Consider the following 288,358-nt stretch of genomic DNA (forward strand, 5'->3'; position numbering starts at 1 on the left):
TAGTGCCCCACCATCCAGGTAGGCTGGGAGCTCCTTTCCGCATTCCAACACCTGCACCCCACACACAGGATAGTTCAGCAGGGACCCATCCATGCTTTATGCTGGAAAGGTCATAGGGTGCCTTTTGTGGTCCCTGTGTCAGAGACACCGCACTGAACTTGCTCACTGAGCCAGTGCGCGTGTCCTGAGTAACGCGAACAGTGCTCAAAGCTACCTGTGGAGCGGGCAGCAACCGAGTAGATGTGTACTTCACACCCGCAGGACCTGAAGCACGTGACTGCTAGAGGCGTGGCCTAAACTCCACAGAGCTAGGAGCTGCAAGACAATTCCTAGCAGAGTAACTGCGAGACAAAGTTACCAAGGGGCATAGACAGTGAGAATAGTCAGGACGTAGCCAATGAGTCACACACAGATAGCTGCAAGGTCCAAGAGGGGCGAGCAGAGAGTAATCAGGTCACAGGCAATGGGTCATACACAGATAATAACGCAGTACAAAATCAACAGGCAAACTAACAACGGGAAACAGAATCGGGTCAGAACCATATAAACAAGTTATAGCAACAAACAGGCACACGGGGGTCAGTACACTCGGCCAAAGGCAAAAATATAACTGGCAGGGATTGAAGCTACCCAGGGGTTTATGAAGCTCTCCCAGAACCAGAAAGAGGCCACAATCATTAACCCCAAGTGTGCAGGTCAAACCTGCACAGAGCTCCAGACATTAACCCGCGGTGTGCAGCTCAAAAACCTGCACTGGGATCATGACAGTACCCCCCTCTCAACGGGGGGCCTCTGGACCCCCAGGCTTCCCCGGGTACTTGGCATGGAACGCCTGAACCAGACGATCTGCATGTACCGAGCGAGCAGGGACCCATGAGCGCTCTTCTGGTCCATATCCCTTCCAGTGGACTAGGTACTGCAAAGAGCGGCGCACCCGCCGAGAGTCAATAATATGTCCGACCTCATACTCCAATTGACCCTCCACCAGCACTGGAGGAACAACAGTCTCAGAGTTCTCTTTGACAGATCCTGCTGGTTTCAACAGAGACTTATGGAACACATTAGATATTTTTAAGGAGGCGGGGAGGCGCAACCTATATGCCACAGGGTTGACTAACTCCATAATCTCGTACGGACCAATGAACTTTGGTCCCAACTTAACTGATGGTACCTTTAAGTTGATGTTACGCGTGGAGAGCCAAACCTTCTCTCCCACCTGAAACATGTCTCCCGAGGCTCTCTTTTTGTCCGCAAAATATTTGTATCTCCCCTGGGCAAGAGAGATATTACGCCGGACTTCAGCCCAGAGGTTTTTTAACCGTTGAACGGACCCCTCTGCTCCTGGACAACCGGAATCCACCCGAGAAAACTCCCCAAAATGTGGATTAAAGCCATAGTTAATCAGGAATGGGGACATGTTGGTGGACTGACTCACCCGGTTGTTAAAAGCGAATTCAGCCAACGGTAACGCATCACACCAATCCTCCTGTCTGGCGGAGGTCAGACACCTGAGAATTTGTTCCAGGGATTGATTGGTGCATTCTGTCTGACCATTACTCTCCGGGTGATATGCCGACGAGAAGGAGAGTGAGATGCCCAATTTCATACAGAACGCCCTCCAAAATTTGGCCACAAACTGCACACCTCTGTCAGACACAACATTCAGGGGTACCCCATGCAATCGGACCACATGCTGCACAAACAATCTTGACAACGTTTCTGCTGAAGGTAATGCTGCCAAGGGAATGAAATGGGCCTGTTTAGAAAACCTATCCACCACCACCCAGATCACGGTATTGCCCCTGGAAGGTGGAAGGCCGGTAATAAAATCCATGGAAAGATGAGTCCATGGCCTATCAGGAGGTATGAGTTCCCCAGCCGGTCGGTTATGCGAGCTTTTGGAACGGGCACATATGTCACAAGCAGAAACAAATTCCTTGACATCGGACCTTAATGAAGGCCACCAAAAACCCCTGGCTACTGCCTCTCTAGTGGCCGTGATACCTGGATGAGCACTCAGCCTAGAATCATGAAACTCCTGTAGAAGTCTAGGCTGCAATGAATCTGGAACAAACAGTTTATCGCTTGGCCTGGTTGCCGGAGCTAGGGCTTGAGCCCTTAGGATTTCTTGTTCCAACTCAGTTGAGACCCCCGCCACTACCACCCCTGGGGGAAGAATGGAGGACAGCGGCTCAGGGGGAGACACTGGATCAAAACTTCTGGACAGGGCATCCGCTTTAACATTTTTGGACCCCGGTCGAAAAGTAATTGAGAACTGAAATCGTGAAAAAAAAAGTGACCAAAGGGCCTGTCTAGGAGTAAGCCTCTTAGCAGATTCAAGGTATGCCAAATTTTTGTGATCCGTGACAACCGTGATAGGGTGAGCCGCCCCTTCCAAAAAGTGCCTCCATTCCTCAAACGCCAGCTTGACCGCAAGAAGTTCTCTATTGCCTACATCATAGTTTTTCTCAGCTGAAGAGAACTTCTTGGAGAAGAAGGCACAGGGTTTGAGATTGGTAAGGGTGGCCGGACCCTGGGACAGCACAGCCCCCACCCCCACTTCAGAAGCATCCACCTCCACAATGAATGGTTTGGACGGGTCAGGTTGCACCAACACCGGGGCAGACATAAAACATTTCTTAATCGCTGAGAAGGATTCCTTAGCGAGTACAGACCAATTTTTTTACATCAGCTCCCTTCTGGGTAAGATCCGTGAGTGGTTTCACCACTTGTGAGAAACCTTTAATGAATCTCCGGTAATAGTTCGCAAATCCTAAGAAGCGCTGGAGCCCCTTGAGATCTCGAGGCTGAACCCAGTCAGCGATCGCCAGCACCTTCTTAGGATCCATACGAAACCCCTCACAGGACACAATCAACCCCAAAAAAGACAGCTCCTGTACAAAAAACGAACATTTTTCCAATTTGGCGAACAATTGGTTCTCCCTGAGTCTCTGGAGAACTGTCTTTAGATGTTGCAAGTGAGATTGACTGTCCGGGGAATACACCAAAATATCATCCAAATAAATAATAACAAAACGGCCTATCAGATCAGAAAACACAACATTGATGAAATTTTGGAAAATAGCGGGTGCATTAGTTAACCCAAATGGCATTACCAGGTTCTCAAAGAGTCCTTCTGATGTGAGGAATGCCGTTTTCCACTCGTCCCCTTCCCGAACCCTTATCAGATTGTAGGCCCCCCGCAGATCTAACTTGGAGAACCATTGGGCCCCAGCTAACTGGTTACATAAGTCTGGGATGAGGGGAAGCGGGTAAGAGTTCCTAACCGTTATCTTGTTCAGTTCCCGAAAGTCGAGGCACGGCCGCAAACCACCATCTTTTTTCTTCACAAAGAAGAACCCTGCTGCCACAGGTGACACAGAAGGCCTGATATGCCCTTTGCGGAGACTCTCAGCTATGTACACTGTCGGGATCCCTCAGATTACTCTTTCATCTGAAGGACCGATGTTCTTGGGTGTGAAGCATCATATGTCTCTAATTAAATCAGCTCCGTGGAGAAGAACTACACAGACACCAGCTGTATGGTACAACTCAGGATGCCTCCAAGACGCCTCTGGCTTATCAGTTAGGCTTCCGTCTTTTATAGTAAAGAATTTAAACATTTTACAGACATGCGCAGTACAAATGATTTTACAACTTGTTTTAGACAAAGAAAGTCATTTAGGCGAAAAAGCAGAGGTATTTGACCTTGGTTCACAAGGGAGATGTCTGAGACATCTCCTCGAAGAACAGATAAGGTTTTAAACAAGAGAATGCAACATAGACAGAACTCAATTTAACTCCTTCAGTTCCTATCATTCCCCCCTTTGACATCTTCATTTTCCACAATCTGGAACACTGGATCCTGCAACAACAGCGGATAGTGGCTCGTTCACCAGGTACTATCCCAGGCCGACGGGTTGCCCAAGGGAGACAGGTCTTCTACCTTCTCCATCCCCCAGATACTGAAGCCACGTCCATCATTGCAAGAGTACGCTCCTTCATGCCAGAAATGAGATGTCAATCTAGGACTCAAAGGAATAATAGTTAAATTCTTGTTGTTTACAGTCAAACTTCCTTATCTATTTCTACATCTTTTCTTGCATACAGAGATACACCAAAAAACAAGTTTCAATAGCACATATATTACGAAGATACAAACAACAATGATTTTGGACAGCAACGGTGGTGTTCAATATATCCAATATATCCCATATTTGGTCATCTAAGTAATCTGTAGCCCTGACTAATTTATCCCACATTTGAGTAATCATAGGATAAATAAAAATAGAGCTGACAATTTTATTGGTCACACTCATCTGCACTATATGTGGTCTCCCAGAGAGGCGAGGTGTATTGTCAGCAGCTCTTTTGTACAACGTGTGTTTAGGTATGCTCTGAGTATTCAACTGGTCATTCGGAATAACAAAGGTAGCTGGAGTCAAACGACCCAGAGTACAAGCACCTTTTACCCCTACTGGCAACCATTTATATGCATTGTCTCCACATACCCAGTACATGTCACTAGGTAGGTCCCATAGGGCTGAATGTTGTAATACCAGTCTATGAACTAAATCTATGAACGCAGATACATTCTGAAGCATACACCAATTTGGAAGTTGTCCTAAAGGGCTACAATACCCTACATCGGGATTTCTACAGGTGGGAGTTCCTTTCTCATATCCAGATGACTCGTTGCAAGGTATATTACCTGAAATATTAAAACAAGTTTCATTATTGCCCTGGGGAAATAAATTGGAATACTCCCAGGACGTGTTATGCAACCTTCTTTCTAGCAGTATTGGTTTGAAGGCATCAGTAGAGTGGGAAGTTACATTAAAACTAACTTGTAGGCCATACATTGGAATTTGCCCCAGGTAGGTTAATCGAGTTCTATTCCTGGGTACCCAAGCCCCCCCTTTATATGCCAGATATTGAAGGTATGTATTACTTCCTGAAAGATTACCCTGCCACCAAGGGTATCCTACCCATCCCACAATAGGTATACCAACAGTTGTGTTCCATAACTTCACATTATTTGTGGCATTATTAGCGAGTGTATCAGAACAACTGGTCCAGGCAAATAATTCCTCGGGTGGCATAGGAATAACAAGGAACGGAATACTAGTGGCTGATACTGGTGAATGTGTGCAGATCCAGCAAATGATTTGACCAATCATTCAGTAATTTTTCATGATGTTGTATAAACTTATTATTCAAGGACATTGGAGAATTTAGATTGTCCCACGCAGCTACCATTATTACAGATAATGCAACAAAACCAAACCAAAACATTATGCACTCTTATGCTTTGTTAACTCCTGTGGCTAGTTTGCAATGCGATGCGTGGATCCAGGTTGGTCGTCCTTCCAACTTAACAGAAGTAGGCGTTGTTAGGAGTACTTGGTAAGGTCCTTGATATCGGGGTTCAAGGGTCTTTCTGGAGTGTTTCTTGACATATACGTAATCACCAGGTTGTAGACAGTGAGTTCCTTCCACACTATCTGGATCTGGAGTGGAAGAGAAAACTAGAGAATGCATTTGAGTTAAATGCTTTTGCAACTGGATTACATAACTTGTCAAATTATCCACATTGAGTGTTAAGACCTGTGGGTAGTACAACCCTGTGTTCGGTGATCTTCCAAACAGTATCTCGAAGGGTGACAGTTTAGTTTTCCCCGTGGGTGTGTACCTTACTGAGAATAATGCTAATGGGAGACACTCTGGCCATGGTTTATGGGTTTGTTCCATGGTTTTCTGTATTTTCAATTTTAGTGTCCCGTTCATTCTCTCTACCTTCCCTGAACTCTGTGGGTGGTAGGGTGTATGAAATGCCTGTTCTACACCTATCATTTGCATGACATTTTGCATTACCTCAGCAGTAAAGTGTGTACCTCTGTCTGATTCAATTGTTTCAGGGACACCGAATCGTGGTACTAGTTCCATCACCAGTTTCTTTGCAGTGGCTCGAGCTGTAGCCGTTTTCACCGGGTAGGCCTCTGGCCATCCAGAGAAGAGATCTACACATACTAGGATATTTGCATACACTCCTACCTTGGTAGCTGTATGTCGTCAATCTGCCGTCTCTGAAACGGGTAGAGAGGCCTAGGTGTCACTTTCTTAGGGACTTTTACTGTTTTACCTGGGTTGTGCTGTGCACAGATGAGGCATGATTGTACAAGTTTCGCGGCTGCGCAACTGAAGCCAGGAGCGATCCAGAAGGCATCTACCATGGCACACATGTGACTTTTTGAGGTGTGATTGGGGCCATGTGCTGCTTGCGCCATGATTGGGAACAGGGACTTTGGTGGGCACATTTTATCCTTATTCTCCCATACTCCATTTGAGTTCAGCTCAGCTCCCAGTCTCCCCCGGTGTACCTTCTCTGTTTGGGCAGCCTTTTGCTGGAGGGATTTCAGGACATCTAGACCCAATGTGGCTGGAATACGCTGACTCCCCGCCACCGTCCACTGCTCTCTCTAGGCCGCCTTGTGCTATTTTAGCAGCCTCGTTCGCCCTTCTATTGCCCTCTACCTCCACGGAGTCACCTTTGTGTGTGCTTTTACCTTGACAATGCCAACCTGGACTGGTAACATCAATGCCTCCATCAATTGTTTCACCAGCTCTGCATTTTTAATGGGCTTCGAATCTGTGAAAATATTAGCGACTTTACCTGCAGCGGCTCTACACGCCTCAGTGAGTGCCTTCAACTCTGCCTCCTGCGCCGACATGTGAGGAGAGAGTGGTTCCGCTCGGATTACCTCATGTGAGGATACTACTGCATATCCAGTGTAGAATCGTCCATCCTGGTGGTATCTGGGGCCATCTACAAAAAAGAAACTCAAAGTCTGCATTAGGAACAGGTTTTTCATGAATGTGTGCAAACCCAACTGTCTCCTGACTCATCAGTTCTATGCAGACATGTTCATGCGTCATGTCAAAGTATCCTTCCTCACTTGCCAATACGGTCACCAATTCCCCCTTTTCTGAATCCACAGGCAGTAGGGTGGCTGGATTCAGAACGTTACATCTTTTGAGGAGTGACATACTCAGGAATTAGTAGAGCACACTCAAGTCAGAGCTGTCTGGCCATAGACAGATGTTTTGGTTGAACTTGTAGGAGTATGGCATGGATGTCATGTGTCATCTCACATGCCTTTCCTATTACGTCTCCACTTTTTTCCTTGTGCTCCAGCATACATGACAGGTCGTTTTATTATCCTTGTTTGCTCAATTTCTTTAGCTACCTTAAGGAGGTCTTTCGGATCTACATGTCTCCATTCAGGTCTGGCTGTCTGTACTGCGTCTCGTAAGTCTTTGTTCATACCGTCAATGAATGCATTCACCAGTATTCTAACATCAAGTGGGTTTATGCAAATGTACCCCATGTCTGCCCATTTCAGCTGTAACCGTCCAAGGTATATCTCTACTCTCTCTCCTCTTTGCTGTGTCACATTAGTCAGGAGTACAGACTGCTCTGATTGTTCCACTGCAGCCCATTGTCTTAGTGACTCACAGTACGTCTCCCCAGATCGTGCAGATTTATCATCCATGCCCCAAGCCTGATTCTTTGTCACATCTGTGTGTGTCTTAATTATATGATCTAGTGCGTCACCTGCCTTTAAACTCATCAACCTCTCTAGGTCTGCCCAGGTACACTTATATGTCTGCTGTACTTCCTTTATGTGTCTGTAAAACGGGAATGGTTGGTCTTCAGGGGCAGGCAGCTGCTTCAGCAAAGCTAGCTGGTCAGAGGGGCTCCAGGGATAATACACCTGTATCTTTCTTATTCTAGTCACACTTCTAGGTCCTGATGGGGTTGGCCGTCTGATGTCTACTGTCAGCTTACTCCTCAAGGGCCAATGTCCCCACTACCCACTATCCACACTATTATGTCAGCTTCTTATGATCTTGTCTGGATAGGATTTAGTGCAATTCTCTTAGGTCAGTAGCACAGGTCACACAAGTAGCTATTCAGTCTGGGTTTGTCTGAGTCTGACCACAGTGTTTACAAGTCCATCTATTTTGTCTGGGTCTCTGGTTACACTTTGTCAATCAAACATTCATAATACACCTTCCATACTGCTGCACATTCTCAAGCATCATTTATTCACTTGCTATTTTCTTCCCTTGTCTGTGCCTTTTTGTACATCCAAACATTCACACTCTGGTATTTTTGCCTTTTTCAATATTTGTCCCACTTGTTTTACTGCTTCCTTCCTTCTCTGTCTCTTGTAATTTGACACAATTTGCTATACAAATCAATCACACAACTAGAAGCAGGTTCAAACACATTAATGGCCAAGCAATCACTTACAATGACCAAACAATCACTTACAATTCCCTTCTAAATTAGGCACCATATCTTACTTTTAACTTCCAATCTTCAATTAAGTACTGTTGCTTTAAAATGCACAAATCTTTCAGCGTGTACCTTACGGATAGAATTACAGAGAATTTTTAGCACAGCTCACACTCAGCAGAGATAAGAGCGAAGGGATAAGAAAAACTACGCAGCGGTATCATTCCCCCCTCCCATCAGAATGCAGCGTCGTCCTTCACAGAATTCTGTAGTTCTTTAGACTTATCAAAATCAATTTCTACAAAGAAACTCAAAATCACGGGATTTCACTGTAAGGGCAGATAACTGTATAATGAGATTAACCATGTCTTGCCCTTTTTCTGGCCAAATGCATTCAGGAAACTTTACAATGTAATGCCACATATAACACGAACTATATCATTACTCAATTCATTCAGTCTCAGATGTAGATTTGAAATATCTATAACGCATCTGTCCGGGATTCCACCACAACTAGAAAGGTCACAAATCTCTTGACACAAAAATGATGTGTGATGATTCATTCATACGTGCTCATTCACTGATTTTTTTTTTTATTTTTTTTTTACTCAATTACTCATCTCTCATCTTATTCAGAGGTTCTCATAGACATATATACAAGGATTCACACAGCCTGCCTATCTTGCACTTTGGATTTGATTAATACTTTTTCCAGGTTCTTTGCTGCACTACTTCCATATCTATCCTCAATTATATCACATAACCGATTTCCTTCTTCAGGTATCTTTCCCTGACTGTTCCCCATCTTATCTTTTATTCTTATCCTGTCTCTCTTGTTGTCTTCCTGTTAGTCCCCTGCCTTAGGTGGTGTATTGGGTAAGCTCAAGACTAGGCTCTACTATACCTCGTTACCTTCTTCCTAAGGTGCTAACAGGCTAAATGGAGTGTCTGTTCCTCGGTGTACTACGTGTTTCGTGTACTTATATGCTATGTAGCATCCGAACAGAAATACTCCCACAACACACAGGATTGTAAATAAAGTGTCCATCTACTGGGGTTCTTCAGTCATATCCTGTCACAGGCTCATTTCACGGTCCTGTGCTCATTCGGTCACACTCTTATCTGTCACAAGCTTTATTCGTAAAGGGTGTTGATTTAAGCTTAGGTGGTGACCTCCCCGAAAGGACGCTGTCACATGGCCCAGTTAGGCAATATCACCACTCTTTGAACGAATACCTACTGTGCAGCTTATTTGTCTACTTTCCACAACCTTTCAAATCAAAGTAGCCATTCAACAACCTCCTCTATTCCTAGTGCGGAATCGTCTATTGTGAAAAACTTGTCCGTCCGGGCTGCGCAGTATGAACTGTTCACCCAGCCTTATATTCCATAATGTCAGACCTCTCCCATTTTGATTTGCATCAGCTCTTTTTCTAAAAATAGCTGTGCACACACAGAACCTACAGTAACCTCTCATTCGAGCAGAAATTACATATGCGTGTCACACCCGATTTCCTCAGAGTTCTTATATGGACCTGATTTTACGGCCCCCTCCTCTACTAGATTCCCCTTTATACGGACCTTAGTTATAATGATAGATTATGAAGAGCAGAGAAGAGAAAAAATTGATCTCTTACCTGGCCAGGTGTTTAGGTCTGCTGTTCACAATTTCATCAGTAACTGGAGTGGTCTGTAGATCGGGTAGTCTTGGAGAGGTGCCTATATCAGGTCCCTGTTTCGGGCGCCAGGAAACTGTCGGGATCCCTCAGATTACTCTTTCATCTGAAGGACCGATGTTCTTGGGTGTGAAGCATCATATGTCTCTAATTAAATCAGCTCCGTGGAGAAGAACTACACAGACACCAGCTGTATGGTACAACTCAGGATGCCTCCAAGACGCCTCTGGCTTATCAGTTAGGCTTCCGTCTTTTATAGTAAAGAATTTAAACATTTTACAGACATGAGCAGTACAAATGATTTTACAACTTGTTTTAGACAAAGAAAGTCATTTAGGCGAAAAAGCAGAGGTATTTGACCTTGGTTCACAAGGGAGATGTCTGAGACATCTCCTCAAAGAACAGATAAGGTTTTAAACAAGAGAATGCAACATAGACAGAACTCAATTTAACTCCTTCAGTTCCTATCAACTCCTTCATGGCTTGGCGCTCAGGCCCAGACAAATTGAACAATCGAGCCTTAGGTAACTTGGCTCCGGGTACTAAATCAATGGCACAATCATAGGGTCTATGTGGTGGCAGCGCCTCAGCCTCACTTTCGGAAAAAACGTCTTCGAAATCTTTCAGGTACTCCGGAATACTTTCCAGATCGACAGACGACACAGACACGGATTTAACAGCGTTAACAAGATGTCCCCGGTTACCACATTTATTATTGCATCCCCATTGAGTGATTTCCCCTGTAACCCAATCAATGGTAGGATTATGGCGTTGAAGCCAAGGCATCCCGAGTACCAGTCCTGCAGGCAAATTATCTAGCACCAGACAACTTAGTTTCTCCACATGAGTGGAACCCACTTTTAGAGAAAAAATTCAGACCTGCAACAGATACCATCTTGGGTAAGAGGAGATGAGTCAATTGCCACAAGTTTAACAGGATCATGAAGCCTGACTGTCCCTATCTTATTAAGAGTCATAACCTTGGTATCAATCAGGTTCACAGCCGAACCGCAGTCAATAAAAGCAGTAGTCTGAACAGGACCATAACCAAGTTCCAGTTCCACCTGCAGCACCATCTTTGCACATGAGGAAAATTGTACCTGAAGGTCTGGGTAGCCTCCTCGATTACTACCCAGACCTAGTCGTTTCCCGCCATCTTGGAGGATGACGGACAGGAGGGGCAGTCCTTCTTCCAATGTCCAGATTTCCCACAATAGAAGCACAACTGCTTTTCCCGGCGGCGTCTTCTTTCCTTTCCCTCACAGGTGACAGCGCTCACCTCCATAGCCATAGGAAGAGTCTGGGTCTCATCTCCACTGAAGAATAAGGGCGATTCCCGTTGCATAATGCCTCTATCCCGCAGCCTGCGATCCATGCGAACCGCTTGGACCATGGCATCCTCCAGGGAGTCAGGCGGAGGATGGAGTGCCAAAGCATCCTTCAGACGTTCACACAGTCCTCTGTGGAACAGCCCCCGAAGGGCGGCATCACTCCAGGAAATCTCCGCTGCCCAACGTCTGAATTCAGTACAGAACCATTCGGCTGAGTGCTCCCCCTGACAGACACTCATTACTTTGTCCTCAGCCAACCGCACTCTATCAGGCTCATCATAAATAAGCCCTAAGGCTTCAAAAAATGCATCCACAGACATTCTCTCAGGGGCAGAAGAGGAAAGCGAGAATGCCCAGGCTTGTGGGGACCCCCTTAGCAGGGACATCACCACCCCCAACCTCTGTTTCTCATCCCCAGAGGAGCGGGGTCTCAAAGAAAAAAAAAGCTTACAGCCCTCCTTAAATGCCCTGAAATCATCCTTGTTACCAGAAAATATATCTGGCAATTTAACCGGGGATTCAGGTGGGACTAAAATGACATCTCTATTCCCCACCTGCTGGAAGCCTGCGGAAAGCACCCCCTGAACTGAGTCCTCAACCCGCCGTTGGGACTGGGCCAGAGCTTGGTGTTCCAAACTAAGCTTCTGCAGTGACTGAGTCAAGCTTTTCACCTGCTCAGATAAAGCACACATTGGGTCCATGCTGCAGAAGTGAGGAGAGAAAAAAAAATTGTAGGCCAGTTATAATGTCAGAGACACCGCACTGAACTTGCTCACTGAGCCAGTGCGCGTGTCCTGAGTAAAGCGAACAGTGCTCAAAGCTACCTGTGGAGCGGGCAGCAACCGAGTAGATGTGTACTTCACACCCGCAGGACCTGAAGCACGTGACTGCTAGAGGCGTGGCCTAAACTCCACAGAGCTAGGAGCTGCAAGACAATTCCTAGCAGAGTAACTGCGAGACAAAGTTACCAAGGGGCATAGACAGTGAGAATAGTCAGGACGTAGCCAATGAGTCACACACAGATAGCTGCAAGGTACAAGAGGGGCGAGCAGGGAGTAATCAGGTCACAGGCAATGGGTCATACACAGATAATAACGCAGTACAAAATCAACAGGCAAGCTCACAACGGGAAACAGAATCGGGTCAGAACCATATAAACAAGCTATAGCAACAAACAGGCACACGGGGGTCAGTACACTCGGCCAAAGGCAAAAGTATAACTGGCAGGGATTGAAGCTACCCAGGGGTTTATGAAGCTCTCTCTACACCAGCAAGCTAGAAAAATACTTGAAATAAAACTAATCTACTTTATTCAAAATTAGATTTAAAAAGTACTTAGTCCATTCAGGTTTTTGAGCTGCACACCGGGGGTTAATGTCTGGAGCTCTGTGCAGGTTTTGACCTGCACACTTGGGGTTAATGATTGTGGCCTCTTTCTGGTTCTGGGAGAGCTTCATAAACGGTTACAGCGAGTGATCCACTAGCTAGAAGACTATATCTACACCAGCAAGCTAGAAAAATACTTGAAATAAAACTAATCTACTTTATTCAAAATTAGATTTAAAAAGGACTTAGTCCATTCATAAAATATGCGCATGTACAAAAAGACAAACACTTACAAGAAAAAACCGCTCAGTCAGAAGCAGTAAGACCAAACTTTCAAACACCTTTCCGGTATACCCTTAGTGTCGTTATCCAACTATACATAGACACCCCCTCAGAGTATCCGCTTAGTGTAAATTTCTTTTGAAAAAGCACACTCTCATGGTGCTAAATAATGTCTTTTACAGATCCATTGTTCTAAATTTATGTGCCACTACTGTGTAACATACATCATCATCACTAACAATGATCCTAGACAAATTTCATAGTAACAGCCCTATTTCACTAATCACCTAAAAATAAAGAATGGCATAGTATACAGTCTGTAATTATGAAACCAGGGTGTGAACCTAAACATTCCTCTTTAAATCAAGCAGTTCACCACCTTTACAGATTTTTTATGTCATCTTGTATATCATGGAAAGATCTCACCCAAATCTTTATATTCATGGGTTCCTCCATGTGACGCTCCCTTCTTCCTACGCGTTTCACCAACCAGATCATCAGGCCAAGGATGGCATTTTTCTCATGTAGGCATAACGCTGTACTCAGTACTCCCCTGATGATCTGGTTGGTGAAACGCGTAGGGAGAAGTGTTTGTCTTTTTGTACATGTGCATATTTTATGAATGGACTAAGTCCTTTTTAAATCTAATTTTGAATAAAGTAGATTAGTTTTATTTCAAGTATTTTTCTAGCTTGCTGGTGTAGATATAGTCTTCTAGCTAGTGGATCACTCGCTGTAACCGTTTATGAAGCTCTCCCAGAACCAGAAAGAGGCCACAATCATTAACCCCAAGTGTGCAGGTCAAAACCTGCACAGAGCTCCAGACATTAACCCCCGGTGTGCAGCTCAAAAACCTGCACTGGGATCATGACACCCTGGCTTCGCAACATGAGAGGTGCTGGGGAGGCGGGTGGAGTTAGATATAAAAGAGAGGGAAGGTGTAGGATTTCAGGTCAGTCTGGGGTGAGTCCCAGAGAAGGAGAGAGAGCAGGCTGACAGCAGGTCAGCCTGAGAGGAGCTCAAGGTGGAAGAAGGCAGTCAGTCAGGAGAGGCTGAGGACTGGTCTTAGTGGAATGAGCTCCCTAGGGAAGGAAGAGAAAGAGAAAGAGACGTAGACTGGAGACTGCAGATTCCATAAGAGAGATAGAACGGAAGGAAGGAGAATAGAAGGATGGTGGGAAGCAGGTTGAGAAAGAGAGAGAACCCTTCCAGTCCAGGGGGCGCAAAGGCCGGGGCCCGGTCCCCGAGGGTGATTGGATCTTTATGTCCAGCAACAGACACCGGAGGAGTAGTGAGCCGCTAACGCCTTGCTCCCATCATAGACTTGGGAAATAACAGCAACCGAATAGAGAGCCGGGACGCAGTGAGGAGTCCCCGAAGCAGGCTACAGCTGTCTGTCATACAAGTAAAGACTAGGAACACCTAGAGAGAGGCATTCCAGGGTAACTAAGTACTGGAGTGCTTCGCACCTTAAGGCGCATTGGAGGAGTCGTTCAGTAAGGTACATGTTGGCGGAGTGTGGAAGGGAGAATCCTATCCTGCCTGGAGGTTGGCTGGAGCCCTGACCTGGAGAACACAGTACGGAGGCAGGCAGTTGAGTGAACTGCAAACAGTGAGTAAAGCTTTGGAACCGCATACTCTGGTGTCCTCCAGTTATTCCCGCACCACTACACCTGGGTACCAGCCTCCATACCAGTCTGCGCCTCTCCTCATCCATTGCACCTACACTGCCCTGGGACTACAGCTCCACCTGTGGGGAGCTATACCATCTCTGCTGCACCACACCATCAGTCCCAGCGGATCTGTATGCAGCGTTGGCTTACCATCTTACTTGCCAAACACCACGAGTGGCGTCACGAACTATTCTAATAAACTTTAACACCATTAACATCACCGCCATTGATTTTGGGCACCCAGGGCCACGGACCGGGTCACTGCTGCTGTGACACATTCCCGCCTTGACACTGGCCCGGTATCGAGTACCCCGCTGCCCTGGGTGTGCGAGGGCGACCCACCGGCCATAGTGGCAACCTAGTTCCTTTAAGAGGAAAAGAAGATATGGAAATGTTGGTATAGGACTCTAACTGAACTGTAGTATCGTGCTGGGGTGTGGGGAAGGAAATGGGACTAGTCGAGGCAGAAACAAGTAAATGTGGCAGAAGTAAAGAGACTGTGTGTGAAAATGCTCCATGTTGTAAAGGAAACATTCATAAACTTATGCATCTGCCATCTACAGTATTTTACATAGTTCCCACCAAGTGGCTGTTTAGTAGAAGACTATTTATTTTGGACTACTGGTCTCCCTTATTCAGCTGTTTAACGTCCAGTCCTAGCCTGCCAAAGACACGCCTCACGGTGCCTGCAATAGCATAGCGTCCCTTTAGATAAAGTCCTCATACCCAGCCAAGAACCCCATCTTCATGTAATGTGCCGTGGCATAAGAGGCGAGTACCTCACCCACGGCTACCGCCCCGTGCCGCGTTACACAGCAAAAGCATCTTACTTTATATCATCCATCTAAATGGCACAAAAGAGAACACAAACAAACACAGAAGGTCTATTTATATCAGCATCATCTGTTAATGGAGGGAAAAACTGAGGCAAGCATTTATTTTGGATCTACATAGCACAAGGGATTAAGTCATTATAAAAATGAGCATCTGGTTTCCATGGCTCCTGCAGCCACTGACTCCTGACTTCAGAGACTTGTTGCTGAGCACAGATCCTCTGATGATGTGATACATAGAAATTTTCTTTCATTCCTCTTGGCCATTGCAGCGACTAGCGGATAATATGTTATATCCTGTCTTCTATGTTTCCAGACCCCAGCAGGTTCCCTGAATGATGAGCTTCCTGCTACAGCACACGATGATACAAATGCTTGGTGGAGAAATGGGGAAGAGTTTGGTCGTCTCTTTGTAGCAGATTTTATAGATGAGAAAAAGAAAAGTTGCACAATAAAATGTCCTATATAATGAGAAACGGATGAGGAAAGTTAGCTTCCTACCATTCTTGTTAAATTAAGCTATGACGACCCATTACATGTGCAAGAAAGCTATCTATAGTCACAGCCATAGGTCTATGGATGTGTTCTGTTTCTTTCTAGAAAGTACCTAATGGCCTCCAAAAGGAAGCAACCATCCCTGTACAGTATGCCTCTAGCTTTAATTGCTTTGCCTTTAAATATAATTAATACTAGAGTACTCTTTGACCCTCCAGAACCATTCTGTTCCTCCTCCACCAGAGCTCTGTATAGCTCTATGGGTGGTGCCCGTGCATGGTTTCCCCTTGTCCCTCCATGCAGGAACATTGGCTTCCTCACCGCCCCCTCCTGGCAGCGTGGTTCCCGCTGAGTTCATGTAGTGTGCAGCTCAGCACCTGGCGGCGCACCTAACGTGCACGTGTGAGGCCCTGCGTCTTTATCGCCACAAAAGGGTTAAATATGTACTGCTTTGTATGTGTTTTGTGAGCAATGGGAGTTATGCTTTCTCTGCTAGAGACCACAACACACACACAATTTGCCTCACTCATTTACTTGTCTGAAGCTTAGAGCTTTGCAGACATGCCCTAGCTGGGAGGGGGAGGGGCCGAGTTGTTGTTCTCCGTGTGAAGAAGGAGGAAGAATGTCTTGCAGGCCATGTTAAGACATGTGCTCGATCCAGGAGTGAGAGCTAAGAAGCATCAAGGACCAGCCCCTAGACCATCCATGCTTTCAGAGCAGGGTGGTAAGCTGAGAGACTGCGTGGGATTATACGACCAGCAGAAAAGTGTTTCTCCCCGGAAAACTGCAACAACCTAGGATCAGTGAAGGATAGTGCAAGTGGGAACTTGAGCTGCTTCACACAGGATTCATGCTGCAAGTTGCTGAAGGCGAAATACACAGTGAGTAGAGGCAATACTTGGAAGTTCTAATCTCCGAGAAGCCCTGGTTCCAGAAGGGATTAGAATAGCAGGAAGTTACACTGAGTCACAGCAGGGAAAGATAAGTCCCATTCTCTAGAGCAGACTGTAACCTGCTGAGAGTTGTAATATCTCCTCTGAACTGCACCTGAACTACAGTAAATGATAAAGTGACTTTTCTTGTCTCCTGCCTTATTACTCCATGCCTTCTACTTGCATCACAATCTCTGGGTGTCTGCCCGGGTTGGAGAGGGTTCAACATCTGCACTGCCATCACCATCTACTCCCCCAGAGATCATCTGCAGTGCTGGCTATACTACAGTTGAACACTCCAACTGGCATCATGAATCACTACATAAACTTTATCCCCATCCAATTCTACCCCTTTTACATGACCACATGGGACCACGAACCGGGTCACCGCCACTGTGACATCTCCCACTGAAGTTAACGGGCCCGGTACCGAGTATCCCACGGCCCCTCGGGCGCGTCACACACGCCTGCGCTCCCCTGCTCTTAAAGGACCGTTGCTGAGAGGCATTTAGAATAATGTGTTCACCTACTGGATGGGTCTCAATCAATTGCTGGGAATCACCTTGCATAAAAGACTCCCTCTCCCTTTGAGTGTCGCAAGCAATGAGTTTAGTCATTAGGTAGTGTGGTGTTCTACCAGTGCAGTTGTGAGGTTCCCTGGTCCTGGTGCGGCCAGAGTCTTGAACCCGAATCCCTGGTCCCGATGCGGCCAGCGCCTAAACGACCAGTAGTCCTGGTGTGGCCAGCCCTGTTCTTGAAGTCTCCTGGTACCTGTGTGGCCAGGGCCTGAATGTTGTCCCCTGGTCCTGGTGTGCCAGTCCTGTATTCAAATTCCCTGGTCCAGGTGTAGCCAGAACTGTTCTGGAAGTCGCCTGATCTCAGTGCAGCCAAGGTCTGAACATTGTTCCCCGGTCCATGTGCAGCCAGTCTCTGATCCAGTATCCTAGACTGGTGTGTCTGAACATTGCCCTAGTCCGTGTCAGAAAATCTGACCCCTGGGGTCCGCAGCTGCAGTACTGGGATCTGCCTAGGAGTGGTACCTCGTGGCTACCTGCAGCCCATTCTGTCTCCACCATCAGGAGCTCCAGTGAATACCTGGTAGCTACTTAGCTATGCCCCTTCATAGGCAAACCTGGTCCTATGGCACATTGGGACCACAAATCAACTTGCACCGTCGTGGGGCATAAGAATCTGTTCTCCTCTGTCCTTCTCCTCTAGACTCCTATGTCCCTCTTCTTCAGATGCCTCTGTCCTCACCTCCAGACCCTCTTTCCCCCTTCTCCAGATGCCTCTGTCCTCTTCCTCCAGGCCCCTATATCCCCCCTTCTCAGACCCATCTGTCCCCTTCCTCCAGATCATTCTGTCCCCCCATTCCAGACCCGTCTTTCCCCTTTTGCAGACCTCTCTGTCACCTTCCTTCCACACTCCTCATTTCTAGTGTTGAGCATTCCAATACCGCAAGTATCGGGTATCGGACGATACTTGCTGTATCGGAATTCCGATACCGACTTCCGATATTTTTTCAATATCGGAAGTCGGCATCGGAATCGGAAGTTCAAAGTTGATTGACAGCCGAAATGACGTCATCATGATGCGTGGTGTGTGCGCATCATGATGCGCCGTCATTTCGGGCCTTCCGGGGGTCTCTGCCGGCCTGCCGGGGGGCTGTGTGGACTGCCCGGGGTCTGTACCGGCCTGCCGGGGGGCTGTGCCGGCCTGCCGGTGGTCTGTGCACCCTGTGGGGGTCTGTACCGGCCTGCCGGGGGGCTGTGCCGGCCTGCCGGTGGTCTGTGCACCCTGTGGGGGTCTGAACCGGCCTGCCGGGGGGCTGTGCCGGCCTGCCGGGGGGCTGTGCTGATGTCCGGGGGTCTGTGCAAGCATCGTCCGATGGGACTATAAGTCCCATCTGGCGATGCCTACTACCATGACAGTGATTGACACATTAGCCAATGATGGGACAGTAGTAGTCCCATCATCCGGCTAATGTGTTAAATGTTAAAAAAAAAAAAAATACTACATACATACTACATGCATGCTACATACATACTACATGCTACATACATACTACATATATACTACATGCATGCTACATACATACTACATGCTACATACATACTACATATATACTACATGCATGCTACATACATACTGCATGCTACATACATACTACATACATACCACATATATACTACATACATACTACATGCATGCTACATACATACTACATACATACATACATACCACATATATACTACATACATACTACATGCATGCTACATACATACTACATACATACTACATACATACTACATGCATGCTACATACATAACACATATATACTACATGCATGCTACATACATACTACATGCTACATACATACTACATATATACTACATACATACTACATACATACTACATGCATGCTACATACATACTACATGCTACATACATACTACATATATACTACATGCATGCTACATACATACTGCATGCTACACATTCCCACACAGCAATGGCATAAAGTGAGACTAGGGACTTTTTTTTTTTTAAGTGGCGGAGGAATACAGTGCGGAAGGATACCTACCTTCCGTCATTGGATTCCTGCAGCCCGTAGAGAACAGCAGCATCAGCTGATGCTGCAGTTCTCTACCCAAGATCGTCGTGGGACACACTCGTGGACTGCTTCGGATCGTGGGTGAGTATTTTTGTGGTTTGTTATGTTAATATTTATTCCGTAAAAGACAATGGCTTCGGGGAACAATGTGACAAGTATTGGTAAGTATGTTACTCTATGTTATATGTACTGTATGTCTATGTATGTATTGTATGAATGTATTGTATGTATGTAGTATATATGTGGTATGTATGTAGCATGTAGTATGTATGTAGTATGTATGTAGCATGCATGTAGCATGCAGTATGTATGTAGCATGCATGTAGTATATATGTAGTATGTATGTAGCATGTAGTATGTATGTAGCATGTAGTATGTATGTAGCATGCATGTAGTATGTATGTAGTATGTATGTAGTATATATGTAGTATGTATGTAGCATGTAGTATGTATGTAGCATGCATGTAGTATATATGTGTTATGTATGTAGCATGCATGTAGTATGTATGTAGTATGTATGTAGTATGTATGTAGCATGTAGTATGTATGTAGCATGCATGTAGTATATATGTGTTATGTATGTAGCATGTAGCATGCATGTAGTATGTATGTAGTATGTATGTGGTATGTATGTAGCATGTAGCATGCATGTAGTATGTATGTAGTATATATGTGGTATGTATGTAGCATGTAGTATGTATGTAGCATGCAGTATGTATGTAGCATGCATGTAGCATATATGTAGTATGTATGTAGCATATATGTAGTATGTATGTAGCATGTAGTATGTATGTAGCATGCAGTATGTATGTAGCATGCATGTAGTATATATGTAGTATGTATGTAGCATATATGTAGTATGTATGTAGCATGTAGTATATATGTAGTATGCATGTTGCATGCATGTAGTATATATGTAGTATGTATGTTGCATGTAGTATATAAGTAGTATGCATGTTGCATGCATGTAGTATATATGTAGTATGTATGTTGCATGTAGTATATATGTAGTATGAATGTAGCATGTATGTAGTATGTAGTATGAATGTAGCATGTATGTAGTATGCATGTTGTATGTATGTAGCATGTATGTAGCATGTAATTTTTTTTTATTTTTTTTTACATTCAACACATTAGCCGGATGATGGGACTACTACTGTCCCATCATTGGCTAATGTGTCAATCACTGTCATGGTAGCAGGCATCGCCCGATGGGACTTGTAGTCCCATCGGACGATGCCTGCACAGACCCCCGAAGCCTGCACAGACCACCGGCAGGCCGGCACAGCCCCCCGGCAGGCCGGCACAGCCCACCGGAGCCTGCACAGACCACCGGCAGGCCGGCACAGCCCCCCGGCAGGCCGGCACAGCCCACCGGAGCCTGCACAGACAACCGGCAGGCCGGCACAGCCCCCCGGCAGGCCGGCACAGCCCACCGGAGCCTGCACAGACCACCGGCAGGCCGGCACAGCCCCCCAGCAGGCCGGCACAGACCACCGGAGCCTGCACAGACCCCCTGGCAGGCCGGCACAGCCCCCCGAAAGGCCCGTACAGACCCCAGAGAGGCTGTACAAGGCAAAAACAGGTTTTTTCTTTTTCCGATACCGGAAGTCCCATAGACTTGAATGGGACTTCCGGTATCGGAATCGGCGATACCGATACTTTTTTTTAAGATCGGCCGATCCATTCCGATCCGATACTTTGAAGTATCGGACGGTATCGCTCAACTCTACTCATTTCCACTCCACTTTCACACTCTTGTCATCATTTCCCTCCCTCTTCTATCATCCACCTCCTCCCTCCTAACTCTTCTGTCATCCTTCTCCTCACTCCAGAGTCCAGACTCCTCTGTTATCCTCCTCCTACCTCTAGATTCTTATGTAGTCGAACTCCTCCCTCTTGACTCCTCTTTCATTCTCCACGTCCCTCCTGACTCCTCTGTCATTCTCCTCACTCCAGATTCCTCTGTTGTCCTCTTCCTCCTCCCACGTGACTCCTCTTTCGCCCTCCTCCTCCCTTCAGACTCCTCTGTTGTCCTCCTACTACCGCCTTAATCTTCTGTCATCCTCCTCCTCCCTACTGACTCCTCTATCATCTTTCTTCCTCCAGGCATTTTTGTTGTCCTCTTCCTCCTCCAGACTAATTTGTCATCTTTCTCCTCCTTCCAGATTCCTATATGATCCTCCTGCTCCTCCTTCTTGAGTTTTTGTTGATCCTCCTCCTTCCACCTCCTGACTCCTCTGTCACCCTCCCCCTTCCTCCTGACTCCTCTGTAATCATCTTTCTCACTTCCAATTCCTCTGCTGTCCTCTTCCTCCTCTGTCCAGACTCCACTGTCATCCTCCTCCCTCCAGATTCCTATATGGTCATGCTCCTCATTCCTCCTGACCCCTCTTTTGTCCTTATTCTCTTCCCTCCTGACTCCTCTGTCATGCTCCTCCTCCCTCCAGACTCCTCTGTTACCTTCTTCATCTTTATCCCTTCAGATGCCTATGTGGTCGTCCTCCTCCCACCTGACTCCTCTTTTGTCCTCTCCCTCCTGACTTCTCTGTCGTCCTCTTTCTCCCTCCAGACTCTTCGATCATCTGTTATGAATGGGTCACCGAGGAGGATGGCAGGAACAGGCTAAGCCCCCAGGAAACCAGAGAGGTTGGTAACTAAGCGGATTGCAGACCCCTGATCCTATCAACACAACTAGCAGTAGCCGTGGAGTGTTCCTACAATGCCCTAGACACCTCGGCACAGCCGGAGAACTAACTAAGCCTAAAGCCAGAAAGGTGAAATCTAAACTGCCCCGGAGCAGATCCCCAAAGGAATAGACAGCCCCCAAACATATATTGTCGGTGAGACAAGATGAAGCACAAACGTAGGCAGAAAATAGACTGAGCAAATGGTGGGCCCTAGTTGTCTAGATAGGACAGGACAGAAAAGATACTGTCTGCAATCACACAAAAACCCTAAAAAATCCAACACATCTGATATACAAAAAAACCTGAGGCCACACGACCTCACCCTCGCTAGATCAGCACTCTGGTGTGAACTGGAAGCAAAAGATAATAATATAACAGGGGACTGAACAAACTGACACAAGCTGCAACAAATGGAGCGGGGCCCAGAGCTGCCCCCAGCAGGGAGTACACTGAACCCTAGCAACAAAGCAGAAAGCAAAAAAAGGTACAACAAGATTTGATGCAAAGGATTAGCAAAAGAATCACTTAACTGAACCATGCAGATCAGGCAGGAGACAAAAAAATTCCAAATGCACAAGGAGGAAATAATCAGCAACCACTACGGGAAGCCTGCTCGCTTATATGCTCCCAGCCAGTTGTTATGATTCCACTACACGGCAGGGGAAGAGGGTGCCACTGAGCTCCACCCACCACTGACCCTACCTACTTGCCGGTCCCACCCTAGCCGGTGGGCGACAACTGGGCGGCGGTCCCTACCTCGGCGTAAGTGCAGGGAGCTACAGTGAGGGTAAACCGAGGGTGGAATGAGTGCAGGACAACCTAAGGGAGACAAGCAGCAGCAAGGAGGACTCCTAGAGTGAAACTAAAGAGTGAATGAACCTGAAGGGTAAAACCACGAAAACCCCAAGCTAACACAAAAAATACTAAGATTTCAGCAAAGACCAAAGCGGAAAGCTGGAGTCCCAGAGGTACTCAACTAAAGAGAGACCGGGAGGCTGTCAGAGGTTGTACCGGACAGCGCTGTAGGGAAGACAGGAATCCGTACCACAGAAGAATCACCGGCAGGGAGTGAGAGCCCTGTGGAGTGCTAAATAGGAAAAAGGCGGGACATAAGCACAGGAAACAGTGAAGCAGCCAATCACCAGAACGGAGGAAGAACAATGAACGAAAAAGAACTAGTTGATCAGAAACTGTATAATACGAATGGTTGTGTGGCACAGCAAGTAAGGCAGTGAGACTTGCTGTGGAAAACAGACTAGACCCCGGTACGAATCCTGACACCAGTAATCCCAGATTCCCAATCATCATTGTCAGGTGGCAAACTTCCATCAGCCTGGCCAGCTACACTACTCCCAGTAACCACCAGAGGGAGCTCCGGCTCAGAGGTCCGAGCAAGGGAATTCACAACAGTCATCCTCCTCCTCCCTCCAGACTCTACTGTTGTCATTCTCCAAAAGATCCCTCTGAAAGCAGCATTTCCTCCTAAAAACAAAAGCATATGGTATTTTTGCCCAATTCTGAAATACCCTGAAGTCTTCTTTTGTCACTGAAGAAAAGGGAAAGCCTTTGCTACCCTTTAGTTAGTCTGTGGGTTCAAGGAGGTCATTTGTTTTTCTTCTATGCTGTTCACTCACTAATCGTGGGTGCATCATGAATTCTTTGGTCACATAGAAGAGCTGACAGCACAAACCTTTGAGCAGCACAGTTTACAGTAGTCAAACTGTTGTCCTGGCTGTCACCACACAGAGGATTGTCGCGCTGGATACAATTATGGCAAACCTGCCCCTGCCTCTAAATATTAATATTTACAGCAAGCAGAGATCTTGAAAATGATGAATAATTGCAACGATTACAGTTAGGTCCATATATTTTTGGACAGAGACAACATTTTTCTAATTTTGGTTCTAGACATTACCACAATGAATTTTAAACAAAACAATTCAGATGCGGTTGAAGTTCAGACTTTCAACTTTCATTTGAGGGTATCCACATTAAAATTGGATGAAGGATTTAGGAGTTTTAGCTCCTTAAAATGTGCCACCCTGTTTTTAAAGGGACCAAAAGTAATTGGACAGACTAAATAATTGTAAATAAAATGTTCATTTCTAGTACTTGGTTGAAAACCCTTTGTTGGCAATGACTGCCTGAAGTCTTGAACTCATGGACATCACCAGACGCTGTGTTTCCTCCTTTTTGATGCTCTGCCAGGCCTTCACTGCGGTGGTTTTCAGTTGCTGTTTGTTTGTGGGCCTTTCTGTCTGAAGTTTAGTCTTTAACAAGTGAAATGCATGCTCAATTGGGTTGAGATCAGGTGACTGACTTGGCCATTCAAGAATATTCCACTTCTTTGCTTTAATAAACTCCTGGGTTGCTTTGGCTTTATGTTTTGGGTCATTGTCCATCTGTAGCATGACGACGACCAATCAGTTTGGCTGCATTTGGCTGGATCTGAGCACACAGTATGGCTCTGAATACCTCAGAATTCATTCAGCTGCTTCTGTCCTGTGTCACATCATCAATAAACACTAGTGACTCAGTGCCACTGGCAGCCATGCATGCCCAAGCCATCACACTGCCTCCGCCGTGTTTTACAGATGATGTGGTATGCTTTGGATCATGAGCTGTTCCATGCCTTTGCCATACTTTTCTCTTTCCATCATTCTGGTAGAGGTTGATCTTGGTTTCATCTGTCCAAAGAATGTTCTTTCAGAACTGTGCTGGCTTTTTTAGATGTTTTTAGCAAAGTCCAGTCTAGCCTTTTTATTCTTGATGCTTATGAGTGGCTTGCATCGTGCAGTGAACCCTCTGTATTTACTTTCATGCAGTCTTCTCTTTATGGTAGCCTTGGATAATGATACGCCTACCTCCTGGAGAGTGTTGTTCACTTGGTTGGCTGTTGTGATGGGGTTTCTCTTCACCATGGAGACTATTCTGCGATTATCCACCACTGTTGTCTTCCATGGGCACCCAGGTGATTTGCATTGATGAGTTCACCAGTGTTTTCTTTCTTTCTCAGGATGTACCAAACTGTAGATATTGCCACTTCTAAGGTTACACTCAATAGAACACCACAGTCATAAGGTCAAAGCCAAGTAAAAAACTTTATTGATCTAAAATTGTACAGACAGACAGGCACCTTGGCAGGTGGGCCTGGTCGGGAAGGTGCCTCTCTCTCCTCACAAGGTACTTGCACATTACTATTCTATTATGTTTACTATGGGTATTGGATATGACTCTGTTCCACATGTGCTTATATTATCTGCCTCATATTGGCATGTTGTTATGTACTTGTAAAGGAGCTGTATGATATGTTTGCATAATTAATTACTATGACAATTATTTACGTTTACCTCCTGACAGACCCATCCTGGGCCTCTCTCACTTTGCCTGTCTGTCTGTACAATTTTAGATCAACAACCTCAAATCAACTCCAAGCCTTTTATCTGCTTAATTGAGAATGACATAATGAAGGGATTGCCCACACCTGTCCATGAAATAGCCTTGAAGTCAATTGTCCAATTACTTTTAGTCCCTATAAAAACAGGGTAGCACATGTTAAGGAGCTGAAACTCCTAAACCCTTCATCCAATTTTAACCCCTTCACCCCCAAGGGTGGTTTGCACGTTCATGACCGGGCCAATTTTTACAATTCTGACCACTGTCCCTTTATGAGGTAATAACTCTGAAACGCCTGTGTTGCAGATGCCTCAACTACAGGATACATGGATTTTAGAAAACGTGATAAAAATTGGATCCCTCAACTAGGATCCTTATTTGGTAACAAGGTAGCTGTGGAGACAGAAAATTGTGATGTGAAGGACTTGAAGCTCAGTGTTAAAGATTTGTTAAAAAAGCGCACTAAACTCTGGTGGAACAAAGTAACTTTGGAGAATTATCTTCAAAAAGGCATTCTCCCTAGAGGATTGAGGATTCAAATTTACCCTACATTAGAAATAAGTGATCCCATTTTTACTAATAAATGGGAAGAGACGCTTACTAAATGCTCTAGAACATTATTAGAGCTACTTATTGGCTCTGACCGTAAGGCTCTGGATACAATAGAGGGGGAGATAGATACTGTTAGAAATAAAATTCAACTCGTGTTCACATCGGAGGACTGTGTTAAATTTGATAAAGAATTGGAGATTGACCTTAATAAGTGGGAGAAAGAAATTCAGACAATCAAAATACGCAAGTTTCAGAGGGATTTACAAGACTATTCAACGAATAAAGTGTATAAGTGGCAATATAGTAGGCCACAATTCAAATCAGTGTCACGTTCTTCATCAATTGCTTCAAGTACCACTGAAGAACAACAATGTGGAGAATCTTTTTTAGGAAAACGGAGTGGGGTAGGAGAGGGAATCAGTGGCGAACAGCCTCCCCACAAATCCATGACTCTATTCCCTCCGGTGCGCACACGAAACTATCACAAGAGACAGTACAAAAAGAATCGATAAGTTTAAAGGTAATTAATTTATCTGATATTGTCTTATCTCCTACACAAATTAAAGTATTGGAGAGGGGTCTTACCTTCTCTCCATCTGTCAAATTTGACTATTTCACCATGGTCAAGGATATTGAGCTTTTTGCGAGGAAATTAGCTTTTAAAAAATATTTCTCTAATCAATCTAAAAATATCTTTCCAACTAATTTAGAGCAACAAGCTTTGGCCGATTTGGAAGCATTACTTGCAGAACAAAATGACATGGATGATATACGTTTTCCTACGTACCTGCACGCCAGATCACAACATTTCCCCCCTTCAGGTATTTCTGCTAATATTGATATCTTTATTAAATTGGTTAAGAACGATTTATTACTAATACCAGAAAATAGAGCATCATTTAATCTAACATCTGCTGAAAATAAGGCCATTTTTGAACTTAAAAAGATGAGAGATGTTGTTATCAAGCCAGCCGATAAGAGGGGCAATGTTGTGATCTGGCCATGCACTATGTATGAACATGAGGCCTTCAAGCAACTAAATAATAGACAGTGTTACAAAAAACTAGATTCCAATCCATTGGTAATATATAAGAAGAAGTTGGATGATATCCTACAGGGGGCATTACATGATGGTATTATTACAGGCAAAATGGTGGAAGGACTTACCACTATAGCACCAGTAGTTCCAACGTTTTACCTTACACCGAAAATTCATAAAGATATGTATGACCCACCGGGTCGACCTATCGTCTCAGGGATAGGTGGCCTCAATGAGAGAGTTTATAGGTTCATTGATTTCTATCTACAGCGATGTGTAGAGACCCTGCCTTCATATATTAGAGATACAACTGATATACTGACACGACTCAACAATATACAACTTGAACATGACATGTTCTTAGTGACATGTGATGTAGAGTCGTTATATACGTCGATATGACATGAGCATGGGATCGCAGTATCAAGGTCCTTCTTACACATGACGGATTTGGATAGTGATTTAGTTAATTTTATATTGGAATTATTGAATTATAGTTTGACACATAATTTTTTTACTTTTAAAGACAGGTTTTTCCTACCACTCCAGGGCACAGCTATGGGGGCGACTTGTGCGCCCTCGTATGCTAATCTGTTCCTGGGGCTGTGGGAGAGAGAGACTGTCTATAATATGGAGGACTTTGCTGCCGTGATCTCATGGTCTCGGTATATCGACGATATATTGTTTATATGGCAGGGCCCTGAGACATCACTAAATTCATTTATAGAGAAATTGAATGACAACCAACTCAATATAAAACTAACCTTCAAATACAGTAAAAAGAGGATTGAGTTTCTTGATGTGATGTTGGAGGTTGATCAAACCAATTTCATTACAACGGATGTTTTTTGGAAAGCTACGGCCACAAACTCTCTCCTACACGCCACTTCAGCACATCACCCACAGACGGTTAGGGCGATACCGGTGGGTCAATTTTTGTGTATGAAACGTATCTGCTCTGATAATGAAAAGTTCCAAAAACAGGCCCAAACCCTCACTTCTAGTTTAAAACAAAGACGGTACAATCATAAAATGATCAGGACCGGATATAGGAGAGCGCAACATACGCCTAGGAACCAATTATTGATTCAAAAACCTAAGGTAAAAACAGCAGAGCAACCAGTGCGTCTAATTACAACTTTTAACTCAAGATGGACTGACATCATGGCTGTGTTAAGGAAACACTGGCCAATCCTTAGGGCAGATGAGGATTTATGTAAATTTTTACCAGCTAATCCTAGCGTCACGTGGAGGCGATCCAAGAATTTAAAAGATCTGCTGACACGCAGTCACTATGTGGCACCAAAAAAATAATTTTTTTCGGAGAATGCGGGTCCAAAATGGGGGAGTTTTCAGTGTGGTCATTGCTCAGCATGTAAATATGTAGATAGAGCTTTTGTGTTTGATAACAGTGACAAAACGAAAACGTACACCATTACACATCACATTACGTGTACTACAGAAATGGTAGTGTATTATGCCTACTGTCCGTGTAAGCTCATTTACGTAGGAATGACGACCAGGCAACTCAAGACGAGAGTTCTCGAACATGTGAGGGATATTAACAACGCAGCAATTACGCAAGATGAGAGCAGTTTGAAAACCATACCCAGGCATTTTCGAGCATGCCATAACAGTAACCCGAAGTGGCTTAAGGTAAAAGGTATAGATAGAGTACAGTTAGGGATACGTGGAGGAGATTACAAAAAAGAACTACTTAAAAGAGAAACTAAGTGGATAGTGATGCTAGAGACTTGTTCCCCTAGAGGTCTGAATGAAACATTGAGCTTCAAACCCTTCCTATAGTAAGTGCAAATTTTATTTACTGTGTGTTTTTTAAATGTAATGGTTTTAATTGGCATTATCGGCACACTTGGATCTCCTATCCTTTCGTCTATGTTTAATTATTCACTTATCATCTATTGTCTCCTTAGAAACATTGATTTAGGAATATTCTGGCCTATGGACATCTACTGTGGAGAGTACCCGTGAGGAATATCTATTAAAGCCAACCTGTGTCTTCTTACCATTTGGAAAAACAGACATTAAGGAATAAAGCAAATAAGAAAAAGAGAAACAATTCTTGACATACAATTAATGGAATTACTGTATATATTGAAAATCTTTGTATGTCTGTTTAAATATGTCTTTCTTAAATATTAATGGGTTGGCCTTATGACATATTGGGAACCTATATTGGCCTATGAAGGTTCTAACAACTATATACTTTATCTGTGTCAGTGATCCCATATATACCTAATTATATAATCTGGGGCTTTATATGTGTGGGGTTATTGGCTGATAGATTTGCGGTATTGTGGGCTCCCCAATATGTGAGATATGAGAGCTGACCCCTTATAATTAGTAGTTTTAGGTACTGGTAGTTATTTAAGGGGTTGATATATATTCTATTCGCTCATTATTGTTGGCCCTTCTATTGGTTAACGTTTATCACCGCATTTTGAATGTTCATGGCAACCCCCTTCTTTTGTTTTTTACTTTTTTGTTACTTGATGACTGTTAAATAGGGCATTAGGCAATTATTACTCATGTGGAAGTAACCTTATTATAAATACATGTATTACCCACATTCTCCAACATTGTAGGCTTGAGCGCGTACCGCGCATGCGCTGTGTTGCGGTGTGGCGGCCGGCACTCTAGTGGGCGTTGCGTCGCTTGGCAACATACCCGGTCACATGACCGGACTATGTTGCCGTGTGACGTGCCTCCTGAGCGCCGCCCGCCTCGCCGCGTCACAACATTGCGGGGACGCGCCGAATACAGCTGTCAGTGATTAGGAGACATTAGTGGGGTTATTTAAAGGACTGAGATCCCATGCTTACCTACCTCCTGATGAAACTACAGAGGCGGTGAAACGCGCGTTGGGGTGCGTTACAGGCCATCTGTCCAGCTTACCAGACGGCAATATGACTGCAGGTAAACAGGCTATTTACTGATTGCTTACTGGCTCTGACTATATTGAGTAAGCATTCATTATGCTATTACTCATTTATTGATATATGCATTTAAATAGTGAGCCAGGGATTATATTGTTTTGGTAATGTAACTGTTGTTAGTCCAGATAGGGGTGGTGCTCCTGCTGTGTGACATATGGTAGGAGCATTGCTCTGTGTATGTATTAATAACTGCCTACGGTCTGGGATATGTGGCCTTTTACAGTTTTCAGTTAGTCACAGCTATATGTAACTGATTAGGGTTAGGTATTTACCACCCTCCATGCATTCTATGTCTTATTGTGTGGAATTGTGCTATTATGATATGCCTTTTTATAGGTGTTTTGTATAAATAAAATCATTTTTGGATCTATTTGCTCCTTCGCTGTTTCTCTTTTAGTATTATTTAAATAACTTGTGTTTATTTGTGAAAAAAACGGCAATTTGGCGGAAATTTTGAAAATTTCGCAATTTTCAAACTATGAATTTTTATGCCCTTAAATCACAGAGATACGGCACACAAAAAACTTGATAAGTAAAATTTCCCACATGTTTACTTTACATCAGCACAATTTTGGAACCAAAATTTTTTTTGCTAGGAAGTTATAAGGGTTAAAAATTGACCAGCAATTTCTCATTTTTGCAACACCATTTTATTTTTACGGACCACATCACATTTGAAGCCACTTTGAGGGGTCTATATGATAGAAAATACCCAAAAGTGACACCATTCTAAAAACTGCACCCCTTAAGGTGCTCAAAACCACATTCAAGAAGTTTATTAACCCTTTAGGTGCATCACAGGAATTTTTTGAATATTTAAAAAAAATGAACATCTAACTTTTTTTCACATCAGGTTCAATTTTTTTTATTTTACCAAGGGTCACAGGAGAAATTGGACTGCAAAAGTTATTGCGCAATTTGTCCTGAGTACGCTGATACCTAATATGTGGGGGGAACCACTGTTTCGGCACATGGCAGAGCTCAGAAGGGAAGGAGCGCCGTTTGACTTTTTCAATGCAAAATTGGCTGGAATTCAGATCGGATGCCATGTCACATTTGGAGAGCCCCTGATGTACCTAAACAGTGGAAACTCCCCACAAGTGAACACATTTTGGAAACTAGACCCCCCAATGAACTTATCTAGATATGTGGTGAGAACTTTGAACCCACAAGGGCTTCACAGAAGTTTATAACGTACAGCGGTACAATTAAAAAATCATATTTTTTCCACAAAAATGATCTTTTTACCCCCAATTTTTAATTTCCCAAGGGTAACAGGACCCTAAAAGTTATTGTGCAATTTTTCCTGAGTACGCTGATACCCCACATGTGGGAGTTAACCACTATTTGGGCGCATGGCAGAGCTCGGAAGTAGAGTTGAGCGAAACCGGTCGAACAATTTCAAAAGTCGCCGACTTTTGGCAAAGTCGGGTTTCATGAGACGAAACCCGACCCTAGGATGAGGTCGGCCACGAGGTCGGCGACTTACGCGCCAAAGTCGCGTTTCAAAAGTTTGTTTAGCGCTCTTTTTCAGCCAATCAGGATCCACGGACACTGTGGGCAACGTGATGACATAGGCAGGGGTCGCCACCATCTTTCAGAAGGGCATGCAAGTGATTGGCTTGCTTTGGTGGGCGTCACAGGGGTTATAAAAGGGCGTGCACGCCGACCGCCATCTTACTTCTGCCGATCTTAGCATAGGGAGAGGTTGCTGATTCTGTAGGGAGAGCGTTAGGCAGGGAAGAAGACAAAAAAACTGCTTCTGCTGCTAGCGATTTTGCCTGTGCAACACACCAGTCACTGTGTGTGCAGTGCAAGGGGAGGCTATATTGTGGTGGATCAGAGGTGATGGTTGTTAGGCTGCCTTCTAAGGCTTCTTGACAGCTGCATTGCTGTTTCCCCACTGCTCTGCAAACTGCTTTTTTAAAAGCAATCCCAATTTTTTTTTGTCCTGCTAAGGTACTGAGCGTGCATTTATTCACACCATACAGTGGTGTACGCTTCTCACACAGTACCGTGTAACGGCTGTTATCACAGCCACAGTGAGGCTATCTGTGTGTCACTGTGGAAGGATAAGTGGAGGACTTGTTCCGTTCTTACAGACCTACACTCTAGGGAGATTCCTATTCTGCCCAATTCTACAATTCACTTTTTTCACACCTGTGCCATCGAGCCTGTGACATAGCGCTCTGATATTCAGTGGGCCTCACACAATCTAAAAGTGTCCAGTGTCCACAAGTGTCTGCAGAAATTCAAAATCTCCCTTATCCTGTAGTCACTTTTTTCACACCTGCTGCATCGAGCCTGTGACATAGCGCTCTGATATTCATTGGGCCTCACACAATCCAAAAGTGTCCAGTGTCTGCAGAAATTCAAAATCTCCCTTATCCTGTAGTCACTTTTTTCACACCTGCTGCATCGAGCCTGTGACATAGCGCTCTGATATTCATTGGGCCTCACACAATCCAAAAGTGTCCAGTGTCCACAAGTGTCTGCAGAAATTCAAAATCTCCCTTATCCTGTAGTCACTTTTTTCACACCTGTGCCATCGAGCCTGTGACATAGCGCTGTGATATTCAGTGGGCCTCACACAATCCAAGTGTCCAGTGTCCACAAGTGTCTGCAGAAATTTAAAATCTCCCTTATCCTGTAGTCACTTTTTTCACACCTGTGCCATCGAGCCTGTGACATAGCGCTGTGATATTCAGTGGGCCTCACACAATCCAAGTGTCCAGTGTCCACAAGTGTCTGCAGAAATTCAAAATCTCCCAGAAATTCAAAATCTCCCTTATCCTGTAGTCACTTTTTTCACACCTGTGCCATCGAGCCTGTGACATAGCGCTCTGATATTCAGTGGGCCTCACACAATCTAAAAGTGTCCAGTGTCCACAAGTGTCTGCAGAAATTCAAAATCTCCCTTATCCTGTAGTCACTTTTTTCACACCTGCTGCATCGAGCCTGTGACATAGCGCTCTGATATTCATTGGGCCTCACACAATCCAAAAGTGTCCAGTGTCTGCAGAAATTCAAAATCTCCCTTATCCTGTAGTCACTTTTTTCACACCTGCTGCATCGAGCCTGTGACATAGCGCTCTAATATTCATTGGGCCTCACACAATCCAAAAGTGTCCAGTGTCCACAAGTGTCTGCAGAAATTCAAAATCTCCCTTATCCTGTAGTCACTTTTTTCACACCTGTGCCATCGAGCCTGTGACATAGCGCTGTGATATTCAGTGGGCCTCACACAATCCAAGTGTCCAGTGTCCACAAGTGTCTGCAGAAATTTAAAATCTCCCTTATCCTGTAGTCACTTTTTTTCACACCTGTGCCATCGAGCCTGTGACATAGCGCTGTGATATTCAGTGGGCCTCACACAATCCAAGTGTCCAGTGTCCACAAGTGTCTGCAGAAATTCAAAATCTCCCAGAAATTCAAAATCTCCCTTATCCTGTAGTCACTTTTTTCACACCTGTGCCATCGAGCCTGTGACATAGCACTGTGATATTCAGTGGGCCTCACACAATCCAAGTGTCCAGTGTCCACAAGTGTCTGCAGAAATTCAAAATCTCCCTTATCCTGTAGTCACTTTTTTCACACCTGTGCCATCGAGCCTGTGACATAGCGCTGTGATATTCAGTGGGCCTCACACAATCCAAGTGTCCAGTGTCCACAAGTGTCTGCAGAAATTCAAAATCTCCCAGAAATTCAAAATCTCCCGTATCCTGTAGTCACTTTTTTCACACCTGTGCCATCGAGCCTGTGACATAGCGCTGTGATATTCAGTGGGCCTCACACAATCCAAGTGTCCAGTGTCCACAAGTGTCTGCAGAAATTCAAAATCTCCAAGAAATTCAAAATCTCCCTTATCCTGTAGTCACTTTTTTCACACCTGTGCCATCGAGCCTGTGACATAGCGCTGTGATATTCAGTGGGCCTCACACAATCCAAGTGTCCAGTGTCCACAAGTGTCTGCAGAAATTCAAAATCTCCCTTATCCTGTAGTCACTTTTTTCACACCTGTGCCATCGAGCCTGTGACATAGCGCTGTGATATTCAGTGGGCCTCACACAATCCAAGTGTCCAGTGTCCACAAGTGTCTGCAGAAATTCAAAATCTCCCAGAAATTCAAAATCTCCCTTATCCTGTAGTCACTTTTTTCACACCTGTGCCATCGAGCCTGTGACATAGCACTGTGATATTCAGTGGGCCTCACACAATCCAAGTGTCCAGTGTCCACAAGTGTCTGCAGAAATTCAAAATCTCCCTTATCCTGTAGTCACTTTTTTCACACCTGTGCCATCGAGCCTGTGACATAGCGCTGTGATATTCAGTGGGCCTCACACAATCCAAGTGTCCAGTGTCCACAAGTGTCTGCAGAAATTCAAAATCTCCCTTATCCTGTAGTCACTTTTTTCACACCTGTGCCATCGAGCCTGTGACATAGCGCTGTGATATTCAGTGGGCCTCACACAATCCAAGTGTCCAGTGTCCACAAGTGTCTGCAGAAATTTAAAATCTCCCTTATCCTGTAGTCACTTTTTTCACACCTGTGCCATCGAGCCTGTGACATAGCACTGTGATATTCAGTGGGCCTCACACAATCCAAGTGTCCAGTGTCCACAAGTGTCTGCAGAAATTCAAAATCTCCCTTATCCTGTAGTCACTTTTTTCACACCTGCTGCATCGAGCCTGTGACATAGCGCTGTGATATTCAGTGGGCCTCACACAATCCAAGTGTCCAGTGTCCACAAGTGTCTGCAGAAATTCAAAATCTCCCTTATCCTGTAGTCACTTTTTTCACACCTGCTGCATCGAGCCTGTGACATAGCGCTGTGATATTCAGTGGGCCTCACACAATCCAAGTGTCCAGTGTCCACAAGTGTCTGCAGAAAATCTAAATCTCCCTTATCCTGTAGTCACTTTTTTCACACCTGTGCCATCGAGCCTGTGACATAGCGCTGTGATATTCAGTGGGCCTCACACAATCCAAGTGTCCAGTGTCCACAAGTGTCTGCAGAAATTCAAAATCTCCCTTATCCTGTAGTCACTTTTTTCACACCTGTGCCATCGAGCCTGTGACATAGCACTGTGATATTCAGTGGGCCTCACACAATCCAAGTGTCCAGTGTCCACAAGTGTCTGCAGAAATTCAAAATCTCCCTTATCCTGTAGTCACTTTTTTCACACCTGCTGCATCGAGCCTGTGACATAGCGCTGTGATATTCAGTGGGCCTCACACAATCCAAGTGTCCAGTGTCCACAAGTGTCTGCAGAAAATCTAAATCTCCCCTGTCCTATAGACACCTTGTACCTTGTTTTACATTACTATATAGTTTGTAGGATTTTGTCTACATTTCTACCAAAAATGAGGAAGGCTGGTGGAAGAGGCCGTGGAATTGGGCGGGGGTTGGCAGCTGGTAATGATGGTGTTGGTGGTGGAGCTGATGGTAGTGGCAAAAGCAAAATAGGACCGAATGCAGGAGGTGTTGAGCCTGCGTCATCGTCTGGCTCCATAAGGCTTCGAAGGCTTAGTTTTCTAGGAGTTGGCAAACCGCTTTTAACGCCAGAGCATCAGGAAAAAGTTTTGTCTTACATTGCTGACTCCATCTCTATCGCCTCCTCTTCTGAAGTTGTAAAAAGTAAAAGCACTGAGTCGTCATTGGAGGCTCATGATCATGAACCACACCTTTCCTTGTGTCCTTCACCACAACCAAGATTGAAGGATGACGCAGGCCATACTACTGATTACTCCATGGAGCTGTTTTCACATACCATGCCTGGATTATCAAGTGAAATGGTGAATTACCCAGGCCAAGATGAATCTGACATGGAGTGCACTGATGCACAGCCGCTGATGGATGATTCTGCTGGTCCATTCACTCAGAGCACTACATTGTCCTCGCAGTGTACAGAGCCAGATTCTGACCCTGATGAGACTCAGGTGCCCCTTCCCGCACACTATACCACCATACACGGTGACACAGAGGAAGGTGCACATGACATTGAAGAGGAGGTGATGGATGACCCAGTTGTTGACCCAGATTGGCATCCATTGGGGGAAGAGGGTGCTGCTTCCAATAGCTCAGATGAGGAGCATCCACAGCAGACATCAACATCGCAACAGCTGTTATCTGGCAGGCCCGGAGCACTCCAAAGACAGGTTCCAAAAATCAAAAGAGTTGCTGGACAGCTTGTCCAGAGGGTCAAAACATCACAGCGTGATAGGCCGCAAAATGTCTGCCAAAGTAGGAAGAGTGCAGTGTGGCACTTTTTTGAACAAAATCCTCATGATCAGGCCAAGGTTATCTGTAAGAAGTGCGCAAAGACCTTTAGCCGAGGGAAAAATCTGAAAAATTTGAATACCAGTTGCATGCTTAGACATTTAACCAGCATGCACTTGCAAGCGTGGACACAACACCAAACCTCAAGTGCCACATGTGCAACTGATCACAAAGAAGGTAGTCAGCAACGCTACATTGTTTCCCCCACTGTAAGCCCACCGGTTAGCACAGCAGCAAATGTTGAGGTGTCGTTGCAAGGCCACAGCAGTCAGGGAATCCCACTGTTATATCAACGAAATACTGAATCTAGGCCATCAGAAAGAACACCAACTCCATCACCATCATCAACCCTCTCTCAGTCCGCCCTGTCCACCGCTACTTCCACCATATGCAGCTCTCAAGTCCAGCTCACCCTCCCAGACACTATGAGTAGGTCAAGAAAGTACTCAGTCTCTCATCCGCGTACACTGGGTTTGAACGCCCACATTGCCAAACTAATCTCGTTTGAGATGATGCCCTATCGGTTGGTGGAAAGCACAGCTTTCCGCGAACTCATGGCCTATGCAGTACCACGCTATGACCTACCCAGTCACCACTTCTTCTCTCGCAAAGCCATCCCAGCCCTCCACCATCATGTGAAAGACCGCATTGTCCTTGCACTCAAGCAGTCAGTGAGTGGAAAGGTGCACCTTACAACTGATGCATGGTCCAGTCGGCATGGCCAGGGCCGTTATGTGTCCATCACTGCGCACTGGGTTAATGTGGTGGATGCAGGGTCCACAGGGGACAGCGGTGGTGGGACAGTGCTGCCTAGCCCACGGCATAGGAAACAGTTGGCTGTAGGCGTTCCACCCTCCTCCTCCTCCTCCAGAAGCGAAAGCTCGTCCACAGAGCGCAGTCGTACGAGCACTTCATCTGCAGCTGCCACTGTTGCACACGAGGTGTACCCCTATCGAGCAGCTAGTGGAAAGCGTCAGCAGGCTGTGTTGCAGATGATGTGTTTGGGCGACAGACACACCGCCGAGGTGCTGGCCGAGTACTTGAAGCGACAAACTGAGTCATGGCTGGGCAGTGTACATCTTGAGGCAGGCAAGGTAGTTAGTGATAATGGCCGTAATTTTGTGGCAGCCATAGCCCTTTCAAAACTCAGCCACATACCTTGCTTGGCTCACACCTTGAACCTGGTGGTGCAGTGCTTCCTCAAAAATTATCCGGAGTTAACAGCCCTGCTCCATAAGGTGCAAAGACTGTGCGCTCACATCCGCCGGTCGCCTGTACACTCCGTTCGTATGCAGAAGCTGCAGCGATTGCTCCACCTTCCCAACCACCGCCTCATTATCGACATTGCAACAAGGTGGAACTCCACCCTGCACATGGTGGAGCGGCTGTGCGAGCAGAGGCAGGCCATAATGCATTTGTGGGAAGATACACGGCCAGGCACTTTGAGAGCAGACTGTTGTGAGTTCATTTTCCCCTCCGTCACTGAGGCCTGGTGAACTCCCTATTCTAGTGAAGGAAGGTAGTGAGCCTGATTATCAGGCACCTGGGACTAATGAAGATGATTGGCTGAGTGGAGTCACTGACTGGATTTAAGGCAGCCTACGCCCTTTCTGCCCTGCGGGTGATTTCTCTGTGGACTCTGGAACACCAGTCTGATTCCTGCTCTCCTAAAGCTAAGTTTTCTGTTTTGCCTTTTTGCATCTAAGATTTGTTTTTCTTTTTCTTGCTTTTTGGATTCTGCCACTCCCTGCTGGAGTGTGCAGTGTTCCTAGAGCTCTGTCTTCTGAAAGTACCTGAGTGCTGATTTAGTTTTTGAAGCTTAGTTGCTTCAGGGCCATTTTTATATCAGCTTGTTGGCTTTTGTCTCTGATAGGGTTTTGGCAGATTGCAGACAGCAGCCTTCCTATCCGTTCCTATCTAGGTAGTTTTTGGGCCCCGTCTTTGCTCAGCCTGTCTTTCTGTCTGTGTAAGTGTTTTCATCTTGCTTCACCCTCATTATATGTGGGGGGCTGCCTATTGCTTTGGGGTCTGCTCTGGGGCAGTTAGATTTCCCCTTTCCTTCTTTAGGCCTATGCATCTCTCCGGCTGTGATCGAGGGGTCTAGGTCATCGTAGGAACCCCCCACGGCTACTGCTAGTTGTGTTGATAGGTTCAGGAGTCTGCAATCTGATAGTTGCCAACTTCTCTGGTTTTCAGGACCAGCTAGCATTTCTGTTTTTGCCTCCTACGGTGACTCAATCATAACAGAATCACCCGCCAAAACCGCAGATCCTGGGGTACTCAATAGCAGGAAAGAATTGTGTTTAAAATAAAAAAAAAAAAAAAAAAAAAAAGGTGTGTGTATATTCTTTCCTCTATATCTCTGAGGCCATAGGGGGAATTTTTTTTTTCTCTCAATGGAGATAAAGCAAGTGTCTGATCGTGTGGAGCAGCTCGCTGCTGAAGTGCGAGGAATTTCTGCCTATCTTGCTCGTTCACATGCTGTTGAACCAAAGATCCCCACACCTGATGTATTTTTTGGGGATCGATCTAAATTTTTGATTTTCAAAAATAATTGTAAATTATTTTTTGCTTTGAAGCCTAACTCGTCAGGGAGCCCCGCGCAGCAGGTTAAAATTGTCATCTCTTTGCTGCGCGGCGATCCCCAGGATTGGGCGTTTTCTTTGAATCCAGATGACCCTATTCTGACTAATGTGAACGCATTTTTTTCAAGCCTTGGGGTTGCTGTACGACGAACCTAATGCTATTGATCAGGCTGAAAAGACCCTGTTAGCATTGAACCAGGGTCGAGAATCTGCAGAGTTGTACTGTCAAAAGTTCCGAAAGTGGCAGTCCTTACTACCTGGAATGATAGTGCCTTGGCTGCTCTCTTTCAGAAGGGTTTGTCAGAAGCCATAAAAGATACTATGGTGGGATTTCCTGTTCCCTCTGGTCTGGACGATTCTATGTCTTTAGCCATTCAGGTTGATCGGCGTTTACGTGAACGCAGGATTACACGAGAGGTGTTGCCACCGGTTGAACAGACGTCTGAACCTATGCAATGTGATAGAGTTTTGTCTAAGGCGCAACGTCAGGAATTCAGAAGGCGTAATAAGCTGTGTTTTTTCTGTGGAGATGCCTCACATGTTATTTCTGTTTGTCCTAAACGTGAGAAACGTTTTGCACACACGTTTTCTGTTGGTGGGGTTCAGCCTAAGTTTCTTTTGGCGATTACTCTGATCTGTTCCCTGTCCACATTTTCCGCCAAGGCTTTTGTGGATTCGGGAGCAGCGCTAAACCTAATGGACTTGGATTTTGCTAAACGTTGTGGATTTCCGTTGACACCTCTGCAGACGCCTATTCCTTTGAGGGGGATTGATGCTACCCCTCTGGCTAAAAATAAACCTCAGTTTTGGACCCAGTTGGTCATGCGGGTCGCCCCAGACCACCAAGAAAATTGCAGATTTTTGGTGTTGCATGGTCTGCATGATGCCGTTGTTCTGGGGTTTCCCTGGTTGCAGATTCATAATCCAGTTTTGGATTGGAAGTCTGTGTCTGTGGTGAGTTGGGGTTGCCGGTGTACCTTTAGTGAGGCTCCGGTTTTTTCCACCTCTCCTCAGTCGCATGAGGTTCCTGACTATTTGGCGGACTACTATGATGTATTTAGTGAGAATGAGTCTGCGTCCTTGCCTCCTCATAGGAGTTATGACTGTGCAATTGAACTAAACCCGGGGTGTAAATTTCCTAGGGGTCGGCTCTTCAATTTATCTGTACCCGAGCACGAGGCTATGCGGTCCTATATTAAGGAGGCATTGGAGAAGGGTCATATTAGACCATCCTCTTCACCCTTAGGTGCCAGGTTTTTTTTTGTGGCCAAGAAGGATGGTTCTTTAAGGCCTTGTATTGATTATCGTGCCCTCAATAAAATTACTATTAAATATCAGTATCCGTTACCCCTGATTTCGGATCTATTCTCTAGAGTCAGAGGTGCTTGCTGGTTTACCAAGCTTGACCTCAGGGGGGCGTATAATCTTATCCGCATTAAGCAGGGGGATGAATGGAAGATGGCGTTTAATACTCCGGAGGGACATTTTGAGTACCTGGTGATGCCTTTTGGGCTCACTAATGCCCCTTCTGTCTTCCAGTGCTTCATGAACGATATTTTCCGAGACTTTGTCGATAAATTTTTTATTATCTATCTGGATGATATTTTGATCTTCTCCAAGGATTGGGATTCTCATGTGGAACATATTCGGACTGTGTTCCGGATCTTGAGAGAGAATTCTCTGTATGTCAAAGGATCAAAATGCCTTTTTGGAGTACAGAGAATTTCTTTTTTGGGATTTATTTTGTCTCCGTCAACTATTGAAATGGACCCGGCCAAGGTACAGGCCATTTATGATTGGGTTCAGCCCACTTCTTTGAAGGCCCTTCAGAAGTTTTTGGGTTTTGCTAATTTTTATCGGAAATTTATAGCAAAATTTTCTAGTATTGCCAAACCATTGACTGACCTGACCAGGAAGGGTGCAGATGTGTTGAATTGGTCTCCGGAGGCAGTTGCTTCCTTTCAGGAGCTGAAGCGTACATTTACCTCCGCCCCGGTTCTGCGGCAACCTGATGTCTCACTCCCGTTCCAGGTAGAGGTGAATGCTTCTGAGATTGGTGCAGGAGCGGTGTTGTCCCAAAAGGAACATCTAAAATGAATCCCTGTGCTTTCTTTTCCCGTAAGTTCTCTTCATCTGAATGTAACTATGATGTGGGGAATCGGGAACTGTTGACCATGAAATGGGCATTTGAGGAGTGGAGACATTGGTTGGAGGGAGCCAAACATCAAGTTGTGGTCCTCACTGACCACAAAAATTTGATTTACCTAGAGTCGGCTAAACGCTTGAACCCTAGACAGGCTAGGTGGGCCTTGTTTTTTACACGTTTTGATTTTGTGGTCTCTTTCCTTCCTGGAACTAAGAATGTCAAAGCTGACGCCCTCTCTAGGAGTTTCTTTGCTGATTCTCCTGTGGTGACCAAGCCTGCCACCATCTTAGGCGAAGGGGTAGTTCTTTCTGCCATCTCGCCCGATTTGAGACTTGCTCTGCAAGAGTTCCAGGAGGACAAACCTGAGCGTTGTCCCAGTGGAAAGTTGTATGTTCCTGACCAGTGGAAGAAGAGAGTGATGTCTGAAGTTCATTGCTCTGCATTGGCTGGTCATCCAGGTATTTTTGGTACTAGAGATCTGGTGAGTCGCTCTTTTTGGTGGCCCACCTTGTCTCATGATGTCAGGAATTTTGTGCAGTCCTGTGGGACTTGCTCCCGGTCTAAATCTTGTTCTCGCTCTAGTGGGTTGTTGATGCCTTTGCCGGTCCCCAGGAGGCCATGGACCCATATTTCAATGGATTTCATTTCTGATATGCCGGTCTCTCAAAGAATGACTGTTATTTGGGTGATTTGTGATAGGTTCTCTAAGATGGTTCATCTTGTACCACTCCCTAAGTTGCCATCTTCCTCTGAGTTGGTGCCTCTGTTTTTGCAACAGGTGGTTCGCTTGCACGGGATTCCTGAGAACATTGTATCTGACAGAGGAGTTCAATTTGTGTCTAAATTTTGGAGGACGTTCTGTTCCAAGTTGGGAATTCAGTTGTCCTTCTCCTCTGCTTTTCACCCTCAGACCAATGGGCAGACAGAGAGAACAAACCAGACCTTGGAGTTGTATTTGAGATGTTTTATTTCCGCTGATCAGGATGATTGGGTTTCATTTTTGCCCTTGGCCGAATTTGCTTTAAATAATAGAACTAGTTCTGCCACTTTGATGTCACCTTTTTTTTGTAACTTTGGTTTTCACCCTCGATTTTCTTCAGGGCAGGTGGAGCCCTCTGCCTGCCCAGGTGTTGACACTGTGGTGGAGAGAATGCACCAGATCTGGGACCAAGTGGTGGATAAGTTATCTCTCTCCCAGGAAAAGGCCCAGCGGTTTTCCAATCGACATAGGACCATTGGTCCCCAGTTTAAGATTGGTGATATGGTGTGTTTATCATCAAAAAATATTGCTATGAAGGTGGCTTCTCCTAAGTTTAAGCCTAGATTTATTGGACCTTACAAGATTTTGGAGATTATTAATCCGGTCTCTTTTCGTTTGGCTCTTCCTGTCACATTTAAGATCCATAATGTGTTCCATAAGTCCTTGTTGAAGAGGTTTGTTGAGCCAGTTGTGCCTGAGGTGGCACCTCCGGAACCTGTATTGGTTGAAGGTAACTTGGAATATGAGGTAGAGAAAATTCTGGATTCCCGTCTGGCTAGACGGAGACTCCAGTATTTGGTTAAGTGGAAGGGTTATGGTCAGGAGGATAATTCCTGGGTCTCTGCCTCTGATATTCATGCCAAAAGATTGGTGCGTGCCTTTAATCGGGCTCACCCTGATCGCCCTGGTAGCATTGTTGAGGGTTCGGTGACCCCTCCTCAAGGGGGGGGTACTGTTGTGAGTTCATTTTCCCCTCTGTCACTGAGGCCTGGTGAACTCCCTATTCTAGTGAAGGAAGGTAGTGAGCCTGATTATCAGGCACCTGGGACTAATGAAGACGATTGGCTGAGTGGAGTCACTGACTGGATTTAAGGCAGCCTACGCCCTTTCTGCCCTGCGGGTGATTTCTCTGTGGACTCTTGGACACCAGTCTGATTCCTGCTCTCCTAAAGCTAAGTTTTCTGTTTTGCCTTTTTGCATCTAAGATTTGTTTTTGTTTTTCTTGCTTTTTGGATTCTGCCACTCCCTTCTGGAGTGTGCAGTGCGCCTAGAGCTCTGTCTTCTGAAAGTACCTGAGTGCTGATTTAGTTTTTGAAGCTTAGTTGCTTCAGGGCCATTTTTATATCAGCTTGTTGGCTTTTGTCTCTGATAGGGTTTTGGCAGATTGCAGACAGCAGCCTTCCTATCCGTTCCTATCTAGGTAGTTTTTGGGCCCCGTCTTTGCTCAGCCTGTCTTTCTGTCTGTATAAGTGTTTTCATCTTGCTTCACCGTCATTATATGTGGGGGGCTGCCTATTGCTTTGGGGTCTGCTCTGGGGCAGTTAGATTTCCCCTTTCCTTCTTTAGGCCTATGTATCTCTCCGGCTGTGATCGAGGGGTCTAGGTCATCGTAGGAACCCCCCACGGCTACTGCTAGTTGTGTTGATAGGTTCAGGGGTCTGCAATCTGATAGTTGCCAACTTCTCTGGTTTTCAGGACTAGCTAGCATTTCTGTTTTTGCCTCCTACGGTGACTCAATCATAACAGCAGACATGGAGTTGACAGGTGTGCAGTGGTCGAAGCTGAAAGACCTCTGTAAAGTCCTTCAGTGTTTTGAGGAATGCACATGGCTGGTAAGCGCAGACGACGCCATCCTAAGCATGAGCATCCCACTTATGCGTCTGCTCATGCAAACTTTGACGCACCTTAAGGAGCAGGCGTCTGCAGCCAATGTTGACGAGGAGGAAGAGGTGGAGGGAATCCTTGATGACATTCAGCCATTGTCTGCTCAGGGACCTCTCCTGGACGAGTTGGAGGAAGAAGAGGAGGAGGAGGATGATGATGGGGATGATTACTTAGGGGAGGAGGATGCATCTCGTGGGGCAAGTGAAAATGTTGGCGTGGCAAGGTCTGGTACAGGGTTTGTGCGTGACTGGAGGGATGTGGATTTGCCAGAAAGTGCTCCTCCAACCAGCACTCGCAGTGCATCATTGACACCGGGAACATTGGCCCACATGTCAGATTATGCCTTGCGGATCCTAAAAAGGGACCCCCGCATTGCCAAAGTAATGAACGATGACGACTACTGGTTGGCCAGCATCCTGGATCCACGCTATAAAGGCAAATTACAAAACATCATGCCACAGGAGAACCTTGACCTAATATTGGCTAATAAACATGCAACTCTGGTAAATCGGTTGCTTGAGGCATTCCCAGCACACAGCAGCGGTGATGGTTCTCACACGAGCCGTACGGGCCGGGGGCAGCTTGCAGAGGTGTTCATGGTGCACACAGCAGAAGTGGCGTTGGAGACAGGGGTTTCATGACAATGTTGTGGACTGATTTTTCAAGTACCGCTCACACAACTGGTAATACAGCATCGATGGAAAGTGACAGGAGACAGCAGTTGTCAACTATGGTTACAAACTACTTTTCCTCCCATATCGATGATCTCCCACACAGGTCATTCCCCTTTGACTATTGGGCTGCTAAACTGGACACCTGGCCTGAATTGGCACAATATGCCTTACAGGAGCTCGCTTGCCCAGCTGCAAGTGTGCTATCGGAAAGAGTCTTCAGTGCAGCTGGATCAATCCTGACAGAAAAAAGGACCCGTCTGTCAACCCAAAATGTGGATGATCTAACCTTCATTAAAATGAACCATGCATGGGTTTCCAAGGATTTTGTCCCACCTTCCCCTGATGACACATAGGGTGACAGAAAAATGGCTTTCTTTGGTCCACCTCTTCCTGGGACTTGACCTATTTCGCCTTTTGCATCAGCTGAATGTCCAACATCAACATATGCCACTTTCTAAAACTCCCTAACTGTGCTGCCTCCCCCCCATGGCCGGGGTCACCACCTAGCGCACGACACCGTGCGAGTGCCGTTGCCCTGGACAGGTGGGTAGGCCGACTCTTGGGCGCGGGCACTGGCACAGGGTCCCTCATAGTGCAATCAAGTGTCTCTGACGGTGGTGGTGCACACCCGCCGTCAGACACACCGCCATACTATGAGGGGCCCAGTGCCAGTACCGACGCCCACGAGTGGGCCCCCCTTGCTTGGGCAGGGCCCCAGCATTTGCAATCTTTACCTCTCCCTGCTCCTCCGCTGTGTAGTCTGGGCCGTCAAATCCATACTGTGCCTGACACCGTCTGACCTGCCTCCTGATGTATAGACATATCTTTTGAATGTGTACGCTATCCATACATGTTATCCGGGGATACGGTACCCTTTCTCACCTTTGTGCAATCACTTGCAAGCCATACTGGGCCTAACACCGTCTGAGCCTTCCTCCTGATGTATAGACATATCTTTTGAATGTGTACGCTATCCATACATGTTATCCGGGGATACGGTACCCTTTCTCACCTTTGTGCAATCACTTGCAAGCCATACTGGGCCTTACACCATCTGAGCCTGCCTCCTGATGTATAGACATATCTTTTGAATGTGTACGCTATCCATTCATGTTATCCGGGGATACGGTACCCTTTCTCACCTTTGTGCAATCACGTGCAAGCCATACTGGGCGTGAGAACGGCTGGCGAGCTGTTAAGCAAGCTACAGCACCTGTGGTTTGCACACGTAAGTTTTTCATTTTTTTCAGGAATGACGGTTAGGCCTAATTCCGGAACTGCGGTTGACCTGCACTTACTGGGAAATCATCGTTCGCGAGTAATAATTGTAATCAGTGATCCCCATCACTAACGTTGTTCAGCGAGTTTTCTGAACCTGTAAGCGACAAACGCTGGCCTTTTCAGTGTAGCGTACATGCAGCCACGGACATGTAAGGGCATGACACACCAGTTATTGGCCAATCTCATGTGCCAGAGCCTCACGTGTCCCTCTAGTAAGCCGGACTCGGACCGCGGGGCATGACGGAGTCTCGTTCGTTAACGGAATTAAGCTTGCAATGTGTGCATCTGTTCTGTAGCTGGCATGGTTGAGGTTGCCCGTGTTGAGTCAAATTACGACGTAGGCTCCACTCCTGGTGGTGCCCTTCTGGACATTCCTTTAAGGTTCAGCTTTGCAACCATACTGCCCACGTAAAACAAACACTTTGCCTTAATGAACGCTGTTTGGAGGGTCATGACTCATGGGAATAACGCCGCCCAATCAGTTAACCTGCTAGAGAGATCCTTCGTTGCTCCCAAGCATGACATCACACTCCCTAGGAGGAAGGTAATGCCACTGTGGCGACCGTACTCCTGGGGGCGACACAAGTGCACTGATGCCCAGCCACTGCTCGATGAATCTGCTGGTACATTGACCCAGACCACTACATTCCCCTCGCACGCTACCCGGCCTGAATCTGACCCTGATGAAACTCAGGTTACCCTTCCCATATACAGTTCCATCTTACACGGTGACAAAGAGGAAGCTGCAGATGAAAGTGCAGGTTCGGCCCACCCGCCATCAGACACACCACCGTACTATCAGGGGCCCTGTGCCAGTGCCGTCGCCAACGAGTGGGCCCCCCCTGCTTGCTCAGGATCACAGCACTTGCAAGGTTGAAATACTGTGCAGTGAGATGGAAGATGGGGACGATGAGGAGTCCAGACTAGTACAGGGATTCCCTAGTGAGGAGACTTATTTCATTGTTTTCAATGTTGGGACAGCAATTTTTGGGGAGCACTATACTCTGGAGAATGATAGATGGGGCCCACCATACACTGGAACATTCCAAAGGTGGACATCAGACACTGGAGCAGCATTTACAGGGCCCATTATACACTAGAGCATTAGAAATGGTGCCCATTATGTTTGGAGCATTATTTGGGCCCATAAGACAGTGGAGCTTCATCCATGGGGACCAACATATACTGTAGCATTATGTGGAGCTCATCATATACTGTTTCAAACATTATATGGGACCAATGATTCTGTATGGAGAAATAGATGGGCCTCGTCATGAGATATAAAAAGTGAAGTATTTTTCATTGTACTATACCGCTATTTCTCTGCCGTATCGGAGTATGATGAGTTGTGGTATTATGTGTTAAAGGGGCGCTCTTTCGCCCAAGGCACATGAAAACCTGGAGCCAGCCCTACCCCCCACAACTTTAGCCAAATATCCCCCATTTTTCAGTGCGTAACTTATATTATGAAGTTAATTAAGGTTGACCAGCTTAAGTAAGAAGAATTGATGCTTTTGGCATTCAAATGAGCACTGTAGGTGTGTTTCCTGTCCTCCTCTCACTGCCGACTTTTATTCCCCATTGACTTACATTGGGTTTCGTGTTTCGGGACGACCCCGACTTTTCCCTATAATCGGCCGATCTTGCTCGACCCGACTTTTGGAAAAGTCGGGTTTCACGAAACGAAACTTGACCATAAAAAAACAAAAGTCGCTCAACTCTTCTCGGAAGGGAAGCAGCGCCATTTGACGTTTTTGGCTGGAATTGAGATCAGACACCATATCGCGATTAGAAAACCCCTGATGTACCAAAACAGTGGAAACCCCCCACAAATGATACAATTTTGGAAACTAGACCCCCCAAGGAACTTATCTAGATGTGTGGTGAGAACTTTGAACCCCCAAGGGCTTCACAGAAGTTTATAACATACAGCCGTACAATTAAAAAATCATATTTTTTCCACAAAAATGATCTTTTCTCCCTCAATTCTTATTTTTCCAAGGGTAACAGGACCCTAAAAGTTATTGTGCAATTTGTCCTGAGTACGCTGATACCCCACATGTGGGGGTAAACCACTATTTGGGCGCATGGCAGAGCTTGGAAGGGAAGCAGCGCCATTTGACGTTTTTGGCTGGAATTGAGATCAGACACCATGTCGCGTTTGGAAAGCCCCTGATGTACCAAAACAGTGGAAACCCCCACAAATGCCACTAGAGCACTAGACCCCCCAAGGAACTTATCTAGATGTGTGGTGAGCACTTTGACCCCTCCAGTGCTTCACAGAAGTTTATAACGCCCGGGCGTGAAAATAAAAAATTCTTATTTTTTCCACAAACATGATCTTTTAGTCACCAATTTTTTTTTATTTTCCCAAGGGTACCAGGAGAAATTGGACCCCAAAACTTGTTGTCCAATTTGTCCTGAGTACGCTAACACCCAATATGTGGGATAAAACTACTGTATGGGCACACGTCGGGGCTCGGAAGGGAAGTAGTGACGTTTTGGAATGCAGACTTTGATGGAATGGTCTGCGGGTGTCATGTTGCCTTTGGAGAGCCCCTAATGTACCTAAACAGTGGAAACCCCCCACAAATGACCCCATTTTGGAAACTAGACCCCCTAAGGAACTTATCTAGATGTGTGGTGAGCACTTTGAACCCCCAAGGGCTTCACAGAAGTTTATAATGCCCGGGCATGAAAATAAAAAAATCGTATTTTTTCCACAAACATGATCAATTAGTCCCCAATTTTTTTATTTTCCCAAGGGTAACAGGAGAAATTGGACCCCAAAAGTTGTTGTCCAATTTGTCCTGAGTACTCTGATACCCCATATGTGGGAGAAAACTATTGTATGGGCACCCGTCGGGGCTCGGAACGGAAGTAGTGACGTTTTGGAATGCAGACTTTGATGGAATGGTCTGCAGGTGTCATTTGCGTTTGGAGAGCCCCTGATTTACCTAAACTATTGAAACTCCCCACAAGTGACCACACTTTGGACACTAGACCCCCCACGGAACTTATCTAGATGTGTGGTGAGCACTTTGAACCCCCAAGCGCTTCACAGAAGTTTATAACGCCCGGGCGTGAAAGTAAGAAAATCATTTTTTTCCACAAAAATGATATTTTTGCCCCCAATTTTTTATTTTCCTAAGGGTAACAGGAGAAATTGGACCCCAAAAGTTGTTTTGCAATTTGTCCTGAATAGGCTGATACCCTACATGTGGGGGTAAAACACTGTTTGGGCGCATGGCAGAGCTTGGAAGGGAAGGAGCACCATTTGACTTTTTCAACTCAGAATTGGCTGGAATTGAGATCAGACGCCATGTTGCATTTGGAGAGCACCTGATGTGCCCAAACAGTGGAAACCCCCTATTCTAACTCCAACACACCCCTATCCCTAATCTCAGCCCTAACCCTAGCCCTAACCCTAACCCTAGCCCTAGCCCTAACCCTAACCCTAGCCTTGGCCCTAACCCTAGCCCTGGCCCTAGCCCTAACCCTAGCCCTAATGGGAAAATGGAAATAAATACATTTTCTTTTTATTTTATTATTTTTCCCTAACTAAGGGAATGATAACGGGGGGGTTTGATTTACTATTTATGGCGGTTTTTATGTTTGGCAGCTGTCATACGCTAAAAGATGCTTTTTATTGTAAAAATAGTTTTTGCTTCACCACATATTGAGAGCTATAATTTTTCCATATTTTGACCCACCGAGTCATGTGAGGTCTTATTTTTTGCGGGCACGTGACATTTTTTGATCGCTTTTTATTCCGATTTTTGGGTCGCAGAATGAACAAAAACCAGCGTTTCATGAATTTCTTTTGGGGGGGTGCGTTTACACCGTTCCGCGTGCGGTAAAATTGATAAAGCGGTTTTATTCTTAGGGTCAGTACGGTTACAGCGATACCTCATTTAGGCTGGTTTCACATTTGCGTTTTTTTGCGCTTGAAAAAAACGCATATGTGCGCATGCGCTTTTTTCCCCTATATGTAACATGGGCGCGCATACGTGCGCATTGGCATGCGCACGTATGCGTTTTTCGTGCGCTGCGTTTTTTTGTGGTGTGCGATTTTATTTTCCAGACACTACATGTTGCATTTTTTGGTCCGCCCAACCACTTCAAAAAAGCGCATGCGCACGTATGCGCACGTTTTGCGCTAAAAAAGGCCATTATATGGATGCGCATACGTGCTCACTGGCATGCGCATTTATGCGTTTTTTTTAGCTCTGCGGTTTTTTTTGGTGTCCACTATTTAGACAAGTTATAAAATTCTAAAGTAAAAAAAAAAGTCTATATAAAGGAGGTGTCTGCCAACACTGTACCACTACTACAGTAACAGATTGGAGAGCAGACATTCACCAACGAACCCATCTTCTATCAGCGTCAAGAATGTGAGTATTATTACATCGTATGCCTGTCCTTTTAAATTGTGTATGTACTAATGATTTTTATTATTTTTACATGCAGTATGTCTTCGGAATCAGAATATTCCCCATCGCGGCAGGAATTGGCACAAGCAGACCGTGAGGTGATTATTTTCGTGCATCTGGTAAGTATATCTGCTGCTACTCCAAATCTCTTACGTTTTTTTTTATTTTTTTTAAGACATCATCATCTTCTGCGGACGGGACTACTGAGGGCGAAGAGCAGGAGCAGCGAAGCCAAGTCCCGTTGGTGATACGGAATGTATGTATCAAATGATTTGTAATGTTCTTTATTTTTTATCTTCTATTTTTCATCTTTTCTGTATTTTTTTTTTGTAACTTTTTATTCAATTTAAATTTGATTATTCTAATGAATGTGTTTTGTCTAGGTTCCACAACGGGATGAAGACATCTACCTGGATAATGAGCAGCTCATCAGCCTGGTCCAGGAGCGTGCCCCATTGTGGGACAGCCGTGACCGGCTGTACAAGGACTATGTGGTGACCCGGCGGCTATGGAGTGAGGGGGCCGCAGCGTTGATGGATGGCTGGGACAGCGCCACAGCATCCTCCAAAAAGGCGTTTAGTAAGTATTTCCCTGCTCTGTATTGTGCCGCAGTGACTGTTGTCCTTGATGTCACTGTTGGGTTTCGTGCTAGATATATTCTAGCAGGAAACCCAACAGTGTAATCGGGCTCTACAGTGACTGCTTTGAGTATTGTATTGCTGTATTGTGCCGCAGTGACTGTTGTCCTTGATGTCACTGTTGGATTTCGTGCTAGATATATTCTAGCAGGAAACCCAACAGTGTCATCCGGCTCTACAGTGACTGCTTTGAGTATTGTATTTCTGTATTGTGCCGCAGTGACTGTTGTCCTTGATGTCACTGTTGGGCTTCGTGCTAGATATATTCTAGCAGGAAACCCAACAGTGTCATCGGGCTCTACAGTGACTGCTTTGAGTATTGTATTGCTGTATTGTGCCGCAGTGACTGTTGTCCTTGATGTCACTGTTGGGTTTCGTGCTAGATATATTCTAGCAGGAAACCCAACAGTGTCATCGGGCTCTACAGTGACTGTTTTGAGTATTGTATTGCTGTATTGTGCCGCAGTGACTGTTGTCCATGATGTCACTGTTGGATTTCGTGCTAGATATATTCTAGCAGGAAACCCAACAGTGTCATCGGGCTCTACAGTGACTGCTTTGAGTATTGTATTGCTGTATTGTGCCGCAGTGACTGTTGTCCTTGATGGCACTGTTGGGTTTCGTGCTAGATATATTCTAGCAGGAAACCCAACAGTGTCATCGGGCTCTACAGCGACTGCTTTGAGTATTGTATTGCTGTATTGTGCAGTGACTGTTGTCCTTGATGGCACTGTTTTTTTTTTCCAACAGTGGACAAAAGTCCGAACACGTTGGCGTTCGATCAAGGACCGCTTCAACAGTGATGTTCGTGCTGAGGGCCAGGTTCGCAGTGGATCTGCGTCAAGGACCAGAACTAGATACCGTCACTATCACGCGTTGCAGTTCCTAAGACCGGACCGGTCTTAGGAACTGCAACGCGTGATAGTGACGGTATCTAGTTCTGGTCCTTGCCACCAGATCGTAAGTATTATAAATTTTGGGTTTTTATTTTTATTAATCTGTGTTTTTCTAATCCACAGCTGATGCTTCTTGTAAAGGCATGGTAGTATGATTTTCCTTTCTTCCACAGCACCTGGAGCAGCACCCTGCAACCTGGCCCTGGAGCGGTCCTTCCTCGGACGTCCTCTGACCCGTCCCAGCCATCCGACAGCCAGGAAGCACCTTGCAGGTCAGTCACACACACAGCTGGTGACCAGGAAGCTGGGCCTCAGGTGTTCCCCTGTCCCAGGTCTCTGCCACTGGTTATGCGGGCACTACCCGCCAGCGGCAGAGGGCCTTGGACAGGAATGTCTTGCCCGAGTTTATGCACTTGAGCGAGGCCTTTAATGCCAGCCTCAAGTCGCTGTCCGACAGAGTTGAAAGCGGTTTTGCACTCATGGAATGTGGTTTTAACCACTTTGAACACCGCTTCAATTCTGTCGAACAGCGCCTTGACCGTCTGGAGGCCGACCTCAACAGACCAGCGCACCATTTTTTTAGTAAGATTGAAAAGGGCATGGCGGAACACCTTAGTCCTGAGCAACAGCTGAATGTGCTGCAGGCCTGCAACAATGCTTTCTTGCAGGGTATGCAGCATAATCGGTACGGGCAGCAGTCAGTGGTGTCATTTCCACCTGTGCCACCATTGACTCGCTTCACCTCACTACCGACTTGTGCTGCATACCACTGCACGGACACCTCTATTCAAAGCCAGGACACCCACCGTTACACCACCACAAGTCTGAGTGCAGCTGGTCACTTCACCAACACCAGCATGGCAAGCGCTGCTCCTGTCTGGAGCACCACCGCCACCCCCATGCATGCGTGGAGCTCAGCCACCACTAGGCAAACGTGGAACAGCCCTGCCGCTACAACAACATGTAGTAGCCCTGCCACCACCACTCCGCAAACCTGGACCATCACTGCCGCCACCAGTCCTCCTGCAAGGACGAGCACTGCCAACCAAGAGCATCAGCAGCAGCCATAGCAGCAACAGCAACCGCAGCAGCAGCCACAGCAGCAGCAGCAGCAGCCACAGCAGCAACAGCCACTGCAGCAGCAGCGACAGCAGCAGCAGCCACCTCAGCAGCAGCCACAGCAGCAGCAGCAGCCACAGCAGCAGCAGCAGCCACAGCAGCAGACGGGGGACCTCCATTCAATATTTGCCCCAAGTTCAAGGCAAAATCAATCAAGGCGTGCATTGGGCCCAAGTAGGTCCAGGCAGACAAGCCAACGGCGACATGCACTTAGAACAAATGTAACTGAACCTATTTCCTCTCCTCCAAGTGTTCCTAGTTTAATTCCCTTAACTGGACTACCTTCCCCCACAAGTTTTGTTGCCCCTTCCCCTCAAACACCGTCTTCAACTACAAGTGTTGCATCTTCCCTGCACACACCCAAATTGCAACCATCTGCCCCCAAATGCCGAAAAAAATAAAGTTTTTTTTTATTTTTGTGGTTAAAAATAAATTTACATTTGTGGTTCACCATAACAAAGTTTGATTAATGTTTTTGGCGCCGCTCACACACACTGATGGGTAAATACACATAATATGTTAAATACAAAGGCCTAGTATAGTCATATGTGAAATAACAAGGCCTAGTATAATAAATACCAAGGCCTAGTATAATCATGTGTTAAATACCAAGGCCTAGTATAGTCATACCAAGGCCTAGTATAATAACTCGAGTTTTACCGACTAGGATCTGGTTTCCTGAAAAACAAACTGGTGAAACTTGTATAAAAAAATAAGTTTCTTTCTAAAAAAAATAAGTTTCTTTCTAAACACTACCACAATTTTAGTTAATGTTAAATAAAAGTTGGAATTGAGCTGATTACATTCATCCACTCAATGCTGACTTTTATTTCCCATTGACTTGCATTGGGGTTGGGTTTTGAACGAATCTCATACTTTTTTTTACACTAGTTGGACAATTTTCTTTTGAAAAAATTTGGTTTCCTGAAACCCGATCCTACCAACGTCGCTCAAAAGTCATAATCATAACTATTTATCAATCATGGCCTGGTTATAGTTATCAATCATGGCCTGGCTAATACACATCATATTTAACATGCAGCTTTGCTTACGTTCCAATATATTTCACGCAGACTAGCAATGCTGCATTTTAACTCATATGTGTATTTACCTGCCCAGGTGTGAGAACATCAAAAAATTCACAGGTATACATGGGAAGTTTTTTATTTAATTGGAGTGTAAAAAATATAGTGCACTCAGTAATGGTATCAAATAAGTTTTTTATTACCATAAACAAACGAAAACATTCTTACAACATTTCATCTTGCCAGTGCACCCGTCCTACATCAGAAATAAAGTTGGCCGCAAATTGGTCCCTCATTTGCCCAACTTCAACGGATGACCTGAGAGGGTGCTGAGTGAATTCAGGCAATGGGTTAGGAGCATCATCGTCCAGTTCAAAGGTCGGGTGCTCTTTAGCCATCACAAAATTATGTAGAACCACACATGCCTTCACCACCTCATCGACCGTTTGAAGTTTAAGATTTATGGCTGTGCCGAGAATTCGCCATCTTGAGACAAGAATCCCAAAAGCACACTCGACAGTTCTTCTGGCCCTGGTCAGCCTGTAATTAAATATTTTTTTGGTGTGGTCCAAGTCCCGGCTTGAGTAGGGTTTCAGTAAGTTTGCGCACATTTGAAAAGCCTCATCCCCAACCATTACAAAGGGCAGTGGCGGAGCTTCGGTGTGAGGAAGAGGCCGTGGCATAGGGAAATTAAATTGGTTGCCATACAACCTCCGGCCCATGTCTGAGTTTTTAAAACTGTGAGTCATTACATCCGGCATCCGCAATGGCCATGAGTACTATTGAAAAGTACTTTTTGTAATTATAGTACTCAGATCCAGTTCTTTTGGGTTTGATGATCCGTATGTGTTTACCATCAACAGCTCCCAAACAGTTGGGGAAATTGCATACTGTCCAGAATTTGTCAGCAATTTCCATCCACTTTTCAGCGGTGGGCAGGGGCATAAATTCTGGACAGAGAACATTCCAGAGAGCCCGGCAGGTGTCCGCAACAATTCCAGACAAGGTAGAGATTCCAATATGGTACTTGAAGTGTAGTGAAGATAGGGTTTCTCCAGTCGCCAGGAATCTGTGAACAGAGAAAGAAGTAAAATTAATATTTATGTATATTATTTTAAAAAAGTTTAAAATAAAATATTAGTACATTCACGAAAACTAATTACCCAAGGTTTTGAATACTAAATTTAAAAAAAAACCATCAGACCGCACCCCTTGGTTTTTAAATATTACGTACCGTAATGTCACCAGTAGCCGTTCCTCAGGAGGAATCGCACGACTGAGTTGTGTGTCCTGTCTCCGGATGGATCGATGGACACGAGCAAGCAAATCTCTGAAACTTTCTTGGGACATCCGGATATAATCTGTAAATTTCTCCGGGTTTGCCTGTAGCTCACTGTAGAGGGTGTGGTATGCCCCACGGCTCTCCCGGAGTTCAACAATCGGATGTATCCACAAACGCCGCCGCTGCCGTCTTCGCTGCCTCTCTCTCTTCCTTTGTTCATGGCAAGCAACTGCATATGCCTGAGCCATCGCGATGTCCAAATCCAAGTTGAAGTGAAAACTCTTCCAGCGCAGATCCATGGTGACACGAGAAGAATCAAGCAAATCGGAATACTGTAGACAGGGTCTATATATTAACATACCACACCGACATTGACGTCCCATTGGTCTTGTGTGTTGTTGAATGTTTTTTTTTTTCTTTTTTGGGGGGTTGTCCAAAAATCTGTAAAAAAACTCAAACGCACTAAAAACGCATACAAACGCATAAAAACGCTGCGTTTTTTTCCTGCATGTGCATAAAAATGCTTGAAAAAAATGCAGCGTTTGTATGCATTTGTATGCGTTTTTTCTATGCGTTTTTTTGCGCTGAAAACGCGCTGCAAAAAAAAGCAAGTGTGAAATTAGCCTTAGGTTTTCTTTTATGTTTTGTCGGTTTTATGCAATGAAAACTATTTTATATAAAAAATAATTATTTTTGCATCGCTTTATTCTGCGAGCTATAACTTTTTTATTTTTTCTCTGATGACGCTGTGTGGCAGCTCGTTTTTTGTGGTACAAGATGATGTGTTCAGCGGTACCATGGATATTAATATGCGTCTTTTTGATCGCGCGTTATTGCACTTTTTGTTTGATAATAGATCATTATTTTTTGCTTCGTTTTTTATTTTTATTTTTTAAGGGGTTCGCTAAAGGGGTTAACTAATGGGACAGTTTTATAGGGCAGGTCGTTACGGACGCGGCGATGCCTATTATGTGTACTTTTATTGGTTTTTTTATTATTATTTCCAAAAAATAGATTTATTGGGGGAATTTTTTTTTTTCTAATTTATTTGGCGATTTTTTAAAAATTATTTTAACACTTTTTTTTTTTTTTACTTTATTACATAGTCCCAGGTGGGACATCACTGTCCTATGACAGATCGCTGATCTGTCACATCACAGATCACTGTGACGGATCAGCGATCTGTCACAGGCACTGCTGCAGACTTCCTCATGCCTGCGCTTTGCAGGCACTGAGGAAGCCAGCTCCCTGCAGGCCCCCGTCGCCATCTTGGATTCGGGGTCCTGCAGGGAAGGAGCCCCCCGCAGCAGCGCTGCACATTGCGCTGCTGTGGGGGGCTCAGGGAAGCACGGAGGGAGCCCCCTCCCTGCCGATGCTTCCCTTTAACCACCGGTACACCGTACATGTTTGATCGCGGTGTGCAAGGGGTTAACGTGTCGGGGGCGGTCCGTGACCGCCCCTGACACATTGTGTCAGGTGTCAGCTGTGATAATCAGCTGACACCTGGCCGCGATCAGCGGCGCTCACCACGTGGGCGCCGCTGATCGCTGAGACGTACTATCCCGTCCATGGGCATAGGGGCCCGGGTCCCATGGACGGGATAGTACGTCTGATGTCAGGAAGGGGTTAATGTGGATACCCTCAAATGAAAGCTGAAAGTCTGAACTTCAACTGCATCTGAATTGTTTTGTTTAAAATTCATTGTGGTAATGTCTAGAACCAAAATTAGAAAAATGTTGTCTCTGTCCAAATATATATGGACCTAACTGTATTATGTTCTGTGCACATAAATATTGGTTCCTGCAGTGCCGGGGTCAATAGTATGTAAATCTGTGCGCCTGATAATTTAGGGTATGTGCACACGTATGCAGAAAATTCCTGATTGAAAACTGGACTCCTTCCCAGAAAACGCATGTTTTTTTCCGCGCGTTTTCTGCGTGCTTTTGTGCGTTTTTTGCTCAAAAACGCGCTATTTTATGCGTTTTTTTCCGGAGCATCCCCAGTCTCATAGAAAATAGCTAGACATGCAGATTTTTCCACGAAATTAATGAGCATGCTGCGTTTTTTTACCGCGATGCATTTTTTTCGTGAAAAAAAACGCATCAATATGCACAAAAAGTGCTGAATTCATTAAAATGAATGGGATGCTTCTTCTAAGCATTTTTTAAGTGTTTTATTTGGTAAAAACACAAAAAAAAAAACCGCTTACGTGTGCACATACCCTTAGATTACCATACTTTCGTTGTGCGGACTCATTCAGTGTAAGCAGTGGATTCTTGCTCTGGTCTTTAATCTGAGTGCACACTTTACTGAGTCTTCACTACAATTATTCCCTGCAATTTCACACAAGCAGCGAATCTGATAATGTTTTCCATGTTATGTGCAGATCTATCACCAAAGTGAGATGTATTTAGAAATAAATTAGAAAATAAATTCCATTTCGCAGAGCAAAGTCTATGCAGGTCTCATGTTGAGGACTCTGAAAGATCGAAAACTGAGCATGAAGTCTAGAAAAGATGGCATTGTGGGGTCTTAGCGTCTCGGTCTCACTTGTCACATATCTAAGACTTATTGCATTACTATACCATGAAGATCTTTTTTTGGGATGACCCCCTTTTATACAGAATTTACACATTTTGGATGGTTTTCCATGTTGTCAGGATCCTCTGCACCTGAGCTAATGTTGCATGGTGCAGTCTGCTTCTGGGGTCAGCACTGTCACAACTGTAGGAGAGAAGTCTGCACCCGCTATGCAACTACCTGCCAGCCAGATGAGCATCAGCGCCCAGGGGTGAAAGGTGCTCCACAGGGAGGCAGTCAGGCTCATAGAACAGGATCTCAATTCACAGACCTATCTATGCATCTGATGGACTAAACCTCAATTACAGTAGTTATCCTCTAACTCATGGAAAGTGACAAATGTTACTAGCTGGCGCCAGGTTCCCTATACTCATTCATACAGGGAATCATTAGCATCAGTAGGTACAATATAATGAAAATACTTGGGGCGGCCACCATCATCTAAACCATAATCATCTTTTTAATCTTTATTTCATAGAAATAAGCAACTTTACAATATATTTTTTTCAGAGAAATTTGCTTCTTTCTCTGCCAAAATTGATCAGCCATCACTAGATGGACTTAAAGTCTCCCTTCAACCTTAATAACTATTATCAAAATTCTAATTTCTGAGGTAAAACTCTGTATTCAGTGAAGACCGACCTACCCATTACTGAGAAGGCAGATGAGATTTGCTATGGATGCAATTCTATCCCTCCTCCTTCCCCTCCTATCTATATAGAATCTCATCAGTAGCAGCTGCCATCTTCTGTCTCTGTAACGGGAGTGTCGGTCTTCACTGAATACAGCAAACCGCAGTATATTTATGGCGCTGCGATCGCGGGGGCTCAAGCTGAGCACCGCCGCAATCAGGTGCGGGTGTCAGCTCTAAATGAGAGATGACACTCTGTAGCAACTCCCACGATCGCGGGCGTTTAATCCCTCTGATGCTGCTGTCAATAGTGACAGCGACATCGAGGAGGATTGCACAGGGAGTGATCTCCCTGTCTGCTCCGATCAGCACAACGCGATGCGATCACATTGTGCTGATGGTCTTCATGGTGACCCTCGGCTGCCAGATGGCCACGGAGTCTTTGAAGGGAAGGTGGCTTGTGAGCGCCTACCAAGAGCAGGAGCTGACACGGCTCCTCCCCTGCCTGTCAGACGTTGTTCTGATGCTCTGCAGTGCAGATCAGCGATCTGATACTGTACAGTAAAGTCTCATCCTGGGACAATGTAAATGAGTTAAAAAAACTTATTGAAAAGTGTAAAAATATTAAAAAAAATTATCCCCAAATAAAGAACAAAAAAAGGAAAAATATTAATCTAATGAATACATTTATTTATAAAAAAAAAAATTAAGCAAGTACACATATTTGGTATCGTCGCGTCCAGAATGACCCACTATATAAAACTGTCCCACTAGTTAACCCCTTCAGTGAACACCATAAAAACAAGGCAAGAAACTATGCTTTATCTTCATGCCACCGAACAAAAAGTGCAATAAAATGTGATCAAAAAGATGAATGTAAATAAAAATGGTACCTCTGAAAATGTCATCTTGTCCCGCAAAGTTGCCAAAAAGCTCCGTCGGCAGAAAAATAAAAAAGTTATAGCTTTCATAATAAAACGATGCAAATATTTTTTTTCTATGAAATAGTTTTTATTGTGTAAAAGTGCCAAAACATAAAAAAATAAATGTGGTATCACTGTAATCGCACTGACCCGAAGAATAAAGCTTCCTTATTAATTTTACCACATGTGGAATAGTATAAAAAGTATAAAAAAACTCCCAAAAACAATTCCTGAACTGCTATTTTTTCTTCAATACGGCCGCCTCACTGTGACATCACTAGCCTACCACAGAAAATACTGCCGCATCACTGTGACATCACTAGCCTACCACAGAAAATACAGCCGCCTCACTGTGACATCACTAGCCTAGCAAAGAAAATACTGACGCCTCACTGTGACATCACTAGCCTTTAAAAAAAATACTGACGCCTAAATGTGACATCACTAGCCTTCCACAGAAAATACTGCCGCCTCACTGTGACATCACTAGTCTTCCACAGAAAATACTACTGCCTCACTGTGACATCACTAGCCTTCCACAGAAAATACTGACGCCTCACTGGGACATCACTAGCCTTCCACAAAAAATACCGCTGCCTCACTGTGACATCACTAACCTACCACAGAAAATACTGCTGCCTCACTGTGGGATCACTAGCCTTATACAGAAAATACCGCTGCCTCACTGTGAAATCACTAGACTTCCATAGTAAATACTGACGTCTCATTGTCACATCACTAGCCTTCCCCAGAAAATACCGCTCCCTCACTGTGACATCACTAGCCTACCACAGAAAATACCGCCACCTCACTGTGACATCACTAGAATACCACAGAAAATACAGCCACCTCATTGTGACATCACTAGCTTTCCACAGAAAATACCGCCGTCTCATTGTCACATCACTAGCCTTCCCCAGAAAATACCGCTGCCTCACTGTGACATCACTGGCCTACCACAGAAAATACCGCCACCTCACTGTGACATCACTAACCTACCACAGAAGATACTGCCACCTCACTGTGACATCACTAGCCTACCACAGAAAATACCGCCACCTCACTGTGACATCACTAGTCTACCACAGAAAATACCGCTACCTCACTGTGACATCACTAACCTACCACAGAAAATACTACTGCCTCACTGTGGGATCACTAGCCTTCCACAGAAAATACTGCTGCCTCACTGTGACATCACTAACCTACCACAGAAGATACCGCCACCTCACTGTGACATCACTAGCCTACCACAGAAAATACCGCTACCTCACTGTGACATCATTAGCCTTCCACAGAAAATACTGACACCTAACTGTGAGATCACTAGCCTTCCACAGTAAATACTGACGCCTCATTGTGACATCACTAACCTACCACAGAAGATACCGCCACATCACTGTGATATCACTAGAATACCACAGAAAATACAGCCACCTCACTGTGACATCACTAGTTTTCCATAGAAAATACCGCCGTCTCATTGTCACATCACTAGCCTTCCCCAGAAAATACCGCTGCCTCACTGTGACATCACTAGCCTACCACAGAAAATACCACCGCCTCGCTGTGACATCACTAACCTACCTCAGAAAATACTACTGCCTCACTGTGGGATCACTAGCCTTCCACAGAAAATACTGCTGCCTCATTGTGACATCACTAACCTACCACAGAAGATACCGCCACCTCACTGTGATATCACTAGCCTACCACAGAAAATACCGCCACTTCACTGTGACATCAATAACCTACCAAAGAAACTACCGCCACCTCACTGTGACATCACTAGCCTTCCACAGAAAATACTGCTGTCTCATTGTGACATCACTAGCCTTCCCCAGAAAATACCGCTGCCTCACTGTGAAATCACTAGACTACCACAGAAAATACCGCCACCTCACTGTGACATCACTAGCTTTCCACCGAAAATACCGCTGCCTCACTGTGACATCACTAGCCTACCACAGAAAATACCGCCACCTCACTGTGACATCACAAACCAACCACAGAAAATACTACTGCCTCACTGTGGGATCACTAGCCTTCCACAGAAAATACTGACGCCTCACTGTGACATCACTAGCCTACCACAGAAAATACTGACGCCTCACTGTGACATCACTAGCCTTTAAAAAAAATACTGATGCCTAAATGTGACATCACTAGCCTTCCACAGAAAATACTGCCGCCTCACTGTGACATCACTAGTCTTCCACAGAAAATACTACTGCCTCACTGTGACATCATTAGCCTTCCACAGAAAATACTGACGTCTCACTGTGACATCAATAGCCTTCCACAAAAAATACCGCTGCCTCACTATGACATCACTAACCTACCACAGAAAATACTGCTGCCTCACTGTGGGATCACTAGCCTTATACAGAAAATACCGCTGCCTCACTGTGAAATCACTAGACTTCCACAGTAAATACTGACGTCTCATTGTCACATCACTAGCCTTCCCCAGAAAATACCGCTGCCTCACTGTGACATCACTAGCCTACCACAGAAAATACCGCCACCTCACTGTGACATCACTAGAATACCACAGAAAATACAGCCACCTCACTGTGACATCACTAGCTTTCCACAAAAAATACCGCCGTCTCATTGTCACATCACTAGCCTTCCCCAGAAAATACGGCTGCCTCACTGTGGGATCACTAGCCTTCCACAGAAAATACTGCCGTCTCACTGTGACATCACTAGCCTACCATAGAAAACACTGACGCCTCACTGTGACATCACTAGCCTACCACAGAAAATACCACTACCTCACTGTGACATCATTAGACTTCCACAGAAAATACTGATGCCTAACTGTGAGATCACTAGCCTTCCACAGTAAATACTGACGCCTCATTGTGACATCACTAACCTACCACAGAAGATACCGCCACCTCACTGTGACATCACTAGAATACCACAGAAAATACAGCCACCTCACTGTGACATCACTAGCCTACCACAGAAAATACAGACGCCTCACTGTGTCATCACTAGCCTTTTACAAAAAATACTGAAACCTAAATGTGACATCACTAGCCTTCCACAGAAAATACCATCACCTTACTGCGACATCAGTAGCCTTCCACAGAAAATACTGCCGCCTCACTGTGACATCACTAGTCTTCCACAGAAAATACTACTGCCTCACTGTGATGTCACTAGAATACCACAAAAAATACCGCTGCCTCACTGTGACTTCACTAACCTACCACAGAAAATACTGCTGGATCACTCTGAATTCACTAACCTACCACAGAAAATACTGCTGCATCACTGTGGGATCACTAGCCTTATACAGAAAATACCGCTGCCTCACTGTGAAATCACTAGTCTTCCACAGTAAATACTGACGCCTCATTGTGACATCACTAACCTACCACAGAAGATACCGCCACCTCAATGTGACATCACTAGAATACCACAGAAAATACAGCCACCTCACTGTGACATCACAATCTTTCCACAGAAAATACCGCCGTCTCATTGTCACATCACTAGCCTTCCCCAGAAAATACCGCTGCCTCACTGTGACATCATGAGCCTACCACAGAAAACACCACCACCTCACTGTGACATCACTAACCTACCACAGAAAATACTACTGCCTCACTGTGGGATGACTAGCCTTCCACAGAAAATACTGCTGCCTCACTGTGACATCACTAACCTACCACAGAAGATATCACCACCTCACTGTGACATCACTAGCCTACCACAGAAAATACCGCTACCTCACTGTGACATCATTAGCCTTCCACAGAAAATACTGACGCCTAACTGTGAGATCACTAGCCTTCCACAGTAAATACTGACGCCTCATTGTGACATCACTAAGCTACCACAGAAGATACCGCCACCTCACTGTGACATCACTAGAATACCACAGAAAATACAGCCACCTCACTGTGACATCACTAGCTTTCCACAGAAAATACTACTGCCTCACTGTGGGATCACTAGCCTACCACAGAAGATACCGCCACCTCACTGTGATATCACTAGCCTACCACAGAAAAGACCGCCACTTCACTGTGACATCACTAACCTACCAAAGAAAATACCACCACCTTACTGTGACATCACTAGCCTTCCACAGAAAATACCGCCGTCTCATTGTGACATCACTAGCCTTCCCCAGAAAATACCCAGCCTCACTGTGAAATCACTAGCCTACCACAGAAAATACCGCTACCTCACTGTGACATCATTAGCCTTCCACAGAAAATATTGATGCCTAACTGTGAGATCACTAGCCTTCCACAGTAAATACTGACGCCTCATTGTGACATCACTAACTTACCACAGAAGATACCGCCACCTCACTGTGACATCACTAGAATACCACAGAAAATACAGCCACCTCACTGTGACATCACTAGCCTTCCACAGAAAATACTGCAGCCTCACTGTGACATCACTAGCCTACCATAGAAAACACTGACGCCTCACTGTGACATCACTAGCCTACCACAGAAAATACCGCTACCTCACTGTGACATCATTAGCCTTCCACAGAAAATACTGACGCCTAACTGTGAGATCACTAGCCTTCCACAGTAAATACTGACGCCTCATTGTGACATCACTAACCTACCACAGAAGATACCGCCACCTCACTGTGACATCACTAGAATACCACAGAAAATACAGCCACCTCACTGTGACATCACTAGCCTACCACAGAAAATACTGATGCCTCACTGTGACATCACTAGCCTTTTACAAAAAAATACTGAAGCCTAAATGTGACATCACTAGCCTTCCACAGAAAATACTGTCACCTTACTGTGACATCAGTAGCCTTCCACAGAAAATACTGCCGCCTCACTGTGACATCACTAGTCTTCCACAGAAAATACTACTGCCTCACTGTGACGTCACTAGAATACCACAGAAAATACCGCTACCTCACTATGACATCATTAGCCTTCCACAGAAAATACTGACGCCTAACTGTGAGATCACTAGCCTTCCACAGAAAATACTGACGCCTCACTGTGACATCACTAGCCTTCCACAAAAAATACCGCTGCCTCACTGTGACTTCACTAACCTACCACAGAAAATACTGCTGCCTCACTGTGACATCAATAGCCTACCACAGAAAATACTGCCGCCTCACTGTGACATCACTAGCCTACCACAGAAAATACTGCCGCCTCACTGTGACATCACTAGCCTACCACAGAAAATACTGACGCCTCACTGTGACATCACTAACCTTTAAAAACAAATACTGACACCTAAATGTGACATCACTAGCCTACCACAGAAAATACTGCCGCCTCACTGTGACATCACTAGCCTACCAAAGAAAATACTGACGCCTCACTGTGACATCACTAGCCTTTAAAAAAAATACTGACGCCTAAATGTGACATCACTAGCCTTCCACAGAAAATACTGCCGCCTCACTGTGACATCACTAGTCTTCCACAGAAAATACTACTGCCTCACTGTGACATCACTAGCCTTCCACAGAAAATACTGACGCCTCATTGTGACATCACTAGCCTTCCACAAAAAATACCGCTGCCTCACTGTGACATCACTAACCTACTACAGAAAATACTGCTGCCTCACTGTGGGATCACTAGCCTTATAAAGAAAATACCGCTGCCTCACTGTGAAATCACTAGACTTCCACAGTAAATACTGACGTCTCATTGTCACATCACTAGCCTTCCCCAGAAAATACCGCTGCCTCACTGTGACATCACTAGCCTACCACAGAAAATACCGCCACCTCACTGTGACATCACTAGAATACCACAGAAAATACAGCCACCTCACTGTGACATCACTAGCTTTCCACAGAAAATACCGCCGTCTCATTGTCACATCACTAGCCTTCCCCAGAAAATACCGCTGCCTCACTGTGACATCACTGGCCTACCACAGAAAATACCGCCACCTCACTGTGACATCACTAACCTACCACAGAAGATACTGCCACCTCACTGTGACATCACTAGCCTACCACAGAAAATACCGCCACCTCACAGTGACATCACTAGTCTACCACAGAAAATACCGCTACCTCACTGTGACATCACTAACCTACCACAGAAAATACTACTGCCTCACTGTAGGATCACTAGCCTTCCACAGAAAATACTGCTGCCTCACTGTGACATCACTAACCTACCACAGAAGATACCGCCACCTCACTGTGACATCACTAGCCTACCACAGAAAATACCGCTACCTCACTGTGACATCATTAGCCTTCCACAGAAAATACTGACGCCTAACTGTGAGATCACTAGCCTTCCACAGTAAATACTGACGCCTCATTGTGACATCACTAACCTACCACAGAAGATACCGCCACCTCACTGTGACATCACTAGAATACCACAGAAAATACAGCCACCTCACTGTGACATCACTAGTTTTCCATAGAAAATACCGCCGTCTCATTGTCACATCACTAGCCTTCCCCAGAAAATACCGCTGCCTCACTGTGACATCACTAGCCTACCACAGAAAATACCACCGCCTCGCTGTGACATCACTAACCTACCTCAGAAAATACTACTGCCTCACTGTGGGATCACTAGCCTTCCACAGAAAATACTGCTGCCTCATTGTGACATCACTAACCTACCACAGAAGATACCGCCACCTCACTGTGATATCACTAGCCTACCACAGAAAATACCGCCACTTCACTGTGACATCAATAACCTACCAAAGAAACTACCGCCACATCACTGTGACATCACTAGCCTTCCACAGAAAATACTGCTGTCTCATTGTGACATCACTAGCCTTCCCCAGAAAATATCGCTGCCTCACTGTGACATCACTAGACTACCACAGAAAATACCGCCACCTCACTGTGACATCACTAGCTTTCCACCGAAAATACCGCTGCCTCACTGTGACATCACTAGCCTACCACAGAAAATACCGCCACCTCACTGTGACATCACAAACCAACCACAGAAAATACTACTGCCTCACTGTGGGATCACTAGCCTTCCACAGAAAATACTGATGCCTCACTGTGACATCACTAGCCTACCACAGAAAATACTGACGCCTCACTGTGACATCACTAGCCTTTAAAAAAAATACTGACGCCTAAATGTGACATCACTAGCCTTCCACAGAAAATACTGCCGCCTCACTGTGACATCACTAGTCTTCCACAGAAAATACTACTGCCTCACTGTGACATCATTAGCCTTCCACAGAAAATACTGACGCCTCACTGTGACATCAATAGCCTTCCACAGAAAATACTGCTGCCTCACTGTGGGATCACTAGCCTTATACAGAAAATACCGCTGCCTCACTGTGAAATCACTAGACTTCCACAGTAAATACTGACGTCTCATTGTCACATCACTAGCCTTCCCCAGAAAATACCGCTGCCTCACTGTGACATCACTAGCCTACCACAGAAAATACCGCCACCTCACTGTGACATCACTAGAATACCACAGAAAATACAGCCACCTCACTGTGACATCACTAGCTTTCCACAGAAAATACCGCCGTCTCATCGTCACATCACTAGCCTTCCCCAGAAAATACGGCTGCCTCACTGTGACATCACTAGCCTTCCACAGAAAATACTGCTACCTCGCTGTGACATCAATAACCTACCACAGAAAATACTACTGCCTCACTGTGGGATCACTAGCCTTCCACAGAAAATACTGCCGTCTCACTGTGACATCTCTAGCCTACCATAGAAAACACTGACGCCTCACTGTGACATCACTAGCCTACCACAGAAAATACCGCTACCTCACTGTGACATCATTAGCCTTCCACAGAAAATACTGACGCCTAACTGTGAGATCACTAGCCTTCCACAGTAAATACTGACGCCTCATTGTGACATCACTAAGCTACCACAGAAGATACCGCCACCTCACTGTGGCATCACTAGAATAGCACAGAAAATACAGCCACCTCACTGTGACATCAATAGCTTTCCACAGAAAATACTACTGCCTCACTGTGGGATCACTAGCCTTCCACAGAAAATACTGCTGCCTCACTGTGACATCACTAAATTACCACAGAAGATACCGCCACCTCACTGTGATATCACTAGCCTACCACAGAAAAGACCGCCACTTCACTGTGACATCACTAACCTACCAAAGAAAATACCACCACCTTACTGTGACATCACTAGCCTTCCCCAGAAAATACCGCCGTCTCATTGTGACATCACTAGCCTTCCCCAGAAAATACCCAGCCTCACTGTGACATCACTAGCCTACCACAGAAAATACCGCTACCTCACTGTGACATCATTAGTCTTCCACAGAAAATACTGACGCCTAACTGTGAAATCACTAGCCTTCCACAGTAAATACTGACGCCTCATTGTGACATCACTAACCTACCACAGAAGATACCGCCACCTCACTGTGACATCACTAGAATACCACAGAAAATACAGCCACCTAACTGTGACATCACTAGCCTTCCACAGAAAATACTGCAGCCTCACTGTGACATCACTAGCCTACCATAGAAAACAATGACGCCTCACTGTGACATCACTAGCCTACCACAGAAAATACCGCTACCTCACTGTGACATCATTAGTCTTCCACAGAAAATACTGACGCCTAACTGTGAGATCACTAGCCTTCCACAGTAAATACTGACGCCTCATTGTGACATCACTAACCTACCACAGAAGATACCGCCACCTCACTGTGACATCACTAGAATACCACAGAAAATACTGATGCCTCACTGTGACATCACTAGCCTTTTACAAAAAATACTGAAGCCTAAGTGTGACATCACTAGCCTTCCACAGAAAATACTGTCACCTTACTGTGACATCAGTAGCCTTCCACAGAAAATACTGCCGCCTCACTGTGACATCACTAGTCTTCCACAGAAAATACTACTGCCTCACTGTGACGTCACTAGAATACCACAGAAAATACCGCTACCTCACTATGACATCATTAGCCTTCCACAGAAAATACTGACGCCTAACTGTGAGATCACTAGCCTTCCACAGAAAATACTGACGCCTCACTGTGACATCACTAGCCTTCCACAAAAAATACCGCTGCCTCATTGTGACTTCACTAGCCTACCACAGAAAATACTGCTGCCTCACTGTGAATTCACTAACCTACCACAGAAAATACTGCTGCATCACTGTGGGATCACTAGCCTTATACAGAAAATACCGCTGCCTCACTGTGAAATCACTAGTCTTCCACAGTAAATACTGACGCCTCATTGTGACATCACTAACCTACCACAGAAGATACCGCCACCTCAATGTGACATCACTAGAATACCACAGAAAATACAGCCACCTCACTGTGACATCACTATCTTTCCACAGAAAATATCGCCGTCTCATTGTCACATCACTAGCCTTCCCCAGAAAATACCGCTGCCTCACTGTGACATCACTAGTCTACCACAGAAAACACCACCACCTCACTGTGACATCACTAACCTACCACAGAAAATACTACTGCCTCACTGTGGGATCACTAGCCTTCCACAGAAAATACTGCTGCCTCACTTTGATATCACTAACCTACCACAGAAGATATCGCCACCTCACTGTGACATCACTAGCCTACCACAGAAAATACCGCTACCTCACTGTGACATTATTAGCCTTCCACAGAAAATACTGACGCCTAACTGTGAGATCACTAGCCTTCCACAGTAAATACTGACGCCTCATTGTGACATCACTAAGCTACCACAGAAGATACCGCCACCTCACTGTGACATCACTAGAATACCACAGAAAATACAGCCACCTCACTGTGACATCACTAGCTTTCCACAGAAAATACCGCCGTCTCATTGTCACATCACTAGCCTTCCCCAGAAAATACCGCTGCCTCACTGTGACATCACTAGTCTACCACAGAAAATACCACCGCCTCACTGTGACATCACTAACCTGCCAAATAAATACTACTGCCTCACTGTGGGATCACTAGCCTTCCACAGAATATACTGCTGCCTCACTGTGACATCACTAACCTACCACAGAAGATACCGCCACCTCACTGTGATATCACTAGCCTACCACAGAAAAGACCGCCACTTCAATGTGACATCACTAACCTACCAAAGAAAATACCGCCACCTTACTGTGACATCACTAGCCTTCCACAGAAAATACCGCCGTCTCATTGTGACATCACTAGCCTTCCCCAGAAAATACCCAGCCTCACTGTGACATCACTAGCCTACCACAGAAAATACCGCTACCTCACTGTGACATCATTAGTCTTACACAGAAAATATTGACGCCTAAATGTGAGATCACTAGCCTTCCACAGTAAATACTGACGCCTCATTGTGACATCACTAACCTACCACAGAAGATACCGCCACCTCACTGTGACATCACTAGAATACCACAGAAAATACAGCCACCTAACTGTGACATCACTAGCCTACCACAGAAAATACTGACGCCTCACTGTGACATCAGTAGCCTTCCACAGAAAATACTGACGCCTCACTGTGACATCACTAGTCTTCCACAGAAAATACCGCTACCTCACTGTGACATCATTAGCCTTCCACGGAAAATACTGATGCCTAACTGTGAGATCACTAGCCTTCCACAGAAAATACCGTCACCTTACTGTGACATCAGTAGCCTTCCACAGAAAATACTGCCGCATCACTGTGACATCACTAGTCTTCCACAGAAAATACCGCTACCTCACTGTGACATCATTAGCCTTCCACGGAAAATACTGACGCCTAACTGTGAGATCACTAGCCTTCCACAGAAAATATTGACACCTCACTGTGACATCACTAGCCTTCCACAAAAAATACCGCTGCCTCACTGTGACTTCACTAACCTACCACAGAAAATACTGCTGCCTCACTGTGGGATCACTAGCCTTATACAGAAAATACCGCTGCCTCACTGTGAAATCACTAGTCTTCCAAAGTAAATACTGATGCCTCATTGTGACATCACTAACCTACCACAGAAGATACCGCCACCTCACTGTGACATCACTAGAATACCACAGAAAATACAGCCACCTCACTGTGACATCACTATCTTTCCACAGAAAATACCGCCGTCTCATTGTCACATCACTAGCCTTCCCCAGAAAATACCGCTGCCTCACTGTGACATCACAAGCCTACCACAGAAAACACCACCACCTCACTGTGACATCACTAACCTACCACAGAAAATACTACTGCCCCACTGTGAGATCACTAGCCTTCCACAGTAAATACTGACACCTCATTGTGACAACACTAAGCTACCACAGAAGATACCGCCACCTCACTGTGACATCACTAGAATACCACAGAAAATACTACAACCTCACTGTGACATCACTAACCTACCAAAGAAAATACTAATGCCTCACTGTGGGATCACTAGCCTTCCACAGAAAATACTGCTGCCTCACTGTGACATCACTAACCTACCACAGAAGATACCGCCACTTCACTGTGATATCACTAGCCTACCACAGAAAAGACCGCCACTTCACTGTGATATCACTAGCCTACCACAGAAAAGACCGCCACTTCACTGTGACATCACTAACTTACCAAAGAAAATACTGCCACCTCACTGTGACATCACTAGCCTTCCACAGAAAATACCGCCGTCTCATTGTGACATCACTAGCCTTCCCCAGAAAATACCGCTGCCTCACTGTGACATCACGAGCCTACCACAGAAAACACCACCACCTCACTGTGACATCACTAACCTACCACAGAAAATACTACTGCCTCACTGTGGGATCACTAGCCTTCCACAGAAAATACTGATGCCTCACTGTGACATCACTAACCTAAAATAGAAGATATCGCCACCTCACTGTGACATCACTAGCCTACCACAGAAAATACCGCTACCGCACTATGACATCATTAGCCTTCCACAGAAAATACTGACGCCTAACTGTGAGATCACTAGCCTTCCACAGTAAATACTGACGCCTCATTGTGACATCACTAAGCTACCACAGAAAATACAGCCACCTCACTGTGACATCACTAGCTTTCCACAGAAAATACCGCCGTCTCATTGTCATATCACTAGCCTTCCCCAGAAAATACCGCTGCCTCACTGTGACATCACTAGTCTACCACAGAAAATACCACCACCTCAATGTGACATCACTAACCTACCAAAGAAAATACTACTGCCTCACTGTGGGATCACTAGCCTTCCACAAAAAATACTGCTGCCTCACTGTGACATCACTAACCTACCACAGAAGATACCGCCACCTCACTGTGACATCACTAACCTACCAAAGAAAATACCGCCACCTCACTGTGACATCACTAGCCTTCCACAGAAAATACCGCCGTCTCATTGTGACATCACTAGCCTTCCCCAGAAACTACCCAGCCTCACTGTGACATCACTAGCTTTCCACAGAAAATACCACTGCCTCACTGTGACATCACTAGCCTACCACAGAAAATACCGCCACCTCACTGTGACATCACTAACCTACCACAAAAAATACTGCTGCCTCATTGTGGGTTCACTAGCCTTCCACACAAAATACTGCTGCCTCACTGTGAAATCACTAGTCCTCCACAGTAAATACTGATGCCTCATTGTGATATCACTAGCCTACCACAGAAGATACCACCACCTCATTGTGACATCACTAATGTACCACAGAAAATACTACTGCCTCACTGTGGGATCACTAGCCTTCCACCGAAAATACTGCTGCCTCACTGTGACATCACTAACCTACCACAGAAGATACCGCCACCTCACTGTGACATCACTAGCCTACCACAGAAAATACCGCTACCTCACTGTGACATCATTAGCTTTCCACAGAAAATACTGACACCTAACTGTGAGATCACTAGCCTTCCACTGTAAATACTGACGCCTCAATGTGACATCACTAAGCTACCACAGAAGATACCGCCACGTCACTGTGACATCACTAGAATACCACAGAAAATACAGCCACCTCACTGTGACATCACTAGCTCTCCACAGAAAATACCGCCGTCTCATTGTCACATCACTAGCCTTCCCCAGAAAATACCGCTACCTCACTGTGACATCATTAACCTACCAAAGAAAATACTTCTGCCTCACTGTGGGATCACTAGACTTCCACAGAAAATACTCCTGCCTAACTGTGACATCACTAACCTACCACAGAAGATACCGCTACCTCACTGTGATATCACTAGCCTACGACAGAAAAGACCGTCACTTAACTGTGACATCACTAACCTACAAAAGAAAATACCGCCACCTCACTGTGACATCACTAGCCTTCCACAGAAAATACCGCCGTCTCATTGTGACATCACTAGCCTTCCCCAGAAAATACCCAGCCTCACTGTGACATCACTAGCATACCACAGAAAATATCGCCACCTCACTGTGACATCACTAGCTTTCCACAGAAAATACCGCTGCCTCACTGTGACATCACTAGCCTACCACAGAAAATACCGCCACCTCACTGTGACATCACTAACCTACCACAGAAAATACTGCTGCCTCATTGTGAGTTCACTAGCCTTCCACACAAAATACAGCTGCCTCACTGTGAAATCACTAGTCTTCCACAGTAAATACTGATGCCTCATTGTGATATCACTAACCTACCACAGAAGATACTGCCACCTCACTGTGAAATCACTAGCCTACTACTGAAAATACCGCCACCTCACTGTGACATCACTAGCCTACCACAGAAAATACCGCCACCTCACTGTGACATCACTAACCTACCACAGAAAATACTACTGCCTCACTGTGGGATCACTAGCCTTCCACAGAAAATACTGCTGCCTCACTGTGACATCACTAACCTACCACAGAAGATACCGCCACCTCACTGTGACATCACTAGCCTACCACAGAAAATTCCGCTACCTCACTGTGACATCATTAGCCTTCCACAGAAAATACTGACGCCTAACTGTGAGATCACTAGCCTTCCACAGTAAATACTGACGCCTCATTGTGACATCATTAACCTACCACAGAAGATACCGCCACCTCAATGTGACATCACTAGAATACCACAGAAAATACAGCCACCTCACTGTGACATCACTAGCTTTCCATAGAAAATACCGCCGTCTCATTGTCACATCATTAGCCTTCCCCAGAAAATACCGCTGCCTCACTGTGACATCACTAGCCTACCACAGAAAATACCACCACCTCACTGTGACATCACTAACCTACCACAGAAAATACTACTGACTCACTGTGGGATCACTAGCCTTCCACAGTAAATACTGCTGCCTCATTGTGACATCACTAACCTACCACAGAAGATACCGCCACCTCACTGTGATATCACTAGCCTATCACAGAAAATACCGCCACTTTACTGTGACATCACTAACCTACCAAAGAAAATACCGCCACCTCACTGTGACATCACTAGCCTTCCACAGAAAATACTGCTGTCTCATTGTGACATCACTAGCCTTCCCCAGAAAATACCGCTGCCTCACTGTGACATCACTAGCCTACCACAGAAAATACCGCCGCCTCACTGTGACATCACTAGCTTTCCACCGAAAATACCGATGCCTCACTGTGACATCACTAGCCTACCACAGAAAATACCGCCACTTCACTGTGACATCACAAACCAACCACAGAAAATACTGCTACCTCACTGTGGGTTCACTAGCCTTCCACACAAAATACTGCTGCCTCACTGTGAAATCACTAGTCTTCCACAGTAAATACTGATGCCTCATTGTGACATCACTAACCTACCACAGAAGATACCGCCACCTCACTGTGACATCACTAGCCTTCCACAGAAAATACCGCCGTCTCATTGTGACATCACTAGCCTTCCCCAGAAAATACCGCTGCCTCACTGTGACATCACTAGCTTACCACAGAAAATACCGCCACCTCACTGTGACATCACTAGCTTTCCACAGAAAAAACCGCTGCCTCACTGTGACATCACTAGCCTACCACAGAAAATACCACCACCTCACTGTGACATCACTAACCTACCACAGAAAATACTGGTGCCTCATTGTGGGTTCACTAGCTTTCCACACAAAATACTGCTGCCTCACTGTGAAATCACTAGTCTTCCACAGTAAATACTGACGCCTCATTGTGACATCACTAACCTACCACAGAAGATACTGCCACCTCACTGTGACATCACTAGCCTTCCACAGAAAATACCGCCACCTCACTGTGACATCACTAGCCTGCCACAGAAAATACCGCCACCTCACTGTGACATCACTAGCCTTCCACAAAAATACCGCCGTCTCATTGTGACATCACTAGCCTTCCCCAGAAAATACTGCTGCCTCACTGTGACATCACTAGCCTACCACAGAAAATATCGCCACCTCACTGTGACATCACTAGCTTTCCACAGAAAATACCGCCATCTCATTGTGACATCACTAGCCTTCCCCAGAGAATACCGCTGCCTCACTGTGACATCACTAGCCTACCACAGAAAATACCGCCACCTCACTGTGACATCACGAACCTACCACAGAAATTACTGCTGCCTCACTGTGGAATCACTAGCCTTAAACAGAAAATACTGCTGAATCACTGTGAGATCACTAATCTTCCACAGAAAATACTGACGCCACATTGTGAAATCACTAATCTACCACAGAAAATACCGCCACCTCACTGTGACATCACTAGCCTTCCACAGAAAATATCGCCGCCTCATTGTGACATCACTAGCCTTCCACAGAAAATACCGCTGCCTCACTGTGACATCACTAACCTACCACAGAAAATACTGCTGCCTCACTTTGGGATCACTAGCCTTCCACAGAAAATACTGACGCCTAACTGTGAGATCACTAGCCTTCCACAGTAAATACTGACGCCTCATTGTGACATCATTAACCTACCACAGAAGATACCGCCACCTCACTGTGACATCACTAGAATACCACAGAAAATACAGCCACCTCACTGTGACATCACTAGCTTTCCATAGAAAATACCGCCGTCTCATTGTCACATCATTAGCCTTCCCCAGAAAATACTGCTGCCTCACTGTGACATCACTAGCCTACCACAGAAAATACCACCACCTCACTGTGACATCACTAACCTACCACAGAAAATACTACTGACTCACTGTGGGATCACTAGCCTTCCACAGTAAATACTGCTGCCTCATTGTGACATCACTAACCTACCACAGAAGATACCGCCACCTCACTGTGATATCACTAGCCTATCACAGAAAATACCGCCACTTTACTGTGACATCACTAACCTACCAAAGAAAATACTGCCACCTCACTGTGACATCACTAGCCTTCCACAGAAAATACTGCTGTCTCATTGTGACATCACTAGCCTTCCCCAGAAAATACCGCTGCCTCACTGTGACATCACTAGCCTACCACAGAAAATACCGCCGCCTCACTGTGACATCACTAGCTTTCCACAGAAAATACCGATGCCTCACTGTGACATCACTAGCCTACCACAGAAAATACCGCCACCTCACTGTGACATCACAAACCAACCACAGAAAATACTGCTACCTCACTGTGGGTTCACTAGCCTTCCACACAAAATACTGCTGCCTCACTGTGAAATCACTAGTCTTCCACAGTAAATACTGATGCCTCATTGTGACATCACTAACCTACCACAGAAGATACCGCCACCTCACTGTGACATCACTAGCCTTCCACAGAAAATACCGCCGTCTCATTGTGACATCACTAGCCTTCCCCAGAAAATACCGCTGCCTCACTGTGACATCACTAGCTTACCACAGAAAATACCGCTACCTCACTGTGACATCACTAGCTTTCCACAGAAAATACCGCTGCCTCACTGTGACATCACTAGCCTACCACAGAAAATACCACCACCTCACTGTGACATCACTAACCTACCACAGAAAATACTGGTGCCTCATTGTGGGTTCACTAGCCTTCCACACAAAATACTGCTGCCTCACTGTGAAATCACTAGTCTTCCACAGTAAATACTGACGCCTCATTGTGACATCACTAACCTACCACAGAAAATTCCGCCACCTCACTGTGACATCACTAACCTACCACAGAAAATACCGCCACCTCACTGTGACATCACTAACCTACCACAGAAAATACCGCCACCTCACTGTGACATCACTAACCTACCACAGAAGATATTGCCACCTCACTGTGACATCACTAGCCTTCCACAGAAAATACAGCTGCCTCATTGTGACATCACTAGCATACCACAGAAAATAACCTACCTCACTGTGACATCACTAACCTACCACAGAAAATACTGCTGCCTCACTGTGGGATCACTAGCCTTCCAAAGAAAATACTGACGCCTCACTGTGAAATCACTAGTCTTCCACAGAAAATACTGACACCACATTGTGACATCACTTTCCTACCACAGAAGATATCGCCACCTCACTGTGACATCACTAGCCTTCCACAGAAAATACCGCCACCTCACTGTGACATCACTAGCCTTCCACAGAAAATACCGCTGCCTCATTGTGACATCACTAGCCTTCCACAGAAAATACCGCCACCTCACTGTGACATCACTAGCCTTCCACAAAAAATACTGCTGCCTCACTGTGACATCACTAGCCTACCACAAAAAATTCCGCCACCTCACTGTGACATCACTAACTTACCACAGAAGATATCGTCACCTCACTGTGACATCACTAGCCTTCCACAGAAAATACAGCCACCTCATTGTGACGTCACTAGTCTACCACAGAAAATACCCTACCTCCCTGTGACATTACTAGCCTACCACAGAAAATACCGCCACCTCACTGTGACATCACTAACCTACCACAGAAAATACTGCTGCCTCACTGTGGGATCACTAGCCTTCCACAGAAAATACTGCTGCCTCACTGTGAAATCACTAGTCTTCCACAGAAAATACTGATGCCACATTGTGACATCACTAACCTACCACAGAAGATACCGCCACCTCACTGTTACATCACTAACCTACCACAGAAGATATCGCCACCTCACTGTGACATCACTAGCCTTCCACAGAAAATACCGCCACCTCACTGTGACATCACTAGCCTTCCACAGAAAATACCGCTGCCTCACTGTGACATCAGTAGCCTACCACAGAAAATTCCGCCACCTCACTGTGACATCACTAACCTACCACAGAAAATACCGCCACCTCACTGTGACATCACTAACCTACCACAGAAAGTACCGCCACCTCACTGTGACATCACTAACCTACCACAGAAGATATCTCCACCTCACTGTGACATCACTAGCCTTCCACAGAAAATACCCTACCTCATTGTGACATCACTAACCTACCACAGAAAGTACCGCCACCTCACTGTGACATCACTAACCTACCACAGAAGCAGAGGCGTATCTAGGCTTTCTGGCACCCGGGGCAAGAATTTGGTTCGGCGCCCCCCCCCCAAGTACATATGCGACTTGCACAGTTAGTCATGTACCCACGAGCTGCTCTCCCTAATGCTCTCAATGTTCAGTAAAAAACTGAAAGCAGGAAGAGAAGCTCGTTGTCACAGGACCATAACTATGAAAATCGCATATGAGTGAAGTGTCCATGTGATGACTACTGGAACCTGCAGAGCTGAATCCTGACATTGCAGCTTCTGAATTCTCACAACGAATGCACTGCACACTTTTAGGATTCTCCCTTGCCGATGTACAGTCATGTCAGCACAAGTATGTGATTTATATACTTCTGGTCACATTCCGACTAGACGTGTCCGGCCTCGCTCCGTTCATTTTCATGGAGTGAGGCCACACATGTCTAGTCAGCATGTGACCGCATGTATGTAAATTTCCGGCACGAGAGAATCCTGACAGCGTTCAGTGAGCACTGTGAGAATTCAGAAGTCTGCAGTCACATAGAATGTCTGCAGACTCAGCGCAAACCTGGACAATCCCTTTAATGCTCCTAACAAATAAAAACATGAGACTTAGTCAGTGTCACAAATAACATTTACATCCAGGTACCTTATAGATGACGTCGTCTCTGCAGTCGTTCTCCTTTTCTTCATCTTGTCCAGACCCCATGATGAGTTTTCTCATCCACAGCCATCTCTGCAGACGTCCATCTTCTCCGGTCTTCTGCAGCAAATCTCCACACCTTAAAGATAGAAGTGTTATTATAATGCTCCCAAATAAAAATATCTGCAATATACTGTCACCTCACACTATTCCCCTCCCTCCTCATACTGTCTCCTCATATATTTACCCCCTCACTCTCTATACTGTCTGCTCACACATATCCCTGACTCCCCATACTGTGTCCACATGCATTCACCCGTTCGCACCCCTTACTGTCTGCACCCATCCCCCATACTGTTTCCTCATACTCTTCATTTTGTGTCCTCAAATCTCCCCACACACATTAAATACGATCCCCACTCCAAATCCCCCATCACTAATCCCCCACACACATTAAGTACCCCCCATCCCCACTCAATAACCCCTCATCCCTACTCCCAAATCCCCCCACACATTATGTACCCCCACTCCAAATCTCCCCACACATTATGTACCCCCACTCCAAATCCCCCCACACATTAACCCCCATCCCCACTCATTAACCCCCATCCTCACTCATTAATCCCCCCACTCATTAACCCCCATCTCCACTCATTAACCCCCACAGTCATTAACCCCATCTCCACTCATTAACCCCCCAATCATTAACCCCCATCCCCACATTAACCCCCATCTCCACTCATTAACCCCCCACATTAACCCCCATCACCACATTAATCCCATCTCCACTCATTAACCCCCATCCCCACAATAATCCCATCTCCACACATTAACCCCCATCCCCACATTAATCCCATCTCCACTCATTAACCCCCATCTCCACTCATTAACCCCCACACATTAACCCCCATCTCCACTCATTAACCCCTCACTCATTAACCCCCATCCCCACATTAACCCCCATCTCCACCCATTAACCCCCCACTCATTAACCCCCATCTCCACTCATTAACCCCCATCCCCACATTAAGCCCCATATCCACTCATTAACCCCCATCTTCGGTGGTTCTTCAGCTCCACAGTGGAGCACACTTACCACCAGGGTTCTCTCTGGGCGCCGGGGAGTGACGTCAGCAGTGTGATCACATGACCTGATCACTCTGCTGACGTCGCTCTGACCCGGCGGTCAGAGCTTCAATTGTACTGGCGTCTGTATAGACGCCAGTACAATTGCTGCCTGGGAGTCGGCGCGGCCTCCTTCTCTGTGTCGGCTGTCAGCTTGACAGCCGACACAGAGAACCGCCGACACACAGGACGGGGGGCGGCAGAACGCAGCCGCCAGGGGAGAGACACTGCCGACCGCTGCATTAGGCGGCCGGGCGGCCCGACTGCGCCCCCCTGCTGCCTGCGCCCGGGGCAACTGCCCCGGCTGCCCCCCCCCCGGATACGCCACTGCACAGAAGATATCGCCACCTCACTGTGACATCACTAGCCTTCCACAGAAAATACCCTACCTCACTGTGACATCACTAGCCTACCACAGAAAATACCGCCACCTCACTGTGACATCACTAACCTACCACAGAAAATACTGCTGCCTCACTGTGAAATCACTAGTCTTCCACAGAAAATACTGACGCCTCATTGTGACATCACAAACCTACCACAGAAGATACTGTCACCTCCCTGTGACATCACTAGCCTTCCACAGAAATACCCTACCTCACGGTGACATCACTAGCCTTCCACAGAAAATACTGCCACCTCACTGTGACATCACTAGCCTACCACAGAAATTACTGCCACCTCACTGTGACATCACTAGCCTTCCACAGAAAATACCGCCGTCTCATTGTGACATCACGAGCCTTCCCCAGAAAATACAGCTGCCTCACTGTGACATCACTAGCCTACCACAGAAAATACCGCCACCTCACTGTGACATCACTAACCTACCAAAGAAAATACTGCTGCCTCACTGTGGGATCACTAGCCTTCCACAGAAAATACTGCTGCCTCACTGTGAAATCACTAGTCTTCCACAGAAAATACTGATGCCACATTGTGACATCACTAACCTACCACAGAAGATACCGCCACCTCACTGTGACATCACTAACCTACCACAGAAGATATCGCCACCTCACTGTGACATCACTAGCCTTCCACAGAAAATACCGCTGCCTCACTGTGACATCAGTAGCCTACCACAGAAAATTCCGCCACCTCACTGTGACATCACTAACCTACCACAGAAAATACCGCCACCTCACTGTGACATCACTAACCTACCACAGAAAATATCGCCACCTCACTGTGACATCACTAACCTACCACAGAAGATATCGCCACCTCACTGTGACATCACTAGCCTTCCACAGAAAATACAGCCGCCTCATTGTGACATCACTAGCCTACCACAGAAAATACCCTACCTCACTGTGACATCATTAGCCTACCACAGAAAATACCGCCACCTCACTGTGACATCACTAACCTACCACAGAAAATACTGCTGCCTCACTGTGGGATCACTAGCCTTCCAAAGAAAATACTGACGCCTCACTGTGAAATCACTAGTCTTCCACAGAAAATACTGACACCACATTGTGACATCACTTTCCTACCACAGAAGATATCGCCACCTCACTGTGACATCACTAGCCTTCCACAGAAAATACCGCCACCTCACTGTGACATCACTAGCCTTCCACAGAAAATACCGCTGCCTCATTGTGACATCACTAGCCTTCCACAGAAAATACCGCCACCTCACTGTGGGATCACTAGAATACCACAGAAAATACCGCCACCTCACTGTGACATCACTAGCCTTCCACAAAAAATACCGCTGCCTCACTGTGACATCACTAGCCTACCACAAAAAATTCCGCCATCTCACTGTGACATCACTAACTTACCACAGAAGATATCGTCACCTCACTGTGACATCACTAGCCTTCCACAGAAAATACAGCCACCTCATTGTGACGTCACTAGTCTACCACAGAAAATACCCTACCTCCCTGTGACATCACTAGCCTACCACAGAAAATACCGCCACCTCACTGTGACATCACTAACCTAACAGAAAATACTGCTGCCTCACTGTGGGATCACTAGCCTTCCACAGAAAATACTGCTGCCTCACTGTAAAATCACTAGTCTTCCACAGAAAATACTGATGCCACATTGTGACATCACTAACCTACCACAGAAGATACCGCCACCTCACTGTTACATCACTAACCTACCACAGAAGATATCGCCACCTCACTGTGACATCACTAGCCTTCCACAGAAAATACCGCTGCCTCACTGTGACATCAGTAGCCTACCACAGAAAATTCTGCCACCTCACTGTGACATCACTAACCTACCACAGAAAATACCGCCACCTCACTGTGACATCACTAACCTACCACAGAAAGTACCGCCACCTCACTGTGACATCACTAACCTACCACAGAAGATATCTCCACCTCACTGTGACATCACTAGCCTTCCACAGAAAATACCCTACCTCATTGTGACATCACTAACCTACCACAGAAAGTACCGCCACCTCACTGTGACATCACTAACCTACCACAGAAGCAGAGGCGTATCTAGGCTTTCTGGCACCCGGGGCAAGAATTTGGTTCGGCGCCCCCCCCCCAAGTACATATGCGACTTGCACAGTTAGTCATGTACCCACGAGCTGCTCTCCCTAATGCTCTCAATGTTCAGTAAAAAACTGAAAGCAGGAAGAGAAGCTCGTTGTCACAGGACCATAACTATGAAAATCGCATATGAGTGAAGTGTCCATGTGATGACTACTGGAACCTGCAGAGCTGAATCCTGACATTGCAGCTTCTGAATTCTCACAACGAATGCACTGCACACTTTTAGGATTCTCCCTTGCCGATGTACAGTCATGTCAGCACAAGTATGTGATTTATATACTTCTGGTCACATTCCGACTAGACGTGTCCGGCCTCGCTCCGTTCATTTTCATGGAGTGAGGCCACACATGTCTAGTCAGCATGTGACCGCATGTATGTAAATTTCCGGCACGAGAGAATCCTGACAGCGTTCAGTGAGCACTGTGAGAATTCAGAAGTCTGCAGTCACATAGAATGTCTGCAGACTCAGCGCAAACCTGGACAATCCCTTTAATGCTCCTAACAAATAAAAACATGAGACTTAGTCAGTGTCACAAATAACATTTACATCCAGGTACCTTATAGATGACGTCGTCTCTGCAGTCGTTCTCCTTTTCTTCATCTTGTCCAGACCCCATGATGAGTTTTCTCATCCACAGCCATCTCTGCAGACGTCCATCTTCTCCGGTCTTCTGCAGCAAATCTCCACACCTTAAAGATAGAAGTGTTATTATAATGCTCCCAAATAAAAATATCTGCAATATACTGTCACCTCACACTATTCCCCTCCCTCCTCATACTGTCTCCTCATATATTTACCCCCTCACTCTCTATACTGTCTGCTCACACATATCCCTGACTCCCCATACTGTGTCCACATGCATTCACCCGTTCGCACCCCTTACTGTCTGCACCCATCCCCCATACTGTTTCCTCATACTCTTCATTTTGTGTCCTCAAATCTCCCCACACACATTAAATACCATCCCCACTCCAAATCCCCCATCACTAATCCCCCACACACATTAAGTACCCCCCATCCCCACTCAATAACCCCTCATCCCTACTCCCAAATCCCCCCACACATTATGTACCCCCACTCCAAATCTCCCCACACATTATGTACCCCCACTCCAAATCCCCCCACACATTAACCCCCATCCCCACTCATTAACCCCCATCCTCACTCATTAATCCCCCCACTCATTAACCCCCATCTCCACTCATTAACCCCCACAGTCATTAACCCCATCTCCACTCATTAACCCCCCAATCATTAACCCCCATCCCCACATTAACCCCCATCTCCACTCATTAACCCCCCACATTAACCCCCATCACCACATTAATCCCATCTCCACTCATTAACCCCCATCCCCACAATAATCCCATCTCCACACATTAACCCCATCCCCACATTAATCCCATCTCCACTCATTAACCCCCATCTCCACTCATTAACCCCCACACATTAACCCCCATCTCCACCCATTAACCCCCCACTCATTAACCCCCATCTCCACTCATTAACCCCCATCCCCACATTAACCCCCTTCCCCACATTAAGCCCCATATCCACTCATTAACCCCCATCCCCACATTAAGCCCCATATCCACTCATTAACCCCCATCTCCCATCTTCGGTGGTTCTTCAGCTCCACAGTGGAGCACACTTACCACCAGGGTTCTCTCTGGGCGCCGGGGAGTGACGTCAGCAGCGTGATCACATGACCTGATCACTCTGCTGACGTCGCTCTGACCCGGCGGTCAGAGCTTCAATTGTACTGGCGTCTGTATAGACGCCAGTACAATTGCTGCCTGGGAGTCGGCGCGGCCTCCTTCTCTGCGTCGGCTGTCAGCTTGACAGCCGACACAGAGAACCGCCGACACACAGGACGGGGGGCGGCAGAACGCAGCCGCCGGGGGAGAGACACTGCCGACCACTGCATTAGGCGGCCGGGCGGCCCGACTGCGCCCCCCTGCTGCCTGCGCCCGGGGCAACTGCCCCGGCTGCCCCCCCCTGGATACGCCACTGCACAGAAGATATCGCCACCTCACTGTGACATCACTAGCCTTCCACAGAAAATACCCTACCTCATTGTGACATCACTAGCCTACCACAGAAAATACCGCCACCTCACTGTGACATCACTAACCTACCACAGAAAATACTGCTGCCTCACTGTGGGATCACTAGCCTTCCACAGAAAATACTGACGCCTCACTGTGAAATCACTAGTCTTCCACAGAAAATACTGACGCCACATTGTGACATCACTAACCTACCACAGAAGATATCGCCACCTCACTGTGACATCACTAGCCTTCCACAGAAAATACCGCCACCTCACTGTGACATCACTAGCCTTCCACAGAAAATACCGCTGCCTCATTGTGACATCACTAGCCTTCCACAGAAAATACCGCCACCTCACTGTGGGATCACTAGAATAACAGAAAATACCGCCACCTCACTGTGACATCACTAGCCTTCCCCAGAAGATACCGCCACCTCACTGTGACATCACTAACCTACCACAGAAGATATCGTCACCTCACTGTAACATCACTAGCCTTCCACAGAAAATACAGCCGCCTCATTGTGACATCACTAGCCTTCCAATGACATAGTCTATGGTTTTGTGGCGTTTTCCAATTCATAGAGCCACATCAGCAGTTAGCACCTTGGGGGTCTGGAAGAATGGACACACTGGTGATCTTTAGATCAGAAGGTCTCTGGGGCTCCTCCATGTGTCTTGACCTTTCCTTTAAGGGCAGATGTCTTTTCATTAATCTTTTTGGTCAATTCAATATTTTTTTTTTGTAAAAGCAAATCAATGTCAGTGTAGATGTTTACCTCAGGACTGCTGCAAATAGCCGCCATTACCATACACTGCTGCTCCGCTGCTGCATTCAGCACCTGAAGGAGGCCCCGCTGCAACCCAGCGCACATCATACATCAGCATCTGTACAACTCTCTATCTAATGAACCGCCTCACAGTAAATAAATGGCCATCAAGTGACGTTATCTCACATGGGAAGCAATGATCTTCTCACTGAATCTACATCTCCTAGGCCCGACGCCGTATTTTATTTTATTGATGCTAAGCATGACGATGCATGCACAAAATAAATGATGATTAACAGTCAGGAGAGGCAAACTATCCGAAGCCCCCCGAAAAAGACATGCATTAACTTGTCCAAATACAAAGAGAGAGCTGTAAATTACAACAGATTTCTGGTCTCATCCCTCATCCTGTCTGATGTAGTCTCCAGGGTTTAACGTTGCGATGAAGGGTTAGGGATGGGAACAATGTCGCTTTTGCTTCTTTGCAATCATAATAGAAACCACGTGGAAGCAAAATTTTGCTCCAAAGTTGCATATCGAGCAGATTAAAGAGACCATTACATGTAAAGATTAGTGTGACCTCAGAATGGCTCAATCCACTACATCTACTACATCCACTACAATCATACTACACTGACATCGCGCAGATGCCTCCAGTACAGGTGTTGGTGTAAAGGAGTGGAGAAGCTGTTGACACCCCCTTGAAGATCTTATAATGATATAATCAAGGGGACGACGAGACAGCAGGTATCTTTGTTCCAGGTCCGGAACTAGAGAGGCTGCATCCACTGTTCCCGGAGGGAAGTATTAGTAAGGCGGACCTTCCCCTGCTGCCTGAGGGAAGCGCTAGTGAGGCGTACCTTCCTGCTGACTGAGGGGGGCGAGAAAGAGGAAAAAGAAGCGCCGCCAGCAGAGCAATTTGGCGCGAACTGAGGGCAGCACGGAGTCAGGTGAGCGGTGCGCTCCGCTCCCTGTCCCTATACAGAATAACGGCGCTGTGACAGGCCGTGCTGCAGCAGACTAGAAGGACAGGGACTGCTGCATGGAGAAAAGCAGTAATCAAGAGATAGGGACGGCTGCAGAGTGTGCAGAGCCTGGTGTGCGCAGAAGCAGCCAGGAAGAGAAGTGCTCTGTCCCAGGAGCATCAGCATTACACAGGCCTGTGTCCATACAGCTGCCCCGCCGCGAGCAGCCGGGACCAGAGAGCGAGAGGGACATGCAGTGTGTGCCCGGTGGCTAGTCAAGAGAAAAGCGCTGCATGCTAAGTGTCTGTGAGTACTGCACACGCGCCACATAAGAGGAACCGCATACGAGACTGACACGTGCAGCCTATCTCTGGTAGCGAATATTTTCCCGGCCACTTGTGACCTGACTTCACCTGGAATATAGTTGCAGAACCATGTTGGGTTCGTACAGGACTGTGGCTCCTACCCTTGTTAGCCACTGCAGCATATGTACTAGGAGCAGTGGAAGGTACCAGAGACCGACCACTGTTGCCAGAAGACGGGGTATTGTTGTTTACCGGAACCCCATCTGAAAGGACATCGCGCCAGCCGTTGTCGGCGCTATCCACTTCATGGACTTAGGAACCAGAGACTTTCGTCGGAACTGTCGTGCTTTGTACAGTTGTTCTTCAACTCACCATATCCTTTTGCCATTTAAACTGTTTAATCCCTTTTTTAACCCTTTCGCTCCCTGAATAAACCTGTTAACCCTTGCTCTCCCTCGTGTCCGTCACTGACTGACCGATGTGTCTCAATGAAAAAGTTGGACCTGCGACCCCCACCTGCATTCTGAATCCTATAAATACATGCATGCTTGCCCCCTCAAGTAATAATGTCACCCTTCCTGGCTCCTTGTTGTAATAATCTCCCCTATCTTGGCACCTTCTTGTAATAATTTTGCACATTCTGACCATTTCCAATAAAAATGTACCCATCCTTCTGCCTGCTGGTGTGGGCTGTGCATGACCTCATTGTCTGAGGACACACACCCAGCTGAAATGGCTGTTGGGTTTGGCAGGCCCCCCTCCCGTATGGACCCGATTGCGGTGGCACCCTTCGCGATCTTTATGCCTCGTGATATAATGCATTGCCATGTTTTTTGTTTTTTTTATATGGTTTGTGGCCTTCATCACTTAGATAACCAGTGGAAAGGGTTAAATATTGGGGCCAGCCCAAGGAGAGAGGAGTTAAGTGGTCATAGGAAATTCAGTTTCCTGTTTGAAAGGCAGCTAGGGAAAAGTACTGAAGAGAGAAGTACCTATGGACCTGATATTAGAAGACCTACATTGAAAGAAGTGTTGTTTGCCAAGAAGGGAGATAAATCTCAGTAGCCACATTCTGAAGAAAACAAGGATTAAGTAGCAGAAGGATTTGGGTCGCCCTCCCAGGGCCGTGGGGTTACTCGGTACCGGGCCGGTGTCAGGGGAATGTGTCACAGCAGCGGTGACCCGATCCGTGGCCCTGGGCGCCCAAAAATCAATGCGCGTTTGTAATGTAATTTAAGTGGAATAGAATAGTTCGTGACGCCACCTGTGGTGCTCAGAAAGGGAGGTGTTAAGCTAACGCTGCATGCAGATCCTCCGGGACAAATAGTGTGGTGCAGCGATGATGGTATAGCCCTCCACAGGCAGGGCTGTTGTCCCAGGGCAGTGTAGATGTGGGGACACTTAGGTGGTGTAGTGTCCGGCGCAGGGGATGTAGCAGTGTCAGGCAGACGGACGCAGGAAGGAATGGAGGACACCAGGGCATGTAGTTCCAAAGCTTTACTCACAGTAATGCCCACTTCTGCACCGTGTCCTCTGGCTCAGGGACTCAGTCAACCTCCAGGCAAGATAGAAAGCTCCCCTCCAGTACTCCGCCATCCTATGTGCCTTTCCTGAACGTCTCCTCTATAGCGCCTTTAAGTGTGAAGATCTCCAGTACCGTGGTACTCTGGAGTTCCTCCTGACAGATGTTCCCAAGAACTCGCCTTGTATGGCAGACAGCTGTAGCCTGCTTCGGGGACTCCCTTCTCCTGAGTCCCGGCTCTCTATCCAATTGCTGTTGTGCCCCAAGTCTTAGATGGGAGAAGTGCATTTACAGCCAACTACTCCACCGGTGTCTGCTGCAGAACCATAAGTGTCCATACAACCTCGGGGACCGGGCCCCGGCCTTGCGCTGAGAACTTATAGGCAGGGTTCCTCTTCTAACCCACGTCCTCTCTGTTCTCTCTTTTCCTTTGTTCCGTACTTGTCTTTCTCTCTCTTATGGAATCTTAGGTTTCAGTTCTACATCTTTCTCCTTCTTTTCCTTTCCCGTGCCAGCTGGCTCAGATCACTGAGGCAGCTGCAGCACTCCTTCCTCCATCCCTTCTTCCAGGGATCTTCAGTCTTGTCTGAGTGACTTCCTATCCGACTGACCTTCTGTCAGACTGACCCGTCCTCCTATACTTTCCCACTCTTTTGTGTATCTCAACTCCACCCACCTCCCAGCACATCCAGTGTTCCAAGCAGGGAACCACCAAATGTGCTCTGCTACCCTCTGAGCAAGGAGCCGCAATGTGGTTGTGCAGAACTACCCTGTTGTGTGACGTGCGAGTGTTGGAGTGTGGAAAGGAGTTCCCACCTTACCCGGATGGTGGGGCACTACCCCTTATGAGAAGGTGCAGTACCTCTGTGGCGACGGAGCCTCAGGGGCACCACATACCCCCCGTTAAACACAGCACGTCCGCGGGCTGCAAGATAAACAAAGTTGACAGTACAGGAACATACAAAGTTTTTGCAATGCTGCATAATCATTTCTTATACTAAACTTCCTAATATAGGAGGCTGTTATGATTGAGTCACCGTAGGAGGCAAAAATAGAAATGCTAGCTAAGTCCAGAAAACCAGAGAAGTTGGCAGCTATCGGATTGCAGACCCCTGAACCTATCAACACAACTAGCAGTAGCCGTGGGGGGCTCCTACGATGCCCTAGGCCCCTCGATCACAGCCGGAGGACTACATAGCCTAAAGACAGAAAGGGAAATCTAAACTGCCCCAGAGCAGACCCCAAAGCAAAAGGCAGCCCCCCACATATAATGACGGTGAAGCAAGAAGAAAGAACAAAACACAGACAGAAAGATAGACTGAGCAAAGATGGGGCCCACGCTAGCTTAGATAGGAAAGGGCAGGAAGGCTGCTGTCTGCAATCTGTGAAAAACCCTATGAAAATAAGAGCCAACAAACTGACAGTAAAAAAGGCCCTGAAGACGCTAGGCTTCAAAAAAGCTATGTCAGTACGCAGGAATATTCTGAAGACAGAGCAACAGGCAAAAGGAGATTCAGCTCACCCCAGCAGGGAATGGCAGAATCCAGCAAAGCAAGGAAAACAAAACACTAATGCAAAAAGGCAAAGCAGAAATCTTAGCTTTAGATGAGCAGGAATAAGACTGGTTTCCTAGAAGTCCACAGAGAAATCACCCGCAGGCCAGAAGGGCGTCGGCAGCCTTATATCCAGTCATTAACTCCACTCAGCCAGTCATCATCATCAGCCCCAGGTGTTTGACAATCAGGCTCACTACCTTTCTTCACCAGAAGAGGGAGTTCCTCGGGCCTCATTAGTGAAGGGGAAAATGAACTCACAACAGTACCTCCCCCTTGAGGAGGGGTCACCGAACCCTCAACCACGCCACCAGGGCGATCAGGGTGAGCCCGATGAAAGGCACGCACCAATATTTTGGCATGGATATCAGAGGCAGAGACCCAGGAATTATCCTCCTGACCATAACCCTTCCACTTAACCAAATACTGGAGTCTCCGTCTAGCCAGACGGGAATCCAGTACTTTCTCTACCTCATATTCCATGTTACCTTCAACCAATACAGGGTCTGGAGGTGCAACCCCCGGAACAACAGGTTCAACAAACCTCTTCAACAAAGATTTATGGAACACATTATGGATTTTAAATGTGACAGGAAGAGCCAAACGAAAGGAGACCGGATTAATAATCTCCAAAATCTTGTAAGGTCCAATAAATCTAGGCTTAAACTTAGGAGAAGCCACCTTCATAGCAATATTTTTTGATGATAACCACACCATATCACCAACCTTAAATTGGGGACCAATGGTCCTATGTCGGTTGGAAAACCGCTGGGCCTTTTCCTGGGAGAGAGATAACTTATCCACCACTTGGTCCCAGATCAGGTGCATTCTCTCCACCACAGAGTCAACCCCTGGGCAGGCAGAGGGCTCCACCTGCCCTGAAGAAAATCGAGGATGAAACCCAAAGTTACAAAAAAAAGGAGACATCAAAGTGGCAGAACTAGCTCTATTATTTAAAGCAAATTCGGCCAAGGGCAAAAATGAAACCCAATCATCCTGATCAACAGAAATAAAACATCTCAAATATGACTCCTAGGTCTGGTTTGTTCTCTCTGTCTGCCCATTGGTCTGAGGGTGAAAAGCAGAGGAGAAGGTCAACTGAATTCCCAGCTTGGAACAGAAAGTTCTCCAAAATCTAGACACAAACTGGACTCCTCTGTCAGATACAATGTTCTCAGGAATCCCGTGCAAGCGAACCACCTGTTGTAAAAACAGGGGCACCAATTCAGAGGAAGACGGCAACTTAGGGAGTGGTACAAGAAGAACCATCTTGGAGAACCTATCACAAATCACCCAAATAACAGTCATCCTTTGAGAGACAGGCATATCAGAGATGAAATCCATTGAAATATGGGTCCATGGCCTCTTGGGGACAGGCAAAGGCATCAACAACCCACTAGAGCGAGAACACGATTTAGACCGGGAGCACGTCCCACAGGACTGCACAAAATTCCTGACATCACGAGACAAGGAGGGCCACCAAAAAGACCGAATCACCAGATCTCTAGTACCAAAAATACCTGGATGACCAGCCAAAGCAGAGCAATGAACTTCAGACATCACTCTCTTCTTCCACTCGTCAGGAACATACAACTTTCCACTGGGACAACGCTCAGGTTTGTCCTCCTGGAACTCTTCCAGAGCACGTCTCAAATCGGGCGAGATGGCAGAAAGAACTACCCCTTCGCCTAAGATGGTAGCAGGCTTGGTCACCACAGGAGAATCAGCAAAGAAGCTCCTAGAGAGGGCGTCAGCCTTGACATTCTTAGTTCCAGGAAGAAAAGAAACCACAAAATCAAAACGTGTAAAAAACAAGGCCCACCTAGCCTGTCTAGGGTTCAAGCGCTTCGCCGACTCTAGGTAAATCAAATTCTTGTGGTCAGTGAGGACCACGACTTGATGCTTAGCTCCCTCCAACCAATGTCTCCACTCCTCAAATGCCCATTTCATGGCTAACAGTTCCCGATTCCCCACATCATAGTTACGTTCAGATGGAGAGAACTTTCGGGAAAAGAAAGCACAGGGATTCATTTTAGATGTTACAGGATCCTTTTGGGACAAAACAGCTCCTGCACCAATCTCAGAAGCATCCACCTCTACCTGGAACGGAAGTGAGACATCAGGTTGCCGCAAAACCGGAGCAGAAGTGAATCTTCGCTTCAGCTCCTGAAAGGAAGAAACAGCCTCCGGAGACCAATTTAACACATCAGCACCCTTCTTAGTAAAATCAGTCAATGGCTTGGCAATACTAGAAAATTTTGCTATAAATTTCCGATAAAAATTAGCAAAGCCCAAAAACTTCTGGAGGGCCTTCAAAGAAGTGGGCTGAACCCTATCGTAAATGGCCTGTACCTTGGCCGGGTCCATTTCAATAGTTGACGGGGACAAAATAAATCCCAAAAAAGAAATCCTCTGTACTCCAAAAAGGCATTTAGATCCTTTGACATACAGGGAATTCTCCCTCAAGATCCGGAACACAGTCCGAATATGTTCCACATGAGAATCCCAATCCTTGGAGAAGATCAAAATATCATCCAGATAGATAATCAAAAATTTATCGACAAAATCTCGGAAAATATCGTTCATGAAGCACTGGAAGACAGAAGGGGCATTAGTGAGCCCAAAAGGCATCACCAGGTACTCAAAATGTCCCTCCGGAGTATTAAACGCCGTCTTCCATTCATCCCCATGCTTAATGCGAATAAGATTATACGCCCCCCTGAGGTCAAGCTTGGTAAACCAGCAAGCACCTTTAACTCTGGAGAATAGATCAGAAATCAGGGGTAACGGATACTGATATTTAACAGTAATTTTGTTGAGAGCACGATAATCAATACAAGGTCTTAATGATCCATCCTTTTTGGCTACAAAAAAAAAACCGGCACCTAAGGGTGACGAGGATGGTCTAATATGACCCTTCTCCAACGCCTCCTTAATATAGGATCGCATAGCCTCGTGCTCGGGTACAGATAAATTGAAGAGCCGACCCTTGGGAAATTTACACCCCGGGCTCAGTTCAATAGCACAGTCATAACTCCTATGAGGAGGCAGAGACGAAGACTCATTCTCACTAAATACATCATAAAAGTCCGCCAAATAATCAGGAACATCATGCGACTGAGGAGAGGTGGAAAACACCGGAGCCTCACTAAAAGCACACCGACAACCCCAACTCACCACAGACACAGATTTCCAATCCAAAACTGGATTATGAATTTGTAACCAGGGAAACCCCATAACAATAGTATCATGCAGATTATGTAACACCAAAAACCTGCAATTTTCTTGATGGTCTGGGGCGACCCGCATTACCACCTGGGTCCAAAACTGAGGTTTATTTTTAGCCAAAGAAGTAGCATCAATCCCCCTCAAAGGGATAGGCATCTGCAGAGGTGTCATCGGAAATCCACAACGTTTAGCAAAATCCAAGTCCATTAGGTTTAGAGCTGCTCCCGAATCCACAAAAGCCTTGGCGGAAAATGTGGACAGGGAGCAGATCAGAGTAATAGCCAGAAGAAACTTAGGTTGAACACCACCAACAGAAAACGTGTGTGCAAAGCATTTCTCGCGTTTAGGACAGACAGAAATAATATGCGAGGCATCTCCACAGAAAAAACACAACTTATTACGCCTTCTGAACTCCTGACGCTGCTCTCTGGAAAAAACTCTATCACATTGCATAGGTTCAGACATCTGTTCAACAGGTGGCAACACCTCTCGTGCAGCTCTGCGTTCGCGTAAACGCCGATCAACCTGAATGACTAAAGACATAGAATCGTCAAGACCAGAGGGAACAGGAAATCCCACCATAGTATCTTTTATGGCTTCTGACAACCCCTTCCGAAAGAGAGCAGCCAAGGCATTATCATTCCAGGTAGTAAGTACTGCCCACTTTTGGAATTTTTGACAGTACAATTCTGCAGAATCACGACCCTGGTTCAATGCCAGCAGGGTCTTTTCAGCCTGATCAATGGCATTAGGTTCGTCATACAACAACCCCAAGGCCTGAAAAAATGCATTCACATTAGTCAGAATAGGATCATCTGGTTTCAAAGAAAACACCCAATCCTGGGGATCGCCACGCAGCAAAGAGATGACAATTTTAACCTGCTGCGCGGAGCTCCCTGACGAGTTAGGCTTCAAGGCAAAAAATAATTTACAATTATTTTTGAAATTCAAAAATTTAGACCGATCCCCAAAAAATACATCAGGTGTGGGAATCTTTGGTTCAGCAGCATGTGAATGAGCAAGGTAGGCGGAAATTCCCCGCACTTCCGCAGCGAGCTGCTCCACACGATCAGACAATTGCTTTATCTCCATTGAGAGAAAAAAAAATTCCCCCTACGGCCTCAGAGATATAGAGGAAAAAATATACACACTTTTTTCTTTTTTTTTTTTTTTTTTTATACAATTCTTTCCTGCTATTGAGTACCCTAGAATCTGCGGTATGGCGGGTGATTCTGTTATGATTGAGTCACCGTAGGAGGCAAAAATAGAAATGCTAGCTAAGTCCAGAAAACCAGAGAAGTTGGCAGCTATCGGATTGCAGACCCCTGAACCTATCAACACAACTAGCAGTAGCCGTGGGGGGGCTCCTACGATGCCCTAGGCCCCTCGATCACAGCCAGAGGACTACATAGCCTAAAGACATAAAGGGAAATCTAAACTGCCCCAGAGCAGACCCAAAGCAAAAGGCAGCCCCCCACATATAATGACGGTGAAGCAAGAAGAAAGAACAAAACACAGACAGAAAGATAGACTGAGCAAAGATGGGGCCCACGCTAGCTTAGATAGGAAAGGACAGGAAGGCTGCTGTCTGCAATCCGTGAAAAACCCTATGAAAATAAGAGCCAACAAACTGACAGTAAAAAAGGCCCTGAAGACGCTAGGCTTCAAAAAAGCTATGTCAGTACGCAGGAATATTCTGAAGACAGAGCAACAGGCAAAAGGAGATTCAGCTCACCCCAGCAGGGAATGGCAGAATCCAGCAAAGCAAGGAAAACAAAACACTAATGCAAAAAGGCAAAGCAGAAATCTTAGCTTTAGATGAGCAGGAATAAGACTGGTTTCCTAGAAGTCCACAGAGAAATCACCCGCAGGCCAGAAGGGCATCGGCAGCCTTATATCCAGTCATTAACTCCACTCAGCCAGTCATCATCATCAGCCCCAGGTGTTTGACAATCAGGCTCACTACCTTTCTTCACCAGAAGAGGGAGTTCCTCGGGCCTCAGTAGTGAAGGGGAAAATGAACTCACAACAGGAGGCATTGTTTCTTGAACGTTGCAAACAATTCTTAATTAACTATCTAAACTTCAAGTCAAAAGTGCAATTTTTCATAATTTACGTAATTCTAAGTGCTATTATCTGTGACTCACTATCACTTCAGTATTCTTCATCTTTCCTTCTCTAGTACACATTTCTTCTTCTCTTTCTAGTGCACATTTTCTACTTTCTTTCAAGTGACAACCGTGATACCCGGTTCACCATTAACATTCTCAACTCTTTATTCAAATCTTTCATCTCTGTATCAAAACATTTCTCATTCTTTATAAAAGCTATCATAAAACACATTATCAAATACTTTACATTAAAACTTTCAACAATTATTCTTGTGAGTGCTGGACACCGCTCCCAGCTGGGATCTCTTGCAGTGTCCTTTGAGGTAGACATCATCTTTGAAAAGTGTCCATATGTAAAACCAAGAGAGGGCACCTAAAGAGGTGCAACTATTTACAAGCAAAAGTTTCTGGATCACTCCAAGTTCATGATCGCTAGTTCAATATTAGAAAACGCTGCCAATCAAAAACTAGGCAACACAAGTGCAAACAGAAAAATATAAACAAAAAAAAGAAGGCACAGCGGTGCAAACAAACCCTCCTGGGTAACGAGAATTACTGTATATTTCTAGTGCTGGTCCCCTCCTGGGGTTCCGGAAGCTGATTGGGAACTGCTACCAGGTAAAAAGAACGCATCTACAGTCCTCAAATATTTCTCCTCCAGTGGGATGAAGCTTGTTGTTTCCTGTACCTTTGGTACACTCTGGCCAATGGGAGCAGTAGGTGGTTTCTGCCGAGATGCTGCTGCTTGGGGTACTGCCGAGGTGGGGACTGGTACCGGTGGGGATACACGCACTTGCTCCTTCAGGTACGTGGACAGTAAGTCCTCCGGTATGCGGCGTATGTTTAAAGCGTACCAACCACGTAGGCCCTCATGCCGGGTATAGGTGACATATTCCCCTTTCTGAAGGTCTCGCGCTGGGTGTCCCTTCCGGAGGTGAGACTCCACGTCCCTCCGACTGAAAAACAAATCAGAGATCCTCTGGGGGTCGGCGATGAACCCAAACCCCCGTTCACGGTTCACGTTGAGGACCTGTCCCAATCCAGCCGAGTCCCGGGGATCATAGCGACCCACACGGGCCTTCTCCTTCCTGTCCAGATCCGGGCCCAGTACCGCTAGCCGGCGCTGCTCCCTCTCCCGGTGTTCAGCTGCCAGTTGCCGGATGGTCTGCCGACAGTAGGCCTCAGCCCTCTCTTCCTCCTCCCAGGACCTGCTTTTACCCACTGTGGCCCGCGGCACCACCGTTAGGGGTTCAGATGTTTCCCCCTTGAGACTAGTATCCTGGTCCCAGACAAGGTCCAGCACAACCTGTCCCGCCGCTACCACGGGCATATACCCCAGGGCCTTCCCAGGTGCAGGGGCTGCAGTCATACCTGGAGCCTCCTGGCGGCATTCCGGCTCCGGTGCAGACTTGAGGCAGTGGGCCGCTGCAGGGATATCCTCCGGAACGGCTGGTCTGGGTGCTGGCGGTGGTGGAGCAGATGGTGGCTCCGTGTCCGCAGTGGCCTCCGGTGGGACCTGCGCAGCCGCGTCAGGTCCAGGCGAGAGCACGGCCTCGGCTCCCGGGGCCTCCGGTGACTCCTCCGGGCAGGCCGCGAGTAGCAGTATGAACAGCGTGGAGGTGTACATTGGGGCTGCCTGAGGACAGTCCGGTGCAGCGGTGGCGGGTACCGTTGGTAAAGGTACCAGGTCCAGAGGTGCCGGTAGTGTAGGCTCCTCCTGGGCGTGCGGCCTGCTCAGCCTCCATAAGGCCTCCTGCTTCAATCGCAGACGTCACGTCAGCTGGGCGATGTCATACTCCAGCTGCTGGCAGTTCATCTCAGAGATGGGGTCGGAGCCTTCAGCCATGGCACCGGGGAGATCCAACTTAACCTCCGCGCGCTCTACAGGCCTCCTTCCCTCTCTCTCCAAAATGGCGTTCTGGCGTTCCTCTCCCCGCCTCGGCCCCTTTCCCGCCACTGGCTTCTTCTGCCCCTCCTTCCGCGGGCGGCGTCTTCTTCCAGCGCCTCCATACCAAGCCAGTATACGAACCCCTCGGGGGGTGGGCCATGTTTCTGTCACATAGTAATTCAGGCAAGGGAGGCCCAAGACTCTTCGCGGTCTTTTCCTAGGACCTCCTGTCTCTTCACGCCCTTCTTCTCCGCACAAGCGGCCATTTTTAATATTCATGTCACAGTCTATTAAATTGGGTCTTCTGCACATTTTCAAAAGTTCAAAGTCCAATAAATCTCAGGCACACAGAACCTGATGGCATCGGGTCTCGTCATCCTGTTTGTTACACCAAGTTGGGTCGCCCTCCCAGGGCTGTGGGGTTACTCGGTACCGGGCCAGTGTCAGGGGAATGTGTCACAGCAACGGTGACCCGGTCCGTGGCCCTGGGCGCCCAAAAATCAATGCTAGTTTGTAATGTAGTTTAAGTGGAATGGAATAGTTTGTGACGCCACCTGTGGTGCTCGGCAAGGGAGGTGTTAAGCCGACGCTGCATGCAGATCCTCCGGGACAGATGGTGTGGTGCAGCGATGATGGTATAGCCCTCCACAGGCAGGGCTGTTGTCCCAGGGCAGTGTAGATGTGGGGACACTTAGGTGGTGTAGTGTCCGGCGCAGGGGATGTAGCAGTGTCAGGCAGACGGACGCAGGAAGGAATGGAGGACACCAGGGCATGTAGTTCCAAAGCTTTACTCACAGTCAGTAATGCCCACTTCTGCGCCGTGTCCTCCGGGTCAGGGACTCAGTCAACCTCCAGGCAAGATGGAAAGCTCCCCTCCAACACTCCGCCAACCTATGTGCCTTTCCTGAAGGTCTCCTCTATAGTGCCTTTAAGTGTGAAGATCTCCAGTACCGTGGTACTCTGGAGTTCCTCCTGACAGATGTTCCCAAGAACTCTCCTTGCACGGCAGACAGCTGTAGCCTGCTTCGGGGACTCACTTCTCCTGAGTCCCGGCTCTCTATCCAATTGCTGTTGTGCCCCAAGTCTTACATGGGAGTAGTGCATTTACAGCCAACTACTCCACCGGTGTCTGCTGCAGAACCATATGTGTCCATACAACCTTGGGGACCGGGCCCCGGCCTTGCGCTGAGAACTTATAGGCAGGGTTCCTCTTCTAACCCACGTCCTCTCTGTTATCTCTACTCCTTTGTTCCGTACTTGTCTTTCTCTCTCTTATGGAAGCTTAGGTTTCAGTTCTACGTCTTTCTCCTTCTTTTCCTTTCCCGTGCCAGCTGGCTCAGATCACTGAGGCAGCTGAAGCACTCCTTCCTCCATCCCTTCTTCCAGGGATCCTCACTCCTGTCTGAGTGACTTCCTACCCGACTGACCTTCTGTCAGACTGACTCGTCCTCCTACACTTTCCCACTCTTTTGTGTGTCTCAACTCCACCCCCCTCCCAGCACATCCAGTGTTCCAAGCAGGGAACCACCAAAGGTGCTCTGCTACCCTCTGAGCAAGGAGCAGCAATGTGGTTGTGCAGAACTACCCTGTTGTGTGGGGTGCGAGTGTTGGAGTGTGGAAAGGAGTTCCCACCTTACCCGGATGGTGGGGCACTACACCTTATGAGAAGGTGCAGTACCTCTGTGGCGACTTAGCCTCGGGCGCCACAGATTCCTTATCTCAGGCAAGTGGGGTCTACAGCAAAAGTTATTTATTTTAGATAAGAAGCAAAAGAGTAGCCAGACCTGAGGGTAATAAATTGTCCTCCTATAGGGAACTGAAGATGCAGCGGCACAGCAATTTGAGATGGCCCGCATCAAATGGACTGTTGACGCGGGTCATCTCCTGCCGCACAGAGGTCTGCGGCGATGCAGTCGGGAGATGACCAGTGCAGCGCTCAATGTGCTGATGGTACCCAGGGTCCAGAGGAGAGGAGACTCTCCTCCAGGGCCTGGGTACCATAAACCTGTAGAAAATAGAATTAAAATAAAAAATAGTGATATACTCACCTTCCGACAGCCCCCGGACTCTTTCCCTCCTCTCACCACGCACCCGGCATCTTCCGGTCCCAGTAAAGCGCGAAAGACCGCTGAAGACATTGCGCTCTCTCCGGTCCTTCGCGCTAAGCATTACTGGGACCCAGAAGATGCCGGGAGTGTGGAGAGGAGATCGGGGGCCGTCGGAAGGTGAGAAAAACCTTTTTTTTTTATTTTGTTTTTATTATTTTTTACATTCTATCTTTTACTATTGATGCTGCATAGGCAGCATAAATAGTAAAAAGTTGATCACAATTGTCAAACACTATGCCTGACAAGTGTGACCAACCTGTCAATCACATTCCAAGCGATGCTTTAAATCGCTTGGAATGCGCTTGAATTCCGCACCCGAAAATCGCGTGAAAAACACGTTTTCCGCGGGAAAACGCATGAGAATTCGCATGTGTTTTTCCCACGGCGGAAGTTGCGGAAATGCTGCAGAAATTTCCGCAGGATTTCTGCAACGTGGGTACTTGACCTCAGTGTGACACGCATCAGCGACCAGGCCCCCCCGCTGTGAGATCGCTGATCGTGGTGGATCGTCCTGGACCATCTTTTGAAGGTCGGTCTCCCGCTGGCCATATTCTAGATTACCCGATGCATTAGTGCGTTAGAATCGGGCCACCATCTTATATATATAATACACACACACTTCTCATCAGCTTGTTGATCAGTAAAGAAAAGTTTGTTTCTGGACTCTGGTGTATCCTTCATTCACCTCTTCCTCATTTGTTCCTGGTGTGCCATGTCAAGCGGAGCCTGCGGTCTGCATTGGTATATCACTAAGGTAAAGGTACACAACTCCAGCCAGTGTCCACATTTTCCTGTTGCATGGCAGAGAACAGGTGAACCTCAACTGACCCTTCTGTTACATTTGGCATAGTTGGCAGGATCAAGAATCGCAGAATATGAAGAAAAATTTATGGAGACTCATGATGCCTGAAATGTGTTTAAAGATGGCATCTGAGTTGTACGGCATGATGGCAATTAGTGTCTGAGTAAAGAAAGAAAAAAACACGTATAGTGCACGCAAAAGAGCGCAAAAATTTTCCCAGCCAATTGGGGGTTCAGTTCCAAGAAGGAAGTGCCTTGTGAAGAGTAGGCAGCCAGCTGTGGCATATGCGGGCGAAAGGAAGGTGTGATGAAAAGAAAAGTCCTGCCAAATGGTAGATGAAGGAAGAAAACCTAAGGAGTGGCTGGAGGCAGAGACACGAGGCAAAGTTACACTCTAGAATGGCGACCAAAGGAAGAATGGATCTACTACAGAAAGAGTGCAGTGAATGATAGGCCAACACAAAAAAAAACAATGCACCAGGTATCTTCCTTGAACAAAAATTATTTTGACACCAGTGTACTTACAGGAAAATTAGCAATGTTTTGACCACGCAGAGCCTTTGTCAAGCCAAGAAAAAAGTGACAAGGGCTGAAATGTTGCTAATTTTCCTGTTTGTACACTGGTGTCAACAAAAATAATTTTTGTGGAAGGAAGATACCCGATGCCTTGCAATTTTGGAGTAGGTGCAATTTTTACAACCTAGTGGAGGGGCTGTACAAAGTCTGCATGGGACATGGAGTGGTGCATGGGATACACCTTGATTAGTATAGATCTACACCATTAGTCTTCTGTAAGTTGGAATGGAAGCAGCATCATTCATGTTCAAAGATGAACGTCCAGAACACAGAGGCGAAGGAAAGTTTTGAGTTCCTCGATAATACATTAGCCTTATTGGAGAGGCAAGGCGCCGCCACTCCGTGTCCTTTGTCCTAAGTGGTTAAGGGGATCAGGATGGTCTGCTGTAATCGAAAGAGTGGGAGAGCTTACACTGACCGATGCGTACCCTGTCACACAAGAGGTAAGGCCTGAAATCTATTTCACAGTAGAAAATTAGGAAGGAGGACAGGCTGTAACACCTTTTGGTGAGATACACCAGAATACCCTTAGCTACACCACGCCAGCTAGCAGCTTGGGCCCCAGAACCATGCTCCCATCAAGGGTGGTTGGAAAATCAGAAAGAAATGATGTCGAAGGAGAAACTTGGTTGTAAGTCTGGGCAAGAGCGATATACGCAGAACGCCACAGAATTGCAATATGAAGTGGTAGAGAATAATAAATTTAAGGTTAATTTTGTAGTAGAGTGGTTACATGGGCCAAACGTACATAATTTGGACGATCATTATCCCCTTAGGCTTCTTTTACACTTCCCGTGTTTTTTGCGGGACTTATTGCCGTAATTTTCACAGTCTGCCGCAAAAACATGCCGCAAAAATCTTCTCGGATTTCTGCCTTCGAAGTGATAAACAGGAAGTACATGGGAGTGTCCTAGTAAAAATACAGTCTTCATGGTGAACCGCAAAATCAACACACTGGGCAAGCTTCCGTTGTTTTTGCGGCTCCATTGATTCCAATGGGGGCCATGTCCGTAAGCAGTGAAAAATATTGAGCAGGCTCAATATTTTTTCACGCCCATAAATACGGCAATCACGGCCATACGGCGTACGGCGCTCCAACAAATTTTTATGGCCCACTTTTGCAGCCCCATAGAAATCTATTGGGGCCGCAAAATCGGCCCGCAAAAACACTGCAAGTGTAAAAGAAGCCTTAACATGTTGCTTAACTTTGACAGACTCTGTGGGTACGGGTTTATCTGGGAACATGACACGGAAAAGATAAGTATGTTAATAGACAATCAGTAAAGCGCAGATGTATGCCTTAACATCTTCACAACTTCAGGCCCAGGGTGGAATTGGAATTCCTAAAGTGGGGTGTAAAGGATGTTTCTTTCTCCAGATACCCAGAAGTCACCAAGCCCTACGGCTTACATGAGGAGGCAGGAGGGTACCATAACAAGCCATTGCCAGTGTCAGGGGAGAAGCTTACAGCAGCAGTAGGAGGAGGAGCAAGAGGGCTGTTAACCAATAGAATGTCGACTAAACCACAGGTGCAACTGGGACATACCTCTGGGGCATGTAATGGAAGGGAAGAGTCAACAGTCACGGCTATCCCCACTTGCCAAACCCCAACCCTGGTGACCCTGAATCAGAGCCCAGCCGTGTTGGTCTTTTTCGGAGGGAAAGCGGAATTGGCCTGTTGGCCTATAGCATATGTCCTTCTTGGCAGCAGGGTCCTGTCTGACTAAAAGAGACAAGAAAGAGGAGACATCCATCAGGCAAGGGTTAGGGAGGCACAGCAGAAGAAGATGCAGCAATTCTGAAGGATGCCTGAACAACCTCAGTGAGCTGCTGAAGACGCTACACAGTTGTGTTGTGAGTTCATTTTCCCCTTCGTCACTGAGGTCTGGTGAACTCCCTATTCTGGTAAAGGAAGGATATAAGGCTGCCGACGCCCTTCTGCCCTGCGGGTGATTTCTCTGTGGACTTCTAGGACACCAGTCTGATTCCTGCTCCTCTAAAGCTAAGTTTTCTGTTTTGCCTGTTAGCATTTTTGTTTTGTTTTTTGTTTTCCTTGCTTTTCTGTATTCTGCCATTCCCTGCTGGGGTGAGCTGAATCTCCTTTTGCCTGTAGCTCTGTCTTCAGAATATTCCTGAGTACTGACATAGCTTTTTTGAAGCCTAGCGTCTTCAGGGCCTTTTTCACTGTCAGTCTGTTGGCTCTTATTTTCATAGGGTTTTTCACGGATTGCAGACAGCAGCCTTCCTGTCCTTTTCTATCTAGTTAGCTTGGGCCCCTCTTTGCTCAGTCTATCTTTCTGTCTGTGTTAGTATTTTCATCTTGCTTCACCGTCATTATATGTTGGGGGCTGGATATTGCTTTGGGTTCTGCTCTGGGGCAGTTTAGATTTCCCCTTTCTTTCTTTAGGCCTATTTAATTCTCCAGCTGTGATCGAGGGGTCTAGGGCATCGTAGGAACCCCCCACGGCTACTGCTAGTTGTGTTGATAGGTTCAGGGGTCTGCAATCCGATAGCTGCCAACTTCTCTGGTTTTCTGGACTTAGCTAGCATTTCTGTTTTTGCCTCCTACGGTGACTCAATCATAACACAGTTGTGTCTGTTGCACCTCTGTTGAGATGGAGTAGTTCAAACACTTAAGGTAGCTAATTCTAGTGGAGCAATCGAGTCGAAGCTCCTGGGTTCAGGAAGAGAGGGACTGTTCAGTTTATATACCCAAATAGGCAGATGATGGGCCTTACTTAAGGACAGCCGGACGACTAAACTATTTTGTTTTTGTTGTGCCTATTGCACCCTTTTTTGATGGATTGAGGGCAGCTGGAGGGTCCTACACCCTCAGTTATGGACTGAGCTATATCCAGAACTATTGCTGCACTTACTGGACTTAACCACGAAGGACCGGATCAACTCTAGGACTGTTGCACTGTCAAGGAAATATTCCAGATTCCCCCTAGTTCATGAATGCATTATGTTGTGTTTTATGGTGTGGCTGCTTTTATTGTGTCGCAGGTCCTGGATGGCTGAGGACGGCTGTGGCGCCACTGAGACTTCAGTCACCACAGAGGTACTGCACCTTCTCCTAAGGTGTAGTGCCCCACCATCCAGGTAAGGTGGGAACTCCTTTCCGCATTCCAACACCTGCACCCCACACACAGGATAGTTCAGCAGGGACCCATCCATGCTTTATGCTGGAAACGTCATAGGGTGCCTTTTGTGGTCCCTGGCTTCGTAACACAAGAGGTGCTGGGGAGGCGGGTGGAGTTAGATATAAAAGAGAGGGAAGGTGTAGGATTTCAGGTCAGTCTGACAGAAGGTCAGTCTGACAGAAGGTCAGTCTGGGGTGAGTCCCAGAGAGAGAGCAGGCTGACAGCAGGTCAGCCTGAGAGGAGCTCTAGGCGGAGGAAGGCAGTCAGTCAGGAGAGGCTGAGGACTGGTCTTAGTGGAACGAGCTCCTCAGGGAAGGAAGAGAAGGAGAAAGAGACGTAGACTGAAGACTACAGATTCCATAAGAGAGATAGAACAGTTCGGAACGAAGGAGAATAGAAGGACGGTGGGAAGCAGGTTGAGAAAGAGAGAGAACCCTTCCAGTCCAGAGAGCGCAAAGGCCGGGGCCCGGTCCCCGAGGCTGATTGGAACTTTATGTCCGGCAACAGACACCGTAGGAGTAGTGAGCCAATAATGCCTTGCTCCCATCATAGACTTGGGACACAACAGCAACTGAATAGAGAGCCGGGACGTAGTGAGGAGTCCCCGAGCAGGCTACAGCTGTCTGTCATACAAGTAAAGACTAGGAACACCTAGAGAGAGGCATTCCAGGGTAACTAAGTACTGGAGTGCTTCGCACCTAAAGGCGCATTGGAGGAGTCGTTTAGGAAGGTACATGTTGGCGGAGTGTGGAGGGGAGAATCCTGTCCTGCCTGGAGATTGGCTGGAGCCCTGACCTGGAGAACACAGTACAGAGGCAGGGAGTTGTGTGAACTGCAAACAGTGAGTAAAGCTTTGTAACCGCATACTCTGGTGTCCTCCAGTTATTCCAGCACCGCTACATCTGGGTAACATCATAAATACCATTCTGCTCCTCTCCTCGTCCATTGCACCTACACTGCCCTGGGACTACAGCTCCACCTGTGGGGAGCTATACCATCTCTGCTGCACCACACCATCAGTCCCAGCAGATCTGTATGCAGCGTTGGCTTACCATCTTACTTGCCAAACACCACGGGTGACGTCACAAACTATTCATATAAACTTTAACACCATTAACATCACCGCCATTGATATTTGGGCGCCCAGGGCCACGGACCGGGTCACCGCTGCTGTGACACTTTCCCGCCTCGACACCGGCCCGGTACCGAGTAACCCCGCTGCCCTGGGTGAAGCCCGCAGGGGCGACCCACGGCCATCATTACAGGAAGGGAGAGAGTAAAAGAGCAGAGAAGCTGTCGACACCCACCTTGAAGATCTTATAGTGACATAATGCATTGCCATGTTTTATATGTTGTTTTATCTGGTTTTGGGACTGCAGCACTTAACTAACCAGTGGACATTGCTAACTACAAAGGGAGGAGTTAAGTGGGCGTAGGAAATTCAGTTTCCTGTTTGTTAGGCTGATAGGCTAATGTATTGAAAAAGAAAAGACCTATGGTTCTGTTGTTCACAGACTTGCATTGAGAAGGGTGTGGTGTGTGAAGTAGGGAGACCATATTCGAGTAGCATATTCTGAAGTAAACAAGGATTAAGTTGCAGGATTCCTTATTTCAGGCAAGTGGTGCCAACAGCAAATTTTATCTAAACTACTGTACATAAGAAGTGGAAGTGTAGCCAGAGCTGAGGAATATAAGCAGTAGATGGTGAGGCTGGGACATGTGTTCTATCGGAAATTGAAGATTCAGTGGCACAGAAATGATCTTGTGGCCCACATCAAATGGACTTTGAGAATACTTGTGAAGAGTCATAATGATGCACATCAGCCCATTAGGTCCTAATACGAAAGGAAGATGGAGGGTCCCAGAGTGATTTGCTGGTCTAGTGTAACATGTAACAGAAGTAATATTCCGCCATTTGTAACCGTGAAGTTCCTGCCTCTGGACTGTGCAGAAGATGTGGTCTTTAAGTTTTGTGCCTGCTATCTAATGTATATACTTTTCATCAGCTTGCTCAGTAAAGAAAAATGTTTTGGACTTTGGTGTCTCTCATTCATCTGTACTTCATTGGGTCCTGGCATGATATGTCAAGAAGCATCTTGCGGTCTGCTGTCACAATGGTAAAAGCGCACACAGCCAGCCAGGATGCCCATTTTCCTGTAGTGTGCTGGGGCTGTGGGGCACAGATACGAACCTTGGCCACCCCGCCCTCCACATTGCCACATTGCAGCAGGTAGTCGGGTCTCACAAAGACTTAACCCTCATACAAATTGGAAAGCAATGAAGACCAGATTAGAGCCCGATTGACTAAAGGTGCATATATTGTCACTTTCTGGTTAGAGAAATGGCTGCCATTGCCGTACCCATAGAGCGCCATCCTGATTTCCACAGATATGTCTGCAATGGGAATAACTCAAATTCATATCCATCTCCAGAACAGATGTCCTCAGACCTCTGTTCAGCCCGATGAGGAATGGATGGAGGAGTTGGTTAGTGGTCAGGGTATAGTTGGGTCCCGCAGTCATCAGACATTTATGGCTCATCCATGCTGTGATGGAATAACCCTTTAATGTCCTCTTAATGTGAATAGCTGGTTGGATGTAATGCTACAAGTCTGCTGCTATTCTTGGCATGTGGGAAAACTGAGTAACACCCCTTGTTAGTCATGGTCTATGTAGTATCACCAGCCAATATGGTCCAGAATAGTCGAACGAGCGCACTCTGTGCTTTTTCAGCTCAGTTGTCATTATTGGTAGAGATGAGAGAATTTGTTCGGATTTTGTCCCTGAACCTGATTTTGATATATTCGGGCCATATTCGAACAATATTCCTGCCGAATATGTCTTCTGATCGGTTCCGAACATATTTGGCAATTTTTACTCCCATTGACTCTAATGACGTTCGGCTGTGTTCGATGAATACTGCAAAACAATATTCGATTCCGATCGTATTCAGAACCAAATCCGAACAAATTAGCTCTTCTCTAATTATTAGGGGTTAGGGTTGCACCAGTTCTGTGCCTAAGACTCTTCTGCCATCTAGGATAACGCCAATATTATAGATGTCCGATTTTGTACTGTGGCCCAGGAGCTGACACCTCTGTCTCGGTCAGTTTTGAATATTCTAGAAATATTCTCTAATACTTAGCATAGCTCCGACTGTGAAGAAAATGTCATCTATGTAAATAACAAAAGGCTGTGTCGCGGATCTGCTCTCTGTATGAGGATCTGGTTGGCTAGGACACACAATACACACCAGGGAGCGATCTCATTATATTGACCCGTCCACAATGGCTCCACCAACCCTTCTAGAGGTGATTTGTAGATATCAAGGGTAAGGAATTGTAACATTTTGGAAATGTTAATTGCCCGCTGGCAGAGTGTTTGTGCTGGCCTTTGTGCGCTGTTTTCCAGGTTCAGCCACATTGAGCAGGTAATTAGTCTAGAGCAATTTATTCTTTCATTGTGCCTAGATGACAGATCGCTTCTAGCTGTGAAATAAGGGTCATCAGCGGATGGAGAGCACCAGCTAATCTGCACAACCATTGTGTCTTAATCACTTGCTTGCCGACAGTTTGTGCAACGGGTTTCTGGTAATGATTTTGTTTATTCAGCGCCTGAAATCTGTCTCTGATTTAATGGGTTATGTGGGTCAGGTTCACACAAATCAATATACACTGCAAAGTCTGACCAAGAAATACTGATGGTAATGGTAATCAATCAGGCTGGCAGGTCAGGTCTGGTCCAAAATATTTAATTGCTTAGTGATCTGCCAAAAAAAGTACTCTTACCACAGTGATTAATGGGAGGACTGAGGGGGTGTCCCTATCATGAACATTGCAGGGATAATACAGCACCAAAAAGGAGAGTGTGCAGATCAAGTCTTACATCATAGACTGGAATAGAGGAAGGAGCAGAGTCATATAGCAGCACAAAGGATTTTAGAAGAGGAGGGTGTTGATGGTTTAAGGTCATAGTCCAAGAGTTCAAAATGGTTTCCATCTTTTTGACAACTGTTATTAATGGGCTTGGATAAAATATGAACTCTGCAGCTGATCCGCTCACGTAATGCCCCCGCCAAATATTGATGCGAGGGAACCGGTGGTGGATGCAGCACTAAGAATGGAGTATAATGAGGAGGATAGTAGTCCAATGACAGGGGAGGAGGATTGTACAATCATTGTTGATGATGAAGATAGTAGTACAGTCATGGTGGATGATGAGGATAGTAGTACAATGACTTTGGATGATAAAGATACAATGAATGTGGATTATGAGGACAGTAGTATAATGATTGGATGATGATGATAGTAGTATAAAGACTGAGTATGATGAGGATAGTAGAACAATAACTGGATGATGAGGAAACAAGGACTGGATGATGAGAACAGTAGTACAGTGACTGGATGATGAGGATAGTAGTACAATGACTGTGGATGATGAAGATGCAATGACTGGATGATGAGAACAGTAGTACAATGACTGGATGACAAGGATAGTAGTACGACTGATGATGAGGATAGCACAGTAACTGGATGATACTAGAACAATAACTGGATGATGAAGATACAATGACTGGATGATGAGGAAAGGAGTATGATGACTGTGGATGTTAAGGATAGTAGTAGAAACACTGAGGAAATTAGATTAATAAATGTGGATGATGAGGATAGTAGTACAATGACTGAGGATGATGAAGATACAATGACTAGATGATGAGAACAGTAGTACAATGACTGGATGACAAGGATAGTAGTAGAAATATACTGAGGAAATTAGATTAATAAATGTGGATGATGAGGATAGTAGTACTGTGACTGGATGATGAGGTTAGTAGTACAATTAGTACAATGACTAGATGATGAGGATACAGTGACTGAATGACGAGGACAGTACTATAATGACTGTGGATGATGAGGATAGCAGTACAATGACTGTGGATGATGAGGATAGCAGTACAATGACTGTGGATGATGAGGATAGCAGTACAATGACTGTGGATGACGAGGACAGTACTATAATGACTGTGGATGATGAGGATAGCAGTACAATGACTGTGGATGACGAGGACAGTACTATAATGACTGTGGATGATGAGGATAGCAGTACAATGACTGTGGATGACGAGGACAGTACTATAATGACTGTGGATGATGAGGATAGCAGTACAATGACTGTGGATGATGAGGATAGCAGTACAATGACTGTGGATGATGAGGGTTGTAGCACAGTGACTGGATGATGATAGCAGTAGTGACTGTGGATGACGAGGATAGTAGTACAACGACTGGTTTCCTAATGTATTCAGTCTCGTCTCTGCGGCTGCACAGCCTCCCGTTGAGATCCATTATTTCTGGACGTGTTTCCAGTCCAGCATTTTTTTTCCTTTTCCACTTTACTGAAAGAAAATCTCTCCTGGGATTCACAGGCCGCTGCTATTTTTAGAGAACCATGGGAAGCCTATGGATAACACATCCACAATGACATTTTGCATGTGACCTTTCCATCGTCAGAGCTGCTTTGTGGAGTGTTTTTTGGGGACAGAACAACACATTAAAAAAAGCAAATATTTCTCTTTTGTTGCTCTCTGAGGCAATGAGGTTGTGTGGAATGATAGCACTTTCTCTCTCCTGCTAGAGGTGGTCAGAGGCGGGGGGCACGGGCGAGGCGCCTTCCCCCCATGGCAGCTGTGTGTACCATTGGAGAGTTGCAGCATCTGGAGTAACTGGGATGTGATGTGCGCGGTCATACAGTCCTCTATATAGTGAGCCCCGCCACCCAAAAAGGTGCAAATGTCCTTATGTGACCACAGCCTAAATTATTAATAATGTCATCGAAAACAGCTGCATTATTACCTGTGTGAGCGGCGCTAGGCATAGGCTGCATGTTATATGCTGGGAGAAGCCTGTGATGGGCACCAGACTGTGGCGTCATTATGTATAAGCTCACGTTGCATGCTTTTTAAAAAAAATTTTTAATCAATTTGCAAAAATTTCTACAATTCATTTTTTTTTTAACAGTCAAGTGGGGTGCAGAGTGTACATTAATGAGAAAAATAATGAACTTTTTTGAATTTAACAAATGGCTGCAATGAAACAAAGAGTGAAAAATTTAAAGGGGTCTGAATACTTTCCGTACCCACTGTATACTGCGTAGTGTGCACTTTTACTGGATGCCAATGTAAGGAATATCACCGACTGCTCTGCTAATCGGAATAGTAAAACTGCACACTGTCCAGCGGTCAGATTGGTCTCTATCGAGTGAATGAGATGTCTACAGCTGTGGCTTGTGACGGGAGCCAAGTGTGAAAGCAATCGTATAGAGCAGATTGGTTTATACTTTTAAGGGAAAGGTTGAGCACAACTTCTAAGCTCCAGCTCATTCTAAGTTTTGGAGTCCAAGAGATGGTATAGTCATATAGGGGCAGCTGTCAATCACTGCTAGAACCACTCACTGGACTCCTGACACCACACCGAGTAGGAACTTAAATGACTGGATTATCTTGGCCCAGGTGCATTGTGCCCCCCCATCCCCACTTTAGGAAAGCTTTCCCGGAGAACATTCAGGTGTAACATCTCCTCCAGTTCCTATTGTCCTACATGGAAGGTATCAGAGCATGGATGGCGAGGAGAAATGTCACACTGTCATCAGAATATTGTGGAGCTGCTAATTGCAGCTTTCATCAGACTTTGTTCTTTGCCAGCTCTGGCATTTGCCTTTAAGGGCCTGAATGTCTTAACCCAGCAGGTGGTCTCCATCTGGGTATGTCTTGAAAGCGTCTGGGCCCATGCTCTGCTCCAGTAATGAGGGGACATTCTGAGGCTGAAAGAAAATACAATGAGGGCTTAGATCTGGACAGGAGCAGGAACCGCAGCACGGCTCCCAGTGTGATGCTGGTCCAGAACGGAAACGTTGAATTGGTTATTTCTCCTATTTCAGAGGAGATTGTGGCTCTGCAGGCGCCTATGTGCGCTCTCTGACCGCGTGAACGGTCAGCTAGGAAACAATTGATTGAAATGTCTGTAGTGGTGTCACATGACCAGAGAACATAGACCATGGCCCTAAGTTGTCATCTGACAGGTATTTTCTTAGGCCAATTTTCTCTTTTGTCTTGTATTTTGTTGCCAATTTTTGCTTATTCTTCAAAATGCATGAGTTTCATGCATTTTGCATGAAGTCAAAAGTGGGCTTTTTGTCTTTAACCTTTTTTCTTGTGACCTTTTGGGGGGAGAAAAATTGTGCCAACATTTCTGATGTACGGTATATAAAATCGTTCCAAACATCTGGAACAACTGAACCCTGTTCACAATGGTGAACTAAAAAAATAAATCCACAGGCAGCCCATGTGAAAAAGATTTACAAAGTGGTGTAATTGAGAAGATGAATATGGTACAAAAAAATAAGAGCTCAACAAAAAACAGACGCAAATGCAATAATGTATTGGACCCTATGTCCTGACACTAAGATCACTTTATCTCTTGGTTCAATTTATGTTGCTACCATTGTATCCAATCTATAGAGAACAACCAGACTGATACAATTTCTGAGAACACTGTGGCGCGGTAACAATTGGGGCTGCAACATGGTAACAATCGCGCCTGTGGCATAGCAACAGGTAACAATCGGGCCTGTGGCACAGCAACAGGTAACAATTGGGACTGCAGCAGAGTAAGGCTAGTTTCACACTAGCGTTTTGAGGCGCAGCGCACGCTCGCCATGAAGTTCTGCCCCTGCCGCGCCTCCTCCGGTCATCTCCGCCTATGGGCGTATGACGCTGCATGCGATCTGCGTTCCTTATCTTTAGCATTGGGTACGCAGGCCGTGCGCAGGTATGCTTTTGCTGGCACATGCGTCCTTTTGACGGTGCGCCGACCTGCGCCAAACGCGTCGTGTTGCATTTTCGTGCGGCAGGCGCACCGTCAAAAGGACGCATGTGCCGGCAAAAGCATACCTGCACATGGCCTGCGTACCCAATGCTAAAGATAGGGTACGCAGGTCGCATGCAGTGTCATGCGCCCATAGGCGGAGCTGACCGGAGGAGGCGCGGCAGGGGGGCAGAGCTTCATGGCAAGCATGCGCTGCGCCTCAAAACGCTAGTGTGAAACTAGCCTAACAGGTAACAATCGGGACCGTGGTACAGTAACAGGTAACAATTGGGAATGCGGCAGAGTAACACTCAGACCAGCAGAGAGATACCATGCTGAACTCAGACGATAATGCAGTCTGTAACCAATCCCAGAAGTCCTGTTCAGGACCCCCACCACAGCAGTGACCCGTCAGGGCACAACATCCAATATAAAGCAGACACGGGGTCTAATATCTCTTTTTATTGTTCTTTACATAGTTGTGGATCGTACAAATCGCTTTGTCCTGTATCTTGTGGTTCGGCGTTTTCTGATGAAAGGTGGAGTAATAATAATAATACAGTCATTATAAAACAAAACCCTGGCGTGTCCCCCGACATGTACTGGAGGTGGGAGGAAGGATCTACCCCATCATGTTCCTATGAACGGATATAATCTCTATCGAGCTCTTCCTCAGGTTAAAGAGTGACTGAGAACGACCTGCTCTACTCGCACATATCCCCTATGTATAGATTATATGTCATAAATATTGTTCTTCATTTTTCTTTTAGAATTTTTACAGAAACGAAATTCATTGCTGTTAATTAATCCAAACTACTTCAAACTGAACGACATTCATCGCGTGAACAGACAAATACAGCGGAATACTTCAGAACGACAGACATTATACATGATACATAAGTTTAAACAATATGGACAATCTACTGATATTGCCGCAATACCGACCGCAATCCACTGCGATTAGGAGAGAGCTTCTCTACTACGAATACTCGTGGAGCCGCGGCCCCTTCATAAATATATATTTATATATATTTATATCTATAGATCCTGCATGGATTTATGCATCTTTCTCTAACAATAAATCTTTATCAATGGCAACGCTCAAGCCACCGTTAATTCAGTCTCTGGAATGATACAAAGTCTCTGCTCTCTTAATAGTAATGACTTGAACCCGACAGCGCCTCTGTAGGGCATAGTCCATTGTAGCAAACAGTCACTGCCTTGTATAGAAGGTTTTGTCTTAGATCGAGTGCAGCAGGTTATTTGTGATCTCCGTTATCTTTGTGGTCCTAAAATGTAACGTATCCGAGGATCCTGTATACGTTTCAGGGGAATCGTTCGATCCGGTTGGAACTTATAGAATGACGGTTCAGTTTTGGCAGCTGTTTTTTTCTACGTCTTGAGTTCTTCTCACCCTAGTGGTTTTCTTTTTGTGTTTTTGATTTTTTTCTTGTTTTTTTTATTTTTTTTTTTTATTTTTTTGGTCAGTTCATTCATAGGCAGCAAATTTGGCTACAACTCGTCGGACCTGATAACATGGAACAGGGTGACGTTGTAGAGGATCTGGTGTCCATTATTCCAGGCATACAGAGCGCGATCCTTGGGATTGTAGTCCAACATGGAGATGTGGGAATACCGGTTTTGGAAGGGGATGTCAATGTATTCATAGTTGGACGTGTTGGTCTGGTAAGCGTAGTGCACTTTGGTTCCTCCAGAATATCCATTAGTGACATAGAGAGTCCCGCAGATCATGAAGGCCTCGCCAGCGCTTCTCTTGGGGTAACCTGTATTCCAAGTCTTCAATATCTGCAGCGTATTGGGGTCCAGTTTGCTGATCACAATGTTCCCAGCATTTTGATTGGTAGCATAAACCACCCATAACCCACTTTCATCCACCATAATGTCTATATCCGACTGGCCCCCCCATGCATAGTGGTAGACATTAGTGTAACCAGCTGAGTCTAAGCTACGAGTCTTCAGGATTGTCTCTGACTTCAAGTCAAATCTGATGATGATGTGACTTTGGAATTTATTGAAATATATGGATCCATTATATACAACCTGACCAGTCCCAGACCAAGGGTGGGGGAGGCGGTGAGAGGTAAAGTTGTCGCTGTTCATAAAGTCCTCCATAGACTTGTACTCCCTTACAAAACGGTTATTGTGATATCCATCCATGTACCAGACCTGCTGGGCCAAAGAACAAACACGTTAAAGTAACAAATATTTACAGTAGCACAGAGAAACTCAGGAGAGGAGTGGGATAATAAGCCGTCCTATGTACACATTGAAAAACGAAGTAAGGCCGGGGATGAGGAGTGGCATGTAGTCACGTTCTGAGGGCCCGGACTGCATTAAATAGTGGAAGAAGCAGGTTCCACAGAGTATTTTAAGAGATGTGTACTACTGTAGTAGGGGGCCACAGACTGGGAATGAAGGAGTAGGCTCTACAGCAGTACAGATTATTTCACGGAGGTGTGGATTCATTGCTGCATTGATGTTTCAGCAGGTCCCTAAAAGCACGGCGAGATCTAGGATCCCTTTTAATGCTAATGAGTAACATCGGATAAATGATATTAGATCCAGCTTTATAATCACTAATGACAGATCTTCAAACGCCCCCCCCCATGACTTCTCCAAATTTTTCCTTTCAGTGCCTGCATGAATCCGCCCCTGCAGCGACAGACGGTGAGGATCACGCACCCACCGGCTACAGCATTTACATATGACATTTCCAATGAAAATCTCACAAAAAGGATTTCCCCTCAGTACCTTTACCTACAAGCTGGTGAGACTTCAGAGGGTGCCCACTTACATCTAGATGCCCCGTGCCTATTTCCACCTCTTCTACTCTATGAGCACATGGCCTGCATTGCCAAGCTCACCACATTGCATTTGCCTTGTGCAGAACCCCCAGATACCAGTAACTGAGTTGGCATCTCACACTGGGGAAAAGACATAACTGGTGGCCCAGGAAAATAGTGCCCACTACATCGGGAGACTGCCATACAGAAGCAATCACCATACAACTAGAGGAGGGCGTTGATTCCAGTTTAATTCCAATTTACACTACTTTGGCACCAATTTCCATCTTGTAATACTGACATCTAGTATGAGAGGCACCAGTAGGGCTATTTATATACAATAAAAATAGTGCCTGTGAGCAGTAATAGATTGTAGGATGTTTGGTGATGGCCGCTTCCTCCTCTCCCTGTTTGGTGATGTCCGCTCCCTCCTTTCCCTGTTGGATGATGGCCGCTTCCTTCTTTCCCTGTTGGGTGATCGCAGCTTCCTTCTCTACCTGATGGGTAAAGGCCACTTCCTCATACTCCTGTTTCGTACTAGTCACTTCCTCTTCTACTCGTTTCGTACTTGTCGCTTCCTCCTCTAGCTGTTTGGTGTTTGTCGCTTCCTCCTCTGCCTGTGCAGTTGAGGGATCTTCCTATTTGGGCCATTGTTGGAGATGATATAAAAGATAAATGCCACTTACCCTGTTATCTCCTTCTGGAGCCAAAGGATCCGTCATCCATGAACCAAACCTGGATCCAGATGCCTTGACTGTGACTGGCTCGCTGATGCCCGTCAGCTTTCCACAGGCTGCAAAACAACAATGAATTACAATCTAATGCATTTTCACTTCCCAATCACTGTGAAAAACCACAATTTATATCCTCTCAGTGGATTTATGCCACATACTCAGACAGTGCATCACAGATGAGTAAAATATGGATGAAACAGTGGGAGTAAACCTCTGCAGATCTATACATGAGAATTTTACTACCACGTGGAAATCTAAAATACAAGTGTCAAAATGGAATCCTTGCAGTGAAATATCCATCAGGTGTTCGCTCCAGTCACTGCCATATCTATCAGTACATTTATAGCAGCTGCAGATATCAGCATTACTCAGTAAGCAAACCCCGGTAATATTACATTACAAATGGACGGACCCAAGAAAATGAGTATAGACAAGAGTGCGAGAGGCCTCCGCTTATTAATCTGAGAGTCCTCAGTCTCTTTACATTGTCTCCATAGGGTCAGACTGAGGCCTTTACAATGATATTCGCTGTGAACTATTCTCTCTGACGACATATGAGGAGGTAGGACAGAGAATTGTATTATGATTTTTGCTCTGAGGCTTCTTTTCTAAAGATTTAATTAACTCTTGTCAACCAATCTAGCAATATAGTAGCTAAATAACTGCAAACATTGAGTCGTTCCCTTTACTACTACATCATTTTTCCCAGATCTAGGTCTATAAGTCCTCTACACTATCTATTGGAGCCTGTGGTAGTCTGACATCCACCTCCAGTGGCATCTGGACTGCAGCTAGGGGGATACGTAGGATCAGATGGATGACCGCGGAGGCCATTCCCTCTGATCACAATCTGAGCAATCACATTTTCTGTAATTAGCAAATACTGTGTTACTGGGTCACAGAATGTGAATCTATGGCCCATCTCCCTGTCCTCTAGCTAGCCTCTCATTTCTTATAAGGATTCCTGCATGTTTGAAGTCACTGTGACCTTTAGTGGGAAGTGTCACATCTGAGATAAGACGTGGACTCTTGGGGGCGCAATATTGTAGTTCTGTTGCTAATTACTCTTAAGACTCCCTATCCCTCACCTGTCCCTGAAATGTCACCGGAGGTATAATTAATTGCTGGCGGAGCTTTCTTAAGCCTGGGGGGCCTTTAATCCCCAGCAGTCAGGCCACCACTCGTGCCCATTACAGACCCACTTCCTTATTTGTGACCTGCCGTAAACAGGCGCAGGAAGGATTCACAATTCTGACTATACTTCATGATCCATTTAAAGCCCTCTCATAACTATGGTCGTTTTCCTTAAATCATTCATTTTGCTGCCAAATCTATTGCTCTCTGATTGTTCCTGAGATTAAAATCACTCTAGTGGCCAGGACATTACTCTCAGCATTGAGGTTAGCGGACATTCCCAGCTGGAGCTAGGACCTGCAAGCCTGCGGACAGTATCCATCACAGCTCATTCCTGGCGCTTTAAGAAAGTCTGTCTTACTGAATTGACATTTAAGTGGTGAGGGATGGTTGCCAACCAAATGTTTTTAATTAATCGGGAATATATCCAGGAGAATTAACTCTGCCTTCAGTAGAAGGGTGTTATTTGCATACGGTCCCCAGGTAGCAGCTTAAAACTCTTCCGCTAACCTTTCTCCCTATTCTTTATTCCCTGTGCATCGCATGCTGAGCAGAAGGATTATCCTTGGCTGATGAGCAGATGCAAGGGCCGCACAGTTCAATGTCAATGGCGATCCAGGGAGGAGTTGTATGGGCGGCACACATTAGGGGGAGATTTGTTAATATTGGTCCACCATACAAGCAAAATGAGGTGAGCAGATTAAACCCCACTTTTGTAGTAAAAGCCTCAGTATATCTATTTCTCACAGGGAAACACATTTCCCTTTGGACCACTTTCAATGACCGCTCACTCAGTCCTATCACACCTCCAGCCTTCAGCTGATGAGAGACAAAGACCCCAAAACATGTCTGCATATGGAGGGTCTGGTTTGGCTTCCTATCCAATGTACTGAGGTAAGGCTCATTAACGGGTGAGTCTTGACTTTTAGAATTGCTACATCCAAGAGGTGGCACTAGAATTCCTGTCCTCTTCCTCTCTGAAGAGGTTACTTGCATGTCAGTACATATAGTCATTTATTCATTAAAAACCTTTAATAATTTATGGGCTAAGAAATCCAGTGGGTGGTCCTAACTGGTGATTAACAGTTATATCTGCATGCACACAAATGTGGGAGGATTCCTAAGCCCAGCCTGATTATACATGTATGAAAAGACTGCAACAGGAAGCATGTCAGTCATTGAAGAGACCGCCCACTGGACTCCTAAGCCCAGCCTGATTATACATGAATGAAAAGACTGCAACCGGAAGCATGTCAGTCATTGAAAAGACCGCCCACTGGACTCCTAAGCCCAGCCTGATTATACATGTATGAAAAGACTGCAACAGGAAGCATGTCAGTCATTGAAGAGACCGCCCACTGGACTCCTAAGCCCAGCCTGATTATACATGAATGAAAAGACTGCAACCGGAAGCATGTCAGTCATTGAAAAGACCGCCCACTGGACTCCTAAGCCCAGCCTGATTATACATGTATGATAAGACTGCAACAGGAAGTATGTCAATCACTGAAGAGACCGCCTACTGGACTCCTAAGCCCAGCCTGATTATATGTAAATGAAAAGACTGCAACAGGAAGCATGTCAGTCATTGAAAAGACCGCCCACTGGACTCATAAGCCCAGCCTGATTATATGTGAATGAAAAGACTGCAACAGGAAGCATGTCAGTCATTGAAAAGACCGCCCACTGGACTCCTAAGCCCAGCCTGATTAGTATTAAAACCTTACCATGTGTCAAAGTAACATCAATGTGAATAAGGGCCGAGCAAGACCAGGTGCCAAATATGGATACCCATCAACTGGAAAGGTATAAAACGTTTTGTCCACCTTAAAGAAAGGGAGACCATGCCCTTACCTGCACTAAGTGGAGAAACCTGAAACTTACCCGAAATAAATGAACTAAGAGTATAAGTTGGTATGCACGCAAAATAGGCGTATGTTCATACTGGCCAAAAAAAACATAAAAGCCATCGCACCAGTGCCAAGGTGTACCCAGTCAGGACGGCCCTAACTTCTAGTATTAACACCTTACCATGTGTCAAAAATGACCTTAATGTGAATAAGGGCCAAGTAGTATCAGGGCCCATCTGTGGATAGCCAGCAATGGGAAGCTATATAAAGCTTAATGCCCAGCACAAAGAAAGGGAGGCCAAGGGTGAGGTCATTTTTGACACATGGCAAGGTTTTAATACTAGAGGTTAGGACCATTATGACTGGGTACACATTAGCACTGGTGGGACGGCTTTATTTACGCTTTTTGTGATTAAAAACAGTGTACTAAGTCCCCTATGTTATTTATATGTACTATTGCTTGTTACTTACTTTTAGAAGAGTATATGTTCATTATGTTTTTACCTCAGGTTTTTTCCATGGGACTCCTAAGCCCAGAATGATTAAAACGTGAACGAATTTGAGGCAAGTTGCAGATTATTTTCCCAAAAATCCATATAACTAGATGCTGGCTGATTGTGCTACTTTTCCAACATGACGGGGTGACATTGTGCCCCTGTACACGGTGCAGGCCGTCCAGGTGTCCCATTCCCTGCTTTGCAGTGGTTGCTCATTAGCTTTCTGAGGCTGGACGGCATTACCTGCTGTAATTCATCATCCCAGAACGAGAGGTTTTATTTAGTTAGGATTGAGGACGGCACGCTCATTTATCTTTCTCCGAGAACCTGCTCATACACCCTGATACAAATCTGATAATGTGCACAGAAATTGATTGAAGCATTCAGCGCGGAAGGCAAATTATCCATGCCAAAAGGAATCCAAATGCAGGACTCTCAGAAACAAGAACGCAGGCCCTCATAGGCTTAGCTGGACTCATACAGTGATTTTATTGCATTGTGGTTGCTCAGTGCCTGTTGTATTCGCTGACAGTATGGACACAATGCCAGGTGGAAGGATGTGCACTGTGATTGCAGCTTCGAATGTGACTGGGGCTTAGTAATGAACAATACAACATAGGTGAAAGATCCTGATCACAAATTATGCCTAGATATTGCCCAATCTGTCCAGTTAGAGCCAGTGTAATATGCTGGTAACAGCGAGTTGCGAGCGCCCAGGATGACATACCGTCTTGTTATACCAGCTCATGAGATATCTCAGGTGCCGGTTTTCTCTTCTCCTGATCTGTATACCAGATGGGATCTCTGCTGTGAACGTTACTGCATACGACAGCTTGTGCATGCGGCTCTGCTCACACAATAGAAGCTGCTGCATGGATCTGCATCTGTGCACAGTGGTGACGGGAACCACCCAGGTATGTACTGTATATATGCACACTTCTCCCCACAGAGCTGTACTCACATATACAGCGGTGTGAGGAAAAAGTGTTTACCCCTTCCTGATTTCTTATTCTTTTGCATGTTTGTCACACTTAAATGTTTCAGATCAACAAACAAATTTAAATATTAGACATAACACAAGTAAACAAAATGCAGTTTTTAAGTGAAGGTCTTTATTATTAAAAGGGAAAAGAAATCTAGTCCTACAGGGCCCTGTGTGAAAAAGTATTCCCCCCCCCCTTAAAACATAAATTAACTGTGGTTTATCACATCTTTGGGGAGTGGAGATCAAATTCACTAGCCACGCCCAGGTCTAATTATTGCTACACCTGTTCTCAATCAAGAAATCACTTAAATAGGACCTGCCTGACAAAGTGAAGTGAAACAAAAGATCTTCAAAAGATAGACATCATGCCACAATCCAAAGAAATTCTGGAACAAATGACAAAAACAAAAGTAATTGAGAACTATCAGTCTGGAAAAAGGTTGCAACTCATAGAAAAGGTCACAAAAGACCCCACAACAATATCCAAAGAACTGCAGGCCTAACTTGCCTCAGTTTAGGTCAGTGTTCAAGACTCCACCATAAGAAAGAGACTGGGCAAAAACGGCCTGCATGGCAGAGTTACAGGACGAAAACCACTGCTGAGCAACAAGAACTTAAAGGCTCGTCTCAGTTTTTCCAGAAACCATCTTGATGATCCCCAAGACTTTTGAGATAATAGAATGTGGATTGATGAGACAAAAGTTGAACCTTTTGGAAAGTGTATGTCTCATTACATCTGGCGTAGAAGTAACACAGCATTTCAGAAAAGGAACATCATACCATCAGTAAAATGTGGTGGTGGTACTGTGATGGTCTGGGGCTGTTTTGCTGATTCAGGACCTGATAGACTTGCTGTGGTCAATGGAACCATGAATTCTGCTACCAAAAAGTCCTGAAGAAGAATGTCCAGACATCTGTTCGTGACCTCAAGCTGACGTGTACTTGAGTTATGCAGCAGGATAATAATGCAAAACACACCAGCAAGTCCACCTCTGAATGGCTACAGAAAAACAAAATTAAGACTTTGAAGTGGCCTAGCCAAAGTCATGACCTTAATCCGACTGAGCTGCTGTGGCATGACCTTTAAAAAGGCGATTCATGCTTGGAAACCCTCCAATGTGGCTGAATTACAACAATTTTGTAAGGAGGTAAGGAGAAGTGGGCCAAAATTCCTCCAGAACGTTGGAAAAGACTCATTTCAGTTATCACAAACGCTTGCAGTTGTTGCTGCTAACGGTGACCCAACCAGTTATTAGGCTTAGGGGTCAATCACTTTTTCACACAGGGCCCTATAGGTTTGGATTTCTTTTTCCCCTAGTAATAAAGACCTTTTAAAAGCTGCATTTTGTGTTTACTTGTGTTATCTTTGTCTAATACTTACATTTGTTTGGTGATCTGAAACATTAAAGTGTGACAAACATGCAAAAGAATAGCAAATCAGGAAGGGGGCAAACACTTTTCACAACTCTTTAGATCCCATGGCCAAGCCATCATCAATTAGAAAAGCTGTATGTGGAAGACAATTAACCCTTGTGCCATGACGAGAGGTTCACAGGTTTTTCTTTATGTTGATTTTGCAGCATATCTTGCATCACAGAATATATGAAGTGGTTTGTGATGTGGAGGTTCAAGCAAAACAGATTTAATACACAAAAAAAAACAAAAAACACCTCAATGTGAGCATACCCTTAAGGGGAAGCAAACTGTGCCCATATTTGCTCTATCACACCTGACCCCCCCACCGGCCAACAATAATTGGCAGCTACATTCTGCCTACAGGAAAGTGGCGTGAATAGAGATTAGGTCTCATGTGTAGTTGGCCTACCAGCTGCCCCATCTGATCAATGTTAATTTCCTCCTCCTTACAAGATGACCACCACTGTGGTACGGGCAGTTGCAAGTGCTGTGGGATAGAAAAGTGGGGTGATGCTTGGCTTAGACTTTTCACTGCTCCCTATGCAAGTGGCTACCTTGGAATAAGGAGGACCTGAACGCCGCTCTCAGGGGTGGCTCCAGGAAGAGCGACTATTCATGAGAAAGTGTCACATTTTAGTCACAGGGTGGAAAGTTGCGTTGAGTTCCCTATGACTTCATGGTACTAGCACTTTCTGCAGATATTACTAAAGCGCTGATAATACAATTTCTGTTTGTAGTGGCACCAATGGAGGTCTTGCCTACAGTCATGGCCAAAAGTTTTGAGAATGACACAAATATTATATTTTCACATGATCTGCTGGCCTCTGGTTTTTATGTGTGTTTGTCAGATGTTTTTATCACATACAGAAATATAATTGCAATCAAATTATGAGTAACAAAAGGTTATATTGACAGTTAGAATGAGTTAATGCAGCAAGTCAATATTTGCAGTGTTGACCCTTCTTCTTCAGGACCTCAGCAATTCTCCCTGGCATGCTCTCAATCAACTTCTTTATCAAATCCTGACTGATAGCAGTCCATTCTTGCAAAATCAATGCTTTTATTTTGTCTGAATTTGAAGGTTTTTGTTTGTCCACCCGTCTCTTGATGATTGACCACAAGTTCTCAATGGGATTAAGATCTGGGGAGTTTCCAGGCCATGGTCCCAAAATCTCTATGTTTTGTTCCCTGAGCCATTTAGTTATCACCTTTGCTTTATGGCAAGGTGCTCCATCATGTTGAAAAAGGCATTGTTGATCGCCAAACTGCTCTTGGACGGTTGGGAGAAGTTGCTCTTGGAGGACATTCTGGTACCATTCATGGCTGTGTTTTTAGGCAAGACAGAAAGAGCCCATTCCCTTGGCTGAGAAGCCACCCCACACATGAATGGTTTCAGGATGCTTGACAGTTGGCATGAGACAAGACTGGTGGTAGCGCTCACCTGGTCTTCTCCGAATAAGCCGTTTTCCAGATGTCCCAAACAATCGAAAAGGGGATTCATCAGAGAAAATGACTTTACCCCAGTCCTCAGCAGTCCACTCCCTGTACCTCTTGCAGAATATCAGTCTGTCCATGATGTTTTTTCTGGAGAGAAGTGGCTTCTTTGCTGCCCTCCTTGAGACCAGCCTTGCTCCAAGTGTCTCCGCCTCACAGTGCGTGCAGATGCACTCACACCTGCCTGCTGCCATTCCTGAGCAAGCTCTGCACTGCTGGTAGCCCGATCCCGCAGCTGAAACACTTTTAAGAGACGGTCCTGGCGCTTGCTGGTCTTTCTTGGGTGCCCTGAAGCCTTTTTGGCAACAAGGGAATCTCTCTCCTTGAAGTTCTTGATGATGCGATAGATTGACTGAGGTGCAATCTTTCTAGCTGCGATACTCTTCCCTGTTAGACCATTTTTGTGCAGTGCAATGATGACTGCACGTGTTTCTTTAGAGATAACCATGGTTAACAGAAGAGAAACAATGATGCCAAGCATCAGCCTCCTTTTAAAGTGTCCAGTGGTGTCATTCTTACTTAATCATGACAGATTGATCTCCAGCCCTGTCCTCATCAACACCCACACCTGTGTTAATGGAGCAATCACTGAAACGATGTTAGCTGGTCCTTTTAAGGCAGGGCTGCAATGATGTTGAAATGTGTTTTGGGGGATAAAGTTAATTTTCTAGGCAAATATTGACTTTGCAAGTAATTGCTGTTAAGTTGATCACTCTTTATAACATTCTGGAGTATATGCAAATTGCCATTAGAAAAAATGAAGCAGTAGACTTTGTAAAAATTAATATTTGTGTCATTCTCAAAACTTTTGGCCATGACTGTACAACCTCAAGTGGTTTATGTCCCATGCTCAGGGGTACAGCCTTTGGCCGTACCGTGGACCCCCCGCCCCCATTATAGTCATGAAGGCAGAGCTTCCATACAATGCACATCTGTGCGACCCACAAACATGTCAGCAATCTATTACAGGAAAAAGCTTTGTAAAGTTTGCACTGGGCCCCAAGAGAACACGGCAAGATCAGACAGACATAATAGCTGGATATGCTGCAAGTGTGAGTTACTTTGCAAAAACCATAAACGAGTGAATGCTTGCATCATTAGTACATGTAAGGCAGTGGCATAGACCTTGCCTGCGGGCCCTCCTCTGTAAATGAGGCCTCTAGTAAGCGGCGTCACCTCCACGGAGCGTCCGAGCAAAAATTTGTGTTCTGTCTGACATTACTATTTTCACATGCTCTGTGTTATGCATGGCTCTCCCAACAGAACAATATATCATCGTATTAATATACGTCCCCAGAAAGAAAACCCAAAAACCGGATTTGCGCATTGCGCAGTTTTTGGGATTTCATCTGCTGACCTGGCGTTTGTCTTGCTTTTTGATAAAAGGTGACCCGCTAGAGTGGTCCTGGCCATGTCAGCGAGGACTGCCACTTCATCATTATTAAAAAAGAACTGCACTGGAAAACATTGTCCCCGAAGAAAGGGCAACACATAAAACACTAAATCAGCCCATCGCCTACCCGTGGTGAAAGCAGCCATAATCGTGCCTGCGAGGTAAGAGGCATCTTGTGCCCGGTGTCTGTCCACGCAAACTGCTGCTTCCATAGCGAGTCATATGATGGGCAGGAATGGAGGAAACACATTTTCTGCACTAAATCTAGATGTGCCTCATTCAGTTAAAATCATCTGGATATAGCAGAGCCGAGAGTGTCACATAAAACGTATCCAATGACACGCTCAGCTCTGCTACATCTGCACATAAACACAGAATGAAATAAGCATCCCGCTACAAGTGTGTAACCATAAACCTTTTGTGTTTTGCTAACTAACCCTCCCATGCATTGTGCAGGTCATCAGAAAGCAAGAACGCAATGCTGTTCTGTGACCGAGCCTCGGGAGCTGTCCGTTCAGCACCGCTCGCTACAGATATGGGTGTTTGGAGATGAAGGTAGCAGGCTGTTGCCACCATGACAGGTCTGAGCCTACCTAATTTTTGCATGCATGCACGGAGCCTTTCTTCAAGATTTGACACTCTGCTCTGAAGTTCCTCGTAGTCATAGGCGCCAATCTCCTCCTGAAGCTCGTTAAGAACTGACGTCAGATTCTGGACCTCCTCCTTAAACTGCAATACCAATTTGGCATCGGCTTTGTACTCTTCCAACACTGGTATCAGAGGCCTAAGTTCCTCCATTTTCGCTTTTATTGCCTGCAAGGTTAAAATAAGCTGGTTCAGTGCTCTGCATGCAAAACTTGGCAACACCCTGTCCTGCCCTTGTGCCTGTCCTGCCCTTGTGCCTGTCCTGCCTACCCCATCCTTACATGGGTGCAGTGGTGCATAACCCCCTCACAGGGGCCATGAGAGTGCTGGCAGATACCATATTAAAAAATCTTCAGTACAACTTATTTGGGAAAGGCCTTTATTAGTCATTTTTTTTGTTTCAAATGCAACATCTTATGGTTACATGCGGTTTTTTTTTTCTTTTCTTTTTTTTCTTTTTTTAAACACATACACAACGTTTTTTTTCTTAAAAAAAAATAAAATAAAAATAAATTAAAAAAATGCATCCACAAGGGTTAAAAATTCTTCATGAAATGCAGCTACATTCGCATGCAAAGGAAGATTGGAATTCAACGTGTTCAACGTTCTTTAGTGAAAAGCTCTAATTGGGAGAATAAAGATTACAAAAATAACAGAAAAAGAAATTAAAAGGGTAAAAAAGAGAATTCTGATTGGTGCCCAAACTGCTGTGTGTCTTTCATGGGAACATAGGAGTTAACTGCCTCTTCAGTCACTGCAAGTTAAGTTAGCCCTGCAATCAAGAAAATGAAATACTGGTGAGGAGTCTGAGCGCTAATCTCCATTCATCAACACGTTCCTCCAGAGCTGGACTCGACCTGAGCCTCTTGCCCATCATGCAGTTAGGGGGCGCTATGATTAATTACTTTGGAGCTTTTTCTCAGGCTTTTTTTGTGGTAGCTTGCAAATTAAAAAAAAAAAAAAAAAAAAAAAAAAAAAATCTCTCTGCTGGGATGTGTCCTGCTGTTTGTATCCTCCACGTTCTAGCTCAGATCACACAGGGCAGGATGGCCATGAAACGGTCTGTACATGTAAAATAGCCCCATCCCTTTGCTCTGCACTGGTCATTATTTATGATCCCTCGCTTTATTTTCCACTTATCCAAAACGGTGTTCGGATTTTTTTTTTCTGTGTGCTGTTCTGATTTCCACTGTGCACACAGACACACCTTGACTAAAGCAGAACAGTTCACAATACTCCTTATACACACTATACATATAGCAGAAGTGTGAATGCAGCTCTGGATGTGAATGGAGTATGAGCATAGCATGATACAGGTGACTATACATGAAGGTTGCAGAACTCTGGGACACGGAGATAATACATCTGTTCTGATCATAAATAATGAAGCGGAGCATTTAGTGGCAAAAGCCCATTTACTTCCATCAACCTCACTAATTACTTACCAGCACAGAACGCTGAGGGTAAACTACCTGATCGTCATATAATATGCCATGTAGGGGCAGCATAAAGGCTCAGTGGTTAGCACTGCACTATATATTGGGCAGCACAGTACCTCAGTGGTTAGCACTGTACTCCATTTATGGCAGTGACTTAGTGGATTGCACGATGGCTCAGTGTTTAGCACTGTACTATATATAAAGGCAGCACGGTAGCTCAGTGGTTAGCACTGTACTCCATTTACGGCAGTGACTTAGTGGATTGCACGATAGCTCAGTGGTTAGCACTGTACTATAAATAGAGGCAGCATGGTGGCACAGTGGTTAACACTGATATATATATATATATATATATATATATATATCTCATATAGAAGCAGAACGGTAGCTCAGTGGTTAGCACTGTAGTATATATTATATATAGAGACAACAGTGGCTCAGTAGTTAGCACTATACTATATGTAGGATAGAGGCAACACCATATCTCAGTAGTTAGAACTGTACTATGAGGCTGCTCAGTGGCCAAATGGTTAGGTAAGCAGCAAACTGTAGGGCAGCATGCGCTGTACTATATACAGGAGCAGCTCAGTGGTTAGTAATGTACTATATGTAGGGTAGCATGGTGGCTCAGTGGTTAGCAGTGTGTTATATATACTGTAGGTGGATCAGTGGTTAGCACTGTGTCTTTGTAGCGCTTGGGTCCTCGGTTCACTTCTCACCAAGAACAACCCACCAGCAAAGGGACTTGTATGTTCTTCCCTCGTGTGGGCTTCTTCCAAAACACCCCAATATACATACTAACAAGGGATGTAGATTGTGAGCCCCGCCGAGATGTTGTCTGTGGAATTAATGGCACTATAGTATAGTAAATAAAGAGCTTTCCATATTTGGAGACCTGGTTGTTAACCTTTGGACATGTTGGATAGGGTGGAGTTACATATTAAGAGGACAATGCCTATTGAGGTCTATGACTACCTTCAGGATGCCATATGTGATAAGATGTACTGTCCTGTATGTGTTAAAAGTAACTGATTTATTGTTTGGTATTTGCTAAGTTATTCTTGTAATACATTCCATTAGCTTAACTTACAGCATGTTATTTAAGAGAGAAGGAAGTAAGTGCTGTTTTACCTGTCCAGTTCATGCTCCTTTAGAGACTGCTTAGATATGCTGCTCAAATAGTAATTGTAAACGCTTTTCTGTGTGGGCCTCTCTGCTCCCACCCCCCTCTGCACAGATTCTTGGTAGAGCAGCAGTTCAAAGGTGCTTCTAAAAGTAGCATAAACTGGGAAGTTAGAAGGGCACTTTCAGCAAGGTGTTTGGGAGAAGAGAAAGCAAAATACGGTAATGGAGTGTACTCTACATTAACAAAATTCAGAACTTTGCAATGCTTGGAGGACAATTATCTAAAAGGTTTAGTGATTCTTTAAGTTTCCTACGAGAAGCTTCACCCATTTAATTGGGTCCCACGTTTAGTTCAGGAATGTAGAGGGGATTCATACCATATGTGGTATGATAGAAGTCTGAGGTTTCCCCGAGTCATGACGAGCTGTTCTGCCGTCGCCCCTCTACATAACAGAATTGTTCTTTAGGCGCCGCTGCTCTCCCAGTTGGAGAAATTAAAATAGCAGGAAGTGAGAACAGCGGTGCCCGTGACGTCTCTGAATCCTCCTGACTTGACCCTAGTTTGTGGTTAAACTTTCCTGCCTGTTCTGCCAACTGCAGCTCTTCTAATTGGCATCGAACCCCACTGTTCCACCAGCTGAGACCAGCACCCATTACTTAAAGGAAGGGGGACTCTCTAAACAAACATCTGAGACAATGTACGGAAATCAATTATGGTGCTTAAGGTAATTTACGATTTGTCCATTTCTCCTAGTGGTGAGACTGAGTATAGAACAGGCAATGCTTGGCTACGTCCATTATAGAGAATGCATTGAGGGAACAGTGCCAGGTGGGCACGAGCCAACCACTAACAGAAAAACTAGCTGCGAGGGCTTTATAACCGGCAGCTTACTGTGTGAGCGCCTCAGCCACTGGCACACAACCCGCTGCACCAGACACGTCTTTATTTAAGGGATTAAAATGGTCATTGTGCTGCGCCATGTACGAGCCGCCACCTGAGACCAATCACAACCTGCAATCACGCTGGTAGGTGACAGGTCGGCATCATACGGTGCATTATACACATATATTCTATTGCTGACTGGTGAAGTTGCAGCAGGATTGTGAGTCTTCTTATAAAACACCCCAATATATACAGGGGCAGCCCCATCTACTTGGCACTGACTGCTGGCATATCATTTCAAAAATCCTTTCCATCCTATCTGACCACAAGCGAAAGAAATTGCCATAACAGCGGGTTTATTTAGTCACGCCAGCTACGCTTACATGAATTCCCTCTAATTAACAAGTGTCACAGCTCGTCACACCTCATTTCTGCTGAAGAATTGGTCTCTCCAGTCTCATTATGTGCGGCTGAGACACCTCACTATCCAAATATATTTGTCATGTGAATGGAGTCAATGCTGAAGGGTCAATATACAGTATATCGTTTTCTTTCAGTCTAATTGGTAAGGAACAAGAAGCTACCCATCTAGCCTGATGTTGGCTACTACTTGACCCAATAATTTTACATGTCTTTCTACCTTGTCACTAAATAATCCAAGTTCAAGAGAAACTACAAGGTTAATCTGTATTCCTCAATGTCTATGCTAAATGTAATTGGACCACTTGTGACCTACATTACTGATCCTGTACTGATCCGGAGTTACATCCTGTATTACACTCCAGAGCTGCACTCACTATTCTGCTGGTGCAGTCACTGTGTACATACATACATTACTGATCCTGTACTACTCCTGAGTTACATCCTGTATTATACCCCAGAGCTGTACTCACTATTCTGCTGGTGCAGTCACTGTGTACATACATTACTGATCCTGAGTTACATCCTTTATTATACTACAGAGCTGAATTCACTATTCTGCTGGTGCAGTCACTGTGTACATACATTACATTACTGATCCTGTACTGATCCTGAGTTACATCCTGTTTTATACCCCAGAGCTGCACTCACTATTCTGCTGGTGCAGTCACTGTGTACATACATTACTGATCTTGAGTTACATCCTTTATTATACTCCAGAGCTGCACTCACTATTCTGCTGGTGCAGTCACTGTGTACATACATTACATTACTGATCCTGAGTTACATCCTGTATTATACCCCAGAGCTGCACTCACTATTCTGCTGGTGCAGTCACTGTGTACATACATTACTGATCCTGAGTTACATCCTGTATTATACCCCAGAGCTGCACTCACTATTCTGCTGGTGCAGTCACTGTGTACATACATTACTGATCCTGAGTTACATCCTGTATTATACCCCAGAGCTGCACTCACTATTCTGCTGGTGCAGTCACTGTGTACATACAGGATGTAACTCAGGATCAGTAATGTATTATACCCCAGAGCTGCACTCACTATTCTGCTGGTGCAGTCACTGTGTACATACATTACTGATCCTGTACTGATCATGAGTTACATCCTGTATTATACTCCAGAGCTGCACTCACTATTCTGCTGGTGCAGTCACTGTGTACATACATTACATTACTGATCCTGTACTGATCCTGAGTTACATCCTGTATTATACTCCAGAGCTGCACTCACTATTCTGCTGGTGCAGTCACTGTGTACATACATTACTGATCCTGAGTTACATCCTGTATTATATATACTTCAGAGAAGTACTTACTATTCTAATGGCGGAGTCGTCACGTACTTAGGATCAGTACAACAGAAGTATTATACTCCAGAGCTGCAAACTACTGTCATTTGGAAACAGTCATCAAGCTTATGGCCAGACGACTGAGCAGTTGAGTTGGGCTCCTGCTATTCGAGGGACAGTTTGCTTTTCCTGTACTTAGCCGGTTGAGAAGATGACACTTCCTAGAGTTCCCTTCACCAGTGTGCCCTCTGTGTAGACACAGAACAAGTAAGGAATGCTGAGAGATTTCAGCTCTGAAGCTGCAGAATTCACCAAGTGCCTGAACTGTGATTCTGTGTGTACCCTGCAGACACGCTCACAGCTGAACTCTTTCTACCACCGCTTTCCTGTCTGCTGCCTCTGGCATGAATCGGTTGGGATCTTGTGTTTGCTACCGGCTTGGAGCTTACAGATGTATCGGCCAGTTTTTATCTGGTGGCTACTGATTCTCTACATGTTTGTGTGCGGTCTCCCCATTATCACGGACGGGGTTTGGGGTCTTACAAGGTTGATGATTTTGGCTTTAGATGTTTCGGGCTGTGATCCCTCTTATTTGTGTGTGCTGATGCCATCGTTTAGGAGGTGTCCTCTATCGACACTTGCTTGTTTAGGGACAGTTGGTCGGGAAATCCATTCATTCATTATGGAGTGATAAAGAGATGAGCGGTAGTGCGGATATAGGTCAGTCTGTCCTGCTCACTGCCATCTGTCCTTGTAATAACAGATAATGTGGATGTCGTCCCGGCCTCGAGATAAAGGACCGCAGGCTCAGAATCGTCTATACGGGTGACTAGCACAGGGGCGGGGATTTCTGCCCCATTAGGAGGAGAAATCTCAGGGGGATCTAATATTCTGCCCTACACAGAGGAAACCCCTGACCAGTATTTTATTCCGATCACTCATTTTCCGGCTGATAGTGGAACATCTGGACGTTTCCTGCATATTATAAGCTAATCTTCCTCCGTATAAGCAGGGGAGAAAGGAAACGTCTGATGGGGAGAGGCGAGAGCTCAGATGGTTCCTGTCTAATGGATGGAAACATCTGCTATCTGACTATGAGGAATTAGGTGTTTACCGGCTATTGGATAGTATTTCTATAAGATAAACGTCAAGAGTCTCCATTACATAGGTTTTGTGTAATCTTGTAGGACAACAAGCCTCATGGTTATGCTGGGACTTGTAGTGCACTGCAGTCAGTAAATGGCTGCGGGAGAGAACCCACCTTGAACTGCCTGGCCTGGTGCTGTCTGTGAGACTCCTCCACTTGTTTAAATTTGGACTCCAGGCCTTTCATCTGATTCTCCATCCGTTCTACATACTGCAGGTCCCGCTGAGTTCTCCTGTCCAGCACTTCTATGGACTGCGACATATTCTGCACCTACAGACAGCAGTGCACAGCACAACATTAGTAGTGTATAGCGCCAGCAGATCTCCCAAACAGCCCCCATCCCATAATACTGCCCATCAGATCCCTGTATAACAGACACGGACTGGCCTGCCGACCTCCGATGTGAGCGGTCAGTGCTGACATCACCTGAATTGGCCGCCATGTTGGCAGGAGTCGTCGTGCCATGTCCTGTCTCTCCTATAGAGGACAGTGAGAGTTGTAGTACACACTTTAATACTTAGAGGGCCGTCCACGCCTTTATTAGAAATCTGGGCTTTTATATAACTGGCGAAAAGCCGCAGGACGGGAACACTTTACTGCCCCAGGGGCATAGCTCAGCCGGGGAGTTGTGGAGGGGTGCACTCAGAATCGGGGGGGTGACGGACGGCCTCTTACCTTTTCTAATAGCTGCCTCAGCTGCTTTGTCCTGGCATCTCGTGAACACATGGTCTGTTGTGGAGCCACCACTGTGCATATACATCGCCCCTCGCTGTCCTGGGCAGAGCTGTAGACCTGCCAGCTTTCTTCTGGGTTGGTTGGCAACACCTAGGAATGGAGGACATGTCAAAAAAAAAATGTATATATATATATCACCCCTAGAAGAGGAGAAGGTGCGAGGAAAGGAATTCAGGTCAATGATATTTAATGGATGCCTGACATATCTTTCTGTGGCCGATTCCAGAGTGACGCTGCGTCCGCAAGATTAGACTGCGGTGTATATTCTATATACCATTGTATTCACTGTGACTAGCAGGTATGGCCAATTGTCAGCTCTCTGCTCAGCAGTCAGAATAGCGATACCCTTTAATGTGAGATATGTTCTCCTCCTGTCATCACCATTTAGAAATCAGGAAAGGGCTCCGGCCAACCAGGCAAAACACTACCAGCATCGGAAAATCAGCAGCCTCCTGGGGCTCGGGGGGTAGAAACCTCGCTGGAAGGAAACCCAAATCATCCCCCAATATCCAGAACAGATTTCCAGCTCCACCATATATTCTGCATACTGGCCAGGTTGCTTCATGTCACCACTTACTAATGCAAGATTGGGCGGGCGGATGTATCAGAGCCGTCCCTGTATATTGTGCCCTCTGTACATATACTATGCTGAGAGTAGAACCTGCACCTCTAATAAAGGGAACACACAGAACAATATCCTGTTATATAAAGATCGCAACAATGATAATAATGTAACACCATCTGCCAGAATGCATATAAAGTATTGTAAGGCCCAGAGTGGGCACAGCGGGCGGCGCACTGATCATGTGTGATGGGCACAGGGTCTGCTCCATCTGTGTCATCCTGGATGGATCCTGACAGTCTGCACGGGAAGATGTCATGTGCAGGAGAGCAGAGATCTGTGACCTGTGACAGTAGGACCCTGCCAGTAGCTGTGATCTATATCTCCCCTTATCTATGGTAAGGGCAGGGACTCTGGCCCATCCTGTGTCTCCCTCATCCCCCCCAGACACTCCTGTGTCTCCCCTTCTCTTGTCCCTAGCCACACCTGTGTCTCCTCCTTCACGTGTCCCCTGGCACCTCCTGTCTCCCCCTGCTCTAATCCCCGACCCATTTTGTGTCTCCCCCATCTCTTGTCCTCTCCTTTGTATCCCCTTCTCGTCCCCCGAACCCTCCTGTGTCTCCCGTCTCTTAACCTCGGCCCATCCTGTGTTTCCTCCTTCTCTTGTCCTCTGGCACCTCCTGTCTCCCCCTGCTCTTATCCTCGGCCCATCCTGTGTCTCCTCCTTCTCTTGTCCTCTGGCACCTCCTGTCTCCCCCTGCTCTTATCCCCGGCCCATTTTGTGTTTCTCCCATCTCTTGTCGCCCGCCCTCCAGTCTCTTGTCCTCTCCTGTGTCTCCCCCTCTCTTCCCCCAGCCCCTTCTGTGCCTCCCTCGTCTCTTGTCCACCGGTCCTACCTAGGTCTTCCCCAGCCCCTCATGTGCATCCCCCCCATTCTTTTGTCCCCCTGTGTTTCCCCTGTCTCCTCCTCTCTTTTCCCCAGCCCCTCGTGTCCCCACAATTGCTTGTCCTCCGGCCACTCCTGTGTCTTCCTCTCCTCTTGTCCCTCAGGACCTTCTGGGTCTCCCCCACATCTTTTCCCCCAGCCTCTCCTGTGTGTCCCCTCTTGTCCCCCAGCCCCTCCTGAGCGTCTTCCCAGTCTCTTGCCCCCGGCCCTTCCCTCCAGTCTCTTGTCCCCCGGTGTCCCCTGTTCTCTTTTTCCCCCTGGCCCACCGGTGTTCAATGTTTTGGTCTCCCTGGCCCTACTGTGTCCCTTGTTCTCTTGTCCCCCTTCCCCTCCGTGTGCTCCATCTCTTGTCCCTTGTCCCTCCTGTGTCCCCTGTCCTCTTGTCCCCCTTGCCCTCCTGTGTCCCCTGTTCTCTTGCCCCCCTGGCCCTCCTGTGTCCCCTGTTCTCTTGCCCTCCTGTGTCCCTCTTTCTCTTGTCCCCCTGGCCCTCCTGTGTCCCTCTTTCTCTTGTCCCCCTGGCCCTCCTGTGTCCCTCTTTCCCTTGTCCCCCTGGCCCTCCTGTGTCCCTCATTCCCTTGCCCCCCTGTGTCCCTCATTCCCTTGCCCCCCTGGCCCTCCTGTGTCCCTCATTCCCTTGCCCCCCTGGCCCTCCTGTGTCCCTCATTCCCTTGCCCCCCTGGCCCTCCTGTGTCCCTCATTCCCTTGCCCCCCTGGCCCTCCTGTGTCCCTCATTCCCTTGTCCCCCTGGCCCTCCTGTGTCCCTCATTCCCTTGTCCCTCATTCTCTTGTCCCCCTGGCCCTCCCGTGTCCCTCATTCTCTTGTCCCCCTGGCCCTCCCGTGTCCCTCATTCTCTTGTCCCCCTGGCCCTCCCGTGTCCCTCATTCTCTTGTCCCCCTGGCCCTCCCGTGTCCCTCATTCTCTTGTCCCCCTGGCCCTCCCGTGTCCCTCATTCTCTTGTCCCCCTGGCCCTCCCGTGTCCCTCATTCTCTTGTCCCCCTGGCCCTCCCGTGTCCCTCATTCTCTTGTCCCCCTGGCCCTCCCGTGTCCCTCATTCTCTTGTCCCCCTGGCCCTCCCGTGTCCCTCATTCTCTTGTCCCCCTGGCCCTCCCGTGTCCCTCATTCTCTTGTCCCCCTGGCCCTCCCGTGTCCCTCGTTCCCCTGGCCCTCCCGTGTCCCTCGTTCCCCTGGCCCTCCCGTGTCCCTCATTCTCTTGTCCCCCTGGTCCTCCCATGTCCCTCATTCTCTTGTCCCCCTGGTCCTCCCGTGTCCCTCATTCTCTTGTCCCCCTGGTCCTCCCGTGTCCCTCATTCTCTTGTCCCCCTGGCCCTCCCGTGTCCCTCATTCTCTTGTCCCCCTGGCCCTCCCGTGTCCCTCATTCTCTTGTCCCCCTGGCCCTCCCGTGTCCCTCATTCTCTTGTCCCCCTGGCCCTCCCGTGTCCCTCATTCTCTTGTCCCCCTGGCCCTCCCGTGTCCCTCATTCTCTTGTCCCCCTGGCCCTCCCGTGTCCCTCATTCTCTTGTCCCCCTGGCCCTCCCGTGTCCCTCATTCTCTTGTCCCCCTGGCCCTCCCGTGTCCCTCATTCTCTTGTCCCCCTGGCCCTCCCGTGTCCCTCGTTCCCCTGGCCCTCCCGTGTCCCTCGTTCCCCTGGCCCTCCCGTGTCCCTCATTCTCTTGTCCCCCTGGTCCTCCCATGTCCCTCATTCTCTTGTCCCCCTGGTCCTCCCGTGTCCCTCATTCTCTTGTCCCCCTGGTCCTCCCGTGTCCCTCATTCTCTTGTCCCCCTGGCCCTCCCGTGTCCCTCATTCTCTTGTCCCCCTGGCCCTCCCGTGTCCCTCATTCTCTTGTCCCCCTGGCCCTCCCGTGTCCCTCGTTCCCCTGGCCCTCCCGTGTCCCTCATTCTCTTGTCCCCCTGGTCCTCCCGTGTCCCTCATTCCCTTGCCCCCCTGGCCCTCCTGTGTCCCTCATTCCCTTGCCCCCCTGGCCCTCCTGTGTCCCTCATTCCCTTGCCCCCCTGGCCCTCCTGTGTCCCTCATTCCCTTGTCCCCCTGGCCCTCCTGTGTCCCTCATTCCCTTGTCCCTCATTCTCTTGTCCCCCTGGCCCTCCCGTGTCCCTCATTCTCTTGTCCCCCTGGCCCTCCCGTGTCCCTCATTCTCTTGTCCCCCTGGCCCTCCCGTGTCCCTCATTCTCTTGTCCCCCTGGCCCTCCCGTGTCCCTCATTCTCTTGTCCCCCTGGCCCTCCCGTGTCCCTCATTCTCTTGTCCCCCTGGCCCTCCCGTGTCCCTCATTCTCTTGTCCCCCTGGCCCTCCCGTGTCCCTCATTCTCTTGTCCCCCTGGCCCTCCCGTGTCCCTCATTCTCTTGTCCCCCTGGCCCTCCCGTGTCCCTCATTCTCTTGTCCCCCTGGCCCTCCCGTGTCCCTCATTCTCTTGTCCCCCTGGCCCTCCCGTGTCCCTCGTTCCCCTGGCCCTCCCGTGTCCCTCGTTCCCCTGGCCCTCCCGTGTCCCTCATTCTCTTGTCCCCCTGGTCCTCCCATGTCCCTCATTCTCTTGTCCCCCTGGTCCTCCCGTGTCCCTCATTCTCTTGTCCCCCTGGTCCTCCCGTGTCCCTCATTCTCTTGTCCCCCTGGCCCTCCCGTGTCCCTCATTCTCTTGTCCCCCTGGCCCTCCCGTGTCCCTCATTCTCTTGTCCCCCTGGCCCTCCCGTGTCCCTCATTCTCTTGTCCCCCTGGCCCTCCCGTGTCCCTCATTCTCTTGTCCCCCTGGCCCTCCCGTGTCCCTCATTCTCTTGTCCCCCTGGCCCTCCCGTGTCTCTCATTCTCTTGTCCCCCTGGCCCTCCCGTGTCCCTCATTCTCTTGTCCCCCTGGCCCTCCCGTGTCCCTCGTTCCCCTGGCCCTCCCGTGTCCCTCATTCTCTTGTCCCCCTGGTCCTCCCGTGTCCCTCATTCTCTTGTCCCCCTGGTCCTCCCGTGTCCCTCATTCTCTTGTCCCCCTGGTCCTCCCGTGTCCCTCATTCTCTTGTCCCCCTGGTCCTCCCGTGTCCCTCATTCTCTTGTCCCCCTGGTCCTCCCGTGTCCCTCATTCTCTTGTCCCCCTGGCCCTCCCGTGTCCCTCATTCTCTTGTCCCCCTGGCCCTCCCGTGTCCCTCATTCTCTTGTCCCCCTGGCCCTCCCGTGTCCCTCATTCTCTTGTCCCCCTGGCCCTCCCGTGTCCCTCATTCTCTTGTCCCCCTGGCCCTCCCGTGTCCCTCATTCTCTTGTCCCCCTGGCCCTCCCGTGTCCCTCATTCTCTTGTCCCCCTGGTCCTCCCGTGTCCCTCATTCTCTTGTCCCCCTGGCCCTCCCGTGTCCCTCATTCTCTTGTCCCCCTGGCCCTCCCGTGTCCCTCATTCTCTTGTCCCCCTGGCCCTCCCGTGTCCCTCATTCTCTTGTCCCCCTGGTCCTCCCGTGTCCCTCATTCTCTTGTCCCCCTGGTCCTCCCGTGTCCCTCATTCTCTTGTCCCCCTGGCCCTCCCGTGTCCCTCATTCTCTTGTCCCCCTGGTCCTCCCGTGTCCCTCATTCTCTTGTCCCCCTGGTCCTCCCGTGTCCCTCATTCTCTTGTCCCCCTGGCCCTCCCGTGTCCCTCATTCTCTTGTCCCCCTGGCCCTCCCGTGTCCCTCATTCTCTTGTCCCCCTGGTCCTCCCGTGTCCCTCATTCTCTTGTCCCCCTGGCCCTCCCGTGTCCCTCATTCTCTTGTCCCCCTGGCCCTCCCGTGTCCCTCATTCTCTTGTCCCCCTGGTCCTCCCGTGTCCCTCATTCTCTTGTCCCCCTGGCCCTCCCGTGTCCCTCATTCTCTTGTCCCCCTGGTCCTCCCGTGTCCCTCATTCTCTTGTCCCCCTGGCCCTCCCGTGTCCCTCATTCTCTTGTCCCCCTGGTCCTCCCGTGTCCCTCATTCTCTTGTCCCCCTGGCCCTCCCGTGTCCCTCATTCTCTTGTCCCCCTGGTCCTCCCGTGTCCCTCATTCTCTTGTCCCCCTGGCCCTCCCGTGTCCCTCATTCTCTTGTCCCCCTGGCCCTCCCGTGTCCCTCATTCTCTTGTCCCCCTGGCCCTCCCGTGTCCCTCATTCTCTTGTCCCCCTGGTCCTCCCGTGTCCCTCATTCTCTTGTCCCCCTGGCCCTCCCGTGTCCCTCATTCTCTTGTCCCCCTGGCCCTCCCGTGTCCCTCATTCTCTTGTCCCCCTGGCCCTCCCGTGTCCCTCATTCTCTTGTCCCCCTGGTCCTCCCGTGTCCCTCATTCTCTTGTCCCCCTGGCCCTCCCGTGTCCCTCATTCTCTTGTCCCCCTGGTCCTCCCGTGTCCCTCATTCTCTTGTCCCCCTGGTCCTCCCGTGTCCCTCATTCTCTTGTCCCCCTGGCCCTCCCGTGTCCCTCATTCTCTTGTCCCCCTGGCCCTCCCGTGTCCCTCATTCTCTTGTCCCCCTGGTCCTCCCGTGTCCCTCATTCTCTTGTCCCCCTGGCCCTCCCGTGTCCCTCATTCTCTTGTCCCCCTGGCCCTCCCGTGTCCCTCATTCTCTTGTCCCCCTGGTCCTCCCGTGTCCCTCATTCTCTTGTCCCCCTGGCCCTCCCGTGTCCCTCATTCTCTTGTCCCCCTGGTCCTCCCGTGTCCCTCATTCTCTTGTCCCCCTGGCCCTCCCGTGTCCCTCATTCTCTTGTCCCCCTGGTCCTCCCGTGTCCCTCATTCTCTTGTCCCCCTGGCCCTCCCGTGTCCCTCATTCTCTTGTCCCCCTGGTCCTCCCGTGTCCCTCATTCTCTTGTCCCCCTGGCCCTCCCGTGTCCCTCATTCTCTTGTCCCCCTGGCCCTCCCGTGTCCCTCATTCTCTTGTCCCCCTGGCCCTCCCGTGTCCCTCATTCTCTTGTCCCCCTGGCCCTCCCGTGTCCCTCATTCTCTTGTCCCCCTGGCCCTCCCGTGTCCCTCATTCTCTTGTCCCCCTGGCCCTCCCGTGTCCCTCATTCTCTTGTCCCCCTGGCCCTCCCGTGTCCCTCATTCTCTTGTCCCCCTGGCCCTCCCGTGTCCCTCATTCTCTTGTCCCCCTGGCCCTCCCGTGTCCCTCATTCTCTTGTCCCCCTGGCCGATACTATGGTGACAGCTCTACAATCAGCCTTCATGCTTCGGATTGTGAGAAGAGCGCCCCCACCCCAGGACTCGCCACTCTCCACTGAGGGGCACAAGCAGAAAGACCCCCATAGCTAACGTCTCCCGGGGCTGCAGGGTGGTCGGGCGCTTACCCCCGTGCTCCTGTCCAGGGTGCCCGCGTTGGCCGCCGTCAGCTTGGTGGTGTTTAAGCCCACCAGTGATGGCAGCGTCTGTGACATCCAGTTGGTGATCATCGCCATGGTGCTCAGGACAACCCCAATTTTGAGTAAAGGCACCGACATCTCTGCGAAGCTTCCGTCCTGCCGCAGCCCTTCATACTGTGGGGAGCCGGCCGGCCGCGGCACGCTGCAGGGAGCTGGCGGGGGACATCGGAGCCTCCCCGGAGTCCGCCTCACACAGACGCTTCCTACACATCGTCAGTCCGGGGAAAGCCTGGCTCCGGCAGCTGCTGGGCACAGTGCACACCGGCGGACAATCCGGGAGGTTCTGGTCAGCGCCTTCCCTGCCGCTCCAGATCCCAGCGAGCGATGGACGCGCAACTTACTGATCGGAGCAGCGCTGCCAGGATTAGTGCTGGAGGAGGGGCTGCAGCCTGGAAGGAGACGCAGGCTGATGTCAGATGATGTCCCCTCCTCTCCTCGTCAGCTGGGCTCACAGGACAGGAGCAGAGCCAAGTGCAGAAGTAGGTGCTAATTGAAGGAATCACGTGACTTCATGCAGACATATTTATAGAGCAGCCCCCACAGGGGCATCAGTGGAGGGGGACACTGCCATCCCCGGCCCCAATTATTAGGCTCGCCAGAGTTCCTGACAAAGTGCTACAGGGGTCTGGTCACAGTCATGTCCCAGGTCTGCCGGGGCATGAGTGGTTAATTCTAGAATATGGAGGAGGGGGAGGTGATCATCACATATGAGGGTCTGCATGTAGTACATCTGTGTGGAGAGATGGGGCTGTGTAATTATATATGGGATGATCCCGTTATTTATGGTCTGTGTGTAATTATATTCTGGGGCGAGCCTGATATTTAAGGGTCTGTATAACTGTATATGGAGGAAATGCTGATGTTTGAGAGTGTGTGTAATTGTACAGCTGTGACAAAATTAAGAGACCACTGCACAGTTTTATAATAATCAGCTTCTCTATATGTCTGACAGCCATTCCATTCCAGGGTCAGTTGAATTCCAACCAGAGGACACCTCATTCTACTTAATGTGCTTCTGATTAGGTGATCACCTGAACCAAATCTTATTTAACAAAGGAAAGTATAAAAAACCCTGCTGTGGTGTTCACAATCCTCCTGCAATAGGACATGCTGGATGGCAAAACAAGTGCTAGTAATATCCCGAAAGCAGTAGGAATGAAAAAAATAACTTTTCACCATGCCAAAGGAGTTGAATAGAAAAGTCTTGAGTGAGGAAAAGAAGGGGTCACTTCTGGCTTTACTAGCAGAGGGATACAGTGAGCGTCATGTTGCCTCCATCCTTAAAATTTCTAAGACAGCACTCCATTACAACAAGGTCAAGCAGCAGACACTGGTGACAACAAAGCTACAGACCGGCAGAGGGCAAAAATGACTCTCCACTCACCGAGATGACCGTCATCTTATTCGAATGTCAGTCACAACCACAGGATGACATCAAGTGACCTACAAAAGGAATGGCAAGTGGCAGCTGGGGTGAAGTGCGTGGCAAGAACAGTTCGTAACAGGCTCCTAGAGGCAGGGCTCAAGTCATGGAAAGCTAGAAAAAAGCCTTTCGTCAATGAGAAGCAAAGGAGAGCCAGGCTAGGACTGGTTTTTCTAGCAGGACAATGCACCATGCCACACAGCTAGGTCAATCTCCAGACCTGAGCCCCATTGAAAACCTCTGGAATGTAATCAAGAGGAAGATGGATAGTCACAGCCATCAAAGAAGAACTGCCTACATTTTTGTACCCCGAGTCACCCAAAAGCTGTGTGAAAGACTGGTGGAAAGCATGCCAAGACACATGAAAGCTGTGATTAGAATCATGGTTATTCCACAAAATATTGATTTCTGAACTCTTCCTGAGGTAAAACATTAGTATTGTTGTTTCTAAATGACTATAAACTTGTTTTCTTAGCATTATTTGAGGGCTGCAAGCACTGCATTTTTTGTTATTTTGACCATTTCTCATTTTCTGAAAATTAAATACAAAATTTAGTGATTGGAAATTCGGAGACATGTTGTCAGTAGTTTATAGAATAAAAGAGCAATTTACATTTTACTCAAAAATATTCCTATAAAGAGAAAAATCAGACAAACTGAACATTTTGCAGTGCTCTCTTAATTTTTGCCAGAGCTCTATATGGGGAGTGATCCTGATGTAGGAGGGTCTCTGTGTAATCCTATGTGGTGGGTTATCCTGATGTTTGAGGGTCTGTGTGCAAGAGAGAGAGAGAGGGGGGGGGGGATGTGCTCCTTAGGGTCTGTATGTAATTAGCTGTTTTGCTAATTCTGCATTGTTCTCCTCTGTTTCTAGACCTCCTGAAGAGGCCGCAGATTTGGCTGTGGCTAGGAAGGGGTTACCGGTGACAGGGATGGATGTGAAGTGCACTCTGCAGGTCCCTTCAGGGAATACATTAGGCATTTCTGAGCAGGCTGCAGATCCTGACAGAAGCTCAGGTATGAAAGCCATTAACATAATATATTGTAAGTGGTGCCCTGTGACAGTGCTTATACAGGTAGAGCCCCTCTGGCAGGAGCCCGGCAGCTGCTGGAGCCTTGGAGGGAAGGACCCCACTCCTTATTCCATATTCCATGGTAATTAACAGCAGAAGCCAAATGACAGCAGGAGAAATGTGATGTCATAGCGCCATCTGCTGCCCGACTCCTGCACTGCAGCCATCATCAATGGCAGAATTCAGATTATTGCATCGGACCAGGCACAGACCTAAAATGATGATTTCAGAGGAAACAAACAGTGGAGGGGGATATAAAGCAAAAAGTGATGCAAATACTTCTGTAACTGTGGCAGGGGGAGAATATATATTCATGATCACACCTTAGCACCTCTGCTATACAAGTTTCAGATGTGATAATTGATGATTATGTAACACAACTATACGTCATATAGGGGTAAGGTTTCTCCTTGTAGAGAGTGACATACCACCTCTGGCTTGTCAAGGTAAGGAGGCTTATTCGCCTTGCAATGCTCCTCTGGGAATTTTAATATGCAAATTGCCTCTTCAGAGAGAAAGAGGACTTTAACTCTATAGCGCCACCTGTTGGTAGTAGCGATCCTACAAGTCACAATCAACTCTTTAACGAGTCTTGTAAGGCCTGTTTCACACATCCGTTTTTTGTGTCCGCCAAACGGATCCGTTTCAGTTTTTTGCCGCAAACGGATCCGTTTTTTGACGGATCCGCGGTAACCGCTAATGGAAGTCTATGGGACAAAAAACGGATCCTCCAAAAAAATGGCAGATCTGTTTTTTGACGGAAACCGACGGATTTTGACGGATTTGAAAAAACGGAAGTGTGATCCAGGCCTAATATGACTTGGTATTAAAGCCAAATCAGAATCTCAATTTGCAGACCCCCATTTGTAGTGATGGAGACTCTGGGAGGAGGGGGCAGGTTGGCAGCTTGGAGCAGGAGGGGCGCTGTGTGTGACATTGGATACAGTGCGGATATTATCCTTTAAGGGGAAGTGACACAATGTCCGTCTGTAACCCTAACACCCAAACGGATCAAATCTTCTCTACAAGTTATAGTTCAATAGTTTTACATTTGAAAGAAGACACTTGTCTACAGAGCGCAGCTTATAATCTGTGAGAGGAAGCAAAATCCCAATGATGCAGTTACCGGAAAGTTTACTTTCCGACTCACAATATCACAATCAGACTAGGTCCATACGTCATGGTCACTTTGCAGCGTCTAGTACCCATAACCTGTAAATATTATATATGTCAAGAAAAGAATCCTGCCTCAAACAACATGTGGCAGAGAGTTCCACTGTCTTGCTGCTCATAAAGTAAAGAATCCATAGTCTCTCTGCTCGTACTGTAAAAAATTCTGTCTCTGCTTGTACAGTAAGAGTACAGTTTCTGTATTTATATTCAATATAAGTTTCCTTGCTCTTCACCAAAGATTCATGTACAGCAAAGAATCTACAGTCTCATTGCTTGCACAGTAAAATTCCTTAGTCTAAATGCTTTTACAGTAAATAATCCATAGTCTTACTGCTTGTACAGTAAAGAAGCCATAGTTTAAATGCGCATATGGTAAAAAATGCAGTCTCACTGCTTATACCATAAGGAATTTATAGTTACATTGCTTGCACAGTAAAATTCTTAGTCTAAATGCTAGTGCAGTAAATTGCCCATAGTCTTATTGCTCAAACATTAAAGAATCAGCAGTTTAACTGCTTGTACAGTAAAGAATCTGTAGTATAAACTCTGATACAGTAAATAATCCATAGTTCCACTTCTCGTATAGTAAAGAATCCACAGTATCACTGCTTGTAAGTAAAGAATCTGTAGTATAAACTCTGATACAGTAAATAATCCATAGTACCACTTCTCGTATAGTAAAGAATCCACAGTCTCACTGCTTGTAAGTAAAGAATCTGTAGTATAAACTCTGATACAGTAAATAATCCATAGTACCACTTCTCGTATAGTAAAGAATCCACAGTCTCACTGCTTGTACAGTAAAGAATCTGTAGTATAAACTCTGATACAGTAAATAATCCATAGTTCCACTTCTCGTATAGTAAAGAATCCACAGTATCACTGCTTGTAAGTAAAGAATCTGTAGTATAAACTCTGATACAGTAAATAATCCATAGTTCCACTTCTCGTATAGTAAAGAATCCACAGTCTCACTGCTTGTACAGTAAAGAATCTGTAGTATAAACTCTGGTACAGTAAATAATCCATTGTTCCACTTCTCGTAAAGGATCCATAGTCTCACTGCTTGTACAGTAAACAATGAAACTGTGATTAATACATTTTTTCTTGTACATGTAAAGGTTGCCCCCTTGTTTTCTGTACCTAATTTTCCTTTTTTGAACCGAATGTTTATATAGATTTTTTTTTTTGTAGTAATACATCAGAAATCCACAGAGAAATATCCAGTCACTTGTTCACGCCACAATAAATGCACAGAGGACGTAGACTGTATTTCCTACACTCGGGGCCTGTTATGTGACACGACTTATTGATGGAGCTGTCCACATCACATTGCCATGTCGCTCAGCCACCAAAAAGACTCTGCCAAGTCACCAAGACTATTACTTGCTGATATTTAGGAGCCAAATTACCAAAGTCTTTAGATTAGATCCATTATTAAAGAGATTATGTAAAATAAGTGATGTAATGGCATTACTAGGTCACCTCCGCTGTGATCGGTGCTGGCAGTTCACTGAGAATCTCGAAGAATACTACAACTCTCAGCATCTCCTGACAACCATTCTGGGACTTGTAGATTTCTGGTTTGCAGTAATTTTCAATGCACAGATCTGATGCGAGTCTGAAATGATTGCTGGTACAAAGTGAAGCAAAACACCCTTGTCTTATCGCGGGAACATACTGGTAATTTCTTGCTTTATTTTGGTACATGTGAGGTGTCTGCTCAGGACAGGGATATAATATGGAAAATCTGGCACTTTTAGCCCCCATACAGTGTAGGACTACTCTCACACGCCAGCATCATGGTCAGTGTTTGTAAGGCAAAAAAAATCAGTACTGGAAACGGCAGAGAGAAGTATGACGGAAGGAGCTGCACCTCGTTTCTTTGTTTTGGATCCACTTCTAATTTTGGTTTATAAATTAAGAGAAGGGAAAATGATTTGCAGGTGTTTCTTGTACGTCATGCACATTGTGTGTGACTGTAACCTATATCATATCTATAGCACACACTGCCAGACACACCCAGGGAAAAGGATTTCTACCTATGTTCCCTCCAGATCTACATATCAGGGATCACTACCTCCATATTCCCGCCAGAGCTACATGTCAGGGACCACTACCTCCTTATTCCCACCAGATGTACATATCAGGGATCACTACCTCCTTATTCCCACCAGATGTACATATCAGGGATCACTACCACCATGTTCCCTCCAGACCTACATATTAGAGATCACTACCCCCATATTCCCTCCAGAGCTACATGTCAGGGACCACTACCTCCTTATTCCCACCAGATGTACATATCAGGGATCACTACCACCATGTTCCCTCCAGACCTACATATTAGAGATCACTACCCCCATGTTCCCTCCAGACCTACATGTCAGGGACCACTACCTCCTTATTCCCACCAGATGTACATATCAGGGATCACTACCACCATGTTCCCTCCAGATCTACATATCAGGGATCACTACCCCCATATTCCCTCCAGAGCTACATGTCAGGGACCACTACCCCCATGTTCCCTCCAGACCTACATATTAGAGATCACTACCCCCATGTTCCCTCCAGACCTACATGTCGGGGACCACTACCTCCTTATTCCCACCAGATGTACATATCAGCGATCACTTCCCCCATGTTCCCTCCAGACCTACATATCAGAGATCACTACCCCCATGTTCCCTCCAGATCCACATATCAGGGATCACTACCCCCATGTTCCCTCGAGACCTACATGTCAGGGACCACTACCTCCTTATTCCCACCAGATGTACATATCAGAGATCACTACCCCCATATTCTCTCCAGACCTACATATCAGGGATCACTACCCCCATGTTCCTTCAAGACCTTCATATCAGGGACGACTACGCCCATGTTCCCTCCAGACCTACATATCAGAGATCACTACCCCCATGTTCCCTCCAGACCTACATATCAGGGATCACTACCTCCTTATTCCCACCAGATGTACATATCAGGGATCACTACCCCCATGTTCCCTCCAAACCTACATATCAGGGATCACTACCTCCTTATTCCCACCAGATGTACATATCAGAGATCACTACCCCAATGTTCCCTCCAGATCCACATATCAGGGATCACTACCCCAATGTTCCCTCCAGATCCACATATCAGGGATCACTACCCGCATGTTCCCTCCAGACCTACATATCAGGGATCACTACCACCATGTTCCCTCCAGACCTACATATCAGGGATAACTACCCCCATATTCTCTCCAGACCTACATATCAGGGATCACTACCCCCATATTCTCTCCAGACCTACATATCAGGGATCACTACCTCCTTATTCCCACCAGATGTACATATCAGAGATCACTACCCCCATGTTCTCTCCAGATCCACATATCAGGGATCACTACCTCCTTATTTCCACCAGATGTACATATCAGAGATCACTACCCCCATGTTCTCTCCAGACCTACATATCAGGGATCACTACCTCCTTATTCCCACCAGATGTACATATCAGAGATCACTACCCCCATGTTCCCTCCAGACCTACATATCAGGGATCACTACCCCCATATTCTCTCCAGACCTACATATCAGGGATCACTACCCCCATGTTCTCTCCAGACCTACATATCAGGGATCACTACCCCCATGTTCTCTCCAGACCTACATATCAGGGATCACTACCCCCATGTTCTCTCCAGACCTACATATCAGGGATCACTACCCCCATGTTCTCTCCAGACCTACATATCAGGGATCACTACCCCCATGTTCCCTCTAGACCTACATATCAGGGATCACTACCCCCATATTCTCTCCAGACCTACATATCAGGGATCACTACCCCCATGTTCTCTCCAGACCTACATATCAGGGATCACTACCCCCATATTCTCTCCAGACCTACATATCAGAGATCACTACCCCCATGTTCCCTCCAGACCTACATATCAGGGATCACTACCCCCATGTTCCTTCCAGACCTACATGTCAGGGACCACTACCTCCTTATTCCCACCAGATGTACATATCAGGGATCACTACCCCCTTGTTCCCTCCAGACCTACATATCAGGGATCACTACCCCCATATTCTCTCCAGACCTACATATCAGGGATCACTACCCCCATGTTCCCTCCAGACCTACATATCAGGGATCACTACCCCCATATTCTCTCCAGACCTACATATCAGGGATCACTACCCCCATATTCTCTCCAGACCTACATATCAGGGATCACTACCCCCATATTCTCTCCATACCTACATATCAGGGATCACTACCTCCTTATTCCCACCAGATGTACATATCAGAGATCACTACCCCCATGTTCTCTCCAGACCTACATATCAGGGATCACTACCCCCATGTTCCCTCCAGACCTACATATCAGGGATCACTACCCCCATATTCTCTCCAGACCTACATATCAGGGATCACTACCCCCATGTTCTCTCCAGACCTACATATCAGGGATCACTACCCCCATGTTCTCTCCATACCTACATATCAGGGATCACTACCTCCTTATTCCCACCAGATGTACATATCAGAGATCACTACCCCCATGTTCTCTCCAGACCTACATATCAGGGATCACTACCTCCTTATTCCCACCAGATGTACATATCAGAGATCACTACCCCCATGTTCCCTCCAGACCTACATATCAGGGATCACTACCCCCATATTCTCTCCAGACCTACATATCAGGGATCACTACCCCCATGTTCTCTCCAGACCTACATATCAGGGATCACTACCTCCTTATTCCCACCAGATGTACATATCAGGGATCACTACCTCCTTATTCCCACCAGATGTACATATCAGAGATCACTACCCCCATGTTCTCTCCAGACCTACATATCAGAGATCACTACCCCCATGTTCTCTCCAGACCTACATATCAGGGATCACTACCTCCTTATTCCCACCAGATGTACATATCAGAGATCACTACCCCCATGTTCCCTCCAGACCTACATATCAGGGATCACTACCCCCATGTTCCCTCCAGACCTACATATCAGGGATCACTACCCCCATATTCTCTCCAGACCTACATATCAGGGATCACTACCCCCATATTCTCTCCAGACCTACATATCAGGGATCACTACCCCCATATTCTCTCCAGACCTACATATCAGGGATCACTACCTCCTTATTCCCACCAGATGTACATATCAGAGATCACTACCCCCATGTTCCCTCCAGACCTACATATCAGGGATCACTACCCCCATATTCTCTCCAGACCTACATATCAGGGATCACTACCCCCATGTTCTCTCCAGACCTACATATCAGGGATCACTACCTCCTTATTCCCACCAGATGTACATATCAGGGATCACTACCTCCTTATTCCCACCAGATGTACATATCAGAGATCACTACCCCCATGTTCTCTCCAGACCTACATATCAGAGATCACTACCCCCATGTTCTCTCCAGACCTACATATCAGGGATCACTACCTCCTTATTCCCACCAGATGTACATATCAGAGATCACTACCCCCATGTTCCCTCCAGACCTACATATCAGGGATCACTACCCCCATGTTCCCTCCAGACCTACATATCAGGGATCACTACCCCCATATTCTCTCCAGACCTACATATCAGGGATCACTACCCCCATATTCTCTCCAGACCTACATATCAGGGATCACTACCCCCATATTCTCTCCAGACCTACATATCAGGGATCACTACCCCCATATTCTCTCCAGACCTACATATCAGGGATCACTACCTCCTTATTCCCACCAGATGTACATATCAGAGATCACTACCCCCATATTCTCTCCAGACCTACATATCAGGGATCACTACCCCCATATTCTCTCCAGACCTACATATCAGGGATCACTACCCCCATGTTCTCTCCAGACCTACATATCAGGGATCACTACCTCCTTATTCCCACCAGATGTACATATCAGGGATCACTACCTCCTTATTCCCACCAGATGTACATATCAGAGATCACTACCCCCATGTTCTCTCCAGACCTACATATCAGAGATCACTACCCCCATGTTCTCTCCAGACCTACATATCAGGGATCACTACCTCCTTATTCCCACCAGATGTACATATCAGAGATCACTACCCCCATGTTCCCTCCAGACCTACATATCAGGGATCACTACCCCCATGTTCCCTCCAGACCTACATATCAGGGATCACTACCCCCATATTCTCTCCAGACCTACATATCAGGGATCACTACCCCCATATTCTCTCCAGACCTACATATCAGGGATCACTACCCCCATATTCTCTCCAGACCTACATATCAGGGATCACTACCTCCTTATTCCCACCAGATGTACATATCAGAGATCACTACCCCCATGTTCCCTCCAGACCTACATATCAGGGATCACTACCCCCATATTCTCTCCAGACCTACATATCAGGGATCACTACCCCCATGTTCTCTCCAGACCTACATATCAGGGATCACTACCTCCTTATTCCCACCAGATGTACATATCAGGGATCACTACCTCCTTATTCCCACCAGATGTACATATCAGAGATCACTACCCCCATGTTCTCTCCAGACCTACATATCAGAGATCACTACCCCCATGTTCTCTCCAGACCTACATATCAGGGATCACTACCTCCTTATTCCCACCAGATGTACATATCAGAGATCACTACCCCCATGTTCCCTCCAGACCTACATATCAGGGATCACTACCCCCATGTTCCCTCCAGACCTACATATCAGGGATCACTACCCCCATATTCTCTCCAGACCTACATATCAGGGATCACTACCCCCATATTCTCTCCAGACCTACATATCAGGGATCACTACCCCCATATTCTCTCCAGACCTACATATCAGGGATCACTACCCCCATATTCTCTCCAGACCTACATATCAGGGATCACTACCTCCTTATTCCCACCAGATGTACATATCAGAGATCACTACCCCCATGTTCTCTCCAGACCTACATATCAGGGATCACTACCCCCATGTTCCTTCAAAACCTACATGTCAGATCCCATCGTTCCATTATTCTGTAGATGCAGGAGCTGGTTTACGCTGTGCGACTTTCCACTTTTGCAGTGTCAGTGTTTTTGCCCCAACATGTCTGCTTTCTGTCAGTGAAGTGTAATCCTTTCCATCCAGCAGCTGAAATCTCATTCTTCCCCAATGGTTGAGTGTGCACTGCATTATTACATTCACTGACAGCCACCAGAGAACATGAAAATGATGCACAACTGTCACTCTACATTGACTTTTTTTTACATATACTGTACAGTGTCCATGTTACATAAAGCCAGAAAAGCCTCATCTACCTGAGATTGACAACCTCACCCCTGCTCTTCAAAACCATCACTCCGCTCATCTACCCTCCTCACCCAAGCCAGTCACACATACAGTTACTTCTGAGATTTGCCTTTGTCTGACTCGTGACTGTGAGTGGAGAGCAGGGGGATTATGATGGGCACCCCCCCCACACGTTCCTAGTAGTGTCCATAGTGTGAGGCTTGATGAGCGATCCTGCAGGTCCACAGCCTGGCTGTAGAGGGCAGTACAGTATAGTCAATGAGACTCAGATCTCCGCTGTACTGGTGGCAGCACCTACAATCTCCAGCTACCAGGCTGGACTATCATCTTATGCTCCCCAGTGAGAAAAATGTAATTTGTGTTCACACTTCACCCTACAGGAGACAATACACACACTTCTCCTGGGCTCATGCAATCTTCACCCGGTTGAAAGTACAGTGTGCCATGAATATTTCAGGACTTTGCACTTATCATTAAATATTAGTGGGATCTGACACTGTGCATCCTCACTACAGCCTAAGTGCTACTGAGAATGGCGCTGATGGCGAGAAACAACCTGCTCCTACCTGGAATAGCGCCCACGTGCCCTCCTGTCCTGTGTGGCAGCCAGACACCAGACCAGGGAGCCGCACACTGTCTGTACAAACCGCTCACCAACGCCCCTTTTCCCATACACAGTATACAGTATTTGTCAGGACAATCACCTAATGTATACACCAAGCCTATGTCGCCAACATATGCAGCTGCGTGGCACAAAGATGTGTAATCATCAAATCCAAGTAACTGTATACCGCTATATACCATCTGAGTATAAGCCAAAAAGACCTAGCATAGACAGTGGTCATGTTCAGCACGAGCGGCAGTTGTACCTAGTGATTTATGGCCGCAAGGGTCTAAGCGCAGACATACAGCTGGTGAATGATTTCCAGGATTTTAGCAAAAAGCAATCCTATTCCAATATAATCCAAACATTAATATCCTTATAATCAGTAAGTTATGATGTCAGCTGGTCACATGATCATTACCCAAAAAACATAACCCACACCCCAAATCCATCCTAGGGGCCAGAGGACACCCTGCACTGCAGCACAGCACCGGAACTACAAACACAAGGTGGCTTTCTTCCAAAAAATGTAAAGGTGCGCTGCAATACCAGACCCAACCTGTGGACTAGGTGTAGAAGAAGGTCTTAATGTAGTCCTGTACAACTAATGTAGGAAACCTAGCTGAGGAGAGCTAGGAGCCTCCCTCAGTGCACGCCCCCACTTAGGGTGCTTTATCACTGCGTTCAGGCAGTTGTTCACTGGCTCCATTAGGACTTACATCCCAACCTCCTGCAAAACGGGATTTGGGCATATGTGGCAAGGGGTCCAAATACTATCTGGCATACATCATTTTCGGATATATATACACCTACTGGAGGCGGGCGCTCATACTAAGTCTATTTATTTTACTCACTTATATAGCGTCTTTAATTCCACAGCGCTTTACAAACATTGGCGCTGTCCCCATTGGGGACAGTATGTCTTTGGAGTGTGGGAGGAAAACTGAGAACCCAGTGGAAACTCGCACAAACACGGGGAGAACATACAAACTCCTTGCAGATGTTGTCCTTGGTGGGATTTGAACTCAGGACTCCAGCGCTCCAAGGTTGCAGTGCTATTCACTGAGCCACCGTGCCTATTACGCCTTAATGTCCACGCCTGCAAATGCATGACAGAATGCAGGTTCGCTCTGCTAAGGCCTGTTTCACACATACGTCTTTTACATCAGCTGCAATCCGCGAAAATGGCAGGACACGGATCCGCAACTGTTTTGAAAGCAATGTGTGCTACCGGACCGTTATTTTGACGGATTCGGGGAAGGCAGAAATTTAAAGGAACCCGTGCCCGGGGAGGGGAGAGAGAGAGAGAGAGAGAGAGAGAGAGAGAGAGAGATTTTTACCAGCTGCCAGAACGGGATTTAGGGTTAAATTTCCGGCAAAGGCAATGCTTCTGGGCATGCGCAGTGACCAATGCGGATCCGGCCAGCCTAAAAAACGTTTCATTGTCCGTCCTGTCATGTCGGCGGACGCCAAATTTTGGCGGATCCGTAAAATAATGGAACCAACGGATGACCATCCATCAAGATCCGCTAATAATGCAAGTCAATGGGAAAAAAACGGATCCGCCAAGAAAAATGGCGGATCCGGTTTTTTTGCAAAACGGCGGATTTAGACTGATGGAGACAAATGGATGTGTGAAACAGGCACACCATTATAGTCTATAGCCCCATCAACGCATAGAACATGGGGCTATAGAACCCCGTTTGGACATAAACCTCTACGGAGCCACTGAACGGGTGACTGAATTCAGTGTAAATAACTGCAATCCAGCGCTTCCCATAACCATCAACAAGCTTCTTACACATCTTAACTGGAATTTTGGACCACTCTTCTTTTTCAAACTGCTCCAGGTCTCAAATATTTGAAGAGTGCCTTCTCCCAAAAACAATTTTGACAACTCTCCACAGGGATTCAATGGGATTTAGATCCGGACACATTGCTGGCCACTTCAGAACTCTCCAGCGCTTTGTTTCCATTCATTTCTGGGTGCTTCTTGAAGTATGTTTGGGGCCATAGTCTGATGGAAGACCCATGACCTAGGACGCAAACACAGCTTTCTGACACTGAGCACTATATTGAGACCCAAAGGCTTTTGGTAGTCTAAAGATTTCATGATGCCTTGCAAAAAGTCAAGGCACTCGGCTCAAGAGACAGCAAAACAACCCCAAAACATCTTTGAATCTCCACCATATTTGACTGTAGGTACGGTATTCTTTTCTTTGTAGGCCTCATTCCGTTTTCAGTAAACGGTAGAATGATGTGAACAACAAAAAAAAATGCAGGGAAAAAATGAATGCCTCACCGTGTCAAAGTGCTTGGTAGCCTTGAATTTGCCAGCAGCGATCCAAAAAATTCCGTCTGATCGTCGGATCACAATGAGAGGAAAAAAAAAGTTGTCGGATAACACAGCTGAATGATAAAAACAATTCTTCTTTATTTCACACCATCATAAAAACGTGTAGATATATCCAGAAATGGATAAAAACAGAGTCGCATTCTTACGCGTTTCTGGCTATCAGCCCTTAGTCATAGAATGTCATTCTATGACTAAAGGCTGATAGCCAGTAACACGTAAGAATGTGACTGTTTTTATCTACTTGTGGATATAGCTACACGTTTTTATGATGGTGTGAAATAATGAATTGTTTTTTATCATTCAGCTGTGTGATCCGGTAGAATGATGTGCTTTACCAAAAGGCGATATCTTGGTCTCATCTGTCCACAAGACACTTTCCTAGAAGGATTTTGGCTTATTCATGTATATTTTGGCAAACTGTATGCTATCTTTTCTATGGAACTTTATTGGGGCTGCTTATCCACCATACAAACTATCCTGCGTTGCAACCTTTCATCAAATTTTTTTCTTCCGTCCACGTCCTGGGAGATTAGCTACAGTGCCATGGGTTGTAAACTTCTTAATTATGTTGCGTGTTATGATTGAGTCACCGTAGGAGGCAAAAACAGAAATGCTAGCTAAGTCCTGAAAACCAGAGAAGTTGGCAACTATCAGAATGCAGACCACTGAACCTATCAACACAACTAGCAGTAGCCGTGGGGGGTTCCTACGATGACCTAGACCCCTCGATCACAGCCGGAGAGATACATAGGCCTAAAGAAGGAAAGGGGAAATCTAACTGCCCCAGAGCAGACCCCAAAGCAATAGGCAGCCCCCCACATATGACGGTGAAGCAAGATGAAAACACATACACAGACAGAAAGACAGGCTGAGCAAAGACGGGGCCCAAAAACTACCTAGATAGGAACGGATAGAAAGGCTGCTGTCTGCAATCTGCCAAAACCCTATCAGAGACAAAAGCCAACAAGCCGATATAAAAATGGCCCTGAAGCAACTAAGCTTCAAAAACTAAATCAGCACTCAGGTACTTTCTGCAGACAGAGCTAACGGAACACTGCACACTCCAGCAGGGAGTGGCAGAATCCAAAAAGCAAGAAGAAAACCAAAACAAATCTTAAATGCAAAAGGCAAAACAGAAAACTTAGCTTTAGGAGAGCAGGAATCAGACTGGTGTCCACAGAGAAATCACCCGCAGGGCAGAAAGGGCGTAGGCTGCCTTAAATCCAGTCAGTGACTCCACTCAGCCAATCGTCTTCATTAGTCCCAGGTGTCTGATAATCAGGCTCACTACCTTCCTTCACTAGAATAGGGAGTTCACCAGGCCTCAGTGACGGAGGAGAAAATGAACTCACAACAGTTGCGCATCATGGACAAACACCAAGATCTCTGGAGACTTGTGACTTTGAGATTGTTGATATTTTTCAACAATTATGGTTCTCAAGTCCTCAGACGGTTGTTTTCTCCTTTATCTGTTCTCCATGCTTAGTGTGGAACACGCAGACATATAATATAACGATTGAGTCAATTTTTCCTCTTTTTATCTGGTTTCCAGTGTGGTTTTAATATTGTCCACACCTGTTACTTGCCACAGGTGCGTTTAAACGAGAATCACATGCTTGAAACAAAGTAATTTACCCCCAATTTTGTAAAAGTGTCAACAATCTTGTCCTGCCCATTTTTTGGGGATGTGCAAAATTATGTTGAATTTGCTTGTTTTTTTTGTGTTGATCCAAAACATACAAAAGAATTAAGCATGTGTACAACAACACATATGTAATTGCAATAATTTTCTGGGTGAAATACTTCATATTCTGGAACAATTTCAAGGGGATAGAGATATATATATATATATATATATATATATATATATATATATATATATATATATATATATATATATATATTTCATTCATGTATTCTACACACCCACACGTGTTTATCTCCCATCCACTAGGTGTTTTACAACTATCTCACAATATACAGGTGCTTCTCACAAAATTAGAATATCATCAAAAAGTTAATTTATTTCAGTTCTTCAATACAAAAAGTGAAACTCATATGGAGTCATTACACACAGAGTGATCTATTTCACATGTTTATTTCTGTTAATGTAGATGACTATGGCTTACAGCCAATGAAAACCCAAAAGTCATTAGCTCAGTAAGGCCCCTTTCACATCAGTTTTTTGCCATCAGTCGCAATCCGTTTTTCTTTTTTAAAAATGGATCCGGCGACTGATACCGCTGGATACGTTTTTTTCTCAGACTTGTATTAGCAACAGATTGCGACAGATAGTCTTACGTTTTGTTCGCCGGATCCGTCTGAAATTATTATTATATTTTATATTTATTATTATTTGCCCAGAGCAAGTGTCCGTCAAAAAAATCGGACAGCGACAATTTTTGCTAGAATGGAAGCCTATGGGTGCAGGATCCGTCACTGTCCGACAAATGACGGAATCCATTTTTTAAACTGTGCATGCTCCGACACTGTGTGCATGTATGGTGTGTGCATGTATGGTGTGTGCAGGCTATGTGTGTGTGTGCGTGTTGGAGGGGGTCTGCGGGAGTTCGTCGTGGGACAATCGTTATTAATGAGATTACGTCGGACAGGGAATATATTGTTGTTTTTGTTTGTTTTTTTGCAGATGATCGATGGCTTCGCTATGATCTGGGTGTGTAATAAAAATTATGAAAAAATGTGTTGTGTTTTATTTCATTAAAATACTTTATTCTTGTGTGTGTGTGTGTGTGTGTGTGTGTGTTTTTAACCCTTTATTACTTAGATTAATAATGGATAGGCGTCTTATTGACACCTCTCCATTATTAACCGGGCTTAATGTCACCTTCCAAGAGCAAGGTGATATTAACCCCTTATTACCCCATATGCCACCACTACACGCCAGTGGGAAGAGAGGGGCTAAGTGCCAGAATTGGCGCAGCTGCGGGCTGGTATTTGTAGCCGGGGGGGGGGGCAATATCCATGGCCCCTTCCTAGGCTATGAATATTAGCCCGCAGCTGTGCGTAGCCTTTCTGGCTATAAAATATAGGGGGACCCCACGCCATTTTTTTTCCGTTTTTTTTTTTAAATATATATGGATACATCTATGTATTCTATCTATCCCATATCTATCTGTCTGTGGGCGTTTTTAAAAATGTATCCGTCAAAAAACGCAAGAAACAGATGAAAAATGGGTCCGTTGCATCAGTTTTTCACAGTCTGCGATGGATCCGTCGATCCGACGGATTGTGACTGACGCCAAAAAACTGATATGTGAAAGCAGCCTAAATTAGAATAAGTAACAAAAAACAGCTGCAACGGCTTCCTAAGCGTTTAAAAAGGTCCCTTAGGCTGGTTTCACATTAGCGCTTTTTAAGCGCACGCACGGCCGGGGGTAGCTCCGCCCCCGAGCCGGCTCTCTGCCCGGCGTGCCCGCCCCTTGCTTGTAGCGCCGCCTCCTAGCGCACAGCGGCGCCTGCGATCGGCGCACCCTATCTTTAGCATAGGGTGCGCAGATCGTGCGCAGGCCGTGCGCTAGTTGCGCTTTGACCTGCGCTGCGCACTTTTGACGGTGCACCGTGCGCGCCAAAATCAAACTTTTCGGATTTTGGCGCGCACGGCGCACCGTCAAAAGTGCGCAGCGCAGGTCAAAGCGCAACTAGCGCACGGCCTGCGCACGATCTGCGCACCCTATGCCAAAGATAGGGTGCGCTGATCGCAGGCGCCGCTGTGCGCTAGGAGGCGGCGCTACAAGCAAGGGGCGGGCATGCCGGGCAGAGAGCCGGCTCGGGGCGGAGCTACCCCCGGCCATGCTTGCGCTTAAAAAGCGCTAATGTGAAACCAGCCTTAGATGTCCAGAAGGCAGTCATTGACACACTCCACATGGAAAGGAAATTTTGCATTTCATTTGGAAATCAAGGTCCCAGTGTCTGAAGGAAGAGTGGAGAGGCCACAATCCAAGCTGCTTGAGGTCTAGTGTGAAGTTTCCACAATCAGTGATGGTTTGGGGAGCCATGTCATCTGCTGGTGTAGGTCCACTGTGTTTATCAAGACCAAAGTCAGTGCAGCCGTCTACCAGGAAATTTTAGAGCACTTCATGCTTCCCTCTGCCGACAAGCTTTTTGGAGATGGAAATGTCAGTCTCCAGCAGGACTTGGTGCCTGTCCACACTGCCAAAAGTACCAATACCTGGTTTACAAACAACAGTATCACTGTGCTTGATTGGCCAGCAAACTCGCCTGACCTTAACCCCATAGAGAATCTATGGGGTATTGTCAAGAGGAAGATGAGAGACACCAGACCCAACAATGCAAACGAGCTGAAGGCTGCTATCAAAGCAACTTGGGCTTCCATAACTCCTCAGCAGTGCCACAGGCTGATCGCCTCCATGCCACGCTGCATTGATGCAGTAATTGATGCAAAAGGAGCCCCGACGAAGTATTGAGTGCATTTACTGAACATACATTTCAGTAGGCCAACATTTCGGATTTTAAAATCAGTTTTCAAGCTGGTTTTATAAAGTATTCTAATTTACTGACATAATGACTTTTATTTATTTTACTCATTAATATAGCACCATTAAGTCCACAGCGCTTTACCGACATTATTGGCACTGCCCCCAATGGGACTCACAATCTAAATTCCCTATCAGTATGTCTTTGGAATGTGGGAGAAACCCCACACAAACATGTGGAGAACATAGAAACTCCTTGCAGATGTTGTCCTTGGTGGGATTTGAACCCAGGACCCCAGCTCTGCAAAGCTAACCACTGAGCCACCATGCTTTTGGGTTATCATTGGCTGTAAGCCATAATCATCAACATTAACAGAAATAAACACTTGAACTAGATCACTCTGTGTGTAATGACTCTATATAATTTCACTGTTTGTATAGAAGAATTGAAATAAATTATCTTTTTGATAATTTTCTAATTTTGTGAGAAGAACCTGTGTATACAGTGGGTACGGAAAGTATTCAGACCCCTTTAAATTTTTCACTCTGTTTCATTGCAGCCATTTAGTAAATTCAAAAAAGTTCATTTTTCTCATTAATGTACACTCTGCACCCTATCTTGACTGAAAAAAGAACAGAAATGTAGAAATTTTTGCAAATTTATTACAAAAGAAAAACTGAAATATCACATACTCCCCGATCCCTGTCATCATATGCATGGCTCCCCGGTCCTTGTCATTGAATGCATGTTTTATATTTAAAAAAAAAAAAACATCCTACTTGTGGCGCCCCTGATGGTGCAGTCGCCACAGAGGTACTGCACATCCTCCTGAGGTGTAGTATCCCACTCCTCAGGTAAGATGGTGACACCTGACCAGACTCCAGCACCTGCACCCTGCACGGAAACCTTAGAACAGCAGGGCACCCTCTAAGACCCCATCTTGGTTCATGAAGGGTGCTGGGAGGTGGGTGGAGCTTAGGTTGCACTAAAGAGTGGAAACAGATAGGAAGTTAGTTAGATCCCCAGAGAAGGATGGAGTGAAAGGACGTATATGCAGCAGCCTCCTGTGAGCTGGAGCTGCTGGCAAGGAAAGAGAGAAAGAGAAAGATCAGTTCTTCAGAAGAAAGATAGAAAAGCACAGAACGTGAGGAGGAGAGAACTGGGATCGGAGATGGAGCTAGAGCAGAGCCCTTTCCTAAGTTTAATGCGCCAAAGGCCGGGAGCCGGTATCCGAGGCTGTGTGTGATACTAATAATCCTACAGCAGAAACCGGAGGAATAGAAGTTGTGACCACTTTATTCCCATCTAAGACTCGACGACACAGCAGCAACGTGTGTGAGCCAGGACATGATTGTAAGGAGTCCCTGAAGTAGGCTACAGCTGCCTGTCATGCGAGTGGCGTTCTGAGTAACAGCAAGAAAGAGGAACTTGAGTGTAATTCATAACTACAAGTACTTCAGATTAGCGCTAGTAAGGAGATAAAGGCACATTTCGAAGGGAGTGCTGGAAGGGTGTGCTCCATCTGCCTGGGAGTTGGCTGATCCCCCTCACCTGAAGGACACGGCACTGAAGCAGGCACCTGTGTATGCCAGAAACGTGAGTAAAGCATTGGAACTGCATTCAGCTGTGTCTGCCTTCTTCCTGCTTCAGCCTATTCAGCGCTGCTACATCTTTGTGCCTAAACACTACACCAGCTACCTCAACATCTACTATTACTGCCCTGGGACTACAGCTCTGCCTGTGGAGAGCTATTACATCTCTGCTGCATCCCACCATCTGTCCCAGAGGATCTGCACTGCAGCGCTGGTCCCCTTCTGACCAGATACCACAGGTAGCGTCACGAACTTATCTACACAAACTTTATTACACCTATTTTACATGGACACCCAGGGCCATGGACCGGGTCACTGCCACCGCGACACATCCCCTTTAAGAGACCAGCCCGCGGTACAGAGTGAGAGAACCCCACTTGCCCTGGGGGTGCTCCACTACTCACCTGCCTGCGCGCCCTGGATACATCTTGTTCTGGCGCCAGCAGCTCTTCATGCTGAGCGATCACATATTCCCGCTCATTAAGGTAATGAATATATGCTCCACGCCTATAAGAGTGGAGAAGCGTTCATATTCATTACCTAATGAGCAGGGGCACATTATTGCTCGGCACAGGAAGAGCTGTCGGTACCGGGATCAACGAGATGCAGAGAAACCACGAGGGCGTGCAGGAAGGTGAGTAGGATGTCTTCTGGAAGCTTGCGGCAGCAGGTGTCACTGTGCGGGCACAGTTACAGCCATAGCTGCTGGCTCCTGCCCTCTATGACCCGCTGCTCTGCCGCTCCCCCTCACCCGACAGCCCTCTGAGACAATTGACTCGTGTATAAGCCGAGGGGGGCGTTTTCAGCACACAAAAAATGTATACACAAGTATATACGATAATACACATACTGAGAATTACACCCAGTTTAAAGGACAGGTACTGTGCAGGGTATATATACAGAATAGTAGATACTCAGAATTATACCCACTATACAGGACATGAAAAGTGGTACTGTAGAGAGTATATATACAGAATACAGTTATTGAGGATTACACCCAGTATACAGGAAGGTATAAGTTGTACTGTGCAGTGTATACACTTGGATGGCGCTCATAGCAATTCGGCACTGACAACCATAGAGGTCTCCAGGAGACCTCGCGTTGTCATGCTGACGCACCTGTGACCTACAATTATGTGACGCGGGTCACCGGTGAGCGCATTTCTGGCCCGATGACCGGAAGTGCCATTTAAATGCTGCTGTCAGCATTTGACAGCGGCATTTAACAAGTTAATAGCTGCGAGTGGATCGCAATTCCACCCGCGACTATTGTGGGCACATGTCAGCTGTTCAAAACAGCTGACGTCCCGGGAAAGATGTGGGCTCACCGCCGGAGCTCACATCACAGCGGGGGATACTGACATCGGCATACTATTACGCCCGATGTAGGTAAGGGATTAAAGAAGAAGTTACAGGTCTGTGAGAGCCAGAAATCTTACATGTTTTTAGGTGACCAAATACTTATTTTCCACCATAATTTGCTAAATAAATCTTGCCAAATCAGACAAGGAATTCATTCAAAGAGTTTTCTTTATTTTCATGACTATGAAAATTGTAGATTCACGCTAAAGGCATCAAAGCTATTAATTAACACATGTGGAATTATAATTAACAAAAAAGTGTGGAACAACTGAAAATATGTCTTATATTCTAGGTTCTTCAAAGTAGCCACCTTTTGCTTTGATTACTGCCTTGCATACTCTTGGCATTCTCTTGATGAGCTTCAAGAGGTAGTCACCAGAAATGGTTTTCACTTCACAGGTGTGCCTTGTCAGGTTTAATAAGTGGGATTTCTTGCCTTATAAATGGGGTTGGGACCATCAGTTGAGTTGTGCAGAAGTCTGGTGGATACACAGCTGATAATCCTACTGAATAGACTGTTAGAATTTGTATTATGGCAAGAAAAAGCAGCTAAGTAAAGAAAAACAAGTGGCCATCATTACTTTAAGAAATGAAGGTCAGTCAGTCCGAAAAATTGGGAAAACTTTGAAAGTGTCCCCAAGTGCAGTGGCAAAAACCATCAAGTGCTACAAAGAAACTGGCTCACTTGAGGACCGCCACAGGAAAGGAAGACCAAGTCACCTCTGCTGCGGAGGATAAGTTCATCCGAGTCACCAGCCTCAGAAATCGCAGGTTAACAGCAGCTCAGATTAGAGACCAGGTCAATGCCATACAGAGTTCTAGCAGCAGATACATCTCTACAACAACTGTTAAGAGGAGACTTTGTGCAGCAGGCCTTCTTGGTAAAATAGCTGCTAGGAAACCACTGCTAAGGACAGGCAACAAGCAGAAGAGAATTGTTTGGGCTAAAGAACACATGGAATGCACATTAGACCAGTGGAAATCTGTGCTTTGGTCTGATGAGTCCAAATTTGAGATCTTTGGTTCAAACCACCGTGTCTTTGTGCGACGCAGAAAAGGTGAACGGATGGACTCTACATGCCTGGTTCCCACCGTGAAGCATGGAGGAGGAGGTGTGATGGTGCTTTGCTGGTAACACTGTTGTGGATTTATTCAAAATTGAAGGCATACTGAACCAGCATGGCTACCACAGCATCTTGCAGCGGCATGCTATGCCATCCGGTTTGCGTTTAGTTGGACCATCATTTATTTTTAAACAGGACAATGACCCCAAACACACCTCCAGGCTGTGTAAGGGCTATTTGACCAAGAAGGAGAGTGATGGGGTGCTAAGCCAGATGACCTGGCCTCCACAGTCACCAGACCTGAACCCAATTGAGATGGATTGGGGTGAGGCTGGACCGCAGAGTGAAGGCAAAAGGGCCAACAAGTGCTAAGCATCTCTGGGAACTCCTTCAAGACTGTTTAAAGACCATTTTCAGTGACTATCTCTTGTAGCTCACCACCAGACGACGCAAAGTTAGGTGGAATAGCTAACACTAGAGAAGACAGAGAAAGGATTCAGAAGGGTCTAGAGAAGCTTGAACAATGGGCAGCAACTAATAGAATGATATTTAACAGGCAGAAATGCAAGATTCTACATCTGGGCAAGAAAGATTAAAATTACATCTACAGAATGGGAGGAATAGAACGAAGCAACAGCACATGTGAAAATGACTTGGGTATACTAATAGATCACAGGCTGCACATGAGTCAACAGAGTGATAAAGCAGCAAAAAGGCAAACAGTTATAGGGTGTATTAAGTGAAGCATAGAGTCTAGATCATGTGAAGAAATTATCCCCCTCTTCTCATTTGTCAGGCCGCATCTGGAATACTGTGTAGATGGATCATCCTTATTCTCATTTGCACATGGAAAAACGAGAAGCAATGGAATGAAACTGAAAAAGAGAAGATACAGATTAGATATTAGAAAAACGTTTTTGACAGTGAGGGTGATCAATCAGTGGAGCAGGCTGCCACGAGAGGCTGGACAGACATCTGTCTGAGATGGTGTAGTGATTCCTGCATTGAACAGGGGGTTGAACACAATGACCCTTGAGTTCCTTTCCAATTGTAACATTCTGTGATTCTATGAAATTACTCAACACACAGCCATTAACATCTAAACCACAGGCAACAAAATTGAGTATACTCCTAAGTGAAAATGGCCAAATTGTGCCGAATTATCCATTTTGCCTTCCTGGTGTTATGTGAGCCATTAGTGTTACATTTGGTGTTATCGCACTCACATTCTCTCATACTGGTCACTGGAAGTTCAACATGGCACCTCATGACAAAGGACTCTCTACATAAAGATTGCCTAGGCTATAAGAACATTTCCAACACCCTGAAACTGCGCTCCAGAACGGTGGCCAAGACCATACAGCGGTTTAACAAGACAGGTTCCACTTCAAATTGGTCTCACCATGGTCGACCAAAGAGGCTGAGTTCACGTGCTCTGTGTCATATCTAGAGGTTGTCTTTTCAAAACAGACATACGAGTGCTGCCAGCATTACTGCAGAGATTAAAGGAATTGGGGCTCAGACCATGAAACACACAGTGCATCATTTTGGTCTGCAAGGTTGTCGGCCCAGAAGGAAGCCTCTTCTAAAGATGATGCACCAGAAAGCCCGCAAACACTTTGCTGAAGACAAGCAAACTAAGGACATGGACTACTGGAACCATGTCATGAGGTCTGAAAAGACCAAGATAAACTTATTTCAGATTCTAAGTGTGTGTGGTGGCAACCAGGTGACAATGTGTCTTAACTATAGTCTACCATGTTGGTGGGAGTGTCATGGTTTGGGCTGCTTGAGAGCTGCCAGATGTGGGGAGCTACAATTCATTGAGGGTACCATGAATGATACCATGTACTGTGACATACTGAAGCAGAGCATGATCCCCTCCCTATGGAAGCTGGGACGCAAAGCTGTATGCCAATATAATGACCCCCAAACTCACCTTGAAGATGACCACTGTCTTGCTAAATAAACAGAGTAAAGGTGCTGGACTGGCCAAGCTTGTTTCCAGACCTAAACCCTTTTGAGCATCCTCAAATACAAGGTAGAGGAGCGCAAGGTCTCTAACATCCACCAGCTCCATGATGTCGCCATTTAGGAGTAGAAGAGAATTCCAGTGGCAACCTGTGGAGCTCTAGTGAACTCCATGCCCAAGAAAGTTAAGGCAGTGCTTGAAAATAATGGTGGTTGTACAAAATATTGACACTGGCACAATTTGGCCATTTTCACTTAGGGGTGTATGCTGTTTTGTTGCCAACAGATTAGACAATAGTGGCTGAGTGTTGAGTTAGAGGGCACACCAACGTTACACTGTACACTGACTACTTTACATTGTATCAAAGGGTCATATCATCAGTGTTTTCCCATGAAAAGATATAATATATTTACAAAAATGTGAGGGGTGTACTCACTTTTGTGATATACGGTGTATAGACATGGCGGGTGAAATAAGTATTGAACATGTCACCAATTTTCTAAGTTAATAGATTTTGAAAGGTGCTATTGACATGAAATTCTCACCAGTTGTTGGTAACAACCCATCCAGTCCACACAGGCAAATAAATCAAACCATAGATGTCGATAAATTAGTTATATGCAATAAGAAATGACACATGGAAAAAGTATTGAACACTATTACTGACATTTATTTAACATTTCGTACAAAAGGCTTTGTTGGTTATGACTTCAAGACGCCTCTTATATGGAGAAAGTAGTCACATGCATTGCTCATGTGCGATTTTGGCCCATTCTTCCACACAAACACTCGTCAAATCCTGATGGAGCCCACAGGCTTCTTCTATGGACTCTGAGCTTTAGTTCCTTCCATACATTTTCTATTGAATTCAGGTCCAGTGATTGGATGGGCCATTCTAGCAACTTTATTTTCTTTCTCTGAAACCAATTGAGAGTTTCCTTGGCTGTGTGTTTGGGATCATTGTCTTGCTGGAATGTTCACTTTCGTTTCAACTTCATTGTCCTGGTAGATGGCATCAAGACTATTTTCAAGAATATCTTGGTACATTTGTCTATTAATTTTTCCTTCAATTATATGAAATTTGCCAGTGCCATCTGCTGAAGAACAGCCTCACATCAAAATATTCCCTTCTCCAAACTTCAATGTTGGTATGGTGTTCTTGGTGCCTCCAAACCTTTTGGCCCTCAAAAATGGTGTGTATTATGGCATCCAAAGAGTTCAATTTTGGTCTCATTTGACCAGACTATATTCTTCCAGTATTTCAGACTTGTCTAAATGTTGTAGAGCAAACTTTAAAACACGCTTGAAAAATGCTTTTTGTTCAGTAATGGAGTCTTGTGTGGTGAGCATACATACAGGCCATGGAGGTTGAGTGCATTACTTAGTTTTCTTTGAAACAATTGTACCAGCTGATTCCAGGTCTTTCTGTATCTCTCCACAGGTGGTCCTTGATTCTTGGACAACTCTTCTGATAATTCTTTTCACTCATCTGTCTGGAATCTTGCAGGGAGCACCTGGTCATGGCCTGTTTGTGGTAAAATAATGTTCTTTGCACGTCCAGATTATGGCCACAATAGTGCTCACTTGAACCTTTTAGTAGTTTAGAAATTCTTCTGAAACCAATGCCATCAGTATGTTTTGCAACCATAAGGTCTTGAGACAGCTCACTGGTTTTACCCATCATGATACATTTCTTGGCACCCTGGTAATGAGACACTTTTTCTGTAGGCATCAATTGAACCAGGTGATATTATTTTTTACTAAGTGGCAGGATTGCTTTCTGATTACTGATAGATTTCAGCTGGTATCATGATTTCCCATGTCTTTTTGCACATCTTTCTTCATGTGTTCAATACTTTTTCCCTGTGTAATTTCTCATTATTACACAAAGCTTAATTTATGGACATCTGTGGTTTGACTTATTTGCCTGTGTGGATTGGATGGGTTCTTACTGACATCGGAAGTATATCTAATTAGGAAATTGGTGACGTGTTCAATACTTATTTCAACTACTGTGTGTATATATGTATATATCTAGTTTGTGGCTGCTGACTTGTGTTTGGAGGGGGCTGTATGCCATGTTCATACATGGTTTGTACAGCCACTGAATAAGGAGTGGGATTTGGGTGATTGATGGGTAAGGAGGTGACTGATAGGTGGTGTAATGCTGAGTGATTACCATATGCTCAGGGCGGTCATGTTGGGCAACCTTGCAGTGGTGGCAGCCCCCCGGTGGTGCACACATGTTGTAGATAAGAGAATATACATTCCTATTTAGCTGGAACATCATGTCCACTTAGCATACGCTGCCACATTTACCATCCCGGATTCTTAGGGTCCCATTTCACATAGCGACGCACCAGCAATCCCGACAACGATACAACCTAGGTAAGGATCGCTGGTGCGTCGCTAAATGGTCGCTAGTATGCTGCCAAACAGGCAGATCTCTTCAGCGACACAGCAACGATCCGGCGATCCATATAACGACCTCGGCGGTCGTTGGTACCTTGTCACACAGCAGCTATTCTGAACAATTCCAGCCTGCATCCCTGAGTTCTGCATCACCAACGAGGTCACTCGTCGGCGTCAAACACAGCGATATATGCTGGCCAGCGGGTCGCCGACGATGAATAAATGGCCCAGGACATTCCAGCACGATTAGTGATATCCAGAGGGGGGCCGGTGTCACATGTAGGGAGATCGCAGGCAAGATCGCTGTTGCGTCACAAAATCGGTGAAGCTTTAGCGATCTCGCTATGTGAGACAGGGCTTTAGTGTGGCTGCCTGTGTTGGAGCTGAAATAGTGGCAACATACAATATCTATTGGTAGTCCTCTATTATCACAGAGGAGGGTAAACGCCTTTTCTTCAGGTTTTGGGGTTCTACTACCAGGATGATGGGAATTCTCCAGTAGATTGTTTGCTGCGGAACCTCTGCATCTGCCAGGAGCAAGCACCAGGCTTTCCTATGTTCTCCTGGATCATTACGAAAATTACCTGAAGTCACAAGTGGTCAAGCAGTAAAAAATGGAGAGCTTATCTCCCTACTGCAGCTGGAAAATGGAAGGAAAGGGGCCAAGTGTGTGCCAGTGCTTGAGGGGACACTGCCGCTGGCATCTGTACCAGGTGCTAATGGATTTGTCAGCATCTGGAGATGTTTAAACATCTATCCTTCCATCACTGTACATTAAGGAAGTGCCGAAAAAATAGTGCTCCAGTACAATGTATGCATACCTGAGCCAAGGATAACCCTAGGCCTGTGTGAAGAGACCAACAACATGGATCATCAGGTCGATTCTTAGAATACCAGCTGACATAACCAGACCACAGATCCCGCAGACTCTGTCTGAATCTATGTCAGATAATGTGATGTATGGTAATTAATATTTGTATAATTATCTCACATGGATCCAAACCACTAAGCTCAGAACCAGCCAGAATATAGAGGCGACCCCCTATGTATAAATGTGTAATATGCTAGAAATGTGTGCTTTCTGTAACGTGGTCCTGCTGGGAGCAGTAGAATCACTAAAGAGCTGCAAGTCTCATGGCCTAATCTGTAGATAGTGATGATCATCAGATCTTTGGATCCTACCCTCTCCTGCGTTCATGATATATTACACTTTTCTGTATATCTGTGGTATAAGTAGAGGGAATATCGTTATCCTGAAATCCACCCAGAAGCATTCATCTGAAGTGAAATAAGCATTATAGACCAGAGACATTCACTGACAGATCAAATTATTCTGCAGTCTATGTACATAGTGATACATAGAGGATGTGGAAGATTATTCAGGAGAAGATAAATGGACATTACCAACCAGAGACGAGCTCACTGATAGCAGACCACACAATGATTTACCAGTGATTTGTCAGTGAGCTTGTCTCTGGTCTGTAATGCTTATTTCTCTCCACCTAAACAATCTTCTACATTCTCTATGTATCACTGTATATAGGGGACCACACAATGATTTACCACCAATCCATCAGTGAGCTTATCTCTGGTTATTAGTGCTCATCTCTCTTCTCCTGAACCATCTTCCACGTCCTCTATATATCACTGTACATGGACTGTAGAATGATTTACCAGGGATTTGTCAGTGGGCTTGTCTCTGGTCTTTAATGCTTATTTATTTTCTACATCCTCTATGTATCACTGTACATAGACTGATTTACCAGTGATCTGTCAGTGAGCGTTTCTTCTCCTGAACAATCTTCTACATTATTTTTGCATCACTGTGATTAACAGACCACAGAATGATTTACCAGTAATTTGTCAGTTTTCTTCTATGGCCTCTAATGCTTATTACTCTTCAATTGAACTATTATTATTATTATTATTATTATTTATTGTTATAGCGCCATTTATTCCATGGCGCTTTACATGTAGGGAGGGGTATACATAAAAACAAGTACAATAATGTTGAACAATACAAGTCATAACTGGTACAGGAGGAGAGAGGACCCTGCCCGCGAAGGCTCACAATCTACAAGGGATGGGTGAAAATACAGTAGGCGAGAACTATCTTCTACATCCTCTATGTATCACTGGACATAGCAGACCACAGAATAATTTACCAGTAATCTTTGTCCAGTGATACATAGAGAATGGAGAAGATTGTTCAGTTGAAGAGAAATAAGCATTACAGGCCATAGAAGAAAACTGATTAACAGACCACATAATGATTTATCAGTGATATGTTTATCACAGTGATGCATAAAGAATGTACAAGATTGTTCAGGAGAAGAGAGAAACACTCATTAACAGATCACTGGTAAATCAGTCTGCTATGTACAGTGATACATAGAGGATGTAGAAAATGGTTCAGAAGAGAAATAAGCATTACAGACCAGAGACAAGCTCACTAACAGATCACTGCTATATCATTCTGCAGTTTATGTACAGTGATATACAGAGGACGTATTTGCGTGGGTTTCCTCCGGGTACTCCGGTTTCTTCCCACACTCCAAAGAAATACTGATAGGGAATTTAGATTGTGAGCCCCATCGGGGACAGTGCCAATAAAGTCTGTAAAGTTTTGTGGAATTAACCGTGCTATATAAATGAGTAAAATAAATAAATAAATGTGGAAGATGGTTTAGAAGAAGAGAGATGAGCTTTACTAACCAGAGATGAGCTCACTGACTGATTACTGGCAGTTCTTTCTACAGTCGGCTATGTACAGTGATACGTTTGGAAAACACATATATGGAGAAAAGCCTTTTTTACAATAGGATTGCATAATCCAATTTGGAGCATTTAAGTAAAAACATAGATATTAGTAACATAAAGTAATATAAATGCACTTTTATATTAATGACTTAAGGCCCAGTCACACACAAGTTTTGTGACACAACAGCGATCTCACCAGCGAGATCGCTGTGTGTGACAGCGATCAGCGACCGACCCCCCTGCCTGCATCGCTGATCGCTGCAAGAAACCTCTGGACATTTCTTTCGCCGCTGATCTCCCGCTGGCCAGCACGCATCGCTGCGTGTGACAGGCGGGAGCCCAGCGATCAGCTGTAAAATAATAAAAAAAAATAAAAAATATTGTTATTCTCACCTTCCGAAGTCCCGCGCAGCATTCCCGCCTCTCTCTATGCTCCGGTCCCAGTAATCCTTTGCAAGAATGATCGCGAGACTTCGCGATCCCGCGAGAACGGACGTCATCGCGGTAATTCTCACAAAGGATTACTGGGACCGGAGCGTGGAGAGAGGCGGGAATGCTGCGCGGGACGTCGGAAGGTGAGAATAACAATATTTTTTATTTTAATTCTATTTTTTACATGGATCCATGGCATCAGCGCTAACGAACACAGCGATGCCGCGCGCGCGGCGTCGCTGTGCTAATCACTGGTGAAGCTGTCTGTGTGACGGCTCACCAGCGATCACATAGCGACACACCAGCGATCCTGACACCTTGATACTGTTGTCGGGATCGCTGGTAAGTCGCTATGTGTGACTCCAGCCTTATGTTCAGGGTGGGTCATCAGTGGATATTACATATTGGCGGTCTGAAGTTCAGAGCGGATCCCTGCAGCCCTGCTCTGTACATTGTTACCTCTGGGCGTAGCTGATGACATATCCCTGCGATGGGTCCTCCGCGCAAATATACCTGACAGCCTCTTATCTGTGATGTTACATAGGATAGCAGGTTGCCACATCCTGTAGTGTTGATGCCGCTGTTATATGGGTGCACATCGTAATAGTTTACAGCAAGAAAACATCTCTGACTAATTCCGTGTGACAGTGCTTCTCCAGCAGTGAGGCCGGTCTCAGCGAGGGCCCCTCCAATTTTCTTCACAATCCTTTTCTATGGCCGCAGCAATATTCAGTTTCGCCACATAATTCTCTCCCTTGTACTTATTGTAATGTTGTCAGGAGACAAGTAAAATATTAAAATTTAGAGATATTGTGAACTTCAGCATTGACTTCTACTCCAGGTGATGGGGCCCAGACACCATACTGGTCTGTCTGTTGAGGCCCCAGAAGAAGTTTGAGACGCCCTTCCCTAGTCTGAGTACCTTCATATGTTCCCCGCCTCCAGATACAGACTGCTCTGGAGCACACAGGGTTAAAGACACACTGTCCCTCTTTCTCCTGAATTACAGTAAGCCAGTGTAGGTAATGAGATTTACACCCCCTCAGTCCAATGTCATTAACTGCTAGAGACACTTTCTCCATAAATCACATATAGCGGTGGCCACAGTGCAGAGCAAAGCTTTGTGGGGGGCAATGGCTGCCCTGATCTGCAGCTCACTGGATCCCCGGGCATATAGTTTCCAGCACAGGGGATTTATGTCAGTTTTGGCCCTGCTACACCAATGTGTATATATGCATGTAATATGTGTGAAGAGGACGGACCCCTCTGACAAGTGATTGTTTATTCTATTGCTTATCTCCTTCCTCCTCAGCTCTGCCCACAGGGCAGGGCCGGTTTTAGACAAAGTGGGGCCCTAGGCAAAAGTTTAAAGTGGGGCCCCAAATGCTAACATTGTAAAATCACACATTTAGGTTACATTACATGAGCAGGATGTGGATATAGGTGGCAGAGGGGCCTGTGCTGGCACTGTGGCCCCCATATTCAGGGGCCTTATATCAGCCAATGGGTCTGCCACTATTAGCATTACACAGGAGAGTTGCTAGCGTCAGAAAAGATTGGGGGGCCCAAGCCCCAAGACAAAGAGTTGTCCCCCAACCATTTTTTTTTTAACACTGCAGATAACACAGCAGGGCTCCCAACTGTCCTGGATCTAGCGGGACAGTCCCGATTTTGACACACTCACCTGCTATCCCGGCCGGGATTGTAGTTTTCCCGCACTGCGAATCAGCCACCATGCCCACCTGTCATTTCAGAAGGGGCTGTGTACCGATCGCCATACAATTCCCTCTATGCACAACACACTCCAGAACAGAAGCCCTCCCCGGCTCACGTGACCAGTCACATGACTGTGACCTCATCCTATGTAACACCGGAGATGTTTTTTTCAGTAGCCAAAACCTGTTCTATTGGCAGTAAAAATGTTGCATGCAAAACACCTGTTTTTCAGCTTCTTTTCTGGTGTTCTTTACACTTTTTTCAGCTTTTTTTAGGCTGTGTGCCCACGTAGCGTTTTTTAAGCGTTTCTGCAGCGCTTTTAGACAAGCGATTCTGCTGCAGAAACGCTTAAGAAAAGCATCCAATTGATTTTTAATGAAAAACGCACATGTTGTGCCAATGGTGCGTTTTTAACCGCTGCGGAAACGCTTAGCGATTAAAAACGCAGCATGTTCATTAATTTTGCGGAATCACACACGATTCCGCATACCATTAATTATATGGGCAAAAACGCTTAGGAAAACGCATGCAAAAACGCTTGACAAACGCTTACAAAAGCGTGTAAAAAAAAAAAAACGCATGCGCTTTCCTGGGAGCAGGGTGTGCGATTCTGCACAGGAATATCCTGCTTCAGAATCGCTACGGATGAAAACACACTGAAAGAAGTGACATGCTGCAGATTTAAAAAGCGCTACAGTTCAGAAATCCAGTCAGAAAAAAATCAAGCGCATGCAGGAGATTTCGGAAATCTCATATGTTTTGCTGCTCTTTAAAAAGCCGCTCTTGGCCATGTTCAGATGCAGAATTTCTGCAGCTTTTTCTTCTTCAAATAAGAAGCTTACAGCATTTTATAGCACAAGCAAAAACTGAGATTCTCAGGAATCTCCTGCACACCCTTTTATTTTCTCCTGACTGAATTTCACAACTGCAGTGTTTTTTAAATCCGCAGCGTGTCACTACTTTCAGCAATTTTTTCACCCGTAGAAAGCAATGAAAAAGTTTTAGAAAAGCTGCAAATGTCGCAACGTTGTTTTTCGCTGTGTTTTTGGTGAATAAAACAAACTTTATTAAACATGTACTGTGCACAAAATGAATACTATACAAAAAAAAACAGCAAAAGCTCTAAGTGTTTGTCCACAATCAGTAAACTGGATGCTGTGTACATCCACAGCGCCCAACCCACAGCGGCCAGATGTTACAGCATAGTGGATGGGATGAACACACGAGGAATCACCTGCGTAAGATGGCAGCACTTTAGACGGAGCACATGTCCGCTGCATCCAAAGTGCTGCCATTTCCGGATCGTCTGCACATACCCTAAAAATGGGTGTTTTGAAAGCAGTGTTTTTACTGCCAAGAGAGCCGGCTTTGGCTACAAAAAAAATGCACCAAAAATGCTGATTCCTATGCACACCTGTACTATATATATGTGTATGGTTTACCATTATTATTTCACATGGGAATTCATTTATTTCTATATCATAAATCCCCTGATTCAGCAGACAATATCCCTGTCTTGTGTCATCCAGACAGTAGTGACAGGAGGTCGCCCTGTCACATTACAAGCAGGGATTAGTGACTGTGGTCAGAGCTGATGCTGATCGCTGCTGTATGTGGCTGTGAATCTTGATCCTACAGCAATCAGCACAGAGCTCCGGACCACAGTGAGGAAATCACTGTACTCTGCCTGTTACTGCTGCTCTTACCAGGTTCTGTGGCTTCACTTAGGCATATCCATTCTCAGGACAGTGCCAGGAGCAGCCATGATCAAGACTCAGGAGGAGACAGAGCTGCAGGCATCCTCCTGCACTGTGACTGTGCTGTAATTGGCCCCTCCCCCTCACTCTCAACTTTTAACCTGACTGCAGGGAGAAAGAGACAGGGAGGCTCAAGGGGCTTTGCGAGAGACACTCCAAGACTTCAGAGCAATGGACAGCATTATTCACTGCTGTACACCCTCTGGGCACTTGATAAATGGGCTGCAGATGCAGGGGGCCCCCTTTGTAGGTGGGGGCCCCAGGCATCTGCCTGGTCTGCCTGGTCCAAACACCGGCCCTGCCACAGGGTATAACCTGCATGTTTATAAAGGAGGGCACTACACACTGGAGAGATTGATTTGACTTGTGCAGTGGTCAGACCATTATTTTTAGGAGTATGGTTGCCTTATCCCAAATAATTGCCCCTTTTAAACACAGAGGCCAGTGCAGCCTGAGCACAATCCTAACCCTGGTCATCTGCAGAATCATCTCCTCTTGGATGATGGAAGAGGGGGAGCTTGTCAGCTGGCCCTCCAGCACCCGGCCACCTATCCTCCAGCGCGCAGCCACTCGCCCTACAGCGCCCAACCACCTATCGTCCAGCATCCAGCCACTCTCCTTACAGCACCCAGCCACTCCCCCTACACCACCAGGCTACTCGCCTTACAGCACCCAACCACTCACTAGCCCAACCGCTTGCTCTCCAGCTGTGGCGCCCCTGAGGCTTCAGTCGCCACAGAGGTACTGCACCTTCTCCTAAGGTGTAGTGCCCCACCATCCAGGTAAGGTGGGAACTCCTGACCACGCTCCACACCTGCATTCCACATACAGGATAGTTCAGTGGGGCCACCTAACAGCTACAGGTTGGGGGTTAGCAGAGCACCCCTCGTGGAACCCTGCTTCGTAACACGAGATGTGCTGGGAGGCGGGTGGAGTTAGATGATATAAAAGAGAGGGAAAGTGTAGGATTTCAGTTCAGTCTGGGAGAGACCCAGAAGGGATCAGTCTGGGGAGAGACCCAGAGAAGAGAGCAGGCTGACAGCAGGTCAGCCTGAGAGGAGCTCAAGGCGGAGGAAGGCAGTCAGACAGGAGAGGCTGAGGACTGGTCTTAGTGGAGCGAGCTTCTCAGGGAAGGAAGAGAAGGAGAAAGAGACGGAGACTGAAGACTACAGATTCCATAAGAGAGGGATAGAACAGATCGGAACGAAGGAGAACAGAGAGGAGGAGTGGGTTGGATAGGAACCCTGCCTATAGGTTCTCAGCGCAAAGGCTGGGGCCCGGTCCCCGAGGTTGATTGGATCTTTATTTCCGGCAACAGACACCAGAGGAGTAGTGAGCCACTAACGCCTTACTCCCACCATAGACTTGGGACACAACAACGAAACTGATAGAGAGCCGGGACTCAGGAGAGGAGTCCCCGAAGCAGGCTACAGCTGTCTGTCATACAAGTAAAGACTAGGAACATCTAGAGAGAGGCATTCCAGGGTAACTAAGTACTGGAGTGCTTCGCACCTAAAGGCGCATTGGAGGAGTCGTTCAGTGAAGGTACATATTGGCGGAGTGTGGAAGGGAGAGTCCTGTCCTGCCTGGAGGTTGGCTGGAGCCCTGACCAGGAGAACACAGTACGGAGGCAGGCAGTGGTGTGAACTGCAAACAGTGAGTAAAGCTTTGGAACCGCATACTCTGGTCTCCTTCTGTTATTCCCGCATCGCTATACCTGGGTAACAACATCTACACCATCCTGTGCCTCTCCTCATCCATTGCACCTACACTGCCCTGGGACTACAGCTCCACCTGTGGCGAGCTACTCCATCTCTGCTGCACCACACCATCAGTCCCAGAGGATCTGTACGCAGCGTTGGCTAACACCTCACTTGCCAAATACCACGGGTGGCGTCACGAACTATACCAATAAACTCTAACACCTTTAACACCACCGCCATTGATATTGGGCGTCCAGGGCCACGGACCGGGTCACCGCTGCTGTGACACATTCCCCTGACACCGGCCCGGTACCGAGTACCCCACAGCCCTGGGAGGGCGACCCACAGCACCCAATCACCTATCCTCCAGCGCCCTCCTGCTCACTCTCCAGTGCCCAGCCAGCTATCCTCCAGAGCTCGGCCGCTCGCCCTCCAGCACCCAGCCACCTATTCTCCGATGCACAGGTGCTTGAGGACCTTTCACCAAATTTTTCATGTTGAACTGTACACACAATGTAAAAGTGGCTGTACAACGGAATAAAAAGTTTTTAATTTTTTTTTCTATTTCACCTCTCTGTTGCGGAGATATCAGCAATAAATACTTGGAACCTAATGAGTTAACTTTAGTTAAGTCCAAGTAGGTGTTATTAGATGGTTATCACTGGGGGCGTGCACTTCTGCCTCCAGTATGAGGCTGGCCAATCAGACGCAAAGAGCAACATACAAGTGAAGAAGAACCTGTGATGATGTCATCATGGTCACATGACCTGAGTGCACAGGTCTTGCCAGCCGGAGTGTGCAGCCTAAATACGCCCTGAGGATACATTACATGCCACAGAGGTGTGGAGCTGTGAACTCCAGTTATTTCCACACTTCCTAGCTGTGTTTATAAGGTTTTATTCCGCTCTGCAGCCGCTGTTACTTCATGCGTCCAGTTCAACATGAAGTATGTGTTGAAAGTTCTTCTATAAAGCACCTGGGGTATTTACAGCGGAGTCTTGTTCTGCAGCTGTTGGTAACATGTGGACAATGTGCTTCTAAACTACAGATGTCATGAACTTTGTGCAGATTATTCCTACACCACAATGCTATTTTTATTTGACATAGGACTGCAGGTGACAAGTTCTCGCCATATACATAGGATTGTAAATAACACCCTCTGCATTAGCGGTGCTCAAAGCAATCACCATGCGTTACATGGGACTGCACATAACTGCATAACTAAGTACAGATAACACGGAATAAATTATCAGTGAGTTATCTGTGTTACATAGGACTGCATGTAATAATGTATGATACAATAGTGATCACTGTGTTAGTTGGGATGTTACTTGGGACTGCGGGTAATACTGTATGAAACAGTAGTGATCACTGTGGGGTTGTGGCATAGGACTGAAGGAAACACTATGATAAAGTAGTGATTGTGTATTAGGATGTTACATAGGATTGCAGGTACGATACAGTAGTGATCATTGTGGTAGTTGGGATGTTACATAGGACTGTTGGTAATACCGTATGTTACAGTAGTGATCACTGTTAGTTGGGATGTTACATAGGACTGCAGATATTACTGTTTGTTAGTTGAGTTGTTACATAGGATTGCAGATAATACTGTCACTGTTTGTTAGTTGGGATGTTACGTAGGACTGCAGTTGCACCTATTGGTTTTCTTTCATTCAGGGTAATGCTCTATGTACCAGAAGCCGTGATCTGGCTACTCAGCTCTGCTACCTCCTGTACACTGTCCCTTGCTGCGGTCGGTAATCTCCGTCCTAGGACCAGATGTCAGCAGACGAGTCATCTCCAGGGTGGGACATGTCACCTCTGTTGACCTTACAAGATGCTGGAAGTGTCTGTCCCACCTTGTGCAAGAAAGAGTCCTTGCAATGTTTCTCAACACAGTAACCTCTCTACTAACATGACCAGTGCAGCGCCCCCTAAGGCACCTTGTGTCCTGTGCCCGGGCAGATCAAAAGCTTCAGCTGTGCCACTGATTGTTCTCTGATGTAGGCTGTGATTGTGTGTCCCATGGGGGCCGCATCTTGCGCCTGAGCAGGTGTAAGTGCTGCCTCTCGGGGTTCTCACTTATGTCTGCTTCTGTAATAAAGCAGCTGTTCTCTGACAGTACTGTACAATGTATGTGGTCACTGCTGGTGAGCGGTCACAGTGTACAGCACCACAGAGGATGATGGCGCTATACATGACCCACATAATACCGCCCTCCCACTGACAATCTGTCCCACACACCACACTGACCACAGGGTGCAGGAAAGTGGAAGGACCTCGTGCAGCTCATGGGGATCCATGTAATGACCCTCTCCCCTCCGTATATCCCCCAAAAAAACTTAGTGAGAAATCCCCGCTAATCTCCAGCCTCCTGTAAGCCTGACCTAATTGGGTTCAGAGCCTGCTCGTTCTGAGCACTTTATAGCCCTAATCTCATTAGGAAAGTGTAAATCCCCTTTCACTTGACTCCTATTCTGGTAATCAAACAAATCCGTAAAGTCTCTGGGCCGATTCCCAGCTGCTCACGGAGGGGAACTTCTCCAACAGCCTGGAAACTAATTACCCCCTGGATGTCTCCCTCCAGAGACCCAGAAAGGACATTTAAATGTCACCGTCAATCAAAAGGAATAGTCATGTAAAGAAAAGTCGACGGCGATGCCGCCACCGAACTGCAGTCAGGGGGAAAGTCGGAGACGTGCGCTACCTGTTCCTACAAGGATGGGGGTGCTATGTGTGATCGGCGCAGGGCAATGACCCTAGCACACGACTCGCTGTCATAGGGTTCATTCACACGCTGCAGAAATCCCTGCATCTGTCACGTTCATCCGAACAGGGTTTGCAAAAATACTTGCACTCTCTGCAGAAATGGCCCCACTGAGGTGCAGGGAACAGACCTTCAGTCACAGGAATTTCTGCGAGAGATCTGGCACGTGTGAATATTCGCTTATGCCGAGGGGTTGCTGCATGCTGAGCCGACCACTACACCCCTCCAGCAGCAGCACTACCACCTGCTCTCTACACCCACCCGACCACAGCGTGGGTCCCCCGGGTGGAGGTTGCACCAAGCAGAATTTTACGCCAGTAGCCAACATGCTCCGGTTCGGATACACCATAGCAAGTGTCGGAGCCTGCCCGCAACTCAATCACTTTCACGGGAATGGGGGAGGGGGTCTGAGCCGAGGACGGCTGCAGGGTAACCTACTTGGGTGAGTTCAGTGCCCATCAGGATGAGGAAGAACAGGCTCAGCAGCTTGCTTGTGGGTTGCATCTCTTGGTGCCAGGTTCAGTCTGGAGCCGGTTTCCTCCCCTCACTCTCTGCCTTGAGGATTTTCCCCCTTTTCTTCTTCCTCCTCTTCGCTGTGCTTTTGTTCCAGAGGGGGTCCGTCGTTCGCTCCTTCTCAGCAGCCCTAGGAGACGCGGCGAGGAGTCGGCTGTGCGGAGTGCACACTTGGCATATTTGTCTGATATCCCAGATCCTCTCTCCTCGTCTTGTGTCTCTGTGTTGGGGCTTTTTAATGGCTTCCTGGATTGAAAGGCATTTGCAAGGAGGAACTCAATGGAGCACAAAATGATGGTATTGCTTTTGCCAAAAGTTTGCCTTGAAAGGGAGGGCAGGGATAGAGGGGAGGAAAAAAAAAATACAGAAGCGGTGGTTAGCAGTGATGCAGCTAGTGAAAAGGTACCACAATTTTTCCTTAGAGGACTGAATTTCTGCCAGCAAAATGGAAGCTGTAAAAGTATCACTGATTGGCTGTTGTGCTCCGGGCTGAGATTGGCCATTAATATTTGCCTGCCCAGCTCGCTTACCGGACCTGTCAGTCGGTGTGCAGCGCTCCTGTGATTGGAGGCTATGTCATCCCCTCCGCCGCCTGTCTTTTGTTCTCGTCTCCTCCAGCAATAACAATGCACAGATGCACAATGCAGAAGGAAGCGTCCGGCTCCGTCTCTGGCTGCGCTGCCATTACACAGGCACAAGACCAAATCTGTCTTCCCTTTATGCAGAAAGCACAAATCACAGCTTAGTGCAGAGAAGGAGAGACAGCTCTGGGGGTCAACTGCCTGGGAGGCTGCAGCAAGGCGGCAGGTGCAGCCTCCATTTCTCCTCCTCACGTCAGTTTTTATCCTCTTAATATATTGCAGTCATCAGACTATTCAGCACTGAGTAGCGGTACTTACAATTTGCTCTTCTACACAGTTAATTCTTATTTTTTCCATTAAGTCTATGACATCACCTGATTATAAACTGACTAGCTGAATCCTTCTCCCTCTATGTAGAAACAGGAAGTCTCTTGTGCTTGCAGAAATCATTCCCCTCTTCAACTTCTCACCCAGCTGCTCCGCCCCTCCCCTTACCAGAGGCTTTTGCAGTGACTTATGAGTCATACAGGGAAAGTTGACCTCCTGTTTCTACACAAAGCTTAAAAGTATTCAGCTAGTCAGCTTTTACTCATAAGATGTCATAGACTTAATGGAAACCAGAAGAATTAAATTGATAGAAGAGAAAAATGAGCAATTGTAAGTACACAATGCTATGTAATATGATGATTGCAATATAGTAAGAGGATAAAAATAATAACCTCCATGTGAACATACCAGGAGTTTGTGCTGCTAGAAGTCATTTATGGCTGCAAAAAAAAATGCATTGATAGCCGGACGCTCTTTTATAGCAAACTGCCGCAGTTTGCAATGTGGTTTATTTTTTGTGCCGCTTTCTTTTTTCAATGAAACACTTTTTTTTTAGTGAAGGATACATTTTCTACCTGTAAACAGCACAGCAAAGAAACCAATCCCCCTATAACAGTATGTCATCTATAGATCCCCCATAACAGTGTGTCATCTGCAGTTCCCCCTTAACAGTGCATCATCCTCAGATCCCCCTAAAACAGTGTGTCCTCCACAGATCCCCCATAACTGTGCATAATCCCCAGATCCCACATAACAGTGCATCGTCCCAGATCCCCATAACAGTTCATCATCCTCAGATCCCCCATGACAGTGCATCATTCACAGATCCCTCATGACAGTGCATCATCCACAGGTCCCACATAACAGTGTATCATCACAAATCCCCATAACAGTGCATCATCCCCAAATCCCACATAACAGTGCATCAACCCCAAATCCCACATAACAGTGCATCATCCACAGATCCCCCATGACAGTGCATCATCCACAGATCCCCCATGACAGTGTATCATCCACAGATCCCCAATAACAGTGCATCATCACATATCCCCATAACAGTGCATCATCCTCAGATCCCCCATGACAGTGCATCATTCACAGATCCCTCATGACAGTGCATCATCCACAGGTCCCACATAACAGTGTATCATCACAAATCCCCATAACAGTGCATCATCCCCAAATCCCCCATGACAGTGCATCATCCTCAGATCCCCCATGACAGTGCATCATCCACAGATCCCCAAGACAGTGCATCATCCACAGATCCCCCATGACAGTGTATCATCCACAGATCCCCAATAACAGTGCATCATCACATATCCCCATAACAGTGCATCATCCTCAGATCCCCCATGACAGTGCATCATTCACAGATCCCTCATGACAGTGCATCATCCACAGGTCCCACATAACAGTGTATCATCACAAATCCCCATAACAGTGTATCATCCTCAGATCCCCCATGACAGTGTATCATCCTCAGATCCCCCATGACAGTGCATCATCCACAGATCCCCAAGACAGTGCATCATCCACAGATCCCCCATGAAAGTGTATCATCCACAGATCCCCGTGACACTGCATCATCACATATCCCCATAACAGTGCATCATCCTCAGATCCCCCATGACAGTCCATCATCCTCAGATCCCCCATGACAGTGCATCATCCACAGATCCCCAAGACAGTGCATCATCCACAGATCCCCCATGAAAGTGTATCATCCACAGATCCCCATGACAGTGCATCATCCACAGATCCCCAATGACTGTGCATCATCCCCAGATTCCTCATGACAGTGCATCATCCACAGATCCCCCATGACAGTGCATCATCCACAGATCCCCCATGACAGTGCATCATCCACAGATCCCCAATGACTGTGCATCATCCCCAGATTCCTCATGACAGTGCATCATCCACAGATCCCCCATGACAGTGCATCATCCACAGATCCCCCATGAAAGTGCATCATCCACAGATCCCCCATGACAGTGCATCATCCACAGATCCCCCATGACAGTGCATCATCCACAGATCCCCCATGACAGTGCATCATCCACAGATCCCCCATGACAGTGTATCATCCACAGATCCCCATGACAGTGCATCATCCACAGATCCCCAATGACTGTGCATCATCCCCAGATTCCTCATGACTGTGCATCATCCACAGATCCCCCATGACAGTGCATCATCCTTAGATCCCCCAAAACGGTGCGCCATCCACCAACCCCCCCATAAAATTGCATCACCCAAAGATCACCCCATAACAGTGCATCATCCACAGTTCCTACATAACAGTGCCTCATTCACAGATCCTCCCATAACCTACAGATCCCCCATAACAGTGCCTCATCCATAGTTCCTCTATAATAATGCATCATACACAGATCCCCATAAAAGTGCATTATCCACAGAGACCCCATGACAGTGCCTCATCCAAATATCTCCCCCATAATAATGCATCATCCACATATTCCCCATAAGTGTGTCATCTGCAATTCCCCCATAACAGTGCATCATCCACAAATCCCCCATGACAGTGCATCGCCCTCAGATCTCACCATAACAGTGCACCATCCATCGATCCCCCCATAACAGTGCGTCATCCACAGACCCCCATAACAGCACATCATCAACAGATCCTCATAACAGTATGTCATCTACAGATACCACCATAACAATGAGTCATCATCAGATCCCCATACCAGTGTGTCCTCTAAAGATCCCATAACAGTTCATCAACTACAGATCCCCATAACAGTGCATCATCCACAGATTCCCCCATAACAGCACATCACCAGATCCTCATAAGAGTGCATCATCCACAGATTCCCCCATAACAGCACATCACCAGATCCTCATAAGAGTGCATCATCCACAGATTCCCCCATAACAGTGGGTCGCCCTCCCAGGGCCGTGGGGTACTCGGTACCGGGCCGGCGGGATGTGTCACAGCAGCGGTGACCCGGTCCATGGCCCTGGGCGCCCAATTAACAGGGGAAGTTTGGTGGAATGTAGTTAATGGAATAGTTCGTGACGCCACCTGTGGTGTTCGGCAAGTGAGATGTTGAGCCGACGCTGCGTGCAGATCCTCTGGGGCTGCTGGTGTGTTGCAGCCAAGATGGTGAAGCTCCCCACAGGTGAAGCTGTAGCCCCAGGGCAGTGTAGATGTAGGGGTAGAGGAGAGGCACAAGTGGTGTAGAAGCTGGTACCCAGATGTAGCGGTGCCGGGTGTGGTGGCGCAAGAATCAATGGAGGACACCAGGCTTGTAGTTCCAAAACTTTACTCACAGTCTGTAGTACACACAGGTGCCTTCCTCCATGCTGTGTCCTCTGGGTCAGGGACTCAATCAACCTCCAGGCCAGATGGAATGCTCCCTTCCAACGCTCCGCCAACATGTGCCTTTCTGAACGTCTCCTCTTATAGCGCCTTTAAGTGTGAAGTACTCCCAGTACTGAGTTACACTGGAGTGCCTCCTGACAGATGTTTCCAAGAACTCTACTTGTACGGCAGACAGCTGTAGCCTGCTTCGGGGACTCCCTACTCCGGAGTCCCGGCTCACTATCCAAGTTGCTGTTGTGCCCCCAAGTCTTAGATGGGAGTAGTGCATTTACAGCTCACTACTCCACCGGTGTCTGCTGTAGAACCATTAGTGTCCATACAACCTCGGGGACCGGGCCCCGGCCTTGCGCTTAGAACTTCTAGGCAGGGTTCTCTCCTAACCCACGTCCTCCGTTCCCTTTTACTCCTTCGTTCCGTACTAGTCTATCCTTCTTATGGAAGATCAGGTTTCGGTTCAATGTCTTTCTCCTTCTTCCCTTTCCCGCGCCAGCAGACCCAGGTCACTGAGATCTGCTGCAGCACCTCCTTCCTCCATCCCTCTCTCAGGGATCTTCTTTCCTCGCTCCCCTGAACTGAACTGACTGACTGACCTCAAATCCTAAACCGTACCGCTCTTTTATGTATTCTAACTCCACCCGCCTCCCAGCACGTTTCGTGTTCCAAGCAGGGAGCCACCAAAGGTACTCTGCTTCACTTCAAGCAGGGAGCCGCAATGTGGCTTTGCTACACTACCGTGTTTTGTGGGATGCAGGTGTTGGAGCGTGGTCAGGAGCCTCCAACTTATCTGGATGATGGGGCACCACACCTCAGGAGGAGGTGCAGTACCTCTGTGGCAACTGAGCCTCAGGGGCGCCACAACAGCACATCACCAAATCCTCATAACAGTGCGTCATCTACAAATACCCCCCATAACAGTGCACCATCGTCAGATCCTCATAACAGGTTTTTAACTACAGATCCCCATAACAGTGTGTCATCCACAGATCCCCCATAACAGTGCGTGAACTTACAGATCCCCATAAACAGCGCGTCATCCACAGATTCTCCCCATAACAGCACATCACCAGATCCTCATACAGTGCGTCATCTATAGAACCCCCATAACAATGCATCATAGTTAGATCCTCATAAGAGTGTGTTAACTACAGATCCCCATAACAGTGTGTCCTCTAAAGATCCCCATAACAGTGTGTCATCCACAGATGCCCCATAACAGTGCGTCATACCCAGATCCTCATAGCAGTGCATCATCCACAGATCCCCCATAATAGTGCATCATGCACAGTTCCCCATAAGAGTGCGTCAACTACAGTCCCCCATAAGTGTGTCCTCTAAAGATCCCCATAACAGTGCGTCATCCACAGATCCCGCTCATAACAGTGCGTCATACCCAGATCCTCATAGCAGTGCATCATCCACAGATCCCCCATAATAGTGCATCATGCACAGTTCCCCATAAGAGTGCATCAACTACAGTCCCCCATAAGTGTGTCCTCTAAAGATCCCCATAACATTGATCCTCCATAACAGTGTGTCGTCTACAGATCCCCCATAACAGTGAGTCACATGCAGATCCCACATAACAGTGCATCATCCACAGATTCCCTTAACGGTACATCATTCACAGTTTCCCCCATACCAGTGCATCATTCCAGGTCCCCATAACAGTGCGTCATCTACAGATCCCCATAACAGTGCATCAATTACAGATCCCCATAACAGTTTGTCATTCACAGTTCCCCCCCATAAAAGTGCATCTTCCCAGTTCCCCATAACAGTGTGTCATCCACGGATCCCCCTATATCAGTCCCCCATAACTGTCATTTACAAATTCCTCCATAAGTGTGTCATCCACTGATCCCCCCCCTATAACTGCATCATCTACAGATCCTCCTTAATAGTTTAGAAGAAAGGGAGAGTGTCCAATTTAAGCGAAGAAATCTTCATGGTTCCATTAATTTAACACACGTATGCGTGAGAAAGACCTATGGCTACTCAAAACGTTGCATCCTTGAATGGACCCTTGAAATGTTTTTCACCTAAATTGGACACTCACAGACTGTGTAACCAAATAGCTCTATGGGATGTTGACTAGAGTTGAGCGAAACGGGTCGAAAAATTTCAAAAGTCGCCGACTTTTGGCAAAGTCGGGTTTCATGAAACGAAACCCGACCCTAGGATGAGGTCGGCCACGAGGTCGGCGACTTACGCGCCAAAGTCGCATTTCAAAAGTTTGTTTAGCGCTCTTTTTCAGCCAATCAGGATCCACGGACACTGTGGGCAACGTGATGACATAGGCAGGGGTCACCACCATCTTTCAGAAGGGCATGCAAGTGATTGGCTTGCTTTGGTGGGCGTCACAGGGGTTATAAAAGGGCGTGCACGCCGACCGCCATCTTACTTCTGCCGATCTTGGCATAGGGAGAGGTTGCTCCTGCTGATTCTGTAGGGAGAGTGTTAGGCAGGGAAGAAGAAAAAAAATCTGCTTCTGCTGCTAGCGATTTTGCCTGTACAACACACCAGTCACTGTGTGTGCAGTGCAAGGGGAGGCTATATTGTGGTGGATCAGCGGTGTTGGTTGTTAGGCTGCCTTCTAAGGCTTCCTGACAGCTGCATTGCTGTTTACCCACTGCTCTGCAAACTGCTTTTTTAAAAGCAATCCCAATTTTTTTTTTTTTTTGTGCATTTTTTCACACCATACAGCGGTGTACGCTCCTCACACAGTACCGTGTAACGGCTGTTATCACAGCCACAGTGAAGCTATCTGTGTGTCACTCTGTGAGAATAAGTCGAGGACATGTTCCGTTCTTACAGACCTGCACCTACTAGTTTTGTCTAGCTTTCAAACAGTTAAATATATTTGCTGTTTGATCACATTCAAAACTATAGAGAGACAGCGTGTGTCAGTCCGTATACTTAAAAAACACGGAGCTTGACAATTTTACGTACACCGGACAGCCGTGTACGTGCACGCTCCTCTCAGTACCGTGTAACGGCTGTTATCACGGCCACAGTGAAGCTATCTGTGTGTCACTGTGGAAGGATAAGTGGAGGACTTGTTCCGTTCTTACAGACCTACACTCTAGGGAGATTCCTATTCTGCCCAATTCTACATACACCTTGTAGTTTGTGATACACTAGCCAATTTCTGCCTGTGACATAGCGCTCTGATATTCAGTGGGCCTCACACAATCCAAAAGTGTCCAGTGTCCACTAGTGTGTGCAGAAATTCAAAATCTCCCTTATCCTGTAGTCACTTTTTTCACACCTGTGCCATCGAGCCTGTGACATAGCGCTCTGATATTCAGTGGGCCTCACACAATCCAAAAGTGTCCAGTGTCCACTAGTGTGTGCAGAAATTCAAAATCTCCCTTATCCTGTAGTCACTTTTTTCACACCTGTGCCATCGAGCCTGTGACATAGCGCTCTGATATTCAGTGGGCCTCACACAATCCAAAAGTGTCCAGTGTCCACTAGTGTGTGCAGAAATTCAAAATCTCCCTTATCCTGTAGTCACTTTTTTCACACCTGTGCCATCGAGCCTGTGACATAGCGCTCTGATATTCAGTGGGCCTCACACAATCCATAAGTGTCCAGTGTCCACAAGTGTGTGCAGAAATTCAAAATCTCTGTGATCCTGTAGTCACTTTTTTCACACCTGTGCCATCGAGCCTGTGACATAGCGCTCTGATATTCAGTGGGCCTCACACAATCCAAAAGTGTCCAGTGTCCACTAGTGTGTGCAGAAATTCAAAATCTCCCTTATCCTGTAGTCACTTTTTTCACACCTGTGCCATCGAGCCTGTGACATAGCGCTCTGATATTCAGTGGGCCTCACACAATCCATAAGTGTCCAGTGTCCACAAGTGTGTGCAGAAATTCAAAATCTCTGTGATCCTGTAGTCACTTTTTTCACACCTGTGCCATCGAGCCTGTGACATAGCGCTCTGATATTCAGTGGGCCTCACACAATCCAAAAGTGTCCAGTGTCCACTAGTGTGTGCAGAAATTCAAAATCTCCCTTATCCTGTAGTCACTTTTTTCACACCTGTGCCATCGAGCCTGTGACATAGTGCTCTGATATTCAGTGGGCCTCACACAATCCAAAAGTGTCCAGTGTCCACTAGTGTGTGCAGAAATTCAAAATCTCCCTTATCCTGTAGTCACTTTTTTCACACCTGTGCCATCGAGCCTGTGACATAGCGCTGTGATATTCAGTGGGCCTCACACAATCCAAAAGTGTCCAGTGTCCACAAGTGTGTGCAGAAATTCAAAATCTCCCCTGTCCTATAGACACCTTGTACCTTGTTTTACATTACTATATAGTTTGTTGGATTTTGTCTACATTTCTACAAAAAATGAGGAAGGCTGGTGGAAGAGGCCGTGGAATTGGGCGGGGGTTGGCAGCTGGTAATGATGGTGTTGGTGGTGGATCTGATGGTAGTGGCAAGAGCAAAATAGGACCGAATGCAGGAGGTGTTGAGCCTGCGTCATCGTCTGGCTCCATAAGGCTTCGAAGGCTTAGTTTTCTAGTGTAACAACCTTGCTGGCGTCACTGCATGGCCTCCCATCCCCCGCACACCAACTTACTTTCTGCTTCAAGCCATGCTGTGAAATCTGTCTGTTGCCAGCCCTGAGCTCCATGTGCTATGCCTCTTGTTCTCCTGCTTGCTCTCCATGTTTCCTGACTCTGTGTATAGGGGGGCGGCGCCTGAACTCTCTGGTTCTTATGCAGTCTGGGTGCACCTGGGTAATCTGTCCCTGACCAATCACCTGGAGCCCTTGACTATTTAGTTTCGCCACTCCCACTGAAACATTGCCTGTGCAATGTCTATACTCAGTTAGTATTCCGCTGCTGAGGAACAGCCAGGACAGCCAGGCCCTGTTCTGTCTGTCTCCTTCTTTGGAGGATTACTCTAGTCTTGCTTTATACCCTGCCTGCCGGGAGGCTGAATATCCTGGCCCTTGAGTCTTGTTCCCTGTACCTTGTCCATACTCTGTCTGCCTGCCAGGAGGCTGAATATCCTGGTCCTTGTGTCTTTGTCCCTGTGCCTCTGTCTGAACTCAGTCTTACCTCTGTCTGTCAGTCTCCTTGTTTGTGGTTCCTTCCCTGCCGTGTCTTTCCTTGTGTCCTCTTTATCTGTCTGCACGGCTCCCTAGCCGCTCTGTCTGCACGGCTCCCTAGCCGCTCTGTCTGCACGGCTCCCTAGCCGCTCTGTCTGCACGGCTCCCTAGCCGCTCTGTCTGCACGGCTCCCTAGCCGCTCTGTCTGCACGGCTCCCTAGCCGCTCTGCCTGCTCCGCACTCCTGCGGCTCTGCCTGCTCCGCACTCCTGCGGCTCTGCCTGCTCCGCACTCCTGCGGCTCTGCCTGCTCCGCACTCCTGCGGCTTTGCCTGCTCCGCACTCCTGCGGCTCTGTCTACCTGCACCTCCTTTGGCTCTGCCTGCTCCGCACTCCTGCGGCTCTGTCTACCTGCACCTCCTGTGTGAACAGGCCCAAACCTGTTCCTTCATACTCCATTCCTTCCTGCCTATATCCATACCTGCACCTCCTGTGTAAACAGGCCCAAACCTGTTCCTTCATATTCCATTCCTTCCTGCCTAGATCCATACCTGTACCTCCTGTGTGAACAGGTCCAGATCCTGTTCCAGCATACACCACTCCCTCCTGCCTACACCTGCTGTGTGAACAGGTCCCTACCTGCTCCTTTTCTTACCACGCCAGCCTGTCCTGTGTCTGCAAGCCGTGCCCGCCTGTCCTGTGTCTGCAAGCCGTGCCCGCCTGTCCTGTGTCTCCAAGCCGTGCCCGCCTGTCCTGTGTCTCCAAGCCGTGCCCGCCTGTCCTGTGTCTCCAAGCCGTGCCCGCCTGTCCTGTGTCTCCAAGCCATGCCCGCCTGCCCTGTGTCTCAGCCATGCCTGTCATGTCCACCTGCCTGCCTGTCTATAGCCTCTGTCAAGGTGTCCTGTTCCCGAGTGGGATCAGCAGCCACAGCCAGACACCACCCTGGAGTGGCACCCGGCAGCTACCTGCCGCACAAGCCTGACCTCACCATCAGAGGCTCCAGTGAAGACCAAGGAAGCTGCCGTAGTTACGCCCCTTCCAGGGTAGTCTGGTTTGTGGCACAGTGGGGCCACAACCCCCCAGCTCGTGCCATTCAGCCAAGGCGCGAGCGTGACAGTTTGCACAGGCCATGGTTCCCGCTGAGTCCCATGTCCTTTCGCCCTCGGAGCAAGATGAACTTTTTTGCCAGTATGGGCAACCAAATAAATTTACCTGGTCTGAAGCCCAATCCTTCATTGCTCCACCCACCATTGTGGTCTCCAATAGACTGTTTGCTCAACTAGAGGCTGGCATACCTAAAGTTGAACCTCCCTCAGACCCGCCAAGATATGATGGGGACCCCAAGCAGTGTCGTGCCTTTATGGAGCAGTGCCTACGCTATTTTCAATGGCATGCTCCCTACTTCGCCAGCGATCGGGTAAAGGTAGGATTACTAATGTCCTACCTAACAGGAGATGCGTTGCAGTGGCTTAACCCCCTTTGGGAAGCAGGGGATCCCATCACATCGAGCTTACCGGCCTTCCTGGTGGCCTTCTGCAAAGCCTTTGACAAGCCTAGTGCAGTGTCTCCTGAAGAGTCTTCCCTTTCCAGATCTGAGAGGCGCGCCAGACGGGCGAAACCAGTGAAGAAACCGCCTCGTCAGACTGCGACCACCGTCTGAAACCCTCTAGTTCCTCCACCTGTTAAAACAGCTACTCGAGTTGAACCCAAGAAGACTGTTAAGAGTGGGCTGGCAAAGCAGTAGCCTGAAACCAGTCGTAAGATGGGCATACAGTATTGCTGTGGTTGTGTGGAACACTCGGACGGCTTCTGTCCAAAGGAGCGCAAGCTCCACAACCTTGGGTCAGTGGGAGAGGCTGCCCTTGGTAAGAGTCCCTCCTCCTCACTAAGAACGGTGACTGTTCGTGTGCCTTGTGGGAGCTTCGGCCCTGCAGATGTGTTAAAGCTGCAAGCCAGACGGAGTCTGTGTAGGGTTCCTGTTCCACAGCTCCAGAATCCGGTGACGGTGTTTGGTGATGGTCGTGCCCTACTTATGAACAGTCGAGTGTCGAAGGGACAACTACAGCTCCAAATCGGAGCATTATATTTGGAGAAGTTCATTTTACACTTGATGACCAGTTTGCCCATCGGTCCTTCTGAGCCAGATACTCTACTGCCTGTTCTGGTCCGAAGACCCAGCGTGGTGCCACACTTGGAGCTACCTAGTCACCAAAGGTATCTAGTTCCAGTGTTACAAGGTCAGGCTACAGTGTTACCTTCCCCATCTGTTCTGCTGGCTATTGGGTCATGGTGTGCTGATGTCACTGAAGAAAAGGAAGCAGTGGCGCTCTCTCCACACACCTCCTGTGACCAGTTCCCAGAAGCATCCCTGTCGCTTGAAAATTTTTCTTTAGGCCATGGGCAGAAGATGGATCCTGTATGTATGCCTCCAGCTTCCATTTGGCAAGTGGGTGAAGAGGTTGGAACAGTGACCCACGTATCTCCATTTCTCACCAAACTGGAAGGGGAGGACCAATTTTTTCAGGGTAACAGGCTGAAGTGGCTCCCTGTATGTATGCCTCCAGCTTCCATTTGGCTACTTGGTGAAGATACCTGGGCAGAGATGCTTCCTCCTGATCCTAAGGAGGAGGTCCAATTTTCTTGGGATTTCGGGCTGAAGTTGGACTCTGTGAAGGTCTCTTCTGTTTCCAGCTGGCCGGCTGATGTAGAGGTCAAGTCTGAAGCTTCCAGGTCCCTGCGCTCTGCCAATCAGGAGGAAGAAGTCTTTGTACCCTCTGTGTTAGAACCTGACTTCCATAGGCACCAAGAAACCGGGCAATCTGGGATTCCTGATGGCACACATACTCCACCCTACCTGAAGGATGTTGTGTCAACCTGGACTGTGTGTGGTCCTATACTCCTTCTTCAGGCCATTCTGGCAGGCTTGAGGAAGAGGGGCCGTAAAGGGGGGGGTACTGTAACAACCTTGCTGGCGTCACTGCATGGCCTCCCATCCCCCGCACACCAACTTACTTTCTGCTTCAAGCCATGCTGTGAAATCTGTCTGTTGCCAGCCCTGAGCTCCATGTGCTATGCCTCTTGTTCTCCTGCTTGCTCTCCATGTTTCCTGTCTCTGTATATGGGGGGGCGGCGCCTGAACTCTCTGGTTCTTATGCAGTCTGGGTGCACCTGGGTAATCTGTCCCTGACCAATCACCTGGAGCCCTTGACTATTTAGTTTCGCCACTCCCACTGAAACATTGCCTGTGCAATGTCTATACTCAGTATTCCGCTGCTGAGGAAGCCAGGCCCTGTTCTGTCTGTCTCCTTCTTTGGAGGATTACTCTAGTCTTGCTTTGTACCCTGTCTGCCTGCCGGGAGGCTGAATATCCTGGCCCTTGAGTCTTGTTCCCTGTACCTTGTCCATACTCTGTCTGCCTGCCAGGAGGCTGAATATCCTGGTCCTTGTGTCTTTGTCCCTGTGCCTCTGTCTGAACTCAGTCTTACCTCTGTCTGTCAGTCTCCTTGTTTGTGGTTCCTTCCCTGCCGTGTCTTTCCTTGTGTCCTCTTTATCTGTCTGCACGGCTCCCTAGCCGCTCTGTCTGCACGGCTCCCTAGCCGCTCTGTCTGCACGGCTCCCTAGCCGCTCTGTCTGCACGTCTCCCTAGCCGCTCTGTCTGCACGTCTCCCTAGCCGCTCTGTCTGCACGTCTCCCTAGCCGCTCTGTCTGCACGTCTCCCTAGCCGCTCTGTCTGCACGTCTCCCTAGCCGCTCTGTCTGCACGTCTCCCTAGCCGCTCTGCCTGCTCCGCACTCCTGCGGCTCTGCCTGCTCCGCACTCCTGCGGCTCTGCCTGCTCCGCACTCCTGCGGCTCTGCCTGCTCCGCACTCCTGCGGCTCTGCCTGCTCCGCACTCCTGCGGCTCTGCCTGCTCCGCACTCCTGCGGCTCTGCCTACCTGCACCTCCTGTGTGAACAGGCCCAAACCTGTTCCTTCATACTCCATTCCTTCCTGCCTATATCCATACCTGCACCTCCTGTGTAAACAGGCCCAAACCTGTTCCTTCATATTCCATTCCTTCCTGCCTAGATCCATACCTGTACCTCCTGTGTGAACAGGTCCAGATCCTGTTCCAGCATACACCACTCCCTCCTGCCTACACCTGCTGTGTGAACAGGTCCCTACCTGCTCCTTTTCTTACCACGCCAGCCTGTCCTGTGTCTCCCAGCCGTGCCCGCCTGTCCTGTGTCTGCAAGCCGTGCCCGCCTGTCCTGTGTCTGCAAGCCGTGCCCGCCTGTCCTGTGTCTGCAAGCCGTGCCCGCCTGTCCTGTGTCTGCAAGCCGTGCCCGCCTGTCCTGTGTCTGCAAGCCGTGCCCGCCTGTCCTGTGTCTGCAAGCCGTGCCCGCCTGTCCTGTGTCTGCAAGCCGTGCCCGCCTGTCCTGTGTCTGCAAGCCGTGCCCGCCTGTCCTGTGTCTCCAAGCCGTGCCTGCCTGTCCTGTGTCTCCAAGCCGTGCCCGCCTGTCCTGTGTCTCCAAGCCGTGCCCGCCTGTCCTGTGTCTCCAAGCCGTGCCCGCCTGTCCTGTGTCTCCAAGCCGTGCCTGTCATGTCCACCCGCCTGCCTGTCTATAGCCTCTGTCAAGGTGTCCTGTTCCCGAGTGGGATCAGCAGCCACAGCCAGACACCACCCTGGAGTGGCACCCGGCAGCTACCTGCCGCACAAGCCTGACCTCACCATCAGAGGCTCCAGTGAAGACCAAGGAAGCTGCCGTAGTTACGCCCCTTCCAGGGTAGTCTGGTTTGTGGCACAGTGGGGCCACAACCCCCCAGCTCGTGCCATTCAGCCAAGGCGCGAGCGTGACATCTAGGAGTTGGCAAACCGCTTTTAAAGCCAGAGCATCAGGAAAAAGTTTTGTCTTACATTGCTGACTCAGCCTCCAGCTCTATCGCCTCCTCTTCTGAAGTTGTAAAAAGTAAAAGCACTGAGTCGTCATTGGAGGCTCATGTTCATGAACCACACCTTTCCTTGTGTCCTTCACCCCAACCAAGATTGAAGGATGACGCAGGCCATACTACTGATTACTCCATGGAGCTGTTTTCACATACCATGCCTGGATTATCAAGTGAAATGGTGAATTACCCAGGCCAAGATGAATCTGACATGGAGTGCACTGATGCACAGCCACTGATAGATGATTCTGCTGGTACATTCACTCAGAGCACTACATTGTCCTCGCAGTGTACAGAGCCAGATTCTGACCCTGATGAGACTCAGGTGCCCCTTCCCGCACACTATACCACCATACACGGTGACACAGAGGAAGGTGCACATGACATTGAAGAGGAGGTGATGGATGACCCAGTTGTTGACCCAGATTGGCATCCATTGGGGGAAGAGGGTGCTGCTTCCAATAGCTCAGATGAGGAGCATCCACAGCAGACATCGACATCGCAACAGCTGTTATCTGGCAGGCCCGGAGCACTCCAAAGACAGGTTCCAAAAATCAAAAGAGTTGCTGGACAGCTTGTCCAGAGGGTCAAAAGATCACAGCGTGCTAGGCCGCAAAATGTCTGCCAAAGTAGGAAGAGTGCAGTGTGGCACTTTTTTGAACAAAATCCTCATGATCAGGCCAAGGTTATCTGTAAGAAGTGCGCAAAGACCTTTAGCCGAGGGAAAAATCTGAAAAATTTGAATACCAGTTGCATGCTTAGACATTTAACCACCATGCACTTGCAAGCGTGGACACAACACCAAACCTCAAGTACCACATGTGCAACTGATCACAAAGAAGGTAGTCAGCAACACTACATTGTTTCCCCCACTGTAAGCCCACCGGTTAGCACAGTAGCAAATGTTGAGGTGTCGTTGCAAGGCCACAGCAGTCAGGGAATCTCACTGTTATATCAACGAAATACTGAATCTAGGCCATCAGAAAGAACACCAACTCCATCTCCATCATCAACCCTCTCTCAGTCCGCCCTGTCCACCGCTACTTCCACCATATGCAGCTCTCAAGTCCAGCTCACCCTCCCAGACACTATGAGTAGGTCAAGAAAGTACTCAGTCTCTCATCCGCGTACACTGGGTTTGAACGCCCACATTGCCAAACTAATCTCGTTTGAGATGATGCCCTATCGGTTGGTGGAAAGCGCAGCTTTCCGCGAACTCATGGCCTATGCAGTATCACGCTATGACCTACCCAGTCGCCACTTCTTCTCTCGCAAAGCCATCCCAGCCCTCCACCATCATGTAAAAGACCGCATTGTCCATGCACTCAAGCAGTCAGTGAGTGGAAAGGTGCACCTCACAACTGATGCATGGTCCAGTCGGCATGGCCAGGGCCGTTACGTGTCCATCACTGCGCACTGGGTTAATGTGGTGGATGCAGGGTCCACAGGGGACAGCGGTGGTGGGACAGTGCTGCCTAGCCCATGGTATAGGAAACAGTTGGCTGTAGGCGTTCGACCCTCCTCCTCCTCCTCCAGAAGCGAAAGCTCGTCCACAGAGCGCAGTCGTACGAGCACTCCATCTGCAGCTGCCACTGTTGCACACGAGGTGTCCCCCTATCGAGCAGCTAGTGGAAAGCATCAGCAGGCTGTGTTGCAGATGATGTGTTTGGGCGACAGACACACCGCCGAGGTGCTGGCCGAGTACTTGAAGCGACAAACTGAGTCATGGCTGGGCAGTGTACATCTTGAGGCAGGCAAGGTAGTTAGTGATAACGGCCGTAATTTTGTGGCAGCCATAGCCCTTTCAAAACTCAGCCACATACCTTGCTTGGCTCACACCTTGAACCTGGTGGTGCAGTGCTTCCTCAAAAATTATCCGGAGTTAACAGCCCTGCTCCAGAAGGTGCGAAGACTGTGCGCGCACATCCGCCGGTCGCCTGTACACTCCGTTCGTATGCAGAAGCTGCAGCGATTGCTCCACCTTCCCAACCACCGCCTCATTATCGACATTGCAACAAGGTGGAACTCCACCCTGCACATGGTTGAGCGGCTGTGCAAGCAGAGGCAGGCCATAATGCATTTGTGGGAGGATACACGGCCAGGCACTTTGAGAGCAGACATGGAGTTGACAGGTGTGCAGTGGTCGAAGCTGAAAGACCTTTGTAAAGTCCTTCAGTGTTTTGAGGAATGCAGACGGCTGGTAAGCGCAGACGACGCCATCCTAAGCAAGAGCATTCCACTTATGCGTCTGCTCATGCAAACTTTGACACACCTTAAGGAGCAGGCGTCTGCAGCCAATGTTGATGAGGAGGAAGAGGAGGAGGGAATCCTTGATGACATTCAGCCATTGTCTGCTCAGGGACCTCTCCTGGACGAGGTGGAGGAAGAAGAGGAGGAGGAGGATGATGATGGGGATGATTACTTAGGGGAGGAGGATGCATCTCGTGGGGCAAGTGAAAATGTTGGCGTGGCAAGGTCTGGTACAGGGTTTGTGCGTGACTGGAGGGATGTGGATTTGCCAGAAAGTGCTCCTCCAACCAGCACTCGCAGTGCATCATTGACATCGGGAACATTGGCCCACATGTCAGATTATGCCTTGCAGATCCTAAAAAGGGACCCCCGCATTGCCAAAATGATGAGCGATGACGACTACTGGTTGGCCAGCATCCTGGATCCACGCTATAAAGGCAAATTACAAAACATCATGCCACAGGAGAACCTTGACCTAATATTGGCTAATAAACAAGCAACTCTGGTAAATCGGTTGCTTGAGGCATTCCCAGCACACAGCAGCGGTGATGGTTCTCACACGAGCCGTACGGGCAGGGGGCAGCTTGGCAGAGGTGTTCATGGTGCACACAGCAGAAGTGGCGTTGGAGACAGGGGTTTCATGACAATGTTGTGGACTGATTTTTCAAGTACCGCTCACACAACTGGTAATACTGCATCGATGGAAAGTGACAGGAGACAGCAGTTGTCAACTATGGTTACAAACTACTTTTCCTCCCATATCGATGTTCTCCCACACAGGTCATTCCCCTTTGACTATTGGGCCGCTAAACTGGACACCTGGTCTGAATTGGCACAATATGCCTTACAGGAGCTCGCTTGCCCAGCTGCAAGTGTGCTATCGGAAAGAGTCTTCAGTGCAGCTGGATCAATCCTGACAGAAAAAAGGACCCGTCTGTCAACCCAAAATGTGGATGATCTAACCTTCATTAAAATGAACCATGCATGGGTTTCCAAGGATTTTGTCCCACCTTCCCCTGATGACACATAGGGTGACAGAAAAATGGCTTGCTTTGGTCCACCTCTTCCTGGGACTTGACCTATTTCGCCTTTTGCATCAGCTGAATGTCCAACATCAACATATGCCACTTTCTAAAACTCCCTAACTGTGCTGCCTCCCCCCCCCATGGCCGGGGTCACCACCTAGCGCACGACACCGTGCGAGTGCCGTTGCCCTGGACAGGTGGGTAGGCCGACTCTTGGGCGCGGGCACTGGCACAGGGTCCCTCATAGTGCAATCAAGTGTCTCTGACGGTGGTGGTGCACACCCGCTGTCAGACACACCGCCGTACTATGAGGGGCCCAGTGCCAGTACCGACGCCCACGAGTGGGCCCCCCTTGCTTGGGCAGGGCCCCAGCATTTGCAATCTTTACCTCTCCCTGCTCCTCCGCTGTGTAGTCTGGGCCGTCAAATCCATACTGTGCCTGACACCGTCTGAGCCTGCCTCCTGATGTATAGACATATATTTTGAATGTGTACGCTATCCATACATGTTATCCGGGGATACGGTACCCTTTCTCACCTTTGTGCAATCACGTGCAATCCATACTGGGCCTAACACCGTCTGAGCCTGCCTCCTGATGTATAGACATATATTTTGAATGTGTACGCTATCCATACATGTTATCCGGGGATACGGTACCCTTTCTCACCTTTGTACAATCACGTGTAATCCATACTGGGCGTGAGAATGGCTGGCGAGCTGTTAAGCAAGCTACAGCACCTGTGGTTTGCACACGTAAGTTTTTCATTTTTTCAGGAATGACGGTTAGGCCTAATTCCGGAACTGCGGTTGACCTGCACTTACTGGGAAATCATCGTTCGCGGGTAATAATTGTAATCAGTGATCCCCATCACTAACGTTGTTCAGCGGGTTATCTGCACCTGTAAGCGACAAACGCTGGCCTTTTCAGTGTAGCGCACATGCAGCCACGGACATGTAAGGGCATGACACACCAGTTATTGGCCAATCTCATGTGCCAGAGCCTCACGTGTCCCTCTAGTAAGCCGGACTCGGACCGCGGGGCATGACGGAGTCTCGTTCGTTAACAGAATTAAGCTTGCAATGTGTGCATCTTTTCTGTAGCTGGCATGGTTGAGGTTTACCAGGTGGAGTCGAATTTAACCGTAGGCTCCACTCCTGGTGGTGCCCTTCTGGACATTCCTTTAAGGTTCAGCTTTGCAACCATACTGCCCACGTAAAACAAACACTTTGCCTTCATGAACGCTGTTTGGAGGGTCATGACTCGTGGGAATAACGCCGCCCAATCAGTTAACCTGCTAGAGAGATCGTTCGTTGCTCCCAAGCATGACATCACACTCCCTAGGAGGAAGGTAATGCCACTGTGGCGACCGTACTCCTGGGGGCGACACAAGTGCACTGATGCCCAGCCACTGCTCGATGAATCTGCTGGTACATTGACCCAGACCACTACATTCCCCTCGCACGCTACACGGCCTGAATCTGACCCTGATGAAACTCAGGTTACCCTTCCCATATACAGTTCCATCTTACACGGTGACAAAGAGGAAGCTGCAGATGAAAGTGCAGGTTCGGCCCACCCGCCATCAGACACACCACCGTACTATCAGGGGCCCTGTGCCAGTGCCGTCGCCAACGAGTGGGCACCCCCTGCTTGCTCAGGATCACAGCACTTGCAAGGTTGAAATACTGTGCAGTGAGATGGAAGATGGGGACGACGAGGAGTCCAGACTAGTACAGGGATTCCCTAGCGAGGAGACTTATTTGATTGTTTTCAATGTTGGGACAGCAATTTTTGGGGAGCACTATACTCTGGAGAATGATAGATGGGGCCCGCCATACACTGGAACATTCCAAAGGTGGACATCAGACACTGGAGCAGCATTTACAGGGCCCATTATACACTAGAGCATTAGAAATGGGGCCCATTATGTTTGGAGCATTATTTGGGCCCATAAGACAGTGGAGCTTCATCCATGGGGACCAACATATACTGTAGCATTATGTGGAGCTCATCATATACTGTTTCAAACATTATATGGGACCAATAATTCTGTATGGAGAAATAGATGGGCCTCGTCATGAGATGTAAAAAGTGAAGTATTTTTCATTGTACTATATCGCTATTTCTCTGCCGTATCGGAGCATGATGAGTTGTGGTATGTGTTAAAGGGGCGCTCTTTCGCCCAGGGCACATGAAAACCTGGAGCCAGCCCTACCCCCCCACAACTTTAGCCAAATAACCCCCATTTTTCATTGCGTAACTTGTATTATGAAGTTAATTAAGGTTGACAAGCTTAAGTAAGAACAATTGATGCTTTTGGCATTCAAATGGGCACAGTAGGTGTGTTTCCTGTCCTCCTCTCACTGCCGACTTTTATTCCCCATTGACTTACATTGGGTTTCGTGTTTCGGGACGACCCCGACTTTTCCCTTTAATCGGCCGATCTTGCTCGACCCGACTTTTGGAAAAATCGGGTTTCACGAAACGAAACTCGACCCTAAAAAACCAAAAGTCGCTCAACTCTAATGCTGACACATAGGGGAACAAAAGGAGAGCAATATGGTCGCATACTTCTAACACTATTTTCAGCGCATAAACGTCAGTATTACTAACCAAAAAAAGTGACTCAATCTGACAGACTCTAAGGATCAATAATACAGATACACGTGGGGATGCCAAAAAACCTATGATCCGACACTGTATTGGCATATAACCTCAATTCTAGAATATCCTTGCTGTCAGAACAACACTGTACAAATGAGTCGTAAGCTGAGAGGGAGATATCAGTGTGCTGAGATTGATATGTCAGCTGTAGGGTGGCACGGTGGCTCAGTGGTTAGCATTGCAGGGCTGGGGTCCTGGGTTCAAATCCCACCAAGGACATCTGCAAGGAGTTTGTATGTTCTCCCCATGTTTGCGTGGGTTTCCTCCGGGTTCCTCCCATGTTCCAAAGACATACTGATAGGGAATCTATATTGGGAGCCCTAATTGGCGCTTTGCTGGGAATTGTAGTGTTGCTCCTCTGGGGCGCTGACCCATTATTCTTCCTGGCTTGTTGCCATCGGGATGTTGTGCCGTCCTGTAATCTCAGAGAGAATAATTGCCGATCCCCAGGATAGGAGCTGAGGAGAGCATTGTCACTTACCATTTTACTATGCTGGGATCTGAAGTAGTATGGGACAAGAGACCCAGGGATGGACATATCATTGGTGCAATCTGTGCAGCCGTACTTGGGCACAACAGTTGACAGATGGAATTACGCATTATTATGAGCTACTGGACTGCAAAGTGTCCATAAACTTTCTTACACAGGAACCCTATTCTGACTATGTCCGCCAGGATGGGACCCTGCACCCCTCACTCTGTCATACACCATAGAACCCAGTCTCCAGCCCAGATGTTACTGAGATAATACAGTGTAGAGACCTGTTGTACGATCCCTATAGATTGTATTGTTATCTCCCATGATCTCATCCTCGGCAGTAATCCTCCATCAGACTCTGCTCTTCTTGCAGATTTTTGCTCTAGGTAATAACCAATCTGCCATACGCCATCATGTATCTAGCAATTCGTTGCTTGTTTAGAGCTATTGGATTGCATCAATTAATAATTAGTAAATTCGGCCACTTATAGCTCCACTCTTCTCCCCTGTGGATCCGACTGACTGAGGAAATTGCTTGTCTGCTACATAACATTATCCGTCTGTTACTGTCTGTTGTGGCCTATGGAGATCACAGAGGGGGTCCCCTGTTATTAGGTGAAGAGAGGCACAACCTCTTTAAAGCTCTGTTCTCTTTACACAGTTTATGGCCATATTACCTTATGGATTTATGGAGATAACATGGCGGAGGTCCGACACACTTATGTCTTACAATGGAAAGCAGCTACGAGGAGCGGCATCGGAGGATAGAGCCGTATCTCCTCCCAACACCGGGGAGATGATTATAATACCATTCCCCGTGATTGTAGCTTTTCATGGGGGGCCCTAGGCCAACAGTGAGTTCATTATTTCCAAAATTACTGAATTGGAGGTTTTGGAACAGTTTGATGTAGAAGAAGCAGGATGATTAGTAGTCTCTGTTCCAATGTGCACATTTTTTTGTGTGCAGTGAAATCCACAATAACAGACGTCTCTGATAAAGTTTTGGCTGCTGTTTTTTATGCATTTTTTCCACATTTGCTGTAGAGTTTTATGCTTTTTTTTTTTTACTTCAGACACCTTGGCATTTTGCAGGTAGATACGTGTTCACGTTTTTTCTCCCCATATAAGTCTGTTGCAGCATCTTTCAGCACACTATGCACAGGAGTCCGGGTGGGGACAGTGCACTTTACTGCTCAGCCACAACAGGGGTGCACCCAGCAGCTCCTCTTCTTTGAACAGTCGTTTTGTGATGTCCAACTCCATTTAAATATAATTTAATTTTACTAAGCAAGATGGTGTCAGATCTGGCTGTCTGACACTTACCACAATGCGGTATGACATTGAGCCCCAAGCGCTGTAGGACCCACAATGCAGTACGACTACGCTCCATGTTGCTGTCGTAGGACCCACAATGTGGTACAACACTCAGCTCCAGGTGTTGTAGGACCCACAATGTGATACGACACTCTGTTCCAGGTGTTGTAGGACCCACAATGTGGTACGACATTCAGCTCCAAGTGTTGTAGGACCCACAGTATGGTACGTCACTCAGTTCCAGGCGTTGTAGGACCCACAATGTGATACGACACTCGGCTCCAGGTGTTGTAGGACCCACAGTATGGTACGTCACTCAGCTCCAGGCTTTGTAGGACCCACAATGTGGTACGACATTCAGCTCCAGGCATTGTAGGACCCACAGTGTGGTACGTCACTCAGCTCCAGGCGTTGTAGGACCCACAGTGTGGTACGACATTCAGCTCCAGGCATTGTAGTACCCACAGTGTCATATGTCACTCAGCTCCAGGCGTTGTAGGACCCACAGTGTGGTACGACATTCAGCTCCAGGCATTGTAATACCCACAGTGTCGTACGTCACTCAGCTCCAGGCGTTGTAGGACCCACAGTGTGGTACGACATTTCAGCTCCAGGCATTGTGGGACCCACAGTGTGGTACGTCACTCGGCTCCAGGCATTGTCGGACCCACAATGTGGTACGACACTCAGCTCCAGGCATTGTAAGCCTCACAATGCAGTACTACTCTCAGCTCCTTGTTGCTTTTGTAGGAGCCACAATGCAGTACGACTCTCAGCTCCAAGCACTGTAGGACCCACAATGCAGTACAACTCTCAGCTCCACGTTGCTATTGTAGGACCCACAATGCAGTATGACACTTAGCTCCAGGCGATGTATGACCCACAATGCGGTACGACACTCACCTCCTGGCGCTATAGAACCCACAATGCGGTATGACACTCGGCTCCTAGCGCTATAGGACCCACAATGCGGTATGACACTCAGCTCCTGGCGCTATAGGAACCACAGTGCAGTATGACACTCAGCTTCAGACACTGTAGGACCTACAATTTGCTACGACATTCAGCTCCAGGCGCTATAGGACCCACAATGCGATACGACATTTGGTTCCAAGTGTTGTAGGACCCCTCTGTCTCCACTGTTCGTAATAAAATCACGACAAAGGCCAAGACAATAAATAAAACCGCAAGTGTAGAAGTTGAGCGCAGCATTTATTATGGGAGAGACTGGAGTTTACAGGAAGGCTATCAGGAGCATTAACTGATCAACTGTTAACTTAGTCCTTGAGATGCTCCAGACGTCCGCACACGATACAAGGACTGGCTGAGCAGCATCGACACATTGGCCGTTCTCTGTGCATTATACGTATGAGCGATGTCTCTGCTCCTCCTCCAGCAAAAATCTGCAGATCTGGGTGGAAATAATTCATTATCAGCAGCAGATGGAAAAAATCTATACATAGATGATAAAATAGCATGGGGGAGGGGAAGAGGGGCATTACACTATAGAAATACTGGCAGAGGGTTTTTACACTACAGTATAGAGAGACCTGTAGAGGGGCCTTGCACTATAGAGAGATGGGCAGAGGGGCCGTACACTATAGAGAGATGGACAGAGGGGCCTTACACTATAGAGAGACTGGCCTTACACTAAAAAGAGATGGGCAGAGGGGCCTTACACTATAAAGAGATGGGCAGAGGGGCCGTACACTATAGAGAGATGGACAGAGGGGCCTTACACTATAGAGAGACTGGCCTTACACTAAAAAGAGATGGGCAGAGTGTCCTTATACTATAGAGAGAAGGGAAGAGGGGCCTTATACTATAGAGAGACGGGCAGAGAGGCCTTACAATATAGGGAGACAGGTAGAGAGGCTTTACACTATGGAAAGAGGGACCTTACACTATAGAGATGGGCAGAAGGGCTTTACACTATAGAGAGACGGGCAAAGGGACCTTACACTATAGAGAGACGGGCAAAGGGACCTTACACTATAGAGAGACGGGCAGAGGGACCTTACACTATAGAGAGACGGGCAGAGGGACCTTACACTATAGAGAGACCGACAGAGGGGTCTTACACTTACACGTCACCGTCACGCTCTCTCCTGATATGGAAATGAATTGATCTGGAATATCCCTTTAGATATCACAGACTGTTCTTTTCTTTAAAGGGGTATTCCGGACTGAGAATAAAAGTCTGCATCCCTCTGTACCAGTATAGACTGCGGAATCGTGGCCGTGTGTAATGCGCTTACTGTCACAATGCCCCTATATCCAGTGTGTGAGCGGCAGTCATGTGACCGCAGGTATACGATTTGTTTAGTTGAGTTCACGTGCTGACTAAATTATCTTCCTCTTCTCTCAGGAGAACAAATCTCGTACCGCACTTTCATCACATAGAGTGACTGCAGACTTTTCTTCTCCGCCCAGGAAAGCCCCAATAAATATCCTTTAATAAATTCTATGGGAGGAAGACGTTTTACAGAGCACATGCAGACGGTTCTGAGGTTACAGGACGCTGATAATAGCGGTAACTACATGGCGCAGCGTTTGTCAGGTGCGTCTGTACCTTCGGCTCAAGCGTCTCTACAATTTGTTCTCTTTGGTTTTCCGTGAGTGTGATAATAATTCCCACTAGTTGGTCACATGATGAGCTCTCGGCCTATCACAGGCCAGCATTTCAGGACATATGCGTTTCTGTTTTTTTAGGTCAGAACAATAGATTTTTCTTTTATTCCCATATGGGCTGATTACAGGCTATTCTCCTGTTGTCATGACGATAGCAGCCATTTACCATTTTTTATGAATAGCCCTAGAAGAGTGTTGTTTGTGAGCAGCTAGAGATGATTATTTGCGTCCACCTTTCACAGAGGTGTCGTATGTATCTCGAATCACCAAACTCGAAGCCTCGTACAGAAGGGAATAATCCAGCTGTTCCCACCCACCACCATCCTATACGGGAATACGATTTATACATCCGAGCTGATCACAACTAATATTGGGTTGCATGGATCGTACCAATTTCTTATCTTTTTCTTTTTAACATGCTCTATTCTGTTGCTAAATTTTCAACTGCAGTACATCTAAGCTTGCATCAATGATTATTACTATGCAATAACTGAGCAGAGCTGCAGTGTAAAGCATGAGAGTAGAGCAGCACAGAACTTTTAATAAGACAGAAAGAAAATTTGGGCTGTAGTGTGTAGACTATGGATAACCAAGTCAGTTGTTTCTGTTAACTCCTATAGATTATAATAGACCCACTCAAAATTTCCATTCCTATTTCTCTGAGTTGTGAAAATGCAACGGGGGTACTTGCCCCCCCCCCCATTCCTGGAAGTCAGAGGTCCACTGATCAGACATCTATTCAACCTAAATTAAAAAAAAGTATTTAATATGTCTGCTCTCCCTGTCCACAGGGAGAACAGACACAGCTTTGTGCAGATTTCTTGCTTCATCGTCAGCTCGTTAAGTTCAAGATGTAGAAATATTATATATTACTCAACTCCACAGATATCAAATATTCACTAATGATGGAGCTCCCTTCCTTGTATAGGCATTGTGCAAGCTCTTCTGACTTGTGGGAGACTGGCCCAGATGTCATGATCGTGACCATAATAAAGGGGAAGGATCATAGTATCCACGTTAGCTGTGAACTGTGATCAGGACATTATAAATTGTGTTGTGTACCAGAAGTCGAGAAGGAATAAATCAGAATATCTGATACATGCCTGCAAATAATAGGGCTTAATCTATATAGGATGGCTCAGCCACCCATACAAAGCTGCAATAACCTGTCTGAAATGTGAGGCTTCAGGGGAGCAAGTCTCTTTAGTAGTGATCGGAATCAAGTATTGAAACTTGATAACATCAAAGTCTAAATCTTAACACTCCATCAACAGTGAAATAGTAAATCTATGTACAAGAATATAACTACTATAATACTGCCCCCTATGTACAAGAATATAACTACTATAATACTGCTCCTATGTACAAGAATATAGCTACTATAATACTGCCCCTTTGTACAAGAGTATAACTACTATCATACTGCCCCTATGTACAAGAATATAACTACTATAATACTGCCCCCTATGTACAAGAATATAACTACTATAATACTGCTCCTATGTACAAGAATATAACTACTATAATACTGCCCCTATGTACTAGAATATAACTACTATAATACTGCTCCTATGTACAAGAATATAGCTACTATAATACTGCCCCTTTGTACAAGAGTATAACTGCTATAATACTGCTCCTATGTACAAGAATATAACTACTATAATACTGCTCCTATGTATAAGAATATAACTACTATAATACTGCCCCCTATGTACGAATATAGCTGTGATAATACTGCCCCATATGTACAAGAATATAGTTACTATAATACTGCCCCCTATGTACAAGAATATAACTACTATAATACTGCCTCCTTTGTACAAGAATATAACTATTATAATACTGCCCCCTATCTATAAGAATATAACTACTATAATACTGCCCCTATGTACAAGAATATAACTACTATTGTTATGGAAATATATATGTATATGTATTTCATATAGATCTCACTTGCCTGCTATAGGCTATATACTGCTATATACTCATGTACTCTTATATATTCTTATATGCACACAGATACATATTCACAGTTTGAACCTTGTAACTAGTTGGTGGAAATGACCTACTGCCCCCCCATGAGATAAGGCCCTTTTACATTTAGCGATGCACCAGCGATCCGACCAGCGATCCGACCCGGTCAAGATCGCTGGTGCATCGCTAAATGATCGCTAGTGAGCTTTCATACAGAAAGATCTCACAGCGATGCAGCAGCGACGCAGCGCACGATACTCACCTTTCACACACAGCGATGAAGACGTCCTCCCGCCCGCCTCCACGCGTCGCTCGTCGTCTCAGCAGGAAGCTGACGACGAGAAATGGAGCCGGACATTCTCGCGCGATCAGCGATGGACAGCGGGGGAGCCGGTCGTTGGTAAGTATCACACATAGCGATATCGCTAGCAATATCGCTATAACGTCACAAAACCAGTGACGTTTTAGCGATATTGCTAGCGATATCGCTTAGTGTAAAACCCCCTATAGTCTGGGGAGCAGATGGTATTTTATGATAGCATTGTCTTGTGATATTTGTCCCAGACATAGAAAGAGGAAGTTTAGGCCAGATGTGCCAGCCGATATCAGAACATTGCTGACATTGTAAGACAAAGAGCAGTATATCATCTGACGCTTAAGTCACCTTAGGTCGACGCCCATATATGTTTATGCATTAAAACTGACCAATTAGCTAAGACGTAAAGCCTCTATGTTAATGAGTAGTCACTCCTTTTCTGTACAACTGATAAAACCAAGTATATTTAATAAACTTCCAGAGTTTTGCTGGGAGGTATTGCTGCCAACCAAGTCTGGCGTCTTTCCTTCTTTGAGCGCTCAATAAGACTCTGTCTAATTAGGACAGGCCACAGTATGCACAGGGGTAAATCTACCCAAATCAAAAGTAAATCCATCCACAACACTATAATGCTGCTCCTATGTACAAGAATATAACTACTAGAATACTGCCCCCTATGTACAAGAATATGACTACTATAATACTGCCCCCTATGTACAAGAATACAACTACTATAATACTGCCCCCTATGTACAAGAATATAACTACTATAATACTGCCCCCTATGTACAAGAATACAACTACTATAATACGGCCCCCTATGTACAAGAATACAACTACTTTAATGCTGCCCCTATGTACAAGAATATAAGTACTATAATGCTGCTATTATATACAAGAATATAACTACTATAATACTGCCCCTATGTACAAGAATATAACTACTATAATACTGCCCCCTATGTACAAGAATACAACTACTATAATACGGCCCCCTATGTACAAGAATACAACTACTATAATGCTGCTCCTATGTACAAGAATATAACTACTATAATACTGCCCCTATGTACAAGAATATAACTACTATAATACTGCCCCTATGTACAAGAATATAACTACTATAATACTGCCCCTATGTACAAGAACATCACTACTATAATATTGCCCCTATGGGCAAGAATATAACTACTATAAGGCCGAAGTCACACTGGAGAGAAATAGACGAGTGCTATGCGAGAAAAAAATCGCATAGCACTCGGACCAATGTTAATCTATGGGGAAGCTCCCATCATCCGTTTTTTTCTTGCCCGTATTATATTATGTGCAGGTGAGTCAGGTGGGGAGTCTGTGCAGCCTCATTGACTACCGCTGACATCACTTAGGCTGTGCTGACTCCCTGCCCAACTCGTGGTGAAATGAGAGCTTGGGAAAATGTTCAGAAACTTTCCCACGCTAATCAGTTCATCTCCAGTCAGGCGGGGAGGCTGTGCAGGCAGCTTTTCATTCATTCCTCCGTGGTTTACAGCCGGGGCGGTCGCATTAGAAAGGTGACATTAACCCCTTATTACTCCATATACCACCCTCTACAGGGCAATGGGAAGAGAGAGGGTAAGTGCCAGAATTGGCACAGCTTACAGAGCAGCCTGGGGTGGCTGGTTGCAATTTTTTAAAGCCAGGGGGGCTCAAAAACAACGGTCCCTCTCTAGGTTATTAATTTCTGCCCTCAGTCACTGGCTTGCCCTCTCTGGCGGAGGAAATTGCGCAGGAGCCCATGCAAGTTTTTCGGTGAATTAATCCTTTAACACCTACAGCTCCAAAATTTTACACACACGCACTACTAACATTATTAGTGAGGGACATATATAAATCTAATATATGCAATGGTTTACTGTATGTAAGCCATGTCTCATATACTGTCAGGTTCTGTAATGATTTTACAGAAGCCGACAATTGAATTATCGGCTATTCTGCTATCTACCTCTGTATGAAATATAAATATTGTAAGGATTGTACTCACGTGTGTAGGAGGAAACAGGAGGCACATTCTCTTCAATGTCCATGTGGGTTTTTTTGCTTCATAAACCATTACGTCATCAACAAAAAGGTAAACAGTCTTTACATCAGGCAGACACCGCATCAATGTCCGTAGAAGAGCTCTGCTCTGTCAGGCCTGTGGGTACACAGGCTGTGCAATGTCCAGCAATCAGGCTCTATCTGGAGCCACAGACACAGGAAGGCTTCTCCCTCTCAAGACACAGACCCCTCTGTAATGTCCAGCCTGGACACATGGAAGTCTGTCCACACTGGCAGACTCCCAAACACTCACTCCCATGTGCTAAACACACCTCGATTACATAGCTTGTAACCACACCCACAAGTGAGGTATGGATCACATGGGCTGGTCACTGCAGGTCCTCAAACACCTGCAGGTCCTGAAGGAAAACATGGGTACAGTGAGCAACCTCACCCAGAGGTGAGGTAATATGGGTAGCCAGACCCTCCCATCTCTCTTAGCTACCCGCAACCCAGACCCAGGTGCACTAAAGGACATATTAGTGCTCATGCGCACTAAAGACAAAATACTCTGGGTTACATCGCAGGGAGCATCCATCCCTGTGACATATATGGGACGCCCTCACACCCAGGGCAGTGGGGTACTCGGTACCGGGCCCGATGGTCCCCAGTGGGAGATGTCACCGTAGCTGGAACCCAGCCCTTGGCCCTGGGCGCCCACTGTAAATGTTCAGTGTCAATGTGTAAGTCGTGACGCCACCTGTGGTGTTCGGCAATGAAGATGTAAGCCGACGCTGCAGACAGATCCTCTGGGACAGATGGTGTGGTGCAGCAATGATGTTGTAGCCCTCCACAGGCAGGGTGTAGTCCCAGGGCAGAGTAGATGAAGTGACACATGGTGTAGTGTCAGGCGCAAGTGATGTAGCAGTGCTGGGCAGGTTGGCGCAGGAATAAGTGGAGGACACCAGGGCGTGTAGTTCCAAAGCTTTACTCACAGTCTGTTGTACAAACAGGTGCCTGCCTCCGTGCCGTGTCCTCCGGGTCAGGGACTCAGTCTACCTCCAGGCCAGATGGAATACTCCTTTCCAACTCTCCGCCAACATGTGCCTTTCTGAACGTCTCCTCTTATAGCGCCTTTAAATGAAGTACTCCTAGTACTGAGTTACACTGGAGTTCCTCCTGTCCGATGTTCTTATGAACTCTACTTGTACGGCAGACAGCTGTAGCCTGCTTCGGGGACTTATTGCTACTAAGTCCCGACTCACTATCCAGTTGCTGCTGTGCCCCCAAGTCTTGTGTGGGAATAAAGTGGTCACTACTTCTATTCCTCCGGTGTCTGCTGCAGGACCATTAGTATCCATACAACCTCGGGGACCGGGCCCCGGCCTTGCGCTTGGAACTTCTAGGAAGGGTTCTCTTCTAACCCACGTCCTCTGTTCCCTTTTACTCCTCACGTTCCGTACTAGTCTTTCTTTCTATGGAGAATCAGGCTTTCAGTCTATGTTGTTCTCTCTCTTCCTTTCCCGTGCCAGCAGACCCAGGTCACTGGGATCTGCTGCAGCACTTCCATCCATCTATCCCTCTCTCCAGGGATCTTCTTCTCTCCAACTCTCTAACCAACTGACTGTTCTAAACTCTTCCCGCTCCTTGTAATGTAATCTAACTCCACCCACCTCCCAGCACCTTTCATGCTCCAAGCAGGGAGCCACCAATGGGTGCTTTGTTATACTCCAAGCAGGGAGCCGCCGAAGGTGCTTTGCTACACTAGTTTGTTGTGTGGGGTGCAGGTGTTGGAGCATGGTCAGGAGTCTCCACCTTACCTGGATGGTGGGATACCACACCTCAGGAGGCGGTGCAGTACCTCTGTGGCGACTGAGCCTCAGGGGTGCCACATACCCCCCCGTTAAGCACAGCACGTCCGCGGGCTGCAAGGCAAACAAAAGTTGACAAATACAGGAACGTACAAAATTTTTTTGCAATGCTTAGTAAACAGTTCTTATCTAATCTTCTCAATATGAGTGGCGATTAATCATTCTTGAGCGTTGCAAACAATTCTTAATTAACTATCTAAAGTCCTAATTCAAAAAGTGCTTTTGGCTATAACTCACTACCACTTCAAGTATTCTGCATCAACACACTTCTTCATCATATCTTCTACTTTCCATCATTAACCTTAAGTGATAACCTCTGATGCCTGGTTCATCACCTACATCTTTCAAATCTTTATTCTCATTTCTTATCTCTTTATTAAAACATTCCTATAAAAGATACTGTGACTAACTACATTCTTCATAAAAGCTGTTTTCTATCTATTAATACTTTCATAAGACACATTATCAAATACTTCACATCAAAAACTTCAATAATTCTTGTAAGTGCTGGACACCGCTCCCAGCCGGGATCTCTTGCAGTGTCCTTTGATTGGAGATATGCTCCAGGTGAGGTAGTCTTTATCTTCAAAAAGGTCTATGTAAGACCAAGAAAGGGCACCTAAAGAGGTGCAAACTATTTACAAACACAGTCCGAATCGCTCAGTGTTCATGATCTCCACAGTTCAATTATGAAAAATATGCTGCCAATGCAACTGGGCAATAAAACTGGAAAACAGAAAAAGAACCATGATAAACAAATAAGGCACAACGGTGCAAATACCCTCCTGGGTAACAAGAGTCAATGGAATGTTTCTTTATTGGGGGTGTAAATTGCAAAAATTTATCTTACAGCAACAAAAATGAAGAAATAAAACCTTCAGAGAATGGACAAAACGAAACTTCAGCTTTGACTTTAGTTTTAACCCTTCACAGGGGTCCCCTCCTGGGGTACTGGAAGCTGGTTTTCTTGGCTGCTGCTTCCACGGAAGAATTTCTTGACATCTTCTTCCTGCAGACGGATTGACATAGGACAAGGTGGTGGCAGCTGGGTGGATTGCTGCCTGGGGTACTTTTGCAGGGGTGATCACCACTGCAGGGAGTGTTCCTGCTGGGGGTACATACGCCTTCTCCTTTTTATAAGTTGCTAGCAATTCTTCAGGTATGCGGCGATTGTTCATGGCATACCATCCTCTTAACCCCTCATGCCGGGTGAAGGTCACGTACTCCCCTGGCTGCAGATCTCTAGCAGGGTGTCCCTTCCTCAGGTGTGATTCTACGTCCCGCCGGTTAAAGAAAAGGTCACTAATTCTTTTGGGGTCTGCAATGAACCCGAATCCTCTTTCCTGGTTCACATTTAGAACCTGTCCCCATCCAGCTGAGTCCCGGGGACCGTAGTGACCAGCACGGACCTTCTCCTTCCGGTCCAGATCAGGACCTAGCACTGCCAGGCTCCGCTGCTCCCTCTCCCTCTGCTCTGCTGCCAGTTGGCGGAGGGTCTGTTGATAATAAGGCTCTTCCTTCTCTTCCTCCACCCGTGACCTGCCTCTACCCACTGTGGACAAGGGTGCCACTGCCGGGGGTTCGGGTGTTTCCTCCCAGGGTTCAGTGTCCCGGTCCCAGACAAGGTCCAGCACGACCTGTCCTGACGCTGCTACGGGCGTACACCCCAGGGCCTTCCCAGATGCAGGGACAGCAAACGTACCTGGGGCCTCCTAGCGGTGTTCCGGTGCAGGCCTGAGATGGTGGGCAGCTGCAGGGGTGTCCACAGGAGTGGCTTGTTCGGGTGGCGGCGGCGGTGGAGCAAATGGTGGCTCTGGGTCCGCAGGGGCTTCCGGTGGGACCTGCGCAGCCGCATCAGGTCCAGGCGGGAGCACGGCTTCAGCTCCCGGGGTCTCCGGTGACTCTTCCGGACAGGCCGCAACCAGCCGTATAGACAGCGTGGAGGTTTAAACTTGCGCTGCCTGAGGATAGTCCGGTGCAGCAGTGGCAGGTACCGTCGGTGAAAGTACCGGGTCCGGGGTTGCCGGTGGTGTAGGCCCCTCCTGGGCGTGCTGCCTGCTCAACTTTCGTAAGGCCTCCTGCCTCAGTCGCAGACGGGTTGTCAGCTGGGCTATTTCCTCCTCCAGCTGCCAGCGGTTCATTGTGGAAGCCAGATCGGAGCCTTCAGTTGCTGCACCTGGGAGATTCAGCTCAACCTCCCTTCGCTCTTCAGGCCTCCTTTCTTCTCCTTCCAATATGGCGTTCTGGTGTTCTTCCTCCTTCCTGGGCTCTTTTCCCGCCACTGGCTTCCGCTCCTCCTTCTGGGGGCGGTGTCTTTTTCCTACTCCTCCATACCAAGCCAGTATACGAACCCCTCGGGGGGGGGGGGGGGCCATGTTGCTGTCGCATAGAAGTTCAGACAGGGGAGGACCAGGACAGTCCGCGCTCTTTTCTTAGGACCACCCATATTGTCACGCCCTTCCTCACCGCACCAGCAGCCATTTTTAACATTCATTTCACAGTCTATTAAATTGGGCCTTCTGCACATTTCCAAATGTTTTAAGTCTTAGGCACACAGAACCCGATGGCGTCGGGTCTCGTTAGCCTGTTCGTGACGCCAAAAATGGGACGCCCTCACACCCAGGGCAGTGGGGTACTCGGTACCGGGCCCGATGGTCCTCAATGGGAGATGTCACGGTAGCTGGAACCCGGCCCGTGGCCCTGGGCGCCCATTGTAAATGTTCAGTGTCAATGTGTAAGTCGTGACGCCACCAGTGGTGTTCGGCGATGAAGATGTAAGCCGACGCTGCAGACAGATCCTCTGGGGCAGATGGTGTGGTGCAGCAGTGATGTTATAGCCCTCCACAGGCAGGGCTGTAGTCCCAGGGCAGAGTACATGAAGTGACACGTAGATGGTGTAGTGTCAGGCGCAAGGGATGTAGCAGTGCTGGGCAGGTTGACACAGGAATAAGTGGAGGACACCAGGGCATGTAGTTCCAAAGCTTTACTCACAGTCTGTTGTACAAACAGGTGCCTGCCTCCGTGCCGTGTCCTCCGGGTCAGGGACTCAGTCAACCTCCAGGCCAGATGGAATACTCCTTTCCAACACTCCGCCAACATGTGCCTTTCTGAACGCCTCCTCTTATAGCGCCTTTAAATGAAGTACTCCTAGTACTGAGTTACACTGGAGTTCCTCCTGTCCGATGTTCTTATGAACTCTACTTGTACGGCAGACAGCTGTAGCCTGCTTTGGGGACTTATTGCTACTAAGTCCCGACTCACTATCCAGTTGCTGTTGTGCCCCCAAGTCTTGTGTGGGAATAAAGTGGTCACAACTTCTATTCCTCCGGTGTCTGCTGCAGGGCCATTAGTATCCATACAACCTCGGGGACCGGGCCCCGGCTTTGCGCTTGGAACTTCTAGGAAGGGTTCTCTTCTAACCCACGTCCTCTGTTCCCTTTTACTCCTCACGTTCCGTACTAGTCTTTCTTTCTATGGAGAATCAGGCTTTCAGTCTATGTTGCTCTCTCTCTTCCCTTCCCGTGCCAGCAGACCCAGGTCACTAGGATCTGCTGCAGCAGTTCCATCCATCTATCCCTCTCTCCAGGGATCTTCTTCTCTCCAACTCTCTAACCAACTGACTGACTGTTCTAAACTCTTCCCGCTCCTTGTAATGCAATCTAACTCCACCCACCTCCCAGCACGTTTCGTGTTCCAAGCAGGGAGCCACCAATGGGTGCTTTGCTACACTACTTTTTGGTGTGGGGTGCAAGTGTTGGAGCGTGGTCAGGAGTCTCCACCTTACCTGGATGGTGGGATACCACACCTCAGGAGGAGGTGCAGTACCTCTGTGGCGACTGAGCATCAGGGGCGCCACATATACCTCCCATTGACCACACGACCACCAGTCACACCACAATATATATATATATATATATATATATATATATATATATATATATATATATAATGTGTATCACTGATATATGACTATATATATATATATATATATATATATGATGTCATGAATATTTGAGGCCATGGATCCATTATATGTTCATTTTACAAGCCGGCGAGAAGATATCACCGTACGGATGCCATACAGATGTCACACAGATGCTTGCATGCGAGAAAATCGCATCCTCGAATTGCAAATAGATGACTTACGGATCACTGTTCAGGGAACATTTCTGTGATTCTCATCCGTAGAAAACGGACCGTATTTTTATACGTTAAGTGTGACTCCAGCCTAATACTGCCCCTGTGTACAAGAATATAACTACTATAATACTGCCCCTGTGTACAAGAATATAACTACTATAATACTGTTCCTGTGTACAAAACTATAACCACTATAACATACATCCCAACTTTTGAAGAAGGCTAAGAGGGATAAAGGCTGCGACAAATTTTAGGCCACGCCCCTAGCCACACCCATTTTAGCAGTCACACCCATATCCACGCCCCAACCGCACCCATTTAGCACTGCTGATCACACTGTTTCATAAACAATAATTATAAACAGAAAAAAATGGAGCGCTATATTGAGCGCTGATGCCCCGCCACCGATTCTCTGTCCTCCTGCGGAGTCCCGAATGATTACCTCCTCCTGAGGTGACATGCTATAAGCTGACCGCCGGAAATGAGGTCAGCAGTCATTTCCAGCGGTCAGCTTACAGCACGTCACTTCCGGTGGAACGTGATGTGCAGCGCAGAGCACAGTCAGTGGCGCCCGGGGCGGTCGAAAAATTTGCCGCCCCTTTGGTCGTTGATAATCCGGAAGCATCCGAAGAGCCCACACTACATTCAAAGATCTAATTTTTAGTCTGCTACTAACTCTGCTGTTATTATTTCTAAATTTCTAGACTTTCATCTTCTTGCAGTTCTCTCTCTCTCTTATATATATATATATATATATATATATATATATATATATATATATGTATGTATTAGCTTGATGACCCTACTGAACCTCCACCACTGCCCTGCCGAGAGCCGCACCATAAAACAGTGTAAGGAGACCCACATGTCCTCCCCCTGCACAGACCCACAGTACACCCCCTACAGAGCCCTCATGTTCTCCCCTTGCACAGCCCCTCCATGTACTCCCCTGCACAGCCCCCCATGTCCTCCCCTACACAGCCTCCCCATGTACCCCCACCACAGCCCCCCATGTCTTCCCCTACACAGCCTCCCCATGTCCCCCCCTGCACAGCTCCCCATGTTCTCCCATACACAGCCCCCATGTCCTCCCCTGCACAGCCCCCCCATGTCCTCCCCCTACAGAGCACCACATGTCCTCCTCTGCACAGCCCCCCCATGTCCTCCCTACAGAGCCCCCCATGTCCTCTCCCTACAGAGCCCCCCCATGTCCTCCCCTGCACAGCCTCCCCATGTCCTCTCCCTACAGAGCCCCCCATGTCCTCTCCCTACAGAACCCCCCATGTCCTCCCCTGCACAGCCTCGCCGTGGCCACCTATCTGCACAGCCCCCCAATTCCCAGTATCCCTCCTCCCACCCTCACCTGCCGGTTGCCAGCTCCGTTCAGCAGCAGCGTGCTCTCCCCGGCCTCCTCCAGCTGCTCCCGGCCGGACCACGACACCCTGTTGGCCACATGCTCCATGCTGTGCGGCCGCTCCACTCGCTGTTTGGGCATGTGACAGCCGGAGCCTCGGCAGATCGTGACTGCCAATCTACAGCGCTGCAGCGCGGTCATACCAGGAAAGCGCGCTCGAGGCATGACGGGTAATGTAGTGTTACCTTAACAACACGGCTGCTGGGGCCTTTACTAAAAGCAGCTGAGGAACTGTCATGCTGCCGCGCCGCCCCCACACACGTGCCGCCTGGTGCGGACCGCCCCCCCACGCTACACCACTGAGCACAGTGCTGTATTTTGCGGGCATACACCGGCCACCGCGATTGCGGGATAGATAGCTTCTCGGCCGGGACGGCGGGATACGGCCCCGAAATCGGGACTGTCCCACGGGAATCGGGAGGGTTGGGACCTATGCTATAATACTGCCCCTATGTACAAGAATATAACTACTATAATATTGTCTTCTAGCCAGGGGCGTACCATCAATAGTAGCAGACCACGCAGCTGCTATGGGGCCCGGAGAGGTGAGGGGGCCTGGATGGGTGAGGGGGCCTGCGACGGCCGCTGCGATTTGGCAGCTGTGCTGTGCTGACACAGTACTATCTCCTTTAAATGTAAGCGACGGCCGCCGGCAGCTGTATACCCCCTGGCTGGGCCCCTTGAAGCTTTCCTTGTTTCCTGGTCAGCAGTTGGCTGAAGTCTCTGGCTGGATTTGCATAAGAACGCCATGCCTCCTAGCAGCCAGAGAGGTAGCAGCACATGTGCATTGCAGGAAGCAGAAGGGTCTCTGGTGCTGATGGGCTACATGTACAAGGTGATGTGTTATAATGAAGGGTCCTGTCTGCACGTGTAGGCTGTCTGTCAGTGGTGGGCTGTGCTTGGTCAGGATGTAGCAGAGCGCTGTGTGTTCCCCTGCAGAACATGAGCTCACAAGAAGGAGTTAAGATGTTGTTCCTTGGGAGGAGGGAGGAGACCCAGCCGTCCGTGAGGAGGTGGATGAGGTGTGTGAAGGACAGGCTTCCTCCCTGTGAATTGTGACGTAACCTTGCTTCTTCAGTAGTGATGTGTCGTTCTTGAACGATCCTATTCCAAGATCCGGCTCCCTGCTGTGAACGAAATGAGCCGGCTCTGCAGGGAGAAGAGCCAAGTTTTGTTTTTTTTTCTGGCGCCTGGCAGCTTCAGCTTAGTGAAGCCTGACTGTGACTCATCTGGGGGGAGGATCAGTCAGGTGAGGAGGAGATGTGGAGTTGTGGGCTGTAAATAAATGCATGTGAGTTAACCCTTCAGTCCCAAATATACACTGCCAGTTCCTCCATGGCATATATGGCATGTGATTATGTGTAGGAGGAGGGACTCAGCACATGGTCATCATCATCATCTGCAATGACCTGTGCGTTACCTTTAGTCCCAAATAAAGATATACTTCACTGGCCCCTCATCCATTGCATATACATACAGTATATGGTATGTGTAGGAGGAGAGACTGAGCACATTGTTTGGTATATCATCTTCTCATAGTATTAGGCCAGGTTCACATTGCGTTAATGGCCCTGCATTCCACAGGATCGTTACGTAGCGGCACTAACGCACCCATTGGCCGCAATGATACTAACGCATCCAAAATCGGCATGATGCATTACTTCATGGCGCACCCCCAAATGCTGCAGACCGCGTTCCAGGGTGCGTCATGAAATAACGCATCATGCCGATTTTGGATGCGTTAGTATCATTGCAGCCAAAGGGTGCGTTAGTGCTACTATGTAAAGGATCCCGTTGAACGCAGGGCCAGGAGGATTCAGGACAACACTACAGGGAGGAGGATAGACAACGTCAGTTGTTGCTGCTAAGGGCTCATACTCACTTGCGAGAGAGTTGCATGTTTCTCGTCTGAGTCTCTCGCATGGAAACCTGGCACTGCCGCCAGCACTGGGACTGAAGCGTACGATTACATGTATTTCTATGCAGCCGCCCCCTCTGGTTCAAGTGCCGGCGGCAGTGCCAGGTTTCCATGCGAGAGACTCGCACGAGAATCACGCGACTCTCTCGTAAGTGAGTATGAGCCCTAAGGGTAGGGGAAGTAATATAAAGTGATTTTAGGTAAAACCTGTGGAGAGATCTAGGTCCAGCCCCAATCATTATATAGGGTTAAGCTGGTTTCACACTTGCATATTTTGGCTGCACACGGATCCGTTTTCATCACCACTGACTTTCAGTGGTGACGGATGGGACTTGCATGTGCATCCAGTTGTCACCGTTTTCCCACAGATCCGTGTGTCTGCATATTTTTTCAGATGCACAAAAACGCAACTTGTTGCAGTTTTGTGTCATCTGAAAAACACGCAGGCACAGGGAGACGCACGGATCCACAGCTACACGTCTGGAATTAACTTGGAGCTCTATGGAGCATGGATCCAGGAGAACATGGATCCATGGGCAGGGATCCGTTTTGCGGCACTGAGCATGCTCGGAAGCAAGGGATGTACTGTATGGGAACAGACTGCAGACATAATGTAGACTACGTGTGTATGCTGCTCTGTCATACAGTGATCTTTCCTGCCTCACTAGAAGAGCTTGTGCCCTATGTTACAGTGTGGTAATGATAATAAAATGTATTGGTAGCATGTATATAACATGGGGGCACCTAGTTAGGGGTTGCACGAGTGGGGCTGTGTTCACACTAGTGTTTTGGTACGGTGCGTTGTGATGCGTAGCAATCCTGATCCAGATTACATGCTAACATAGATAAAGAAGGCAATTAAGCATTAAATGCTATAGTACGTCCAGCTGTACAAGAAATGGGACCAAATGTGAAACAATAAACATCAGGAAGGGAAAAAAAAAATGTGAAAATGAGCTGATTTTCCTGAGTAATGAGTGAAGAGCTGTAATCAACAGAACGCAACGGCGATTAAACACTAATTGGATGGAGGACGACGATGCTGCCGGAGAGGAGATAGCACAGTGCTATGACTCTGGGGCAGGATTACAGATGTTTGCAAGAAACTAAGACATATAGAGGATTAATGTGTGGGCAAGAATGCTTTAACCCCTTCTCGCTGACAAAACGTATACTTGCATCCTAGATATGATGATCATGCCTTTTGTCTGTTTAGAACAACCCTGGGAAGTGATGGGAAGACACAATTTGTATTTCTTGCCATTTAAAATTCCTTTATGTATCACTCATCATAGTGACCTATTGTCATTCAATCTGATTCTGGGGGGGAAAAAACTTAAAGGGAGTCTGAACACAAAATGACTGAAAGTACAGGCGCTCAGTGCACACTTGGTGAGGCCAGTCTAGGGCACCTTCTGTCTGCTTTCTATCTAGCTCTGCCAAGGGTGCACTGAGGACATATTTTGTATGAGCAGTCATTTTGTGCTGACAGATTCCATAATCGCTGGTCTTATTATAGACAGCTTAACAAGGTTCTCCTGCTTAATCTTCCATTTTAACTTTTACAAGGAATATATCAAATTGGATGTAAGTGTTTTACTTTTTCTTTTACTCAAATGAGAAAAAAATCAAAGACTAGCTATAAAATTAATTGTTTGACCTATAACATGCATGCCTGGAGTTAAGAGCACCTGTTGATTTTTTTTTTTTGGAGGGGGCCCATGCAGACTTTTGCTATGGTGGGGCCCCATGATTTCTATGTACGCCCCTGCTTCTAGCTGAGAAGTTGTGTGTTCGTAGCCCTCCTGATGTCTGGAGAAAGCTCTGGGCTCTATAAGCAAGGCCCAGGCTTCCAGGCCTACACTGGGACTGACTCCCAGGCTTAGTTTGTGGTTAGAAATCCTAAAGTTATTTTGGAAGGACAGAGGGAACGCTATGGCAGTGTTTCCTGTGTGATGAGAAGCGATGATGGAAAGAAAATAATTGCAGAAAAGAAAGAAGAAACTGTTGCAGAAAAAAGTAGAAGTTTGGTGAAACCACCTTCAGTTGATCCCCATGCAGACAGAGGAGAATGTCTCTGGAGACACAGACCATGCAGGATAATCTGTGGTGATACTGGAAGACCACATGCGATTTGGGAGCAACCAGAAAGCTGTAAAGACCAAGGAAGAATCATCACAGAGCAGGGGCGGACACAGACTGTAGTGGGCCCCTGTGCAAGAAATTTTTCGGGCCCCCCCCAACCCTTCATAGGGCAACAAAGTTATTTGTTGTTATCTAATATTGAGGCCATGCAAGGCTGGATATAATATCTGTATAGAACATAATGAAACCCCCCCATAGAATATAATGCAGTCCCCCCCATATAGTATAGTGCAGCCCCTCCATAGAATATATGGCAACCCCCTCATAGGATATAATGCAGCCCCTTAAATAGTATAATGTAACCCCTCCATAGAATACAATGTAGTCCTCCTCATATAGTATAATGCAGCCCCCATAGAATATAACAAATATAATACAGCCCCCCTATAGAATATAATGTAGCCCCAAATAGAATATAATACAGCCCACCTCCCCATAGAATATAATGTAGCCCCCATATTATATAACACAGCATCCCCTTATAGAATATAATGTAAAATGTACCCCCCATGGTATATAACAGCTGCATAGTATATAGCCCAGCACCACATGGTATACAGCCAAGCCCACCATGGTATAATACAGCCCAGCATGGTATATAGCCCCCCCAGCATGGTATAATACAGCCCAGCATGGTATAATACAGCCCAGCATGGTATATAGCCCCTCCAGCATGGTTTGATACAGCGCAGCATGGTATATAGCCCCCCCAGCATGCTATAATACAGCCCAGCATGGTATATAGCCCCCCCAGCATGGTATGATACAGCCCAGCATGGTATATAGCCCCCCCAGCATGGTATGATACAGCCCAGCATGGTATATAGCCCCCCCAGAATGGTATATAGCCCCCGAGCATGGTATAATACAGCCCAGCATGGTATAATACAGCCCAGCATGGTATATAGCCCCTCCAGCATGGTTTGATACAGCGCAGCATGGTATATAGCCCCCCCAGCATGCTATAATACAGCCCAGCATGGTATATAGCCCCCCCCAGCATGGTATGATACAGCCCAGCATGGTATATAGCCCCTCCCAGCATGGTATAATACAGCCCAGCATGGTATATAGCCCCCCCAGCAGGGTATATAGCCCCACAGCATGGTATGATACAGCCCAGCATGGTATATAGCCCCCCCAGTATGGTATGATACAGCCCAGCATGGTATATAGCCCCCCCCAGCATGGTATAATACAGCCCAGCATGGTATATAGCCCCCCCCAGCATGGTATAATACAGCCCAGCATGGTATATAGCCCCCCCAGCATGGTATAATACAGCCCAGCATGGTATATGGCCCTCCCAGCATGGTATATAGCGCCCCCCCAGCATGGTATATAGCGCCCCCCCAGCATGGTATATAGCTCCCCCCAGCATGGTATATAGTCCCCCCAGAGTGGCCCCGCAATTTAGTACTCACACGGATTTAAAAAAAAAAAAGAAAAACACACTCCTCACCTTCTCCTCGTGCCTGCGTTGCTCCCGGCTCCTGTCTCCTCTCCTGCACTGCCTGCCTGGTACACAGTGAGAGCGCGATGACGTCATCGCGCACCCTCTGTGTCAGAGGCAGAGCGGGGAGTGATAGGAGAGGGAGCGTCAGCTGACGCTCTCTCCTCCAGGTTCCATCATTGCCTCCTCCTTCAATGCGGGGAGGGGGGTTGAAGTCAGCGCTGCTCTCCTCATTGCACTACACATGGCTAATTTGAATTTTGACATAATTGGCCATGCAGTGCTGGAGGCTGCCCCGGGGCCCCGTGCAATGCACGGTCTGCACAGGCGGTAGGTCCGCCCCTGTCACAGAGGCTTCATGGTGCCGCTAGTGAAACTCCGGGACCGGGACTCCAACCTGGAGATTCTAACAACCCCCCCCCCCAGCATTGACCGAAGCAGCAGGTCAGGAGCCACAGACAATTGTGCCATCGATAAGAGGAGAAGAAAACTAGTGAGAGATTGACCCGTGCACAGGAGTTCCAGGGAAGACCAGTATTACAGCCAGCAAGTTTTTTTTTTTGAGGAAGGAAAATTGAGGAAGAAAAAACACTAGTGCACGCCATTATCTCCCGCCTCGAATACTGCAACCTCCTACTCTCTGGCCTCCCCTCTAGCACTCTCGCACCGCTCCAATCCATCCTATACTCTGCTGCCCGACTAATCCACCTGTCTCCTCGTTATTCCCAGCCTCTCCCCTATGTCAAGCCCTACATTGGCTTCCTATCGTCCAGAGGCTCCAGTTCAAAACCCTAACTATGACACACAAAGCCATCCACAAACTGTCTCCTCCATACATCTGTGACATGGTCTCCCTGTACTTACCTACACGCAACCTTCGATCCTCTCAAGATCTCCTTCTCTACTCCCCTCTTATCTCTTACTCCCACAACCGCATACAACACTTCTCCCGTGCTTCTCCCATACTCTGGAACTCTCTACCTCAACACATCAGTCTCTCGCCTACCATGGAAACCTTCAAAAGAACCTGAAGACCCACCTCTTCCGACAAGCCTACAACCTGCAGTGATCCTCAGTCTACTGAACCATCGCACAACCAGCTCTTCCCTCTCCTAGTGTATCCTCACCCATCCCCTGTAGACTGTGAGCCCTTGTGGGCAGGCTCCTCTCTCCTTCTGTACTTGTGTGTGTCTTGTATTGCTCATGTTTATTGTACTTGTCTATATTTCTCCTTTTCACATGTAAAGCGCCATGGAATAAATGGCGCTATAAAAATGTATAATAATAATAAATAATAAAAGTTCAGGAAAGGTGCTGTCATGTCCGCCATGTCTGTCATGCTGTCGTGTCATGTCTTGTGTTGTCTCTCGTGCCATGTTTGTCCTTGCCTTGCTTTGCCTTGTAGCACTACCGCTGTTCTCTGCCTTAGCCTGTTTTGCCATGTCTGGTCTTTGCTATTCTGAGCCTTGTAGTACTTCTCATGTTTCTTGTCTCTGCCTGGTTTTCCGTACTCTGCCCTTTGGTGCTCTCTTGCACATTTCCACGCTAGTCCCAAGGCTCTGCCTTGGTCCGGCTCTGGGCTTCGGCCTACACTCCGCTGCTAGCTCTGTTCTCGCTCTGATCTGACTCTGTGTTTCTGCCTAAGTTTCCGCTCCGTGTTCCGTACCTGCCTAGCTCAGCCTTGTTTCTTGTCTTGCTTTTCTTTTTTGCTTTGTGTGCCCTTTGCATGCGCCTGGCCTTCCTAGCCTCCTGCTTGTGCCTCAGCCGTGCCTGCCCTAGTCGTGCCCGCCTGCTTGTGCCTCAGCCGTGCTCGTCGGTCAGTGACAGCTGTGTCGCCTGCTGTGCCTCAGCCGGGTTCGCTGGAGTCTTGCCCGCCTGCTAGTGCTGCAGACCGATCAGCTAGCCAGTGCCCCAGCCGTGCTCACTGTGCTTCCTTGCACTTCACGCTGTTTCTGCACTGTGCTCTTCGCGCTCTCTATAGCTCGCGCAGGTCCTCGCCTGCCCTTGGCATACCTCCCCGTGCTTCTCTAAAAGTACGCGCAGGTTTTGCCATGTACCCTGTCGTGCCCTCTAGCTTGCACAGGCCCTAGTCTGTACCTTGTCTCGAACCCTGACCCTGCTTTTAAACTATGTCCCTGGTGTGTCCTCTACACGCGCAGGCCTTCGTCCTTGTACCTGTCCCTGGCGTGCCCACTGCACGCGCAGGTCTCCGTCCTTGAACCTGACCCTGGCACGTCTCCTAGCACGCACCCTGCCTCATCTCCTGGTTTGTCTGCCGGATTCCCGAAGACTGCTGACCGCTGCCAAAGGTCTGGAATCAGATGACTGCATCCTGATGCCTGGATCCTGTCAGTCCTTGCCAGTCTTCTGGAGTCTGATGCCTTCGCACCTGCCTTGGACCCTGGCGTGTCTTCTTGCACGCACTCTGCCTTGGACTCTGGCATGTTTCCTAGCACGCACCTTGTCTTGGACTCTAGCGTGTCCCAGCACGCACCCTTCCTAGGAACTCTGGTGTGACCCCTAACACGTACTCAGCCCTGGACTCCGGTATGTTTTCTGCACGTGTTATGTGTGGAACATTTGGCGTGCCCTTGCACGCACCTTGCCGTGTTTCACCATTGGTGCCCTGCATCTGATTCTCTGTTTTTGCCTTGTATCTGATTAAAGTGTGTAACCACGTTTGCTGAAGAAATCCTGTGACTTCGCTTTATGTTTCGTATCCTGTTCGTCCTGTTGCCAGGCACTCAATAGTGTCTCCATGAGCCGGCCGTCTGGTCCAGCTGCCGTGGTGGCTCACCCCCTTGGTCTTGCCAATGACACTCCCTGTACAGGGGGTGGGTTCTTACTAGGTTCGCTCGCCCTAGGTGGGTGGGTGCCACGGCCCAGAGGGTCCACTCTAAAAGGAAAAACGACTCAGCGTAAGCTGACACTCGTCACAGGTGCATCAAGTGTGCCACCACAAGTCCCAGCAGTAAGGACTCCTAAGCAAAACTGTGGTCTTAATATAATGGTGCAGCTGCACGTCATGGTGTACCAGTGTAGGGTTAGGTGGGCCGAGCTGGGGGGGTGGTCCCTCTTCTTACCGCGCAGAGATAAAAACAGAGACACGATGGAGGCAGATTCTGGGTGCAACAGGTCCAAGTTTATTTCTCACTTGCCGTCCGCCTAACGGCCTCAGAAGCACACCGCACTTCCTTTACCTCACGGCCCTCTGTTTCCAGGGCCGCTTCTTACACACCGCACGTTACACTGGGGGACGTGTAAGCACACACCGTCCCCTCTTCACTCGTCGACGTTCCTGACAGGTCCGTCACTGTGGCCGCCTTAGGCCCTTAAACTAACAGCGCTTCCACTGATCAGTCGTCGTGTCAAATATGATGTCTCACACCCAATGCCTCGTCCCTTCTGCGGTTCTTCCTATCAGGACCACCCCCCTGACGTTCTCTCTTCAGTCCCCCTGGTTTAGATTCTCCTCACAGCGCACAGACTGTCGCAGTCCTCCTGTCACTGGAGCTCCCCCTGGGGACTGGAACCTTCTGGAACCCTCCCTCAGTATTTATAGCTCTCCTGGTCCCCTGTCACTGTAACCACGCCCCCCATGACCAACGGTTTCTAAAGCCCTAAGCTGTTGTCAAGTCCTTTGCTCACACTCCTCCCTGCCATCTAATGGTCAACCCAAGGTACTGCACGTCCAATACACTTTCCTAGCTGTTTCCGCACTGTAATAACTGACACCTACCTACACTGTGCAAACCTTTCCTTCTTCACTCTGACTAGTCCGTCCGTCCGGTCACCTTCCCTACACTCTCCCTTCCTTTGTCCATTGTCGTCCTCGACAATCGTCATCCCTGCCTTCGTCGTTCTGAAGCTACACCTACATTCTGTTGTTGGACCAGCTGTTGAGCCAAACCCACTATCTGCGGGGGCCGAACCATACTGGGAGCACTATGCTCTGAGCAGCCTACTGCTACTCACCAGCGCGCACCCCACATGACAACGTCTTTCAAATTGGGCTAGGTACACCCATATTCTCTCTATGGCGTGTACCTTCCCCTACTCTCCCCTACTGTCACCTTCCACTATTCGGTACGCCATGATCGAGGTCTCTTACCTTCCAGATCATGACCAGCGCCCGCCTTCCTCCTTCAGGGGTGTCTGTGGTGTTGGGGACCTGACCTAGGACGGCTGTCTCTCTCACGTCTTCCAACTCATTTACCCTTCTTTCAATTACATGTCATGGTCGGCGTCCCGGTCTCCCAGACCTCCTCAACTCTTAGATCCCTACCGGATCTCACACTTTCCTTTGGTCCCGCAGACCTTCCCTTACCCGGACCTGTTGCATTTTACTTTGGCATATTATACATTAAACAACTTTATAATAGCACAAGTACCCATTTTTATATTTTTTTTTTCATTTTCTTTTGCTTCTAAAACCAACATATAACAAAAAAAATTGCATGTCTTCTTTCTCCCCCCTTCCTTGGACATATGCACTCCCTCGCTTCTTGACCCCCCACTCTGTCAGGTTTTATGCAACCAACAACTTTAACTTCTTATAATTAACATATACATCAACTGTCACAACGGTGCAACGAAATTTCAAGAGTTCAAACCACTCCCAGACGGCTGGCAGCGAGGGGTCCCACAGCCGTGGAGCGCCCGGGGTATAGGGAGTGTCCTAGGAGTTCTTACTATGGGGGTTCACTGTTCTCTGGCTCAGCAACCACAGCTACTGCGTAGTAGCCACGGGGGCAGTACTCCTTGTAGTACGACACCCAGTCCCGTTCATGTAGAGCCCGGCCGTGACGAATAGATGCCACATTAATATAAACCTTTTGTCCAGTCTCATCCCGGATAAAACCGTATCCTCTATCAATGTTGGTGTATACCAGCCGTCCCCGGGATCTTTCCACTGCCATGCCAGCCTCCCCCTTTGAGTGGAGCAGGCTCCATACCTCCTGCTCCCGAACTTTCTTTTGTTTGATCACCTCCGCGACCCAAACGGAGGCTGCCACACCAGTCCCAGAGTCCCGTGGGCGGGACTTCGCTGTAAAAGCACGTGGGGCAGAGGCGGCTGATGAAATCTACGGCCCAGCAGCCGCTGAGGCCGGGTGGCGGGTGAGGACAGCCGGGTCCTTGATGGCTGGAGTAACAGGGTCTGTCAAACAAGCCGCAGCCGGTTCTAACGCTGGCAATACCGCGGCCGCAGGATAGGCTGCATCCAAAACTTCTAACGGAGCCGAAGTAACGGCCGATTCTAGCAAGGCAGCTCTTGACAAGGGGAGCGCAGCAGCGTCTTCTTCGGCTGTACGCCGCACTGGTAGCTCCGGGCACGGTATCGCAGGGACCTGAGCGGGGGCCTTGCTCGGTACCGTATATGCCACGGGGCCTGTGGTGACTAGGCCTTCCGGTGCGCAGGGGGCCGCGTGCTGCAGCAGAATGGTGGGGACCACCTGCGGAGGCACTGATAGGGCGGGGGGTTCTCTCACCTTCCCCGGCGCTGCAGCCTCCGTCCCATCATCACGCGGTGGCCCCCGCAGCCTCCGTTCCTTGCTCCACTGTCCGGCGGGCCGTTCCTCCGGACTCGGGAGCTCCGCTGTGAAGTTCTCTGCTGGTATTGGTGGCGGCCGCTCTCGCTGACTCCGCTCAGGCTCCGCTCCCCAGCTCAGTATTCTGCGGTTCACCCGTGGCTCTGAGGGCAATTTCTGCTCCATCTCTCGCCTCCATTGCCACTCCAGGCGGCCGATGCCCCGACACCCGCAGCGTCTCATACCGTCCGTTGGGCAGCAATCGAATGGCGCCAAACAGCCACAGCCAAGTCCTTCTTCTGTGCCACTCCTCCTGCTGGGTGGGGCATTGGCAGGCCTTTCCACCCATCTGTTAGGGTCCAGTACATGAGAGCGTCGGCCTCCGGGCACATACTGCTGTCCACGGGGGTATGTTGGAGGGGGTCCCAGTCCATTCAACACGACGGCAAACACCCGGACCTCTCCCCTGCGCTGTAGTAATGCCGCCATCTTGCGCAGCTCCTGATACCGCCCCGGATCTTCTGTCAGCACCACGGAGTCACCACAGCGCTCCCAATTTGTAATCCACAGGTAAGCCAATTGTAATCCACAGGTAATTGTAATCCAAACAGAGTAGTCCAAGTCCTTTTCCGTTCTTTGAGGCAGGCCTGCCGCAGAAGATGGGGTATTAGCGGTGGGATCCTGCCGACTACGCCAAATGTAGGGTTAGGTGGGCCGAGCTGGGGGGGTGGTCCCTCTTCTTACCGCGCAGAGATAAAAACAGAGACACGATGGAGGCAGATTCTGGGTGCAACAGGTCCAAGTTTATTTCTCACTTGCTGTCCACCTGACGGCCTCAGAAGCACACCGCACTTCCTTTACCTCACGGCCCTCTGTTTCCAGGGCCACTTCTTACACACCGCACGTTACACTGGGGGACGTGTAAGCACACACCATCCCCTCTTCACTCGTCGATGTTCCTGACAGGTCCGTCACTGTGGCCGCCTTAGGCCCTTAAACTAACAGCGCTTCCACTGATCAGTCGTCGTGTCAAATATGGTGTCTCACACCCAATGCCTCGTCCCTTCTGCGGTTCTTCCTATCAGGACCACCCCCCTGACGTTCTCTCTTCAGTCCCCCTGGTTTAGATTCTCCTCACAGCGCACAGACTGTCGCAGTCCTCCTGTCACTGGAGCTCCCCCTGGAGACTGGAACCTTCTGGAACCCTCCCTCAGTTTTTATAGCTCTCCTGGTCCCCTGTCACTGTAACCACGCCCCCCATGACCAACGGTTTCTAAAGCCCTAAGCTGTTGTCAAGTCCTTTGCTCACACTCCTCCCTGCCATCTAATGGTCAACCCAAGGTACTGCACGTCCAATACACTTTCCTAGCTGTTTCCCCACTGTAATAACTGACACCTACCTACACTGTGCAAACCTTTCCTTCTTCACTCTGACTAGTCCGTCCGTCCGGTCACCTTCCCTACACCAGTTTTAACTGTACAGGACAATGTGGGCACTGCTGTGTTGGACAATGTAGACTCTGCTGTTCTGGATATCCCAGCTAATGACTGTACTGACATCACCATAGAGGTTGATGATGAGCAGGGTGCAATACACTGTAATGTTTAGGACCCCCCATTAGTTACTGGAGGAGTGGCGGTCCCCCATAGTGCCAGCGGTCAGTAGCCCCGGCAGGAGAGATGCCCTGGTGGTCGTTCTTCTGGTAATGCCTGGAGCTGTGGGTCATCTTTTTCGTCAGACAGCAGTTGTACCGGCCAGGCCTTTAAAGCACCACTCCAGCGTTTTTTTTATTGCATCGTTATCAGGCTGTTGGTATAATTATGCAGATGTTCTTACTCTTTATAGCCCTCAGTATTACAGATGAGTGATGTGCACATTTTTGATGACTCCTTGGCCCTGCGCTGTACTTGTACATATGACGCCTCTCTGTGAAGGTTCTATTATAATATCCAATATTTCTATTAGATGACGGATAATTAGGTCGGAGCGATGCTACTAGCTGACGAGGCGATCACCACTCAGGAGGAGGCGTATGGATGGAGACTGATCTTCTGCATCTTGTTTGTGTAGTATAATGAGCGCCTTCTCCAGGGCACGGTGCTCCTGCACATCATATTTGGCTGGAAATTGCCTTTAGCACTTAGACATGACTGTGTGCCATATCCTCCCTTTGTATCTGGTGATTTGCCAGGACGCCTGTAGAGGATGTTGATCTTTTAATGTGACCCAACATAAAACCCTATAAAACTAGATGGACGTAGTTAATGTTGGATATCTGCTCCAAATTCCTTCTTTTAACAAGCTGAATACGGGACACTGAAACCTACAATATAATGTATTGTATCACAACGTCCTTCCCATAGCATGCTGCGATTGGCACGGACCATAGAATACGGATGAGAAATATACGGCTGGTGCGAGGGACCCCATAGGGAATCATTGGACCGTGTGTAATGCGTGCTTTTAGCGCCTCTCACTCGGCCGTATCCCTCGCCAGTGTGACCCCGGCCTTAGGATCTTGTGGACAAGGAAAAGGATGTATGTAACATGGGCAGTATGTATACATACTGCTTGTCAGAAGGAGCAGCTCCTCGCAGCACAGTGTATTTAAGCAGTAAATCATGTGTTCGCAAACGGAGCCAGCGACACCCTGCCGTGGGATCATAGAACAGACCCCTCTTCTATTATACCTGCACCTCAACAAATGGCAGCTCAGTAATGATGTGTTTTGTGCTGTGGGCCCTGAGCAACCTTGTTATAGCTCTGATTTATGCACGTTCCCCAATACTAAGAGCAGGGAGGCTGGAGAAACGTGCAATCATTTCTCTATATTGTAAGGTTGTGTTTTCGTTCTCATTGTTATTCACCTGAAACAAGTAAAAAGTTGCCCAGTCCTCGATCTGACAGCTCTCACTGGATTGAAATGCTGCATATTTTTCCTGCAAGATATTGAAAAATTGCTGGATGGTCAAGGACGACGAGCAAAACAATTTGTCTGAGAGTTACAGCTCCTATTCTGTACTAAAGGTTAACACTATGGAAGGTCTGGACAATTTCAGAAAAATTCAAACCCTCAAAGTGTGGAGTATGAAGCCTATCACAAGGCCAGGCTATACAGTGTACCATGTACAGCTAGTATATATGCAGTACCATGTAACCTATAACGCCAGACTATATCCAGTACCATGTAACCTATAGAGCCATATATATATATATATATATATATATATATATATTATATACTGTACCATGTTACAGTTATAGGGCCATTATATATTTAGTACTTGTACTACCATACTATACTATTTAGCCTATACAACCAATGTATATATACCGTACTCATGTCGCCTATAGAGCCAGGCTATATACCATGGTAACTACGGTATATTGCTGGGTTATTAACTGTGCTATATAACCTTTAGGTTATATATGTAGTTTCATGTAAAGTGTACAACCTTGATTTATTTTGTATGCTATACTCTATACACAGATCAACCTTAACATTAAAACTACATGCCTAATTTTGTGTAAATCAAAGAATAGGCAACAGCATGAACATTTTACAATGGTAATGAACAGTGTAGCTGTGAATACAGCTCTGCAATGAGATGAAACATTTACTAGAAAGTAACAGCACGCAGGATATTGTACAGCAGTACTGAGCAGTCTAGCTGTGAATCTAGCTCTTGTGTGATATAAAAGATTTACTAGAAAGCAGTGGCATGCAGGATATTATACAGCAGTACTGAGGGGTGTAGTTGGGGATCCAGCTCTCGAGTGACAGAAAACTGTATAAGATGAGGTATGGGCAATATTATAAAGCAGTACTACACAGTGTAATTAGAACTCCAGCATTGTACACTGCTGTAATCTGATCCTTCAGTCAGACTATAGGAGTTTGTGTGAACAATGAATTTATTAGACAGGGAGAGAAGTGGCTCATAGGTAGGAAGCACATTTATTTGATAAGATGTATCAGAATATTTTATATTTTCTTGTATTATTATGTTATGTAATGTTACACTGACAATGACATTATTTGTTAGTTGTGGCCTCCGTGCGCCGTGTTCTTGCTCATATCATTTTATACCCAGATATGCTTGTGTTGTATTTCTTGCTTTTGTATCCAACAATTTGTCAGTAACGTCTCTGATACAGATGTACACCCAGTATACAGCAGTATATGTCTGCATTGCCGGTTATACTGTACTGTGTGATAGATATACATTTTTCTTCCTGCATGTGTTGTCACGAACTGGATTTCCTCTGGCAGATGCTCTGCAGAATGTGTGAATACACTGTGGACTTGTTTAGGTAAAAATATTTTTAACTCTTGTGATCCATTTTTAGTTCTTGGAAATCAGATGTTTTCTCTGAGCCAAATCCGTCTGTAATTTATCCTAACAATGCCCGCAGACGCCGCATTGGCCAGGATATCACATCCTTGCATGGCCGTGCAGTGAGTTCCTAGAGATGTAGGCATTTCCCATTTTGCATGGTAGGGGTTGCTGAAGTTGCACCCAGACCCTGGTGTGGAAGGGGGTCCATTGTATTCTTGAGCTCTGCCTCTGGTAACCAGTGAGCGTTTCAGAGCTTGGACTTTGTTCCTTACTCACACTTACTATAAAGGATAGGAAGATCAATACCAGGAGAAGCATAAGAGCATGCAGTCAATTTAATGTATAAAAATATCCAAATTTTATTAAATACCAATAATACAGAACTATATTGTAACAAGAAAGTGCTCATAAATAGATGTGGACAATATGTCCTATGGAAAAACCCCCTCAACTTACCCTGGATGGAAACAACCCGATAAGAATACCACTAAGGCTAGTTTCACACTAGCGTTTAAACGACGCGCGCACGGCGCCGCTAAGTCACGCCCCCTGCCGGCTCCCTGCCCGCCCCTTCCTGTTATCGCCTCCTCCGAGCGCAGAGGGCTGCATGCGTTATGCGCACCGTATCTTTAGCATAGGGTGCGCAGGCCGTGCGCAACTATGAATATAGCGTGCGCTGCGCATTTTTGAATGTGCGCTGTGCGCGCCAAAATGCAACATGCTGCGTTCGGCGCGCACAGCGCACCTCCAAAAATGCGCAGCGCACGCTGTATTCATAGTTGCACACGGCCTGCGCACCCTATGCTAAAGATAGGGTGCGCATAACGCATGCAGCCCTCTGCGCTCGGAGGAGGCGATAACAGGAAGGGGCGGGCAGGGAGCCGGCAGGGGCGTGGCTTAGCGGCGCCGTGCGCGCATCGTTTAAACGCTAGTGTGAAACTAGCCTAAGGGAAGTATAACACATGTGGTGTCTCATGTCATGTGCCCTATTAACATCCACAGGCCAAATCACTACAAATCAATGGCCAAACAAATACAGGTGCTAATTGCATTAAGGGCATGGCGTGAGTACTCTATTTGAATAAGTATCCCCAAATCTGCAAAAATATCCATAGGGTCGCTTACCAGGAAGGGGAGGAAGAGGAGAGCCCGGCAGTGAAGCCCCCGACGCGCATTTCGCAGCGTCCCCCGCCGCTTTATCAAGGAGGAGATGGCTATAAACATCCAAGTAGGGCCTTAAAATAGCCCTTGAACCCGGTCATGTGACCGGTATCCACCAATGATATTGGCGCATGCGCCATGGCGTCTGCAGGTCCTACACTGCAGCCAGGCATCATATACAATGCGCACGCGCTGGAAAAACCCGGGGCATAACACTGTGCATATAGATGCAGTCCGCAGCGCGGAGCCACAGACAGCATGGCGATGGGCACGGGCATAAGGAGGAAGTGAATCACAGGAACAACTATACTATATCTAACCCAGAATAAGAGATGTATAGGGGGCCTAACCAACATCCTTAAGTTAACCCTTATGCCCCCACACTAAACTAGGCATAGACATGTGAATAATCAGCACAGATAAACATACAATAATACAATAAACATACATTAAGGCATAAATAAGGCATTACATCCATCAAATAAACATATAATAGTTTCCATAAGACATTTTGTTATAAATACACCTCTGGTAAAAAAGCCTACATCCACATGTACAAGAAATGCATAGATGAAGTATAAAACCCATTGGGTAGATATATAATGGGTTCCAAAAAATGCTTGATTGTAGAGGGTGGTATATTCAGATCCACAACACAGGGCTAATCCAGGACCAAACAAGGACTCAGAGAAATAACTGAAAAAATGAAATTAGATGAAAAAAAACAATGAATAAAATTTAAAAACGAATAAAAACAACCACTGCTGAGCGGCATGGGAGATATAAGGTTATGCGGACACAATAAAAAGGAGACAACAAGGCAATAAACGCCAGTGTAAAGTATACATCCTCATATATCAAACCAAAAAAGAGGGAAAAGAACCACTGCAGTATTTTAAGGCCCTACTTGGATGTTTATAGGACTCATGCCATGCCCTTAATGTAATTAGCACCTGTATTTGTTTGGCCATTGATTTGTAGTGATTTGGCCTGTGGATGTTAATAGGGAATATGACATGAGACACCACATGTGTTATACTTCCTAGTGGTATTCTTACCGGGTTGTTTCCATCCAGGGTTGGTTGAGGGGGTTTTTCCATGGGACATATTGTCCACATCTATTTATGAGCACTTTCTTGTTACAGAAATATATTGTATTATTGGTATTTAATAAAATTTGGATATTTTTATACATTAAATTGACTGCATGCTCTTATGCTTCTCCTGGTTTTGATATTAGGTCTTGAGCTTGTGCATATAGCGTTGGAGCGGGTTTTTCTTCCTTGTCTCCATATCACCTTATACTTATGGGGTTTTTATTGCCATTAATTATTTCTGTGTTTTTCAGAGTTGCTCCCATTTACATTATAGATTTCCGCGCACGTGACCTTACATGGCGAGTACAACTAAATGATGTGTTTCAGAATGATGTGGACGGGGAATGCGGGACCTCTAATAAGGATATACAGGAGGTAATTTTCCGTTTTAAAGAACTGTTGCGTAAACATACTAAGATATGGTGGAATCATGAATTTTTGGAACAATATATTCAGAAGGACCTGATCCCTAGGGGTCTTAAGATTCAAGTATTCCCTTCATTTCCGGTCTTGGACGAGACCTTCAAGAATAAATGGGAGGACTTAACTAATACTTGCTCAAAGGGTTTTATGACCCTTTTAAAACAAATGGACCAAGATTCCCTTACCGTCAATTAAGAAATTGATGACCTACAGTCCATTTTACGTAAGGAAAGGTCCAGTGATGCCCTAAAAAAATTGAATGATCAAATAGATTCTGATCTGCAAAAATGGGCCTAGGACATTCAAGCAAATAAGGCAAAAAAAATTCAAAAGGGATATCCAGGACAAACAACTATCCAGAGTCTATAAATGGCGGGATACAACTGGTCGGTCTCGTCCAAGACATAGGAATATATCCTATTCATGGTCAAGGTCTACATCCTTACGTTCTAACATTTCTACCCATGAGGATGATGTAGGGCAGAGAGGTACTGGGTTGAGCATTGGTTCAAAAGAGGCTCCTACCAAGAGGATTGAGACCCGTCAGTCTTCCAAAAGCAAGGCGTCTGGATCGGGGGTCTCCCAGGGCGGCTCTCAGGGTGATTTGCAGGTATTGAATCTTTCAAACCATGTATTCACTGAGATACAATTGGAGGTTCTGGGTAAGTGACTAACTTTTTCACTTACTAACTTGTTTAATTATTTTACAGCCTTGAAAGACCTTCAATTATTTTCAAGAAAACTGATTTTGAAAAAGCTTCACACTGCGAGTCATGTTTCTGGGTCCCTGAGTGATATTGAAAGGGAAGCAATCCGCAATTTGGAGGATTTGCTTGCTGAACAGAGCGGTCCGTCCACAAGTAAGTTTCCTCCTTCGATTCGGCCTAAATCCACTAGATTCCCCCCCTTGACTATCAGTCCCTCTGTAGACATCTTTACCAAGCTAGTAAGCGAGGACTTCAAGAAGCTGTCCTCTAGACGGAGGCTGGATAACCTGACTCATAAACAACGCTTGGCCATTTCCCAATTACAATCATTGGAGGATGTGGTCTTCAAGCCAGCTGACAAGGGGGGGAATATAGTGGTGTGGCCCAACTGTAAATATGAGAAGGAAGCGTTCCGCCAACTGAGGGACCCAGCAACATATCAAAAACTGTCTTCGGACCCTAGGGCCTCTTTCTCACATGAACTTCGATTGATCTTAGAGAGGGCCTTTGAAAGTGGGGTCATTACCAAAGAGGTCTTGGATGGGTTGGTGGTTAGATACCCCAGAACCCCCACGTTTTATCTCCTACCTAAGGTCCACAAGGATGCCCTTGACCCCCCCGGGGCGTCCTATCGTGTCGGGGATTGGAGGCATGTGCGAACGCGTATGTCGATTTATCGACTTTTACTTGAAACCATTGGTGGAAGCACTGCCATCCTATATTCGCGACACGACGGACGTCCTGGCACGGGTTGATGGCATCTTTGTGGAACCTTCCACTCTTCTGGTCACTGCCGACGTAGAAAATCTCTATACTTGTATCGATCATTCGGTGGGAGCGGATGCTGTTCGCGGTTTTTTGGGGGCCTCTGACCTTGATGGCCCTCTATGTGGGCTGATTCTTGAGCTGGTCGACTTCATCCTAACCCATAATTTTTTTGTATTCAAGGACCAATTTTATTTGCAGAAGCGGGGCACGGCCATGGGTGCGGCCTGTGCGCCTTCGTACACCAACCTCTTCCTGGGTGCCTGGGAGAGGAGTTTGTTTGGCGACGGGGGCCCGCAGGACGCTTCCCATGTGCTGTGCTGGTACCGCTTCATAGATGACATTCTGTTTTTGTGGGATGGTACTGTCGACCAGCTCGGGGACTTCATGAGGTCTTTGAATGATAACAGTTGTAACATCCATCTGACATATAAATATGATGACAGGAGTGCGGACGTATTCAGGAAACCCACCTCCGTTAACTCTTTACTTCATGCATCATCGGCCCATGATCCGGCCACGGTGAGGGCCATCCCGGTCGGACAGTTTCTCCGCATGCGGCGCATCTGCTCCACCGATGATCGATTCAAGAGACAAGCCCATGATCTGAGTGATCGTTTCTTGAAGACGGGCTATAGCCGCAGGTGTGTCAAGATGGGCTATAATAGGGCAAGACGTACCCCACGCAGTGGCCTTTTACAATCTACTAAGAGGAGTGGTCCACACAATAGAGATGGATCTGTACGGTTCATCTCTACATATAATCATGAATGGCGCAATATGCGCGCTATCTTACAAAAAATTGGCCTATTTTGGAGACCGATTCATCCTTGAGGACCGTTCTGGGGCACTCCCCATCCATGACGCCACGTCGCTCAAGAAATTTGAGCGATTTATTTGTACGGAGTCACTATGTGCCTACCCCTAAGAACTTCTTTGGCTCCAATGGCCCGATATGTGGATCTTTCTCATGTGGACACTGTCTGGCTTGCACCAATGTCCTGCGCTGTTCTACTTTCAGCTCCTCGGATGGTATGAGGGAGTATAAGATCAAACATCGGATTTCATGTGGTACGTCAAACGTCATCTATTACGCCACATCTCCGTGTCCCAAAATCTACGTTGGCCTCACCACCAGGGAGCTGAGGGTGCAAGTGCGGGACAATGGTGCAGCCAGGACTGTGTCCGATCCATTGGAGCTCAAAACCCTTCCCCGACACTTTCGGGCACATCACAATTGCGATTCCGGGCTGTTAAAAATCAGGGGTATTGATGCACTCCACATGGGCATAAGGGGGGTGATTATAAAAAAGTTCTCGGGCAAATGGAGGTGAAATGGATTGTCCAATTGGACACTATGAACCCGAGAGGACTTAATGAATTTTTAAGTTTCACCCCATTCCTATAAATTCCTATACAAGCCTGCATAAGGCTTTGCTTTCCTGAGTGGGAAACTGCAGTGGTTCTTTTCCCTCTTTTTGGTTTTGATATATGAGGATGTATACTTTACACTAACATTTATTGCATTGTTTTCTCCTTTTTATTGTGTCCGCATAACCTTATGTCTCCCATGCCGCTCAGCAGTGGTTGTTTTTATTCGTTTTTAAATTTTATTCATTGTTTTTTTTCATCTAATTTCATTTTTTCAGTTATTTCTCTGAGTCCTTGTTTGGTCCTGGATTAGCCTTGTGTTGTGGATCCGAATATACCACCCTCTACAATCAAGCATTTTTTGGAACCCATTATATATCTACCCAACAGGTTTTATACTTCATCTATGCATTTCTTGTACATGTGGATGTAGGCTTTTTTTTACCAGAGGTGTATTTATAACAAAATGTCTTATGGAAACTATTATATGTTTATTTGATAGATGTAATGCCTTATTTATGCCTTAATGTATGTTTATTGTATGTTTATCTGTGCTGATTATTCACATGTCTATGCCTAGTTTAGTGTGGGGGCATAAGGGTTAACTTAAGGATGTTGTTTAGGCCCCCTATACATCTCTTATTCTGGGTTAGATATAGTATAGTTGCTCCTGTGATCCACTTCCTCCTTATGCCCGTGTGCATCGCCATGCTGTCTGTGGCTCCGCGCTGCAGCCGGCATCTATATGCACGGTGTTATGCCCCGGGTTTTTCCGGCACGTGCGCACTGTGTATGATGCCTGGCTGCAGTGTAGAACCTGCAGACACCATGGCGCAGACGCCAATATCATTGGTGGATACCGGTCACATTACCGGGTTCAAGGGCTATTTTAAGGCCCTACTTGGATGTTTATAGCCATCTCCTCCTTGATAAAGCGGCGGGGGACGCTGCGAAATGCGCGTCGGGGGCTTCACTGCTGGGCTCTCCTCTTCCTCCCCTTCCTGGTAAGCTACCCTATGGATATTTTTGCAGACTTGGGGATACTTATTCAAATGGAATACTCACGCCATGCCCTTAATGCAATTAGCATCTGTATTTGTTTGGCCATTGATTTGTAGTGATTTGGCCTGTGGATGTTAATAGGGCACATGACATGAGACACCACATGTGTTATACTTCCCTTAGGCTGGTTTCACATTTGCGTTTTTTAGCGCTGGAAAAAAACGCATACCTGCGCATGCGTTTTTTCCCCTATATTTAACATGGGTGCGCATACCTGCGCGCTGGTAAGCGCATGTATGCGATTTTCATGCGCTGCGTTTTTTTGGGGTATGCGTTGGTATTTTCCAGACGCAGCATGTTGCATTTTTTGGCCCTGCAAAAAAGCGCATGCGCACATATGCGCACGTTTTGCGCTAAAAATGGCCATTATAGCCTATGGATGCGCATATGTGCGCACTGGCATGCTCATGTATGCGTTTTTTTGCATATGCGTTTTTTTTTTTTTAACCATGGAATTTAGGGGTTTGGGTTAGAGTTAGGGTTAGTTAAGGGGGTTTAGGGTTAGGGTTAGGGTCAGGGTCAGGGTTAGGGTTGGGGTTTGGGTCAGGGTTAGGGTTAAGTATGGTTTGGTTAAGGGTTAGGGTCAGGGTTAGGGTTAGGGTTAGGGTCAGGGTTAGGGTTAGGGTTGGGGTCAGGGTTAGGGTTAGGGTCAGGGTTAGGGTTAAGTATGGTTTTGTTAAGGGTTAGGGTCAGGGTTAGGGTCAGGATTAGGGTTAAGTATGGTTTTGTTAAGGGTTAGGGTCAGGGTCAGGGTTAGGGTTAGGGTTAGGGTTAGGGTTAGGGTTAAGTATGGTTTTGTTAAGGATTAGGGTCAGGGTTAGGGTCAGGATTAGGGTTAAGTATGGTTTTGTTAAGGGTTAGGGTCAGGGTTAGGGTCAGGGTCAGGGTTAGGGTTAGGGTTAGGGTCAGGGTTAGTAAAGTCATGGTTTGGGTAGTGTGAGGGGCCACCTAAAAATGTTGGAAAAAAACGCAAACGCGGTAAAAACGCACTAAAAACGCATACAAACGCATAAAAACGCTGCGTTTTTTTCATGCATGCTCATAAAAATGCTTGAAAAAAGCGCAGCAGTTGTATGCTTATGTATGCGTTTTTTCAATGCGTTTTTTTGCGGGAAAAACGTGCTGCAAAAAAAAGCAAGTGTGAAACTAGCCTTAGTGGTATTCTTATCGGGATGTTTCCATCCAAGGTAGGTTGAGGGGGTTTTTCCATAGGACATATTGTCCACATCTATTTATGAGCACTTTCTTGTTACAATATATTTTTGTATTATTGGTATTTAATAAAATTTGGATATTTTTATACATTAAATTGACTGCATGCTCTTATGCTTCTACTGGTATTGATATTAGGTCTTGAGCTTGTGTATATGGTGTTGGAGCGGGTTTTTCTTCCTTGTCTCCATATCACCTTATACTTATGGGGTTTTTGTTGCCAAAGGATAGGAAGATGTCTAGCAGTGAAACTAAAATGCAACATCAATGAGAATGTTGTACAGCAGTACTGAGACATATAAATATGAGTGCAGCTTTGGCGTGAAAAAGAAAAGCACTAAAAAGTAGCAGCATGATGGACACTGTTGGGCAGTACTGACCCATGTAGATGTGAATTCACCTCTGTGGTAAGAAAAAACACTAGAAATGATATTACACAAAAAAAAATGGAGTACAAGTCCAATTAGACAAAAATGCAATTATTTATTCATCAAATTGATGTAAATATTACAACATACTAATACATATAAAAAGGATCAGGTACTATGCTGCTTTTGTCCCAAAATATATAAAGTGCAATGAAAATAGTAATGGGCCAATATTTTCAAACTCTATATTTAGAGAGGGTCACAAACAGGTGCGCAATCTGAATGAAACGACCCATTATCCAACGCCATTGTGCTTACCCATAATCACTAAGAACAGGACAGATGCAGCGCCGCCACCGACGCACGTTTCGCCTCTTTCTCAAGGTGCGGTGATGTTTTGTATGGTGGGTCAGGGTTAAATACCCTATCAGCAGGTGCTCATTATCGGCGCATATTTCCGGTCCTGCGCCCCGGACCTTGCATCACCAGCGGCGACCGACATGGCGCCGCGTGTCAGGAGGCGTCGCAGTGACGTCACTGGCACGCAAACGTCACAAAAGGCGCCACCGGCAATGCACCGAAAGACACAGACCGCAGACATGCGCACTAGAGCAAATAGCCCGCGGACAATCCCGGATCAGAAGGGGAAAAATTAAGAAATCATATCGATAGTGACAAAAAGTGCGATTGTGTATAATATCAAATTGCAGTGCATATCATCTCTATCAATGTATATCACTTAATCCAACATAAATATTTAATAATAACCATAAAAACAGTTAGAAATAGTTATATATAACACAAAAATGTTATTATAATTAATGTGACATTCTACAAAATTTATGCAAATAGTGTCAAAACATTCATATGTTGCATAGTTTAAATATGTGATATAATACATATATATATATTCCACTTCATAACATCTTGAATCGTCCTTGAAGTATAGAAATAACGCCACTAATCCCACCAGATCTTCATACTCTAACGTCATGGTAATACAAAATCCAGTCACGAAACTAAACTAGACATACAAAAACAAAAGAAATGATACACAAAACACCAAACAATTTACAAAAATGAACTAAAACTCAATTTCTCAATGAGACCTGCCGGTGTCATGGTATCAAGTACCGTGATCCATCGGAATTCTCTCTGAGTCAACGCACGCTTTGTGTCACCACCCCTTATTCCTGCATGGACCCTGTCAATACTCCCAATAAATATGAATGCAGCTTTGGCGTGAAAAAGAAAAGCACTAAAAAGTAGCAGCATGATGGACACTGTTGCGCAGTACTGACCCATGTAGATGTGAATTCACCTCTGTGGTAAGATAAAACACTTACTAGAAATGAACAGCATAGCGAACATTATACAGCAGTATTGAGCTGTGTAGATGTGAATTCCGAATGTATTGCTGGAGATGTGGTAGAACTTGTGATTTTTTTTTTTTTTTTTTTAAGTTTAATTATTGCTCATTTTAAGCCAGTCTGTTCCATGTCTTTGGAAGGAAAGAGATTATAACTGGTGGTTGTGTCCTGATCTGTGCCATCAGCCCCTGGCCAGGAAAACCTCCCATTATTCTTGTGTTGTGATAGTGCAGGTGCGGGCAGATAGAGCAGCAGACAGTAATAACCTAACATCAATCACGTTTCAGCGCAGCCAGGAAAAGTGACGTCCGTCCTTAGAGATTTATAATGTATGTGGTAGATCTGGAGTTTAATAGATTGTATACCTATATGTACTGTAACATGCTCCATATTCAGGACCGGCTGGCTACTTCTGCTGAATCCTTGCCCGAGGACTCCTCTGCTGCAGCAAGCAATCCTCTTGCTGCCTGTCTGCTCCTGGAATCAGTACAGACTGTGAAGTCTCCCGCACCTGACGCCTCCAGGTATCAGACATGGAATTAGTGACAGCAGATGGGCATATATTTCTCTGCACATTAAAGGCTTGTATATTCTGGACTAGAGACTGTAAGCAGCATATACAGTGGGGGAAATAAGTATTTGATCCCTTGCTGATTTTGTAAGTTTGCCCACTGACAAAGACATGAACAGTCTATAACTTTAAGGGTAAGTTAATTTTAACATTGAGAGATAGAATATCAAAAATAAAATCCAGAAAAATCACATTGTATAAATTATATAAATAATGTACAGTGGGTGATATAATTATTGAACACCTCACCAATTTTCTAAGTAAATATATTTCTAAAGGTGTGAAATTCTCACCAGATGTCTTTACTGAATATGATCATCGCTTTAAAAACATTTAACTTTTAAATCATTCAGTGATCACATGTTTTGTTTTTAATAAATTTGGAATAAAGATTATATATTTTTGTTAAATACATATAGATCTCTTCATTTTCTCAAGGCATCGTATAGCCCTGAAAAAGGATTATATATTGTACTGAGAAGTACCATAAACATATTGTGGTGGACACGCTTGTACTACCTACCGCAGATATATAAACATTTTTCAGGGCTATGCGATGCCTTGAAAAAATAAAGAATGAAGAGATCCATATGTATTTAACAACAACCTATAATCATTATTCCAAATTTATTAAAAACAAAACATGTGATCACTGAATGATTTAAAAGTTAAATATTTTTAAAGCGACGATCATATTCGGTGATCACATGATTTGTTTTTAATAAATTTGGAATAAAGATTATATGTTGTTGTTAAATACATATGGATCTCTTCATTCTTTATTTTTTCAAGGCATCGCATAGCCCTGCGATATATCTGCGGTAGTTTGAACGGCTTCACCATCCTATTGGCAGTTCTGGCCTTCTTTGCTCTGGTGCTGCAAGGATTAAACTGCTTAGTTGGACTCTTGGAGTTCTGTCTTGTGTTGTATCAGCTGTCCTCAGTTTGTTCCCCCCCATAGGTTTAAGAACCCTCCTCGTTGCTTATGACTTTGCCAATTATAGTTTAACACTTCCTGGTTTTGAGCTGTTTGAGTGTTCAGAGTTTGTAACAGGCAATCGGAGTTGTATTCAGGAGGTATCTGCGTGGATTTGGTGTGTGTGTGTGTTATTACTCATTCTCTTCCCATTTGATTTTTACCTCCTATTCCTTCCTTGTTGCCATTCAGTTGTTTGAGTGTTTTTGTATTATTGTTTACTTTTATCCCTGTCAGTCTACCCGTCTGTCAGGTTTGTGTTATCATATACGCTTGTGTCCCAAACCTCCCTGGGTGGGGAAGGAAACAGATAAGCATTTAAATAGGACCATAACAATGTACAAGACCCCAGCATCTCCACCATCAGGGGAAATCTGGGGGACAGGGATAGCCTAGGGTTCCCTTAGCTCGAGGGTCAGAATAGGAGTATGTTGTCCCTTGCAATCCTGCTGACTTACGTGACACAACCCACCTAATAATATATCCCTATATAAATAAAAATTATTACTAACATATTTCACGGCACTTTACAATTAAGCGATGACATATACTGACAATAAAAACAATGCAATGTAACACATTTCAGCAGTTACAGGAGAAGCAAGGGCCCTGCTTGCAAGCTTACAATCTATAAGGAAATAGGGGGGCACACAATAGGTAGAACGTGCTGCTATGTATGGTCCAACCATCATTATAATAAATAAGGGTTTTCATATAAAGCGGCATGATCCGGTCATCAGCCAGGATCTGTCTGAGTGCAGTTACCGTGTGCTATTTGGTGCATGAGACGGGATGACCTGAGGTTAGCATCCACAATGATCAGAACCTCCCACTCCCGTCTCCAAGACTATACACGTGCTGCGCCAATTCTTTGGAATGCACTTCCCAGGTCAATACGATTAGTCCCCAATCCCCACAATTTCAAGCGTGCCCTGAAAACTCATTTATTCAGACTGGCCTACCGCCTCAACACATTAACCTAATCTATCCCTGTGTGGCACAGCCAAAAGTTTTTACCATAACCAGGTTCCCCACATCATGTTCCCACATGCTTTATACATCCATTAGCCCTCTGTGTCTGTACTGTTACACACTTAACATTATGGCTGATCCATACAATCAGGGCAACTGTTACCACCCACCTTTCATGTCTCCCTTTTTTCCTCATAGATTGTAAGCTGTTAGGCGTCAGATTTCTGCATTTACGCCGCAGGGATCCAGACCCTCACATTCTGGAGTCTCCTGCTGTTTATCTACTGCAGAGGAGATTGCCTTGCAGCAAATCTCTCCTGAGGCTAAGTCCTTCTGTCCTCCTACTGAGCATGCTCATGTGGACGATCCCCCCCCATTGGAGATCGGGAGTCATATGCTCAGGTCCCGCTCCAGATCTCATTGGTCCATCTCAGAGATCTGGAAGCTTGCGGAAGGTCCCGGCTGCTATAAAAGGCGCGCATGGCTGTTCCACCATGCGCTAGTATAGACTTACTTGCTGCTGTGTGTATGAGAACGGATGTATGATTCTGGTGAATGACTCACGCCGTGCTGCAGTAGCAGCTCTCCTTAGCGTCCGCAGCTGCGACGCTACACACATGGTAGGTCTAGACGGACGTAGTGCCGCCGCCTTGGGCTGCTCCTGTGACCTGATACCGTGTGTGTATTTATACTGAGTACTGTGACCTCAACAGGCTCAGTCTTTGTGTTTTTTGGCATCTCTGTGACTTAGAGATTGCTCTGCGCACCTGGGTGACGTTTAACCCTGTGCGCATTACCGCCATATTGCTCCTGCCACCACTTAGCAGCGAATATATCACCTAATGCACAGTGGACCCCGAGCGGCGAACGCACTTTATTATTTTTATTTAGTGCGTTCCGCCGTTCTTAACATTATACTAGCGCCAGGGTCTGGCTAGTGATGGCAGAACAGCAGCAACTGTTACAGTGTATTCGGCAGCTTGAGGGCCGGTTGGCCACTCTTGAGAGGGCTCGCTCAGCTGCACAATCCACCGAAGCTGCTGTAAAGGCAATCACTGACGCGGTTTCCCGTATGTCCACGTCCTCCCTCGCGCCGACAGTTACCCGCCTCCCATTGCCCGATAAATTTTCTGGCGATGGCACCTCCTGTAGGGGTTTCATCAGCCAGTGCTCTATTCAGCTAGAGCGACTGGCTGCGCGATTACCTACGGAGCGGGCCAAGGTGGGGTTTATTGTTTCCCTTCTGTCGGGCAAGGCGTTGGAGTGGGCTACGCCATTATTGGAGCGTGGTGACCCAGAGGAGGTTCGGACTGCTGCTCACTTTCTAACAGCTATTAAGCAGGTCTTCCTCGGTCGACGGGTCACGCACGACACCTCTCTTCAGCTTCTTGCTTTGACTCAGGGTTCTCTCTCGGTTAGTCAGTATGCCGTCCATTTTAGGACACTGGCTTCCGAGCTGGAGTGGTCCGATAAAGCCCTCATCCCTGTGTTTTGGAGAGGTTTGGCGGAGCATGTTAAAGATGCTCTCTCTACCAGAGAGGTTCCTGCAAGTTTGGAAAAGCTGATTGCCATTTCCACCCGCATTGACCTCCGTTTTTTGGAGCACGGTATGGAGCGTGCTCAATCCAAACGGAAGGTTACCTCGGCTCCCAATTTTGTTGAGCCTCTGGAACAACCCGAGCCAGAAGTTCCACCCCCAGAGCCCATGGAGGTGTCTTGCGCCGTTCTCCAGGCGCGTCCGGCACTAGACTCCAGTTGCGGTTATATTTGTCAGCATGCTGTTTCTCAGAACCACAGTGCCCCACAACGGCCAAATTCCGTGCCGCCGGGCAAGACCCTTGTTCCTCCTCGCCTTCGGCCGAAGGTTCTCGCGTAGGCACACGCATCCAGGAGGGGTGGTCACTGTGGCTATATGCAGACCACAAAACTCCTGGCAGGGGCTTACTCGTGGCCGCACAGGGCTCGGGATGTTAAAAAATATATTCGGGCCTGCGCCTTTTGTGCTCGGAATAGCCTCCTTAAATGAAGGGTGGAGACGCCTGCCGACACAAGGTGGCGTTCCACTTTAACTTCTGCTCCCATTGTCTCCCACGGGTCCCTTCTCAAACCTGGCGATCTTGCCGCCCCTGATGCCTTCCATTTGTCCCGGGTCTCCCTGTCACCTATCGGGATATCAGACTTGCCTTCGGACTAGTCTGAGGCCTATATCTCTGATGGGCACAAGTTGGTGGATCAGAAGGCTCAGGGAGGAGGGGGCCCTAGGAGGGGGGTAATGTTAGGCGTGGGATTTCTGGGTTTACTCCGCAGGGATCCAGACCCTCACATTCTGCAGTCTCCTGCTGTTTATTTACTGCAGAGGAGATTGCAGAGGAGATTGCCTTGCAGCAAATCTCTCCTGAGGCTAAGTCCTTCTGTCCTCCTACTGAGCATGCTCATGGGACGATCCCCCATTGGAGATCGGGAGTCATGTGCTCAGGTCCCGCTCCAGATCTCATTGGTCCATCTCAGAGATCTGGAAGCTTGCGGAAGGTCCCGGCTGCTATAAAAGGTGCGCATGGCTGTTCCGCCATGCGCTAGTATAGACTTACTTGCTACTGTGTGTATGAGAACGGATGTATGTGTGGCACCCCTGAGGCTCAGTCGCCACAGAGGTACTGCACCTTCTCCTAAGGTGTATTGCCCCACCATCCGGGTAAGGTGGGAACTCCTTTCCACACTCCAACACTCGCACCCCACACAACAGGGTAGTTCCGCACCATATTGCAGCTCCTTGCTCAGAGGGTAGCAGAGCACCTTTGGTGGTTCCCTGCTTGGAACACTGGACGTGCTGAGAGGTGGGTGGAGTTAAGATACATAAAAGAGTGGGAAAGTGTAGGAGGACAGGTCAGTCTGACAGAAGGTCAGTCGGGTAGGAAGTCACTCAGACAGGAGTGAGGATCCCTGGAAGAAAGTATGGAGGAAGGAGTGCTGCAGCTGCCTCAGTGATCTGAGCCAGCTGGCACGGGAAAGGAAAAGAAGGAGAAAGACGTAGAACTGAAATCTAAGCTTCCATAAGAAAGAAAGAAAAGTACGGAACGAAGGAGTAGAGAGAACAGAGAGGACGTGGGTTAGAGGAGGAACCCTGCCTATAGGTTCTCAGCGCAAGGCCGGGGCCCGGTCCCCGAGGTTGTATGGACACTTATGGTTCTGCAGCAGACACCGGTGGAGTAGCTGGCTGTAAATGCACTACTCCCATCTAAGACTTGGGGCACAACAGCAATTGGATAGAGAGCCGGGACTCGGGAGAAGTCCCTGAAGCAGGCAACAGCTGTCTGCCGTACAAGTAGAGTTCTTGGGAACTTCTGACAGGAGGAACTCCAGTGTAACTCAGTACTAGGAGATCTTCACACTTTAAGGCACCATAGAGGAGTCGTTCAGAAAGGTACATGTTGGCGGAGTGTTGGAGGGGAGAATCCTAACTTGCCCGGAGGTTGATTGAGTCTCTGACCCGGAGGACACGGCCCGGAGGCAGGCACCTGTGTGTGTGTACAATGGACTGTGAGTAAAGCTTTGGAACTACAAGCCCCGGTGTCCTCCATTCATTTGTGCGCTAACACATTCAGCACCGCTATAGCTGGGTACCATTCTCCACACCGCCTGCAACTCTCCTCTTCGATTGCATCCACGCTGCCCTGGGGCTACAGCTTCACCTGTGGGGAGCTACACCATCTAGTCTGCAACACACCACCAGCCCCAGAGGATCTGCATGCAGCGTCGGCCTAACATCCTACTTCCCGAACACCACAGGTGGCGTCACAAACTTTTCATTCAAACCATTACATTCCCCCATTACTTGGGCGCCCAGGGCCACGGACCGGGTCACCGCTGCTGTGACACATTCCCCTGACACCGGCCCGGTACCGAGTACCCCACAGCCCTGGGAGGGCGACCCAAATTACTCTGGTGAATGACTCATTATAAAACCCCCTTCCCTCTGATATTACGTATGTGGTTAGGGACTGAGTTAGAATCAGCGCTCCTCTGCTGCAACATCCACAGCTTCTAGCGTCCGACATTGCGCTCGCGTCATAGCTTTGTCGTTTAGCGGCTGTGTCCACACCGCGCTGCAGTAGCGGCTCTCCTTAGCGTCCGCAGCTGCGACGCCGCACACACGGTAGGTCTAGACGGACGTAGTGCCGCCGCCTTGGGCTACTCCTGTGACCTGATACCATGTGTGTATTTATACTGAGTACTGTGACCTCAACAGGCTCAGTCTTTGTGTTTGTTTTTTGGCATCTCTGTGACTTAACAGAGATTGCTCTGCGCACCTGGGTGACGTTTAACCCTGTGCACATTACTGCCATATTGCTCCTGCCACCACTTAGCAGCGGTTATATCACCTACTGCACGGTGTACCCCGAGCGGCGAACGCACTTTATTATTATTTTTATTTAGTGCGTTCCGCCGTTCCTTACAGTAAGCTTGCGAGCAGGGCCCTTATTCCTCTTGGTATTTGTTATGATCTATGTGATTATTGTTATGCTGTAATGTCTATCGTCTGTACAAGTCCCCTCTGAAATGTAAAGTGCTGCGGAATATGTCGGCGCTATAGAAATAAAATTTATTATTAAAATTTATTATTGAGTGGACCAAGATTCCAGAAGTTTGAGATGAGAGGAAGATTAGAGACCGTTCTGTAGTTAGCAGCGCACTTCTGATCCAGGGATGACTTTTTAACTAATCCACACAGGTAAAGAAATCAAACTATAGATGTCCATAACTTAAGTTGTGTAATAATGAGAAATGACATCGGGAAAAAGTATTGAACACATGAAAGACAGGTGCAAAAAGCCACGGAAATTTACGACATATAATAAACAAAATAGGCATACCCAGAAAATAATCACCAAGAGGGATGTATTCACCAAACTCACTAATCAGGTATAGGGTAAGCAAAATGTGAGTTTCTAGTAAAACATACTTTTTTAAGGTTTATTTATTAAAAGTTGTCATAATAAAATCTACAGAAGACACACTAAAATATGACCTATAACTACAGGCAATAAACCTTACCATACTGTATTATTGGTACACAAAATATCCCAGTAGGGTACGAAAAGCATGAAAAAAGACACTTTGGCAAACTGTAGCAGACCAAACCGTGGTCAGGTCCCCAATACACAGTCAACTGTAATTATAACTGCCAGGAATTAAATAAATAAGAAATCTCTAACCCAGTCCGGTGCAACCAGGGGGAAGTTCACCATAAGGAGCATAAATCCTGTACACACCAGTTCAGATATAAGGCGGGATTCAGGAAAACCCTGCTATGCCCTAGACATACTGGCCTGACTCTGGTTTCCCATCACTCCGCCCTAACAAGGGCAGTTCACATCTGGCTCTATGTGATAAATTCACCCTATACTGTCCCTGTGCTCCTCCCGAATGGATTCTTCAGAGAAAAATTGGCACATACCATATAAAGCTGACACTATTTCTACATCATCTTGGCACTAAGTTGTGGAAAGGACAACCTGTTGAGAGCTACCGAAAGACCTGGAATCAGCAGTAAGTAATGCACTCAACCTCTATGGCCGCTATGCACGCTCACCACTCAAGACTCCATTGCTAAACAAAAAGAATGTTCCAGTGGGTTTAAAGTTTTTGCAACAACATTTAGACAAGTCGGTGAAATACTGGGAGAATATAGTCTAATCGGATGAGGCCAAAATTGAACTCTTTGGATGCCATAATACACACCATGTTTGGAGGTCAAAAGGCACTGCATATTACCCCAAAAACACCATACCAACAGTGACGTTTGGAGGTGGGAACCTCATGGTGTGGGGCTGATTTTCAGCATACGGCACTGGCAAACTTCATATTTTTTAAGGAAGGATGAATGGATAAAAGTACCAAGACATTCTTGATAAAAATCTGCTGCCATTTTCTAGGATGATGAAGATGAAACAAGGGTGGACATTTGAGCCAGACAATCATCCAAAACACACAGCAAAGGAAACTTTCAATTGGTTTCAGAGAAAGAAAATAAAACTGCTACAGTGGCTGATCCAACCACCTGAGCTGAATCCAGGATTTGAAGACTGGAAGAATGGGCCAAAATCACACCTGAACAATGCATGTGACTACTTTCTCCACACAGGAGGCATCTTGAAGCTGTCATCACAAACAAAAACTTTTTTCAATAAGCGTGTTCAATACTTTTTCCCTCTGTCAATTCTCATTACGCATAATTAAATGTATGGACATCAATGGTTTCATTTCTTTCTCTGTGTGGATTGGATGGGTTGTTACCAACACCTGGTGAGAATTTTATGTTAATAGCATCTTTAGAAATATATTTGATGACGTGTTCAATACTTATTTCACCCACAATATAAGCATGTTATGGCTAGTATAAGACACTTGGGGTGCAGTATAATGATGCTGACACTCTGGGTGCAGGATAATGATGCTGACAGTCGGGGTACAGGATAAGGGATATTGACACTAACACTCTGGGTACAGGATAATGATACTGACACTTGGGGTACAGGATAATGATACTGACACTTGGGGTACAGGATAATGATGCTGACACTCGGGGTACAGGATAATGATGCTGACACTCGGGGTACAGGATAATGATGCTGACACTCGGAGTACAGGATAATGATGCTGACACTCGGGGTACAGGATAATGACACTGACACTCGGGTACAAGATAATGATGCTGACGCTCAGGTAAGGGATAATGAAACTAACACTCTGGGTGCGGGATAATGATGCTGACACTCGGGGTACAGGATAATGATGCTGACACTCGGGGTACAGGATAATGATGCTGACACTCGGGGTACAGGATAATGATGCTGACACTCGGGGTACAGGATAATGATGCTGACACTCGGGGTACAGGATAATGATGCTGACACTCGGGGTACAGGATAATGATGCTGACACTCGGGGTACAGGATAATGATGCTGACACTCGGGGTACAGGATAATGATGCTGACACTCGGGGTACAGGATAATGACACTGACACTCAGGGTACAGGATAATGATGACACTCGGGGTACAGGATAATGATGCTGATGCTTAGGTAAGGGATAATGAAACTAACACTCTGGGTGTGGGATTATGATGCTGACACTCTGGGTGCAGGATAATGATGCCGACACTCGGGGTACAGGATAATGATGCTGACACTCTGGGTGCGGGATAATGATGCTGGCATTCGGGATACAGGATAATGATGCTGACACTCGGGGTACAGGATAATGATGCTGACACTCTGGGTACAGGATAATGATGCTGACACTCTGGGTACAGGATAATGATGCTGACACTCGGGGTACAGGATAATGATGCTGACACTCGGGGTACAGGATAATGATGCTGACACTCGGGGTACAGGATAATGATGCTGACACTCGGGGTGCAGGATAATGATGCTGACACTCTGGGTGCAGGATAATGACACTGACACTCAGGGTACAGGATAATGATGACACTCGGGGTACAGGATAATGATGCTGATGCTTAGGTAAGGGATAATGAAACTAACACTCTGGGTGTGGGATTATGATGCTGACACTCTGGGTGCAGGATAATGATGCCGACACTCGGGGTACAGGATAATGATGCTGACACTCTGGGTGCGGGATAATGATGCTGGCATTCGGGATACAGGATAATGATGCTGACACTCGGGGTACAGGATAATGATGCTGACACTCTGGGTACAGGATAATGATGCTGACACTCTGGGTACAGGATAATGATGCTGACACTCGGGGTACAGGATAATGATGCTGACACTCAGGTAAGGGATAATTAAACTAACACTCTGGGTGCGGGATAATGATGCTGACACTCGGGGTACAGGATAATGATGCTGACGCTCAGGTAAGGGATAATGACACTAACACTCTGGGTGCGGGATAATGATGCTGACACTCGGGGTGCAGGATAATGACGCTGACACTCGGGGTACAGGATAATGATGCTGACACTCAGGTAAGGGATAATGACACCAACACTCTGGGTGCGGGATAATGATGCTGACACTCGGGGTACAGGATAATGATGCTGACACTCTGGGTGCGGGATAATGATGCTGACACTCGGGGCACAGGATAATGATGCTGACACTCTGGGTGCGGGATAATGATGCTGACACTCGGGGTACAGGATACTGATGCTAACACTCTGGGTACAGGATAATGATGCTGACACTCGGGGTACAGGATAATGATGCTGACACTCGGGGTAGAGGATAATGATGCTGACACTCGGGGCACAGGATAATGATGACACTCGGGGTACAGGATAATGATGCTGATGCTTAGGTAAGGGATAATGACACTAACACTCTGTGTGCGGGATTATGATGCTGACACTCTGGGTGCAGGATAATGATGCCGATACTCGGTGTACAGGATAATGATGCTGACACTCGGAGTACAGGATAATGATGCTGACACTTAGGTAAGGGATAATGACACTAACACTCTGGGTGCGGGATTATGATGCTGACACTCTGGGTGCAGGATAGTGATGCCGATACTCGGTGTACAGGATAATGATGCTGACACTCGGAGTACAGGATAATGATGCTGACACTTAGGTAAGGGATAATGACACTAACACTCTGGGTGCGGGATAATGATGCTGGCATTCGGGGTACAGGATAATGATGCTGACACTCGGGGTACAGGATAATGATGCTGACACTCGGAGTACAGGATAATGATGCTGACGCTCAGGTAAGGGATAATGAAACTAACACTCTGGGTGCGGGATAATGATGCTGACACTCGGGGTACAGGATAATGATGCTGACACTCGGGGTACAGGATAATGACGCTGACACTCGGGGTACAGGATAATGACGCTGACACTCTGGGTACAGGATAATGACGCTGACACTCGGGGTACAGGATAATGATGCTGACACTCGGGGTGCAGGATAATGATGCTGACACTCGGGGTACAGGATAATGATGCGGACACTTGGGGTACAGAATAATGATGCTGACACTCGGGGTACAGGATAATGATGCTGACACTCGGGGTACAGGATAATGATGCTGACACTCGGGGTACAGGATAATGATGCTGACACTCAGGTAAGGGATAATGACACTAACACTCTGGGTGCAGGATAATGATGCTGACACTCTGGGTCCGGGATAATGATGCTGACACTCGGGGTACAGGATAATGATGCTGACACTCGGGGTACAGGATAATGATGCTGACACTCGGAGTACAGGATAATGATGCTGACGCTCAGGTAAGAGATAATTAAACTAACACTCTGGGTGCGGGATAATGATGCTGACACTCTGGGTACAGGATAATGATGCTGACGCTCAGGTAAGGGATAATGACACTAACACTCTGGGTGCGGGATAATGATGCTGACACTCGGGGTACAGGATAATGATGCTGACACTCTGGGTGCGGGATAATGATGCTGACACTCGGGGTACAGGATAATGATGCTGACACTCAGGTAAGGGATAATGACACCAACACTCTGGGTGCGGGATAATGATGCTGACACTCGGGGTACAGGATAATGATGCTGACACTCTGGGTGCGGGATAATGATGCTGACACTCAGGGTACAGGATAATGATGCTGACACTCTGGGTGCGGGATAATGATGCTGACACTCGGGGTACAGGATACTGATGCTAACACTCTGGGTACAGGATAATGATGCTTACACTCGGGGTACAGGATAATGATGCTGACACTCGGGGTACAGGATAATGAAGCTGATGCTTAGGTAAGGGATAATGACACTAACACTCTGTGTGCGGGATTATGATGCTGACACTCTGGGTGCAGGATAATGATGCCGATACTCAGTGTAAAGGATAATGATGCTGACACTCGGAGTACAGGATAATGATGCTGACACTCGGAGTACAGGATAATGACGCTGACACTTAGGTAAGGGATAATGACACTAACACTCTGGGTGCGGGATAATGATGCTGATGCTTAGGTAAGGGATAATGACACTAACACTCTGTGTGCGGGATTATGATGCTGACACTCTGGGTGCAGGATAATGATGCCGATACTCGGTGTAAAGGATAATGATGCTGACACTCGGAGTACAGGATAATGACGCTGACACTTAGGTAAGGGATAATGACACTAACACTCTGGGTGCGGGATAATGATGCTGGCATTCGGGGTACAGGATAATGATGCTGACACTCGGGGTACAGGATAATGACGCTGACACTCGGGGTACAGGATAATGACGCTGACACTCGGGGTACAGGATAATGATGCTGACACTCGGGGTACAGGATAATGATGCTGACACTCGGGGTACAGGATAATGATGCTGACACTCGGGGTACAGAATAATGATGCTGACACTCGGGGTACAGGATAATGATGCTGACACTCGGGGTACAGGATAATGATGCTGACACTCGGGGTACAGGATAATGATGCTGACACTCAGGTAAGGAATAATGACACTAACACTCTGGGTGCGGGATAATGATGCTGACACTCTGGGTGCGGGATAATGATGCTGACACTCGGGGTACAGGATAATGATGCTGACACTCGGGGTGCAGGATAATGATGCTGACACTCAGGTAAGGGATAATGACACCAACACTCTGGGTGCGGATAGTGATGCTGACACTCGGGGTACAGGATAATGATGCTGACACTCGGGTAAGGGATAATGATGCTGACACTCGGGGTACAGGATACTGATGCTAACACTCTGGGTACAGGATAATGATGCTGACACTCGGGGTACAGGATAATGACGCTGGCACTCGGGGTACAGGATAATGATGCGGACACTCGGGGTACAGGATAATGATGCTGACACTCGGGGCACAGGATAATGATGCTGATGCTTAGGTAAGGGATAATGACACTAACACTCTGTGTGCAGGATTATGATGCTGACACTCTGGGTGCAGGATAATGATGCCGACACTCGGAGTACAGGATAATGACACTTGGGTACAGGATAATGACGCTGACACTCGGGTACAGGATAATGATGCTGACACTCGGGGTACAGGATAATGATGCTGACACTCAGGTAAGGAATAATGACACTAACACTCTGGGTGCGGGATAATGATGCTGACACTCTGGGTGCGGGATAATGATGCTGACACTCGGGGTACAGGATAATGATGCTGACACTCGGGGTGCAGGATAATGATGCTGACACTCAGGTAAGGGATAATGACACCAACACTCTGGGTGCGGATAGTGATGCTGACACTCGGGGTACAGGATAATGATGCTGACACTCGGGTAAGGGATAATGATGCTGACACTCGGGGTACAGGATACTGATGCTAACACTCTGGGTACAGGATAATGATGCTGACACTCGGGGTACAGGATAATGACGCTGGCACTCGGGGTACAGGATAATGATGCGGACACTCGGGGTACAGGATAATGATGCTGACACTCGGGGCACAGGATAATGATGCTGATGCTTAGGTAAGGGATAATGACACTAACACTCTGTGTGCAGGATTATGATGCTGACACTCTGGGTGCAGGATAATGATGCCGACACTCGGAGTACAGGATAATGACACTTGGGTACAGGATAATGACGCTGACACTCGGGTACAGGATAATGATGCTGACACTTAGGTAAGGGATAATGACACTAACACTCTGGGTGCGGGATAATGATGCTGGCATTCGGGGTACAGGATAATGATGCTGACACTCGGAGTACAGGATAATGATGCTGACGCTCAGGTAAGGGATAATGAAACTAACACTCTGGGTGCGGGATAATGATGCTGACACTCGAGGTACCGGATAATGATGCTGACACTCGTGGTACAGGATAATGATGCTGACACTCGGGGTACAGGATAATGATGCTGACACTCAGGTAAGGCATTTTGACACCAACACTCTGGGTGCGGGATAATGATGCTGACACTCGGGGTACAGGATAATGATGCTGACACTCAGGTAAGGGATAATGACACCAACACTCTGGGTGCGGGATAATGATGCTGACACTCGGGGTACAGGATAATGATGCTGACACTCGGGGTACAGGATAATGATGCTGACACTCGGGGTACAGGATAATGATGCTGACACTCTGGGTACAGGATAATGATGCTGACACTCGGGGTACAGGATAATGATGCTGACACTCGGGGTACAGGATAATGATGCTGACACTCGGGGGTACAGGATAATGATGCTGACACTCGGGGTAGAGGATAATGATGCTGACACTCTGGGTGCAGGATAATGATGCTGACACTCTGGGTGCAGGATAATGATGCTGACACTCGGGGTAGAGGATAATGATGCTGACACTCGGGGTACAGGATAATGATGCTGACACTCTGGGTGCAGGATAATGATGCTGACACTCTGGGTGCAGGATAATGATGCTGACACTCGGGGTACAGGATAATGATGTTGACACTCGGGGTACAGGATAATGATGCTGACACTCTGGGTGCAGGATAATGATGCTGACACTCGGGGTAGAGGATAATGATGCTGACACTCGGGGTACAGGATAATGATGCTGACACTCTGGGTGCAGGATAATGATGCTGACACTCGGGGTACAGGATAATGATGCTGACACTCGGGGTACAGGATAATGATGCTGACACTCTGGGTGCAGGATAATGATGCTGACACTCGGGGTACAGGATAATGATCCTGACACTCTGGGTACAGGATAATGATACTGACACTCGGGGTACAGGATAATGACGCTGACACTCGGGGTACAGGATAATGATGCTGACACTCGGGGTAGAGGATAATGATGCTGACACTCTGGGTGCAGGATAATGATGCTGACACTCTGGGTGCAGGATAATGATGCTGACACTCGGGGTAGAGGATAATGATGCTGACACTCGGGGTACAGGATAGTGATGCTGACACTCTGGGTGCAGGATAATGATGCTGACACTCTGGGTGCAGGATAATGATGCTGACACTCGGGGTACAGGATAATGATGTTGACACTCGGGGTACAGGATAATGATGCTGACACTCTGGGTGCAGGATAATGATGCTGACACTCGGGGTAGAGGATAATGATGCTGACACTCGGGGTACAGGATAATGATGCTGACACTCTGGGTGCGGGATAATGACACTAACACTCTGGGTGCAGGATGACACTAACATCCGAGGAACAGAACAATGAGTCATTGGTCACACTTTTTGTCTTCCACACCTGTTGTTGCGCTACTCTGGGACATTGATTCTGTGAACCCACTTCTCCCACTTCTTTGCTTTCAGTGGTCTGCGTAATGCTTTTTTGCATCTTTCTGTCTCTGGTTCTCATTCTTCATGCTCTAATGTGTTTATAACTTTCCTTTTTCCTCCACTTACACAAAGCCACTTTCCTGAGGGTTTGCATCAAGGCTTTGTAGCAACTGCTGCTTGGAATACAAAGTAATTGAGTTGTGCAGTAATCTATTCCTAGATTTTTTTTTTCCGTATATTCAGTGTTTTATTAAAATGTTTAGAATGTGCAGAAGACGCAGTATTAGTTATGTAGACGGTCACTGAGAAGATGAGCAAGGTCTTCCTCCAAACATCAAAGTATGATGTTTGGAGGAAGCACTGAAGACTCCTCCAATCAACCCAAGAAATAAAGCGTGAAGTCAAGGGTCTGAGGATGTGTTGCAATGGGGTATCCTGTGATTAATCTGTGATTAATGAACATCATTAGAGGTTGGAAAAACTAAAGGCCCCTGTACAGATTACATTTAGGTGCGACAAACATGTAATATTTAATGGGATTTCTTGACTCTCCTCCGGGAGATGACATTGGCGGATAGAAGGATCGGGCAATATGATTTCCAATGGCCAAATTAAAAGAGCCCCTGGAGTCTAGAGATGGAGGGCTGAGGGGAGCTTGGAGGTAGAGGACTATGTCTATAATTAGAGAAGGGGTGAGGGTACTGCTCACAAGTTTACAATCTATAAGAAAAAAGGAGGAACCCAATAGGTAGAACGTGTTTGTCATGTAAGGTCCACCCATCATTATAATAAGTAGAGGTTATGATATAAAACTGCATGATCCAATCATCAGCCAGTATCTGTCTGGGTGAAGTTACCAAGTGCTATTGGGTGCTTGGAGGATGTGGAGACAGATAAGTAGGAGAGGAGAAGATTCTTATTAAATTTTAGAAAGTGGGAGTAGGGAAGAGTTAGATTAGTGAAGTGAGATATAGGCTTGTCTAAATAGATGTGTTTTTAAAGCACACTTAAAAATGTGGCGGTTAGGTATTAATTGGATCATCAGGGGTAGTGCATTCCAGAAAACTGGCACAGCAAGAGTGAAGTCTTAGAGACGGAAGTGGGAGTTTCGGATTATGGAAGATGTTAGTCTTAGATCAGTTGTAGAATGGAGAGCACTGGTAGGGTGATAGAAATAAGTGATGAGATGTAGGGGGTACAGAAATGTAGAGAGGATCTGTATGGTGGTAGAGATAATGGAAGAGATGTCGGGCGGTGCAGCACTGTGGAGAGGACGGGTATGGAGTTAGACAGATGATTGAGGAGATGTAGAATGGTGCAGCACTGTGGAGAGTTTTGTGGGTGAGAGTGATAAGTTCAAATTGGACTCTAGTAGGGATGGGCGAGTCTACTCGCTAGGACTCGTTACTCGGCGAATAGTAAGGGACTCGCTGGACTCGTTACTCGGCGAGTCTCCCAGTGATTACTCGCACAGTAACGAGTCCAATGCAAGTCAATGGCAATCCTAGTTTTGTCAGGGTTTTTTTTTCTCACTCGCAAGACTCGCTATATCACATCGCTGTCAACAGCGAGTCTGAGCGAGTCTGAGCGAGTCTATGATTCCGAGTCCTGTATACTGGATTCGGGACTCGCTTATACAGAATCTGTTATGTTCCTACAAGTTTCCAAGACAGCCTATGTCAACACACAGCGATTGTGAGCGAGTCTACGAATCCCGAGTCCTGTATACTGGATTCGGGACTCGCAATTATAGAATCTGTTATGTTCCTACAAAGCTTCCGAGACAGCCTAGCGTGTTAGGTCAGAAAACTTTTTTAGATGGACAAGCATGTTAGCCAATCATATTCAGTAATGTTGGTTGTGGCAGGACTATGATTGGCTTCTGTCCATCGTGATGCCTATGTCATGTATGAGAGGCGAGGCTGTATATAAGCCTTTTCCACCGCCATTTCCTCTACATTCCTGAGAGATCTGAGATAGAGCAGGGTGAGGTAGATGCTTGAGCAGATCATAGGGATTGTCAGTTAGTGTAGGGAAACTTCAAGATTCCTTATATTAAACCCAAACAGCTCTTCTGAGAGCTACCAGGAGGATAGAGGAGTACTGTGTAGACTGTAGGCAGGCAGGCGGGGAGGATCAAGCCTTACAGTGCAGTGCACAGTGCAGGGACTAGTGTGCAGCTTCACTGCTAGGTGTCAGCACACACACTTACCCCGCCAGCAAGTGACGCCTACAGCACCACCTAACTCCATCTCGGTGACTGTGCATTTGTCAACAATGTCACAAAAACCACAATTTCCCAAAAAAGAGGTTGCAAAGGGACGAGGTCGTGGCCGTAGCAGTGCAGGGAACATCACTTGAGCGATCTCCCTCCAGGCTGTAGTCCGCTGGATGTTATGCCCATAGGCAGGGTCAGTGGGGAGCCAAAGCAGGGGCCGAGCCTCCACCAGATCAATCAACTGCAGCGTGTTGACAGTGACACGGGCCATGATTGCTCTGTATTGCTCTGTGTGTGTGTGCGTATGTCAACTCGACTCAGATTATTTCCTGTTTGCTCAAAGCATGGTGTGTGCTAGAGAAAATCGCTTCCCTCGCCTCATCGGCGCTAAATAAGACAAACAAATGCGAGTTTGGACTCGGACACAGCAGCAACAAACTGTTGCGAGTGGGGTTTACAAATCGCCAATGCAAGCGCTTTCCGAGACACATCTGCGATTTGTAAATCGCACATTACTCGCTAAACTCGCTTCCCCATTCATTAACATTGGACTCGCTAGACTCGCAACGAGTAGCGAGTCCCGGGCTCGGACTCGCTAGAGTCAAGCGATTCCGAGTAATTTAGGACTCGCCCATCACTAGACTCTAGCTTTCTGCTTCTTTTCTCTTAGTATATCACAGTTTACTGACACAATCTCAGTCATCGGTGCATGTGGGATATAGCTTCTCTTGGTCCGGCGCACTTATTCTGTGGTGTATTGCCAAGTTTTTAACACTAAAGTTTGGCTACGGCTTTAAAGAAGGCTGCTACTACAACTAAATTAAAGGAATAGTATGATTTTGTACACTTTTGTATATTTTAACATACAATGGTTAAGTACATATAAAGATTAAGTACATATACTTACATAATCACCATGGAGCTTTTAAAGCATCATCCATCTGGAATACCAGAGAAGCAAGCACCAAGACAGAGAACCCCTGGAAAATTCACAACACTGCATGGATGTCCTCACTTATTAAAGTATCACAACACTGTACATGTATAAGTACAGGTACACAACTTTTAGTCATGTTTCTCAGGCCTTATATAGTGATTTGCTTTACACATAGCGATATCGCTAGCGATATCGCTAAAGCGCCACCGATTTTGTGACGCTGCATGTGATACCTCCGACCGGGTCCCCCGCTGGCTATCGCTGATCGCGCAAGAACGTCCTGGGCTGTTTCTCAGCGGCGGCTTCCTGCTGGCGTCGACGAGCGATGCATGGACGCGGGCGGAGGACATCATCATTACCGCGTCTGACAGGTAAGTAACGACCGCTGCTCCATCGCTGCTGAGATCTGCCTGTTTGGCAGCTCACTAGCGACCATTTAGTGATGCACCAGCGATCCTTACCAGGTTGGGATCGCTAAATGTAACGAGGCCCTAAGTCTAGTTCATCTTTTGCCTTCAAGTGGCCAGCTTTTGATAAGATGAATCAGATACAAGGCAAACATGAGACAATGGGCAATAAACCCACACAATTCAAAAGCTCCCAAGGATAGCATAAGTCCACAGAAGACAGAGGATAAATAAACCTCCATGTTTTACCATAGCAAACAACAAACATAGAACTATTTGTGAGGTAAAAACCTTCAGACAATGGGCTCAAGATTTTGTCACTATGAGCATTGTCTGTCTGTAAATGTATAGAATCATAGAATCATAGAATCGTAGAGTTGGAAGGGACCTCCTGGGCCATCTGGTCCAACCCCCTGCTCAAAGCAGGATTCGCTAAATCATCCCAGTCAGATGTCTGTCCAGCCTCTGTTTGAAGACTTCCATTGAAGGAGAACTCACCACTTCTCGTGGCAGCCTGTTCCACTCATTGATCACTCTAACTGTCAAAAAGTTTTTTCTAATATCTAATCTGTGTCTCCTCCCATTCAGTTTCATCCCATTGCTTCTAGTCTTTCCTTGTGCAAATGAGAATAAAGTTGATCCTTCTACAATGTGACAGCCCTTTAGATATTTGTAGACAGCTATTAAGTCTCCTCTCAGTCTTCTCTTTTGCAAACTAAACATTCCCAAATCCTGCAACCTTTCCTCATAAGACAGGGTTTGCAGACCGGTCACCATTCTGGTCGCTCTTTTCTGAACTTGCTCCAGTTTGTTGATGTCTTTTTTAAAATGTGGTGCCCAAAACTGGACACAATATTCCAGATGAGGTCTGACCAAAGAGGAGTAGAGGGAAATAATGACTTCACGTGATCTAGACTGTATGCTTCTGTTAATACATCCTAGAATTGCATTTGCCTTTTTTGCTGCTGCATCACACTGTTGACTCATATTCAGTCTGTGATCTATTAGTATACCCAAGTCTTTTTCACATGTGCTGTCACTTAGCCCTATTCCTCCCATTCTATATATGCTTTTTTCATTTTTATTGCCCAGATGTAGTACTTTGCATTTCTCCCTGTTAAAAACCATTCTGTTAGTTGCTGCCCACTTCTCCAGTTTATTTAAATCTTTTTGAATCCTCTCTCTCTCTTCTCTAGTATTAGCTATCCCTCCTAGCTTTGTGTCATCAGCAAATGACCAGCAATGCTGCTCTGTCATGGTTTGAATACATTCTGTATTTCAAAATATCCATTTTTACCTTCACACTACATGTGGTTGACTATTCAGAGCATTCCTTCCTGGGCTGCACTGTGCTATATGCATATATGGTGTCCTGCAGCACTGTGAATGCAGCTCTGGATGTGACTGACTGATGATGTTATGCAATGGAGACTCAAAAACAAAATGTAGCTACTGACATTTTCAGGATGCATAAACAACCATTGCTAAACACTGTTTTCTCTGAGGGCCGAGTCATGAGGCTAGTGCATGAGTTTCTCTGCTCTGCAGACTGTACATTGGCTTGTAGCTGCCCCTGAACAATACCAGTACGAGGCTGAGCAACATAAGCTGTGCCTGTTGACTTCAAATGTCTCCAAATTGCAAATGAAGATGCACAATCTTTTCCATTTGTGAATGACCTGGCGAGCTCTTCAGAATAGGGGATTTGGTGTACTGTAATAACATTTATTGCAGCATTTTGGATATATGGAGCCTGATGAAGTGTGATGATGCAAGTGTGACAACTCCTTCAGCACAAAACATGACAGCCGACAACAGCTGAGACGACCGCCACTTACTGCGAACGCTCAATAGGTGTCTGATGCTAAATTACTGTTTTATTCTGTGTTTCTGTCAATGTCCTCCATTCAGCTGCATCTGGAGACGGACGTCAGCCAGCCTGGAAAATACATGTTAATTGGTTTCTGATTTCAGCTTTGGGTGAAGGTTTTTTATTTTCTTCTCCTGATTTTGTTTGCACCTCATTGTCAGCACTGGCTGAATGATATCAATCAGTTTTCACTCCTCGGCAGACAGGATTTTAATCATAGCAGTTTGTTCTAAAGCTGAAAGCAGGCGGAGCACTTCCCATAAAGATGGATCCAGCTGAATGTACAGCACTAGAACCTGGGTGATGTGTACAGTACGGGGGGAGAGGACCATTATAGATGAAGGGTGGTGGGAGCCATAGCATAACTGGGAGCTTTTGGGCCCCAATGCAAAATCTCAAGCCCAAGTTAGGCTACTTTCACACATCCGGTGTGATTGTTCCGGCGGGGTGCGGCGGAAAGTCGGACCGCCGGATCGGGTGTGCAGCGGTGACAGCGGATGCAGGTGCGGCGCCTGATCCGGCTTGTAAAACATTTAAAGGAGCCGCAGCGGGATCAAGCGAGAGAGGCAGCATCGGGGAAGCCGGTATGTACGGAGGAGAGAGAGGCCGCACCGGGGAAGCCGGTATTAAAGGAGCCGCAGCGGGAGCAAGCGAGAGAGGCAGCCCCGGGGAAGCCAGCATCGGGGAAGCCGGTATGTACGGAGGAGAGAGGCAGCACCGGGGAAGCCGGTAAAGGAGCCGCAGCGGGAGCAAGCGAGAGAGGCAGCACCGGGGAAGCCAGCACTGGGGAAGCCGGTATGTACGGAGGGGGGGGAGAGAGCGCGCGCTGCGCTGGGCACTTGTGGGGTTAAAACTCACAGTGCCCGCGCATGCGCTGTTGAAAAAGCCGGTCCGGCGCTGCAAAAAAACGTTGCAGCCAACGTTTTTAGCTGATGCCGGACGGCGCCGGTTTGCCATTTCCGGCAAAAACCGGAGGCGCCGTATGTCCATCCGGCACGATGCGGCGATCATTATATTCTATGTGCCAAAATTGGATCCAATTCCGGATCCGGTTTTCACACTTTTCGCCGCATCGCGCCGGATTAAAAAAACGGATATGTGAAAGAGGCCTTAACCCTGCATCCACCACAGGTTCGCCCCTGGGTGCGGATCTCACGCTGGCCTAAACTACCTTCTATATGGAGCACCCTAACTCCACAGAAATTACAGCAATAATGGGACCCTGCCCATACTCATGCGTGACAATCTATTACATAATCGCCCCTGTCTACAGCGGATGCCATAGAATATGCACAAGCTATATTTTACATTAGGTTTCATGATTACCCTCCAGAACCGATCCCAAACCGTAATCCTTGATGACCGGTGGTCCCATGCTGAACTAACCCTTTAAATTGGTCATAAAGCTTGACTAAACAATGGGGGAGATTTGCAGCTGCTAGATACTACTGCTGCCACTTATCTTTCAGTTTGAAAGCAAAGAAAGGAAACAAAAATAACAGGACCCGTTATGACTCCCCTCCCCTCTGTATATGTCCTCGATTGAGGATTCTGCAGGATTTGCCTTGTTGATTTGTTTTCTCCCCATCTCTTGACTTTGATTCACATAGATCTCCTCCTGCGCACTTATTTAGTCTGTTCTGACAATCAATGCGACTCTCCAATTAAGATGACAGCGCCAAAGTCTTCCCAATCACCGTGTCGACCGGCCGCAAACATCAATATTTTAAACCATGGGCCAGCAACAAAGGTGAGGAGCGGAGAATATGTATCTGTGTCAGCGTCGGTTTACACACACGGGTCATATACCTGATGGACTTAACGTGCTGTCGCTTCTCGGCTCCAGCTTACTGGTGATAAAGGACAATGTGTCTGGAGATCATTTTACATTGATTATGAAGTAATTCCTCATCTGTCTAGTTTATATCACAGTTTGTCTCATAGATGATTCTGCAGGAGGTCTGCACTTTATTTAATGAAATGCAGGCAACCCGTGTCCTTGTACATGAGCGCCTATCTGTAAACCTGCAAGTGCCCAAGATTTGGTCTGGCAGCAGGGTGCAAGACGTGCGAACCGTAGAGGAAAAATGGTGAATTCACGGTACAATATCTTCTTGGACACAAACATGATTCAACTGCAGGCTCCTACAGTTAGGGCAGGTAGTTCTTCAACAGTGGTAGGGCCACAGATTCAGTATCACTCACTGGTTTACAACATGCTGGGAGTAGAAGCTTTGCAGCAGCTGGAGAGCCGTAGGATAAGAATCACTGCTCTATGGCATCCTTGGTTTTGCATCTTTGGAACTGTTGGAGAGGTTGAGCATCTCTCCTTTACAACATGCTAGAAGTTGTGGCTTTGTAGCAGTTGTAGATCCACAGAATGAAGATTACTGCTTTACAGCTTGAGGGGCTAGTTGTAGCTTTGCAGCATCTGTAGGTCCACAGGATGAGGATCACTGCTTTATGGCATGCCAGAGGTTGTAGCTTTGCAGCAGCTGTAGGTCCACAGGATGAGTTTCACTGCTTTATGGCATGTCAGAGGTTGTAGCTTTGCAGCAGCTGGAGGTCACCAGGATGAGGATCACTGCTTTATGGCATGCCAGAGGTTGTAGCTTTGCAGCAGCTGGAGGTCCCCAGGATGAGGATCACTGCTTTATGGCATGCCAGAGGTTGTAGCTTTGCAGCAGCTGGAGGTCCCCAGGATGAGGATCACTGCTTTATGGCATGCCAGAGGTTGTAGCTTTGCAGCAGATGGAGGTCCCCAGGATGAGGATCACTGCTTTATGGCATGCCAGAGGTTGTAGCTTTGCAGCAGCTGGAGGTCCCCAGGATGAGGATCACTGCTTTATGGCATGCCAGAGGTTGTAGCTTTGCAGCAGCTGGAGGTCCCCAGGATGAGGATCACTGCTTTATGGCATGCTAGAGGTTGTAGTTTTGCAGCAGCTAAATGTCTCAAGGATGAAGATCACTGCTATCAGGATCCTGACAGCGCCGGCGTACAACCTCCGCTGAGCAGGGTCTCACCTGCACTGTAGGGAAACCTGGGGATCGGGACAGGCAGAAGGTATAGGCGCACAGGACCTGAGTGATGAAGTTTAGCAAGCCGGCACAGGACCTACAGTCACGTGACTGCAAGGGGGTGGGGCTTAGCGTCCTGCTTTCAGAGAAGACAGAAAACTCAGAGTCAGGCAAAACGGAGGTCATACACAGTGCGGACAGCAAGGTACAGGAGGGGTAAACAGACGGGAGGTCAGACAAAGCCAAAGGTCATACACAAGAGGGCGACGTGGTACCAAGGGGACGAGCAGAGAGAAGTCGGGTCACAAGCAGAGAGTCATACACGAGAGGTAGCGCAGTACAAGAGGGACAGGCAGAACTCGTAACAGGGACAGAACCGGATCAAAACCAAACAAACAAGCAAGATATCAGGCACAAGGCACACGTACGTACAAGGTCAACTAACTCAGCCGAGGGCAGGAGTATAACTGACACCGGACCTAGGTCCAGTGAGCATTAAATAGCCGCCCTCTGCCAGTGAGAGGCGGAACAATTAACCCCCAGTCAGACCAGGACGGGCCAAAGCGAAACCCCGTCCTGGATCATGACAACTGCTTTATGGTATGCTAGAGGTTGTAGCTTTGCAGCAGCTGTAGGTGCACAGGATGAGGATCACTGCTTTATGGCATGCTAGAGGTTGTAGCTTAGTAGCAACTGTAGGTCCACAGGTTAAAGATCACTGCTTTATGGCATACTGGACGTTGTAGCTTTGCAGAAGCTGTAGATCTACAGTATGAAGATCACTGCTTTACAGCTTGAGGGGGAATTGTAGCTTTGCAGCAGCTGTAGGTCCACAGGATGAGGATCACTGCTTTCTGGAATGCTAGAGATTGTAGCTTTGCAGCAGCTGAAGGTCCCCAGGATGAAGATCACTGCTTTATGGCATGGTAAAGGTTGTAGCTTTGCATCAGCTGTAGGTGCACAGGATGAGGATAACTGCTTTATGGCATACTAGAGGTTGTAGCTTTGCAGCAGCTGTAGGTGCACAAGATGAGGATCACTGCTTTATGGCATGCTAGAGGTTGTAGCTTTGCAGCAGCTGTAGATGCACAAGATGAAGATCACTGCTTTATGGCATGCTAGAGGTTGTAGCTTTGCAGCAGCTGTAGGTGCACATATATCCGACGTCCCGCGCTGCATTCCCGCCCTCAGCGTTCCCAGTAATGCCTTGCGGCAAGGCCCTGTAATGACGTGGTCTTGCGAGATCGCTATAGCAACGCGAGACCAACGTCATCACAGGTCTCGCAAGGCATTACTGGGAACGCTGAGGCCCGGGATGGCAGCGCGGGACGTCGGAAGGTAAATATACCCCGATTTTTTATTTTTTTATTATTTTTTACATTCTATCTTTTACTATTGATGCCGCATAGGCGGCCTCAATAGTAAAAACCTGGTCACACTTGTCAAACACTATGTTTGACGAGTGTGATCAACCTGTCAATCAGTTCTCCAAGCGATGCTTCAAATCGCTTGGAAAGTGCTTGAATATCGCACACGAAAATCGCGGCAAAATCGCGAACATAATTGCGCGATTTCTGGGAAGGAGTCTGGTTTTCAGTGTCCGGATTAAAACACTACGTGGGCACATAGCCTGAGGGGGAGTTGTATCTTTGCACCAGCTGTAGGGCCACAGGATGAGGATCACTGCTTTATGGCATGACAGAGGTTGTAGCTTTGCAGCAGCTGAGGATCCAAAGGATGAAGATTACTGCTTTACAGCTTGAGTGGGAGTTGTAGCTTTGCAGCAGCTGTAGCACTAGCATACCTCATAACTTTTGAGAGACATATGATGCGGCGTGTTTTGCACGCTACGGCAAATTTTGGTTATGGCCCTGGTGACCCTCCAATCCACGCCCATTTACCATTTCTTTCTCCCCCAGCAGGAGGAGATGTCAGAGGAGCAGTGGCAGTGAGGGGAAATTTAGCAGATGCACAAGACTGCAGGGCGTAGACTCAAATCTGGTATTTGTGACTAAAGAAGAGCGGATCGATTCACGGGTCTCTGATCCAACATTCAGGTCCGTGATACCTGGCAGCTTGATGGGAGGCCTGTGAATCTCTTACCTTTTGCGTCCCCAATGTTGCTTTTGATTAGTCTGGTCAGCGCATCGCCACCTGTGTGCGCTGCTCATCTCTAGTTGGGACCTGTGGATTATTTTTTGTTCCTTCATTCACAGTTGAAGCTGCCGGAACGTTCTCATCTTTATGTAGCTTCACTATATGATATCCAGCTTTTCTGTGTTTGTAGGCCATGTTCACGCATAGCAATACTGTGTTTTTTGTTTTCTGCAAACTACATAATCTTCTCTCACTTATTTGATGCTTTTCTGGTGCAGATGTGAAGCTACATTTTTAATGTTTTTTTTTTAAATAGTACAGGAAAGCTTTGATTCTATATTTAAAAGAAGTATAGAAGACAAGAGAGAAGAAAGAACCAAAACCGCACAGTTCATCAGCATCTCTAGACCACAGGGGGCGCAGTTTTCATGAAACCATATAAACTTTGCTTGGACAGTTAAACATAGCAGAATTTAATATGCAGCATTTACCCTACATGTGAACACTGTCTAAATTTCCAAGCAGAGAAAAAGTGAAAAATACAGTTCGTTTATGCAGAGGCCACTGCTTTATGGCATACTCTGAGTTGTAGCTTTGCATCAGCTGTAGGTCTTTAGGATGAGGTTCACTGCTTTATGTCATACTGGGAGTGTTGCGTTCCAAATAAGAGGTGCTGGACACCACTGATCTACAGTATAAGGGTACCGTTACACTTAGGGTATGTGCACACGCAGTGAAATCTGCTGCGTTTCCGCAGCGGTTTTGGCTCTGCGGAAACGCAGCAGATTCTGCTGCGTTGTACAGTACCTTTATTTTCAATGGAAAAAAAAAAAAACGCTGTGCACATGCTAAGTGGTCACTAGTGAGCTGCCAAACAGGCAGATCTCACCAGCTACATAGCAGCGGTCGGGGGTCGCTACTTACCTGTCAGACGAGGCGATCCTGACGTCCTCCCGCCCGCGTCCACGCGTCGCTCGTCGCCTCAGCAGGAAGCGCCCGACGAGAAATGGAGCCGGCCGATCTCGCGCGATCAGCGACAGACAGCGGGGGAGCCGGTCGGAGGTAAGTATCACACATAGCGATATCGCTAGCAATATCGCTGCTGCGTCATAAAACTAGTGACGTTATAGCGATATTGCTAGCGATATCGCTATGTGTAACGGGCCCTTAAGGGTGTGTGTGGGTCGCCCTCGCACACCCAGGGCAGCGGGGTACTCGGTACCGGGCTGGTGTCGACGCGGGAATGTGTCACAGCAGCGGTGACCCGGCCCGTGGCCCTGGGCGCCCAATATCAATGGCGGTGATGTTAATGGTGTTAAAGTTTATTAGAATAGTTCGTGACGCCACCCGTGGTGTTTGGCAAGTAAGGCCTCTTTCACACTTCAGTTTTTTACAATCAGTCACAATCCGCCAGGTTTTGAAAAAAACGGATCCTCAATTTTCTTTTGAGGATCCGTTTTTTTCCCCATTGACTTCCATTACTGGCGGATTGTGACGGATTGCCGTCCGTTGCATCCGTTTTTTTTGCGGATCCGCCAAAAGTTGCTGTCCGTCACCATCCTCAAAGATTTGAAAACGGAGCTTGCAACGTTTTTTTTTCTGGCGGATCCTCCAGACACTAATTTAACCCGAAATTCTTTCTGGGTGCCGGATCTATCTCTCTCTCTCTCTCTCTCTCTCTCTCTCTCGCCAGCGTTTCCTTTATATTTCCTCATTTTCAGGATCCGTCTGAAAACGGATCCTGTGCCATCCGTTCACATCAGTTGAGAACGGATCCGCTTGTCTGCCTTTTTGGCGGATTTGAACTGATGCAAAAAAACTGAAGTGTGAAAGAGGCCTAAGATGTTGAGCCAACGCTGCATGCAGATCCGCTGGGACTGATGGTGTGGTGCAGCAAAGATGGTGTAGCTCCCCACAGGTGGAGCTGTACTCCCAGGGCAGTGTAGGTGCAATGGATGAGGAGAGGCGCAGAATGGTATGGATGCTGGTACCCAGGTGTAGTGGTGCGGGAATAACTGGAGGACACCAGAGTATGCGGTTCCAAAGCTTTACTCACTGTTTGCAGTTCACTCAACTGCCTGCCTCCGTACTGTGTTCTCCAGGTCAGGGCTCCAGCCAACCTCCAGGCAGGATAGGATTCTCCCTTCCACACTCCGCCAACATGTACCTTACTGAACGACTCCTCCAATGCGCCTTTAGGTGCGAAGCACTCCAGTACTTAGTTACCCTAGAATGCCTCTCTCTAGGTGTTCCTAGTCTTTACTTGTATGACAGACAGCTGTAGCCTGCTTCGGGGACTCCACTCTGCTTCCCGGCTCTCTATTCAGTTGCTGTTGTGTCCCAAGTCTATGATGGGAGCAAGGCGTTAGCGGCTCACTACTCCTCCGGTGTCTGTTGCCGGACATAAAGATCCAATCAACCTTGGGGACCGGGCCCCGGCCTTTGCGCTCTCTGGACTGGAAGGGTTCTCTATCTTTCTTCAACCAGCTTACCACCGGCCTTCTATTCTCCTTCATTCCGATCTGTTCTATCTTATGGAATCTGTAGTCTCCAGTCTACGTCTCTTTCTCCTCTTCCTTCCCTAGGGAGCTCGTTCCACTAAGACCAGTCCCCAGCCTCTCCTGACTGACTGCCTTCCTCCGTCTTGAGCTCCTCTCAGGCTGACCTGCTGTCAGCCTGCTCTCTCTCTCTCAGACCCTCGTCTCACTGACCTCCTTCTCTGGGACTCACCCCAGACTGACCTGAAATCCTACACCTTCCCTCTCTTTTATATCTAACTCCACCCGCCTCCCCAGCACCTCTCATGTTACGAAGCCAGGGACCACAAAAGGCACCCTATGACCTTTCCAGCATAAAGCATGGATGGGTCCCTGCTGAACTATCCTGTGTGTGGGGTGCAGGTGTTGGAATGCAGAAAGGAGTTCCCAGCCTACCTGGATGGTGGGGCACTACACCTTAGGAGAAGGTGCAGTACCTCTGTGGCGACTGAAGCCTCAGGGGCGCCACGTGTGCACACGCTGCGGATTCTGCTGCGGATCCGCAGCGATTTAGACCCTGCGGAACCGCAGCAGTTTCTGCTGTGGTGTACAGTAGCATTATAACCTATGGAAAACGAAAACCGCAGTGCAGACTGTGCGGATTTTTCTGCGCGGTTTTGCTGCGGTTTTCAATCCGCAGAAATGACATGTCAATTCTTTCTGCGGATTCCGCTGCAGTTTGCCATCTGCTCCATTGTGGAGATGATAAACCGCAGGGCAAAACCGCAGGCTAATCCGCAGATAAACCACAGGTCTTCTGACCTGCGGATTTACCTGCGAATTTTACTAAATTCGCGCGGACAAATCCGCAGAGCATTCCGCTGCGTATGCACATACCCTAAATTCTGATGTCAAAGGAAGTGGCACATGGAGACCCTGCGGTTCAGTACTCCATAAGGCTTTTCCCATGAAAGCAATGGTTTTTTTCTTTGACTTAGGCTGGTTTCACATTTGCGTTTTTTAGCGCTGGAAAAAAACGCATACCTGCGCATGCGTTTTTTCCCCTATATTTAACATGGGTGCGCATACCTGCGCACTGGTAAGCGCATGTATGCGATTTTCATGCGCTGCGTTTTTTTGGGGTGTGCGTTGGTATTTTCCAGACGCAGCATGTTGCATTTTTTGGCCCTGCAAAAAAGCGCATGCGCACATATGCGCACGTTTTGCGCTAAAAATGGCCATTATAGCCTATGGATGCGCATATGTGCGCACTGGCATGCTCATGTATGCGTTTTTTTGCATATGCGTTTTTTTTTTTTAACCATGGAATTTAGGGGTTTGGGTTAGAGTTAGGGTTAGTTAAGGGGGTTTAGGGTTAGGGTTAGGGTCAGGGTTAGGGTTGGGGTTTGGGTCAGGGTTAGGGTTAAGTATGGTTTGGTTAAGGGTTAGGGTCAGGGTTAGGGTCAGGATTAGGGTTAAGTATGGTTTTGTTAAGGGTTAGGGTCAGGGTTAGGGTTAGGGTTAGGGTCAGGGTTGGGGTCAGGGTTAGGGTCAGGGTTAGGGTTAAGTATGGTTTTGTTAAGGGTTAGGGTCAGGGTTAGGGTTAGGGTTAGGGTCAGGGTTAGGGTTAGGGTCAGGGTTAGGGTTAGGGTCAGGGTTAGGGTTAAGTATGGTTTTGTTAAGGATTAGGGTCAGGGTTAGGGTCAGGATTAGGGTTAAGTATGGTTTTGTTAAGGGTTAGGGTTAGGGTCAGGGTTAGGGTCAGGATTAGGGTTAAAGTATGGTTTGGTTAAGGGTTAGGGTCAGGGTTAGGGTTAGGGTCAGGGTTAGGGTTAAGTATGGTTTTGTTAAGGGTTAGGGTCAGGGTTAGGGTTAGGGTTAGGGTCAGGGTTAGGGTCAGGGTTAGGGTTAGGGTCAGGGTTAGGGTTAGGGTTAGGGTTAGTTAGGGTTTAGGGTTTGGGTTAGGGTTAAGTATGATTTGGTTAAGGGTTAGGGTCAGGGTTAGGGTTAGGGTTAGGGTCAGGGTTAGGGTTAGGGTTAGGGTCAGGGTTAGTAAAGTCATGGTTTGGGTAGTGTGAGGGGCCACCTAAAAATGTTGGAAAAAAACGCAAACGCGGTAAAAACGCACTAAAAACGCATACAAACGCATAAAAACGCTGCGTTTTTTTCATGCATGCTCATAAAAATGCTTGAAAAAAACGCAGCAGTTGTATGCTTATGTATGCGTTTTTTCAATGCGTTTTTTTGCGGGAAAAACGCGCTGCAAAAAAAAGCAAGTGTGAAACTAGCCTAATACATTTTTATTACGTTTTAAACCGATACAATCACACAGTCAGCACAGAGATAGTAGAATCACTAATAGGTACATCACATATGACTTGGTTACTAGAAAAAAGGAAGAACCAAGGAAAACTGAAGAAAAAAAATAGGGATCATATGAACTAAGGGGGGAAAGGAGGGGGTGGGGTAAGAGGGGACCACGAAACATTAACTGATTTTGATCATGCGGTAATTATTTAGTTTAAACTGCATCGTAACACAATTAAGAGAGGCATTGTGTTTAAGGTTGCGTATGACACAGTCGTGATCTCTGAGCATTGGATTAGTGTTTAGGTCATATGGCTAATGATTAGATGTGGTTTATGTTATAATGTCAGTCTGATAGCTTGCCAAGGACCCAATCTTTGTCGGGTTTTATCGGCACGTTGGCAGTCTGGAGCTAGCAAACTTTCGAATGAAATAGGAGTCTACCTTTGCCCAGATTTCCTCCATTGATGGCAGTGACGTGGATTTCCATTTTGAGGCTAACCCTCTCTGGCTGCCGTTCATATTCATGAACAAACCCATCTTATGCTGTAGGTGAGGTCCGTGACTCTGATGTTTAACAAAGCTAGGGCCGGGATCGGGGGACTATGAGTTTCAGTGCAGCATGAAATGGCATCAAAGATTCTTCCCAATATTGCAATGGTAATGGACAGGACCACCATATGTTTAAGAGTGATCCCACCTCTCTGCAGCCCCTCCAACAAAGTTGAGAACATGTGGGGAACATGTGAGCAATGCGCTTGGGAGCCAAGTACCATCTGAGATGGATTTCTTTTTTGTTATTCACATTTTTTTATTTTTCTGCATATTAATTTTTATTTTTTAGTATTTTTTTCATTATAGATATCTTCACTCACAGCGGGGAATGAATAGATGACATGGGGAACTGGAATCCGGATGATTGACATTGTTGATGTGTATCACTATCTATATTATGTGAATGTAACTTTCCCCATGCCTTGTTTTTCTTTCCCTACTGTCATGTGATATTAAATAAGATTTGCATGGGCAGTTTGCGATTTGAATAATGTTTATTTGTATGGTTGGGTATTCCAGAGGGACTTCGCCTTTTACACTGTGTGAATTAAATACATTATACAAGAGCATTTTCCTGAGAGGTGAGGGGGTAAAAACTCACTTTAGGAATGTATCTCCGTTGTCATAGATATGACCCGATGTAGCGCCTTTCATGTCACTTATTACCATATGGCACAAGAGCGCTAGTTGCTGGGGTTTGCATTTTGACTAGATCAGGTGACCTAGTTGTTAAGGTGACTGCAGGATGCTTCTCCGTTGTGTGCAGGCGCCGCAACCGCTGTGTATGTGAGCGGTCATGTGACTGTGTCATGTGACTTGACTCTGACATCGGCGGTCAAGTGCGCATGCGCGCACCGGGCGCCTGTACACAGACTGTGGATTAGCAAATGAAAGCGGGTTTTAGAAGTGATACAGCGGTGTAAGTAATTTTGATTAGTTAAGAACAGGTGGTTTGAGCGCCAATGCTAATATCAATATGGATTGGCTCTGTGTTAAGCTGAACTGTGGGGTGAGTCCTGATTGGGATTTGGTTTCTATGCCAACGATTTTGCTTTTTTATGATTGGTTTGTTTTGTGCACTGAGGATTGTTTATATATTATTGTTTTGTTTCTTTTTTTTCAGAGATTTATTGTGGATTATTAAGTGTATGCATATATGTGATGACAATGAATTTATGGTATATTTCGCATGTATTGTGTATCTGATTGAAGTGGGCATAAGCTTGTGAGTGATCGGTGTACATGTGCCACCACACTATATAAGGCTGCCGTTTTATGTAATGTGTATGCTTGACACAGACCTGTATTGTTTGAATCGTTGCATCCTGGCAGAATAAAATTGATTTTGTATTTTTTCATCACCTGAATTGGATGCTGTTACTTTTTTATGCTGCTTCGATGTTTAACCAACTAGGGCCAGGTTGGGGGGTGTATGAGTTTCAGTGCAGCATGAAATGGCATCAAAGATTTTTTTCCCAATATTGCAATGCTAATGGACAGGACCACCATACGTGTAAGAGTGATCCCACCTTTCCGCAGCCCCTCCAACAAAGTTGAGAACATGTGGGGAACATGTGAGCAATGCTCCTGGGATCCAAGTACCATCTGAGATGGATATTTTTTTAGAATCTCTAAATGGTTTATGCAGGCTGAGGATTTAGTAGACCATGTTATTGCTAATTTCCATTGTTCATGTGAGAATGACAAACCCAAGTCTTTCTCCCATCTAGACGTATTGATGTTTGGTCTGGTCCGGCAGGGAGCATAATGTGTTGTAGGCGATTGTGATACCTTTCTGGCAACCTTTTTTCTCCAAAATGAAGGATAGGATATCAGAAGGCGGGCTTTGCGTCAAGATCTCGGGGCAGGAGGCTAGAAGATTGTATATAATGGAAATAGAAATGTTGAGGGAGCTTAAATGATTCTGATAGGTCCTCAAAGGTTCTGAGTTCTTTTAGCATAGTAACAGATTGCAAGTTGGGAATGCCATAATTATCCCAACGTGAGAAGTAAGAGAACAGAATGATCAAGTCAATGCATTTAAAAGAATCTAATCTGGATAAGGGTATATGCACTACTTTTTGGGATACCAGATCCTTCCAGACCTTTAATGTGTTGTGTATGCTTGGAAGGATATATGTGTGAGAGCTCCTACATATATTCTGCCTCCAATAGCAACCTAGTTGACTGCCCTTTAACTAGTGACTTTTCCATATGGACCCACCGGTGGGTAGATTTAGGATCCTACCACTCTCTCAAAGAATTGATTATGCATGTTTTGTGGTAAAAATGCACATTTGGAAATCCTAGGCCCCCCTCCCCCATAAAAGCAATGATGAAAGGGGGGTGTAGAGTTATAGGTATAACTCTCTAGTGTGGCATGTACATGTATTCAGGAAGGAGCTGGTCCGGCACTGTTAACACGCTAACATTGCAATTACCTATAAATTAGGTAATACTAATGTGTCTCTAAATGGACGTTCCCTCATCCCCCACTGGGATTCCTATAGACACTTAAAGTGTCCGCCATGTATTGGAGATACCCAACGCCGCCTGTTGTGTTCACACGTCTTTATACTGACGTGCTGAAAGACTTCTACTGTCAGGGATATAAATATAGTTCTCACCCAAATGTTCTGTACATGAGAAGTAATGTTCTCAGCCTTAATTATAGGTGTGAGTTTCACCATTGTTGACAGTACGGCGGTGACACGTTGCGCTGAGTGTCGGAGTGGGAAGGAAGATAATTGTCATTGAGGGTCTATATTTACCTATCCATCTGCTCTCACATGTTATTCCTGGACGAAGACTTCGAACAGAGAACGCAAGTAACAAGGGTGAGACTGCCATCGAGCGACTGTCCTCTGATTGATGAGTGACGATTAGACTATTGGGGGTTTCGTGCTTTAGAGAGATAAATTAGAGCAGAGTTTCTCCAGGAGAATCCAGGTATTTGATGAGGTGAATATACAATGAAATTTTCTTCAGAAGATGATACTTGAAGTAGATGTGGTAAAATATAAGTATGGGGACATGAGACAGTGTGGCAGGCTTGGATACAGCAACTCAACTCTATATGGCAGCAGCGGCTTAAAGGGGTTGTCCAACGAACAAAGTTCATTGTAAAGTTGATTTTAATCAATACATCTTGGAATAATAATAATTTCCATAATCGGATGTGTTTAAAAAAAATGTTCCTGTGCTGAGATAATCTTATAAATGTGCCCCTGCTGTGTACAGTGTAATTACTGTGTGTGTGTCTGACCGTGCAGGAACATGGTCTGATCATACCACAACTCCTGGGTAGGGGGACACACAAAAGAAAGGATTGAAATTAACTTTGTTCATGGGAAAACCCCTTTAAGGGTGACATCATCTCTCGAGTCTATCACTTTCCCATTTCTCACTATCTGTATCCATCCCACCATGAAGGCTTTTATTAGCCATAACTCAACTCTGCTACTCTCCAAACTGCTCATGAGTCAGTGGCAACTACTTGAGTGAATTGCAGCACCAAATGAGATAAGTGGGCTCAGGATGTGGAGAGGCTCTTATATGACTGTCACATGGGATTTTTGAAGTCTTGTGTTAGTGACTCAGTTTCAGTGTCTATAGCTCTGGAGATCAGATATTATGGACTCAATTTCTAGATCTGCCCATAATTTTGATGGAGACCCTGTAGTATCTTCTCCAGTGCTGAATGGACCCTTTGTAAGGGGTTGGCGTTGCTATGGACCGTAGAGACAAGCTGCCACTTTAAGAGACAGCAACCCCCTTGGTTAGAACAGTGGGGCATTCTGATCTTCCCTGCAGTATAGACTGTTTGGTTTCTTCTGCCAGCACTGGAGAGGGGAGGGGCTGCTTTTCTTTGGGAGAGAGGGCTGAGAATTCTGCAGGAAGGAGACGTGCCTGAGCTGTGAAGGAAAGACTTTGTAAACTTTTCTGTGAAAAACAAAGAGGCTTTCCTGTGTTGCCGTGAGGAGCCACGAAGAAAAGACAAGAAAGGAATCCAGAAGAGGAATCCACCGTTTCTAGGAGCATCACTGGACCTGCACACAAGGAAAAGACCACATTGCACAAAGCTTCCAGGAAGAAGTGCGCACCATCTTGCAAAGCTGCAAGGGCCCCCGGGATTGGACTGAGATACCAATGTTGCTGTGAGTGTTAACCTCTTCTGTGCACATGCTAGGGTTTAGGATAGGCTGCAATAGATAGAGCACGGTAGCCGTGTGGCCTGGTTAGCCAAGGCCAGATAGGTTATAGTTAGTGTAGCATCATGCATGACTTTACTGTGTTGTCTTGCCAGTTGGATAAATACACTGAGCTGTTATAGCTGGTGCTCCGTGCTGTTTGATGGCTCAGCTAGAGAATATTATCCTTGTAAATTGTCTGTTTCCATAGCATACCCCTGTTTCTGCATTTTCCTAAACACTGCATTCCTTGCCTGTAAATAAACTAACCCTTTGCTTGCACCTCATCTTGTGTACCGTAGTCTCTCTGCATTGTGGTGGTCCCCCGGCCATCGCTTCACCTTCCTCCTTCTCTCTCATGAACCCTCCAGTTTTGGTCTCCCTCAATTATATTACTAAGTCACTAGCCCCTCTGTTCCTTCTATCCGTGTTTTGGTCATGCCACCGGCGGCCCTCTCATGTTTTTTCTTATGTCATTAGCCTTTGGCTTCTTTGTTGCTGGCTTATTCATTGTGATTTTGCTGTTAATGAAATGAATAGTGGATGTTTATCTGAGACGATTACTTTCCCGACTACAGATTACACCTTGTTATCGTAAGACTGCAGCTCATTCATGAAAATTGGTGACCTCTGTAGCCTTGTTTCGTCGCTTCACCTGCAGTGACACATCCAAGACTCCATTATCCATTGCTGAACTGGTGACCGATGTCAATGATGGGAGTTTTACAGATAAGAAGAAGAAAATAAATGAAAAGAAGTGATGAAATCTTTTAAATGGGGGAACAAGATAGATCAATATCTACTATACATGAATTGACAGATTGCAGAACCTGCTTTTATGCAGGATACAGTTCAGAGCACTATGGGACCAGTCATAAGCATCAGGCATCTTCAGCCAGTTACTTCCCTGTCTGCTCCTTCACGGAAGGTTTTCCTTTCTCAATTACATCCCTCATTTCTGTCTCTACAATTCTTCTATATTAAATATAATTCACCATTTTCTTGCTTAAAGTGCATGCTCAGTCACTCTCCCTACACAGCTGGGTCTCTGCATAGTGATCCTCTGTTCACTTCAACAAAGTCAATAGAAATGAGTAAGGAGCAGAGCCTCTGTAGTACATGGCTGTAAAGCTGAGTAGATGCCTTCTATAAGGCTGCTTTTTCACTTGTGTTTTTGCAGGCCATTTTTGCGGCCCCAATAGATTTCTATGCGGACGCAAAAACGGCCCTCAAAAATTCGTCGGAGCGCTGTATGCCGTATAGCCGTGAGGGCCGTATTCACTGCCGTGAAAAAATATCGAGCCTGCTCGATATTTTTCACGGCTTACGGACACTGCCCCCATTGAAATCAATTTAGCCGCAAAAACAACGGAAGCTTGTTTTTGCGGTACACCGTGAAGACGTATTTGCGGAATGCCGTATTTTTTCCCCCAACTTTTCAAAACCTAATCCAAAACAGTAAAACGGAGATCCGAGAAGATTTTTGCTGCCCGTTGCTGTGGCAGACCATGAAAATTACGGCAATACGGCCCGCAAAAACGGGCCACAAAAAACATAGGAAGTGTAAAAAAAGCCTAAGGGGAGCTGCCCCAGGGGGAAGGAGACAGATCCTATCCAGAGTCTCTGGTACATGGCTGTAAAGTTTAGTAGAGAATCGAGGGGGCATGAAGCCCAATAGGGTCGTATGCGAGGGAGGAATGTACGTTATGTGAAAAAGGGGAACTGCTCACCTCTCAGGGTTGTATTGTCCCCCAACGAAGGACTCAAGATGGATTAGTTGTTTCAGTGTAGAAATCACACGAACGCAGGATGTGGCCATGGACAGGAGACAAATCAAGAGTTAACAGGAGTTTACTGACTCCAAATACACTCCACGCAGGAAGTAAAAGGGCATGGAGGGGTATGATAGGAGAAAGGACAGGAAAGGGGGTTTGGAAAGGGACCAGAGGCGTAGCTAGGGTTTTTGTTCATGGGGGGCGAAACTTCTAAGTGGGCCCCTAACCAGAGAACCTCAGCAGATGACCGCGCTGTTGCCAAAAATAATCTATATATAAAAAGATCAATATTGATATTACCGCCATATGGTCAGTGGTAAATAATACCAGTCCTACAGAACATATAATAGATTACAGCAGAGTTACAGATAATGACTTACCGCTGACGTTCTTTCTGATAGAATCGTTCACTTTTCACGTCTTTTCCATCTGGCCCAGACCGACATGACAACTCCTCCAGCCAGGACTCGGCTACAGAGAATACAACAAAGACACGTTTCACTTCTCACAATTTCAGTACTGTCACCAATTGGACTATTCTCAATCTGCACAAACTGCTCATCCTGCTGATACCCCAATACTGATCCGCTGCTGCCGTATTGTGTCCCTATTACTGCACCTACTGTGTGGTTCTGTGTGACCTCTAAATTCTAAAGCAACTCTCTAGAATATAGTAATGCCTGGTGCAAGTGCCCTAGAAAACAGTGCCCACATTTTGTCCCCTAGAATGTAATATTGCCCTGTGTGTGCCCCTTAGACAGTCACAGTAACCTGAGTTCCCCCATAACAATAAATGCCCACTTTACATTTAATAATGTCTGTAGTCTCCCCCCCGTACAGCTCCGCTATACACAGTATAATGCCCCCTCACTGTGTATATACTGACCCCTTAATATCCCCAACTATTAAATAGCTCCAACACTATATGATAGCCCCCTAGATAGCATCCATATAGCACAGTGGTCCCCAACCTTTCTGACCTTGAGAGCCACATTCAGCTTAGAGAGGTCACAAGCCACATTCAGCATTGAGAGAGAGGCGCGAGCCACATTCAGCTCCCATCTCCTTCAAAGTAGAGTCAACCAAAGCCCCCATTACAGCTATAATGATAACCAAAGCTTTTCCACAGAAATCACTCCAAAGCAGTACACTGAGATACAGGGTTTCCCACAATACTCCCATTCAGTATTCTCCCATCGAGGACTCCCAACACGCTATCACATCCAGCTTTGAGCACCTCCTCTGACCGGTAGTATCATCCTCCAGCGTACCATACCTAAAACATCTCTAAACCCCTAATACCAGTAAATGTGCATTCATATCTGTACTTCTGTGCTGGGCTACTCACAAAATTCACCATTTTGAGATGTACTCTTCATACCTGTTTGCTAGACTTGCACCAAGCTGGAAGAAAGTCACGAGCCACAATTCATGGGACCGCGAGCCACATGTGGCTCCCAAGCTACAGTTTGGGGACCCCTGATATAGCATAATACACCAGATAGTCCTCAATATAGTATAATGCAACCCCATAGGCAGAGTCTATAATATAATGCACCCACATAGGCAGAGTCTATATTATAATGCACTCCCCATAGGCAGCCTCTATATTATAATGCACCCCCGTAGACAGCCTCTGTATTATAATCCACCCCCATAGGCAGCCTCTATATTATAATGCACCCCCATAGGCAGCCTCTGTATTATAATGCACCCCCATAGGCAGCCTCTGTATTATAATGCACCCCCATAGGCAGCCTCTATATTATAATGCACTCCCCATAGGCAGCCTATTATAATGCACCCCCATAGGCAGCCAATTATAATGCACCCCATAGGCAGCCTCTATATTATAATGCACCCCCATAGGCAGCCTCTATTATAATGCACCCCCATAGGCAGCCTCTGTATTATAATCCATCCCCTTAGGCAGCCTTTGTATCATAATGCACCCCAATAGGCAGCCTTTCAATTATAATGCACCCCCATTAGAAAAAATAATAAATCCAGTGCTCGCCTCTCTTCCTCCCGTTTCCTGCACTACTCACTGCTCCCGCTCATCAGGCGCCGGGCAGAGACGTCAGCGCGCCCGCTGTCAGAGGCTAAGAGAGGCATGATGGGAGAAGGAGAGCTGGCTCCTTCTCTCATCAATATGGTTAGCTGTATCAGCTGAAAGCTGACCCTGCGATGTCAGGCTGGGGGACCACTGCTAGCACCAGGCCCCCCACCGCCTGCTCAGAGGCCCATAGCGGCCAGATGGCAGAGCAGGGAGATCGATTCTCCCTGCTCTGCGCACATCGATACAGTTACAGTAGCGTAGCTCCAGGTGGGCCCCCTCGGAGCGCGGGGCCCAGGGTCACCGCTCCTTCTGCCCCCCCAGTAGCTACGCTACTGAAAGGGACAAAACGATAGTTCAGTAAGTAAAGGGAGAACTTATCAAACTGTAGTCTTCTGGTGTGCAGGGTATCAGGGCTCCAACGGTGGCACCGGCAACAGCGGCACGTGAGGTTCAGATGAAGTCTGTGGCAGCCAGGGGTCCAACAGTGGCACCGACAACAGTTGCACGTGACATTTCGACGAAGTCTCTGGGAAGCGGGTAGATTTCCCGTACCTAACGGTGTCTGGCACGGTACTGAGTCCAACGTGAGATATCGCTGAAACGAGCTCTTGCTCCATGGTGTGTGCAAGTCCTTGTACAATAGTTCCTCGCGGCATTCTACCTACGGCGTGGTCTGTGGCGTGAGCCCTGAGTCACCTCCAGGCAAGGAGAGAGACTGGAATCTGTCAATTGGTCGCCTATCAGCAGTCAATCTCTTTGCAGGGGGGTCTGTAAGGAGGCCTGCGCAGACGAGAAGCTCTGCCTTCTCAGCGGTCGCAGCGCCCATCCTGCCGCTCAGCTTTCCCGCACACAGAGCTATAAAATCCTGCCTCGTTTTCTCCAGTCACATGACCCAATTGGTCCGACACTCTAGATCTTCCCCCCCTGCAACATGGGTGACAGCCCGGCAGTTCCGAAACTGTTGTGTAAAAGGTACCCCTGCTCTGGTACTCTTCCTTACATTCCCCCCTCTTTTAGCTCACCATTCCACAGGCGAGAGCTTAACTACCTCACACCAGCATTCTTCCAAACCTTGAACTATCTGTTGCCAGACAAACTGATCTTGATTGTAGCATATAGGGGGTACACCTGCAGTGGAACATTCGGAGCGCTGGAGAGTAGAAGGAGTAGTAGATTACATTGGCTCGACTGCATCAGGTTGTCCTTGGGGACTGGTAGACACGTTCCTCCTGTCTGGACTGTCGACGTCAGATTCCTCATCTTCATCTGTTACAGGGACCACTGGAACTTCCTTTGCGACGTCGGACAACTCTTGTCCTGGGTTGGAATCTCTCGACAAACAGGGTCGTAACATGTTCCGGTGAACAATGTGAGTGGGGTCACCTTCCGTCCCCTTGGGCTGGATCTCATATAATGGTGCCCCAGGATCAATTCTTCGCTTCATCTAATAGGGGTTCTTCTCTTACCGGAACTCTATTTTGTCTCGAGGGCGCTTGTCTCGTACCAGAACATACCAGAGGTGTCCCTCGCAGAGGAGTAATTTTGGGATGTTCCAGCTCCTGAAACTTAGTCTGTACCAGACGATGTATGATTTGCAACCGATGTCTATGCTCACTATTATTATTTATTTATATAGCGCCATTAATTCCATGGTGCTGTACATGAGAAGGGGGTTACATACAAAGTTATAGATATCGTTAACAGTAAACAAGTTTCCACAACAAATTTACAATGACAAACTGGTACAGAGGGGAGAGGACCCTGTCCTTGCGAACTTACATTCTACGGGATAGCGGGGAAAAGACAGGAGGTCGGGGGTGCAGCAACTCTGGTGGTGATGAGGCGGCAGCTCAGGCGGTGGTGAGGCGGCAGAATGGTTATTGCAGTCTGTAAGCTTCACTACAGACCAGTCTCCAATCTCCCCTTCATCTTTAAACTTTTGAAGCACTTAGTTTACTCCCGCCTTACCCGTTGCCTCTCCACTCACTCCGTTCTAGACCCTTCACAGTCCGGCTTCCGCTCCCTACATTCGACTGAAACTCATCAAAGTGACCAATGACCTTCTGACAGCAAAACATAACGGTGACCACTCTCTGCTCATTCTTCTTGACCTATCTGCAGCTTTCGACACTGTTGACCACCATCTCCTACTCTCTAGGCTCCAGTCACTAGTCATTAAGGACACTGCTCTCTCCTGGTTCTCTTCCTATCTTTCTGACCGCTCCTTCAGTGTTTTGTTCTCTGGCTCCATGGCATCTCCTCTTCCTCTCGCTGTCATTGTATCTCAGGGCTCAGTCCTTGGCCCCCTTCTCTTCTCTCTCTACATGGCCCCAATTGGACAGACCATCAGCAGATTTGGCTTTCAGTACCATCTTTATGCTGATGACACACAAATATATATGTCATTCCCCGACCTTACCCCCGCTGTACTACAGAACGCCAGTGACTATCTGTCCACAGTCTCCAACATCATGCCCGCTCAACCTCTCCAAAACTCAACCTCTCCAAAACTGAACTTCTTCTGCTCCCGCCGTCTACTAACCTCCCTAAATCTGACATTTCCCTCTCTGTGGTTGGAACCACAATAACACCCCGGCAGCAGGCGTGCTGTCTGGGTGTTATGTTTGACACCAATCTCTCCTTCACATCCCATATACAATCTCTTGCCCGCTCTTGCAGCTTACACCTAAAGAACATCTCCAGAATCCGCCCTTTTCTCACCATGGAAACAACAAAAACTCTCACTGTAGCATTGATCCACTCCCTCCTGGAATACTGCAATGCAAACCGTTACTCAACTATCCCATCTCCAGTCCTTAATGCTGAAGCCAGGGTCATCCATCTGGCTAATCGGTACTCAGACGCGTCCGCTCTTCGCCAATCGTTACACTGGCTGCCCATTCATTATAGGATCCAATTCAAAGTACTTGTTCTCACCCACAAAGCTCTTCACAGTGCAGCACCCCCCTACATCTCCTCCCTCATTTCTGGCTATTGGCCTAACCGACCGCTGCGCTCTGCAAATTACTTTCGACTAATCCGTACCTCCCACTCCCGACTTCAAGACTTCTCCCGTGTTGCGCCAATCCTCTGGATTGCTCTACCCGGAGAAATTAGGACTATCCACAATTTGCATAGTTTCAGGCGCTCCCTCAAAACACATTTGTTCAGAGCGTCCTATCACGTTCAATAATCAAAGTCATTCTATTTGTAAGTGTGCATGTGTAGCCCATTCACTATCTCCATCCATCCCTCACTCCCTCAAGATGGCTGGACCATCATTGTAAATACACCACTGTAAATATACACTTGTACTTTGTATCTTCCCCACCTCATTGTAGATTGTAAGCTCTCACAAGCAGGGTCGTCTTATTTTGCTTTAATTATTGTATTGTTAATGTTGTTACTTATGACTTGTGTTTTGAAACTGTTAAACTGTAAAGCGCTGCGGAATATGTTGGCGCTATATAAATAAAGATTATTATTATTATAGGTGATTTTTGTAGCAAAACTTCACCATCCGGGCAACCCAGCACTGCTCCAGCGCCCCCAACTTTGCTCTCTCCAAATGGGCTAGAGGATTATCTGAACACACATGAACTTCAGATCTGGACAGGTACTCAGCGAACTTCTCTGTCATAACCCACACCAACGCCAACAGCTCCAGTTTAAAAGAACTATAGTTGTCTGGGTTCCTCTCAGAATCATGTAGAGACCGACTGGTATAAGCGATCACTCTCTCTTTTCCATTCTGTATCTGTGACAAAACTGCTCCAAGTCCATGCAAACTCCCGTCTGTATGCAGAATGAACGGCTGCGTGAAATCGGCATAGGCCAGCACAGGTGCCTCCGTCAGAGCTAGTTTAAGGGCTTGGAATGCTTTCTCCTGCCTCTCACCCCATTGCACGACTTGGTCCTTTGCACTCGCCGGCACCCCTTTAACAGCTCCAGCAGCGGATTCACGATGTGGATGAAATTCTTGACAAAACGCCTGAAATATCCCGTGAGCCCAGAAAAGCTCGCACGTGTGCAGAGACGACATGCCCCAGGTAGTCGATTTGAGTGTGGAATAGATGACACTTTTGAAGCTTCACTTTCAGCCCATGTTGTTGTAGGCGGCTCAGCACTTGTTCCAGCCTCTGGAGATGTCCTTCAAACGAGGGAGCAAAAACGATGATGTTGTCCAGATAAATCAGGGAAGCTTCAAAGTTCAGATCCACTAGGCATCTTTCCATGAGCCACTGAAACGTGCCTGGAGCGTTAGCTAGACCAAATGGCATCCGGTCAAACTCGAACAATCCTATGGGGAGTAAGAAGGCTGTCTTAGCTTGGTCCTGTTCGGACATATGCACTTGACAATAGCCACTTGCAAGGTCCAAAGTGATAAATATCTAGCATTCCCCAAAGTGGAAAGGGACTCATCTATCCGTGGCAGCGGGTATGAGTCTTGCACCATACAGGCGTTGAGTTTGCAATAATTTACCCAGAAACGTAATGTTCCATCATTCTTTCATACCAACACAATGGGGGCAGCCCAGGGGCTCTGACTTTTTCGAATCACCCCTTTTTTCTGCACGTAGCGCTATAAAGTCCCGCCTCTTCTTCTCCAGCCACATGACCCGACAGGTTCGGTACTCTAGATTTTCCCCCCTGGAACATGGGTGACAGCCCCGACAGTTCCTGAACCGGCATGTAAAAGGTACCCTGGTCTGGTACTCTTCCTTACATCAGCACCCACAGAATGGGAATCTCGTTGTACTGATCAATTGGTGGGAGAATGAGGGTAAGGCCGGGGTCAGACTGTCACCGACACTCGAATCTGAGCGTACAGCTTCATGTATTTCTATGCAGCCGAATGCTCCTATCTGAGTACCGGCGGCAGTGCTGGGTATTGACGTGCGAGACTCGTCCGAGTTTCTCGCAAGTCTGACCCCGGCCTAATAGTCCATGGTGCCTATGTGTATGGTAAGGAACAGCAATATGGATTCATGCAGTTTATTCTCTGCATTTCGAAGTTGAACCAACTTCTTCCTCTGGAAACCACAGTATGTGTCCCGTATGATACTGTGGTTCTCCTGAGGAAGAATTTGGTTCAATCGAGAATAAACTCCTTGAACCCATGTTGCCGTTTTTTGCAATCCACATTGGCAGACCAGACTATCATCTTCATTCTTTAACCAATTGTATTCTACAATTAGCTTTCTGTGGAGTAACGGGAACTACATTTCTGCCTGCCAGAGTGGAAAGGAGACTGATTGGGAGCTGCCTATGGATTATATTTTTATCTTCCAGCAAAGGAAGGAGACTGACTGGGAAATAACTTTGCTCTATACTTACATCTGGCCTAGTGGGACAGAGACTACGGAGATGTGGAGCAAGGCGGAGACACAGAGGTTGTGTAAGTGCAGCTCCATCTCCTTGTATAAAATAGCATAGCTGCTGCCAGGGATGCAGAGAATGTAAAAAATGAAATCTATAAGGATAGCAGGACTTTTTATATGAGCCTAATTTGTGAGATAAAACCTTTAATGTCGGCCCCATTAGGGTATGATTGTGTGACCTATGAAATAATGGACGTGTATGAATGGAATGAGCGTGACATTAATATTCGGTCCTCTGACTCCTGCTGGCTCCTATGAAGGGGCTCCAATTCTGGATCGTTCTGTCGGTTGTCCGTTTGGATCGCTAATGTCTTTGTAATGCAGGAGACTAGGCCACCATCTCCGAATTCCCTGATTATTATTATTAGTACAGGAGCCGCAAAGTTATAAATATTAAAGACCACTTTAAACGCTTTCTCTCGAGTGGCAGCTGAGTATTAATATTCAGAGATTTTACTCTGAAATGGGACACACAAGAAGTGTCTGCTGCCGGTGACACCGCAGAGAAACTTCTCATTACATCTTATACTTGGCTTGTAATCTAATTAGTGAGATGTAAATAACGAGCCCCAGAATTCATCGTCAGATGAAGTAAGCCGGCAGTCTGAAGCTGCGATCCTTGGCATGCTGGGACTTGTAGTTTTGCACAATATGATTAAGTCTTCGCAGGTGAAGCCCCCCTGAGCCAAACAGCTGTCGGGCCCAGTTAGTATCACTCAGCGTGGCTCCGTCTCTGCTGATGATGATCACAATGTGTTTTTCTAGCCTGATTTATTCTTCGAGCAGAGAGGGGATTGATAAAATTGCGGCTGGTTTCTGCATCGTGCTCATGAGCGGAGGACATGTGGATTCATCACGGTGATTACTCCTATAACTGCACTTACCGTCCTGGAGATGGGCCGCACTTATATAAACACTGTGATTTGCAGCTTTTAGCCTCAGCGCAGAAGGGGGAGAACAAACCCTTCTCGGAATCAAAATCCTTGCTGTTCAATTTCATTTTTTTCCTACACAATTATTGTACATAATATGTTTTCCCGCTGCTTAAATCCCCTGCGCAGATAGTCTATCACCGCGGTCAGGCGCCTTCCTCTAATAACACATCCTGCCTGTATCTTGTAGCACAAGCTGAACCTCAAAACTGCAAGGTGAGACATTTCCTCGGCTCCGGAGCGGAAAACCGCACGGAGAGGATAATTAGATGGCAGATTCCGCTCTGGAGGGATAAATTGGGGGAGGGGGAGGCTTGTTCGTCAATCTAGAGAGATTACTCTGGGCCTGATATCCAATTGCACAGGAAGAAATTCATTTAAAGGCAATGCCCGAAATGATTTAGAAAGATGAAATTTACAAGCATGTTAATAAGAGCTCTGCGCCCGGAAGATATACGGTCTGCCGGCTAATAGGATACGTCGGCACGCCGCGTGCCGAGCGCCTGTAAATCTCCAGCAATTTCATCTCTGCTATAGAATTAAGCAAATCTCTTTTGTTGCCAAAATGCCTTTTATGTTGAGTGGTCAATGCAGGGGATTTAATGCAGTGACAGGTTTAAAGGTAAAATCCATACATCCTGAAGCAGCTAGTAATGTGTCAGTCCGTGCTGAAAGGCCTGGAGACAAAACCAGTTATAGAAATTTAGGACAACTTTACGCAATGGGACCTTGCCTAAGGAAGTCAGGTGTTTCCGGCATATGACGGGTCTTGTGGGTTGTTCCCGGTATATGGCGGGTCTTGTGGAGTGTTGTCGGTATATGGCGGGTCTTGTGGGATGTTCCCGGAATATGGCGGGTTTTGTGGAGTGTTGTTGGTATACGGCGGGTCTTGTGGGATGTTCCCGGTATATGGCGGGTCTTGTGGAGTGTTGTCGGTATATGGCGGGTCTTGTGGGATGTTCCCGGTATATGGCGGGTCTTGTGGGGTGTTCCCGGTATACGGCAGGTCTTGCAGGGTGCTCCCTGTATGCAGCGTGGCGTATTATGAGGTGTTCTTGGCATATAGCTGATTTTATGGGATGTTTCTGGTATATGATTTGTGGGGTGTTCACTGTATACAGCAGGTCTTGTGGGGTGGCAGATATGGGATGTTTCTTGCATATGATGGGATGTGGAATATTTCTGGTATATGGCTCATACTGAAAGAGAAGTTGCTAGGATGTATTATGGGAAGAAGATAAGCTGGTTTGGCTTGAGGATACAATATTCTGCAGTGTTATGAGTCAATATTGGCATCTTGTGGATATGACACTGTGACCTACCTAAGCATTGTTCAGTACCTCCTCCATAACAGCAGGGTTCACCAGTGGCAGCACAATCTGAGCGATCATCTCTGGGATTTCCTGGACAACAAGTCTGATCCATGGAGGCCACAGCAAGCAAAACACAGGATCGGCTGCTAGATAACTGAGGACATCTGCAGAAATGTAGAGTCCAGGACGCAGCAGGTCAGAGAGATAGCAAAACAATATTAGACAACATTAACATTCAGTATTTGACATCAGTATTTCTAAGCCAAAACCAGGAGAGAAGTATAATAGAAACCGTCACCACTTCTGTATTATCACCCACTCCTCGTTTTTGCTTCCAAATACTGAGGTAAAATGCTGACCAAATACTGAATTTGAGAACGTGGTGTTGAGGTAGGGCTAAATTAACCCTTCACGGTTGATCCAGTGATTTCCAAATTAGTTCATAGGGCGTTGCTAGCAACTGGGAATGACCACACGGAGACGGGGGTCTCTGTACGGGAGGATCGAGACAGATCACTAAGCCCCTTTATTTTTGTCACTTTTAAAATATATTGCTTAATTATGCAAAGTTCTCAACTACCAATAACATCATGGTAATGCTTCACTTTATAAGCCAATAATATTGCAAGAAAACTGGAAACTACATAAATGTCCCTAGTTATGTGACGTAGAGAATAGAACAATAGCACGTTGTTCAGAGTCTCATATCTTATACCTTGTTCAAGCTGGAACAGTCTAGTTTCATAACAGCTGCGAACTTTCACCTAATTAAAAAATTTATCTTAAAACAACAAAATGGCGTCGCAAGCACAAAAATGGAGATCTGGAGTACAAGATGTCCTGTACAACTGAATACTGTACTTCACAATCCCCCTAGATAAATTTTGTTAACACATATGCAGCATCAGAGGTGCTATCCCAAGCTATAAGCTCGAGGGGTACTGGTCTTCACATGGATGATGCGGCGCACCCATCCCCCTGTATACTACAATTCACGAATAACAACTTTTTTATGACAGTGGTGGAGATCTTTTGAAAGCAGCCATGCGCTTGGCTTCAACATCTTCATCAAGTAGCCTTTTGAGATTGGTGCAGAGAAGAGCAGGGGCAAAGATGCCTTTGGTATCATCATTAGCTGGCTTAGTGCAGAATTTCCTAATACATACAGAAATACACCAAAGAACAAGTTTTAGTATCACATATACAACAAGGAAGGATACAGGCAGCAATATGCAACAAGCTTTGTAAGATCCCAGCTGTTGTGAGTTCATTTTCCCCTTCACCGTCGATGTCTGATGAACTCCCTCTTCTGGTGAAGGAAGGTAGTGAGGCTGATTACTAAACACCTGATCTGGTAGATGATGACTGGGTAACAGGAACTTCTGACTGGATATAAGGCAGCCAACGCCCTTCTGAGTCGCTGGTGATTTCTCTGCTGGATTCTTGGAGACCAGTCTGATTCCCAAAGATAAGTTTTTGCTCTTCTATTGAACTTATTAGTTTTGTTTTGTTTACCTTGTTTTTTGGAGTTCAGCCATCCCCGGTCGGGGGTGTGCTGAGTTCCATTTTTGTCTCTGATCAGTTTGTCCCTTTGCTCTGTTTTCAGAAGTTCCCTGAGTGCTGATATAGTCATTTTGAAGTCCTAGCGACTTCAGGGCCTGTTTTCCTATCAGACGGTTGGGACATTTTTTGGTAGGGTTTTTACGGATTGCAGACAGCAGCTTTTCTATCCTGTCCTTTTTTGTTAGCTTGGGCCCCATCGTTTGCTCAACCTATCTTTCTATCTGTGTTAGTGTTTTCATCTTGCTTCACCGTCATTATATGTTGGGGGCTGCCTATTGCTTTGGGGTCTGCTCTGGGGCAGTTTAGATTTCCCCTTTCTTTCTTTAGGCCTATTTAGTTCTCCGGCTGTGATCGAGGGGTCTAGGGCATCGTAGGAACCCCCCACTGCAACTGTTAGTTGTTGTGGATAGGATCAGGGGTCTGCAATCCGATAGCTACCAACCTCTCTGGTTTTCTGGACTTAGCTTGTATTTTTGTTTTTTCCTCCTTCGGTGACTCATTCATAACAGAATCACCAGCCATACCGCAGATCCTAAGGTACTCAATAGCAGGAAGGAATTGTAAAAAAAAAAAAAAAAGAAAAAGAGTTTGACAGAATGTTTTTTTTTTTTTTTGTGTATATTTTTTCCTCTATGTCTCTGAGGCCGTAGGGGGGAATTTTTTTTTCTTTCTCAATGGAGATTAAATAATTGTCTGATCGTGTGGAGCAGCTCACTGCTGAAGTGCGGGGAATTTCTGCCTATCTTGCTAATTCACATGCTGCTGAACCAAAGATTCCGACTCCTGATGTGTTTTTTGGGGATCGGTCTAAATTTTTGAATTTTAAGAATAATTGTAAATTATTTTTTGCCTTGAAGCCTAACTCGTCGGGGAGCTCCGCGCAGCAGGTTAAAATTGTCATCTCTTTGCTGCACGGCGATCCCCAGGATTGGGCGTTTTCTTTGAAACCTGATGATCCTATTCTTACTAATGTGAACGCATTTTTTCAAGCCTTGGGGTTGTTGTATGATGAGCCTAATACTATTGATCAGGCTGAAAAGGCCCTGTTGGCATTGAGCCAGGGTCGTGATTCTGCAGAGTTGTACTGTCAAAAATTCCGAAAGTGGGCGGTCCTTACTACCTGGAATGATGGTGCCTTGGCAGCTCTCTTTCGGAAGGGTTTGTCAGAAACCGTAAAAGATACTATGGTGGGATTTCCTGTTCCCTCTGGTCTTGACGATTCTATGTAATTAGCCATTCAGGTTGATTGGCGTTTGCGTGAACGCAAAACCGCACGAGATGTGTTGCCACCGGTTGAACAAATGTCTGAACCTATGCAATGTGATAGAGTTTTGTCTAGGGCGCAACGTCAGGAGTTCAGAAGGCGTAATAAGCTGTGTTTCTTCTGTGGTGATGCCTCGCATATTATTTCTGTCTGCCCTAAACGAGAGAAACGTTTTGCACACACATTTGCTGTGGGTGGTGTTCAACCTAAGTTTCTTCTGGCAATTACTCTGATCTGCTCCCTGTCCACATTTTCCGCTAAGACTTTTGTGGATTTGGGAGCAGCTCTGAACCTGATGGACTTGGATTTTGCTAAACCTTGTGGATTTCCTATGACACCTCTGCGGACGCCTATCCCTTTGAGGGGTATTGATGCTACTCCTTTGGCGAAGAATAAACCTCAGTTTTGGACCCAAGTGGTAATGCGGGTCGCCCCAGACCATCAAGAGAATTGCAGATTTTTGGTGTTGCATAATTTGCATGATACCATTGTTCTGGGGGTTTCCCTGGTTTCAAATCCATAATCCAGTTTTGGATTGGAAATCTGTGTCTATGGTGAGTTGGGGTTGTCGGTGTGCCCTTAGTGATGCTCCTGTTTTCTCCACCTCTCCCCAGTCGCATGATGTTCCTGACTATTTGGCTGATTTTTATGATGTATTTAGTGAGAATGAGTCTGCATCTTTGCCTCCTCATAGGAGTTATGACTGTGCAATTGAGCTGAGCCCTGGTTGTAAATTTCCCAAGGGTCGACTTTTCAATTTATCTGTACCTGAGCACGAGGCTATGCGATCCTATATTAAGGAGTCGTTGGAGAAGGGTCATATTAGACAATCCTCTTCACCCTTAGGTGC

The 288,358-nt window shown here is 46.8% G+C and overlaps 1 protein-coding gene and 2 long non-coding RNA genes across 8 annotated transcripts; 1 reads left to right on the forward strand and 2 right to left on the reverse strand.

The window, feature by feature from the left end:
• Positions 1-111,238: 111,238 nt before the first annotated feature.
• Positions 111,239-176,765, reverse strand: OLFM1 (olfactomedin 1). Of its 4 annotated transcripts, XM_073559464.1 has the most exons (7): positions 176,628-176,765; positions 176,023-176,418; positions 130,741-130,890; positions 130,180-130,335; positions 123,692-123,911; positions 114,282-114,388; positions 111,239-112,978 (listed from the first exon to the last, which is right to left on the reverse strand). In XM_073559464.1, the coding sequence occupies exons 2-7, from the start codon at positions 176,086-176,088 to the stop codon at positions 112,304-112,306; spliced, it is 1,374 nt and encodes a 457-aa protein (XP_073415565.1). In that variant the 5' UTR covers positions 176,089-176,418; positions 176,628-176,765; the 3' UTR covers positions 111,239-112,303. The 4 variants fall into 4 exon arrangements, with proteins under 4 accessions (XP_073415565.1, XP_073415564.1, XP_073415566.1 ...); XM_073559463.1 differs by lacking the exon at positions 176,628-176,765 and having other exon boundaries at positions 176,023-176,562; XM_073559465.1 differs by lacking the exons at positions 176,023-176,418; positions 176,628-176,765 and adding an exon at positions 137,979-138,126.
• Positions 138,196-234,865, forward strand: LOC141069892 (uncharacterized). 3 transcript variants are annotated; one of them, XR_012226644.1, is made up of 4 exons: positions 138,196-138,283; positions 139,935-140,077; positions 230,335-230,458; positions 233,628-234,865. It is a non-coding gene; the product is annotated as an uncharacterized lncRNA (long non-coding RNA). The 3 variants fall into 3 exon arrangements; XR_012226642.1 differs by lacking the exons at positions 230,335-230,458; positions 233,628-234,865 and adding an exon at positions 142,501-142,765; XR_012226643.1 differs by lacking the exons at positions 230,335-230,458; positions 233,628-234,865 and adding an exon at positions 142,501-142,765 and having other exon boundaries at positions 138,218-138,331.
• On the reverse strand, positions 199,269-205,363 carry LOC141067507 (uncharacterized). The gene is made up of 2 exons (XR_012226449.1): positions 205,020-205,363; positions 199,269-199,486 (listed from the first exon to the last, which is right to left on the reverse strand). It is a non-coding gene; the product is annotated as an uncharacterized lncRNA (long non-coding RNA).
• Positions 234,866-288,358: the final 53,493 nt, after the last annotated feature.

This window comes from Dendrobates tinctorius, unplaced genomic scaffold, assembly GCF_039654945.1.
Source record: "Dendrobates tinctorius isolate UK_male_01 unplaced genomic scaffold, ASM3965494v1 ptg000013l, whole genome shotgun sequence".
NCBI lineage: Eukaryota > Metazoa > Chordata > Amphibia > Anura > Dendrobatidae > Dendrobates > Dendrobates tinctorius.

What these genes read in the sequence shown, in the direction of transcription:
- OLFM1 (XM_073559462.1), bottom strand. Translation starts at nt 137,715, where the DNA reads ATGTCGGTGCCTTTACTCAAAATTGGGGTTGTCCTGAGCACCATGGCG. An exon ending in CCCTGGACAGGAGCACGGGG is followed by an intron (nt 130,891 to 137,565) that starts GTAAGCGCCCGA and finishes CTCCATTCCTAG; the next exon opens with GTGTTGCCAACCAACCCAGA. An exon ending in ACCAGGCCAGGCAGTTCAAG is followed by an intron (nt 123,912 to 130,179) that starts GTGGGTTCTCTC and finishes TTAACCTTGCAG; the next exon opens with GCAATAAAAGCGAAAATGGA.